Below are 243,099 nucleotides of genomic sequence, written 5' to 3'. Positions count from 1 at the left end.
AAGGTCATCTATGTCACAGCCAATCAGCGGGTTTAATCAAATTAAAACTGAGGTCTCTGATCTGGGTTGGCTGGCTAAATCGTCCTGATACGTCACTAACCGTTCCAATAGTGTTTATTTTGCAACGTTGTTGGCGGTCCGTGTTCTGTCGGCAGAAAAGATGGAACGTTGGCATACCCTTGTACTTATTTTGACTATGATTGAAAAGATAAACAAAAAAGTGTTAATATTTTGTCGAAGTAATACATCGAACGTATCATAAGAGCTTTTTAAAACCGTTTTACACTATGCATATCCTATATTTAAAAAATAAAAAACCATTACGCTGCCAATTTTTAGTTTAGAGAATCATCTATGTTTATCTTCCTAAATGTCACTTCAGCATTACCATCACCTGAACGCGTGCATCAGAATATGTGTGTGCGTTGTTTTTACATTTTCTACATTTCCAACAATTAGATGATTTTACTAGGCCTGCTAACCACTTGCAAATCACAATATCTTCAGTTTTTTACAAGGTACGTATTATCGTCGATAACAATTAACCTAAAATGTAAATCTAGGAGAAAAAAGTAAACAAAATGTAAATGTATTGTTATAATTTGTAAAATTGAATTGCTGTTTGTAAATCGTTTATGTGCTCTTTATTGACCTTAACTTTCTAATGAAAAAAAAAATTGAATACAAAAACCAAATGAGTAAATTTCAATCGTTATTCATTCATTCAATTCATTCATGTCTGACGGCTTATGACTTTCGACTTATGACTTTATGTATTATAGGTGTAGGTTGTAAAGTTTTTATTCTATCAAGATTGACTTTGGTCGGCCTAGTCTCCAAACACCTAAGTCAATTTGTTCTTGCAGAAGAAGTGTGTTTTCTAGTCCAAAGTATGATAGCATTATTAGTTGATGCTGTATTTACTATTTGTGTTTATTTCTTGTAGACACTAATTTGTTCTTGACCTATGGAGAATTTTGCACTCTGTATTATTTTTTCCGAAATAAACGATGAAATGAATGAATTATGCTGACATTAGTTCTTCCATTGTTGCTGCTGCTGTTGTTGCTGCTGCTGTTGTTGCTGCTGATGCTGCTGCTGCTACTACTGATGTTGCTGCTACTGTTGTTGCTACTACTGTTGTTGCTGCTACTGTTGTTGCTGCTACTGTTGTTGCTGCTGATGTTGCTGCTGCTACTACTGTTGTTGCTACTACTGTTGTTGCTGCTACTGTTGTTGCTGCTGATGTTGCTGCTGCTACTGCTGATGTTGCTGCTGCTACTGCTGCTGTTGTTGCTGCTACTGTTGTTGTTGCTGATGTTGCTGCTGCTACTTTTGCTGTTACTGCTGCTGTTTTTGCTGATGTCATTGCTGCTGCTGTTGTTGTTGCTGCTGCTGCTGTTGCTGCTGCTGCTGTTGTTGTTGCTGCTGCTGTTGTTGCTGTTACTGTTGGTAATGCTACTGTTGTTGATGTTACTATTGTTGCTGTTGCTGCTACTACTGTTGTTGTTGCTGATGTTGCTGATGCTATTGTTGCTGTTGCTGCTGCTGTTGCTGCTACGATTCTTACTACTGATGTGGTTTATGTTGCTCCTTTGCTGTTGTTGCTCCTTTGCTGATGTTGCTACTACTGTTGTTGTTGCTGCTACTGAAATCTGCACATCAGAGAAATAGTAATCCGCAAGCACGTGCTTTCTCTCGCAAGATGTGAACCGTGTCTCGGAATCATTTTTTATTCGGAAAACAAACAAGAAAACGACTCCGAGAACTTGCACTTCAGAGTGGAAGAGAGATTTTTGCCAAAAAAAAAACCTTGCACGCCAGCAAGAGGTGAATATTTTTTTTTACCACCTTCACGTACGACTCCATCGGAGTGGCGGAGCGAGCTATTCGGATGATCTCTACGCCGGCAGAGATATATGTGTATGTCCGCCTTCACGTTCGACTCCACCGGAGGGGCAGAGTGAGCTAGTCGGATAATCTCTGACTCCACTGGAGGGGCGGAGCGAGCTATTCGGATAATCTCTGCGCCGGCAGAGATACATGTGTGTACGCCGTCCCTTTTTAAAGCCAAAATACCCTTGCACGCCAGCAAGAGCTGAACACTTTCGACTACCTTCCCTGTTCGAATCCACCGGAGGGGCGGAGTGAGCTATTCGGATGATCTCTGCGCCGCCAGAGATATATGTATAATGTGTGCATACGCCGTCCCTTTTTTTCGCCAAAAAACCCTTGCACTCCAGCAAGAGGCACCACAAATTCGACCACCTTCACGTTCGACTCCACCGGAGGGGCGGAGTGAGCTATTCGGATGATCTCTGCGCCGCCAGAGATATATGTATGTGTGTGTATACGCCGTCCCTTTTTTAAGCCAAAAAAACCCTTGCACGCCAGCAAGAGCTGAACCCTTTCGACTACCTTCCCGTTCGGCTCCACCGGGTAGAGTGAATGAGATGATCTCTGCGCTGGCAGAGATATACAGTATGTATATATATGCCTTCCCCTTTTTCGGAATACCTTTGCACGCCAACAACAGGTAAACGTGTAGCATGCCTTCCACTGTACATTAATAAATGAAATATGGGACTGGTAATAAAAATTCGAGTTATGACTTGCAGATTTGTAAACGCCGCTCAAGTTCTCAACGCCGCTCAAGTTCTCAACGCCGCTCAAGTTCTCAACGCTAAAACATATATATACTAGTGCAAGTTATAGGACGCCGCCTATGCTATAGACCCGATATGGTCCCACCATACGATCACCTCTGTCGTTTGTTCATCGAAATTACGTACGTTTCGTCGGTGATTTTTTATTTTTTAGCGCGTTGTTGCCGCGTGATTTGTGATTTATACGATATCACTAAAGGATGTGTGTATTAGGACCAAAAAAATTAAATTAAATAAAAATTACACAGTCGATTTTTCGACTTTCGCGAATTCGACTGTAAATACAGTATTACATGTTTATAAAATTTATAAAACACATCAGGTATCGAACATAAATTCTAAACCGCTCGGTGTGATATACTGAAATTTAATTATTTAATTTGAAACGATTAAAAGCTGAGGAAATCTGTGAGAATGAGAAAAAGTCGCCCCAACCGAGACTCGAACCCGGAACCTTCTGCTTGATATGCAGATGTCCTAACCATTAGACCACTGGGGCTTTCATAGTAATTGTTTAAACTCGATTGTTATAATATTAATATATATATAGGCCTATATATATATACAGTATATATATATATATAGGCCTACCACCTCTGGATGTAAATATGTCGTAATTATATAAAGCTGAGAACAAATGCGCGAATACAAAACGAAGCAATATATATAAAGAAGTAGTAAATATATAAATCAAAACACAGGTCAGACTTACCGGTCATCATCTCCTCCTCCACCCGCCGGTGGTGGCGTTGGGATAGCGGTACGCCACACCTTCCACTCACTGTACAATAATTATGCACTTATCAATTGTATGACCCACTATACGACCCCCGGGAGAGGTGCGTCATTTGTCCGATGTGCGTCATACTTTTGAATACCATGACGCACCTGTGCGTCAAAAAGGTGACTTACCTTTAGGTGACCATGACGCACCCATTTTGACGCACTGTGACCATGTTGTTTATGATATGGTGGGTGGTAAAGTGACGGACATCGACACACCTTGTTCATTGATGTGACGTACCATCTAGGTTTTTTGACGCACCCCTGCGTCAGTAATTATTTGTAAATGACGCACCTCTCACGGGGGTCGTATAGTGGGTCATACAATTGACAAGTGCATTATATAGGCCTAAATAAATACAAATAAATAATTAATAAATACATATAATTACAAAAATACAAATGAGGCATCATCATGTCGGAGATAATAGTTTTTGGTTTGGCATCCGCTTTGGTTGGCAAACCGCTTCGACCATACTCCGGCAGGCATAGGCTAGTAGTAGGGTGTAGGCCTACTACAGTAGAAGTACTAGCTAGGCCTTCTAGCCCGCCGATCAACGCGACAAGACTCTCTATCATTACTCGCTATTTTCTCCCCGAATAACGGAAAATTAGTCGAACATACAATCATTGTGTGGTACATAATATTATATTTGTTGTTATTTTTTTTAATAAAATACTAAATACTCGCAAAATGTATTGAAACGACGTTTATAAAGTCTACTAGGCCTACGACGTTGGTTGTTGTTGACATTCACATCACGCTCTCTCCTCCCCCCTCTATTAACGATTTTGCGCCCTCTATAGATTCTTTTTTTTTTGGTCATGTTTTTTTTTTCGCGCCGCGGCTCTAGCCAGCTATGTCCCAGGAGGACACATTCATTAATAAGCTGTTTCATAGCGGTAGCTTTAGTATCTAAGGCTGACAGTTTTGTGAATTTGAAAACTCGACTATAATTTATAGGTAGCTGCCGGACCCAAAAAACGTCTGGGAGAAGAGAGTCTATATGAAAGCCTTTGCCTACAGTATTATTGAGATGTAGACGGAAATCTGTAAAATCTTGTTCAATAAATAATAACTTCGTTTTGCTGTCAACCAGGCCGGTATTATAATAAGTCACTGTCAAATAATCATTCGATAATGGTCAAAACTTTATTTTGGCTCTGTCAACATAAAGGGAGGTATTGATGACTTTCTTTTGACTGTTAATGTTATAATAATACGCCGTCAGATATTAAATCATTGAAACAGTCCTGGTAAATTTTTTGTTGGTTATCAGATGCCGTGGAGGGGGGGGGGGGTCCAATCAATTATCGTCAGAAGGTGAACAATCAGTCTAGGTAGCAGCAGCAGATTATTAGGAACGCCTGCTCCATTAATTAATCCAGAAAAAGGTTTGTACATTATCTATTTGTTTATTAGCCTTCTCCTAACACAATTATATTTTCTTTAAAAAAAGGTTTTATAAGTGGTTTCAACATTTATGATAGTAATGTCACAGTTCTGTGTCTGGGCGCAAGTTCATAGACCTACTAGTTATATTATTCATATTAACTGATACTTACTCTTCATTTACCGTAAAGTTCAGTTTTAATGAAATATATAATATAAATTGGCTTCGTAACAATTAATTAGTGTTGAAAAGGTTAGTTTTTTGGTGATAGGTGAAAATGACATACTTCGTAATCAATTTATTTTTTTTGTATAAAGGCCCAATTACACTATGACGATAACGACGGACGATAAATATATAGCATGCATTTTTTTACATAAACCAAAAGAAATTAGAAAGGTTTTCGTTCTAGACCTATAGGATAATCATTTATGCTGTCTTTGATAAAAATAATGTTTTTCAAATTCCAATCAAATGACGTCATGATAAATAAAAACAATAAAATCGCTGTATTGTCACGATATTATTGGTCTTACTAATCATGACGTCATTTGATTGGACGTGTGAAAATATAATTTTCATCATAGGAATTGTTTATATTTCTTTTGGTTTATGTATTAAAAATGCACATTTGTCTATTTATCGTCGATCGTTATCGTCCTAGTGTATGGGCCTTATGCTGTAAATGTTCAATTAATTGATCATTCCGATTTTATTAGTTGGATTCTTGTACCGTTGCTGTCTAATCGTTGTTGTGTAATATCATTTCGAACCATATTAAAATCATAAAGAGATTCATATTCCTTAACATGTGGCTGTGCATGGAAGTCCGGTCTACAAAAACTCGGGCCCGGGATCATTGTTATTGGGCCTGAAAGTGTTGGTGAATTCATAATTATACTTAATATTATATTTATATATATATAATTATATTATTATACAATTGAAAGCAAAACCCGTTGAATCTCAAATCATTGACTAGAAATTTGGCTTATCAATCAAATAAATACTTTCGTTCAAAATGAAACTCCAACCTCTCTAATCAAAAGATTGAACTCGAAAACGGACCGTGTTTTTGAATTGGGTATGTTGAAACATTTCAATATTCATTTAAAAAAGTACATTAATTATGGTATTGATCAGTGGCTATAGAGGCGTAAAAACCCTCGGTCAATATCATGTAAAATGCACTGTGGAAGGGTCATTATTAAGACTGCAAAATTGGGCTTATCAACAAATAAATACTTTCGTTCAAAATTTAAAATCAAGGCTGAAAAATTGGGCTTATCAACAACAAAATATTTTATTATTAGACGCGATAACATCAAGGATAATCAGTATAATTATTAATATAGCCACTGTTACTAGTTTTATTCTACATGCTAAAGTAAATAAAAATCCACTAGAAAACAAACAAGTCTTATTAGCCATGTTATGTTTGTTACTGTAGGCCTATGATTGTTTGCAATGTCCACATATTATTTCCGTGGGCATATCCATAGTGTATCACTCACAAAAAAGACGTGTGAGGTTCTTTCTTTAGATTTTGAAGAATGATTTGTGTTACATGTTGACACATGAGTCAAATGCTCAAGATATCGGCTAACGCCATGGGACCCTTGGCTTATCAATGAATACTAAATACAGTACTACTTTCGTTCAATTGAAATCGGAATCTTACCGTTTCATTAAATTGGGTGTGATTAGGCCTAAACATATAATAATGTATTAAAAAGGTACAATAAAAACAAATGCATCAGAGGCGTAAAGAACCCACGGTCAATATCATGTAAAATGTATATGGTATAAGCACTGTGGAAGGGGTCATTATTATTAAACTGGAAATTGGGCTTATCAACAAATAAATACTTTCGTTCAAAATGTAAAATAAGACTGCACAATTGGGCTTATCAACAAATAAAATACTTTTTTTCAAAATGTAAAATTAAGACTGGAAAATTGGGCTTATAAACAAATAAATACTTTTTTTCAAAATGTAAGAAAACATTTTTTAAATATAATCATTAAGCTCTGTCTATACTATCAAACTAAATATGATGTTTCCATATTATATAGACATGACGATGTCATATCACTACGATATTCGGGCATATCACTACCATATTTGGGCACATCACACTTTTTTTGTTAAACTAGTTGGGACAGTGTAGACACAGAACTATGTGATCGAAACATAAGTCGGTATTGGACTGACGCGATTGATTTAATTGGGTATTTTTATTAATGTAATGATTCATTAAAAACTATAATACCGATACGCGTTTGGTATTAATCAATGGTGCAAAAAATCCTGAGAAATAATGTTATAACGCGATTTGGTGATACAGTAGCTTAGCAATAATACAACCCATATACTATTATTATAAATACCTATTACAAATCCATTCATATAACTTTCATCGCGAACTGAAAATGTATAAATGTTATTCTACAGACAGTAATTATATATTCAAAAGCCATATTATTATTATTATCAATACCTAAATGCGATAGTAATAACCACATACATTATTCCCAATACAAGTTTGTGCGTTTAATTCTAGAAAGAAACGACTGTGCTGACAGGCCAATGACATAAATCACAAGTAAAGTCTCAATTATTCACTTGCGTTTTGATTGGCCGACCTATTATACAGTATTAGATTAATGAAGACTGTTCTTACAACTGTCCAGTCTAAAAGTTACGCGGCGTTTTTTGTAAGAAATATTTCTTGTTTATAATAGGGCCTATAAATAAATAATAAATACAGTAAAACACGATTGAATACTTAATTGTTGTCACTGTAACTATTATAGTCGATTTGTTAATTATAAGTAATTAATACATACACATCCTCGTATTTATTGCGTGCGGGTATTTTTTCAAGATGATAGACATCCATTATGAACTACTACTACATACCAACACGACGATCGGAAAACATCCCCCCTATTTGGAACAAAATCGTCGTTGAACCTAAATTCGTTTTAATTATTATCAATAACTAATTATATCTAACATCAATTTAATTAACAGGGTTACATATTATATCCGATGGTTAAAATCAGTACCGAAAGTACGAACTACCAACTTTTGGAAAAAAACAAAATATTTTATAGATGGTGTGTTTTTTGTTTGCCCTCAACAAAAATACGCTATTACGATTGGTTTGATGTTGTTAACACACCCACAAAAGTAGGATTTGGCCAATCAGGATAAGTCAAGTAAAATACAGTGCACAAACAAGAGAAAATGGGAGTTTCAGCAAGTCTTAAACAAACATCTTCAACAATAATATTTATCGAGGAGGATGATAAAGCGTGCACCAACCACAAAGGTTAATACGTGTCGCCGTCAGACTGTCAAAATGTGTACGTATTAAAACGGTATCAATGTCATTGCAAAAAAAATAAAAATAAATAAAGAATACGTCCGTCGCCATCTTTTGAAAATTATCGTCTATATAAATTATAGAAACTATATTATTAAATCACACAAATCATTTATTTTTTTTCTTTTGATTTTTTAATAGTAATTACTATAAGTACTCTTACTACTATTACTACTACTATTACTACTACTATTACTACTACTACTATTACTACTACTACTACTACTACTACTACTACTACTACTACTACTACTACTACTACTACTGCAATATGGTGTTTTTCTCTCGTCCAACGAGTCTTCGCCCGTCTTCGCCATAAATATCTGAAAATAAATATTCAATAAGTGATAGTACTAATTTGTTTAAACGAATTACTAATTCGTTCAAACGGATTACTAATCCGTTGAAACAAATTATTAATTTGTTTGAACAAATTATTAATTTGTTTAAACAAATTAGTAATATATGTTGCAATTCGTTTGAACGGATTAGTAATCCGTTTAAACGAATTACAACATATACTGTACTTTAAATGGCACTTGTTGTATATGTTGCAATTCGTTTGAACGGATTACTAATTCGTTTGAACAGATTATTAATCTGTTCAAACGAATTACTAATTTGTTAGAACGGATTACGTTCGAAAAACATATACTTAAAATGGCATTAATGGGCTTTCGTAGATAACAAATTGAATGAAATTTAAAACTTTTGATAATATGTTATTTAATTTTAAAATTATTTCAAATTACTTACAGTTATTCGATTAATACAACTTCATCGTCATTGCTCTTCTTCTTCCGTTACCACTTCTTCTTCTTCTTCTTCTTCTTCTTCTTCTTCTTCTTCTGCGATATTGATATTTTCTTCTTCTTCTGAGATATTGATATATTTTCTTCATCTGGTCTCACTTCTTCTTCTACTTCCTCTATTCTTCTGTTAAGATGATAATTCTGATTTTATAAATATGATATCACCCCTGCACGCCTTTGCAAGCGGCGATTTAATTGTCTTTGTTCGGCTGCCAATCTAATGTTTTTCTGCTTCAGTTGAAGCACCAATTGCTTTAAATTGTTTCTTTCTTTTTCTAATTTTTTTAGTTTTTCTTCTAATACGAACATCACAACTTGCGCTTGTGCCATTCTAAAATAAAACAACTACTAAATGTATACAGTAAACTATGCAATTTATTCCAAGTGAATCAAGTGAGGATTCTCAATAAATAGATAAAATATACAATATACAGTATTTGATAAGACAATGCAATAAACGGTGTAGCTAAGAGAAAAGAGTGTGTTAATAATGTGGTCAGTGCATGGTAATATTGGGCTTGACCCATCTCATCTGACCAATTAGGATTAAGAGAATTAATGTGGTTTTCTGTTAGAGTAATTAACATTCTTAAAATCCATTAGCTAGAAAAGTGAAGGTAACCTGTCAATGTGAGGTTAAATAAAGAGATATATAAAGGATGTATAAATAATCAAATTAAAAGTAAATGTTGAATGTGGTACAATAATTGATGTGCGACAATACAAACAACAAGATAATCATCGATGAAGTCGGCAATGCCATGACGACAACGGATCTCGTTTTTCCGAATTTGAAATTCCAGTGCGTGGGACAAGGCGAAGGATATGTTTTTAGACCCCCCGAAAAACCAGTCTTCTGATCAAACTGGTCGATGCCACCGTAGGACGACACAAGTGTTACGCATTGGTGCAAAAATCCTCGAAAAGTTAATATCCCCTCACACCCCCTAAAACTATAGTATGTTTTTTTTTGCATTAAAATCAGCATTTATAAAATGTTCCCATGTTGCAGACTCATCCAAATTTTCAAGGTCATTATTTAGCTTCACTAATAGACACGTTTCGCGCTCGCGACCAATCAGAAATAGTGGGTATAGATTTGTAAACAAACCGAACACCTCTCGCCTCTAGTGCGTGTTGAGGCATAGCGAAATGGCGACTGCCGAGTGCTTTTGTTGCAAGGTGCATCATAAATGTTGTATAATATGTTGGATAAATCGTGAATTTAACTACACAAAATCACTGAATAATATTCCTGTTTTTAATTTTAAAACACTTGCTGAGTGGTTTGCGTCGGCTCCGAAGGATAGTGGCGCAAAATCTTGGAAATTTTTCAAGGAAAGGTACGTCCACGATGTGCTCGTGTCTCTCCGCCCGCCCGGTGGCGTTGCCTGATGCGGTACTTCGTCTACTAGGCCTAGGAGGCATGGGTGTCTGTTTAAGCGCCGAAGAACATCACAATACATGGAAGATGCAATAGGAGCATGAATAAAAATGAAAGATAATAATTAATATACTTACGCAACATTTGTAAATGAAATCAACAGTTAACATGTATTAAATGCACCGTATATATATGTGTGTCAAACCAAAAATGACAATACATAAATAAAGTCGATGATTCCGAACCAAATGCCCAAATAATTCTACAGTGAATCAGGTGCCGTTTTCGGCCACCTCGACTTGTATGGACTATACCATTATAAAAAGATGGGAAAATAGGGGTGTCCCATTTATTAATTGAGTGTGTTAATGTGTTAAAATACTGCTGCTTTTGTTCTTTTGTTTAGTGCATTATGTTTCAGCAACAAAGGGAAAACAACTACGCCCTGCATGCTGTAAAATAAACTTCAGTTTTCAACTTAATGCAGTATATTATGGCTCTTTATTTCTATATAATTTTTACAGATTTATAAATACAAAAAGTATATAAAGAAAGTTTTTATTCCAGTTACAAATATAATTTACCTAACGCATTAGTACATTTAATAAAGATGACAGTAGTACATTTAATAAGATCTTAACATACTGATTATTAGGTAATCAGTAAAACAAATAAACAATAAAATTTTGTCAATGAATCTGTACCATTTTGTTCCCAGAAAACACAGCATTTGACATTGCGTGTTTTTAGGTTTGGTTTTTCTAAAACGTTTTAAACACGTTTTTAAACGTTTCTGTGTAGAAATACATGTTCTAATTGACCAACGTTTGCATCAAAACGTTATAATAGCGAATGCAAAACGGAGCTGCTAATGTCGCCATGAAGAGGATGATTGGTGTCTTCCAATATAACATGGAATACATCGGCAAGCCGTTCGCTGTAGAACGAGTCAAGCATTTGCATAGACAAACCAATTACTTTCCACGCTCTACCCAGCACCTTCTCAATTCGGTCTTTATCCCCTTTACATTCCCTTACTGATATTCCTAGCCCAATATACAATATTCCCAAATAGAACATCACTGATTAGTAAAACATAAACATTCTATAGTACAAATATCCTGCTTTACCCCAAAGAACCAAGTTTCCTCAAGCAGTACGTCAGCCTTGTATTTAACTTCTTAACTACGATCAACATGTCCACCCATTTAAGCTTTAGTCAAACACTACTGCCAGATACTTATAATTGTTAACAATCTCTACTTCCTTTACTTTAATTAATGTATACTGTCAGACCTGCAATTATGTTTTCGAAAATCAATCCTTATTTCTTTCGTTTTATTTATGTTTAGTTCAAGAAAATAAAAAATATGATTTATCTACCGCTATGATTGGGCCGATTAGAATGCATTTGCCAACATTCTTTTACATCTTTCACAACATTATAGAGTTTAGGTAATTTAACCGATTGTAATGTAGTATTTAGTAGGATATATTAATAGCGATTGTACTGTAGTATTTAGGATGTTTTAATTCCGATTGTATTGTAGTATTTAAGATTTTCTAATTTCGAATCCGATTGTACTAAATTTGAAGTGTTTAAATCCAGATAGGAATAACATAGGCCTAGTATTTAATATGCTTTACTTTTGATTATACTGTAGTGTTTAGTTTAGTTTTTATATATAATAAGTAAGTATACCTACTTATATAGTTTTTATTTATTTATTTATTTATTCATAGGAATCACCTTTATATCGGTGTCACACATTTATCAGTTAATGGTGCATCCAATTTACAGACAAAATTACAAATAACATAAGCCAGAAAGTTCTAAATACTAATACATAACATCAAAACAAAATGTAAACTAATTAATTAATTAGATCTGAATGAAAATACATAATATGTAAATTGTACAATATATATAACTACAAAAATAAAAACAGAACAACAAAAATACACTGATAGGCCTAATAAATAAATCAAACTTACAGATACATCCTCATAGAGATGTCTGTAGCTTGTTTACTGGATTTCTGTTTACTATAATCAATTAGTTGAGAGAGGTAATGCTGATAACATTGTAGATCTAGTAACCCATGCTTTCATTAAATATTTTTTACAATAAAAATCAAGGAATGTTTCATTTTCAGTGAATAAATTGTCTAGCATAAAGTGAACAGAGTTTAATGAAGGACATTTAAATAAAAACTGGTTTACTGTTTTCGTTAGTACTACACATCTTACATAATCCTTGACCCTCAAGAGTTTGATTTTGCTTTAAATTTTAAATTGATACTCCTAAAATTAGTTTTATCTAACACATATTGTTCAAGGTTTGGAGTTCCTTTATACATAGTATATTCCGTTAACGTTGTTTTGGATGGAATTTCGTTTTGCATTTGGGCCTTTAAAAACCACTCGTTATGATCAACTTGTTTTATTATTTTTCCTAAATGGGTTTTCCAGTTAGTAGATGGTTCTTTATTAAATTTGTCTATAAAATTTTTTTTATTTAAAATATCTTTAGTTAATATAGTAAATAATATTGTTACAAAATCTTGGTATTCCCTAACACAGTACCTAATAATAACATGCCTTATAAAAAGTACATGCATTGCTAGTTTTTGATGTTTTGTATTGTTCCTTGTAGTTTGTACTGTAGGTTACATAACAGAACAATCGTATTGTCTTCCCATTCAATAGACACCCTTCTATACATAAAACATAATACACCACACCCCTAGCATAATAATGGTATAGTCCATATAAGTCGATGTGGCCGAAAACGGCACCTGATCCAACATACCTCTCGCTGTGTTTGTTTACCATTGTATACTCACTAAAAGGTCAAACTGACGGTGACCTCGCGAGCGCGAAACGTGTCTATTGGATCTCCCTTATAGCATTAAAAGCTTAGCAATTCACTCTGAATTGTTGCTTTATAATTTTGTTTATTAATTTTCACTATATATTGTAGTTAATGTTGCAGAGAAAGATTGGTGTACATCTCTGTAAATTATTTAAAACTCAACACTTCTTTTCAGAACAAAAAGTAAGATACCTGTCGTTCGTACCGCAAACTTTTTATTTGGCTATTCAAACATTTCAGTCAGAGACGTACGTTCACGCCCAAATAAAATTTAAAAGTTTAAATAAATGTAGAATAGCCTAATGTATAGTGTCCAATACACTACAGTACCTTTGTTTCATGATGCAAACATTCAGTCAGAGACGTTGACCCATTCACCCCACTTATAGGCCTATCTTAGTGTCCAATACACTACACCTTTGTTTCATGATGCAAACATTCAGTCAGAGACGTTGACCCATTCACCCCACTTATAGGCCTATCTTAGTGTCCAATACACTACACCTTTGTTTCATGATGCAAACATTCAGTCAGAGTACCTATTCACCCCACTTATATCTAGTGTCCAATACACCAAACGTTTCTTTGGTTAATGGTCAAAAAACAAACACATGATCCATTTGTTGACTCCAAAATTCTTCTAAAAACAAATGTCCATTTAGAACCAGATTAGAAGAGATTAATTACTTTCTTGACCGTGGTGAAAATGGATGGATCTATCTATAAATAAATCAACACACCAACAACAATCTTCCCATTACCGCCTGGCAAAATCATTCTGGTACTTCGATTGGTTGAAGAGATTGTTTTAAGCCACACCCACTTCTTTGGCGTCTCTCAATCCTTCCCTAAAAAAAAAATTGCTGACCACTTCGCACACGACTCCTCATCAGATGAGTAATTATAATTCGAAGCCTACTACTAGACTTGTCCGGTTTCATATCGTCGTTTATATTTTCGTTATTCCAGCCGATGAAGTTTTTTTTTTTTAGCAGTTTATTTGCTGTGAGTTATGTTGTGGACACTCCCGAAACAAACAAAAAGAGTAATTAAGGCTTGAGGTTTCTCATCATCCGTACTCTGTGTAATAATATTTAATAATAGGTTGGATTGATGCCCACACCCTGAGATGTCGACATCATCCGATCATAAAACACTGTTTTTATTTCTTGGGAATTTCGGTAAGTTGAAAAATATTAGTATTCATTATTTTTTATTTAAATACTGTTATTATTTTATTCTTTAGATTAGTTATAATATAGGACACCTCCTATATAAAATAAGACACATCCACGTCAAATAGCGAAAAATGGGGAGGCTATAAATAGAAAGTTACCGAACATTTCGAGCGACGCGAGTTCTGACTTCCGTGTTTTATAGGCTGTCTAAATTTCCTTTTTAACTCGTTTATATTAAATTATATTGCTATTTAATTGATTTCTCTGTATTAGGAATATTTATATTAAACAAAAACTACAACAGTACCAATTTTAGTTGATTATGGATTAATTTATTTGAATTCTAAGATAAACGTCTAAGCCAAGCGTAAACAAAGCGAGTCATACGACGAAAACAAGACAGTGAAAACTAACTAGTTTGTTAAAATAGTTAACATTAATTTGGAATTTTTAAATGAACTTCTGAAAACGCTATAATATAGTATTATATGTATTTTCTAAGATTTCCAAAAATAAGCTTGGTGATATTTTTCAAACAAATTCTATAAGGAGTTGAATATATGTGTGTTTTAAGCGAAAGCACGGTGCGCGTAGTAGTAGGCCTAGGATGACGCGACAGGGCTGGAATGAAGAGAATGAGGGAAGATGCGCTTCATCATTGATTGGCCCCTCGATTGTTATTCTTGTGGCTGATTCATAATCTTAAAATATGAGGACAAAAAGGGCTTATACAATTTTGAAATAAAGTGCTGAACTTTCATTTTTCTTAAAATTATTAAGAAGTGGGTGGGTGGACTTATTAGAATCGACTTATTTTTCACAAAAATTTATCGCAATAGGTCCATATAGTATTATTTTTACATTAAAGACCCCTTCCCTGCAATTTTGGACGTTTTTTGGAAAATAGTACATATATATCACTTTAAAAACATTAAACCATGTCATTCCTTGTCTTAAATGTACGTTTTATGGTAAATTATGATAAAAAGTGAGAAACAATGCACTACCTAAGTAGCTCGCGGCGATCGACCTCTCGTGGACGGTCTTAGGCCTAGCCTAGCTAGGCTTAGTTTTGTAGGCCTAGCTGGTAAACATCGATAACGTACGAACATCGTACGCTAGCTATATACCTAGCCTGACGTTGTATAGTTGCTGCATTAATTGTCTTTCTATTTTTGCCAGACTCCGTTGATACAAATTGGAGAAAACCCGGTATTTTCGCTGAAAAGTTAGGAGTCTTCCATTTGTTTTGGCTTCACGATCGATCGAAAAGTGGGCGAATTACAGGTGAAAAACAAAAATATCAATCCGCGCGCAATGCATTTTGGGATTTATAGCGGGCCGGTCGCTATAATTATTAGAATCGATTTATTTTTCACATTTTTAACCGTTTAAAGACGAAAAAAGTTATCGCAATAGGACCATATAGTATTATTTTTACATTAAATATAGTTTGTGATCTTAAATTAGATCTAAAAAACGTAGGGAATGGGGCTTTAAATATAGTTTTTGATCTTAAATTAGATCTAAAAAACGTAGGGAAGATAGCTGGTTCTTGGTTTTATGGCCAAATAATTGAAAACAAAAACTCTCGTTTCGTTCTTTGTGTTCAGTTCTGTAGTAGTATAACTATAACTATATCTCTGTGGTGGTGTCACTTCAGTTAAAGCTAGGTCAAAATGGACCACTGGACAGCAACACTTGTTTATAGTAACTCCATTAGAAATCCCATTAGAGCGATTATGAATTCCACAATATACCAACCTAGTGAACAGTTGACAGAATATCATATTCTTTCTAGATGTTAGGAATTGGGGGTGTACAAACTACAAACTAAGAATTAATTTAAAGAAAACTTATCATTGAAGTGTTAACAAATAAAATGTAAAATTAATTAAAAGAAATATAAAACTAAGTTTAAAAATCCAAAAAAAAATGCACACTATTACATACAGACTAGAATGGCAACTGTAAATTAAGGTACTACTCGATATGGATACAGCATTATTGATATAAAAAAAAAACCAATTGAATATTTAAAAAAAAACGTTGGTAAACAAACTACATGTATTTTCTATATGTAGATTGTAAATTGCAATAAACTGACATTCGAGAGTACTGTATCGTTCTGGAGTATACTCTCGTACACATAAAGTTTGGTTTAAATTTTTATCATGCGATGATGATTTTTTCATCAGTCTTTTCTTGTTTTTGGCTTGTTTCTACAAATCTACTACACACGCGACACATTTCACTTGCATGTGCCACAAATATATTTCTTATTTATAAAAAATATATTTTAATAGTGCTGTTTTTGTAAATTTGTATTTTTGTAAGCTGTTTAATACTGTCACCTTTTTAGCCCTATCAATTATATCCCACTAACCCACAAATTACTACCACCAATATAAAGTGTAAATTATACACTAGATATAGTAAATAACTGAATTTAATTATGCTAGATTTTCTAAAAATTATTCCTAGCATAAACAAGAAATATTTCTTACAAAAAACGCTGCTCACTTATTGAAAAATATTTTTTATTTCAAATGTTTTTTAATGTGTCATTTTATTGTCACATAATAGTTATTTTACCTGAATAAAATGTAATTTAAAGCAACAAATACTTAAATTGTCTGTCAGACAATGGTTTTTGGGTTCTTTTCTTTTTTTATATGTGAATAAATATTATTTTTTTGTTACACTTTACAGAAGTGAATACTCAATTTCTGTCACTTTAGTTAATTTTATTGCTAAGGTCAAATCTGGGTGTCACTTCCATCACCCTAGATATTTCAATTGTGAAGTATCCTTTTACAAACACAAACTTTAATGGACTGTCTTAGGGATTTGTAATTTTAGCATGAAATGTCCTAATAGACTCTTTCCCAGACGTTTTTTGGCTCTACTGTAGCAGCTGGAATCGATAAATTTTTCACAAAACTGTCTGTCCTTAGAACTATAACTGCTGCTTGCTTTAGCTTCTGATTGAGTAGTCCTAATGGGACGTAGCGGGCTAGAGCATGCAGCAGCGTGAAAATGTTAGTGCAATATATAATGCAATTCAGTACAGTTTAAATATTAAATCAATTGCTGGTAGACATGTGTTTATAATAAATATAGAGAAATCTCTCCTTATTTTGTGCTGGTAGGGCTTAAATGCACTACTAACTGTGATTAATTACTTCTGCTAATGGGATTATAAATAAACAGTTACTAGGCAAGGTCAGCTGGACATTCATACTATTGTATCTTGGATCTATTCAAGTGAATGCATCACAGACAGTATAATTGTACACAAATTATTTCTGGTTGTATACTGATTTAAAAAAAAAAATAACTGTCAATAATGTGTAAATATTTAAACTATTTAAGGCAACCACTACTATATAATTTTAATAAAAATACAGCAGTACAGCAATACAGCATGGAGTAATATTCTTTACTCGATATGGATACAGCATTGCAATAAAATATTTTGTAAAAAAATGTGCAGGTGAACAAACTACAAATACAATATTTCTATTTTTTTATATAGATTAGTGGATTAAATTTTATCGTGTGATTAACTTAACCGGTTTTCAAAATTCAAACATGTAGTAGGTATGATTTTTTTTTTTAAAGATGCATTCAAATATGTGCCTAAAATTGCCCTTTTTATAGGCAACATGGTTCTCCACCGTCTCTGAACGTGTGATCGATATTCACGCTGATGGTGTACGGCTCAACTTTACCTAATTTTTCTTCTGTAAATGAAATGTAAGAAGTAGTAGGAATTGTAGAAGTAGTAGGAATTGTATATATATATGTATATTATAAATCTTTTGCAGGAAAGAGTAATGAAACACACCCGGAAATGATGACATTGGAGATTAAAAAAATGAAGAAAAAAGACAAAGTCTATTCACATTGGAGATTGGAAAAAAATGAGGTAAACAGACGATAAAGATGTGCGGCATATTATAGGCACGACACTCGCACAGCCTGCGCCCCCCCCCCCCCCCCACATCTCGCACGTCATCTACTCTTTTAAATTTTTGTTTTGTTTTTGTTTTTAACAAATCTTTTGCAGGTGAAAATGATGACAGAGGGTGTGACAGATACTGACAATAAAGACAAGTTGATTCAGGATAACAAGAATTGAATACTGCAACACTACTATCAACACTTCGAAGACTGCAATATTGTTTTAAAACAGATGTTTTAGCTTCCAGAGGAGTTTAAATTGTTTAAATTAAACAAAACAAATTCTAAAACTATTACAGTACTACAGTGCTTGTAATGTTGCATTATTGAAAATTGCAAATTGGTTAAATTTTTCTTATTATTACCTGATGTGGGAAAGAGGGTGTATATTATTATGGGACTTGCAGAAAACCCAATTGACAAAACAAAAAACAACAAAAAACTTCAAATTGTAATGCTTTAATTTTATTCCATCTTTTTTTTATAAATTAACAAATTCTTGTGAATTCATTTTCTACTTTTGCAGGCATCCTATAATCATCTTTCGGTGTTTTTTTTTCAATTTGCCGCAACAACTCTTATGCCAAAAGAATGACATTGTCCTCCTCCTGTTGTTTTATGCCAAAACAAAATTTAAAAAACATAATAATCGTGTTACAGAATCGTTTCTTTGCAGCCTGACCTTTTCGTGGCGTTTACGACGGCCATAAAACTGCCACTTCGATCGATCTGCTCCCCTGTCAGGTTGGTCCAAGACAGTTCGTGAAAAAGTTTAGCTGACGCGGCTATCCTTCGCTGCCCCTTTCTTATCACCGCAGTGACTGCTGTGTTTCCGTGACTGGCGTAGAACGGTTTTCGCAGATCCTCCACTACGCAAGTGAGAGTGAAGTCACTCGCCAGAAATGTCGTGTATCGCCCTTTTAGGCAACACGGTTCTCCGCTGTCTTTGAACGTGTGATCGATATACACGCTGATGGTGTACGGCTCAACGTCACCTAATTTTTCTTCTTCGTTTACCCAAACAAAGCCTGTGTAAGCGCAACCGTCCCATCCTCCGGTGTTTTCGTCATGGCAAGAGTCGGTCACGAACACCTTGTACGCTCCTCCGTCTGTTTGTCGCAGCGCTATCTTTTTCTTTTTCATTCTTTGTTGTCGATGTACACTTTTCATTTTTTGTTTTTCCATGGGTGGTAACTTTAATATGTGCCTAGATTTTTTCCAAATTGTTTCGACATTTTTTGTTTATTAGGTCATTTCATATACCAGATCTTTAGCGTCCTTCGATTCTAGTCAAGTACTGCTCACGTTAGATAATAATTGGGGATGTGCACAAAATGTTCAAGTTCAGGTGGTGCCTTGCGCGTAGTCCAGCAATCAAAAAGTATACAAAAAGTATTTCTTTTCTTTTTTTTAAATTTATAATTATAGTGTGAATCGCACTTCATTTCTTTCCCCTCTTTTTCTTCAAACGTTCTTTGCAAAATTTGCAGTAGACACTGAATGACACTGGTTATATTTGCAATTTCGTAGTCTGCGCAGCCCTTTCCTTGTCGCAGTGGCTGTAACTTTGTGGGTTTAACACTTCTCTTGATCTGAAATGAACAATAATAATATAAATAAATTTGTTCTATTGCGTAACCTCTTTCTAGCGTTTAAAAGAAAGCGCATCAGTGAGAGAGTATTCCCACTGTTATCAAGATTATCTAATTCCAACACTAGGTTCCTATTGACACATTCCCTTCACTATAAATTACGTCTAAATTTGTTTTTGCTTGCGAGCACTCTTGGCTGTGTGTGCTATTCTTCTTCCTTGTTGCAGTGGCTGTAACTTTGTGACTTTAACACTTCTCTTGATCTGAAATGAACAATAATACATAAATAAATTTGTTCTATTGTTCTCTTTCTAGCGTTTAAAAGAAAGCGCATCAGTGAGAGAGTATTCCCACTGATATCAAGATTATCTAATTCCAACACTAGGTTCCTATTGACACATTCCCTTCACTATAAATTACGTCAAAATTTGTTTTTGCTTGCGAGCACTCCTGGCTGTGTGTGCTATTCTTCTTCCTTGTTGCAGTGGCTGTAACTTTGTGACTTTAACACTTCTCTTGATCTGAAATGAACAAAAATAAATAAATTTGTTCTATTGCGTAATCTCTTTCTAGCGTTTAAAAGAAAGCGCATCAGTGAGAGAGTATTCCCACTGATATCAAGATTATCTAATTCCAACACTAGGTTCCTATTGACACATTCCCTTCACTATAAATTACGTCAAAATTTGTTTTTGCATGCGAGCACTCCTGGCTGTGTGTGCTATTCTTCTTCCTTGTTGCAGTGGCTGTAACTTTGTGACTTTAACACTTCTCTTGATCTGAAATGAACAATAATAAATAAATAAATTTGTTCTATTGCGTAACCTCATTCTAGCGTTTAAAAGAAAGCGCATCAGTGAGAGAGTATTCCCACTGATAATATTTCCTGACAGTTTTATGGTGGACACAATGAACACATTGATTCTCATGACCACTGAAGACTCCATTTTTGCCTTCTCTTCACTGTCAAAAATTGCAAATGCAAACCGTTCGCCAACATCACTGCACTTCGCAAGATGTTTCCCCTTGTGTCGCAATCTTCTTCCGTTACCACTTATTCTTCTTCTTCTTCTTCTGCGATATTGATATTTTCTTCTTCTTCTGAGATATTGATATATTTTCTTCATCTGGTCTCACTTCTTCTTCTACTTCCTCTATTCTTCTGTTAAGATGATAATTCTGATTTTCTAAATATGATATCACCCCTGCACGCCTTTGCAAGCGGCGATTTAATTGTCTTTGTTCGGCTGCCAATCTAATGTTTTTCTGCTTCAGTTGAAGCACCAATTGCTTTAAATTGTTTCTTTCTTTTTCTAATTTTTTTAGTTTTTCTTCTAATACGAACATCACAACTTGCGCTTGTGCCATTGTAAAATAAAACAACTACTAAATGTATATAGTAAACTATGCAATTTATTCCAAGTGAATCAAGTGAGGATTCTCAATAAATATATAAAATATACAATATACAATATTTGATAAGACAATGCAATAAACGGTGTAGCTAAGATGCTGGTTGAGAAAAGAGTGTTGTTTAATAACAGAAACAGAAGCTAAAACCCAACACAACACTGCAGCCGTCGCTAACAGTAAACAGGAACAAGACCTGTGTAACAAAATCATAAAACATATCTCAAAACTAAACAAAATATAAATCATCTCATTGTTCAATAAATGAAGACCACTAACTATACAGCATTTAAGTTTAAAAACATCAATTATAGTATTATTAATTGGAACAGAATAATATACTGTAAAATGGAATATATAATAAAGCTAGGCCATGCAATCTAGTATCTAAAATCGTCGCGATATGCATCGCACATCGTCTCATGGGCGCAGACATATTTGTTTACATTATGTGCTGCCCTCAACCAGATCGCTGATTGAAAGCCATAAACATCGCACATGTTCGAATAATCAACGACCCACTAAACACAAGGTCATAGAACTTTATCAGACTTAAATTAACATAACTATCAATTAACACGGTAAAACATAATATTCTATACTAGGCTAACATATGATAAACAAAGTAAATAATGTTTTAGCCTTAATTCAGATTCCTTAAGGGATATTTGGATCAATCTTCTAACATCGCTAAGCTAAGAATTACGATCGTATGTACCGCACACAACACTCAACAGGTTACACCCAGTGCAACCGTCGCCGTACCAGTGGAGTGCTAATGCATATAGAGACAAAAGTAAATTTAACAAACTTAAACCAGGTTAACCTGTATTTAACCTAAACATATTATAAATTAAACAATATTTAAAACTTACAGATTACATCAAGATCAAACAATGTGCTCTCAACAAAAAGAAATAATTAAATTGTTTAACAGGCTAGGCAAATACACGTCTAGTCGATGCAAGCGTCCGAAGGAGAGAGGATGTATCAGGTATCATCCCAAGCTTACCATTCTCCGACGAATACGCGTAATGGGTGCGGATTATTCCGCTTAACACATTATCTACCCATACATTAAAAATGCCATATTAGACCGTGATAATAAATATTTATGTAACACTATTTATTTATTTTTATTAACCAGTGTCATAAAACTGGACTAACATGTAAATTGTCCCGTCCTATTTATTCTATGCGGAGGAGTACAATTTACACCCTCACATCCACCACAGCTTAAATCGTTGTTAGTCCCTAACAACATTACATATGATATACCATAGTTACATAATTAGATAAAATTAAAAATATAAAATGAAAGATATAAAATTTTTAAAAAAAATTAAGCCGTGTAACCTATCTACAGTAAATACTTTTAAAAATGTCTGCATATACAGGTATGTACCTTCACACCACCCCAGGTTAAGAGTGATGTTGTCCCAACGACATAATCAGATAAAAATTATAAGCATATTCTTATTTACGAGAAAAAACAGCATTAGTTTCCCATTCTCCAAACCGTTTAGGTGGGAGTCTAACTCTTTTGGCAAAGTAATCACTGCCGTGCCCATCCTTATCCGTAATGTTAGTAGTGGGGGAGTGAGTACAAAATTCAGCGGGAGGAGGAATCAAGTCTGGATTATCCGTTCTGTAAACTTCTGGATCATCATCATCAGTTGAAGGAGACTCTTGTGCGCTGTTGCAACTACTACCACCACTATCAATATTTTCAAAGGTACATGGCGTCAATAGGTTACGGTGAACAGTTCGGTCTCTGCCATCATTATTTCGGCGCACAGTGAATGTGGGCTGGCCTTGGATGTGATGAATAATGGTATATGGTGTTTCCTCCCATCTATTTCTCAGTTTATTACGGCCACGCAATGATTTGTTAGCAACTAAAACAGAGTCTCCAACGTTCAAATCAACTCCACGGGACCTTTTGTTGTACGCATTTTTCTGCTTCTTTCTTGCAGCATTTGCATGCGTCGCTGCTAAGTCGTAAGCTTCTTGAAGTTGGTTTCTGAGTCGATGGACGAAATCAGCTTCATTTGTGTCAGTGAATTCCTCTCCATCTGTCTCTAGTTCAAATACTAAGTCTGAAGGCACTCTCGGTTTCCGCATAAACATTAAAAAGAATGGAGTGAACCCAGTTGATGAATGCGTGGTACAATTGTAGGCGTGCGTCATGGTCTCTACATAGTCACGCCACCGAGGTTTCTGGTGAGGCTGAAGCGTTTCCAACATATTGAGTAATGTAGAGTTGAATCGCTCCGTCATGCTATTCCCATGTGGGTGATAAGGTGTGGTTCGGCTCTTTTTTATTTTAAGCAGTTTGCACAGTTCCTGTATAACCTCAGCCTCAAAATACTTCCCTTGGTCGCTGTGTATCCTTTCCGGTGTCCCATAGTGTATGATAAATTTGCTCCACAAGGTCTGGGCCACCGTCACAGCTGTCTGGTTCCTTGTTGGGTAAGCTTGCGCGTATCGAGTAAAATGATCCGTGATTACAAGAACATTTTCTATTCCACCCGACGAAGCTTCCAGACTCAGAAAATCCAGACAAACTAACTCCAATGGTCGAGATGATTTAATTCCAGATAATGGTGCTATGGCTGGTGGGTCCTGAGTTTTACGTAAAGTACATCTTTTACATCTGTCAATATAGGTTCGTACTTCTTTTCGCAAGTTTGGCCAAAACATCGTTCTTCAAGAAGGGAGAGAGTGCGGTCATATCCGAGATGACCCATCTGGTCGTGGACGCTCTTCAATACTCTGTTGCGGTAAAGTTTTGGCAAAAGTACCCTTCGTTGGCCATCTACCTGTTGGAAAACTAAGACTCCCGCCTGAACTGCAAAATGATCCCATTTTCTTAACAATGTCTGCACCATTCTGCTTTCTTTGTTAGCCTGTCGTCTACTTGGTTTTCCACCACAGCTGAACAATTCCAATACCCTTCCTATGGATTCATCATTCCGTTGCGCACGGATAATTTCTTCGGTATCTAATTCTGGTAGGATTTGTGAGTAGTGAGATATAACAGGGTTGGCGTGATGGGCACCCATAATGCCAGTAGCGCTGTCTAGGGCCTTTTGAACTTCGAACCTTGTAATACGAGATAGACCATCTGCATTATCGTTCGACTTTCCCGGTCGGTACTCGATCTCAAGATCACACCTTGCCATATCGTTAACCCAGCGCTGACCATGTGCATCTAGCTTAGCTGATTTAAGGACATACGTGAGTGGGTTATTATCGGTGCGAGCCAATACCTTATGTCCGTAGACGTAATCTTTAAATTTCACAGTCGCAGCCCAATGTAGCGCTCTAAACTCCAGTTTGTGTGCCGGATAATGCTTTTCACCAGCGGTGAGGCTTCTACTTGCATAAGCGATTACCTTCTCTTGCCCATCCTGGATTTGAGCCAGGATGGCTCCAAAGCCATCTAGGGAGGCGTCCGTCTGCAAAACAAATGGTAGTGTGAAATCTGGATAAGATAGAATAGGAGTAGCTAACATCTTCTGCTTCAAGGTATTGTATGATACTAAACACTCGTCAGTCCATTTTAACTCTGGCAGCTTGGTTGTACCCTTAGGCTTGTGTTTACCTCCGATCATCTCAAACAAAGGTTTCGCTATCTTGGCATAGTTTTGAATGAATCTCCGGTAGTATCCTGTGAATCCCAAAAAACTTCTAACATCTTTCTTGGACTTAGGGACCGGCCATTCTCTTACTGCTTCAGTTTTCTCTGGGTCGGTCGAGATGCCGTGTTCGGAGACCCTGTGTCCCAGATATTTGACCTCTCGCTGAAGTAGGTGACACTTATTTGGTTGTAATTTAAGTCCATGTTCTCGCAATCGAGAAAATACTTTTTCTAAACGCATGAGGTGTTCTTCTATAGTTGAGCTAAATATGATAATATCGTCCAGGTAAATGAGTACCTCTGTTAAGTTCATATCTCCAAATACTACAGTCATTAGGCGTTGAAAGGTAGCAGGGGCATTAGTTAATCCGAAAGGCATCCTCGTATACTCGAATAAACCCAGTGGAGTTGTGAATGCCGTCTTAGGTTGGTCAGCTTCGGCCATCTGCACTTGCAGATAGCCAGACATTAAGTCCAAACTTGAAAAATAACGAGCTTTCTCCAATGCATCTAAAGATTCGTCGATCCTCGGAAGCGGATACGCATCACGAACCGTCCTTGAGTTGAGTTTTCGGTAGTCGACGCATAGTCTGATCTGGCCAGTCTTCTTTCTAACAATGACGATAGGAGAGGCAAATGGGCTCTTGCTTCCCTTTATAACACCAGCACTTTCTAGGCCTTGAATATTTTCTCTTACTTCCTTGAAGTCTGAGGGTGGTATGCGGCGATATGGCATTCTGAATGGGGTTGAATCGATGAGGGGTATATCATGCTGAAGAGTTTTGGTGTGGCCAAAATCATCTGAACCCATGGAAAAGACATCAGAGTTTTGACAGAGGATATTGTGGAGGGCCTTAATTTCTGTTTCTGACAAGTCTCCAGTTCGAACATGTACATCAGGTATTTGCTTTAATTCCTGTTTGTTTACCAACACCGAGTTTTCACTGGAAAGAACGAGTCGAGTTGTATGTGCTAAGTCTTCGGCTGGTGTTGCATACAACAAGTTAGCTATTAGATTACCTTTATTAAGCATCACTGTTGTTGATGAAAGGTTACACATCCGCACAGTTACTTTACCCTCCTTGACTTCTGTCAGTAAACTGCCTACCCTCAAATTTTCCTGCGGGTCACCATCCTCAACAAGTCCACAAAATGTGCGGCCGTCTGTGTGGGTTGGTGCACATCCAACGACATCTCGCTGGGCCCCAGGCTTAAAAGTGATTGGACGTCCCCTATAATGAATCGCTCCTATTTCACCAGTTGCATCAGCAAGGTCCATCCCATCACCATTTAGAGATTGGTATGCTGCAAACCATGTAGTAGATTTCTCCCGAACGATTTCCATAAATGACCGTCCATACTGACCATGTAGTTTGTCACGTGTTGGTCGTATCACATTCGTTCCAACGAGACAGGGCATCTTTACTCTAGATGTCGTTGATGGTACAACCAGTACCGGAACCGCCTCCAACTTTACTCCCATTACTTCCAAGTTGATGAGCAGAACACCATGGTGGGGTACTAACTGACCCCCAGCCCCTTCAATGTTACAGCAACTGGCTGTAGCTTTTGGATCTTTAAAGTTGGATGAGTATTGACGAAATCTGCAGTGATGGTTGTAACTTGCGAACCTGTATCTAAAAGAGCATTACAAACTTGACCAGATATGGATACAATAGCTTCATTCACTGGACCGATTAATCCCTTTATCGATTTCTTTGGGCACTTGTGAAAATTCATACCAACAGATAGCCCGTCGTCTGCAGGTCCTACCCGTTTAAAGAAGGCTTATGGCTGGCAGCAGCTGTTTCAGGTCGCCTTGTTTGTTGGTTTACTGGAAGCTGTTGACTAGTGGGATACCATGGTCTGCCAAATTGTTAAAGAGGGCCTTGTGGTGGGAATGGAATCTGATGTTCAAAGTACATTTGTTGTGGCGGCTGCTGTGGTATTTGTACAGGGTGATTTTGTGGCTGAAAAGGTGTCTGATTTTCAAAGTAAGCCTGTTGTTGCTGCTGTGACACTGATGCGGGGTGATTGTTAGTCTGAAAACAGTTTCTGGCAAAATGACCAATTTTGCCGCATTTGAAGCAGGCATTCCTTCGGGGTTGTGCCCGAGGTCTGCCATAATCTTCTGCCTTGTTCTCGATCCCATGGATACGTACCTCTAAAGCCTTCAATCTCTCTAATATCTCGAGGCTGATATCCGTGATTGGTGTCGTTGATTTTGCTTCGGCCTTTGTACCACGGTTTTGTGAATACAGCTTTGCTTGGTGGGACCCGCCAAACCGATCACGGTCTTGTGCCAACTCATAGGAGATGATGCGTAATTCTTCCCTTAAAGCTCCGAATTTCATCTGCCTTGGCCGCATCGGAGCCAGCCGATTCTTTACCTCTACATCTCGCAGGCCATACATGAACTGGGTGCATAAAACCCCATCTCGATCCATCAGTTCAGAATGTTGTGACTTGAGTTGGCCACATACTCGGCGTAACAGTGCTTCAAGCGCAATTGCATAGTCCCTTGGCGTTTCCGTGGACTGCTGAAAACGGGCATAAAAAGCTGCCATAGGTGACAGAGTAACGTTTAAGTCCCCGTACTCTCTGACCAATTCTTTCAGAGCAGCATCAGGTGTCATTAGGTCTGGACCCCTACTCTCCAAGTTCAATACCAGGTCACGGGCCCGACTCCCAGTGTGTCTTACAATCTCATGGAATTGGGGAAACGGTGCAGAATAACCTTTAGATCTTAACAAATACTTAATATCTCTAACCCAGTCTTCCACCTTTAATCCATCCTTGTCCCTCCCAGTAAATGTGGGAACAGTCTTTATCTGATGGGATGAGATCACTCTTGGTACAGTATCCATTGTAGGTGGTGGATCAAATCCAGCCAACAGCAGCGGCGATGACCCTGGTTGAACTACGCTGACGTCCGATGCCATCTCTGGGCTGTTTACTGTACCACTCATTGGTGTACTGGATCTGGGAAGTCTTGGTCGTGGTCGCCTCGGTTGTCCTTGGATACTAAGTTCCGGCATTATAGGTGTGTTTGTAGAAATCGGTATCTGGTATTGATGCATCCAGCGATGAACCCGCTGCAGCATTGTGTTGGTTACTAGCCATACTGTTACCTTTTTATTTTATTTTATTTATTTTTTTTTTTTTTAAACAAATTGGATTTATAAAACAGGTTTCGGCACCAAAATTATGTGACCTTCGGATCGTGTCCGTTGGTGTTTGAATAGCTTGTGAGAGAGCAATTAATGATCACTGACACAGACCTGATTCAGTTTCCAGTTTAATCGCAATTGTTTAATAACAGAAACAGAAGCTAAAACCCAACACAACACTGCAGCCGTCGCTAACAGTAAACAGGATTGAAAGCCATAAACATCGCACATGTTCGAATAATCAACGACCCACTAAACACAAGGTCATAGAACTTTATCAGACTTAAATTAACATAACTATCAATTAACACGGTAAAACATAATATTCCATACTAGGCTAACATATGATAAACAAAGTAAATAAGGTTTTAGCCTTAATTCAGATTCCTTAAGGGATATTTGGATCAATCTTCTAACATCGCTAAGCTAAGAATTACGATCGTATGTACCGCACACAACACTCAACAGGTTACACCCAGTGCAACCGTCGCCGTACCAGTGGAGTGCTAATGCATATAGAGACAAAAGTAAATTTAACAAACTTAAACCAGGTTAACCTGTATTTAACCTAAACATATTATAAATTAAACAATATTTAAAACTTACAGATTACATCAAGATCAAACGATGTGCTCTCAACAAAAAGAAATAATTAAATTGTTTAACAGGCTAGGCAAATACACGTCTAGTCGATGCAAGCGTCCGAAGGAGAGAGGATGTATCAGGTATCATCCCAAGCTTACCATTCTCCGACGAATACGCGTAATGGATTATTCCGCTTAACACATTATCTACCCATACATTAAAAATGCCATATTAGACCGTGATAATAAATATTTATGTAACACTATTTATTTATTTTTATTAACCAGTGTCATAAAACTGGACTAACATGTAAATTGTCCCGTCCTATTTATTCTATGCGGAGGAGTACAATTTACACCCTCACACATGGTAATATTGGGCTTGGCCCATCTCATCTGACCAATTAGGATTAAGAGAATTAATGTGGTTTTCTGTTAGAGTAATTAACATTCTTAAAATCCATTAGCTAGAAAAGTGAAGGTAACAGGAAGGTAACCTGTCAATGTGAGGTTATAAAGAGATATATAAAGGATGTATAAATAATCAAATTAAAAGTAAATGTTGAATTGTTTAAAAGCTATGTGGTAGGTCTGCTACAGGTCAATTATGTATTTATTTTTCTAAACAATAATTGATGTGCGACAATACAAACAACAAGATAATCATCGATGAAGTCGGCAATGCCATGACGACAACGGATCTCGTTTTTCCGAATTTGAAATTCCAGTGCGTGGGACAAGGCGAAGGATATGTTTTTAGACCCACCGAAAAACCAGTCTTCTGATCAAACTGGTCGATGCCACCGTAGGACGACACAAGTGTTACGCATTGGTGCAAAAATCCTCGACAAGTTAATATCCCCCCACACCCCCTAAAACTATAGTATGTTTTTTTTTGCATTAAAATCAGCATTTATAAAATGTTCCCATGTTGCAGACAAATTTTCAAGGTCATTATTTAGCTTCACTAATAGACACGTTTCGCGCTCGCGACCAATCAAAAATAGTGGGTATAGATTTGTAAACAAACCGAACACCTCTCGCCTCTAGTGCGTGTTGAAGCATAGCGAAATGGCGACTGCCGAGTGCTTTTGTTGCAAGGTGCATCATAAATGTTGTATATGTTGGATAAATCGTGAATTTAACTACACAAAATCACTGAATAATATTCCTGTTTTTAATTTTAAAACACTTGCTGAGTGGTTTGCGTCGGCTCCGAAGGATAGTGGCGCAAAATCTTGGAAATTTTTCAAGGAAAGGTACGTCCACGATGTGCTCGTGTCTCTCCGCCCGCCCGGTTGGCGATTTTTTTTTTCGTACATAAGTTGGGGACCCCATGTGAAAGATAGCCGAACTACTTCCTAAATATAACTAAACCTAACCCTCCAAATAATCTCTCTCTCACTATAAAGTAAAAGAAGTAGCTCATGGGAGTCGAACCCCATACATCGACATGTGAAGTCCATAGTCTTATCCACTCGACTACACAGACGGCTCGACAGAAATCGTTTGCATTAGCGAATTGTAGTGAGCTGAATTCTTACGTCACACCTTATGGATATGAATAATGAATATTCATGTTTATTTTGTGACGTTTCACGAGGGGTCCCCAACTTATGTACGAAAAGAAATATCGCGCCCGGTTGCGTTGCCTGATGTGGTACTTCGTCTACTAGGCCTAGGAGGCATGGGTGTCTGTTTAAGCGCCGAAGAACATCACAATACATGGAAGATGCAATAGGAGCATGAAGAAGAATGAAAGATAATAATTAATATATTTACGCAACAATTGTAAATAAAATCAACAGTTAACATGTATTAAATGCACCGTATATATATGTGTGTCAAACCAAAAATGACAATACATAAATAAAGTCGATGATTCCGAACCAAATGCCCAAATAATTCTACAGTGAATATAAAACATAAGTTTAGAAAATAAATAACATCCTTACCATGCCATTCCATCAAAGCATGTTTTGACGATTGCTTTTTAAGGGCCTGTTCAGACATACGGAGTTATGCTTTCGTATTGTACGCGGCGTACAAGTCCATAGGTCTGAACCAGGAAAAGATTAGTGGAAGCCACCTCGTACGACACTGATATTTCGTACGCTACGAAAGCTCAAGGTATGAGTTTAGTGGACGTCGCTTACAATACGAAAGTCACGCATCGATGAATATGACCTAGGTTAGATATCTAGCCAATCAAATTACAATATTCGCCACATCACATCGTGACATGTGCTCCTCATCGTATAGCCAAGCTGATCCATTTGTTGTGATCGGTGAACGTGCGAAAAAATCATACCTTTTGTTGTTACACTATACAGTATTATTATTATTATATTAATTAATTTAAAATGTCATCAAAGCGTGCGCATTGGCGAGAAACCGAAGTAAAATACCTTATTTCATTGTGGGGAAGCCCTGAGTTCAGAGATCGGTTGGAAGTAAAAAACTGTCGTAAAAGCACCGGCGGCAACAAGATGTCTATGTTCAACGACATGGCGGACACGTTAGCAGATGGGCCATCCTCATAAGAAGGATTTAATATCCAAACGAAATTGAAGGGGTCGTCGTATAAAGCGGCGAAAGACCGAGTAAATAAATCTGGAGCCGGTGCAAGTACGGGATTTGAACATTTTTCTGCCATAAATGATATTTTAGGTCATAGACCTACAGTATAAACCCAAACCCCAAAACGATCGGCTGGTTGGTATGCCTGACAACCAATCGATAATGCCGAGCCCAAGTGTTTGGTCTAGGCCTAAAACGATCGGCTGGTTGGTATGCCTGACAACCAATCGATAATGCCGAGCCCAAGTGTTCGGTCTAGGCCTGTAACGATCGGCTGGTTGATATGCCTGACAACCAATCGATAATGCCGAGCCCAAGTGTTCGGTCTAGGCCTGAAACGATCGGCTGGTTGGTATGCCTGACAACCAATCGATAATGCCGAGCCCAAGTGTTCGGTCTAGGCCTGAAACGATCGGCTGGTTGGTATGCCTGACAACCAATCGATAATGCCGAGCCCAAGTGTTCGGTCTAGGCCTGTAACGATCGGCTGGTTGGTATGCCTGACAACCAATCGATGATGCCGAGCCCAAGTGTTCGGCGGTCTAGGCCTGTAACTCCTAAACCAACCACAACTAGGCCTAATTTTAATAACAACGAAGGTAGGTCTATGCGTGCGTTAGAGTTTGGTTAATCGCCAGCGAGTGACATCATATCCGTTTGTAACGCAACTTCGTTGCAATGAATTCAAATTCAATTCACATTTATTTACTCATCGTTTATAAATACAGTTTCATAGCATAAATGATGGCAAGGATCCTGCATAGAGAAGTTTACACTTCTGCAGGACCCTTTTACACATAAAACATAAAACAATAAACACAACATAATAGATACAAAATAAAAAAAAAACATTTCCTATATACATTTTAGAGTTGTTCATCATCAAAAAGCGATACTGTTTTTCTAACATGATTATTTATACATTTTGTCTTAAAAAAGAAGATATTCAGTTTATTACTTCCAGTACATGTGGATTCTTTCTATATATATTATAGCAAAAGTATGAATACATATAAAATAAAACAGGCTATGTGTGTATACTCGCACACACCAACACAAATGCATAATATATGCATCTATATTTTATGAGTGAAGCATTTTAAGTTCTGTAATTCGATAAAATGTCTCTTTTTACATATTTTTTTAGTATTTTATAATTTTTGTTAAAATGGACCTGAAATGGATTTTCGATTTTTTTCATTTTAGAATGATGTTTTGGGGGCTATTAGGTGTTGCTAGAATGTATATTGTTACAAAATATAAATTGGCCCTTTTGGGGAAAGCCCCATTTGAAAATCAAAAAAATTCGCGGGTGACGTCACTTTGCGAATATATTCCTATCCCTCCAATGGACAATTTGCAGTTTTTTGGCTATAACTCTTGAAATCTATGGAGTATTTTCTAAAAAATGCTTGTGCATTTGCAGAAACGTATTTAGAATTTTTTTAGATAAAATTATTACCGTATAAACGGTTATTCATCGAGTAAATGACGATTTAAAATCTTAAAATCAACGTTTTTTTTCTGGCAATACCGAAGTTGGCCTGGCAACGTTGTCCGGGATACAGCTCCGTGCGCAATGATGCGTATCCATATTTTCCGTTTGTGACGTGTATTTTGTATATCGTTCGTAATTTATACTGCTAAAATGTAAATTAGTAATATGAGATGATAATTTATTTGTCACGAATCAGGCAGTTCGAAAACGAATTTTACTCATATTTTACTTTGGCTTGACAATGAGCGCAGCAAGTTGTTGATATCGCTTTGGTCCTTGGATGCACATGAAACGGAGCCTCGCCGCATGATGTGGATCGACTCCGCGCGCTGGATTGGGGGCCTAGGCCTTGTAAAGGTTTGGGAGGTAGGGCTTCTAAATTCGGGTTTTAGAACAAACGAAGTACATTTTAGGGACCTATATTTCAACAACATTAGATATTGAATAAATGAGTATTAGTGTCAACGCTTCGCGTATCTTTCCAGGCCGTCGATCATTCACTGACTATCGGGGCGGCATACACGCTCTCGATATCATCGTGTGTATAAGCCTATGTGACGTCATGAATATAGAGGCTTCCGACGGCCGTTGAAATAGAATATTGTAATGGCGTGAGTAATTTTCGCTAATTTACCATGGTATCTTAAAATGTCGTTTTTACTCAAAATACTATACATTTTGTTTTTATTTGTATGGGTTTGTGTTAATTTGATACATTTAAATAACATGTGTGAATTTCTTGAAAATCGAAATTCCATTTCAGGTCCATTTTAAGCACGCATCAAAAGATCTTGTAAGTGATTTTCTAGAAGTCATGATTTCGTATTACTTTTACCCATCCATTTCAAAACTCACATTTTTCCGACTTTTGTATTTGTTTACATAATTGGTTAAAACATATTATAGCCAAGGGTACAATATGTCCACATAATATATGAAATATTAACACATGGCAAAAAGCACTACCTAACGAGTATTATAAATCTACTGTGAAATGTTGATAGAATAGCAAACATTGCCAACACTCCCGTTTGGGTTCGTCTCCCGGGAGCCAAATGTTGTGCTCCCGTTTTTCTCCCGTATTACGAAGATAACTGAATTTTGATTTATATGTGTGGTTTTCTGTATTAAAATATAACAAAAAGGCTTGCACACGACAAGCACATTTACGATATTTAAGGCATGTACGACCATCATTCTGCCGTCATTTTTCCCCTTAACGGGCCTTTCACACCTGTATGTTCCGGCACGGTTCCGGTCCGGCAAATCGAACGCCAATGTTTCGTTTTCACGACGCTCCACGCGGCCAAGCACCAATCGATATGCGCGTAGCCGCGTAAAAACGAAACATTGACGTTCGATTGGATTTGCCGTCGCCGGACCGGAACCGTGCCGGAGCAGGTGTGAAAGACCCTTAAGCCTGGTTTCCATAAAATCGCTACACCGTTTCAACTTTGCCGATTTTGTCGGCGATGAGTCGTTCGTATACGCGTGTACCAAAGAATATTTAGCGCTCGCGTACTAGATCCCCGATAAATTCTAGCGTTTCCATAGAATCGCTACGCTCTGTCGGCGACAGCAGTCGGCGACACGGTGTAGCGATTTTATGGAAACCAGGCTTTACATAGCCACCACCCCGCGATACTGCCTGTGACGTAAGATACTGCACTCCTTACTTCTCGATAATAGATAGAGGGCGCTGTTGACCTTAACAAACCAGAGCCATAATGTAGAGAGAGTTACGGCATTGAATGGATTAGAAGCCGTGTTTGTGTCCAACCATCTTTTTTATACCTCCATGGTCCAACTATTCCTATATAGCGTATGGAGTTGAGTCTTTTGTTTTGAAAATGTATAACGTTCAAAAGGCTTTAATTATCGAATTTAATATCAAAACAATCAATTTGATTAAAGGTTTTTGTTAAAATAATAAAAAAATTATAAAGTTACTGCGAACATGATTTAAAACAACAAAAATAGCAATTTCGGAACGGCTCTGGTTGTGCGCTCCATGCACGCTCTACGCGTGCGCGTTTAGTTTGTACAGCGATTCTCTATAGTAATGCATTGTTTTTACATTTTGTTGTTTAAAATCATGTTCGCAGTAACTTTATGATTTCGTTAAATATCTTAACAAAAACCTTTAAACAAATTGATTGTTTTGATATTAAATTCGATACTAGGATATCGCTTTGTGCATGTCCCTAGGGTGGACAAAACTGGGGGTGGTGTTGGAATTCTGTCTAAGTCAAGCTTAGTTGTTAACTTGAAAACGGATGTACATACATATGCATCATTTGAGGCTATACATGTGCATATTACGTCTAACTCGAAATCTCTTCGTTTAGTTAACATATATCGACCACCAACCTTGTCTGTTACAGAGTTCCTAAATGATTTTGAAAAAACGTTGTTTGACTTTATTCTCTTTTCGTCTGAAATTGTTTTCTGCGGAGACTTTAATATCCATATGGATAATAAAAAAAATGTGGCAGCCCGATAGATTTAAAACACTGCTTAGATCGTTTGGTCTCCAGCAGCATATAAATGAACCCACACACTGTAGTGGGCACTGCCTCGACCTTATCATCACTAGAGATGATCTACTTCTCTCGGATGTAAAGATACACCCTGGCCTGTCAGATCATTTTGCCATATTTTGCAAGTTTGATCTTAAACGGCCCACAACACACAAAACTGTAAGAAAAAGTCGCAACCTAAAACAAATTGATATTGAGAAATTCACAAATGACATTAAAGCCTGTGTGTCTAATATAACCGATGTAAGTGTAATTCTTGAAGACAGTGTAGAAAGCTATTCTGATCTCAGAGCTGTACTTGATTTACATGCGCCAGTTCAGAACAAAACAAAACAATTAGGCAAAAGGAAGCTAAACCGTGGTATACCGATGAAATTCGATCTGAAAGGAAAGTACGTCGTCAACTTGAACGTAAATGGATGAAATCAAAGCTTCCTAAGGATAGACAGGAATACTGTGTTCAAAGATGCGTTGTAAATGGACTGATTGAAAAGGCCAAGACGCGGTATTACTCTAGTCTGGTTAGTGACTGCACAGGTGATCAAAAGAAACTTTTCAATATAGTAAATAAACTTTTACATCACTCCAAGTCATCGGTCCTTCCTTCGTCTGTCTCCGATGAAGCTCTTGCTGAAAGATTTTCTGTGTTTTTTGTAAATAAAATTAAATCAATTCGTGATTCACTAGAAAATGAAAATACTGGCGAAGTTATAACTGCTTCTGATAAATGTAATATATCTTATGGTTTTACTAGGTCTATACGGTTTTCTCAGTTCGAACCTGCAAGTGATGAGGAAATTTTAAAAATTGTCAAAAATTCTCCCTCTAAATCGTGTGCACTTGACCCGGTACCAACTTCACTGATTAAGAAATGTACTTCTGCATTTATTCCATTAATCACACATATTGTTAATAAGTCTCTTGAAAATGTCTGTGAAGTTGGTTACTAGTTCCTAGTTCCTAGTTCCTTATTCAAATTCAATTAAAGGGACAGTCACAAATATATTTTTAAAAACAGATTTTAATATGTAATAACTGTGTAATTGAGGTGTTATTGCATCAACATGTTAGCCTTGACCTCCTCTACTTCTTCCGGTCAAAGTTCAATAACATTTTATGCATTTACGCCCTCTACGGCGAATAAGTAACTAGCTTTTACGAACGTTATAACACTTGACCTACTTAATATTTTCAAAATATTTTGGTATAGATCGATGACTCTTGACCTACTCTACCATTTTCCACCCTAGTTCCGCGAACTTTGTTGCATCTACGCCCTCTACGGCGAATAAGTAACTGGCTTTACGAACGTTGGAACACTTGACCTGCTTAATTTTTTCATATCATTTTGGTATGAATCGATCACCCTTGACCTACTTTACCATTTGCCACCCCAGTTCCGCGAACTTTTTTGCGTCTACGCCCTCTACGGCGAATAAGTAACTGGCTTTTACCAACGTTATAACACTTGACCTACTTAATTTTTTCAAAATAGTTTGGTATGGATCGATCACCCTTGACCTACTCTACCATTTGCCACCCCAGTTCCGCGAACTTTTTTGCGTCTACGTCCTCAACGGCGAATAAGTAACTGGCTTTTACGAACGTTATAACACTTGACCTACTTAATATTTTCAAAATATTTTGGTATAGATCGATGACCCTTGACCTACTCTACCATTTTCCACCTTAGTTCCGCGAATTTTTTTGCATCTACGCCCTCTACGGCGAATAAGTAACTGGCTTTACGAACATTAAAACACTTGACCTGCTTAATTTTTTTCATAATATTTTGGTATAGATCGATGACCCTTGACCTACTCTACCGTTTGCCACCCCAGTTCCGCAAACTTTTTTGCGTCTACGTCCTCAACGGCGAATAAGTAACTGGCTTTTACGAACGTTATAACACTTGACATACTTAATTTTTAAAAATATTTTGGTATGGATCGATCACCCTTGACCTACTCTACCATTTGCCACCCCAGTTCCGCTAACTTTTTTGCGTCTACGCCCTCTACAGCGAATAAGTAACTGGCTTTTACGAACGTTATAACACTTGACATACTTAATTTTTAAAAATATTTTTGTATGAATCGATCACCCTTGACCTGTCGTAACTATTATCACTCAATGAATAGTGTGCGCTTTTTAATTGTTAATATTAACGGTAACAGTTTTAATGAATATGTTAATTTTGCTGTTATAAGGTAGTGTAAACTTTTTTTACAGTTGCTGTAATGACATTTGAAAAAAAAAACATTAGTTCAGCTTTGTTTGTTTTTTTTGGTAGTTAGTGCTACCACTAACGAACCTGCTATAATTGCAGAGGAATTGAATACTTATTTTACAAATGTTGCAAATAATATAACGTCAAACCTTCAGTTTACTGATGTTGATCCATGTTCATTTCTTAAACAATGTTCTTCTTTTCATAATGTTAGTACTGATTTTGTATTGAAGGAAATCTCCGAACTGAATTCTGCGAAATCTGCTGGACACGACGGTATTGATGGTAAGCTCGTTCGGACGGCAGCCCCCATCATCGCAAATTTCCTCACACAGATTATTAATACTTCCATCTCCAGTCAGAGCTTCCCTCTCTCGTGGAAAATTGGTAAGGTTACTCCCATCTTTAAATCCGGTAACAAACATCTACCGGATAACTACAGACCTATATCTGTGTTACCTATCATGTCTAAGGTGATTGAGAAGGCCGTCGGCATGCAAGTACTGGAATATCTTTCTTCAAATAATCTTCTCTGCCCTAACCAATCTGGATTTCGTCCCACATATTCTACAATTACTGCTATCACTAAAACTCATGACAGCTGGATCCACAGTATAAATGAAGGTAAAATCATTGGTTCAGTTTTTATTGATCTAAGGAAAGCGTTCGATCTAGTAAACTACGAAATTCTGTTACGTAAACTTCCCTTTATGGTTTTTCCGAATCGGCTGTGAAATGGTTTACAGCCTATCTTACTGGACGTCAGCAACATGCCTGTTACAAATCAACTATATCGTCATCTATTAATTTCAACGCTGGTATACCTCAAGGATCCAACCTTGGACCACTATTATTCTCCATATACATAAATGATCTCCCCAATTTTTTATCGTACTCTTCTATGGATATGTTTGCTGATGATACCATAATTTACAATTCTAGCGATAAGGTTGACGATATTGTAACCAATCTTAATTTTGACTTCGATAAAATCTCCACTTGGCTTCTAGCTAATCGTCTAGCGCTCAATACTAAAAAAACTGAAGTGATGGTAATTGGAACGCAACAAAGGCTTTCTTCACTCTGGCCTATAAATGTTTCTATTAGCAACTTACCTATCAAACAGGTCACCCAACATAAGAATCTTGGCATCATTCTAGACCATCATCTTACTTTTATTCCGGACGTTGATAAGTTGTGCAACAAATTAAGTTCCTCTATCTCCAACCTCGCCCGAACTCGAAAATTTGTCCACCAAGCTACATCTCTTATATTATACAATGCTCTTGTCTTACCTCATATTGACTATTGTTGTTCTATCTGGGGCTCACGAGCACCACTCGTTGCTAAAGTCCAGAAACTTCAAAATAGAGCTAAAAGAGTTATTTTGAAAGTTCACCCTCATACCTCATCCCACCTTATTGATAACACCCTTTCTATTTCATCCGTTTCTCAACGTTATCAGTTTCAACTTGGTTGTCTCGCCTATCTGGCTTCCATCAATACCGTTCCGGATTACATCAGTCGCATGTTAACCAGGACTCAGCCCGGAGGTCGACCAACTACCAGATCCATCTCTAATTGTAATTATATTATTCCTCGACCTTCATTAGAGATTTTTAAACAATGTTTCAGTTATAAAGCGCCTATGTATTTTAATATAATTCCTAAAATCATTCGACAATCTGAAAATATTATTTCCTTTAAACGTGAACTTAAAGAATTTATTTCCAGTTAATATTGTTTGTACCATGTATATATATTTTATCTGTCAACGATTTTAACTCCTATTGAATTTTATATTCTGTACTGTATTGTACTGTATGTATGTTTTATCGAGTGCCCTGAATGATCAGTTCTATTTGGAACTGGATAGGCTACCCTCAATAAAGATGGTAATGAAATCAAATTAAATTAAATTAAAAAAAAAAAAACATTTAATTGGCAAATTCAACAATTTGTGACGTTTTTAAAAATAAATGCATATATATATACCTTAAAAACATTAAGCCATGTCATTCCTTGTCTTAAATGTACGTTTTATGGTAAATATGATAAAAAGAGAGAAACATGCACTAGGCCTACCTAAGTGGCTCGTGGTGAATCCTCTCGTGGACGGTCTTTAGGCCTAGCCTTTTAGTAGGCCTAATTATTTGTCGGGTATTTCATTGGCCATGGTGTTGAGGAGATAATTTCATAGCAATAAACAATATCTACAAATGTCATTTTACTCTTATTTATTCAGTGCGAGTTTTGTGATCCTCTTGACAAAAAATACATGCGGTCTAATCTATGCCGCCTTACAGTATGTTCGTTTACATATTTTGTATAGTTGCATTCACTGAAGCTGTTGTTTTTGTGTGAGATTCTGATGGTCATCGATAAAATAACAATCCATAAATCAGTCTTGAAAGCGTCAGATACCGAAATTTTTCCCGGGCACTCGGCCCTTGGACCCCGGCTACTTACAGTTCAACATTACATTCGTTACATTACAATTATTGTATTGTTTTTAAAACAACTTTATTCACCCAGGGAAGAATGTGCGCTTTTTAATTGTTAATTAATAAAGGATTATTAATGACTATGTTTCACATTAAAGGTTAAAGGCCTATTTCACAATATGTTAATTTTGTTGTTATAAAGTCTATAAGCCTAAACCGTTTTTCAAACAATATTCCACCCAATTTATATTGTGAGGTATAGACGGGTACTGTGCAAATATAGCTTTAAAAATATTACTGTATATTGTGTTTAAACGACTATTATCACTCAATGAATATTGTGCGCTTTTTAATATTAATAACAGTATTAATGAATAATATGTTAATTTTGCTGTTAGGTAGTGTAAACTGTTTTTAAGTAACAGTTGCTGTTTAATGACATTAAAAAAAAACGTCAGTTCAGATTTGTTTTGTTTGTGCGCTTTTATAGAATGGATACTGTAAGCACGTTTAAAAAGATATTACATTTGATCGATTGCAACTGTTGTAATTAACAAGAAAAAATAGCCCGGCTTAACATTGTGGGGCGGTATTAAATAACTATGCAGTGTGTCGTCACATGTTGACGTAAGAAGTTATTTATTAGTTCTAGTTTATTTACTACGATAGAGCCTACTTTAAATGCTGTTTTAATTTCAGGTATTCATGTTGTACTTGTGTTGGAAAGTGTTAATGAATCATAACGGAATAATAACTTGTGGTTATCGTTTATAAGCAAACTGTTGTATTTGTGTTTGCTTCAGAAATTATCTTCTAAAATTGCATGTTGTAACAAGTCAAAACAAAACTAAAATGAATTCGCCATAAAAGGACATAGGTACAAGTTCGCGGAACTAGTTTGGCAAATGGTAAAGTAGTCAAGGGTCATCTACCCATAACAAATTACGTATTCACCGTAGAGGGCGTAGATGCAAAAAATATTTTGAAAAAATTAAGTAGGTCAAGTGTTATAACGTTGGTAAAAGCCAGTTACTTATTCGCCGTAGAGGGCGTAGACGCAAAAAAGTTCGCGGAACTGGGGTGGCAAATGGTAAAGTAGGTCAAGGGTCATCGATTCATACCAAAATATTTTGAAAAAATTAAGTAGGTTAAGTGTTATAACGTTCGTAAAACCAGTTACTTATTCGCCGTAGAGGGCGTAGATGCAAAAAAAATCGCGGAACTAGGGTTGCAATTGGTAAAGTAGGTCAAGGGTGATCGATTCATACCAAAATATTTTGAAAAAATTAAGTAGGTCAAGTGTTATAACGTTCGTAAAAGCCAGTTACTTATTCACCGTAGAGGGCGTAGACGCAAAAAAGTTCGCGGAACTGGGGTGGCAAATGGTAGAGTAGGTCAAGGGTGATCGATTCATGCCAAAATATTTTGGAAAAATTAAGTAGGTCAAGTGTTATAACGTTCGTAAAAGCCAGTTACTTATTCGCCGTAGAGGGCGTAGACGCAAACAAGTTCGCGGAACTGGGGTGGCAAATGGTAGAGTAGGTCAAGGGTGATCGATCTATAGCAAAATATTTTGAAAAAATTAAGTAGGTCAAGTGTTATAACGTTCGTAAACCCAGTTACTTATTCGCCGTAGAGGGAGTAGATGCATAACAGTTCGCGGAACTGGGGTGGCAAATGGTAAAGTAGGTCACGGGTGATCGATCCATACCAAAACATTTTGAAAAAATTAAGTAGGTCAAGTGTTATAACATTCGTAACGCCAGTTACTTATTCGCCGTAGAGGGCGTAGACGCAAAAAAGTTCGCGGAACTGGGGTGGCAAACGGTAGAGTAGGTCAAGGGTGATCGATTCATAACAAAAAATATTTTGAAAAAATTAAGCAGGTCAAGTGTTATAACGTTCGTAAAGCCAGTTACTTATTCGCCGTAGAGGGCGTAGATGAACAAAATTTCGCGGAACTAGGGTGGAAAATGGTAGAGTAGGTCAAGAGTCATCGATCTATACCAAAATATTTTGAAAATATTAAGTAGGTCAAGTGTTATAACGTTCGTAAAAGCTAGTTACTTATTCGCCGTAGAAGGCGTAAATGCATAAAATGTTATTGAACTTTGACCGGAAGAAGTAAAAGGAGGTCAAGGCTAACATGTTGATGCAATAACAACTCAATTAGACAGTTATTACATATTAAAATTTGTTTTTAAAAATATTTTTGACTGTCCCTTTAATTGAATTTGAATAAGGAACTAGGAACTAGTAACCAACTTCACAGACATCTCTTGAAAGTGGTTCTTTCCCAGAGTCTCTAAAAGTCACCCATGTTCGACCCACATTGAAAAAAACAGGTCTAGATCCCGAGATTCTGAAAAACTACAGACCTATCTCGAATCTTAGTTTTTTAGGAAAAATAATTGAGAAGGTTGTTTCTAAACAGCCAGTCGGAATTTGAACAATGAACACCGCCGTATTTTTGCTCTGTTGTGTCTGGTTTATTTCATTTACTTTCTCGTTTACCCCAACACAATATCCCTTTAATGATGATCACGAAGTGTTTTGGAGTGGATATGGATGCAATTGTGACAACAATTTTCACCAATCTTTGTATAAATACGTGAATTTTAGCACAATAAGCCTAGGCCGGCAGAGCGAATTTCAAAGAATAGCATTACCGGTGTGTGAAGGGGTCTGTGTAGTCAGCTGTCCAGGTCAGTATGCAAATGTTAAATGGAGCCTAGTTGAAATGGAATATACAAAGCGTTCTATGAACAACTTTGTGCAATATTTTTTCTACTATTTTACTGATGCAGTCTACATTCGATTTATTCTTGACGACGATTTTCATCCGATACCATTTTATTATTCAAAATGTGCAATAACCAGCTGTCCAGGTCAGTATGTTAAGTGGAACCAAGTCGAATTGGAACTTACACAACGTTCTATGAACAACTTTGTGCAATACTTTTTCTACTATTTTAATGATGCTGTTTACATTGACGACGATTTTCATCCGATACCTATTTATTATTCAAAATGTGCAATAACAATAACTGGCCTTACATCATTACAAGTACGAAAGAAATCGAAGTTTAAATTCCTTGGCAGGGCTGTGTCATACTATTCAAATTCGGTTAGTACTCTACGTATTTGGTCTGTTGTACTTGGAGGGGACATAGAAGTCAATCCTGGCCCGAATGCTACTAATTCGAACAACAAAAGTAGCTCTTTAAAGGTGTACTACCAAAACGTTCGTAGTGTAAAAAATAAAATGGAATCATATAAATCGGAATTGTTTAGTCACATGTGCACAAGATACATAGACGTTGTAGCATTAACTGAAACCTGGTTAAATAACACTTTAATTGATTGTGAAATGTCTTTAGATGGCTTTAATCTATATCGCAGGGACCGGCAAGAGGACAAGAGAGGCGGTGGAGTTTTACTCTTAATTAACAACAAATACAGGTCGTGTCGTCTCATTAAGTTTGAAGATGAAAGTCAAGAACTAATGTGGGTCAAAATTCAACTGTCTAGAAAAAAATGTTTAATTATTGGTATATATTATCGCCCACCATCGGCACCTAAATCTCAAATCGATCGTCTCTGTGAATCTATAAACAATGTGCAATATGAATTTCAGGGTTTCAATCATGACGTTATGTTATTAGGAGATTTTAATCTACCTGAGATAAAATGGCGTTTGAATAGTTATAATAAGTGCAATATTGTAGAATGTGAAGCTCCCGACAACTCCAATGGCAAATTTTTTATAGATAATATTTTACAGGGTAATAATTTTAATCAATTTGTATATTTTCCGACATGTGCCGATCACACTCTTGATCTTGCCTTGTGCAATACTATATGCCATGAAGTTTCATTCGGTGAAGATATTTTCACTTCTGATCACTGTGCAATAAATTTTAAATATCCTATAGAGTTTAACAAACACCTTATCAATAATGACGATCGATTGTTATATAATTTTAAAAAACTTAACAAATTAGATTTTATACAAACACTTTCTCATATTCCTTGGAATTTACTTGATCTTGCCGTTGACATTGATGAGGCAGTTAATTTATTTTATGATTTTATTTTTGCTACTATCAAAGATCTCGTCCCTGTTTTCAGACCTAAGAGAAAACTCCCACCATGGTTTGATAATGAGCTCTACACTGCTTTGAAATCTAAAGAATCATATTTTAGAGAAAAAAAACGTAATCCAAATAGGTTAAATATTGAAAATTTTCGATTTGCTAGGTCAAATTTTAAACGACTTTGTAGATTTAAGTATCGAACCTATGTTAATTCATTATGTTGTAATTTAAGTTGTAATCCGAAACGTTTTTGGTCTTGGATAAAATCCTCAAGAAAAAATAATAATAACATTCCTTCGGAACTACATTTTAATAATCAGTCAGCTTACACTGTAAAAGACAAAGCAAGCTTACTTAATCAATTTTTTTATTCTGTTTTTAGTCCTGTTAACAACGATTTGGATGTTCCTAATCTTCCTGAATATCCCATCGATTGCTTATCTAAACTTGAGTTTAATCAGGAGGTTATAGAAAAGCACATTAATGGAATTGATTCTCATAAGGCTTCAGGTAATGATGGTCTAAGTAATATTGTTTTGTCTTTAGCTGCCAAACCTCTTTCTTTCCCTTGTAAAATTTTATTTGAAAGATGCATTTCTGAGAAACGTTTTCCGATAAAATGGAAGCAAGCTAACGTGTGCCCTATCTTTAAAGCTGGTTCTAAATCTGATGTACGCAATTATAGACCGGTTTCATTGTTGCCAACTATTTCTAAAGTTTTTGAAAAAATTGTTCACGACCAAATTTTTAAACATATATCACCAGTTATTAGTGACCATCAACACGGATTTTACCCAGGAAGGTCTTGTGAAACAAATTTGTCTGTTCTGTTGTCACATGCGTATGACGCAATAAATGCAAAAGGGCAATGCGAAGTTGTATATACAGACATGGCTAAAGCCTTTGACAGGGTCTCCCATAAGTTGCTCTTGTTTAAACTTCAACAATTTGGTCTAAATCACGATTTAATTTTATTTTTTACAAGTTATTTATCGGACAGGTTTCAGAGAGTCACTTTTGATGGTAACGCGTCTGAATGGCTTCCAGTTTTATCTGGCGTGCCTCAGGGGTCTATTTTGGGGCCTCTTTTTTTCATTATGTTTATTAACGATTTTTCCTTTGTTCCTCGTCATTCTAATGTTCTTATGTTTGCTGACGATATCAAATTATTTAAGTCTATACAAACTTTAAATGATATGTTGTTGTTACAAGAAGACGTTGACAGACTCATTCACTGGTGCGACACTTGGAATATGTCAGTCAATGCCTCTAAATGCAAATCAATGTCTTTTACTCTTAAGAAAAAACCCATCTATTTTGACTTTTATATTAAGAATATTATACTTGAAAGAGTCTCTGTTCACAAAGACCTTGGTGTTTTTTTAGATAGTTCATTAACCTTCTGTAAACATATTGATTTTATAGTCTCTAAATGCAATAGACTTTTGGGTTTTCTTTGGAGACATTGCAGACATATCAACGATAAAAAGGCATTAGTTATTTTATACAAATCTTTAGTTAGGTCGAATCTTGAATTCTGCAGTGTTATTTTTAACTCTATTTCTCTTGCCCAGTCTTCTAGATTACAAAGTGTTCAGAACAAGTTTTGTCGATTTTATGTGCGTAAATTTGGTTCTATTAGCAAAGACGTTCTTATTAATTTAGCGGGTAGGCGTAAGTTATTTGATTTAATTTTTCTTTTTAAGGCTGTGAACTCAATTTTTCATGGTAATTTTGAAGTGTACTTTCCTATTTCTGTTCCACAATATCAATTGCGTTATCCTGCTTTATTTTCTATATCAAGAGGGAGGGTAAATATTACTAAAAATGGTTTTGTTAATCGTTTGCCTAAGTTATACCACTCACTATGTAAAATTGATGAATCTGTTGATATTTTTTTTGATTCCCTTGCTTGTTTCCGTCACAAGGTTTTGTCTAATGTCAGTAATATTTAAATGTTGTCTTGTTATCTGTTGATTTTTGCTTGTATATTATATGTTATATTTTACGACTTTCAGCCCTGTTAATGGTGACGTTTGGTCACTGTAGGGTGATGATGAAATAAAATAAATAAACGGATTTTATCGCATGTACAAAAACATGGCCTACTTGATCCGTATCAATCTGCCTACAAAGCGCATCACAGTACTGAAACGGCATTACTTCGTGTAAATAATGACATCCTACAGTACGTGGGATGGATGATGGAAAGCTAACTGCTCTAGTATTATTAGATTTAAGTGCAGCATTTGATACGGTTGATCATTCTGTGTTGCTAAATAGACTCAGTACTTATATTGGTATTGAAGGAAATGCACTTATGATTGGTGTCGGTCATATTTGGAAAAACGACCTCAACACGTATGTATTGGTGATGCTATTTCAAAAGCTTCTTTTCTAAACTTTTCGGTACCACCAGGATCTGTTCTTGGGCCGCAATGGTTTACTATTTATTTACACCCGATACGGGATATCATAAGTAAATATGATCTGTGCTATCATGTTTATGCTGATGATACTCAGATTTATATTTCTTTTAAACCTACTATGAAACACAGTGACATTTCTTTGGAATTGCTCCAACATTGTATCTATGAATTGCGTGTCTGGATGAAAAACAACTTTCTTAAATTAAATGATGAAAAAACAGAATTTGTTCTTTTTGGATCAAAACAGCAGTTGGAAAAACTGCCACCAAGCTTTATTCACATTGGTGAAACCCAAATTGACCCGGCTAGGCAGGTTAGAAATCTTGGGGTTGAAATGGATGTGGGTATGACTATGATTTCTCATATCTCAAAAACTATTTCTGCGTCGTCTTTTCACTTGCGAAACATTCGAAGGATTCGTAAGTTTATAAATGAGACAGCAGCTAAACAACTTGTTCATGCTTTTGTCACTTCACAACTTGATATGGTAAACTCTTTGCTATACGGGCTACCACAAAAACAACTCCACAGGCTCCAACTGATTCAAAATACAGCGGCACGAGTTGTTAAAAAATTACCAAGATATGGACACATATCAAATACTTTGGAAATATTGCATTGGCTCCCTGTTAGGTACCGCATTGTTTTTAAAATATTACTCTTTGTTTTTAAGTCTATAAATGGCATGGCTCCTGAATATATTTCTGACATGCTTAGGCTGTATGTTCCCGGACGTAATCTGCGCTCTAGTGACTCGCTGCTTCTACATCAGCCTAAGTCTCACCACTCATGGGGTGGCAGAGCATTCTCCGTTACTGCTCCTCGTCTGTGGAATGCTCTACCGAGCTCTATAAGATTTTGCAAAACTGTTGATACTTTTAAAAAATTATTAAAAACACATTTATTCATTAAGGCATATGGAAATCATGAGGTTCCTTAAAGTTGTTTAGACTTAGAATTGTTTTGTATACCTTTTCCTGGCCAGCATTATCTTTGGGGTGCCTCTGTCTTGGTTGTTGTCTCTGAGCACCCGGTCGTCTGTGGCAAGGCAAATGTGTATCCTGTTCCTTTGTTTGGTCACCTAGGTAGGGGTCCGGGACCGCGACAGAACGACAACGGATGGGGACCCTCCAAAGAAATTGCATTTTATTTGCCAGGAATTTGTATGATTTATTTCTTTTTTATTTTTAAATGCGCCTTGAGCACTCTGGAGTGGTATGTGTGCTATACAAATCTTATTATTATTATTATTATTTCTAAAATCCGTGAACGCAAAGTCGTAACTCTCTCTATATATGGCTCTGTAACAAACCAGAGCCATATATAGAGAGAGTTACGGCATTGAATGGATTAGAAGCCGTGTTTGTGTCCAACTATTCCTATGTAGCGTATGGAGTTGAGTCTTTTGTTTTGAAAATGTATAACGTTCAAAAGGCTTTAATTATCGAATTTAATATCAAAACAATCAATTTGATTAAAGGTTTTTGTTAAAATAATAAAAAAATTATAAAGTTACTGCGAACATGATTTAAAACAACAAAAATAGCAATTTCGGAACGGCTCTGGTTGTGCGCTCCATGCACGCTCTACGCGTGCGCGTTTAGTTTGTACAGGGATTCTCTATAGCTAGTAATGCATTGTTTTTACATGTTGTTGTTTAAAATCATGTTCGCAGTAACTTTATGATTTCGTTATTATCTTAACAAAAACCTTTAAACAAATTGATTGTTTTGATATTAAATTCGATATTTAAAGCCTTGTGAATGTTATACATTTTTTAAGCAAATGACTCGAATTCCATACGCTACATAAGCATAGTTGGACACAAACATGGCCGGCGTGCACACCACGTGACTTTCTAAAATCCGTGAACGCAAAGTCGTAACTCTCTCTATATATATGGCTCTGTAACAAACACAATCTCCTGTTTATATACAGTTCACTATGTGGGTTGGTCGGTCGATTGTTCGGTTGAAACACTAACTTGAGCAGGCGACTGCAGCCATGTATATGGCCTTGTTTAATGTTGGCAGCGCATGTATGGAATAGCCACGATATTACAGTAATATTGTCGCTATTCTATCAAAATTGTAAATTTTTTTCTTAAAGACTTTTTGTAGGCCTACCAAACATGTTGCCAAATGTTACCGTGCATGTACAAATAATAGGCACTCTTGAGCGTAGACGACGACCGCCAGTATATCTCTCTCCCTCCCCTGTCACGCGGCGCGGGGCCCTTCTGAATCGCTTGGCTCTGGTGATACAGCATAGGCCTTCCTAGCTAGAGGCATCGCATTCAAACGCCGCGCAAAAGGTATTGCTTTTAACACAGCCATTTTAATCCAATTAAAATGTTATTTCGTTAAACAATTAAATTAGAAGTTTAAATGTTATTTAGAGTTTCGAAAATGCCACTTTTAAGTTTAATTTGAACTGTCTTTTTAAGGTTATATGCCATTATTTCTAGTCGTTATCCGTAAACGGTAAAATTCGAACTTTATCGTCTTCAAAAAGTTACGACGGAATTTCACGCTAAGCTCCGCCCACTTTGTTGAAGCTCATTCATTATTAATGAGCACCGTCCTGTGGCTTCCCGTCCTGTTTTGTCAAGTCCCTATTAACATTTTTAGAACAGCAGCTAATCATAAAACAATCATAAATATGTACTTTTATGATATTAAGTATTGAAGAGACCGTTAACAAAATGTAAACAATCAAGAGACAACGTATTGATATAATAGTTATATAGTTTAATATTTATAACTTATTTATAATATGAAACTAAATGATGATTGAATCATGGACAAAATAAGTAGGAGGATATTATATCGACGGTGACATCAAACGAGTTTCCACCGAGCTATCCTATGCAAAAGCACGGTTGCCAAACATGCTCTTTGAACACCATGTATGTTGCCGCTAATCAAGATCAACAACATTTAGAAATCGTATGCGCAATATAATATTACTCTATTGATGCATCTGCATCGAGTGATTGAGAACAAGATATTGCCATACAGAAATTTGTGATCTTTTTGTGAACTTTTCTTTTCTGAATTATTCTGCCTAAATATGTTTTAATAAATAAAAATAAAAAATAAATAAATACAACTATTTTGATTAAAATCGGACTACGGAAAGTTCACTTTTTTAGGAAATGTTTTAAGTAGTTCATAATTATTATTAATAAAATGTAATTTTTATTTGAATTATCTTCTTCTTCAGAAAACCTCCGAAAATTTAAAATTACGTTACAATACTAAATTACGCATTTGACCATGTATTTATTAACCATGTGCCATAATTTAGTTTTAAATACAGTATATGACAAAGCACCGTTTTTTTGTGTGAATCTTTTTGATGTGATTTTATTTATATTGTGGTGCCTGGTGATTAAATTGAAATAGTGTATTATAATGCTTAGGTCATCTATGTCACAGCCAATCAGCGGGTTTAATCAAATTAAAACTGAGGTCTCTGATCTGGGTTGGCTGGCTAAATCGTCCTGATACGTCACTAACCGTTCCAATAGTGTTTATTTTGCAACATTGTTGGCGGTCCGTGTTCTGTCGGCAGAAAAGATGGAACGTTGGCATACCCTTGTACTTATTTTGACTATGATTGAAAAGATAAACAAAAAATTGTTATTATTTTATCGAAGTAATACATCGAACGTATCATAAGAGCTTTTTAAAACTATGCAAATCCTATATTTTTAAAAAAAAACCATTACGCTTCCAATTTTTAGTTTAGAGAATCATCTATGTTTATCTTCCTACATTCGACATGTCACTTCAGCATTACCATCACCTGAACGCGTGCCTCAGAATAATATGTGTGTGCGTTGTTTTTACATTTTCTACATTTCCAACAATTAGATGATTTTACTAGGCCTGCTAACCACTTCAAAATCACAATATCTTCTGAATTTTTTAAATGTACGTATTACCTATTATCGTCGATAACAATTGACCTAAAATGTAAATCTAGAAGAAAAAAGAATAAAATGTATATTTCTCTTGGATGCACCTTCCATTTGGTCGAGTGCCACTGTTGTAAAAGTGTAATCTCCAAATAAATTATTATTATTAAATGCATTGTGGGTTATGATTTGCATAATTGAACTGCTGTTTATATATCGCTTATACTCTTTAATGACCGTACACACTTTCTAGAATTAAACAAAAGATTATTGATTGCAACAAAAATACAAAAACCAAATGAGTAAGTTTTAATCGTTATTCATTCATTCATGTCTGACGGCTTGACTTTATGTATTATAGGTGTAGGTTGTAAATTTGTTATTATATCAAGATTGATAAACACCTAAGTAAATTTTTCTTTGCAGATGAAGTGTGTTTTCTAGTCCAAAGTATGATAGCATTATTAGTTGATGCTGTATTTACTATTTGTGTTTACTTCTTGTAGACACTAATTTGCTCTTGACCTATGGAGAATTTTGTACTCTGTATTATTTTTTCCGAAATAAAAGATGAAATGAATGAGTTATGCTGACATTAGTTCTTCCATTGTTGCTGCTGCTGATGCTGCTGCTGCTACTACTGTTGTTGCTGCTGTTGTTGCTACTGATGTTGCTGCTGCTGCTACTGCTGTTGTTGCTGCTACTGTTGTTGCTGCTACTGTTGTTGCTGCTGTTGATGTTGCTGCTGCTACTGCTGTTGTTGCTGCTACTGTTGTTGCTGCTGATGTTGCTGCTGCTGCTGTTGTTACTGCTGCTGTTTTTGCTGATGTCGTTGCTGCTGCTGTTGTTGTTGCTGCTGTTGCTGCTGTTGTTGCTGCTGTTGCTGCTACAGGGGATAATGCTACTGTTGTTGATGTTACTATTGTTGTTGCTGCTACTACTGTTGTTGTTGCTGATTTTACTGATGCTATTGTTGCTGCTGCTGTATTATTTTTTCCGAAATAAAAGATGAAATGAATGAGTTATGCTGACATTAGTTCTTCCATTGTTGCTGCTGCTGTTGTAGCTGCTGATGCTGCTGCTGCTACTACTGTTGTTGCTGCTGTTGTTGCTACTGATGTTGCTGCTGCTGCTACTGCTGTTGTTGCTGCTACTGTTGTTGCTGCTACTGTTGTTGCTGCTGTTGATGTTGCTGCTGCTACTGCTGTTGTTGCTGCTACTGTTGTTGCTGCTGATGTTGCTGCTGCTACTTTTGCTGTTGCTGCTGTTGTTACTGCTGCTGTTTTTGCTGATGTCGTTGCTGCTGCTGTTGTTGTTGCTGCTGTTGCTGCTGTTGTTGCTGCTGTTGCTGCTACAGGGGATAATGCTACTGTTGTTGATGTTACTATTGTTGTTGCTGCTACTACTGTTGTTGTTGCTGATTTTACTGATGCTATTGTTGCTGCTGCTGCCGTTGTTGCTGCTGCTGTTGCTGCTATGATTCTTGCTACTGATGTGGTTTATGTTGCTCTTTTGCTGCTGTTGCTCCTTTGCTGATGTTGCTGCTACTGTTGTTGCTGCTGCTGCTGCTGATATTGCTGCTTCTGTTGTTTTTGCTGCTACTGTTTTGCTGTTGCTGCTGCTGTTGTTGTTTCTGCTGCTGCTGTTGCTGCTACTACTGTTGTTGCTGCTACTGTTGTTGCTGCTGTTATTATTGATGCTGCTACTGTCGTTGCTGTTGCTTTCCTGCTGTTGCTGCTGCTGTTGTTGCTGCTGCTGATGTTATTTTTGCTTCTACTAATGCTGTTGGATCACATGTGGTGCCCGCATCATGGTTTTATGTTAATGATTTGTTTATGGTATGATAATTGGAGATAAATATGAAATACATGTGATGTTGTATATTTATTTACCAAATTTTCTTATAATACTGGAGAAATCTAAATACAGGTAGCCTACAAAGAACGGGTGCTTAAAACAGCCAATCAAAATGTAATGTCACTGTTATCAAGTTAACGTCGCCATAATTATCTTTGCTGAATCTTTTTAACTTATTATAAACTGCAGTTGTTTTGGTTTTTGGTTTTTCCTTTTCTTTTGCATAGTTGTGGCCGTATCCATAATTTAAAACTAAGAAGGCGATTTATTTATTCATTTTTTAATCGAGCGGGTGGGATAACTAAATAATTAACTAATTTTAACTTACCTAAAATTAAACTCTTGGATAGCTGGCCCTAGTGGTAATTCCACACGTGTTATTTGTACGGGATATCTTAAAGTAACCTCTCATTCCCCAAGAAGTACCCCAGCTAAAAGAAATTCTAAAATTATCCGTAAATATGTGGCAAACTGTTTCAGAAATCTGTAATTAAGGAATTCGCGCCCTCTATATCGTCACTGAAAAGATGTATGCGCAACATGCATAATTTGATCAATCACATGCGGTAGTTTTGATGACTGGCAAATTACTTTCGTAATAGCTTACTATGTGTATATGTCTGGTTTTCTATTTTCACAACACAGTGCTTTATGTTCATAATATCCCAGTATAGTATATACTGTAGTTAAAACTTGGTCCTTATATTATCAGGGTGTACAATGATCTTATACTCACCTGTTTTTAATCAACCAATAGGGTTTACCGGATTGAAGATCGTCACCGTAACCAACAATCAAGACTCCATGATTCAGATATGTGCGACTGCATCTTGGATCAGAGTAAACTCCTAATAAGGCCGTATTTTAGCAGCCATAACAAAATTATCGGTTAATTTTCTAACCAATCAGATAATTAGTACAACAATAAAGTGCGCATGTGCAGACATTCACGAGGCAATAATTTGTTTTAAAGACAGACTAAGATACAACAAGAAACCGGCTTTGGCATAATATAATCGTTTTCGTTAATACGTATAATTTACAAGTTGTGAATTTAATAGCATTAGGCTATACCAGTATTGCCATTTTAAAAATGTATGTATATTCAAATCGTACAGTTGTTCAACTCCTTATGCCAGCTTCAAGTTCTATGCTAGAACAAACAGTTTGTTTCTATCTCTCCTCTTTTCCTTTCTTTCCTCCACACTCGCTGATTACATAGTTAGGCCTACTATTATATTATTAAACTAATTCTTTTTTTATTTTATCTTTTATTACGTGGCGGAAATTGCATAATGATTGATGAAGGCATGAAGTACTCGCCATAGTGCATTACTGACGATAAAATACTTAAACTAATACCTTGACGATATGACCGGAATGAAGAGGAACGAGCATCCATCATAGCCGAGATTGGACCAACAGAACCCACAGCGCTCATTAGTGATCTTTCATTGTTAGAAACGTGTCCATAACTGGTAACTGTAGCAACAACTAGGCTAGCATTGTACTTGCATACCCCAGACTACAACATTTAAAATAAATTAAGAACACTATGTAATGTCGTCATAGATTTGATGAGGTAAAAGTGAAATACTGAATAAGTCATTCTTCCCTAGTATACACCAAAGAATATTATATCACAAGAATGAGTAATCTGCGATTTTCCCTGTAACAGTAATATTGTCCATGTGGTAGGGCGTCGCCATAAGTGTGGATGTATCTGGGATGTATACAACTTTTTGTGACGGTTTCAATAATCAAAGGCTAGACCACCGGTAGTATTTTCATGATAAAAAATGTTATCAACTACATGCCAACATCATGTTAAATACTATTTGGATATTTAATTGTTCGTTTTATGCAATTTATTTAGTAAAAACTACCGTATAAACAGTTTGCTTTATCAACCGGGCGCTACGATAGCGTGACCGGGCGTGTTGGTGTTTACGCGTTTTCACGAAGGATTGTTTAATAATATTCCTATATTTAACTTGTTTCTGGTAAAACAAATAAATGTTAATAACATTTAACATTTTGTCCTATTAATAACATGTATTTTATACTAATGTATATCATAAAAACAATACTTAATTTACCGGGCGTAGAGTAGTACACGGCAATGGTAAAGAATAGGCCGTGCTGAGTAACGATTCGTTGATTTTTGGTGTTGCTGTGTTAGGCCTTTTTTGTGAACTAACTAAGCATGTTAGTAAATAATTGTCTGTAATTAAACGTGAATGTACACTAGCTTGTTAATAAATATGTATTATAAAATAGTTTACAATTGCAAAAACTATTATCATAATTCTATTTAATGTGACATGTATAATATCTATTAAATCAAGTCTTATTTAGTATGTATACATCCGCCCCTATGACAGCAGGCATCACTCACTGGAGCTCTCTGTTACAAATTTCTCATGCAAAAATCGCGGAATACTCATTCCTGTGATATATATTCTTTGTATACACCCGACGATTGTATTCTTGCAATTTGATTGGTTAATTACGCATCAAGATTCACATGTCATTTGGAATTAGATATCTAATGGTGATTGATAATTAAAGCGCTTTATATAACGCCAAACTAGATTCCTGTCATTTGATTGGAAGATTAAGATTAAGTGTCAATCCCTCTACAAAGCGCAGTGAATTCCCAATTTTACCGGATGAAGCGCGACGCCTTAAACGACAGCATAACAACAAAGTTTTGCGCATACTCCAGTGGCTTTGCACACGCGTTCCAGTGAAAGCGCGGTGAATTGCTATCAACCGCGGTTGAAGACCGGAACTATGCTCAACCTCAACCATAACAACACTTAGCGATCTCTTGCAATTTTGTTCTGTCGAGAGTGAAGATGCAATTACCAAATTACATGATTATGCAGACTGATAAAAAATAAATACCAAAACAAATAATGTGCGGTCAGGTAGGCTATAGAGGTAAATACCTTCTGTTGGCCTAGATGTTATAAAAAAATAAATAGATATTTCCTAACCCATCCTAGGCATACGTTTCAATCTCAAATGTAGCCTAGGCCAGGTGGGCGCTAGTTCCGTTTCGCACCTGTTTTTATTTCGACTTCCTTTTGACTCCAAGCTTGTTAAGTAACTTATTGTGAATACCACATCTTAAAATTGGGCCTCATAAGTACTTTTATGAAGAAGAATCACATAAATACAACAAATAAATCTTTTAAATTGATGATTTTACGGACATGTTTCTCGCATACCGTTCGCGAATTTAGCATCCTCGAAATTCACTATTTTCGTTTCTATGGAGCGTCAAAAGAGCAAATATAATAGATGGTTAAAAACTAATGCGTCTTCTGTTAATGCATCTATTATTGAAATACACGTTTAACTTTAATATATTTTGTCAATAAAATGCTGTAACATTTTACTGCTAATAATGTGCTGTTTTCAAATATCAACCGTCGACCCTAGGCCTAAATCAGCATCACTACCTAACCTAGGCCTAAGACTAAGAGTGTAATTATGATGATGAATTTGTCGATTTTCATTCTTAAATATTAACGAAAACTGCGAAAACCATGTACAGTATCAACATTAACATTTTTGTTGCATTGACATTGACAAAATATGTTAAAATTGAACGTAATTTTCACCAATAAATGCATTAAATATACGCATTATACTGAGTTTTTAGTCCTCTATTATGATTGCTTTTTTGGCGCTCCATAGAAACTACAACATTGAACATGGAGTATGCAAAATTCACGAACCGATGTGGGAGAAACACGTCTGTAAATTCATCAATTTAAAGGATTTATTTGTTACTTTTTGTGTTATCTCTTTCATAAAAGTATTGTTGAGGCCTAATTCTAAGGTGTGGTACTCACGATAAAGTTACACATTTTGAGTCGAAATAAGTAACAGGTGCGAAACGGAACTAGCGCCGGCTAGGTGCAGTCAGGCCTAGTTTATGCATTTCATTCTATAAATCTGAATGAAATTACAAGAACCTACTTAGATGTTATATAAAAAGCTGACATACAGAACTGTTTTGAAATGGATACTTTACTTTCATGGATTAGTATTATGGATATTTGATGTGTACTCTCTAAAGCTGTCTACACTAAAAAAATAGTGTGATGTGCCCGAATATGATAATGATATGCCCAAATATGGTATTGATGTGACGTCCTCGTGTCCATATGGGCACATCACATTTTGTTTGATAGGTGTAGACAGAAATTAAAAGTATGTTATGTTACTCATTGTGACGTTCTATGTATACATGTTTTTAAAAATGTCATCTGGCCGTACCTGTCCTTTATATGGGTAGTCTTTTTCTGATTCAATACCTTGAGCTTTAATATATTTAAAAGCGTCGTCCGGATATCTCCTAGAACTGTAACAACTGGAGTAGTCTCGAGAACAGTCCATAAGTTGCTGTTCGCTGAGAGAGATTAATTTGTAGGATCTCCTGAAATGCTGACCTTCTACAGAACCAGCCTACAGTATTTAAAAAATGGTATGATTTGTATAATACAAACAGTAATTATTAAAGACAATTAAAGCGTAACTAGAAAGACAAAAGCTTCAATCAAGTATCATAACAGATCATAACGTAAAAACGAAAACAATTAGTATACAATAATCATAACGATCTCAAAATGTCTAACACTTTAGTAAATAGAGAACAATTTCAACTTACTGCAGAAAATGCCCAACCAGATTGGCAATATTTCTTGAAAAATAAAAGATTTGAAACAATGTAATATGCAAACATTATAAAAATAAAAAATGATTACAAATTGTGTTGTTAAAATTTGTGACAGCAGTTTTTACACCATCCCACCATCATGTCCATCATGCCTACACAAACGCAATATCGTTATGAGTTAATCGTTGTTGTCGCACATCTAAAACTCACTATTAACGTACACGCGACGCACGTAAACAGTAATTTAGCTAAGCATAAGCGCGAATAACACGAATAGTAGTTTATGATTGGTCAAAGTACTTGCCGTTGCGTGTAACCCACTAGAACGTAACACAAGCACCGACGCAAGCGAATCGACTAATGACAAGCGGCATCGCTTAATGATTATAAATTATGCGTTGCGCTTACGTCATCGTGATGCGTTTTGGGGAACCATGCACGCGTAAGTGTACAAAAACCAATACGCATGATACGACGGGGAAAATGGTATAGAAACTACAATAAAATTAAAAGCAGAAAACGACATTTAAAAACTAGTTTTAAAAGGTATAAAAATGGAATATAGGCCTGTATTGTGTTCAGAACAGCATGTTCATCAACATTGTTGAAGAAATAAAAGTGAGAAGAACCAACAAAAAACAAAACAAAAATCTTACTTGGTCTTTTACAGGTGTGACGTAACCCCGTTTTGTCCAGTCTACTGCATTTTGAGCTTTAAAATTACTTGGCTCCTGATACATTGTTCCTGTAGTTGTGTTCATTTTTAAATAACCAAGGAAAAATGAAACAAATTCATCGTCCGTCTACAAAATAAATACCGTATAGCTAGGTCTACTCCAAATTGAAACAACTTTGGGGAAATGTAATACGAGTTATACGACTTAAATAAGCCTACCGTTTCCTTGTTGAATTAGAATATATTTTTAGACGGCGTTGAATTAGCCAGGTTTAAATCATTAATGTAATGTTAAGTAGATCCAGTATACAACATACAATGTGAACTAAGCTGTGGTGGAAATCGAATTATGCCTACCATGGTGCCTACTTAATCGAATTAATATTTCTAAAAGGATAAATATTTTGGCACACATGGCGTTTCATACGTATAATACTTTGAAGTCGATAAAAATATAATTCATGGTATGTCCTTCGGGTGCTATGATTGTAACATAATTTCAGCGTAAATTAATTTTATAGCGCCCTAAATACTTACCAGATCAGCAAACTTGTTGATACCGACAGTATAAGTGTGAAGTCCTTTTTCAAATTCGGCGTTGTGTTTTTGAATGAACTTCTGGTTGTCTTCAAATACAGATCGGCGGTATATTTCCTCTTCTGCGGTGTATGCTTTGTCTGGAAATACATAACGCATTTATTTGATATTTGTTCAGTAATCATTAGGACAATATGATTCACAACCAATATTATTTATGGCGGGTTTCCCATTTAATATGCAAAATGGAATAAGCCAAGTAGACATTGTAGGAAACGGTTTTAACATATATCGGTTGGTTTGATGGTCGGTCGGTCTGTTTGTCGGTCGGTAAACACTAACTCAAAGTTGCGCACGCAACTGCATTCATGTATATGGCCTTGTTTAAAAGAACCACACTTCCTAATTGTACAAATTAAATCATTATTTGTATTGCAAACAACTAAAAGACACATGGTTATATTTTAAGTCGCGTACAATGCGACTCTATAGCTCACTATGTCGGTCGGTCGGTCAGTAATCACCTCAAATTTTAACACGCGACTGGGCCAGCCATGTATATGGCCTTGTTTTGTTATAACTAAAAGTGAACGACAACAAAACAAATAATATATCATAGCACGAACTATAGTTTAAAAGTAATAGTAGTTTCTTTTTCATTGCATACGATACAAGACAAAACTGATCAAACGATTACAGGCAAAATATGGCAAAAGTTATGTTAAAACAAATTTGATAATAATGAACATTTTTAATGTTTAAACTTCTAAGAAGAATACAAGAAGATACATTAATTTCCTCTAGGATGCAAACTTCGCGTTGGAAATTTTCAAAATGACATAAACATATACAATTTAATTATCATCTGGGCTTTCTTTTGTTATACCAAATATAAATTACAGTACTTTCAACTTACCAAACGTCTTTTTAAACATCTCCCATTTCGGATTAGATTTTGCTACCGAAACACCAACAAGTAAAACACAGAGAAATATCTTCATGTTTCGTACGAACAGATTCAAATGCAAAACCTGAATGACAACGTCTAATAGTCTCATATAATTATAAATAATTGGTTTCAGTAGTCATGTGATATAACGCGTGATGGGGAGGAGTTCATTTGAGGGAGGTGCTTACTCGAAGAATACGTTTATTTTTTTAGTTTAATAATATGGTAACATTTATAATCAAATAAAACCCTTTAATAGATATAAAAAGTGGTAACAAGTAATAAACTAGTAAAGAATCAACATCCGAAACCCACAAATCCGCCATCACAAACCATGTAGCTCAAGAAAACCGCATCATCGACTTGGAGGGGGCTAAAATCCTTGACAGAGACTCTAGCCCATTCAAGCGTAGAATCAGAGAGGCAATCCAAATCAGAAAGAAGGGGGGGGGGCTAATAGTATAATTGTGTTATAAATATAATACAATGTTGTGTGTATAAATGTAAATTAGGAAGTGTGGTTCTTGGCATACTAAATAAACTTAAATTCACTCTTCCGTCTAACATCCTTTTTTCTTTATATAATACTCTAATACTTCCACATCTCTTTTACTGCAACATTGCATGGGCAGCCACTAACTCAAAACATCGAACTCTCTGTCCATGGACCAGCACGGAAACAACCAAAATAGACAAACTTTTCAAACTCCAAAAAAAGGCCCTTCGCATTTGCACTCTCTCAAAATACCTCTCCCACTCTAAACCTCTTTTTCACACCCTAAATACCCTAAACATTTTTGAAATTAATAAATTGCAAACTGCCCTCTTCATGTTTAGGTACTCAAAGAACAAACTACCATCCACTTTCAACGGTTTCTTCACTAAAAATAACGAACTACACAAATATAACACTAGGAACGCAAACAACTACATTTCCAAAAACTATAGCAGTAAGCAAATACTTAACTCTATACTACATACCGGTCCCCTACTCTGGAACTCTCTTAATCCGTCAATAACTAATAGCAAAACAAATAATACTCTAAAAAGAAACTACAAATCTTATCTAATATCAAAATATAAAGTAAATTAATTATTTTGATCATATTAATAACTTATAATTAGATTTAATTAGGCAAATCATATAAATACAGTTTGTCCTTCCTGTCGTCCTTGTCGTGTTTGTATCGTCGTACATGTCCGTCCCTGTCTGTCAGTAGCTAACCTTCACCTTATGCTTATTATTATTATTTTTAACTTTTTTATTCTTTCTGGTGGATCCAGGCTTAAAGCCCCTTGGGGTTTAAATGGTATTCTCCAGGCATAATGCAACTATTATTTACTTAATTTCCAACCACTTGTATCTTTTATATTTTGTATATGTTTGCATTATGTGAATAAATTTGAACTTGAACTTGAACTTGAATGTGGATGGGGGCGGCATTTGTTAGATGGTTGAGGGAGGGGGTGGTGATTATTATTATAAGTGATGTTTTATATGGGTGTTGGGCGTTTATTTAAATAAATACCATCCTAATTGGTATAATTAATACATTATTTATTTTAAATATTTTTTTAAACTAACTTCCGCGACACGGTGGACCGTTTCGGCCTAGGAAGAAAGACGTTTTAGACGGCTTGCGACATAAGCAGAAGTATCCCAGGGTCCTAACGGGACACATAGATCACAGTTATTCCTGTCAGCTTACTAGGCTATCGGGGTTTCACTCGATTTCTTATCATCAGTTCTCCTGATGTAATTTTATACACTATTCCCCACAATATACTCCGATGCTTTATGAAATATATTTAATTTGATCTTTATAATTTGCAGTATAATTTTTATTTTTGTCAGAAAATAATAAAAAAATTAAAATGGCTATCGCCACCACGTTCGATTGAAAATCTGCCGATGAAATCAAACCTTTTGTTTTAAAACCCTTTATAATATCTTCCTAAGATAGAAATATGGGACGATATCGTAATAGCAAGTACTAATGTTATCAAATCTACGTTTCGTGGTACAGATGAGACGAATGAGGTAGGTATCTAGGGCTGAGATTTGTCCCGAAGTTTTTCCATTGTGCTCGCCTATGTCATAATTAAGTATAATTTATATATAGAAGAAACAAAACTTATACATCGCCTGCTTGCCTGCTTAATGTTAAATATAATTTCTCTCTTTCTTAGCCTCAGTCACTTGAGGTAGAAACCTCGCGTCTTTAAAGAGTTAATATTTACCTTAATTAGTGCTATTGTATTACACTTAGTAAGAACGTGAAATATGAAACTAAAACTAAACAGAATCATTTAAATAAGGAAGACAATTGTTTAAATATTATCTAAACAGATTATCAACACGTGGTTACTAGTGGAGCACGTTGCAGCATTATTAATAGCATAGGGTTTACAATCGTTGCCATGTGAAACAAGATTGTTACTAGCTTACGAAAACGAATACGTGTGCGTGACAAATCCGTTTTCGTTATCGTATTTGTAGCGTTGCGAAACCTCTCTAATGTTAGTATACTGTATTTATATGAAGGATGAACTATGAATCATAGTGTAATGTATAATATAACTTACTCTGTATTTTAGAGCTGTATATTCAATTGTTTATTTTATAAGATTTCTAATTGTTTACGGAATCGGATTTAGGTTAACAAGTGAAAAACAAAAATCAAAGAAGCTTCCTTTTCTGAATATGTATAGGCCTACATATAACCATTAAATCGACTGTGATAACTCCAGATGGCGCCATATTTACAAGATCAATCGGGACAAAAAGTTCCATCTAGCAGGCCCTAGCGTAGTGATGTAAATTTGCATCGTCGCGCTAGACTCGGGGCTAGATGGAACTTTTTGTCCTGATTGACCTTGGAGTTATCGAAGTCGCTTATTGAACGCAAACACTACAAAACGAGTAGAGGGTAGGATCAAAGCATGCAGTTGTAATATCATAAAATGTAATAAAATTCATCAATAATGTGATACACGATTGTTATTAAATTATCAGACTATATTATTTAATAAAATTACCAAGATCAGACGACATCATACAGATTCAATTGTCACACAAAGTATTGACTGAGTAATTATTAATTGATATTAATTATTTTAGCATCAAAAATAAAATAATGCAAAGGATAAACAATTTGGTAAATGGAATTTGCAACAATAACAGAAACAAATTACATAAACTTAAAATTCCAATTGTTTTAATTTTTTTTTGCTTGTCACTGCTTGAAGTATACATTATTTTAAAATAACCCGTTTATTTAATTGTTTTACATGTTAACAGTTTTTTCAAACTTTATGACAGTAGGCCTAGATACTCAATTTGTTTTCAGTTTTTGCTTTTGTTAATTATTTCTTGTTTGTTATACGGTATGACATTATGTCTAGTGTAGTATATCTTGTTGGCCACTGGTAGGTTTTCCTTTTTGGGAGAGTGGGGATGTTGAAGTAAGTATGCTTCTAACAAATGTCAAAGTTGAATATTTAGCTGTATAATGTGTCAAAGTGTAACATTGAATTTTATAGTGATAACAAGTATAGTGATACCGGTTATATAGACGATGATGATAGTCATGATCTCTATAACTATAATAAAATTACGGATACTTTATATTAGAGAAACGAGGATAACGGTTATTAAAATAGACGATAATGATTACGAAACAGTAAAGGACAATTAATGCTCATTTGAAACAACAATATAACATTTTACATAGTAACGCAAAAAAATATATTTGTACATTAAATTGAAAAGAGAATTATCAATTTAGTTAAATACACAAATACGGTGGTAATCTACATTTGTATATACGTAGCTCGTTAGATCATCCTGTGTTAAAAATGTCAAATCTTCTTTTTTGAATTTTACCAGACCAAGTATAAAGCGATTCTCTTCTTGTATAAGCTGCATAAGCAGCAGCGTCGAAATTAATCGTAGTAAAGCAAATCTATGCAAAAAAAAGATTAACGTAAAAATATGTGTAAATATAGTGGTTTTATAGGCTTTTTAAAATGAATTATACATTGTTTTCTAAAGACAATATCCATAAAATATTTGACCTTTTGTAAGAACACTTCGTATATATTACTTTAAAAATAATGATCTTAAAATGTACCATCTATGGTTGATTGTGATAAAAGGGAAAACAAGGTGCATTTTTTATTTCCGATCAACGATGCGAACTATACTTAATAGTTCTGATTGACGCACCTGGGTTTGGATTGTGTAATGGCCCTACTCCAGGTAACAACGACAACGTACAAACATGTCCATAGTTGCTTAATCTGGCGTTGTCTGGTTGCTAAATTAATTTAATTTTGTGGTAGTTGTTGAGGGGTTGGGTGGGGGGTGAAGAATCCGTTAATACAAACCGCGAAGACCCGGTATTTTCACTGAAAAGTTCACAGTACTCATCGCCTCAAAAATGGGTGCATCACATAACATTATTATACTTTACTTTTTTGTTATCATTTCTAACCGTATAAAGACAAAAACAATTATCACAATAACCCATATTATTTATTTTTTAATACAAAGAAGTTTGTATGAATAGTGTTTTTAACTGCATTGTAGGCTGAAAAACAGATACATTTTGGGAAAATCGAATAGTCATAATTTGAACAGTAATCCAAGCGCAATTGTTATTACTAGTATTCACAATATCATTATCGTCATAAAAAAAATAATCATTTAAAATTACCAATAATATTCCAGCAACGCTGCTTATTGGGTGCCTATTTCACGCACTGCCTTGCCATCATCACCATCATCATTATCATTATCATCATCAACATCATCTTAATTCTTATTTGTATCATTTATAATAATTGTTACAATTATAAAAATCGAATAGAGTCATAATTTGAACAGTAACCGCAGTGCCCGAGTTATCAGTGCCAGTGTTATCACCATCATCTTAATTCTTATTAAATCGTTTTATACATTGTTACAATTATCATTTTCATGACGGCAGAACATTTTTAACTCACCTGAAATTAAACGAGAGGGTAGCTGGCTGCAGTAGCTATTCCACACTGGTTATTTTTATCACGGCTCATCATAATGTAACCTTCCATACCCCATGTAGTGCCCCAGCTAAAAGAAATTTTAAAAAAAATGAACTATAGCTATTCACTTGTATTAAAATTATTTTAAGTGTTAGTCTAGTTTTACTGTGGCTGTAAAGATGTATTTCTAATCGCTTTTCCGTTCAATTATTGTATATATATATATATATATATATATGATAATATAATATATAAACAAAAAAGGCACAGAATATATATATTTATATATATTATATGGCTCTGGTTAGGAGTTAAAAAGCGCGCGCTCTATATATATTATATGTATTCTAAGAAAAATAACTTTAAATTGTTACGAGACAAAATGGTTGCTTATCTTTTATTTTATAATTCAGTTATGTATTTGATTTGAAGTAATGAATACTTGGTCGTAATCTTTTATTTATTTTAAATTTGAAAAGACGTCACTGCTGACGTCCCATCAAAGCGATTGAGTTCACTGTTGGTCTAGCATATGTGACGTATGTTGTACTGTTTGTATTGTAAAATCCGAAAAAATTTGAACTGAATTGAACTGAACAACATTTCATGAACTTAAAATGTGTCTTTGACTAAGAATGTGGGTGTCCTTATACATTATCGGTTTTGATGGTGGTAACAATTTATTTGTATGCAACTTGGAAAGCGGCCTTTGACTGCCCTCTATGGTTATGTGTATTTTGTTACTAACCTGTTCTTTACCAACCAATATAATTTATCTAATTCTTCACCGTAACCAACAACCAAGACTGCATGATCCAACAATGTACTGCTGCAACTGTGATCATCGTAGACTCCTAATAAAAGATACAAGTTCATACCAAGATCAAATTAATGTTTTTCTATTATTATTATTCATTACATTAAGAGTGAAATATCACACTTACAACTCCTAGGTGAAATTTTAAATTTATTTAATTTAGTAAGATCTTGAAACTGAATTGTTTTTATTAAAAAGTCCGTCCAGTAACGAATACAAAAACAAAGAAGATTGGTTAATTCAATTTGTTTGTTTGTTTGTTTGTATATGTGTGTGTGTGTGTGTGTTTTCGTAAGCAGGATAAGGTCAAATATAAAAGTCGGATATTTACCATATTTAAACTACAGATAGATATGGTAATGAAAGAATTGTTGACGCAATCAGGGCCAGAATCTAAATTATGGACCACAGTTTAGCATCTTTTTTTTAAGTTTTAGGCCGTAACACTACAAGACGGATGTTTACTTCATTTAAACCACCGATATAGATATGGTCACGGACTCCATTAAATTCTGATGGCAATTCGGACCAGAATCCCAATTTTAGACCCTGAAAGGTAAAGCTACAGACGACTCTAATACATTTTAAAGGCAATCCAAACCACGATCTAAATTCTGGACCACTTTAGGCCGTCTTGGGATGATGGAAATTATGGTCACTTACTGAAAACTACACAATCTTTATATAACAATAAACATAATGTATTACATTAGACAATTTCAGTTCGTTGTTGTAAAAATAGCAATTTACAAACGGACAATCGTTTTTAATTTTGGAGGAGGTATTCACTACGTTTGTTTTCAGATGTGAACATCTGTTAGCTGCTTTGGAGCGTTGGGTCTAAAAATGTAATTCTGTGTTGACAAATTTGATTTAATTTGTTTAATAGGCCTAGCCATGAAGAGATGACAGAAAGACAGAAAAATAAATATATTTGAATTGTTCGTGTTGACGATCTAGCCCTGAAGAGATAATTTTTTTTTAAATGATATTACATAAGTGACTAGAAAAAAAGAATACCAAAAAATATAGTATATAAACTTCTTTCTCGCTAAGATAAAAACGAAAAATAAATATTGATGAAACTGTTGATTGAATTGACGTTCGTGTTAAAGCTCTAGTCTTAGAACCCATACACACATCTCGTTTGTATACATCTCGTTACGTTTGTGTAACTAAAACAACGTAATTTTTTAATAAAATCGTATGTACATTTAACATGTTGGTGTCACAGAGAAAACGTTACTAAATCAATACCGTCTTTATATAACTGGAATTTGTAGCTGCTAGCATCAATTCCCGCTGAGATTGGTCCGATTTTTGTTACGGCTTCTTGTAGGGCGCTTTCGCTGCCTGTAGGAATATCTGTGTAACCAGTAAAAGTAGCACCAATAGTGTTGGGATTAAACCTGCATGTATCATCCTACAATGATATTTTAGCAATAGGTGTATGTTCAGTATAATCATATTGTATTTATAATAGGAATAATTACGTCATTAGGCCTTTCGTATAATGTACTTTATTCGAAATTATGTATCGCGATACTATTAATGATTGGTTGTCAATCAAGCCTTGTGTTCGAAAGCCTATCAAATTTGGCGAACTGATACTAAAAATTCAAACTATCTTATAATAAATGTGTAACCTCCGTACCACTGCTTCGTAGGGATAACTTGCTTCTGTGTCAATACCACCGTTAGCTTTGATATATTCAAAAGCTTGGTCCATTAAACCTCCTTCACAACCTTCATTGCCAGATTTTCCAGAACAGTCGACAAGATTCTGTTCACTTAAGGCGACCAGTTTGTCCGTTTTTAAGAAATGTTGACCTTCTAAAGAACCAGTCTACGTTACAATAATAATAATATAAATTACTTTTATTTTAACTTTTTTAAATATTATCATAATGATAAATTAATAATGATAATTTGATTTTAATGAATTATAATTGATCTTCGTGATTGAAGATAAAAACAGATAATCAGCAGGCCTACTAAAAAATCTTTGACCAACGCAACAAATACGTTAAAAGATAGCGCTGAAGTTGATGTATGTCCTATATATCTTGTACCCAATCCAAACAAGATAATCTAACAACAGGACTCCGAGCTCCGGAGATTAGGCTAATTTCACTACAAGCATGTGTATGCGAGTTTGGTGTAAAGGTTTAACCAGCCTTTCCACTAACAATTATTTCAGTTGACTAACAATAGAACAGGAACGCCAAAAACAAACGGTTGAATTTGAAAAGAAATGTGTTTTTTAAAACTACTCGTATCAAAAAATCTGTAGGCCTACATTTAATCAAATTATATTTTAAAATTACAAATCACAAATTACAACTCTTGCATCTTGTACAAAAATCAAGTTTTATGGACAAGCAATTCTCGAGAAAATGCAATTTCAGTTTACTTGTTACTTTAAGACTATTCGCCGGCTTTTGAAAATGTTTCCCTATTTTTTAACACTGGCGGGTCTGAAAATAATACTAATTACTAATAACAGTGGTCCAGAAAACTTTTTGAGTAATCCTGCTAACAAACAGACACACTCGAACGATTACATATACCTCTTTGGCGGAGGTAAATAATTTAATACAAAGACCCACTGAATTTACTTTACTTTCTGTAGGCCTACTTGCTAATATTAATAATAATCTTAATAGTTTTAACAATTTTAACCAAAAACCGATGATGATAATTTTTAAATGAATTTAACTTGACTGAAGGAAAAGTGAATTACGAAACCAAGCCTATATGTCATATTTCAAAAACAAATATACAGTAATAATTATAAACTTACAGTGGAAAATGCCCAGCAGGAACCGCATTGTCCCTAAACATAAAATAAAGAAGTAGAGTAAATTATAAAAATTATGTTTTTATGATCTAATTTAAGGTCACAAACTACATTCAATGTAAAAACTTTCGTCTTTAAAGGCCCGGTGCGGGCAAACAATTTCTATTGATCATACATTCCAATAATTATCGATCTATAGTTTCCCTTATGTTTCATAATTTTTGAGATTTTATTTGTGTTACATGAGCTTTTTTAAAATAAGCACTTTCTTATCAGTGGGGGATAGTTCAAATTACACAGTAAAATCTCTATTCTTTTGTACACAAATTTTGTAAATAGAGAGGAATTTTAAAAAGCTATGAAAAATAAACGGTGTGGTAAAAAATGTTATCAGATGACTAAATATAGGTAATATAACTTGAATATTACATTTCTGATATTTTTATTCAACTTCAGATTTTTATTTTCATGCTATAGCAAAAATTATCCACCGTATATATATCCACCATCTTTTTTCACCGTCTAGGGAGTCACAAGACATGTTATTACATTAGGTTAACTACCTAACTACGGAAAAAAAGTCTTTCTGGATTTTATGGAAGAATTTTGCCAAATTTTGTATTTGACCATATTAAGGGAAATTCATGTTTTTTCGTCTCGATTTCTGTTACAAATATTTGATTTATGTACATTTAACCAAATATTATATTTAAAATCCATGCCTGTACGTACCTGAGCTTTAAATGGTTAAAAATGTGAAAAAGAAGACGATTCTAATAATTTTAGCGGCCGCTATAAATCCAAACATGCATTGTGCGCTGATTGATATTTTTGTTTTTCTTCTGTAGACTCACTTTTCGATTGATCAAAACAAATAGAATACTTCTAACTTTTTAGCAAAAATACCGGGTTTCCCCAATTTGTATCAAAACAGAAAGACAATAAATGCAGCAACTATACAACGTCATGCTAGGCCTATAGCTAGTGTACGATGTTCGTACGTTACCGATGTTTACCAGCTATGCCTTACTAAAGACGGCCAACGAGCAGACATTCAACGCGAGCTACTTAAGTAGTGCACTGTTTCTCTCTATCAATTTACCTTAAAACGTACATTTAAGACAAGGCATGACCGTCACAAATTGTAGGGAATGGGTCTTTAACATCATAAACATTCATTAATATAAAAATAGTAAATACCCCCCAAAAATGTGCCAAAACACCATTATGAGTCAATATTTCGAATACTAAAAGGGAAATACATAACTTGAACTATAATGGCTTGCCGCTTTATTTTATTTTTTTTTTCGGAATTTGTTTTTCATTATCAAATATCAAACGTATAGTGTACCCTCTAGTTACGATACGAGGAAAGTTTATTGCAATTTCAAAATACATTAAATTGAAGTTATATAAATCGTATGCATAAAAATATATAAATCGTGTGCATAAAAATATATAAATCGTATGCATAAAAATAAATAAATCGTGTGCATAAAAATATATAAATCGTGTGCATAAAAATATATAAATCGTGTGCATAAAAATATATAAATCGTGTGCATAAAAATATATAAATCGTGTGCATAAAAATATATAAATCGTGTGCATAAAAATATAAGTAACTTTTAGAAAAATACATGTTATGTACATCTAAGCAATATACTATAATACAAGACCGGACATTACAATTAGAAACGGACAAAATTAAAAACGATAAAATACAAAATAAAAACTCTTAATACACTAACAGGAATTAAAGAGGCCAAAGTTAGTTATACATTTTTTTAAACCTTCGGTTTAAACTCTATAGGGAGAGGAAATGGATATTTACGTCTAAGGTTGTGCTGATTCTCCCTAGGTTTAGGCAAAAGATGATGAAGCCTATGAGACGATAATTTAAATTTTTGAAAATAATCCCTGCATAGCCGGGTGGGCCTTTCTGACAGGAGTGGAATATTCAGACATGTTATTAATGGATACTTTCTCAATCTTCATTATTACCATATGTAATTAGCCAATCATTGACTGCATTCCATATTTGCCTGTTATTATCTGTTAAGTTAATGGAAAGTGGTAGTTTTTAATCTTACCTGGTTCTTTACTGGTGTGACCGCTCCCTTTGCGCGCCAATCTACTTGCACTTGATTTTTGAAATTACCCGATTTTACATAGGTTGATCTCCTTGTTGTATTTACTCTTCGATAACCGTTATAAATCGAAACAAATTCAGCGTTTGTCTATATACAAAAAAAAAAAACATAATGAAAATTTAAAATTATACATCAGGAAACTACATTTTAATGAGCCTACTTAGGTTATAAGATGGAAATCGTATCATGATTTATTTCGACATATAAAAAGCAAGGACGAACAGACAGACAGAACAAATTAATGTAAATCAATGAAACAGGATCACCTAAATGTTGTAACAGTCGAGAGGCTCTTCACAAAGAAATACGTTACTTACTAGATCAGCAAACTTATTGGTTCCGACAGTATAAGTGTGAAGTCCTTTGGCGTATTCAGCGTTGTGTTTTTGAATGAACTTCTGGTTGTCTTCAAATACAGATCTGCGGTAGACTTCTTCTTCTGGAGTGTATGCTTTGTCTGATAATTATAAAAATGCGATTCTTTATTAATCTTAAGACAATTGGATATATGGTAATGAATGAGATCATCACTACTTATTTAATTACATTACGTGTATAATTATAGTCCAATAAAATATTGGACTACTAAAACATACAGTGATCTGGTTGATGATACAGATTAAAATCCAAAAGTTTACCAAATTCCAAATTGTCAAAACAACTTAGGTATTTACCAAATTTCTGTTTAAACTTCTCCCATTCCAGATTTGGCATTGCCACGGCGGCACCAATAAGTAACACGCACAGGAACAGCTTCATTATTTGGTATTGTTTGGTGGTACGAACAGATCAAAAAACACAAATGAATGATACGTATGATAGAAAACTATTATAATATAGGCCTTATTTCAGGCACTTGAGTTCTAGTATTTAAATAAAGAGGTACCTTTATACCATTTACTGGTCTTGTGATCCTATAAATCGGTGGTTTAGAGACATCTTTGTTTGCTCTAGGGCACATTATGCAAATAGTAAAAGTTTATGAGTTGAATGTGTTTGACAAATATATAATAAAACAGTTTTTCCCAAACTCATTCAATGCACTTCACCCTTTGTAGACACTTGAGGTTTCTACCTCAAGTGACTGAGGGTAAATAAACTATTTTAATAGTTTTAGGAAGAATGCACAATACATTTTTATGACAATCACTTTCTGCAATTGTTGGTTTTATTGTTATGTGAAATGTTTTGATCTACCGAAAATTTGCATTTTTTACTAAGATCAAAGGTCAAATGCTCAAAAATTGCAATTCAGTGACCCAACAAATTACTGGGACCTGGGACAGTAAATTATCCCGTATGAGATACGGGGTAATAAGGATATTCAAGGGGTTCAATTGTTCAATTCTGAAGTTGAATAAAAAATACTAGAAATATAAAATCCAAGTTATATTACTATACTATATTACTATATTTAGTCATCTGATAACATTTTATACCACACCGTTTATTTTTCATAGTTTTTTTAATGCCTTTCTTTTGTATACAAAAGAATAGAGACGTTACTATGTAATTTGAACTATCTCCCCATTGATAAGAAAGTGATTAAGTATTATCAACAAGCTTGTGTAACACAAATAAAATCCCAAAACTTATGAAACATAGGGGAAACTATAGATCGATAGTTATTGGAATGTATGATTAGTAGAAATGTGTTGCCCGTATCTGACCATATATAACCGTTATTCACTTTTTTAACCAAAAAATAAAAACAATATGTTGCATTTATTATGGGAATTTGAGTTGTTTGGATATATTGCTCTCATCTAATCCAAATAATATTTGTTATTTGGTATTAAATGTACACAATTTGTTAAACTATTACATAAGTTTATATTTTCTTTTTTTTGTCTTGTGTGAGTTCATCTCACGTTTATTTAAATTCTCATTGGTGAATATATTATATACATATAAGTACATTTGTGACAAATAAAAGTCAGTGTTTAAAGTAGTTAAAATACAGGTATGTTTACATAATAAGATGCTTGAATTCAGTATTAACCATATTTGTTTTCATTAAAATGTTAGATATTAATTAAAATGTAAAAATGAAAAATGGCTGTAAAATACATGATTAAAATTGTTGTTGTTAAACTATCTTATTTGTGATCTTATTTGTGTTCGAGTAGAGAGGCTATATATATTTTCTGCTGTAAAATTAGAAAGGTTAAACCAAGAAAATAAATTTGTTTTTATAGAAATCTAGGCCTATATTTATATATAAACAGGAATTGGAAAAAATGGAAATCTCTACGTTAATTGTTTTGTGTAATTGTATTTAAAATAAAGGTTTAATTACTATTTGAGGATTTCTACAGTTTGTAGCTTTTCATTTCAAGCTCTTTAAACTCTTTCTGTTCTTTATTATTATGTTTTTTGTTTGTTTTAGAAATTAAAAAAAAAGTGTTTATTATCAATTTTGTTGGATTATCAGTAGACTATAGCTTCCGCGGTTTAAGCAACATTCAGGTTGTCTGGATATTCTTCTTTAGTCAAGTGAAAGACTCCCCCAGAACAAAATTAGTTTATTTTATGAGTGTATGATTATACAAATCGGTTGGGCCAGTAGTTTTGGAGATTAAGTCAATACTATAATTAACTATAACTATAATTTAAACATACATATAATACATAGCTTCGCATAGATCATAGATGTTGATATTGTACGTGCCCATTACTGTGAAATCCAAATACTACTTTACTATTTATCCGTGGTCAAATACAGTAAAATATGTACATATGTTGAAATTATTTTTGTAAGTTTTACATAAAATTATAAAAATGTATTGGTAAAACACAGATAAAACACATCGTTTAAATACAGATAAAATACATCGTTAAAAATACAAAATACAAGCAAGATTGGTGTGTGTAAGGGTATAATGATCAACGTTTCCAGGTTTCATTGAATTGCCTTATTGCAGTAGGGAGGAATGAGTTTCTCATTCTGTTGGTTTTCCATCGTGGGTACACTAAACGTCATGACTTACTAAAGATAAAGTAATGGCGGAGAAGGTGATACTCATCCGACATAATTACTTTAAATTGTTTACTTTTGGCACTGTTAACAATATCTTTAGCGTTCTTACTATCTTTAGTTCCTATTATTCTGTAAGCTGTTTTACTGATGTTCTATAACTGTCTTCATACTTTGTTTAAGGAGGAAACATAGGCCTACTTTTTAAGTAGACCTATAAAAAAAAAGCACAGGACCAGATTCATAATTTGTTATTAGTCGTATAGGTGGTATGATTAGGTCGTAGGGTAATAAAACTATACAATATATAATTTATTTGAGCCACTTTAGTTCTAGTATCGAAATTAAAATGTACTTTATACCACTCACTGATCTTGTGATCCTATAAATCGGTGATTTAGAGGTGTATTATTGTGTTTGCTCTAAGACACATTACTATACAAATAATAAATGCTTATGAGTTGAATGTTGAGAATATTTGCAAATCATAAACATAATATAACAATAATAAGGAAAGGTCAGTGTGCCAGATACACCAATGGTACCAAAATAATAGTTTAATGTGTGTTATTATATTTTTAAAATTATTGTCATGATTGATAGAAGAATTGTTTTCTTGTAATAATAATAATAATAATAATAATAATAATGATTAAATAAAGATAATTATTATAATTATAAGAAAAGTTGATACTCTGTTTTGCTTTCCATCAAACAAATTGAACACTATGTATCTTTCAGCGGCTCTCCATGACCATGTAAACACCATATGGCAAGTCTGTTAATGGGGGTGTGGTAAGTTTGTCCATAAATTAAGAAATTGCTGTCTAATGGTGTGGGGAGATTTTTTTGTCTAGAGAAATTAAAATTATAATAATTGAATTTTAAAAACTTTATATTTTGGTAATTTTTCTAAAAAATCCCTGTACAGGGATTTTTTTCGAAAAATATCACATTTTCAACCCTTCTATTTTTCGCGACTTAACTGGTTTCTATGGCACTATAAGATGATGATAAAGCAATATAATGATCATATACAGCAATATTATCGCATAATAATTAAATTTTTAAAACTTGATATTTTGGCAATATTTCTAAAAAATTCCTGTAGAGGGATTTTTTTCAAAAAATTGCCAAATTTCGACCCTTTTATGTTTTGACATAACTAGTTACTATGACCCTATAAGTTGATATTAACACAATATATGAGCATATATGGCAATTTTATTGCTTAAAGATGTATTGTCCCTTGAAACACACAAACACGATGGTCAAAATATTCTAAATTTAAATTGGCCATATCAAAGTAATATTAAAGTTATTCACTTTAAGTCGATAATTCGAGGCAAAAACAACAAGTTTACGTAATTAACAGGTAAATTCAATTGATTACATTTCGTCTGGATAATCGTCCCGAGCGAAAGTAAACAAAGATTTCAAACCATGAGTATGCATTATGCATGATGCTAATCAGGATTGTTTACAACTCGTCGCGGATGAGAAGGTGTTTTCACACAGATCGCGAGGAAGTTTTATGATTATGCATACAGAGTAGCCAAATAAGCGCGTTGCATTATGAGATAAGTTTTAAACCAAAAAACGTCTGTATTTCAGTTAGATGATTTTTTTTTCTACTCATTTTCGGTGAAAATTAATAACTATTATGATACTTCAAAATGACACATTTTTTCTAATTTTTTTTTTTTTTTTGGAATTTGACAAAGGGACAATACATCTTTAAGAACTGAATTAAAAAATATTTTTGAAAAATGCCAACATTTCAATCATTTTTATTTTTTGGACATAACTAGTTACTATGACCCTATAAGGTGATGATAACACAATATATGCGCATATATGGCAATATTATCGCATAACAACTACATTTTAGAAATATTATAGTACAGAGAAATTTTCGAAAAATTGTCAAATTTCGACCCTTTTATTTTTAGACATAACTTATTTACTATGCGCAGAGTCGAATAATGGGTTCTGTGCATGTTAATTGTGCTATAGTAACCAGTTTTATCGAAAAATAAAAAGGTCGAAAATTGGGCAATATTTTGGAAAAAATCCCTGTAGGCCCTACAGGGTTTTTTTCGAAATATGGCCGATTTCGACCCTTTTATTTTTTTACATAAATGGTTACTCTATAGCATAAAAAAAACAGGCGCGGAGTCGAATAATGGGTTCTGCGCATGTCAATTGTGCTTTAGTAACCACTTTCCACATAAATGGTTACTATAGCATAATAAACATGCGCAGAGTCGAATAATGGGTTTTGTGCATGTTAATTGTGCTATAGTAACCAGTTTTATCGAAAAATAAAAAGGTCGAAAATTGGCCATATTTTGGAAAAAAAATCCCTGTACTATTGTACAGGAAATTTTCGAAATATGGCCGATTTTCGACCTTTTTATTCCTTTACATAAATGGTTACTATAGCATAAAAAACATGCGCAGAGTCGAATAATGGGTTCTGCGCATGTCAATTGTGCTATAGTAAACACTTTTGACATAAATGGTTACTACTATAGCATAATAAATATGCGCACAGTCGAATAATGGGTTCTGTGCATGTTAATTGTGCTATAGTAACCAGTTTTATCGAAAATAAAAAGTTCGAAAAATAGGCAATATTTTGGAAAAAATCCCTGTACAGGTTTTTTTTCGAAATATGGCCGATTTTCGACCCTTTTATTTTTTTACATAAATGGTTACTCTATAGCATAACAAAAACAGGCGCGAAGCCGAATAATGGGTTCTGCGCATGTCAATTGTGCTTTAGTAACCACTTTCCACATAAATGGTTACTATAGCATAATAAACATGCGCAGAGTCGAATAATGGGTTCTGTACATGTTAATTGTGCTATAGTAACCAGTTTTATTGAAAAATAAGAAGGTCGAAAATTGGCCATATTTTGGAAAAAAATCCCTGTACTATAGTACAGGAAATTTCGAAATATGGCCGATTTTCGACCCTTTTATTTTTTTACATAAATGGTTACTCTATAGCATAACAAAAAACATGCGCGGAGTCGAATAATTGGTTCTGCGCATGTCAATTGTGCTTTAGTAACCACTTTCCACATAAATGGTTACTATAGCATAATAAACATGCGCAGAGTCGAATAATGGGTTCTGTGCATGTTAATTGTGCTATAGTAACCAGTTTTATCGAAAAATAAAAAGGTCGAAATTTGGCCATATTTTGGAAAAAATCCCTGTAATATAGTACGGGAAATTTTCAAAATATGGCCGATTTTCGACCCTTTTATTCCTTTACATAAATGGTTACTATAGCATAAAAAACATGCGCAGTGTCGAATAATGGGTTTTGCGCATGTCAATTGTGCTAATATAGTAAACACTTTTGACATAAATGGTTAATATAGCATAATAAACCTGCGCAGAGTCAATTAATGGGTTCTGCGCATGTTAATTGTGCTATAGTAACAAGTTTTATCGAAAATAAAAAGGTCGAAAATTGGCCATATTTTGGAAAAAATCCCTGTACAGGAAATTTTCGAAATATGGCCGATTTTCGACCCGTTTATTTGTTTACATAAATGGTTAATATAGCATAAATAGAATAAAATCCCTGTACTATAGTACAGGAAATTTTCGAAAAATTGCCGATTTTCGACCCGTTTATTCCTTTAAATAAATGGTTACTATAGCATAAAAAATATGCGCAGAGTCAAATAATGGGTTCTGTGCACGTTAATTGTGCTATAGTAACCAGTTTTATCGTAAATAAAAAGTTCGAAAATTGGTCATTTTTTGGAAAAAATCCCTGTACTATAGTACAGGAAATTTTCGAAATATGGCCGATTTTCAACCCTTTTATTCCTTTACATAAATGGTTACTATAGCATAAAAACATACGCAGAGTCGAACAATGGGTTCTGCGCATGTCAATTGTGCTATAGTAACCACTTTTGACATAAATGGTTACTATAGCATAATAAACATGCGCAGAGTCAAACAATGGGTTCTGTGCATGTTAATTGTGCTATAGTAACCAGTTTTATCGAAAAATACAAAGGTCGAAATGGTCGATTTCCGACCCTTTTATTTTTTGACATAAATGTTTACTATTGCATAATAAAAATGTGCAGAGTCGAAAAATGGGTTCTGCGCATATCAATTGTTCTATAGTAACCACTTTTGACATAAATTTCGACCCTTATATTTTTGGACAAAACTAGTTACTATGACTCTATAAGGGGATGATAACACAATATATGTGCATAAAATATATGCACATATGCACATATATTGTGTTATCATCACCTTGCAATATTATCGCATAATAACTGAATTTTAAAAAGTGGATAATTTGGCCATTTTTCAAAAAATTCTCTGTACAGGGACATTTTCGAAAAATGCCAAAATTCCGACCATTTTATTTTTGGACATATCTGGTTACTATGACTCTATAAGGTGATGATAACACAATATATAAGCATATATGGCAACATTATCGCATAAGAACTGAATTTTAGAAAGTGGCTATTTTGACCATTTCCGAAAAATCCCTGTTCTATAATACAGGGAAATTTTCGAAAATGGTCAAATTTCGACCCTTTTATTTTTCGACATAACCAGTTAATATGACTCTATAAGGTGATGATAACACAATATATGGGCATATATTGCAATATTATAGCATAATGCCAAAATGTCGACTCTTTTATTTTTGGACATAACTAGTTACTATGGCTCTATAACAAGTGGATATTTTGGCGATAATATTGCCATATATGCGCATATACTGTGTTATCATTAAGTTATTGAGCCACAGTAACTAGTTATGTCAAAAAATAAAAAGGTCGAAATTTGTCAATTATAATGAGGTTTTTTTTTCCTCAAAAAACTGCAACGTTTTTACCCTTTTTTTCATAATTGCAATGAACTCCGATTAGCTGCTCAATTTAAAAATAAAAACAAGTAAACTTGTAAAAAGTAAAAAAGAAATGAATTTGGCACAGAAACGGATTTGAAAGATGGTTGATTACGCATGCGTAAAAACTGCGTCTTTCGATTACCGCGAATAAATTCAGCTAGTGTGTAAAGCATGGTTAAATTGCACTAGACGAATTTCTTCACGCGAATCGAAAGTGTTGACTATTACGCATGCGTATTAATATTTGTATCGACTGTTTGTGACGTGAAAAAATGCGCAACAAATCAGGAATCTTAGTAATGTTAATGTACCATCAATTAAACGTGCACGTGCGTCATGTTAAGTATAATTTGTATATCCAACACTTGATTTTACTAGAATAACAAGCTTGTATTTCAGACTATCTTCTGATTTTCTATAAATGTACGTTTAAGCTTCGACAATTACTTTATAAAGCAAATCTAGAAGAAAGAAGAAACCAAAATATTAATTTTTTAATGAGTTATGATTTTTTAGCATTATTTTTGTTGTTACCGGTATTATTTTAACCATATCGAACAGTTTCCGTAAACGCACATTCTTTTTACACCAACAAGTTGGTGTGTTAGGAAGCTTTTAATTTTACAAATACCTACAACATGTAGGCTATTGTGCCGTGGGCCTTCGCCAAAACTGTGTTCCTGAGATCAATTGTGTCAGAAACCGCGTCAAAATGTCCCTAGAAATTGAAAGCTTCCTAATAATATCTTCACAATCCTCATAACTAACAGCCATTGTTATCATAAATAATAGCTTAATTCATATAATAATGCTAGTATTGCTCTGCGTGTAAAACAGGAACTTTGACCTGATTGCACCAAGGATAGCCTTTATTGCACCAGCAGTGGATATGTTGATTTTCAACGCGTTTTCAGTTAATTAGTCATTATCTTCAGCATCATAACTACATTATTTTAACTCACCTAAATTTAGACCAATGGGTAGATGGCCTCACTGGCAATTCCACACATGTTGTGTTTTCGGGAAATCATAAAGTAGCCCTCCATTCCCCAAGAAGTACCCCAGCTGAAAGAATTTAAAGAAGCAATTAACTGGTCACTTTTTTTTAAATAATAAAAACATTGTAGGCTATTAAAGTCATAAGTACATTTTTTTCGTATATACTTAATTTTTACCTGATATTACAGCCGAGTAAAAATTACATCTTGATTGAAACATTTTATAGATATTGACACGTGATGATAAAATAGAGTCATACTATTCATAATATTGTGCATTAAATACGGGTTTGCGCATGCGTATACATGCAATGTAAATAATGAGACAAGGATCTGATTTGTCAAATGGAAAACAACATTTAACCAATGAAAATTATTTGTTGTGTGTATTGTCGGACTCACCTATTCTTGACCAACCAGTAGGGTCCGCCCCAAATGTCATAGCCGTAACCAACAACTAAAACTGCGTGATCAAGATATATGCTACTGCAACTTGGGTCAGAGTAGACTCCTAATAAGGTGGTAAATAAAAACATTGAACCATTACTGGTTATGTGTACAAGCCAGTCCTTTGGCTGAATTGATAGACCTCAGCTGTGAATCTGGAGCCCACGATTTGAAACCCATTGAACTAATTGAATTTTTGTAATAGTTGAGAGATTATATTGAGGGTGAAAAACAAATGCATTTACCGTACAATGAGATTAGCAAGCCTACAAAACTAATAGTACAGTACCTTGATCATAGAACATGAATGAGACTTGACTAGCATCCATTGCAACTGAGATTGGTCCGACAATGGCTACAGCACGCTTTAGGAATTTTTCACCATATATATATGTATAATAGGTGATATTAGCAGCAACCTGGCTAGTATCATTCTTACAAATTCCATCCTAAAGTAAAATCAAGAGCATTACGAATGAAGTGTGATCTGAAAAGATTGTTATTTAGACAAACATATCTCCTGTAACAATTTATTTCACCCGACAGAGCGAAAGACGTAAACTAAGCCTAAGTCTGACTACTTAGGCTCATGTTTTTTTGACAAACACGATATCCGACAAATTACGACCATTCGATTTTTTTTTTTTTTTTTTTTTTTAACCATATTTAATGAGGGTGATCCATCCAGCTATTGCTGATCATTAGGGACCCTCAGGGATTCACAAGACAAACATATACACAAGATGCTCTACATAAACAAAGTCTTATTCCAATCTTTGGGAGTGGAGTAATTTGGTCCTTAGAAAAAATCCTGACATGTGACGGGACTTGAACCCAGGACCCTTAGAGTGGTAGCCAAGCATCATAACCACCAAGCCACAACTCCACTCTATAACAATATCAACTCAAATAAAACCAAATCAAATCTTTATTTGTTCCATATATAAAATGTGTACATGGAAAAATACAAATAATGCTGCTATCAAATATAGGCATACATACCTTTCCAAGATATGGATAGCTTTCCTCTGATTCAATGCCATTGTCCATGATATATAGAAAAGCAAAATCCGTTAATCCTCCATCGCAACCCATGTTACCATAGTCCAAAGAACAGTCGACAAGTTGTTGTTCACTGAGAGAGACCAGTTTGTTGTATTTCTTGAAATGCTGACCTTCTACAGAACCAGTCTATACAAAGAATAAATAATTGGTTCTTGTTTCATTAATAAAATTAAAAATGTTAGTAATAGTAATTATTAAATCTCAAAAAGCTGCAAGCTCCACAAATGAAATTTAAAAAAAAGGATCACAGTGCGATTAAAATCATTAGATTTTGTTGCTATTGTTGATGATAACAAAAATAACATTGTTTTAAATTAAAATATTAAACTTACCGTAGAAAATGCCCAGCAGGAACCGCATTGACCCTGAAACAAAGCATTTAAAACAACTTAATATGCACAAAATAAGAAATTGCTGTTGTCAGCTCTTGCTTATGACCGTGGTTAAAACTTTAATCTAGTGAGTTTACAATATCGGAGTGCTCGATAACTTATACGTTTGATATTTATTTATTATTAATTATTTTTCAGTCGTCCTCATCTTTTGATGGATGAGATTGTGAGCCAGGTGTGATCGTTATTACACATTCTTCATCGTCACATCTCACTAGCAGTTATGGTGATGGCGCTAGTGACACTTCGTTATGCATCATTCATTAATAGAATGACGCAATGCCTAAACGGCCCAATTACTGAAAACTGTTCTGGTCAAACTGGGAGTGAGCTTAAGATAGCAAATGAAAGTTAGCTAATGTTGACTATGTTTTAAGCATATTATATTGATACTTCGTAAACACATCGTTAATTACATTATACTTCGAAAGCGTTTGTTATATTAGATAGTTTAACATCTACCTGGTCTTTTACAGGCGTGACGTAACCCTTGGTCCTCCAGTCTACTTCAGTTGGAACATCAACATTACTTGGTTCCAGATACTTTGATCCGCGGGTTTTATTCACTCTCAAATAACCATTGAACAACGAAACAAATTCGGCGTTGGTCTAGAAAACAAAATCACAGAAATCGAATTGTCGAAACTTGCGTAAACAGCGTTACATAAAATTGTAATATGAATAAAAATTACGCAAATGGCGTTTCATATCAATGCAACGTTTGAAAACGCAAATGATCATATATATCATAGCAATGCAACATTTGAAGAAATCTCATTTTAACTTACCAGATCAGCAAACTTGTTGGTTGCGACAGTGTAGGTGTGAAGTCCTTCTTCAAATTCGGCGTTGTGTTTTTTAATAAACTTTTGATGGTCTTCAAATACTGATCTGCGGTAGCCTTCCTCTTTTGGAGTGTACGCTTTGTCTGAAAACACAACAGATGGAAATTTCTAACATTCATCTACAATCGAAATGTGTATGTAATCATAACAAACCGTTTGGGGCGCTAATTTCCACATTGGTAAACACAATGTCTTTTTAATGTTGTTGCCACAAAGCTAACAAGTCATGGCCTATGGAACTGATTAAGTTTATTCATCGCTAAAATTAAGGCTTTAGTACTTATACTTAAAAATAAAAATCATAATATTCAACATTTAAATGTTGTTGCCACAAAGCTAATAATTCATGGCCTATGGAATTGATTAAGTTTATTCATCACTAAACATAAGGCTTTAGTACTTAAAAATAAAAATCATAATATTCAACATACCAAACTTTAGCTTAAACATCTCCCACTCTGGATTAGGCATTGCCGCGACAGAGGCAGCAACAAGCATCACGCACAGGAACAATTTCATGATTATTAATGGTTGGTACGAACAGATGAAAACTACAACTCACACTGAATATAAAATAGTTTGATTATATAATATATATATTCAGTGTGTTATATTATAAGAATCTGTTTCGGGCACGTGACTTTCTGTATTAAAATAAGAACATATTTTAAGATTTGCTACAATGAGCTCGGCCATGTGACATTATGTCACGTGATGAAGTTTCAATTTCGCCAGCCAAGTCTGTTCCTTCGCCAACCCAAACCGCCCATACCTCGAATTTGCTGTTTATTCAATGTTTAAATTAAAATATTTTATAACAAAAATAAATAAAAACGTATAAAAAACAAAACGATGTACATACAAATAATCTTCAAAATGATGATAATTTCTAAGATTATTTGTATGCACTGTAGAAATAAATTATTGATGCTTTCTCTACAGTAGAGTTCAAGTCGATCCTCAAACTGAAAATCCATAATATTAAACTGTAGGCCTAATGAATATAAGGTGTGTATAAAACTATTCCATGAGCAATCTCGGTGGTGGTGGTCGATAATCATCACATCAAATTCTAATAATTGATACTTATTCTGTTTGTCCCGGCCCTTTGTTTTGTTTTTTTTTTAAATTATATATGTTTGTATTGCATTATAAAAAGACTATATAAAAAACTACTCAATATATTATTATTCTCAACCAAGAACAATGACTAGTAATCACGGTGAATATAAAGTTTGGTTCCCACTAGAACGTAACGCAAGGACGTAAACGCAACGCAAGCGTTTTAACCAATGACAAGCGAAGTTATAGTCAGTTAGCAATCACAAGCGAATAAGCCATCGCTTGTGATTGGTCAATTCACTTGCGTTGCGTTACGTCCTTGCATTGCGTCGCTAGTGGGAACCACGCTTAACAGTTTCAGTTTCAGTTTATTTTCCATTTCAATTTATGAACATAAGATAAACAACTTATATGGATGGATAACCGTAAGAGCGAAGCTCGTTAGCCGGTCACCCGTTAGTGCAGTGACATTACAGACAACATAAAGACAAGACAAAGGTGCAATACATAACAAGACATGTGAACATGTGCAACCCCTTGGATAAAATAATATATTTATATAAAGGAGAAAATTAGATAGTATATTTCTTTTTGATCATAAAATGATAATTTTTAACTTACTTCTGAAGAAGGTTAACATGAAGATTACATATAGTTATTTTTATTTTTACTAGTACATGGTAATAAAATCTGAATATCATCTTTCAGATAAAAAAATGTAATAGATTTACATACACACAAATATATATGTATACATATATATATATATATATATATATATATATATTGTTTAAGTAAACTTAAATAATGTTACTCGACTAATTAAATAATATAACATAAAATTACTGATACGTTGATAATAAACTGTGAATAAATGTCTTCTTAAATAAACTTAAGGTACATTGGTTCTTAATAAAATTGCTTATATCATTCCACAATATAGGTTCTTGCCGTTTAATGGTATTCATTCCCAGGTCTGTTCTGAAATTATGAGAACGCAAATCATTTAATGTTCTTGTATTATGACAATGTGTTTCTTTTACCCTAGCCCAAAAAGTATTGAAATTACTTGGTAGATTATTATTAACAAAATTAAACATAAAAATTGCTTTTTGTATTGAATATCATAGATTGTTAAAGTTTTTAATTTTAAAAATAAGGGTGCAGTATGGGCCAGCCAGGATGAGTTTGTACAGAGTCTAATTATTTTCTTTTGTATTGTACAGTATGTGTTTGTAATCTTGTCTGAAAATATATTATATGCTATTTCAGGCGATTGTTCTTGAAGTACATTGTTCAGTTGTTTGTATCGTGTCTATGAAGCGATATATATTTTGTTGTTTAAATGACCGTGATCGTGTGTATCCAATATTACTTTTGTGTTTAACTTTCAGGGAATTTGTGATTTGAAAAACAGGGTAATGGTCTGTAACATCCCATATAAACACACCAGATTGGATAGGATGTGTGATTACATTAGTAAAGACATTGTCAAGAAGAGCGGCGGTTACCGAATTAATACGTTTTATATTGAGTTTGAGCACGGGAGAAATTAAACGGCTTACGAAAACGACATTTTTTTCGTCACAAGTTTATTGACTCACTCAGTAGCAACGTTCTGTCTATTGAATCTTATGTTTAAACGTAAGTACTTATGAAACCAAAATGAAACTTAATGACTGAAACACGGAAGAAAAATATTAAATTATTGTCTACATAGAATGCATTGTAAACAACGGATGCTTTTATGAAATATAATTATATTGTTAAAGATGTATTGTCCCCAAAAACATGAAAAATGAAGATAAATTAAATCAGACTTTGAATAGGATATTTTATACAAGTTAAGCACTATGTAGAAAATGAAATGACAATTTTTTCAGGTAAAAACATTTTTTTTCGATCCAATTTTTGGCCAAAGTGAATTACCATTATGTTACATTAAAATGGCATATTAAAAAAAAATTTAGTTACAATTATTTTTCAGGAGGACAATACATCTTCAATGGTCATGGATAACTTATATAATTGAGAAACCAATTCGATATGAACGTAAACAAACAGACAACTGAGATTACATCGATAATGGCAAATGCAGTAGAACCCGTGTCCCTTTTAACATCTCTATTTATGGGACATTCCTAAAGGGACACTTCCAGTGAGAGGAACGAACGAAAGGGGAATAATGTGATACGGTTATATAATAGGGTCAATCTTATCAAGGACATACTTCGACGGGTCAAAAATGTGTTCTCTTAAGAGAGGTCCTATTGCATTAACCGGTTTTCGTTGTAAACCACAATCAATTGGAAATAATCGTACCCAGTAAATGAAACTATAAATTCGCCCCGTTTACTACTGATATTTTGTTTAATAATAGCACATTTTTCTCATTCTCACAGATTTCCTCATCTTTATCGTTTCAAATTAATTAATTAAATTTTAGTATATCACCGGGCGGTTTAGAATTAATGTTCTTTGCCTCTTGTGTGTATATATATATATTGTTTAAGTAAACTTAAATAATGTTACTCGACTAATTAAATAATATAACATAAAATTACTGATACGTTGATAATAAACTGTGAATAAATGTCTTCTTAAATAAACTTAAGGTACATTGGTTCTTAATAAAATTGCTTATATCATTCCACAATATAGGTCCTTGCCGTTTAATGGTATTCATTCCCAGGTCTATTCTGAAATTATGAGGACGCAAATCATTTAATGTTCTTGTATTATGACAATGTGTTTTTTTTACCCTAGCCCAAAAAGTATTGAAATTACTTGGTAGATTATTATTAACAAAATTAAACATAAGAATTGCTTTTTGTAATTTATGAATATCATAGATTGTTAAAGTTTTTTTTTTTTAAATAAGGGTGCAGTATGGGCCAGCCAGGATGAGTTTGTACAGAGTCTAATTATTTTCTTTTGTATTGTACAGTATGTGTTTGTAATCTTGTCTGAAAATATATTATAGGCTATTTCAGGCGATTGTTCTTGAAGTACATTGTTCAGTTGTTTGTATCGTGTCTATGAAGAGATATATATTTTGTTGTTTAAATGACCGTGATCGTGTGTATCCAATATTACTTTTGTGTTTAACTTTCAGGGAATTTGTGATTTGAAAAACAGGGTAATGGTCTGTAACATCCCATATAAACACACCAGATTGGATAGGATGTGTGATTACATTAGTAAAGACATTGTCAAGAGACATTGTCAAGAAGAGCGGCGGTTACCGAATTAATACGTTTTATATTGAGTTTGAGCACGGGAGAAATTAAACGGCTTACGAAAACGACATTTTTTTCGTCACAAGTTTATTGACTCACTCAGTAGCAACGTTCTGTCTATTGAATCTTATGTTTAAACGTAAGTACTTATGAAACCAAAATGAAACTTAATGACTGAAACACGGAAGAAAAATATTAAATTATTGTCTACATAGAATGCATTGTAAACAACGGATGCTTTTATGAAATATAATTATATTGTTAAAGATGTATTGTCCCCAAAAACATGAAAAATGATGATAAATTAAATCACACTTTGAATAGGATATTTTATACAAGTTAAGCACTATGTAGAAAATGAAATGACAATTTTTTCAGGTAAAAACATTTTTTTTCGATCCAATTTTTGGTCAAAGTGAATTACCATTATGTTACATTAAAATGGCATATTCAACAAAAATTTAGTTACAATTATTTTTCAGGAGGACAATACATCTTCAATGGTCATGGATAACTTATATAATTGAGAAACCAATTCGATATGAACGTAAACACACATAGACAACTGAGATTACATCGATAATGGCAAATGCAGTAGAACCCGTGTCCCTTTTAACATCTCTATTTATGGGACACTCCTAAAGGGACACTTCCAGTGAGAGGAACGAACGAAAGGGGAATAATGTGATACGGTTATATAATAGGGTCAATCTTATCAAGGACATACTTCGACGGGTCAAAAATGTGTTCTCTTAAGAGAGGTCCTATTGCATTAACCGGTTTTCGTTGTAAACCACAATCAATTGGAAATAATCGTACCCAGTAAATGAAACTATAAATTCGCCCCGTTTACTACTGATATTTTGTTTAATAATAGCACATTTTTCTCATTCTCACAGATTTCCTCATCTTTATCGTTTCAAATTAATTAATTAAATTTTAGTATATCACCGGGCGGTTTAGAATTAATGTTCTTTGCCTCTTGTGTGTATATATATATATTGTTTAAGTAAACTTAAATAATGTTACTCGACTAATTAAATAATATAACATAAAATTACTGATACGTTGATAATAACTGTGAATAAATGTCTTCTTAAATAAACTTAAGGTACATTGGTTCTTAATAAAATTGCTTATATCATTCCACAATATAGGTCCTTGCCGTTTAATGGTATTCATTCCCAGGTCTGTTCTGAAATTATGAGAACGCAAATCATTTAATGTTCTTGTATTATGACAATGTGTTTCTTTTACCCTAGCCCAAAAAGTATTGAAATTACTTGGTAGATTATTATTAACAAAATTAAACATAAGAATTGCTTTTTGTAATTTATGAATATCATAGATTGTTAAAGTTTTTAATTTTAAAAATAAGGGTGCAGTATGGGCCAGCCAGGATGAGTTTGTACAGAGTCTAAATATTTTCTTTTGTATTGTACAGTATGTGTTTGTAATCTTGTCTGAAAATATATTATATGCTATTTCAGGCGATTGTTCTTGAAGTACATTGTTCAGTTGTTTGTATCGTGTCTATGAAGCGATATATATTTTGTTGTTTAAATGACCGTGATCGTGTGTATCCAATATTACTTTTGTGTTTAACTTTCAGGGAATTTGTGATTTGAAAAACAGGGTAATGGTCTGTAACATCCCATATAAACACACCAGATTGGATAGGATGTGTGATTACATTAGTAAAGACATTGTCAAGAAGAGCGGCGGTTACCGAATTAATACGTTTTATATTGAGTTTGAGCACGGGAGAAATTAAACGGCTTACGAAAACGACATTTTTTTTCGTCACAAGTTTATTGACTCACTCAGTAGCAACGTTCTGTCTATTGAATCTTATGTTTAAACGTAAGTACTTATGAAACCAAAATGAAACTTAATGACTGAAACACGGAAGAAAAATATTAAATTATTGTCTACATAGAATGCATTGTAAACAACGGATGCTTTTATGAAATATAATTATATTGTTAAAGATGTATTGTCCCCAAAAACATGAAAAATGATGATAAATTAAATCACACTTTGAATAGGATATTTTATACAAGTTAAGCACTATGTAGAAAATGAAATGACAATTTTTTCAGGTAAAAACATTTTTTTTCGATCCAATTTTTGGTCAAAGTGAATTACCATTATGTTACATTAAAATGGCATATTCAACAAAAATTTAGTTACAATTATTTTTCAGGAGGACAATACATCTTCAATGGTCATGGATAACTTATATAATTGAGAAACCAATTCGATATGAACGTAAACACACATAGACAACTGAGATTACATCGATAATGGCAAATGCAGTAGAACCCGTGTCCCTTTTAACATCTCTATTTATGGGACACTCCTAAAGGGACACTTCCAGTGAGAGGAACGAACGAAAGGGGAATAATGTGATACGGTTATATAATAGGGTCAATCTTATCAAGGACATACTTCGACGGGTCAAAAATGTGTTCTCTTAAGAGAGGTCCTATTGCATTAACCGGTTTTCGTTGTAAACCACAATCAATTGGAAATAATCGTACCCAGTAAATGAAACTATAAATTCGCCCCGTTTACTACTGATATTTTGTTTAATAATAGCACATTTTTCTCATTCTCACAGATTTCCTCATCTTTATCGTTTCAAATTAATTAATTAAATTTTAGTATATCACCGGGCGGTTTAGAATTAATGTTCTTTGCCTCTTGTGTGTATATATATATATTGTTTAAGTAAACTTAAATAATGTTACTCGACTAATTAAATAATATAACATAAAATTACTGATACGTTGATAATAACTGTGAATAAATGTCTTCTTAAATAAACTTAAGGTACATTGGTTCTTAATAAAATTGCTTATATCATTCCACAATATAGGTCCTTGCCGTTTAATGGTATTCATTCCCAGGTCTGTTCTGAAATTATGAGAACGCAAATCATTTAATGTTCTTGTATTATGACAATGTGTTTCTTTTACCCTAGCCCAAAAAGTATTGAAATTACTTGGTAGATTATTATTAACAAAATTAAACATAAGAATTGCTTTTTGTAATTTATGAATATCATAGATTGTTAAAGTTTTTAATTTTAAAAATAAGGGTGCAGTATGGGCCAGCCAGGATGAGTTTGTACAGAGTCTAAATATTTTCTTTTGTATTGTACAGTATGTGTTTGTAATCTTGTCTGAAAATATATTATATGCTATTTCAGGCGATTGTTCTTGAAGTACATTGTTCAGTTGTTTGTATCGTGTCTATGAAGCGATATATATTTTGTTGTTTAAATGACCGTGATCGTGTGTATCCAATATTACTTTTGTGTTTAACTTTCAGGGAATTTGTGATTTGAAAAACAGGGTAATGGTCTGTAACATCCCATATAAACACACCAGATTGGATAGGATGTGTGATTACATTAGTAAAGACATTGTCAAGAAGAGCGGCGGTTACCGAATTAATACGTTTTATATTGAGTTTGAGCACGGGAGAAATTAAACGGCTTACGAAAACGACATTTTTTTTCGTCACAAGTTTATTGACTCACTCAGTAGCAACGTTCTGTCTATTGAATCTTATGTTTAAACGTAAGTACTTATGAAACCAAAATGAAACTTAATGACTGAAACACGGAAGAAAAATATTAAATTATTGTCTACATAGAATGCATTGTAAACAACGGATGCTTTTATGAAATATAATTATATTGTTAAAGATGTATTGTCCCCAAAAACATGAAAAATGAAGATAAATTAAATCAGACTTTGAATAGGATATTTTATACAAGTTAAGCACTATGTAGAAAATGAAATGACAATTTTTTCAGGTAAAAACATTTTTTTTCGATCCAATTTTTGGTCAAAGTGAATTACCATTATGTTACATTAAAATGGCATATTCAACAAAAATTTAGTTATAATTATTTTTCAGGAGGACAATACATCTTCAATGGTCATGGATAACTTATATAATTGAGAAACCAAATCGATATGAACGTAAACAAACATAGACAACTGAGATTACATCGATAATGGCAAATACAGTATAGTAGAACACGTGACCCTTTTAACATCTCTATTTATGGGACATTCCTAAAGGGACACTTCCAGTGAGAGGAACGAACGAAAGGGGAATAATGTGATACGGTTATATAATAGGGTCAATCTTATCAAGGACATACTTCGATGGGTCAAAAATGTGTTCTCTTAAGAGAGGTCCTATTGCATTAACCGGTTTTCGTTGTAAACCACAATCAATTGGAAATAATAGTACCCAGTAAATGAAACTATAAATTCGCCCCGTTTACTAGTGATATTTTGTTTAATAATAGCACATTTTATCATTACCGTTTACCAAATATGAAATAAAAATATCCAATATAGTTTTTTTAAATACTATGTAGCCTATCACTCAGGAATATAAATGTAAGTATAAATAGGTAAGTAGACGATAATAGTTTAAACGTACCTACAGGGCCATTGTTTTCTATAGAAACTTGCTTATATACACGTAAGATTTCAAATGAATTATACGTCAACAGAAACAGATACAGATACGATGCGAATAATGGTAGTTGTGAGGATGATATTGATAAAGATGATGACGAAGATGAATATGGTAATAAAAAAAATTATAAATCAAAAACATTAATAGTACATTTTAAATATTTACATTATGATTAAAATAAATGTATACGTAAACTATACAACTTTATTTCTTATTATTCATCTTTATTACTGTCAGTTTAGTAGTTTCCCTAAATAATTACGGGAAGACAATATATGTAGTCCTATGTAATCCTATAAATAAATCTCGGAAATAAAACAGAGCGTCATATCGGAATGAATACAAGAAACAAACGAAAAATAGGGTTTACGCACGAGCACGTATTAAACGGATGACGTTAACATTCTGTTCATTTGAATAAACGACCAAAAACGGAACACACTATAGGCCTACTTGTTTTATTTTATTTCCAAACCCAACCAACAGCAAAAAGAAATTCGCCAATAAGAGGAGGGTAAGAAATTATTTGAAAGAATTACTTGAAAGAAATACACTCCAAGTTTTGAATGTAAGAATTTTATAATTGTAAAAAAAAATAAAAATAAACAAAACAAATCTTTGCAAAGTCAAAAACTGGAGATCGGAACCAAAACATATTTTGGAAGTATGGTATCATTAGGCCCTACAATGTAGGCCCTATGTTGTGCGAAAAACAAAGAGCATCAAATAACTTAGTGGCATTTAGTGATACATGGCTAATACCGTATGTCTGGAATACAATTTAATGTAATACAATACTTCGAGTTTATTTACAAATTAAAAACAAAATAATAATATTCAGAAAAAAGTAGAGAAATCAATTTGTTCATATTCAATATATTCTATTCTACTTTCATAAACACATTTTCAAATAAATATTTTCAAATTAATTAAACAATAATGGAGGTAAAACAATCAATTTGAAAGAAAGATTTTAATTGTTATTAAAGAGGGCCCCTGGATATCTGTTAACTCACTGGGCTAAACTGGAAGGGTTACCCTCTTAGATGACATAAAATGAACAAGGTTTTAATAGACTTGGAATGCCTTAATAATCAGAAACTACAGTAATGGTTGGTTTTTACTGAAAACGTTTGATGTAATATATTTTGATTGAATTTCCAATTAATTCATTTCAGAAACTCAACAATAATTCACATTAGGCCTATAGTGTTTGTTGCACTTGCAGATACTGCATAATTTACTGCAGTATTCTGTGCGTAGACCTACGTGTGAACGCAGATCGGCAAAACGAACATTAACCAATCTAGACCGGACGTCAAACTATTTTACAAACTGTACATTTTATAGAATGTAACGTACAGTATACAGTTGAATTGGCCCTGTGTCCCTATTTTATTGGTTTGTTGTATTCATTTATTTACGAGGGCCAACAGCGGGCGGCGTTGTGATTGCGCAAGTATAAGTATGACACGGCATTTGTGCAAAAATGTGTTTGCTTTTTACGAATATTAATCGGAATTACCGTTTGGAATCAGCTTCTGCATTGCTCTCATATAATTATAATAAACTATATACTATTGTCGAAATTAGGGCATTATACATAATAAGAAAAAATCACCCACACATAAATAAACCTCAATATACCTGAATAGGAATGTGTAAAACGTTTCTACCTTAATCAATAGATTTCTAATAGTAAAGAATCATGTCAAAATTATTCTACTGCATTTACTGCAGTAACTGCATTTTGTCATTAACCTGTTTATGTAATTATTTAGCAATTTTTTTTTTGGAAATCATGCACACGTTTGTACATTGAAGAAAATTAAAATCATACATTATTGCAAAGGAAAAAGGTAGTTACTGGAGTAACTGCAGCAGAATAATTTTGACATGGTTCCTAATGCTTTTATCAGTTCATAAATATACAGATCATATCATTATTATTTACATGCTTACAGAAACAATATATTAAATAATTGCAGATTTTTTTTTTGTTAAATGGAGATAAATAAACTATTAAAGTATTTAAAAAAAATCAACTTAAGTGATATAAATATTTACAAACAAAATATTGATAAAAATTAAACGAATTGATAAAAATTCTAGATATAAATGTACTAAAACGTTGTTGCTTCATCGACGAGGCAATGAAAGAAATTTTATCTGCCTATCACAAAACATAAAATCTAGAAATTATACATAAAAACAAAGTCATATTTGACTGTTAGCTTAAACGAGCTCCTCAAACTGTTCGCAAAATATCTACTAGCACTGCTTATATAGCGAGGAATCCGCGAAAATAGATCTCCTCAGATAAGCCAATGTATACAGTAGCCTCATATTAATAATAATAAACTTTTAATTTTTTTTAAGAATTATTAGATTTAAACATTTTTTTTAACAGAATTAATTAAACTTTTTTATGCAAATGCCAAAATTATTCATACATGACGATTTAAATTTGAGAATAATGAACAATGTTTGTAATATTGTTTATAGTTACCATGCTAATTGCTAAGGTGGGGTTTATTTCTTAAATATTATCAGCACAAAACATATAATATACCATATTATTACTTCAGTTATAAGCCCATGTGCTTAAGGAGTTATAGTAGTCTACACCCATTTGAAGCATGTTCAATATCTCTGAATATAACTACTTTAGGGAAGAACTTTCCTGGCATGTCAGAAGTGAACTAAATATTTGCTTTTAAAATTGTAAAATTTACAATCTGGTGGAATAGATAGATAGACAATACTATCATAGCAAATTCAAATGGATAATTAGTTTATACACAACAACATTTTTTTATTTTTTATTAATTGTTACTTATATTTCTATTGTTATCTTATATTTTCATCTTTGTGAATGCATCATTTTACCGTGTACCATGGTTTTCAAAAGTGAAATTTCCAATAAAAACAACTATTTTGTTTTATATTTCAAAATAATTCAGGAAATAACCCTTAGGATAGGCTATAAACCAGAGATATATTAATGATATATAAATATTTAGTTTTCATTTGCTTAATGGATAAATAGTGGTCTTTTCGATTTCATAACGCATTACTGGACAAATTATAAAGAAAATGTATCGAACCAAATAATTAATAAAGAAATAATGAAATAAATTTTTAAAAATCCAAATTATACAATCGTCTTCAAAGTATTTAGCTAAAATTGTTTCATAAAAAATTTATTTAAAAAAAAACAAATATCAACAAAATATTTAGCCTTTTTAATGCAATTTTTAACTTTTTTTTTTCAAATCTTAATATTATTGTTTTAAGCTCTGTCTACACTATCAAACTGAATCAAATATAGTAGTGATATGCCTAAATATGGTAGTGATATGCCCAAATATGGTAGTGATATGCCCAAATATGGTAGTGATATGACATCATCATGTCACATAAAGTTTGATAGTGTAGACAGAGTTTAATGAATAGAATTAATAGGAATTAAAATAGCAAAAAGGAATCATTGTAAAAAGAATGTTTCTTTTCTTTGTAATTGCACTGATGCAGCCATTTAGTCGTCTTTTAAGAATCATTTTCACTTGAATGTTTCATCGTCGGTGTCGTCATGGTATCGATGAGATCCCGTTAGAGATGTGTGAACGTTATCATCACTATCACTTCTAAAACAATAAATAGAAAAGTATAAACAAAAAATTAGAACTGAAATCTGTCAATCACAGCTAGAAATATTCCTTCATAAACATTTCATAACCTATAATTATTTATAGTTAACACTAGATAGTTGTGTTTGAGGGCATCATGCATGTCAGCTTTTGCTGTTTTTTTTAGTCATCCTCATTAAACAAAGTTTAATCAAATAAATAAAAATAAGAGCAACAGATGGTTTTTTCAAAAATGTTTTTGTTTTTAATTTCAAGGTTTGTATTTTCCATGGTTTTCACAAGCACCTTCAGCACTTATAAATCTTTTTATTTTTTGTATTAATTGGCACAGCGCCCTCTATATCTTTCATCAATGTTAGAGGAGAAAAGAAGTTTTAATTATCCAAGATACCTTTTAAGTTGTTGATCGGTTTAAAGTTCAAGTTCAAAACTTTTGTCTGAAAACCATTTTGCCCTCTATAAGACATTTTGTATATATAAGACGTTTTTGATCATTCAGATTTTGCATCTTAAATAAATTCCAATTTTGATGTGGTCTAAAGTTCGAGTGGTTAAACAAAACAGTGAGTGAGTGGCCGAGGGTCGAGGCTCACTCACTCCATGGGTCTAGTGGTAGAACAAGTCTTCTCGGATAAGGACTATAAACCATAGGTCCAGTGTACACATAGCTCATGTGCACTTTAAAAAACCTAGTACATCTTTCAAGACGAGTAGGGGGTTACCCCGGTGTACTAGTACATCACAGCCACTGATCACCAACTGGACCCTCTGGGAGACCAGTCTTTGACTGAAGAGGTTACCCAGTATAAGTATATATTTCAATCTATTTCAATCAAAAGATATTTTCATTATCAATGTCAGACTTTTGTTGGTAAAGCACCCTCTACTTGTAATCACAAAATGAGAGAAAAGAAGTGACGAGGGTTTGTTGGATTTGTATATCTTAAATAAATTGTGATATTTATGTGGTCTAAAGTTCAAGCTAGAAGAAGTCTCATCAAGACATTTTTTAACAACTACTGAAAATTTCACCGACTGAAAACAATAGTTTTGTTGGTATAGCGCCCTCTATATTTATCATGAACGTTAGATGAATAAATAAATGACAATGTTTTTGATCCATTCAAATTTTGTATATCTTAAATAAATTGTAATGTTTATACAGTCTAAAGTTCAAGCTAGTAGAAGAAGTCTGTCAATATAAGACATTTTTGATTAACTACTGAAAATGTCACTGACAACAATACTGTTGTTGGTATAGCACCCTCTATATTTATCATCAACGTTAGATGAATAAATGACAATGTTTTTGATTCATTCAAATTTTGTATATCTTAAATAAATTGTAATGTTTATACAGTCTAATTCAAGCTAGAAGACGTTGATTAACTATTGAAAATGTCACCGACTGAAAACAATACTGTTGTCAGTTGAAAAGCTTTCATGATTAGTAAAACGAAATACAGATCAGTTAAGATCTATTTATAGTTTTAAATTGTATCTAGCATTTACATGGTGACATCAACGTCAATTAGGTGAATGCAATAATCATTAACATTGCTATGGTGGCAGGTGATACAGATTTAATTAATTTTTCGTCTCAGCCTAAAGCCCGTTTTCTACTAGGTGAATCAATTTGAGTGAATTGAACATTCCTGAGGTCAGACTGGTTGCACTTTCAAATCACAAATGATAGAATCTGGCGATATACTCATTCTCTTCATTTCACAATAACACAAATTTCCATATTGCTAATGTATTAACCAAGGCAATCTAACAACAGAACACTTGTCAAGCTAGAAACTTGTAACCTTTGATCTTATGTCTGGCTGTGACAAATAACAACAGTACTGTACTATGTACATATTCTCTGCGGCGTGCAGTGTCTGTAAGGGGTGGGGAACTGATCGTGACACAGCCAAAGATAAACCTATTGATCTCCGGAGCTCAGCATCCTGTTGTAATTGCCTTTATGTAACGGTGTAGGTTAGTCGCTACTTACCCATAGATTATTTCATCTTCTGAATCATTCAACATCGCAAAATTGGGATTTTCTTTAAAATAAGAATCTGAAATATAAAGAATATTAAATGATAAAATACATCAAATATTAGTATGTAAGTAAATTGATTGTCATTTGTAAATATATAAAAAAAACATTTACATTGAAATGAATTGAACGGTATAGGCTAACAACAAATAAATAGAACTTAAACTACATGGTAAAACTATCCCCCGCCAAACACCATCCCGGTATTTCTAGAACTGGTTTTGGGGTTGGTCAAAAACTAAACCGAGCCGGAAACCATCCTGGTATTTCTAGAACTGGTTTCAGGGTTAGTAAAAAATTAAAACCCCGCCAGACAACATTCCGGTATTTAAAGGTTTTGGGAAAGTACAATTTAGAATTTTGTTATTTGGGTTCACCCTTGCTTAATTTTAACTGAATCTGAATTTTCTGGTATATTGTATGTATTGAATTTTCACAAACACCATTACAGCAATCTACAACATAATTGAATTCACATACGTATCATGTTATTTCTAAAACTGTGAATGCAAGGCTGTCTGGGTTTAAAAGATTTTAAATTATTGATTTATTATTTTGGATTCTATCTATATTTCTTTTCTGATTCTGATAGCTTTTAAAAGCTTTTCAAACGTTTCATCCTTAAAATCTTACTCTCAAATTAATCATTGTTCCTACGATCTAAAGGTTTCATGATTAAATTGATATTTTTTGTGTGTATTCCATCCATTCAAGAAAGCATTTACTACTTTCAATAAAAAAAGTCACTTGTTATGTTGAGGCTCTTTACCTATAAACATTCTATTAAAGACCCTAATAAGGGGACACCTTCGAGCCCCAACAAAGTTTCCCATATAGAACTTATCCTGAACTGGAGTTGGCACAGTGTTAAAATATATTCCAACCCATTTGTTTTCATCTGCTTTGAAAAACTTTTATTTCACTAAATTTTCAATGCATTCCATGCATTTCATTTGTATCTATTTTTTTTTTCAAATGATAGTAATTGTATTTTATTAAAAAAAAAAAAAATATCATTATTAAAAATAAAAATTTAAAATAAAAATCCATATTAGCAATTACAAATATTATTACTCTTAAAATGTATTGTACATTTTTTATGATATTTAATACTGCTATTCATTATTGTACTCTACACGAACCGGACACATTATTGGATTTCTTTAATCACAAAAGATTATTATTGTTAATAACAAAAGTACACTGGTAACCAGGGAAGCATATTCTATGCATTATCACAGTAGGATATTTATAATACATAATCACATCCCTGTAGGAAAAGATTATAATAACTTTATCCCAGATAGTGTAACAAATACCTAATACTCAGATCCCTTGGGAAGAACTTGATAATTCCGTGGATGGAGATAGAAATAGTGCATTTGCACAGGAAAACAATAACATTTCAAGTTCACCCTTTAGAGACACGATTAACTGTTCAAAATGCGAAGTAATTATTGTAGCATAGATGAACTTGAAGAGAAATGGAATAACATGGGACTGTGTACAGATTTCCCCAGCTTAAGTGGAATGTTCTGTCCTAAACTCCCATCCTCTCAAACCCCACAGAACCAGCATGTGGGCCTATTATTACATACAATATCTGGAATAATATTGTTTTACATTCAAAAACAATATTATATAGTACCAATCATAGTACGATTATAGTTCTAAACAAAATATATTTTCTTCATGCACAAACTAAATACAAATGGCTCTGAAACCATGCATTGGATTAAAATGATCCTTTATACAGCGATTCATTAAAGATTGAACCTTTTAAGTTTGTTTTGGATTCTAAAAGCAAATTTAAACATTTTGTTTTTGTCTTCTTCTTTTTGACTTCTGTTTGGTTTTGATTCAAATTCCTTAATTTTCTTTTGATTTTATTTATGGGATCAACATCTTAATGTCGTATCTGAAGGACAGTTCTTCTTACCTTTGTGTGCATTTGCTGAGGGTGAATACACATATGCCATTGTGTACAAGTAGAAGTTTAATAATCCATAGAAAGTGAGAAACTCTGCAGGTAAGACAATGTTAAGGAATACAAATATTTATGCTTAGTATACTATTTATTATATTATTTATTATAGTATATTATTTATTATAGTATATTATTTATTATAGTATATTATTTATTATAGTATATTATAAATACCAAATGACATAAAAGATTCACAAACAATTTCAATATTTAAGGCTGCTCTAACAAAACACTATATTTCATGTTATGTATAGTTTATTTGTATTTTTCTTGTATATGGTTTTATCTTAACTGTTTGTATTGTATGGAGTGAGTGCAGAATCTGTTTGGGCTTTAGCCTATTCTCATTCCTGGTTATTTTTACATTGATGACCGAATAAATATTATTATTATTTAGTATATTATTTATTATAGTATATTATATTGTTTGAAGGTTTGCATGGAGAAATCAAATGTTGATATAAAGTTTACGGTACACCACATGTATTAGTTCTGAAAAGAACTGTTGAGTTTCTCGACGTTTCGATCAATATGCTTTGATCGTCCTCAGGAGTGAGAACGATCAAAGCATATTGATCGAAACGTCGAGAAATCAACAGTTCTTTTCAAAACTAATACATGTGTTATAGTATATTATTTACTTAGTATGTTATTTATTTAGTATGTTAATTATTTAGTATTACAGTTAAAGGGTGGCTCCATGCGCAGGTTTAAAATTCCTATTGTTTATTATAAAATATAAACCTATACAACAACACTTATTATTTGTCAGCGGTAAAACAAACGTCGTGAAATGCTTCTTTTTCTAATATAATAAGATAAGAAAAATCACAAAATTTGGCTGTCATTTATATAATTTTGAGGAATTTCTCATATAATATAAAAGTACAATAAATTTTACATAGGAAAATATAATTTTCAATAGAATTTAGCATCACACCCATTTAGCATCTTTTTTTAAGCATCATTGAAAATCAGTAAAATTAGAGGTGGTTATGAAGTGTATTTAAAAAAAAATATAATGTTATAGCAATCACAAAGTTTTTACATCATAATTACTAAGTGTCAAACAAATATTGAATCAACAGTCAAGAATGATAAAATATGTAAACGACTTGTGATAATAATAGATATTTTATAATACCAGTACATCGTTTTTTTATGTCAACAAAACATACATATAAAATTTTGCCTAATGACGCAAATGTAAATAATACATTGCCAGGTTTTGTTCAAACTAACGTAATCAGATTAGAAATGACATACAAGAGCTCTCGCATTAACAAGCTTTGATAAACATGTTAAATCTAGTCTCTCTTGATTATATTTCAAACAACAGATAAGTTCCATATCTGTGTTCTTGCAGTATGTAGTACCAGGTTAAGTAGTATAAATAGCTTTGCAAGAAACATATGCTTCTGTAACCTGTAAACAATACACCTTTAATACATTTAAAATGTAACCTAATTCTACGTTAAAAAATGATAGATTAATGACATCCTGGAAATAGGAATGTGCAGATGCTTTTTCGAGTACAGCATCATAATGTTGAAGATTTTCTTAAAACATACTATTTTTATAGATTTAATACTGTACGTTAAACGTATTGTTTGGCGATGGATGGAACATTTCCAATCCCTCAGTCTCTCACTACAATTATTTGTTATAACACAAATAGGTAAATTTATAGGTCCTTGGGGGATAAACTTAAAACCTTTTGGACAATAAATACATAAACCGTTATACTTCTGTAACCTGTTAACAATAAACCTATAATCCATTTTAAATGAAACCTAATTTTACCTTAAAAAATGGTAGATTAATTAATATTTTTGCAATAGGAATTTGCAGATGCTTTTTCAATTGCGTCTTACTTTTTGCTGTTTAAAAAAAATATTTCGAACCCTATTGGAAATAAGTCACAAGAGGATGGGTTTTTTTAATCTGTTTTTTTTTTATGAATAATGTTTATATTTCATCCCTATCTGTATATGCTTTTTTTTAATCAATATCCAGGATACACAGTGCAAAGTAAAAGTTCTGAAACAAAATAATAATATTAATAATCACATATAAATCATAGAGATAATTTATAAAGTTGCTTGTAATTAAAATAATTAAAAAGGATATAATTTTTGTAATAAGTTGAAAGCTGGCTGATATAGTTGTCTTGAAGAACACGGATGCCAAACCTCAGCAAAACAATTGAAAAACTGAAAGAGAAAAAATAAGTGGTTTTCTTAAGCACTGTTTACACTATCAAACTAATTTGACAAAAAAAGTGTGATATGCCCAAATATGGTAGTGATATGCCCAAATATGGTAGTGATATGACATCATCATGTCAATATATGGGCACATCACATTTCTTTTGTCACATAAAGTTTGATAGTGTAGACAGAGCTTTAAGCACTTTTAGGGTGGAAATTAGCACTTTGGGTTGTTGTTCGTTGGTCTACTAAAAATTCCTAAAACTAAATAATTATGTAGCATGTAGGCATAAGTATGTATTATAGCCGAGCCATAGAAGAAACAAGAATTTGTTCAAGTAATGAAAAAAAACAGTATTTATGATGTAACATGACAAACTATAAGTTGGCTAGTAAATCAGCTTATAGACTAGTGATCTACACAATAAAGTGGGCAAAGTCACAATAAATAAATAAAATGCTAGCATTTCACAAAATTGATAACAAAAAATGACCTGTATAATCAATTAATTTAGAACAATTTCTATTTTATTATAACTTTTTAAAAACAAAAATCGCATTTTTATTTACCTGATTGCGACCACAAATAACATCAACATTGTCATGAACCTAAGCCGCAGATCTGTATAAAGAAAAAAGTAAAGCAAATTAGAAGAAATATGCCAACTACTTTGCAACATAGATTAACAAGCAATCTACATTTTATTTTCAAATCTAGGTCACATAACTATTATTATTCTTATTAATATTATTATATCATGTAATATCTGGGTCAGATAATTATTATATTTCAAATTTAATATGAATAACATTTCACATCTAGAATAGATGATTGTCTCACGTACTAAGTTTACATAAAAATTCAATCCAGTTATTAGATAACTATAATTAGAATAACAAATTCAAACTACGGAACAGTGAATTGTAATTACTGCAGTGAACAATAAAATGATGACATTGTGTGTAACATTAGGCTCCCAAATTAATAGAGTTCTGTCAAATTATCTGTCGGATAAAAAGACTAAAAGTAAAGTTTGCAGAATTTTTCTATGAAAAAAAATGTTGACTTACTCATGTAGGGCAAAGTTCGAAGTTCAGTGAAAGCACGGATAACCAAAAAAAGTAAGTACAGAAGGTATACTCCACCAAAAAAAAAGAAAAATATTTTCATTGCCTGAAATACAAAAAAAAATGGTTTTACTTACAATCAATTTATTAAAAAATAAATATTTAATGAGAAACAAATGTACATTCATTTTAAAATGAAGATAAAATTTGGATATCAACTTTAAACGAACCATTTCATGAGATCTTAACATTGACAGTCTACCTAATCTTACTCTTTCAAAAACCAAGTTGTAAAAACAAATGAGGCAGCTTTAACGACAACTAAAGCCGTTGTTATGTCCTCGTTGACGAGTAGGATTTAGCATTCGGATAATAAAAGTTATTTTTGTGGTAATTAATTGTAAAATGCCAAGATGTGTGTTGAAGAATAGGGACTGACTTTGTTTTGATTTAGGCTAATTTATTTACTGTTAAATTCAAATTCTATACACAAAATTAGTATTGTATTATACAGCACAGTAAAACACTGCAGTTTAGTGGTTATGTCATTTAATTATTCTACTGCTGTTTTTGCAGTAACTAAATTTGTTGCTTCAGTAACATGTTTATATGATTTTAAAGTTTATCTGGCAGTCAATGCAATAACCAGTGTATGATTAACAAAACCATGCTCAATAATTGAATAAACATGTTAAAGAGTGTAATAAACAAAATGTAGTTTCTGCAGTGGAACAATTTTGACATGGTCCTTTGCTCAAGTGAACATTGTTAAATAGAACCAGAAAAACACACAAAATTCCAGTATTTAAAGTTAGGTTTGCAATACATCCATGTGTTTCCAAAAAGAATATACAGTAGTTATGCTACAACCAGCTTCTAGAGAATGTTGGGAAAATAGAGATGGGTCATTTAGTAGCACAGTCAAAAGCTCAGTCTACACTATCAAACTTTATGTGACAAAACAATGTGATGTGCCCATTTGGATACGATGATGTCATATCGCTACCATATTTGGGCATATCACTACCATATTTGGGCACATCACACTTTATTCTCAAACTAGTTTAATAGTGTATACAGAGCTTTAGGTGAGAATATCATGAAAATCATTAACATAGAATCAAAAGTGATGATTAAATTCTTAATTCCATCTTAACGGGAAAAACAATTAAAAATATTCATAGTATAGTTACAACATTTGTAATAGTGTATACGTCATCTAAAAGGGGTTATTGACTTTGTTATATGCTGCTTTGGAGGTTCGACTTATGCTAATCATGTTTATTAAACATTTGCACTTTTAACTATAAATTTACTAATGACAAGCTTAAGTGCTGCTGTTGTTTCGGTTGCTTTTGTGTACTCATAAAACCGCCGTGCTCTTTACGTAACAAGAAAACAATGCGCTTTTAACTTACCAAATAATTACCGGAATCGACTCTGTAGTCATATGTTGGATCGTGTTTTTCTTGATATTGCTGCCAACAGGCTAGAGATATTGCGGATGCCCATAATAAACCAACTAAAATTATCTTTGGGAGGTAAAACGTTGACCACTTTCGTTTGCTCTGGAGTAATTAAGAGAAAAAAAAGTCAACTGGTAAATGTCACAAACAATAGTCATTTATCATTTAATTTTTATGAATATTGAAATTATATTTTAAAAAAGGAAAAAAAAATGTTTTTGAGTAAAGTTTTGTAGGAATAATACCTTAATAAAGATTATGGAGTGGCTTTTCCAGGCATACAATGCTGAAAATTTCAAGCTACAGGTATATTGTCAAATAGGTCAAGTACCTTGCCTGTCATGTTTAAATATTCAATATTGTGATTTCTTGCTTAACGAGTGGCGTAATGTTATACTTTAAATTTAAATTTAAACGTGAATGATTTTTTATTCTTTTTTGTGTAGTAAATTCAAACACCAATTGTATTAGTTTGACCTAAATAAATAATGAATAGTCATCATCACCCTTATTAAGAGAGTTGCAAATTTGTCATAATCTGATACGATGTATAGTATATATCGCTCATGAACTATAATGAGTTTAGAAATCCATACAGAGAAACATAAAACAAAATCAGAAGCAATTTTGCATATTTCTACCATTAAATAGAAATGTTAATTTGAGATTACGTACAGATTGAATTTAAAAGCACACCTCGAGCGTAAGAGTCAGCATATATCAAATATATGTCAAGGTCATGCAGGGAATGAATACGATCTGCGTAAATATCTACTCATAAGATGAGGAGATATCTAATTAATGTTCATCTCAATAAAGTAGATGGTATAATCTCTGTACATAAATCCAACATACATAATTACTAGTTGAACCATCAATATTGGTTATAACCTGTTTGCATACGGGTGTAATAACAACAAAGCAATAAAACCTGGGGCAAAATTGTGTAATATATTACACCATTTAGGATCAATGGTGACATGGAATTTGTAAGTCGTAATATAATTTTTTTATGAATAATTATTATACTATATTTTCAGACTTTCTAACTCTCCAAAATATTTTGAATTATCTCCCAAACTTCTGCTAAAATGCCAATTCTTTTTTGGACAAACAAAAAGAAACATCCCAAAAAAGTATTTTGTGTATAGCTTTGGTATTTTTTTTTTCTTGTATTTTACTAGGTTTTTTAGTATTTAAAAGAATTTTTTGTTTAATATGCCATTTTAATGTCACCTATGTAATAGTTATCCACTTTGACCAAAAATTGGATGGAAAAAAAATTTATTTACCTAAAAAAACCCTCATTTAAAGCAAAAAAATAGTCAAATTGGCTGCCAGCCAATGAGTTTTTGGTTGAATTTAACCATTTATTTTGTCATTTTTCTACGGAAGTGATTAACTTTATTAAAACTACAAAATAATCTATTCAAACAAAGTCTGATTTTATTAATCTTCATTTTTCAAGTTTTTGGGGGACAATACATCTTTAAAGTCCTTTTAAAGTTTAACTGTAGCCATTTAAAAAATACATTGATCCTACACATTTTTCACCTTTGCCATGCCTGGAACGTTACCGGCATACCCAAAATTTACTGTAAATGCTGATGCCTTATATTTTTGTGTGCCCTCTATAGTTTGGTGTATATTTTATATCTTTATAGCGCCCTCTCTTGTTTGGCTAGCTTTCATAAATCCTTGTGGTAATTCACTTCCAAGTTGGAACCCATGTTGTATATTAGAAACATACCAACAGTGACAAGTAACAAAGAGAAAATTTATATTTAATAAATTTGTATGGTGAATATAAATAAAATAAAGAATTATTTTCTTACCTGTCGAATACCATGATACACGCACAGCCAAAACAAAAGCAGAGTACATAAAAAAGATGCCTGGAATACAGAGTCTAGCATCAACGGTACCACACTGTCAACTAGGAATGTAAGTGCAAATATTGGATCTGTAAGAAAAGAGATTAAACGTTTTAATAGACGCACTCGACTGGTCACTTTATATGAGCTTCTAAAAGATCTGCTCGGATTGAAACAATGTGTAGTGATAGGAGTTGTATAAATAAGCCTATTGGAATCAATACACAGGTTTTCAGATGATACATAATATACAAATGATAACTAAAAACTCGAGAATAACTGAAAATAGGTAAAGAGATGAACAATTTATTGCGGAGCTAGGATAGGGTAATGTAGTTTGATTGAACAAAAGACTGTAATAGTCTAGGATGGGTTAACAGTATTACCATGTTCTTGCATAATCCCACCAACTAGTTTAGGCAAATTTGCCTACTTTTTTTGTAGTTTTTTAAGTCTGAATAATGTAATCGGATATAATCCAAACCCCTAATTTCCTTAAAATGTCATACCTATACCCAATAAAAAATTGGGATGAAGATTATAGAAATATCAAATAAAAGACTGAAATTATAAGCAGGTGGCCGTATTCACGATTCACATTGAGGAAGGGAAAAACTTTACCCTTAAGAATTAAAAAAAAAAAAATCTCCAACTACAGTATGAATACAATTTATTTTATACTGAGTTAATTGAATAATATTTAAGAGAACTATCTCACTTAAAGTGTGATTGGTGAATATGGCCACAAGACAGCAATTTAAAGTTTATTTAAAAACTCACCATTATATAAAAGAATTAAAGGCAATAATACTGACATCCACTTCTGTTCGATTGACCAATCACGCATCGTGAACTTACGAAGAGAATGTGCGAACATACACTAAAAAATGTACAGAAAAAAAAATCATAAATTAATAGTTAACCAACAAATGTTTTTAATTAAGACATTTCAACATAAAAATTTCTTATCATTATTAAAACACCATAGTTATGCTTGCACACTCTGTTTTTTAAGTTAAGTTGTGGTTTACCTTCTATTATGTTCAAACATAAAAATTACATCGTTATTTAATAGACATGTCTATGTCACATTCTCAAAGCTAGTAATTTAAATTGTAAAAGTTAAAGTTACATCGGATGTAGATGAAACTTATTGTATCAGTGTCATATTAACGACAGAGATTTTATTTCTTTATCACATTGCCAACTAATTTTTTTGGAACCTTATTTTACAGGATGACTGAAATACATGGCTGACCATTCAATACAGTTATACTAATAACTGGTATGTATAGACAAAAGCGTATCCCATAGCTCCTGTTTGGGGTTTTTTGGCATGGCTAGATTTTCTTTTCTTTGTATGTTATAGCACTTGTTGAATGGCGCTATATAAATCCAAGATATTATTATATAATTATTCACCTAATCACCCAAGCAGCAATGCAATAATGATTATGATTAAGTGATAAGCAAAATGGAATATAAATAAAGAATAAATTAAATCTACAGTAGGCCTATCGTGTTTCTTTAAATTGAAAAAAAAATATTTCACTTAGCATTTGCTAAAAATCATCAAACAGCCTTCAAAGACAGTAAAATATACACATAATTTTAATAACCAAATACCTGTCTGTCAATCAGTTATCTCTCATTTTTCATTTTTACAGTTAAACTCTAAATATAGAAAGCTAATGTCACAGGTAATAAAAAAAATATACATGCGGTGTAGATGACGTTATTATAAATCTAAAATATCTCTCCAACCTTGATGATTACATTTTGTCGTAGTAATTTAAAATTCTTTAATAATGTTGACAATTACTTAACTTATTAACTTGAACTTTTTTTTATAATGAATAATTTGTTAAAATTTCAAAAACATCCATGTAGTGGCACTATATTTAAAAATGTATTGTCCCTCAAAAAAATAAAAAATAAAGATTAATTAAATCAGAATTTGAATACGTTATTTTGTAGTTTTAATAAAGTTAATAATTTCCGTAGAAAGAAAACGAAAAAAAATAATGTTTCACTTATCAAAATGAAAAAATAAATGGTTAAATTTAACCAAAAACCCATTGGCTGGCAGCCAATTTGACAATTTTTTGCTTTAAATTACGTTTTTTTTTAAATAATTTTTTTTTCGATCCAATTTTTGGTCAAAGTGGATAACTATTATGTTACATTAAAATGGCATTTTCAACACAAATTTAAGAATTATTTTTTCAGGGGGACAATACATCTTTAAATAAATTATACTAGTTTTATTTAGAATTAATTTAGTTTCATTCATCCTACAGTAATTAAAATCGTCAGAACAAAAATAAAAATTATAATAATTCACTATAAATAATGAAATAGGTTTACTGTACATTTAGTAAGTTATCATCAGTAACATAACAATGAGGTATTGTGTTAATTTTTATACTGCTATTTCAAGTTTTTTTTTTTTATTTTAAGTCTATTTTTTTTAAAGTTTTTTTAAGTCAGTTCATTAAAATGTATTATTCAACAATACAGTATGTAACTGCCTAAATAAATGATTATATAAATGTGTATTATAATGTATAAAAATATATAATATATTAAACATACAGTATCTCTTTAAAAAAACACTACACTAGGCAAAATTGATTTTTGAAATAGTCATTATAATAAATCATTCCATTCTATCTTATTTTTTTTAGTACCTGGACTAAAAATATATCTAAAGAGGAAATGAGGCGCGGTAAATGATGTTGAAAGGTTTTCATGATACGGCATGTTTATTAATGAACGAGACAAGGTGGAATTGAATTCAAAACTGTTTTTCGAAAAGGAAATGTAATGATTAGTTATAAAAGTCTTCAACGAGTCTGTCTGAGTGGAAGAGAATATTAGACATAGTTGGTAAAACACCTGTCTTAATTTAAATAATTAATGAGCTATGTTGTCTCATATACTGTTAGTATCCTTTAATATTGTCTACTATACTACTTTGAAATTTTGAAATTCTTTCTTTATGAATGAGTTAATTAATTAAACAATGGTTCTACTAAATGCAACACTCCCAACACCACTATGCATAATATTACAGTACCACTACCACATCTGCTAATTTATAAACATATAAAATATTGAATAATTTTTTTTGTATACTGCCCTATTTATTTATTTATTTATTTACTTAATATATTTATTCAATGCTTTTATGTTTATTGTAATTATTATTATTGTCTAAGGTTGCTTATAAGCTTAAAGATCTATGTTCTGCACAGATCTTAAAATATGCATCCTCCATGTACTTAGTTGTAGTAGTTTGTTGAGTGGTATGGTGGAAATAAATTGAATTCAATTCAATTTAGCACGCTAATTGTGCTAAAATTTGGGAAAGTTAGGTTCTGTTTATTTACGAGTGAGGTTGATTATTTAGGGGTTATGTTGTAACCCCTAAATGCGTTAGCATCTAAGGCATGTGTGTGTGCGCATGATCCTATTTATTATGTATAGCGTGTGGTGTATGTGGTGTTGAGCATGTGGTGTATGTGGTGTTGAGCATGTGGTGTATGTGGTGTTGAGCATGTGGTGTATGTGGTGTATAGCATGTGGTGTATGTGGTGTATGTGGTGTTGAGCATGTGGTGTATGTGGTGTTGAGCATGTGGTGTATGTGGTGTATGTGGTGTTGAGCATGTGGTGTATGTGGTGTTGAGCATGTGGTGTACTGTATGTGGTGTATAGCATGTGGTGTATGTGGTGTTGAGCATGTGGTGTATGTGGTGTTGAGCATGTGGTGTATGTGGTGTTGAGCATGTGGTGTATGTGGTGTATGTGGTGTTGAGCATGGGGTGTATGTGATGGGGTGTATGTGGTGTTGAGCATGTGGTGTACGTGGTGTTGAGCAGGCCCTTACTACTGTACAACAATGCTGATTCTGGCTGGAGTTGATTTTGTCATGCATTTCATATTAAACTCAGTATATGAATGCATTGCTCTGGGCTTAGTAAGTGCAACCTAAAATTTAAAAAGTCTTTAATATTGTCCTGAAGGATTTGCACTGGTAATGACAAAATACTAGTTCTAATTTTACAGGATCTCTCTGAAGGGACATAAAGCTGTTGATTTCCCACACACATCAATCCTATGCAAACATTTCATTCAACAAAAATATTCCTTATTAATGTAGCATGGTTTGGACTGTATGTAGTAATAACACATTATAGTTCCTTTAAAAATATCAACGTGTTGTATTTTATTCAAGATCCAACAGTGTATCAAGACAAACACAACAGGATCGTCGCCATAAAATATACATTTGATTTACATAAAAAAAACAAGGAAAACAAACAGATTTATATATTAAAAATGACAATTAAAGACAGAAGTATTACAACTAAAAAATGTATGTAAGGAAACATTTGAACTAAATTATTATATGAATGAGCAACCCAACAAAAAAAATACCATTTTTACATACAACACACGAAAACTGTTCTGTACTGTACATTATTATTATTACTAATACAAAGTTTACGCACAGGGACACGAATATGAAATTGAGAGACAAATTTACAATCCAACTTTGAAATTAGGAATTTAAAAAGAAAAATCATCATGTACTTACTGTTACAATAAAAGTCATTACTAAGAAGACAAATCGGAACCAAATCTCAACCTGCGTAAATGACGGATTGAAGCTTCGCCACTGAAAAAAAAAACATTTCAAATCATTAATATTATCCTTTTTATTCAGTAGAAATCAACATCAATAATCAATAATTAAAATGAAATTAGAATTTCACCTTAAATGCCTAAAGTAGTTGTAATTATTATATTTTTACTCTAATTGATAATCTAAAATTCCCTTATTGTCTATCATAGAGAAACGTAACACTTAACCGACTATGAGATAATTTTTTTAGAAACTAATGATAGGCGATCAGAGAGAGAAAGAGCCTAAAATAGCCAATGTGGCAATACCATAAATCACTTTTATTTCATCTAATTGAAAGTTAAAAAAGGGAAAAGAAAATGTTAAACAATTTCAATTCAACCTTAATATTTGGTAATGCTGCTATTGAGGTTGAATGCACAATAAATGGAATGAAAAAGAAAATTTACATATTGAGTATAAAGTTTATTTTGATTGGGAAAATGGGTTAATATTTGAATTCTAAACGAGAAACTGAGAGTAAAGAAGTGTAGATTTCTTGGCATGGAATCAGAAATGAGTTACTGCCGGTCACAGCGAAGAAGCAATGACATACTTTTAAAATGATGGAAGAAAGGTTGAACAAAACAAAAACTAAATTTAGACTGAAAATAATGTTCTCTTAAGATTCATGGAGACTGTATTTAATGGAGAATAGCTCCTGTGCAATACCATCTATTCTGTAGGCAAAGTAAACATTGGATCGATTTTAGATTATTTGCATATATATCCCATTGCCCTAAAGCCTTTATTCATCAATGCATTCTGTACTATGTCAATTTTTATGTGTATTTATTTATTCTGTACGTGGCTTCTGTCCATTGTACATGCACATGATTTTGAGTATGGTTTCTGTTCAACATGCATGATGACATGTGTGGCATGTGTCCACTGTACATAATAGATCTGTATACTGTATCTGGCAATCATCAAGAAAAAAATAAATAAAAAAATAAAGACATACAGTAGGGATCATCATCAAAACTGTTCTACTGAAGTTACGCTACATTTTTTTTACAACAGAAGCAATTTTTTTTAGTTGGTTTCAACGTTTAAGTATTCGTTCACTGTAATTAACCGGCCTACTGTATAAAATACAAGAAAAAAACTTATATAGATCTAATAGTTTTAATATACTAAACAATAATTTCTGTATTATATACAGTCACTACAGTACAGTAGCTTTCGACATTCTGTAGATTCCAGATGTAGTTAGAAACAGCAGTTTAATTGAATACAGTTTCCTAAAGCTCTACATTATTTACAGTTTATGTGACAAAAACATGATGTCATACCACTACCATATTTGGGCATCAGTACCATATTTGGGCACATTTTTGGTCAAACTAAATTGATAGTGTAGAAGGATCAGGTCATACCACTACCATATTTGGGCACATTTTTGGTCAAACTAAATTGATAGTGTAGAAGGATCAGGTCATACCACTACCATATTTGGGCACATTTTTGGTCAAACTAAATTAATAGTGTAGAAGGATCAGCTTTAAAACAGTGTGTGTTTTAACAAATATTGAATGTTTAAATGTTCATTGAATGGGGATGTTGTATCACTGTGTCTCATTGAATAGCACAAACTATCTTTCAAAATATTCTTCCATTCAACTCATAGACATTTAATATTTGTATGCCTAATCATAATCCTATGGCTTTTCTGTACATTCTGTGTACAACTAAGGCTACTGTTTTGTACAAAATAGATTCTTAAGTATTATCCTTAATGTACAGCATGTTTTATTTAGACTATTGAACTGTCTTCAGCCCATAAGGATTATTTTAATGACTACAAACTCAGCAATCGAAGACACAAACGCCCACATTAAAGTCATCTGCTATCATCTCGTAAACTGCATAATATCCTGTAACGAACAAACGAACGCTGTTGATAGCAAGATTCAAGTCTGATCAATTTAAAAACAAGCGAATAATACCCAACATAACATACTCAATTTAAAAATGTTTACTTAAGCTTGGTTTCACACTAGGATGTAACACAATGATGTAAGTGCAGTGGATTAATGAGTCGACCAGTAACAAGCGACAATTTGGATGATCCATCGCATCATGATTGGTCAACTCACTTGATGTGCGCTTGCATTCTTTAATGCATCCTAGTGGGAACCAAACTTTAAAAAGCCTACATAAGCTATGTTCATACGCACTTTTATTAACAGTAATAGGGTTTAAAAGTTCATGTCAAAATTATTCTACTGCAGATACTGCAGTAACTACAGTAGATTGTTTATTTAGTTTGTGTTGAGACAAGCAAATGCACATGACAAAGCCCCATCCCTATCATTCTGTAGCCAAGTGAAGTACTGTAGGCCTACAGTTACCTTCTCACATAACACATTCATTTCAACCAAGCAATTTTAAACCGTTTGGAACACTGTATTATTACTAGAGGAAGAACATAAATTAAATATCTGTATGGACTGGAAATATATTGATTACATTTTTATTTGTTTAAAAAGGATCATGTCAAATTGATTCTACTGCAGATACTTCAGTATAACTACAGTAGATTGTTTATTTAGTTTGTTTTGAGACAAGCAAATGCATGACAATAAAAGCCCAATTCCTATCATGCTGTACTGTAGCCTAGTGAAGTAGGTCTATAGCCTTCTACAATCATAAGACATTTGTTTTAACAAAGCAAGTTTAAACCGTTTGGAACACTGTATTTAACTCTGATACTACAGTAGAAGAAAGAAATATCTTTTCTGTATGGACTGAAAATTTATTGATTACATTTTTATTTGTTCTATTTTAAGACTCTGTGTTCCATGGTTATCATCTAAATGCAAATGGTTCAACATAGAAAATCAATATCATTGATTTTTAAATTGTAACTAATATATTTTTTTTTCAAAAATAAATTTCTTGCAAGCTGTAGTAATGCATTTGTAATGCACTTTGTTCTCATACAAGGCTTTTATACAGTGTATAAAGGCTTTTGCTAATGGAATGACAATCATATTAAACTACTGTATTCAATAAAGTGCAACATGTTCAGTAAATTATGAATAATTTCAAAAGCTTAGCTTTAGAATGGAAATTTATAAATACTTTCATTTTTCTTAGAGTGGACTTGTTTTTTGTTTAAATCTTCAACACAATTATTCAAATTAGTCAATAGAATGTTTCATTACCCAAAACATAAATAATAATAAAATATATTTGTTGTGGTTTTAAGTTTAAGCTTCACTTTTGCAACAACAACAAAATAATAATAATATACTTTAATAATAATGATAATAATATTTATACAGCGCACATATCCACTATAAAGTGTTCAAGGCGCTTGTGAAAAACCATGAAACATATTAACCTTAAAACTAATACTATTGATAAATTTGACAAAAACCGAAATAAATAAAGACTTTCATTAAAAGGGTTATATTCCATTAACCTACAGTACACAATGAGTTTTGTCATACTGTGCTTAGTGCTTGGACACTATTTTGTTTTCACTTTAAAACCTTGTTATTTATATTTTTTGGGGGTAAAATGAGGTATTTGAACTGTTAATTAAATGCACTTTGTTGCCATGGGTAAAAAGCTATTCATTTAAAAACCCAAGTTATATTTAGCAAGTCTGTAAACCTGAAGTACTGCAATAACATCTTTGTTGAACATGTTTTTATGCCTATCACTAAAATTGAATTGAACTATTTGCAGTTCAGGCTTCGTACACTGTGTCTAATAACCCTTCTACTATCAGTACATCTATGTTTTTAATCAAATGCCATCTATGCCATAGGTAGAAGTGTATTAACATTAACAAAGCTATATTTGCAGCCTAAATACTTAACAGAATGGATGCCTCTAGGATTTATTTTATAAGTTTAAAAAAAATCATTGATTGATTCAATGGTTGATTGATATTATTATACATTTTTAAATTATTCTGGAGGGTCTTATTAGACTTGCCCCAAGTCTGTATTAATCTTTTCTTTAAATTTATTTGTTTTTATTTCGACTGCGATTTTTGTCTGATGAAAATACAGACTTGTGAAACACGTATAGAAATCGATTTGCAGACCGCAAACATCCGATAAGAATGACGTAGGTTATCATACCGTATTTGGCTATATGGGGCGGGCGGTATGTAAATATGGATTTCGAATCAACCAATGATCATTTTGTTTCAAAATGAAAAAGATCGAGTACGGACAGTGCTGAATGTACGATTGAGACTGTTGAAATATACTAAATCGTAATGCCAAGTTGTTTTGTTTATTAATTGTTTAGTCCTTGGCCTAGGCCTCTTTCGTAGGTCCTACTCAACTCGCACGTATGACCTGCCAAATAAAACGCCAATAAAGTAGGCCTACATACCACCGGCACACAACAGGGCTACACACCACACAGAACAGGACAGGGTCTGGGTGGGAAATCAAAATTATCTCCGCATAATAAATGATCCATTCAATGTTTGATTTGCGGAGAAGCTAGCCTATCATATCAAGACGAGTTTTCATGTTCTTGGGAAAAATCCCATCAAATGTTTACCAGACTACAAGGCCTAGGCATATAAAATAATTTCTAGCCTTCAGAAACTACCCAAGTACAGTACACATTGTCTAAACGTAACATAGCGCATGCGCATCATCTTAGTTGTTGAGTCTTTGAAATTCTGAAATATGAATATTAAAACGGTGCACGAGTGAGTAGCCAATCGCATGCAGCTGAAACTAGTAAACCGGATAATCGTATGCACCAAGAATTCTTGGTGTCAAACCACGTGACTTGTGCGTGTTTCCCCAGACGGAGTATCCAAAATCAAGTAGTATACGTATGAAACGCCATATGTGCCAAAATATTTATCTTTTTACTAATATTAAGACAAAACTCCGTCTGGAACCCAGACTACTGTAGGTCTATATTAGCATGTAAAATTTGAAGGCTTAAAAATACATTCAGGGTTTCCGTTAAGCAGAGATGTGGCTATTTTTTATCAGCTTTTTTCTTAGTTCAAGGCTTACTGTATATGATTTTAAAATTCTACGTACCAAACGAGGTCTCCGTTAAATATCTTTTCCATTAAAAAAAATCTTGACAATATCACATCATGGAAAGTTTGTCAAGCAACTGATAATTAAAACAATTTGTATTTGTGTACTGTTTGTCTAAAGATGTACAGTACAGTATTGTCCGGGTTTTTTTTTTCTACAAAAGTGATTTTAATCACTTTTGTAGAAAAACAAAGTTAAAACTTTGTTAAAACTACAAAATGACCTATTCATTTTTCATGTTTTTGGGGGACAGTGAAATAATACAATTTCAATTTGTTTAAATAATTACTTTTATTAGATGAGTGTGGAATGCATTTAAATCTGATATTAGTTTGTTATGTTAGCTTGTACTCTTTTGTATGTTAAATTCCCATCCAGTGAACACACTTATGATTATGTTTGTATTGGATTTTCCAGAATAATATATTATGTGGAGGAAGAAGCCATGATCTGTCAAATGCTGTCATATAGACAAACGACAAACTAAAGAACAAATTTACATTTTTCTCATTATTATTTAAATTAAAATAATATAATATATTCAGAAATGAATTTAAATTATATTCAAGGTGTCAAATTAACCATACTTCATGGTTATAAATTTGCAATAATTCAGTTAATTATGCATGTCATATCTTTAGAAAAAAAAAACATTAAATTCATACATTCATGAATTTCGATCACAGATTGATACTCTACAGCTCTGTCTACACTATTAAACTGTGACAAAAAAAAGTGTGATGCACGCCAAAATATGATAGTGATATTCCCAAATATGGTAGTGGTATTACATCATCATGGCCATGGGCACGTCACTTTTTTTTTTGTCACATAAAGTTTGATAGTTTAGACAGACTTGAACCTGTACATACAATAGGACGCATACCCTAACCACTAGACCAGATGAATTAGAAAATTATTTTGTTTTAACATAATATTTTTAACATTTCAGAACTTGATTTATAGCCAGTTTGCAATGATAGAAACTTGTGTGGGGATTTTATAGCTGAAAATAATTATTAAAGATTATTTTTTTATTAAAGTCTCCGATAAAAAAAAGTTAATAGTTTAAATACATGCGAAAACAATCTGATTTGATAGCCGTGGCATTTTTAAATTTATTTTAAGAAGCATGTTTGATGATGCCTAAAGAATTGTTTCAATAAAAATAGCATTAGAACAGCGGTATGTTTTAAATCAATTAATGGTCTTTGAAATATTTAATAATAAATCATAGTTTTTTTTGTATGCATTTGGAAAGTAAAAACAAGAAGTATTATTATTAATGTTTTGTTTACTACTGGGACTTAAATTTGATAGTGAAACTTAATCTAATTTCATATAGATGCCTTGACATTTTATGAATTTACACTTGCAGATTTAGTATTAAAACTATAAAAAGAAATTTTGTATTAAAACAATAGATGCAGGAAATTCCTTTGTTTACTATTTAACACTGCCCATCTTCAATTAAATGTGATTATATGAAAAATTCAAAATCTTCAATGTATAGCCAGTTTGTGTAATGATTTGTAATCATGTGAAAATTATAATCATAAAAAAGTTACAATTTGAATCATAAAAATATGTAACAAACTAAAATAAATATTAATGCAGTAAAAAAAAGTACTGCAGTAATGCAGTTTTACATTTTTTTATTGACAGGTTCGGTTGATTTTTTTTTATTTTTGTGACAATTTTTTTGGTCTACGATTGTTTTGGTATTCAGTATAATTCAGTTGGTACAGTGGGCAATATTTTGGTTCCTTCACCCCTGGGAATTTGAATCTAACACATTAGCAAGAGACATTCAACCAACCTAGATTTGTTGTCTCTTTTACTAAGATGAAAATGTGTAAAAAAAAAAAACATTATCTCAAAATCAATGATATGTAGGTATATTCTCCTTTCCATTAATTGGAAAGGAAATCAACTGTTCAGATCTTCTAAGATACAAAGTATAAAAGTACTCTTTTAATTTCTTGAAACCTGTAATAATGTTATAATATTAATAAATACAGAGTAAAAAATACAAATAATAAATTAAAAAAAAAAAAATATATATTTGAAGACAGAAGAACACCACTAGAAGACTGTAAAATAGTTTAACATTTGACATCTTTTAACTACTTACATTGAATGTGATTTCTTGTACATTAAATTCCTTTAGTCCAAACAGTCTAATATTGACAATATAACTTGTATACTCAATTGTACCAAGGTGAAAAATAATAAGCTCTTCGCAACCCTGAAAAAAAAAACAATATAAACTATTGAAATTTCAGATTATCAGACTGCTTTTTGAGGCTGTCACTGCAATAAACAATGTGTTTGATTAACCAAAAAAAAAGGGTTTAACTATTAAATGCTAGAGAATACTGTCATAACATTGGTTTCTCTTTGGAATGTGTTGCCTATTGAAATCCGTCAGGCAACTTCCACCAGTGTCTTCAAATCTCTATTCAAAATCCACCTTTTGAATATTAAATTTTCTACATTTTTCTGTCTATGTAAAGCGCATTGAGGCTTTCAGCATAATGCACTATATCAAGTACCAGTTATTAAAACAAAATGTAATCAGTTTTACATGGTCCCTAAAGCAATATTGAACAATAAATACGAAAATAAATAATTGAACAAAGGTATTACATTAAAATTAGAAACTTAATGTTTTACAATTTACAATTTAAGATACAAATTTTAACATTTACACAATTAATTACCGATAATAATACCCGCAGAGGATTACTGTACATAGAGAGATGAATATTAAAATGAATAATATTGTTTAATGGTTTATATTATAGACATAATACAATTATGATAGTGTTTGGTTTACACAACGCCCACATTTAAGATATGTTCATTTGTGTTGTGTGGGCGATAGTTAAAGAGATTACAACAACAACAGTTATCTACAGTATCTTGAAGGGTCTTGTTACTTTTCGAGTTACAGGTATGTACTCGCCTCGGAGGGGAGTAAGGCCTAAGTTTATCTGGTTTATCTGGTACAGTTACCTAGGTACGAAATAGACATCAATTTTATATTGGTAAACTACTGTAATTTCTGATTAATATAATGTTATTACTGTACTAATGTTGGGGTTTTTATTTATCTTGTCTCTACATTAACAAACAAAATATCCGTATTTTTATTGTGAACCTAGCTTACACTTCTGTTTAAAACCTCAAACGATTTCACAAATATTTTTTTATCCACCTTTCTTTTTTTTCTGAAAACCTATAAAATAATTTTCCTCTTACAGATTTTTTTTTTATCAATCAAAAACCTTCTAGCTACAGTAGCTTGAAAAGGTTTACAAATCCACATAATTTGTATTCCTTTTAAAGATGTCTTTACATACAGTAGCCTAACTTTTAATTTCAACCTTTAAAACAACATTTAGTGAAATATAGGTTGCTTTTTACATGATTGATTGGCAAACAGAGGCTTCACCTTTCTGTTAATATTGATTTTTGCCACAAGATGTAGAAGATCACTCACTATCCTTTAGTGAACATCCAAATGTAGGTAATAAGAATTTTATCCTTAAATCATACTGAACAACCTTTCTATTAATGGTGCTTTTAATATTAGTTTTAAAAGAAAGTCTAAATTTGAGTGTAAATTCTTAAGATTTCATTGTTACTAATGCTTGGTTCCTACTAAAGAAGCAACACAAGTGAGTGATTTAATATTAGTTTTAAAAGAAAGTCTAAATTTGAGTGTAAATTCTTAAGATTTCATTGTTACTAATGCTTGGTTCCCACTAAAGAAGCAACGCAAGTGAGTGATTTAATATTAGTTTTAAAAGAAAGTCTAAATTTGAGTGTAAATTCTTAAGATTTCATTGTTACTAATGCTTGGTTCCAACTAAAGAAGCAACACAAGTGAGTGATTTAATATTAGTTTTAAAAGAAAGTCTAAATTTGAGTGTAAATTCTTAAGATTTCATTGTTACTAATGCTTGGTTCCTACTAAAGAAGCAACACAAGTGAGTGATTTAATATTAGTTTTAAAAGAAAGTCTAAATTTGAGTGTAAATTCTTAAGATTTCATTGTTACTAATGCTTGGTTCCCACTAAAGAAGCAACGCAAGTGAGTGATTTAATATTAGTTTTAAAAGAAAGTCTAAATTTGAGTGTAAATTCTTAAGATTTCATTGTTACTAATGCTTGGTTCCCACTAAAGAAGCAACGCAAGTGAGTGATTTAATATTAGTTTTAAAAGAAAGTCTAAATTTGAGTGTAAATTCTTAAGATTTCATTGTTACTAATGCTTGGTTCCTACTAAAGAAGCAACACGAGTGATTTAATATTAGTTTTAAAGAAAGTCTAAATTTGAGTGTACAGTAAATTCTTAATATTTCATTGTTACTAATGCTCGGTTCCCACTAAAGAAGCAACACAAGTGAGTGATTTAATATTAGTTTTAAAAGAAAGTCTAAATTTGAGTGTAAATTCTTAAGATTTCATTGTTAATAATGCTTGGTTCCCACTAAAGAAGCAACGCAAGTGAGTGATTTTACCAATCACAAGCAATGGATTATTCAAACTATCGCCTGCCATTGGTCAACTCGCTTGCACTCCATCTACGTCAATGCATTGCGTCTCTAGTGGGAACCAAGCTTAAAAACAAATTCATAAAGAAAGGAGCCTTATGTTAATAAGTTATTATAATAAAAAAAAATAATTTTTGCTATTTATTTAAAATGATTTATAGAAACAAAATCCTATTAAAATGGACCATGTCAAAAATAATTCTACTAAATATATTTTGTTTATTATTGAAAACCTGTTGGTAATGTGTGCTGTTATTTAGCAAGCTTGTTTTGCATAAATAATACAATTCAATTGTATTATTGCAGTGACTACCTCATAAACAAAATCATAGTTCATACATTATTGAAGTGTAAAAGTTTCAGAATTCATCTGTTGTACGATTATATATAATTCATCTGGAGATTATTCTACTGCAGTATCTCGATTTCATGCAGTAATTGAAGAACCCATCTTACCTCATGCCTGCAACGTAATGTTCTAGTATGATTGAATGTATCTGTGCTCAAAGGTTCAACAATACTATCTTCATTCTGCCCTTGTAGTTCTACACTTAAGATAAAATTTTTTTCTATGTTTTCCCCTGCAAAAAAAAAAATCATCAATTATATTTTGAAATAGAAAACGGAAACAAATTTATAGCTACTGTACAGTACATGCTCTTAGAATTTAATGAGGATATTTTTCTGACCAATCATGCTCTAGATTTGACCGTGGGACTAATTAATATTCTTTAACGATTGCACTGTCCTTGGACCTCATTTGTGTCATCAGTCTCCACCTACACAAAAACGTACACGTTTGACCAATTGACTACAGGTATAAATATTATTCAGAGCTTTGGCTCAGATAAGAAAATAAAATACATTGGCCTTTCCTTAAATGTATTTAAAGTGCACAGAGTGACTAAAGCTCTGTCTACACTATCAAACTTTATGCGACAACAAATATGATGTGCCCATATATGGACATGATGATGTCATACCACCACCATATTTAGCAATACTGTATCACTAACTATATTTGGGCAGATCACATTTTTTGTCACATAAAGTTTGATAGACTTGTAGACAGAGCAGCTTAAGAAAAAGTGCATTATCAATTGTAAACCTTACATTGTCCTGCCGCCAGATTCCAAAAAGAGTGTATTATTATTATTATTATTTTATTTATATAGCGCTTTTCCAAATTAGTATAAAATGATCAAAGGGCTTTACATCAGCACACCCAACAATGAGTCACTTCTTAGGAAATAGTGTTTTGAGGGCTTTTTTAAATTTTAAAACCGTGGTTTGTTCCCGGATCACAGACGGGAGTTCGTTCCACATCACCGGTCCAAATTTTGAGAAAGTATTATTTCCAGAGGTCCACTTTTCGAGACAGTGATCCAATCTAGTGTGATCTATCTCGGACCTCAGGCCTCTCTTAGCACATCTATACACCCGTAAGAGATTGCTCAGATAACAGGGCGCATTATTATTTATACAATTGTAGACATGAAGTAACACTTTAAAAGTGATTCTACTTTCAACAGGTAGCCAATGCAATTCATAAAGCAGAGGTCTAGAACTAACAAACATAGGTACTTGGTAAATTAACCTGGCAGCCCGGTTCTGAAGCTTTTGTAATCTCGAAACGTTATGTTTGGACATTCCAACAAATAGTGAGTGTATGTAGTGTATGATTATTCAAATCAGAATTAATTATTTAAATGAGAAATGCCGACTAGAATATTCGTTTCTTTTCAATTAGCATCTTTATCTATTTTTTTGAAATAGACACTCATCAAATTTAACCCATCTTCAGAACATTCAATACACGAACGCAAAGTTTTCATCATGAAACATGAAACTAAATGTGTAATTTAATCTATATGACAGATCATAGGTTTTTCTCAGTATTTCAATTTCTAACATCTTCTCACGTCTAATAGCAAACAACATCGCAATGTAAAGTTTGATAGTAGAATCGAGAGATGTAACCTTACCCAATAGCAAGGACACAAATCAATCGTTGATATAACAAAATATGTTTTTATAGGAAGAAATATTTTTAAGATAAAGCTGATGAAATTTTTCTTTTGATGTTTTGAAGATGGTTATCATAAAATATTCAACAGATGAATTTCAGATTTATTTTTGCACGAGAAAATTCCTGATGTGATACATTATTGATTTTAAAGAATACCTATTTTTTACAAGAGTGAAAATAAAAAAATGTAATTTTTAAGTGTCAGAACCTGTCGGAAATATTATTACAGTATAAAACATTTGATTTGAATTCTTACTTTCAAGATGTATTGTCTTCCAAAAATATGAAAAATGAAGATAAATTAAATCAGACTTATAGGTTAAATAGGTTATTTTGTAGTTTTAATATTTAAGTAAATCCCTTCAATTGAAAAAAAAAAATGTTTTATCATATAAAATGACAAAATAAATGGTCAAATTCAACCAAAAACTAATTGGCAATTTGTCTATTGTTTTGCTTTAAATTAAAGTTTTTTTTTCAGGTAAATAAATAATTAGTTTTCACTTCAATTTTTGTTCAAAATGGATAATAAAATGACATATTCAACAACAAAAAAATAAATATTTCCAATCCTTCGTTATGAATTTTAAAAACTGCAAAAATTATACTACTAATATTTCTAATTGCAATTTAAAATCATGTTATATTATAGAAACCACTATAGTGGGCCTACAGTGTACATAATTCAAACCTTCAAACAATAAAATATTATTGTTAGTACTTAATATTATTTTTCTCAATCTGACACACAAATTCCAAGCATAGTAAAATCTCAATATTTGTTTGTCTTCTTTTTTGCAATTAAATGAGTACACATCACAATTCCTCCGAGATCCATAGTTACTATAGCGACGATAATTGAACTATGGTGGAGATTAATCAGTGCATTACAAGTCAACTCAGATACACTGATTGTCGAAATGGATCGAAATGTCAAAATGTCACTGTGTATTTAGTAATAGGGTACATGACAATGTAGGTATTCGATGGATGACAAGATTCTATAGTACACAAAGCTTGGTTTTCACTAGGACGAAACACAAGGACGTACAGTATAGCGCACCATAATTTGACCAATCAGAAGTGATGGATTATGCTAATGGACCTTGTGGAAAGCAAGCTTTAGTTAGAGTGTGAGAACCAAACTTCAGAATTTGGAAATACAGGGTACATACAGTACAGTACAGTGATCAATATCAGAAACATTAAGTACATTGAGACTAGAATGCCTGTTTCTGCTACGAGAAAATAACTATTTATGAATATGAAAATAGGAAAAAAAAATGTCAAATCATTAATAATGGCATAAACAACCCAATACAGAACTTAACTCACTGCCTCTTTAACATCACTAAAGGTATTGAGCAACAACATCGTCAGTGGCTACACTGTATACAACATACTGATCTTACTAAACTGAATATGTTTGGCAATTTGATACATATTTTATAAATGTTACTGCCATTGACACTTTAGTTAATTTGATGTAGTATTCTATGATCATGAAAGGGATTTTGAAATGAAAATCTTTGGATAATTGATCGGAGAGATTTCCTTTTAAAGCTGCCCATTTCTATTCTTGTCTACTATGATTAACAATTTAAGACCGGTTTGAGATTTTATTAAACTTTAGAAATATACATTTAATAAATTTTATGCTGTTTATTTCGAAGGAATTTTGTTATTGTCATACACACCATATTACAAAATGCCAAAATAAATCTCTAACTAAATTGAAACAAATTAATTCTGCAGTAACTGCAGTAGAATAATTTGATGATGATTTATATATATATATATATATGTTTGTATGATGTAGTACAGTATGTTTAAGCGGATATTAGCCCTTGATGGCATTCGCAGCAATAAAGAAATTGAATTGAATAGTGTGGACCGAGCTTAAGCCTCATCCAGTATTATCTAATTAAAAACATATTTTGTTACTATATTTTTTATAAATATTACCTAAAAAATACTGACAATATTAATAAAAGAATTTTTTTTAAAGTTTCTTAGTAAAGCACAAGACATATTTTTTAAAATAATACTGCATAAAGTCGGCAAATATCACTTTAAAAGTCTCATCAGAGTCTCCTAACTTCACCTCTGATCAATAATTGTCCAACTGTACCATCAAATAACAATTTTACAATTTTAAACTTCCCGAGAGTGTAGCTTTAAACGATTGCCGACAACTGACCTTATTTCTAAAGCGTACTCATTTCTTCTTGACATATTTCATTTGCGTTTACGTTATGAATATTTAATAGTAATATCAATAATGGATGTAAAGTTGTACTCTAAGTTTGTCAAGCACGTAGTTACGAATCATAGAAGTGCCATTTTCTTCCGAATCTATTTTCAATAATGGCTTTAGAATTTTTAGAAACTTCTTAATGTGCTGATCAGATTTGTTGTAATAATAGACAACAAACTCTATCTATTGACGCTCTCCATGTGTTCCAACTTGCTGGTTAGAATATATGTATACTGTAGCGTATACCGTCTTTTCGGATGAGATGTTAAGCTGTTGGTTGTGTGCAACATGGCTCATGTGCATGTTAAATAACGCAATACACTCTTCGAAAATAAGTAGGCAATTGTCTGGAGGTGTACTGCTTAATTAACTAACAGAAGGACCCACAGGTTTACGAATTTAGTGGGCTATTCTTAGTGTGTAACACCGAACAATAACAAAAACATGGTATGAGTGGCATACAGTATAGTAACCTCTTAGAATAGAAAGACAATTAAATTCAAATAATAAATAATATAATTAAGATGTATAGCTTACCAGTTCCCTTTTTAATATAAAACAATGCAGTTAACCAAAGTTGTTGATTAAATCTAGAAAAAGCAGGCGATCTGAGTGAGAATGGACCAGTCTGCGAAAAAAATAAATAAATTTATAAATCATTTTAACATCTTTTATTAATGCCTCGTAAACTTAACACAGAAGTTACCTATAAAATCACACATGTTGCAGTAGAATAGTTTGAAACTGGATGGAACTGGATTTAACTTACCGCTATATTTACGTTTTGTTCACCCAGTTTGGTTGCATTTGTACTTTCCATAAACTGCACACTAGGGCCTGAAATAAAAAAAAGTAAAGATATTAAAAATTAGAAGCTAGAAGATGCTACATTTTCTTCCAGCCAAATGTAATTTTAATCCCCAAAATTATAGAGGGCATTACTATGCAAAACAATATTTTCTATTTCCAAGACACAGTTTTAAATTGTTTTAAACACTACAGTATTCTAGTAGCTCAAAGAAAAAGTATACTTAGCAATCAATAGTTTTTATAAAGTAACACCTAAATAAATTCCTGTCATTTGATTGGACGATTGTTGGTCACATGGCTTGCAATAGTATACTATTTAACGATCATGAAATAGTACTTTTTTTTGTATGAAAAAAAAATAAATCTCAAGAAAAATTACTGTGAACAACCTCCTGTGAAGCCCAAAAGAGCCGCCTATTTTTAAACAACACAATTCGAAAACCCACTCAAAATCTTCCACCTCATGAAATTATTTGTACTATTCCACTCATAAACATTCATTATTTATATTATTAATTTTATATAGAAACAAACCTGCAATTCCTACAAGTACTGAAATTCCAAAAGCTGCGAAGAATGCAACAAAAACAAGAACAAATTCCCGCTTAGTGAGTGTGTACAACCTCATCTGAACAGACCTGAAAAATATACAAAATTATTTTTTACTATTAGTGCTTTTTGTTTTTTTATTCAATCGAAACCAATAGCGATAATTACCGCCACTGAACAGGTTTTGATACAAACAAAACCAGGACTGTTTAAAGCACCTTGATTCGTTCTAACATTGATCAAGGGCTTCTCTTGTCCAGTGCCCATAAGCCAATATGTCTGAGGCAGATATTAGATGCAGGGGCTGCCATAAGAGTCAGCAGTGCTGATTTCAAATGCAGAATGGCATTATCATCTGTTGTTTGTAGACATTATTTTGTAGGAATCAGAAGCAAAAGGTCAAATGCTAATTTGTTTTTTATTGCTACTGTACCAGGAAACAATTCTCCATTAATAATCATAAAAAAAAACCTTCATTGTGAAACAATGATTAATAAACTAAAAACAGTTATAACACAGGATTTGAATTGCAAATTAAAAAATATTTTTGTATTCACACATCACAACACAAACAATATGTATAAAGCTCTGTCTACTCCCATCAAATAAAAAAAAATGTAATGTGGCCATATATGGACATGATCACTACCATATTTGGGCATCACTACCATATTTGGGTACATCACACTTTTTTGTCAAATTAGTTTAATAGTGTAGACAGAGCTTAACACAAGAATGTATTTTTAAAAGCAAAGATATGCACTTTCAAAATCTTCCATCAAGCATACAGTAATCTTCCAAACCCAATATTTCAACACACATCCCACCCAAAAAATCTCTAAATACCCTCTAATACATGTACTTAACTTTGCCAGATAAAACATTGATAACGTTCTTACTAATTTTCTTTTTAAGCATAAATATCTATCTATCGATATCATTGGACATACAGTATTCTCCTTTTTTAATTTGTCAGTAAATCATGGTTTTGAGATATTCATTTTTATTTCTTCTACATATTATGTGTTTGTAGGCAAAATTGAAATGGTTTTGATTAATAATAATTTATAAATGTAACCTTTTATCATGTAATTACTCATTCACTAAATGTCAGGAAAGTTCAGAATAACCTGAATGATAAACACTGTTGATGTTACTGTTTAGTTTAATTAAGAATCGGCCTAGCATGAGAAGGGATGAGTTAAAGATCTGTTTAAGCTGCTGTCATTGTTTTTGTCCTTAGCACAGGGCTTCATTTGGATGGGACATTTTATCAAGCTGTGGTCACATTTCATTATGACCATGTATCATGCACAATAAAAACATTGACTTACACTGCATAAACAGTATGACTGATTATAGATGTAGGGGGGGGGGGGGCTTATGAATCCTTGTTTAAAGAACAATATTATTTTAAATTTACAAAACCTGTTTGTTACTATAGACATAAAATGGTTCTTTAATAAACTGGACTACTGTATTATTAAATCAGAATTATTCCAATAAACTGTACACAATTTGATTTAAATAAACCAACACTTGGATATGCATCCAACCATATCATTGTGTCTAAAATTACAGTACATAATATATTACTCCATCTGTTGTCCTACAAATCTATTATTTATTGAGTGTGGTTTTTAATACAAACAACTTTGTAGCACAAACAAATTATTTAATAATTGCCGATATTTAGGCCCCGAGCCTACAGTAGATAGGCCTATTATTAATATTATTATTATTATTATTTTATTTATATAGCGCTTTTCCAAATTAGTATAAAATGATCAAAGCGCTTTACATCAGCAGACCCAACAATGAGTCACTTCTTTAGGAAATAGATGTGTTTTAAGGGCTTTTTTAAATTTTAAAACCGTAGTTTGTTCCCGGATCACAGACCAGGGCTTGCAGAATCGCTTGCCCGACGTCCCGCGGCAACCAAATAAATACGTCGGGCAACTAAAATTTAACATGTCATGTCCCGACGGGCAACCTCTTAAAATCACCGAAAATGTCCACGATGTTTTACAGGGGTTGTGAAAAACTGTAACAATGAAAATAATAGTCGCGCACGAACGAATTCTCTTGACGTCGAGACCAGTGTAGTGTTTGTTAAGTAAATGTATGGATCGGAATTCGGTGGTATGGAACGTTATCTCCAGGAGCCAAAACACGTGTTTCTATGCAGTCGGGCATATCAAGTCGTTGCGTATAGAGTTTCCAGGTCTGTCATATAGCACGCGGTCTCTTGCGGCATCCATTGATCGCGAAATAGGAAGCGTTGAACTCTCGGCTCTTATTTGAAGTTATTATACCAGGGAGTTTCTAATTAACAACTCCCTAGTTATACTATAAACCAAATAAAATAGGGGCTAGTATGTTTTTGGTTTTTGTTTTTCTCAATTATCGACATCATTTTACGGTGGTAATAAAATCTGAATCTACTACTTAGTATTAATTATGTGGCCTACAGCCTGATAGTAGATTAGGCCTATGTTTAATTACATTCATGTTATGTATTTTGTGTGTAATAAATAATTTGCTGAATTACTGTAATTATTGTTCAAATGTACAAACTACAATACAGTATATTATTAAATTATAATAGATACGTAATTTTAATTGTCTGTGCCAAATAGGCGGCGGCCGATGTTTTTAACACAGGCAAGTAGGCCTACCATTTTTTTCATAAATATTACAGAATATAAATTTAATAGGCCTAATAATTTATTTAATAAATACATTGAATACTTAAATAGTTACAGTATATTTTTATTATCAACATTGAAAATAATACACTTCTTCGGGTATCGCCGAGAGTTGAACTTTCAAAAACTCCAACTTGGCGGAGCACGTGGTTTTCACCACAATTCGGCACAGTTCCCTTGTGTTGTTTTCAATCACCAACTTGTGCGAGCAGATGGTTGTTTTTATCCAACCTGTGCGAGCTTCAACTGAAACAACAAGCAAACCTCCACAAGCCCGCACTCTCCACACACCGTACCCATGTGCTCCTACTACGTTACGGCAGCTGCTGTGAGGTTTTTTGCTATACGCATGCGTATTGTTTCACGTCACGTAGACGGACGTCAGTTGATGTTTGTTTTTTTTTTCTTCTCTATGATTTCAACGCGTTACAAGCTCATCACCTTCATAAGTACTTTGTTTAAACTTTTTAGGCCTAGGAGGCCTACATTTCTATAGGCAATATTTTAGATATATCTATTAAATAATTGTAAGATAATTAGTGCCATGTCTAGGCCACTACATTTTAAATATCGCAAAATAGCTTGATTTCGGAATTTCATTGCACAATAGAAGAAAAACGTTTTTGCTCCCAAAGTAAACCCACGTGAATACGCCTTTTTCATTCACGAAACGGAACACATCTTCGATCGATGACAAACAATGCCGTGCAACGAAGCGTAACCAACAGAAATAACATAGCGTTTTCAAGGGATTTCAGGACACCATGTTAATTAAACAATCGCAACTCTTGTACGGAGGATCGTATGAGAAAATAAATTACTGTAAAATGTTCTTAAAAGATTGGCCTACATCACTGTGTAATTGAAAAAATTTGAAATTTTCACTACTTTAAAATCCATCGAAAAAAACACCACAGTGTATTAAGCATAGGCGTTTTTCACCGACGTTTTTCCGCGGTGCAGTCGCGGTATAAAACGTTAAAATTAAGTTAAAATAGTGGGCAAGTAAAAAAATGATGAGGGCAACCAAAATCTAAAACCTACTTGCCCGATGGGCAACCAAATATTTTAGGATTCTGCGAGCCCTGCAGACTGTAGTTCGTTCCACATCACCGGTCCAAATTTTGAGAAAGTATTATTTCCAGAGGTTCGCTTTTCGAGACAGTGATCCAATCTAGTGTGATCTATCTCGGACCTCAGGCCTCTCTTTTAGCACATCTATACACCCGTAAGAGATTGCTCAGATAACAGGGCGCATTATTATTTATACAATTGTAGACATGAAGTAACACTTTAAAAGTGATTCTACTTTCAACAGGTAGCCTAGGCCATAATATTTTTAATAATATATTAGGCCTAGGCTAAGCCTATTAATATTATTATAATTAAAAAAACATAAATAATAAAAAATAATTGTTTTGTATAATAAGGTATTGTCACACAGTCTGCACTGCAGCATTATTATTATAAATTCTCAATTGTGTATTTAAATGACAAATATTTGTCATAAACAACATTTTTCCTCTAGGCCTACTACTCTAGGCTGTCACGTCAACGTCTCCCTCATCAGCCCTTAATTGACCCAAAAAGATAATCGATTCACAACACAGCACACGTCACTCAGCCTAGCCTAGACACATAAAATAAGTTAAACATGCCTCTTTCTGGAGGTTTCATTAACACAAAATGCTTTAAAACTTACGCCTCCATAGAAAACATTTTAGCCATCTACATTAGCATGTAAACAAGCTGTTTTAAATTAAAATTATCTGCTGATTTTCCCAGATGAAAAGATTTACAAAATGGAAATGGCGAATGTTGATTTTGATGACGTCAAGATTTTAAAGCGCCCTCTGTTATTTCATGATACAGTTGTACATTCATCATTATGAGAGAGACAAAAATAAGTAAAACAGAGTTTACTTTTACTTCTCTCATCATATCAACTGTTTTCTTATTATTACGCTATAATGATAATTATAATTGTATATTCTTGTGTAGCAAAATCAGATGGCTTTTACGTTGTGTTGTGTTCTGACATGATTAATGTCGGAACTAAGTGACCAAAGTTTTGTAAGCATGAGCGATAGAAATAACTTCGATGAGGAATCCCCACAGCTGCCTATAATTAATCATTGCTTACACAATTAGTATGACTGCATATCCATTATTTCTTCAGTAGTCGAGTTAGGGCATAATTATGATGCATTTTTATGCAGCTTGGCATATTAAACCCCATAATGAACAGCAGATAGACACAATCGGGCGAATATGATGGTTGCCGAGCGCGCATCGTCATCTTTTTTGGAATTGAAAATCGACTTAAAGAACTAGGCCTACTGCAGTAAAAACAAAGAGAGCGTTTTAATCAAAATAGCTGTCTATAAACCAGACCGACATACAATAAAGTCTCAGCCACCGTACTTCGGTACAACCGCCTTCGACATGCTTCGATTACAAATTTAGTACGGATGGGGTTCGAACCCATGCGGACATACGTCCATTGGAATTTAAGTCTAACGCCTTAACCACTCGGCCACCGTACTTGTTGTAACAAACGCCTTGGCATCCAGCGATTTTATTTCTTTAATACCATAAGCTTTAAATAATTTCTTAAAATTTTAGTACGGATGGGGTTCGAACCCATGCGGACATACGTCCATTGGAACTTAAGTCCAACGCCTTAACCACTCGGCCACCGTACTTGTTGTAACAAACGCCTTGGCATTCAGCGATTTTATTTCTTTAATACCATAAGCTTTATATAATTTCTTAAAACTTTAGTACGGATGGGGTTCGAACCCATGCGGACATACGTCCATTGGAACTTAAGTCCAACGCCTTAACCACTCGGCCACCGTACTTGTTGGTACAAACGCCTGGACATTCAGTGAATTTTTTTATTGTTAATAACGAAGTAAGGACAAATAGTGTAATTCTAATAGATAAAGACAAATGCATAAATGCTTGACATTATATTTGACGTCATCATTTGAACGCATTTTAGTTATCTGACGTCACGAATGACTGATATAGGCTTTTTAGCACTTTTAGCGTCTTTTATTCTCAGCTCGCACCCGAGATGAATGTTATTTATAGCAACATCTGTTAAAGTATAACAAACACAACAAAGACCAGTTTCAACAATGCATATTTTCGATTTCTTAACATTAAATTTGTCACTGTTTAAGGAGTGATAGAAATCTCATCTATCAGATATATAAGATATATTATTATTATTTACTATGGTAGTTTCTTAATTTTTGAAATTTCAATGCGGTACTCTTAGTATCCGTGTTCTCGTAGAAGGAAGACAATGATAAACATTAGGCATTTAATGATAAACATTAGGCATTTAATTGTAAACATTAGGCATTTAATTGTAAACATTAGGCATTTAATGATAAACATTAGGCATTTAATTGTAAACATTAGGCATTTAATTGTAAACATTAGGCATTTAATTGTAAACATTAGGCATTTAATTGTAAACATTAGGCATTTAATTGTAAACATTAGGCATTTAATTGTAATCATTAGGCATTTAATTGTAAACATTAGGCATTTAATAATAAACATTAGGCATTTAATGATAAACATTAGGCATTTAATGATAAACATTAGGCATTTAATTGTAAACATTAGGCATTTAATTGTAAACATTAGGCATTTAATGATAAACATTAGGCATTTAATGATAAACCTTAGGCATTTAATTGTAAACATTAGGCATTTAATTGTAAACATTAGGCAATTAATTGTAAACATTAGGCATTTAATCGAGAATATGTATTACTACTGTATTATAACAAAACCCAAAATATGTTCCCAACTGTGTAATTATAGGCAGAATATACTCTCTGCAAATTTATTGCATATATTATGAAACTGCGAGTTATTTCTAGGGGTTTACGTGACGTTACGTTGTTACTGAGGGGTAATAAAGTTTTTAAAAACAATATCGAAATACATGCAACAATAGAATTAGTTTAGATTAGTCACTAACAATAATATTAATAATACTATAATATTTATACAGTATATTCAGGCAATCTATATCCACGCGTGCTGCGTCGTAGGTTGTGTTATCTTGGGTGTAGGGGTAGGGCGGGGCTTGATATGTTTCACTCCTTCATGATTGTTATCAACGTTTTCTTTGTGTCAAGGGAAATCGACCAGTCTCCACCCCTTTTTCACTATTATGTCGACGAAAGGTTGATTCCAATATGACGCAACGCAAGCACGTAAGCGCAAAAGATTTGACCAATCACGACACAATAGGTGATTAGTAAATTATCTTGCGTTGCGCTTAGTCCATGTGTTCCTTTCTAACTGAAAACTAAACTTTATAATTCAGAAATCATTCTTAACCACACAACGGACACGCTATAGGCATTTACTGTATCTGTAACATTGGTATAAACTCCACATGTGAAGCAATCTAGTAACATAGTTATAATATTAATACTAATCAATATTATTCAATACTAATATTAATACTAATCAATATTATTCAATACTAATATTAATACTAATCAATATTATTCAATACTAATATTAATACTAATCAATATTATTCAATACTAATATTAATACTAATCAATATTATTCAATACTAATATTAATACTAATCAATATTATTCAATACTAATATTAATACTAATCAATATTATTCAATACTAATATTAATACTAATCAATATTATTCAATACTAATATTAATATACTAATCATTAAACAAACAATATTCAATACTAATAATAATATTAATATTATCATCCCACGGGGTTGTGTTAACAACGTAGACATAATGCCTATACGGAGTATCAGAGTCACGTGGGTGTTAATTATTATTCGATATTTAGCGCTCGTATCGATTGATGTAACTTGACGCTGGATTATTCCGCGGATCGCGTCGTCGCTGTTGCTAAGTTCCATTTTGTTTTCAACATAAGTGAGAGTATGTTTGTATATAAAGCACTGTCTACACTATCAAACTTTATGTGACAAAAAATGTGATGTGCCCATATAATGGACATGATGATATCACTACCATATTTGAGCATATCACTTTCATATTTGGGCACATAGGCCTAACACTTTTTTTGTCAATCTAGTTTCATAGTGTAGACAGAGCTGTAAGGTTTAGAAATTTTGACTACTAAACCTTAATCCATCGTAATCAAGAAGATAGTTATTATAATACATTATATAATATATAGGGGATACTATATATAGTATATGTGTATTAAATTCGTATTTCATTATTATAATTATTAATTCATAATAATTGTGTCAGATCTTTGTTTTAACTTAACTTAAATTCTCAATTACCAATTATTAGATTACCATTTCTAAACAATCTGGAACATTGTCAAATGTTATTATATTAAGGTAACTTTAGGCCTAGTTTTTTGCTATGGGTGATTTTAACTTTTTATGAAATATTCTATTGTTTATTTTATGGAATAGGTGCAGTATAAATTTATAAATTGAAATTCATAAAATGATTTTTATATATTTTTTAAATAGTAAATAAAAACAAGTACAAATTAAACAAAAAAGATCTTATTTCTATCAGTTATAGGACCCTTCCTTTGGTGCACTTTCTGTAAAGGGACAATATTAGTATAAAACTAAATGTCCAACGCCTACAAGAGATAACCCTATTAAAGAGACACTTTCTGTGAATAGACAATAATATAACACTAAACGTCCAACGTCAATTAAGTGGACACCACTATTAATGTGACACATCATTCGGTCACAAAGGTGTCCCCTTAATAGAGGTTATTACTATTTGGGTATCCGTATATAACATTGAGGATATCAACCTCGATACATTGAAATATTTTAAGTCTCTGATTAATTGTTCTCTTTCCATCAATATTCTGTCCTTCACTTTTCCATACTATCGTCGTCGTATTCAAATATACACAAATTTGTCGTGTACTAATTGAACTGTTTGCCATGCTTAAGATACAAAACGATCTGTTTGTTATCTTTAAGATGAAAGCTAATAATAATATGATAAAATCTACTATTTGTCCTTCGGGTTTCATAAAATCTACAATCAATCTTCAATTAGCGTTAATAATTTTATTCAATTATCACATTGAAAAAAAGAAATGGTCACTCACCTATAAGAACGATCAAGGTAATATACCGGCGCAATATAATCCTCGAAAGACGTAAAAATATTTGTTATTTTCTTGCCTGCTTCTCGTAATTTTGTTTTCCATGGCGGTGAGTAGTAAGCGTATCCTAAAGCATCCATTCCGGTATTAAGAAGTACGTTTCGCTTCTTTAATGAGAGAGCATTTTATGGCTGCCTACACACGGTGCTTTTTCAACCTCCATTCACTGTCAACTGACACAGAGACAGCGAGAGAAAATCGATGCAAGGAGTACAATATTCACTCCAAGATTAATTGGAAAATTGACAGCCTCCGTGTTTTTAATGCGCATGTGCAATTCGGTGCAAACAAATCGGATATCATTGGTTTATACACTAAAAGTCCACTCACGGTTAGAGAAATTGATTTTCGTGTTCTAATCCACATTTGTTACAAACAAAATCATTATTCATTAGCATTAATCCGTACAAAATATGTTGTAAACTCGGTTATTTGTTTCTAAAACGATCAAAGACATTTATATTAGTGCCTTTCAAACCTGCAGTGCATCAAACGGAGAAATAAAAGATAGAAAAGTACATTGCCGCCGCTTACCCAATAAGCCATACCAACCGTTATGCATTTAAGCATCGTCTTAATACGAACATTGGAAAAGACGTTATAATGCGACGTAAGGGTACTTTCACACGATCTTTCTTATAGTTATACGTCAAGCGCAGTTTATGCATTCTAAAGCTCTGCCTATACACATATCAAACATTTTTTTTTTAAAGTGTGATGTGCCCAAATATGGTAGTTATATGACGTCATCGTGTCCATTGGGTAGATCATATTTATTTTTTGATACAGTAATATAGACAGAGCTTAATCTCAAGCGCTTGATTATTTAGAGCAATTGCTATTTGCTCTAATAATTGGAGTATAACACTGAATACAATACACTTCAGAAGCTGTATTTTCCTGATTTTCTTTCTATTGAAGTAATCCGCTGATTTGGATGTTTCATCAAAGCACATTATCACTATAAAGATGACGTCAGAAGAGGCTACACGCGCTACGCTCGTAATCTACACTGCATTATGACGTCGCATCAAGTATTTTTAGTGCGTGCTAATCGCGCGGCGTACTATTACAACAACACGGTGTTATTTACGTTGACGTCATCCGAGAATCTACAAAGCGTGATATTAATGTTTACGGCACCATGGCAACCGGTCGCTGCAATTACGCAATTATGTTGGTTAGTGAATACGACCTACAGAACAATGAAAACAATTATTTACCTGGCGAGCAATTTGCACAGATTTAATCATTCATTTGTTAGAAATTTCAAATATAATATCGCCGGAATTAAATTCTATACATTATCAAAGCGGGTCGACTAATGTCAACTATATATTATATAAATATTATACTTTAAGGTTACAACATCTGAATATTAAAGATGTTATTGTCCCCCAAAAAAACAAAGATTAATAAGATCAGACTTTGAATAGATTATTTTGTAGTTAATAAAGTTAATCACTTCCGAAAAAACCAAAAACCCATTGGCTGTCAGCCGATTTTACTATTTGTTGCTTTAAATTACAGTTTTTTAGGTAAATACATTTTCTTTTCGATCTAATTTTTGGTCAAAGTGGATAACTATTAGGTGACATTAAAATGGCATAGGCCTATTCAAACAAAAAATGTTTAAGAATTATTTTTTCAGGGGGACAATACATCTTTAATAATTATGTTGTAATAAATAATATTGTTCTTGTTAATTTGTACAGTAATATGGTCTGAAGCATAGTATTAAAGTCATAATTATTAAAAGTATTGCACATTTATAAATAAAATATAAAATAACTTCATAATGCATTCCCATAGGCCTATATAGCTTAAATAAAGTCAGGTTTTAAAATAATGCAATCAATATTATCTTGATGAAACTACTGTAAACTAATATTAAGCCAACATTACTCTATATTACAAAACTCTATATGAGCTAAATTGAAGGGACGAAAAGAAAGACATAACCAAGAACGAAGAATCTCACACGGTAATAAGTGAATAACTGGTAAAAAGAATCCTTGCTTGACCACAAAATTGAATTGCCCTACGCCCTCTATAAATAATATAGCTCTCGACAAAATATTATTATGATATAAAAATATTGTAATTTACTCTATACAAATATTAGTAGATGTATATTAAATGTGCATATACTAATTCGATGGTATATTGTTTGCATAATTAATTAGATACGTTTCGGTATAGCGACTAAATTGTACATGCTCATTAAATTGGTTTTAAATTGGAGTAGGCTATGCATCACTCTGGAAGTATCAATTAGAAATCATACGTTCAGACACACGGTGTCAAGGTTGCTAATCTAACACACAAGGTGTACGTTAATCCATCTCTCGTTGGAAGTTCCTAATCAATAGTAATCTGATAACGGTTTGTGTTTTTGGCCGGCGTAAAAATCACTAACGCATCCACGAAGTAGAGTTCATTAATGTCGTAGCCTACTGCTCTGTGCGTTATGAGAAAGGCAGCGTAAAACAAACGCTAATTCGCAGCAAAATATGTACGTCGCTTACATAACGCTACTGGTAAGTCTAAACAACTGTTTAGCGAAAATCTGTATCTTTATGTTTTAAACTAGGTAACCCAGTTGTATCTTCTCGTCTAGGCCTACTCCCGATGTATTTAGTCGCACTTTGCATGTTGGTAGTGCGGCTTAAACCGTGTTCTTGAGTACGTTTCTGCTTCATCAACTTTCGACTAGAAGATCGAAGTCTTGTCGGGAATCCAAACAGAGCACCGGAAATCGTCCTCGAAGACGGCTGTGGATTTTGGCTACAAATGTCGAGTTTCTGAACTGACAATTCTTCTGTAAGACAGTGAAAAATATCATTTAAAATGTAATTAATAACTTACTTTGAGTAAGGATAAAAAAAGCTATTTGAAAACAAAATATTATATCTATAGATAATCTCTTGAGCTTCAGAAAAAAATGATTATTTTTTTATATTCTTGAACCAAACCATTTCCCGTTTTCTTCTGTAATTTCTGGACCATTTTCTGCGTATGATGAAGGCCTATAGGAGATATTTTGTATTTTGCTGGGTGCATATTATGAACAATGAGAATTTTATGTATTTTAACTAATAATGGACTTACTTCTATGAACGTAGGACGGCTCTGCTAGATATTCTTGATGACGTGGTCTTTGTGGAAAACTGTAGATGGAAGGATCAGTGTTTGAGCGACGCAGCCGCTCTTTTGGAATTGCTCTGTTAAATGAATCTTTTGAAGGAACTGTTTCTGCTCTCTTTTTGCATTGCGTAGGCCTACATTTACGATGATTGGTAACACTCTCTAGGCCTACTACTATCCTACCGTTGTTAACACAACAGTTATCGTTTTGATGGGGTTGCACGGCAATGTTACAGCCTAAAGTATGAGAGATTGACCGCCGAAGAGGAGGTCGTACGGCCTTGTATGTTTTCTGAAGAAATGAATCTGATGGTGTTCTAGTCTGATGTTTCTTTGATTCTGTAAACGTTTCTGATATTTCTGCAGTCCCAGACTGAACTTTATATTCTTTTATAGCCGACAATTGTCTTTGTTGAGTTTGTGCACAAGTTAATGAGGAATGATCATACTTTTTTCTTAATGTCTGTGTTTTTATGACTGATCTTAATTTGTCAGTTTTGTTTTCTTGATTTCTACTAATCATATTATTAAAACAATTAATTTCGTTATTCTTCAGATCAATTTCTTTCAGACTATCGGAAATATGATCAACGTCATCTTGCGATGGTTTTAGTTTTGATGTTCTTCCATTGTGATGCTGTGTTTGACTTGCTCCACTTTCGGTTGGAGTGTCAATAATATAACTCCTTCCGCATGTTATAGGCCTACTGTTATTTTTATTTCCGATTGTTGATTCTAAACTTGTATCTTTTATCATCGCGTTATCTGGATGTTTAGTAGATCTATAGCTCATGTCAGTGATGGCACCTTCTCTATCAACATCACTTTGAACATGCGCCATGACTTCATCGGGGAAACCACATCCTTTTTCAAGTCTTCTAACCAAAAGATGGTAAACAGCATTTGCTGGAACTGGTCTATTTTGTAACACATTTTCAATAACTTCTTTGGCGGAGTAACCGAGTTCTGACATATAACTTATAGCATCCATATTCAGATTGTCTGCAATGAGGTTATCATAAGAGCACGCCATCAATCGTTTGGAGTGCCCGCGATTCATCCAGGAGTGTTTTAAAACTTCACTCAGTTTAATACGAGATGTTTCATCAACTGTTAATAAACGGCTTAATAAATCCTTGCAATCTGGAATTAGAAAGAAATGATTTAACTTGATTATGACGAGTTGCCAAATCTTACGAATAAGCGTTATTGCGTTTTTTCATGTTAAAATTACTCCCTATGTTGTTACTCTTAACCACTGTAATTATTTTGTAAGCTATTGGTAACCGTGCACGCTGTTATTAATTAAAAGCTTTTATAAACTTCTACATTGATATAAACAGAAATCATGCGATAGTGTATGCGTAATAAGAAGATGAATTAAGAAAGGAAAAGATGATCTTTCTTGAGACTTGAATCAAGTTACTTAGGCATACAAGAGCAACTTTAACCACCAGCTTTACTATTCAATGTTTCATGAAATGGCCATACTTAAGTGATTAGAGTCTTACCTTTGGTAAGGAAGTCTGGGAAGACACAACCTTCTATTATTTTAGCATGCAGTTTGCACATGTTGTTAGGCGGGTCGACATTAAACGGAAGTTCACCCGTTAACATTGCAAACATATTAACCCCTCTGAAAAAAGGTAAACATCTTGCATTTAAAACAACGAGCACAAATATGTATTCCAACTCATTCATCCATTCATTTATTCAGCAATATTATAATATTTACATTACAGAGAAATATTTTCTGTATTCGTAAGACCCTTTGAAAAAATTGAATTGGGGGGGGGGGGGGAGAAAAAAAATGATGAACTCGAAGTATAATGTGCTAAAATGTGAAAATTTGAAAATTGATGAAGCTTTTTTTTTTAATTGATCAATTTGGTTTGTATGTTCTTGCTTTATTTCTGACATGGTAAGCCTAACCGGCGGAAAATTTTTGGCACAAAACGTCTATTATTGTTGTTTGATTGTTTGTCGAAGTTTAATTATTGATTACTGATTACTATTATTCGTAAGATTTGGCAACTCGTCATAATCAAGTTAAATCATTTCTTTCTACTTACATGCTCCATGCATCTACCGCTGTTCCATAACCTGTACTAGAAAATATTTCTGGAGCAGCGTACGCTGGGGAACCGCACTGTGTTCTAAGAAATCCGTCTGGTCCCAGCACATTGCTTAGCCCGAAGTCTGACGAATGAAAGAAAAGATAAATCAACGGTTATCCGATTGGTGTGTCTTGTGTTTAATAGGACATACTTTATTGCTATGAAACTGACAAAATGTTCAAACAAAGTATTTCTTTTTTTTCTTTCTTTTATATGTCTTCATTATGTTTCAAAACTTCCCTACGTTCGCTTGCAAATTTAGGAAGTTCAGAAGATTAAACAATTATAAACTTTCTTCGTTTTGTACTCACCGATTACTTTTAAATCATTGTTTGAATCCAACAGAAAATTTTCAATTTTAATATCCCTGTTGTAAAGAAAAAGAAAGAAAGAATGTTTGTATTGTTTGTATATGGCAAAGTATTTAGGAATTAACATCGACGTAACACTTAGGCCTAAGTAAGGTACAGTATGGAGGATATCCGGGTAACATGGATAATTATCTTGGAAAATGGTTGTAGTCGTAAAATATAGACATCTTCAACTTTACATATCTCCGTTAAGCTTGGTTCCCTACTAGGACCCAACTCAAGGACGTAGACGCAACGCAAGAGAGTTGACCAATTGTGACAGATTGATCAAATCACGTGTGTTTCGCGCTTAATGATGCATTGTGGCCTCTAGCTTGATGACTTTTTTACTACTATAGCAAACTTCCGTAGGCCCTACCTGTGAACCAATTCTTCCTGATGCATATATTCAACTGCCGAAACCAACTGCCGCATAAACCTTCGTGTTTCTCGCTCAGAAAGTCTCCGTCTGTCGCATAGATACCGCATAAACTCTCCTCCTTCGGCAAGTTCCATTACGAGGTAGTAGTTATTCTGCGTTTCAAGCACTTCATACAGTTTGCTGATGTTTGCGTGATTAAGTTTACGCATCATATCAGCTTCACGACGTAAATTCTTTTTGACGTAATCACGATTGGCAATTAAACGTTTATCGATGATTTTGATCGCAACCCATAGAAAATGAATATGCAAAACAAAAACTGATGAATAATCAAAAGCGATAGATTATTCGAACTGTCGCTTGTCATTGGTCAACTCGCAATGCGTATGTCTACATCTATGTGTTGTGTCTCTATTGTGAACCAAACTTTAAGGGTCACCGACTTGCATCCTTTTCTTCATCAAATGTCAAGATCAAGAAATGGTGTTATCATAAACAACAACGCGATATTTGTTTACTATTACTAAGTCGATATATTGGCACGCAATTGAATATGTATAATAATTACTGGTATTCATTGTCTATTGATTATCCTTGTGAGATTGAATCATTATTTAGATTTAAAATGATGATCAAATCGACATCTTTGAAAGGGACAGTTTTTGATACGTACATAATTCACTCCACTGGTTTACGTGCTATACGAATTTATTTTAATTCACACTAACTATACTAATCATAATAGTAAATTAATCTACAATTTAATTATAATATTTTAACCGAATTAACCATTAATTTATTAGGCCGTGTAGGGTAACCCAAAGCGTAGAAACCAGGGTACTTCGAACTCGTGCAATAATCGTCGCAATTCTAACATCGTATCCAGGGTTTCAAATAGACGGGGATTTGAGGCAGTGCCGTAACGGCTATGAGCGCTCACTGGCTAAACCCAGAGGCCCTTGAATTTATGGGGTTCCAGGCATTACCATTATTATGTCGAAACAGGCCTCAAGGCTTGGAGGGCCACGTAGGGTTCCTAAATCATACAAAGTCTCTATGTTACTCCACTGATTCGAGGTTTAAAAAATATTCAGAAGGTTCAGATATTTAAACATTAGTGAATAATGTAATACCTGAAACAGCATAATGTAAATGTGTCAAAGTCCGCTGAAGGACAAAATCTTTATTATTAATCAATAAAGATAATCTTGACATGCAATAACAAGGTAATGTTGCATTTTCAAATTCAATTTGCAATGGACTTAGGCTGCTGCTTGGTTAATAAACAGAGACCGTATTAATATAATATTATGAATTTTGGATGCGAATGAGCACCTGTCGTGTAACACTTCTAAGAATGACATAATAATTATTATCGATCAGACATGATGACTGTTAGGCCTAGGCCTATAAGAGTTACATGATTAAGAACAAGATGGTTATAAAAACATTGGGAAACGAATCGTGTCGTGTGCTTTTGTTGTTGATAAACGAAAGAAAGGGTGCGACATTCTTCCATTCTTACAGACTGAAAAGGGTAGAAAGAGTAGGTCTGCCAAGTAGCTTTTACAGCTGAATGAAAGTACAAATAAAATGTATGCTGCGCCTGCAAGAACTACTCAACTGTGGGTGCAGCAAATAATAATAATACTGATAGTAAATGTACCGTAATACATATTGACATTTCGAATAGGCCTAAAACAGTACTCACTATAATACGACTGGAATTACATTATTTCGTTACATTTTTACTGATACTAATACGAAATTCGAGTATGGTATGAACTAATCTATTCTTTTCGATGAGGAGAATAGGGCATTCCACGCCTCTAAGTCTAACACGCTGGTACTATTTTAGTACATGTCGACGTTTAAAATTGTATTTACTAAAATATCAATACCACTGCATAAATAAAAATAAGTCAGTAGAAACTTCATAACATACCCTTTCCTGCGCCACAATATGGGTACCAACTCTAACCTTTGCAAACGACCCTTCGCCAATTGTATCTCCAAGTATGTAGCACCCTACTCTCTTCCTCCCCGGGGAAGTTCTCTCGGCTGTGCCTTTCTGCTCCATGTTTACATCGTCTCAGTCTCAGCCGTGTAGTCTGTGAAGAGACGTTTAGCCGTGTGGTTTGACACAGAGAAAGTCCTTGTCTAGAGATGCTTCAAAATCGATCAGTATACGATCGATATTTTATCAGTTCGGTATTGTAGCTCCATTCTATCGTGTCACTGAGCTCTTCTGCTTGAATTAGCAAATTCAATTTCACTGGCTGTCAGTAGGTAGGGTCAAAAGTCGCGCATATCAAAACCAGACCGTGGCGAGAAATAAATATAACGATCAAAATTGTACAAATTTCTGATTTTTTGTAAAAAAAAAATATATCTTTTACACTTACTTATTCGTCAGCATTGTTGTATAATTTACTAGGCCCTACGTATCAATGAGTCATGCAAGTTAGTCTCTTTGATTTATCTAGGCTATTTATGAGTCTAATTTTAAATGTAACGTGAAGTTTCCACAAAAAAGATTAGACTTTTAGTTGATGAATATTTTAACGTATGAATTAGTCCAAGCTTTCAGCCGGTAAATAATGAAACATATGCATATAAAAATATAAATAAATTTGCATACAGTTTTATTTTTCTTACCTTAATCATTCTCTGTTAAAAACATACATGCCTATATCTCCTTCAATTTGGTAATTAATAATTGAAGATTTTTTTTTCTGTTCAAAGCGTTTACATTCTTAAAATATTGTTAACTGTAGACAAAAGAAAGGCAAAAGGAACACTAAGTTTTTAAGCTTGCCTGTGAGCATTTGTAGCAAACTGGTCATATCGTCTGAACGAAAGTTGCCTATTATACAGTGTACAGGCTATGACACTATAACGTGTCAAAGTATTGTTACCCGCGTGCCATACAAGTGTGATTTGGCGGCAAATATGCAATGCATTGTTACACAAAATCAATTTAGAATTGTCGACAAAATCCGAATGGCATGTGTTTTGAAAATTCAAATATGAGAAATTAAACCATTTTTCTATTTGTATGATGAGTGAAGGCAATACAAATTGCTGGTAATGTAAATATGCAGAACGTGATCATACAATACGGTACCGTGTATTACCATGTATTAACGTAAACAGCAATTACAGTAAATGAATTAGTGCATAATTTGAACAATGTAAATAAACATTACCATACTATAATGCTCTGTTGTAAAAGAATAGTAAAACGGAATTTAAAAATGGAGACTACTTTTTCCAAACAACAAATTGTAGCTTTATCCATTCTTGAGCTGTATACACTACTATCAAACTTTACGTACCATCACTACCATATTTGGGCATATCGCTACCATATTTGGGCACACAACACTTGTTTTTGTCAAACTAGTTCGATAATCTAGACAAGGCTTAACAATAATGTTCTCGTGTTCAGAGCACCAATGTGCAAATATTGTTGATATTTCATCGTTTTATATAATTAATGTCCCGTCGGTTAATTGGTTACATTTCTTGCTCGCAGGTCTCTGCCTTTAAAAGCTCACGCAGTGTTTCTGTCGTCACGCGTTTTGTGTTATTTACTTGTTATGGAAAGTGTATTATGTTGTTATTCTTTGCGTGTGCTAATTGTATACTTGAGCATGGAGCATGTTAATAACGTACATACATATAGATACAAATACAATAATATAATAGGTAAAATACATTATATATTTCTACTGGAATCTAGCATTGGAAATGCTTAACAAATAATTTACAATATTTAATGGAAGAGACACTTAGCAAATTAGCTGAATATTAAATGAATACTTAATTAGGTCCTACTGTCTAATATTCACCTTGACTTAATCGAACAAATAGCATTGACTTTATTTCAATTACGAACGTTGGTCACAACCAGCAGTTCAAATATTAATAATTTAGTAAAAACAGAAGCCACTGAACTTGGAAAAAAAAGGCAAATCCGCCAACGTAAAAAATATTTCCAGCTGAGGGTAGTGTATGCAGATTGTTTTCATTGTTTCAAATGGCTTGGCCTCTAATATACAGAAGGAATATAAATCGTTTTTAACTATCATAATATCTAACCTACTAATATAAACATGGTTATAATTATGATACCAAGTAAAACATTACTTTTACTTAATTCAGGCCGATCAAGGTTCACACAAATAATGTGTAACAGTACGCTTCTTTCTAAAAATACATTATAAAGTTGTAATTTCCATTGGAAAGAAAAAACATTTCATTATACCCTCCCAAGAAGATTACAATATTTGAATAGAGTCGTTTTCATCAAGGCAATTTCATCAAATTTAACATTTGCCAAATCCATAATTAGCCTCTCTTGAGGTTCTCATAGTGACCCAAACCCAGATTGTTTATTGGTCGTGGAAAATCTGTCTAGGCTTCCCAAAGTTTTGGCCCGCTTGAGTCGCTCCCTTGTTTGAGCCGTATTGCAGACTATGTATGTATTTTCCCGCCTGCAATTGCTCGTCTGTGAATTCACGATGGTTCTTGGTAGACTGTTTGGGTCCTAGGATCGGCCCATCATAACCAGGAAGAGTTTGAGCCTGGGGGAAAAAACAAACATGTATATTTTACTATTGTGTTTGAATGCATAGAAGATTATTACTCAGCCTAAATGTCAAGTAGGCCTATCAACGTCCACAATTTCGAAGTTATCTTCCTGATTTGTTTATTTATATACCAACAGACCATGTATATTGATTTTCAAGAAAAGCAATATATTGGTGACGCCACAAAAGCTTATTTAAATCTCGAGTTATTTCATTCTCAATATTAGCCGAAATATTAAATAGCCCGCCCTCTGTCGGTCGCTACAATTTGCAATTTAATTGTACAGTATTTTTTTTTGCAATAGTACAGTATCTTTTTCTGTTTTAAAAATAGAGACCTTTTTTTTTTATTTGCATATACACTACTCATGATAGTAAAAACACTACAAATTGTCTATTAAATAAATTAATCACACAATAAACCACACACATTAAATTAGAAAAACACATATTTTAAGAATAAACACTTAAAAAAAACACAGGGTTTCCATGTAGCAAATCGTGACGTAATACATTCATTGCATATATTGACAACAAACGATAAAAAAAATAATGCGATATATAAAATGGCATATTAAAAATAAACATAACATAAAAAACAAACAAATTTGGAATTAATGACTTCAAGTATTAATCCAGTATTGTTTAGAACGTCACAACAAAAATTATAAGTAAAATATTATGATATATTGTATAAAAATCATTATTCTTATAGAATTAGAACATTTGAATTAATTCACAACAAACTTTCAACAACTTACATCATTTCTAAAAATAAATTCTGAAATAAAAACTTGTTTATAAACAGTATAGCTGCAGCTGAAAATGTGTTTTTTTGTAAAATGCTAACACTATGTGATCTTTTAGTTGTAAATAATTTGGTGTTAACAGAAATATCGGTCAAACTATATTTCTTTTTTTTGTCATGCAAGGTAGTATTTTCCATATTATTTATACGGTAGATATTCAGCATATCAACGAATTTAGATACTGTATATTCTTTTTAGGTAAGTTTCGGCAACACGTGAAGTTATAAGGGAGTAGTCAAGAGAAAAGTTGCTCATTTGTTCGTTATCTAGAATTATGCAATTTGAAACTAATAGAAGTAACAAACAAATAAGCATATGATGTAAACACACAAAAAACACACGACTCATACATGACTGTATTCTACGTAAAACATGTTTATTATCTTTTTTCGAGACCTAACAAAATATTATATGTCTAAGTGCCTAATAGTTTAGCATTGTGAATTTACATTAATGACACTAGGCGATTAATTGTTACAGGGACAAATATTAAAACTATAAAATTGCAAAGAAATGTTTATTATAATACATAATAAACCTTCCGATTTATATTTCATAAATCCAGATTAGACGAAAGATTGATAAAAATTAAATTATGAAAATGTCATGGGAGTAAGATTAACTTGATAAACGTTTAACTGATTTCTGCTAAGTATTTATTTTAAGTTAAGTTGTGTTTTTTTTGCTGTACATATAATTGCAGTATCTTCAACAATTAAGACATTTGACATAAAAATAATACCAAATGCAACACTGACAACGTAACGCGTTTGGTCTCGTGCAATCTAATAGTTAAATAAATATCAATAAAATGAAAAAACAAATTAATAGTATTATTACAGTATATAATACAAAATATAAAGGTGCAGGTAAAATAAAGCTATTAATTATTGCAAATTAGCATATAAATAGTTATTTACTACTTCAGTACGTCATAAATTATTACACGACTTCCCTTCTCCACTTGAATTTGATTTGTCGTTACATGACATGACAATGACAACATTTGCTGTAGTTTACCACAAATGTTTTATCCTCGACAGTAAGACATTTCTATGCTATATTTACACAGGGAAGAATTGGACTATTACAATTCCTAATCCATGCAATGTGTCTAAAATCACGATATAGATAGTTCAAAGTGTTATGTACCGGTAACATAGTTTATTTCTTGTTTAAATAATCAACACGCAATTAAACGTGGACTTTTTAAATAAGTATGCCTACATGTTGTTAATTATGTAATGGGTTTTATCTTTAGATAATCATATTGAGTCATCGTTTAACAAATCGCGTCAACTACTACACTCCGCGTCATATTAAAACGCAATATCAACTCCAATTTTGTTTAAGTATTATTTTATTTTTAAAAATCTTTTCCGTGTTCTTGCTTATCTGTGACTTGTCGACCAAGACCAAAGTTCTGTCCAGCCTGGGAAGCGCATTTGTTGGTACCCATCTGGAGGCCAATAGTATATTGTCCAGCCTTTAGCTGCTCGTCTGAGAACTCACGAACGTTACCTTCAGACTGCTTTGGAGCCAAAATAGGTCCATCATAACCAGGTTGCTTTTGTGCCTACAAAATAAATGCAAACAGAAAACTAACACTTAATATCATGTGCATTTACAGGAAGATGGTGAATTATAATAATACAAATAACATACATATTGGAAACAGAACAAGACATTCAATTTTGACAGATGCAAATATTAAAAAGGTATTAGTATAATGAAGTTTAAAAGAAAGAATAAAAACTACAGTAACATTTAGAATGTGTGTTTAGTATTATTTGTATTTGTGTAGTGGCACAAACGCATGCTTTTTTAATTTGTTAAAAAAGAGTGGTATAATTTTATTTTAAAAAATATTCTGATTTTCATTTAACATTTAAGATTATTTTTATTTTTTAACAAATATGGACGACGAAGAATGAAGGCATGGTTGGTATAAAAGAGTAAATATAATATTTTTGAAAAAGAAGCCTTAATTTCATTTTGTTTTTCATAAATATGTTGTCGAAAGGCGTTCTCAACAACTTCTAAATTCCAAAATTGTATTTATTTTGTATTTATGGAGCATGTTTTGAATCTCGTTGCATTTTCAAAATCTCAACACATGTGCTTCTCCTGGAGTACGGTAATATAAAGCAAGATTGAGCAACGTATTTTGCAATAGAAGAAACAAGCAAGTTTATTCATTATACTAAAGTTAGCCAATTAGGAGAGAAAAGAAGAGAGTGAGAAAGAAAGGTTGAAGAAGAAATATGAAATGATCGAATGAATGAATAAAGACTGAAGAAGCAATCTCACCTTTGACCTTTCTTCTCATTTTAACAGATTTTTATGTAATTTCTTGAAAAGGGCGACCAATCAGTGAACTCTCTGTCATTGTTTTGCAATTTTAAACAAAACTTAAAGGAGACTTTACATACTTTGCTAATTTTAAATCATACAAGGTATCTTAAAATATTTTAGTAATAATGAACAAAAACACAAAAAAAAAATTGCATTCTATATGTGCAAACAAATCATTCAAACAACTATACTTTTATTTATTTTTTATTTAATTGAACAAAATGACATTCAAAAGAAAACAAAAACATAACCAAAAATATTATAAAGCTAAAAAATGTTTCAACATAAAAATGACAAAACATAAATATTAAGTCATTTCTATAAAAAAAACTTGGTGTCAGTTTTCTGTAAAGTTGGGGTTCGAACCCTATTCACTGGTGGCGCTGCGGGAAAGGAAATTACTTCTCTTCAGCCAGATGTATAAATCAGTTCACTTCAGTATCATGGGCTAAAATGTAATCGATCGTTTCATATCCTACTAAACATCCTTTTTGGAGGATGAGCATATAAGATAAACCACATTGTTCCAAAAATTATTACTTTTTTATATCTTTTAACAAAGTGTTAGATTCTACATCAAAGTAGAACATCTTCATAATGACATCCTTTAAAAACAGGACATTGTTTTTACTCCTCTTAAAAAGGTTTTACTCATAACAAGTGCAAAGTAATGTACTTACATGTCGAGCAAAGGCGACGATGCAGGCAGTGACCTGGGCAAGATTTTTTCCTTCAAAGAGGTCGTTGACCTGGAACAACTCCATCTCTTGTAGGCCAAAGGTTTTTAATCCCTCGCAGAAGTTTTCAACATTGCACCTCTGGTTAAATGGCATTTTACCTTTGTCAATCTTCGCGGTAAATCCAGGGTGGAATTTTTTTAAGAGCCTAAAAGATTAATTATATTGAAGAAGAGCATTAAATTCTTGTATGTAAAGGAAAAAGCCTTGATCGCACTGGACTTAATTTGGAATCAGCCTTCCTGTAAATGACATTAAAGATGTATTGTCCCTTGAAACACAAAAAATCAGAATGTCAAAATATTCTAAATTTAAATTGGCCATATCAAAGTAATATTAAAGTTATTCACTTTAAGTCAAAAAACAAACAATCGCGTTGCATTATGAGATGTTCTGATCGAAAAAACAAACAACAAAAAAAACGTCTGCATTTCAGTTAAATTATTTTTTTTTCCAACTAATTTTTGGTGAAAGTTAATAACTATTATGATACTTCAAAATGACCCACTTTTTTTCGAAATATTTGTTTACACATTTTTTTGGAATTATTCGAAGGGACAACACATCTTTAACATATACAGTACATCTCTTTAAATGTTAAGTTCTTAACATATTCATTTCTTGATATAATCAGGTCTTGATATTTTCTGTCACCAATATGAAACAAAGAACTATTTTGTTGATTTTATTTAATTGTTTAATTTTATAATAAAAACATTTTGGATGAACCCCTTAATCCCCAAGACAGCACCCACCTGCACAGTAAGATTCCATTCTTGAGTGATTCTTGATAGTTGTCTGAAGGGAATGGCTCACCAAGATGGAACTCAATAAATTCTCTCACTTTCTGCTCCTGTTCAGGATTTCTTTTACCATCTAGCTGTAAATTAAAAGACATAATAAATTTAATTGTTTTTAAAATTAAAAAAAATGATCATGTACACAATATTTAGTCTTATTGTATATAACTTTTAGATTAATCACTTTTAGATAACTCTATAACAAATGTATGCTGGAAAAATGTAATTGATTCAACAAGAAAAGTTGCATCCATTACACAATATGAATGTAACAGTTGTAGGTAAAATGAGATTTTTTTCCAATACCAATACAAAATGGAAGGTTTAGAAGGTAAACTGTATTTCGGATTTCAAATTTTAACACTTTAACCACAATTGTTAAAAAACATTTTCTCTAGAAAAAAAACTTCTAACCAATAATACATTTATAAAAAGTCCTGCTTTATTCGCTTAGTTTATTATGTATTTCTTAATGGTTACATATCTAAAGCTTGGTTCCCACTAGAACGTAACGCAAGTACGTAAACGCAACGCAAGCATTTTAACCAATGGCAAGCGAAGTTATAGACAGTTAGCAATCACAAGCGAATAAGCCATCGCTTGTGATTGGTCAATTCACTTGCGTTGCGTTACGTCCTTGCGTTGCGTTACGTCCTTGCATTGCGTTGCTAGTGGGAACCACGCTTTAGGAAGAACAAATTGGCACAGCCTTCTCCTATTTGTTACACACCAAATAAATAAAGTCATAGTTCAACCCACAAAACATGCCTTAATGACCAAATGAGACACTTGAAAGACCAGTAAACTGTTTAAATTGATACCATGATTATCAAATTCCCTGGTATCCAATCAACACTAAAGTAATTGAGTTCAACTGCTGGAAGATTAGAGTGCACTTTGCTAAATATGGTTAAAATATTTCAAACAGCTCATTTTACTGCAATTTTGTACAGTGCATGTCAGCTACCTGTAGTTTAACAGAATAGTAGTATTGTTCTGGTAAAGTATGTTCAGTACAATAAAACAAACAAATATCTTCTTTTGAGTTTTAACATAAAGAGTTTTACTGTATTAATATAACACTTTAAGAGTTGATCTTTTTTAGAGTTTTAGAGTCTGTAGTCTAATAAATTAATTCAGTATCTGAAAGTAAATTTTAAATACGCTTATCCATTTGACAGATTAAAATACTGTCAAAAACTGCGAAGAACATAGGTGAATCCATTTTGCAAAATTGAAATAAGATACCTGGGCACCACCCCAACAATTTAAACAATTCTGGATCCCTCACTGTAAACAATACAGTATTTGACAGTTTAATTATACTGTCAAATACTGTCGAATAAATAAATAATATAGTTTTGACAGTTTAAATACTGTCAAATACTGGAATAAATAAATAATATAGTAGTTGACAAGTTAAATGCTGATAAATACTGGAATATAAATAAATAATACAGTATTTGACAGGGCAAATACTGTAGAACATTGGAATAAATAAATAATACAGTAGTTGACAATTTATATACCTTGCTTACAAAAATAACCTAATTTGACAGTTTAAATACTGTCAAATTATTCTACTAAATAATAAAGGATTTGACAGTTTAAATATATTTTTTGCTGTTATAACAAGTTCTTTATGTACCATAAAACAGCATTACACTGTAAACAGGATAAAGACCTGAAACACTAAGTTAGCATATAAAGCCAGGACGTTCGTGATGCTTTAAAGTGATCCATGGACCAAGTCTGCTAATTCTAAACATGTGACCTTTTCACGATCAAAGATTAATTAGAGAAATATTAATAATATAGTGTATTCACAACATCTGTGACGTCTGGCATCCATCCAAGCAGTGGAATGTATAGTGACAAATACTGATGAGATTGTGAGAAATTTGTTACAGAGAGTGGTGCCTATAAAATCTTTAAAAATGACCAACGCCATAAAATGATAATCAAACATTTATATTGCACCAATTCCCCACACCCCAAAAGTTATCCAGTTTGTGCTAGAATCTAATGGTGGGAGTTACATAGGGATGAGAAAATAAAAACAGTATTTTCTGGATGATAAAAAAAACTGTTTGACCTAATACTGAATTATATTGATGATGATTTGTACTCCTAAATGTACATTTTTAATAATAACTCCATCCGCCTCAGGGAAAAATAAATAGGACTAGAGATAACATGCAAATACAAGTTATATTAAGATCAAAGAAAACATGGTTCCTAAACAGTAGCTGAGCAATTGTTGTTATATTGGTCTATTCTTTTAGTGCTTCGTGTTTACATTGACCCGTTTATCAGGTGTTTTAGACCCCTCATTGAGAACATCTTCCTATAATAATCATCACAACAGTGAACTTCTATGCAGATACACTAAGCCTAGTAATATCAAGAGATAATCCATTTTGTAACGACAACCGTTTACTGTATTTTTCAATAATCTTTCTTCTTTTCACAACCAATCTGATTAGTGTTCAGAGTAACAAGAGACTTAATAAAGCCTAGGTGATAACAAACAGGACACCACAATCACCTGTCCACAGCAGTCATCCATATTACCAATAAAGTTTAATAAGGGAAAATTAAGAAATAACCAAGACCATGCCAGTAGGAGGCTGAGATGATGTCGTATGACCTCAATTTCAGCTTTGAGTTTACACTTTGAAATTAAGGCAGAAATGGTCTTATAAAGTAAGAAACAACTTTCAGCCAATCAAATCACTCAAAAACCATGGCATCTAATAGTTACTCTATTTCTATAAAACTTTATTTATATTTTGGATATTGGAAAGATAAAAATAAACTTGATTTGACATGACATTAATTGCATAGATTGATTGCAAAATTTATTATTTTTATTGTTGAGAAATTTAAAAAGTAAGCCTAATTATTACAGCCAGTTTACTTTTTGTATTTACATATTATGTTTACAACCAACGCAATATTATCTTAAGTTTGATTGTTAAATTTAACAACATAATATGTTTACCAGTTTGATGAACCAAATTAAATGTCAAATAAAGAACAATTTGCAGGGCTAGACAATGCATGGTTGACCGATTTTTCCATTTTTCTCATAATTAGATACAGACAATTTTTTTTATCTAAAAATTAAAAACATATATTCTTTTATATACATTAACGCATGATCCGCAAACAAGTTATGTCATGTGACCTTAAAAAAACAAAGGAGCACACAAATAAATTCTTCCCCTTCCCTTCCGAAACCCCCTTCTGCAACCCCAACTCTCTCCAACTACTGCTACGATACCACCAAACGATATTCATAAATTATGTGTGTCCATCCTACCTACAGTCAATAAGCCTTCATAAATCTGACATACAACTGAAATGTGAACCTCAAGTGAAAGGTCATAGGTCAACACACAGCTTTATCATCTGTCTCCTTCTGGAATTCCAGCTATGAATTAGCATGAACCATTTCATATCCATTTATAGAATGATCACGATAGCTTTTGCGATAACACCATCAACTCCGTGACTGGCCTAGCCCCAAGGCTTCAGATTATGTACGCATAGGGAAATTTCAAAATTATAATAAAAAAAACATTAAAAATAACTAATTATTGTTTATTAATTACATGTTCTCTAGTCAACAATTTAATTAAATTGAATGAGTAATTAACTATGCATAATAATTAAAATAATTTTTCCTTTTTATATATAATTGAAAATTATTTGAATAAAAAAATATTTTAATATTTTGGTTTAAATTTTTTTTCTATCCAACATTCACATGACATTATAGGGTAACATAAAAAGGGTAATATAAAAGGGTTATATAAAAAGGGTATGTTAAAAAATGTTAAATGCTTATGGCACCTGGATGACCAATAAAATAACTTAAATTAAAACATGTTTACTACGCTGAGTACTCTACTATATACTATACATCTGTACATAAATAAAATTATAATTAAAACAATAATAAAAATGAAACATTACATTCATCACTAACTATGTTTCTCTAAAACAGAAAGGAGAACTGAAACACACATAAATTAAATCATAAATCTATCTATTTTTTATATTATCATAACTATTGTGTTGATGGGTTTACTTCTCTGGATATAAAAGAGAAATTTTCGTTCTTGTTGATCCAATAAGATCAAAGGTACTAAATAATGGTGACCAGACTGTAACCAATATCAACAGTCTACTGATTGTTTGTGAAAATTTTGTTTTAAATTTGTTTGCGAAGCATTTTTATTAGTACCATTTTCAGTACTTTCAATCTATATAAAATAGCGTCTTGTATGGCGTTCGCTTAAAGGTTCCGCTCCAAGTTACTTGAGAGATATTCTTACTGTGCGGAATGTTTCTCGCAGTACTCGTTCAAGCACCAGCAATTATAACCTGACAATCCCACGAACTAAACGAAAGACATTTGCTGACCGTTCGTTCGCCGTAGCAGGACCCAAAATTTGGAACAGATTACCAAGTCACATTAAGCACTTAGACGACTATAATCAGTTTAAAAAACATTTAAAAGCACTATATTTCAAAAAATGTTACGATACTAATTGATGTGAAGCGCCGCTGATTATAATTAAATGTTGTATAAATGTGCGCTATACAAGTAATAATAATAATAATAATAATAATATATTGGATCAACAAAAAAGAAAAAACTTTTCTATAATATTAGGATCCAAATGAAATTATTTCAAGATCCTCTTATATGCCTGCATGTTTACTCTGATACAAATAAAAGATATTTTTGAAGGCAATAGAGGCCTGCGTCAAGTCAACATAATTATGATGGGTAAAATGTCTGTTGCTATTTTGTGAAAAGCCACAAAATAGCAACAGATGTTTTATGGGGGAAAAGGGAGATAAAAGGTAGTACATTACAAGATTAATGTCATGAAACTCCTACTAAATAAACTTTTGTTTTAATGCCAGTGAACCCCAGTTAACAATACCTAAAAGAAATGTTATCAGTTTGAATTGAAGGAAAGAGGGGTGTAGGGTTTAGGTGGGGTGCATCCTAGTACTGTACCTCTTAGTTCATCCATTATAAACTTGAAAATGTGCTTTCCTCACCAATACAGATGTGGAATGCTAAGAATGTTTCAAACACAGCTTAGCACAGTATGTCAAACCGAGTTTCAATTTAAAAATAATTCTGTGATCCACGCAATAACGAGATTCAAACCTTTTTAAATTTGAGGGAATGTAATAGTGATAAGAGACGTGTCAATCAGTTGATATTGTGTACTTTTTCTGATATTGTGCAAACTGCAATAGAAGAACACCTATCAAGGGGACACCACAGAGGGTCCTTTTACTAGAGATGTTGGCCGTATACACATATTTCCCAGGAAAATGTCCTTTTAATGAGGTATCCCCTTCATAGGGGTAACCACTGAATATGGGTGTCAAAAGAGGGGTTGGGGTGGGTGACCTTCTACTGTATAAACACATTGAAATACTACAATGTTTCATGCTCAATCAGAGTTTATCTATTACTGTATACAGGGGTGGGTGAAGTAAGGTTGGCATGCAGTGGCTGTCATGAAAGCCTTAAACAAGCTGTAGAAGACTGCGCAGAAGACTTTGATGGCGGTTGCCTTGTCAAATCTTGGGAATTTGTAAAAAGGTTCTTTTCAATGAGACCATAATTGCAATGGAAATTAATGCCGCCCATAATTTTTCACCCTCTCAGATCACTCTCTATTAGAAAGATTTATGTAAATTTCACAAGTAAATGTGCATCAAAATATCAAACTTTAGCTATCAACTAATTAAAATAATTATATTAACATGACACATAACATAACAACAAATGCAAACACTTTTTAAATTAAAATCTTAAAAAAAAGTTACCTTTCTTTTAACTTCAGCAGACATTCCGAATGATGGACCTTGGGAAGCCATTTTGATTTTTTGACTGCACTAGTACGATTCCTAAAAATAAGAAACAAGCAACGAAACAATTAACAGTTCGTGACAAGAAATGTAGAAGTGAAGTGAAGGAAAAATCTAAAGATGTCTTCTCTATAAACAAGACATTCCACTCACCTTATCATATTGCACTGCCTACCAGCTATGACATAATTACCTGTTACAAGCATCCGATTGGTTGAAGTTTCATTAAGTAGGTGGAGTTTTGCCTATATATGGGGCTTACAGCAATGGGAGGGTGGAGTTATGACCTTATATAGGGCTTACTTAAAGGTTAATCAAATTCTATTATTAGATGGTTGATGTCATAGCAGACTGGTATTCAATGTTGGAGTTGGGAGAGTGGCTAGCATCCCCATTTGGACATCAAATGTTGGCAGGCTAAGTAAACTGTGATTAATTCACAAGATATCTTTTGAATGGAAGTTTGGAAAACTCTAGAAACTTGAAGGATAACCAGAAATTAATGCCTTGTGATAAATAAAACATTGTTTCCAAATAAGTTGGTAGACATGTTTTATTGAGTTAAATAAGAACTGTTTATTAGTTTACAAATACACAGGAACAAAAATACCAAAAGAAATCAAAATTGCTGAATTTGTTTTTAAGTGGTTACATAAATAAACTGCTATCAATTGTAGCCTCTCAATTAGATTTAATGAGTAAAATATAAAAATAAAATTAACATCTATTTATTATAAATAAATTAATGTCTATGAATAAAATACACCTTAGGACGAAATAGATAAATATTTAAAAAGGACTTTGTTTAAACGTAAAATTTGTTTTGTTACAGTAAGGCATCAACAAGTGTAATTCCCTAGGTTTGTGGACCTTTTTAGAGCAGAGAAGAAAGCCTTTTTCTTACACCCTTGCCAAATAATATTTATGCACTTATCAACATCAAATTTAAACAGCAATAATAAATATAATTATTTTTACAACTTTTACCACCAGGCAGGAAATGACATTTATCTCTCTAAAAAATAAACAAAAATATATATATTTTTTTTAAATTGAATACAGTAGCTCATAAAAATTATGTATTTGTATTATAAAACATGTAAAAATGTCTATAAAGCCACTGTTCCTTTGATGTCAAATTAGTACGTGGGTGTTCTGCTACTATGTGTTTAAAGAAACAAGATATAAGTAAGATCTGCAATTAATAACAGTCAATGTAAATATTATTTCATTTGACAGAACACCTGATGTGTCCAGTGATGGAAAACAAACAGTTAAGTGTCAGCTACAGTAAAGCAACACAAGGATTTTTACTTATTTGCATTTCATTACTAAACTAGGAATATATAATTTTGGGACACCTCTCTTCAGGGGACACCACTACAGTATTATTGGGATGCTTTCTTTGAAATAAATGCATTCAATTAGATGTTTCTAAATTCCGTTTATAAGCTTTTAACACAACATTTTTCCTTATTCCAATCTTAAAAATATGGGAGCCAGGTAGGTCGATCCACCTATGAATATGTCCCTTAAATGAACTCTCCCACCAAACCACTGGTAATTATAAAAAACACTTTGGTACTTGAAAGGTAATTGGCAAATTATCTTTTATCATTTGTCAAAATAGTTACTGTAATGAAATAATGAATGGGTCACTAAGAAAGAATCTATATTAATGTGCACAGTACTCCTGTCATGAAAACATGATTAGACTTTAACATATGAAAGTATGACAGATGAAATGATAATGTACCTGATGGAAACTAATGTGTCACTTGTGGATATTATAATGAAATAATTCAATGATTATTAACTGAGGAATTAAAATTTGGCACAAACAAAATTGTTTTTTAGGTAACTAAATATTTCCTAATAAAGATATATAAATTACAATATATTTTAATTAGGGACCAACATCATGATGACATAGATTTGGTAAAATGATGATTATTCTAATTATAGAAATACAAACAACTAAAAAGCCATTATGGTACCAAATTTGTCCTCTTTAATTTCGAATATCTGTACAGGTATTTGAAAAATACTGTAAAAACTACAAAACAGCGAAGATCTAGAGATAAATAGTACCCAAAATGGACACAGTTTCTATACCAAAAAATTTATAAATTAATTAAATTTTAAATTATTAATTTAATAAAATACTTTTTTTTCCAAAGATACACTTTTTTTAAATTAAAAATGATGATACTTTACATAAAAAACATATTAAGATGTATTATTAGATTAAATGTATTATTAGAAAACATTTGTTAATTATGTTGATATGACGGACACGAGTGTAGTGAAGCATGACTGAGGAGACGAGGCTTCGAACTGGCGTTACTCTCTCAGAATGGTGTTTTGCGAGCGTTCTAGATGTTTCTGTAGTTACTCAAATAACTGTATTTAAAATATGCAAAATAATATTCATCTGAATGTTCTGTCAAACAATATGACATTACGAAGGACACTCCAACAGCTGAGCTGTGTGGTAATTAAATCTGTTGACCTTTGACCAATTCATTTCCTATCTTAAACTGAGGTGATGAAACATTTTATTTGATTCAAGATGCTAAATGAGTTGTGAACAAGTTTCTAATTAGGTTGAGGTGTTTAGATGATTAAAAACAGAACAGCAAGGTCATGTTTTGCTTCAATGATCTGGAAAACAATTGGTTGCAGGAAAACACAAGAAACACAAACAAGCCAAAGATCTTTTATTGCATAAAGCTCTGTCTATACACTATCTAACTTTATGACAAAAAATGTCAATCATATCACTACCATATTTGGGCACACTTTTTTTGTCAAACTAGTTTGATAGTGTAGACAGAGCTTTAGTTTTTGAAGAGTTTTTTCAGACGTAAAACTATTAACTGTAGTATTTTGTAGATTATTAAGCGTCAGATTTTCTATACAGGCCTGTTTCGATAGCAGTATGGTATATTAGGATTAAGTGATAGGTGTTGCAAATTGCCACAGGCTAAAAATTCCTAATAAACTTCAATTACTATCTTTATGGGCGACATATTAAAAATAATATAGCTATGTGGTTAGAGATCTATTAATAGAAAATCTCAAATTAGCAGATAAACAAACATACTTCTTCTAAATTTAAACAGAAGTTCAATTTATATATTGGAAACTAGTGCAGGTGCAGTGTATTCGGTTTATTTTGAGAACAAACAAAACATTTTTTTTACCTAAAAACAGCTTACTAAGAGGAAAGAGGAGTGTCCCTTTAAAGGGAGCAGACTGTAGTGTTCAAACATAGCTCCAGGTTTATTTCATGAAAAAAAGTGTCCCTTTAATAGGGGTGTCAAAAGTAAGCGGTTCTACTGCAGGAAGAGTGATTACAGTTGATTGAAGTCAATATCATTTAAAGAAAAAGTTATAATACAAATTTAAGTTAAAAAAGGTAACACACATAATAATAATCCTTAAATAATATTTGGCTAAAAATAAAGTCAGTATTAAAATAAAAGTTTACTTTAAAAAATTATTTTAATAAAAAAATGAAACAAATGATATTCAAATAATTTATTTTCCAACAAATACATTTTTATATATGATATGATAAAAATTATTTTCTTTTACTACTTGTATCCCATTGTCAGTGGATGGACAAAGATTAGGAATTTATCAAAAAAAATATAAATAAAAAATATATACTGTAGGTAACATTACTTTCCCATTTCCAATATTAACATATAAAAGTATACCAAACTGTCCCAATGTCGGTGGATGGATAAAGATAGGAAGATCTGGACGGAATTTATCAACCCATAGCAAAAAAAATTAGTAGATTTAAGTAGTCGTAAGTAGAAATAGCTCTATTTTTAGTAGCCCTAATAGTTTTTAAGTAGACCTTTTTATCTCGCCTACTAAGGATTTTAACGAGTCAACGATGGAATGACAAGTTCCCAGCTATAAAAAATAGATAGTTACTGGCTATTAATTATTTGTTAAGTCTATTGATAGGTTATTGGTAGCCCTAGTATAGCTATTATAAGTAGACAGTTGATAGATATGATACTCATAGATTTCTAATAGCTATCTGGTAGTCCATATCTATCTATTGTAAGTAAAATAGATAGTTTATTAACAGTTACTGGCTATTATCAGTTTGTTTACAGTATGTCTATAGGTTGCTGGTAGCCCTTGGTATAGCTATTATAAAGTAGACAATAGATAGATGTATACAACTGTGTATACTCAGAGATTAAAAACAGTGAAAAATCTATCTAATACTATTAGCGGGGGTTTTGAATTATGCTAATGAGGTAAAACCTATTAGGACCTATCTAAAATCTGCCTAAAATCTACTTATTAGTAGGTGCTTAGATAGTTATAGAGCTATATCTATAAAGGCGATAACTTATAAGGCTAATAGATATAGAGCTATATCTACTAAGACTTTTTGTTATAGGAATAGATAATAATACACTGTAGTAATAATTCTATTCTTCTAAAAAATGTTATATTAACCAAATAGAAAGCACTTTAAATCAGAGTCACTACCCATTCCAAATAATAAAAATATAAATACTATAAAATTCTTCACAACAATTAAGGAAATAATTTTATTGGAAAAGTATTGAAATCATAAGAAACATAAGATTGTCCCTATGAAAAATTGTGTTCATATTTTGTTGTTGAATATTTCATTTTGATGTTCCATAATAGTTCTTCATTTTGACCAAAAATTAGATTAGGTTCGGCAAAAGTTATTAAAAAAAATCTGATTTTATTAATCTTTATTTTTCATGTTTTTGGAAGACACAACACCTTTAAAGATATATTGTCTCTCTGAAAAATTGTTGACTATGCCATTTTAATTTCACATAATAGTTATTCACTTCGACCTAAAATTGGATTAAAAAAATGATTTACCTGAAAAAATCTAATTTAAAAAAAAAAAAGTCAAAATGGCTGTCGTCCAATGGGTTTTGGTTAATTTTAACCCTTCAAAAGTGAAAACATTATCTTTTCAGGTTTTTATTCGCGACAGAAGTGATTAGTATATTTTTAAAAACAAAATCAAACAAATGTGATTTAGTATTTCAACTTGGTGGTCTATCCAATAAAAGATTCCGATGAATTATAGTTGTGAATTAAAGACTTAAGACCACTTAAAATTACTGTATCAAGTAATAACTAGAACACAAAATTACATGGCCATATTTGGTATTATGATCTCATCAATGACATCACAATCACATGCTATATTTGTAATCACAAAATCACTTTGCAATGTTATTAGGACGACAACTTTACACAAATGAATTACAGCCTTGAAAATGTAATGTATACAATTATAGAGTTATGACGTGTTTGCCGTGTCATATTCACACTGTCAAAAAGTAATGTTATATATTTCTGGTGACAGATAGTCTGAACAGAGAAATTGACAGACAGTACTGTTTTATGTAACACAATGTGTATGCTTGCCATTTTATTGGTTATTTTGTATCACATGTCATGCATTATTTACTCCTATTTTAAACAATGTGTATCCTTGCCATTTTATTGGTTATTTTGTATCACATGTCATGCATTATTTACTCCTATTTTAATAATCTCTATTGTATGCTCACCTTTTTTTTTTAATGTAAGGAATTTGTGAATTTTCCAACTGCAAAAAATATTTTTCTATCTTATTAATTAATTGTTTAATACATTGATTTGTGGGATGTGTTGTAGGATGAGGGGGTATGCAGCACCGATGTAATAGCAATGAATCTCTAAAATTTAGAATAAGGTAGTGGTAAGAAAATGATATTTCACCTCCCCAATACTTGAGATCTGATTAATTTATTGTCTCAGGCCTAGTTTATTTCAGCTGTTTATTTTATATTCTTTCAATGTTCAATGAAGTATTTCACATTTTCATAAGAAGTAACAACTGACTTTCACATGGAATCAGTGCTCAATAATGGTGTAGTTTAGAGGTACGAGTACCAGGATACTGCTCTGAAGGTTTTGGGATCGATCCAAAATGCTTCCATTCTCCGTAAAATACTTATGTTACACCATTTTAATATTGTGCAATGCTGTGTATTCTTTTGTTTAATACCATGAGCATGTCAAAGACTTGACAAATACACCAAGATTATCTCATGTGTCAAATGAAAGGAAGGCAGGCCAGGTGTTGAATGAACTGATTTAAACACTGCTAATGTTGTAGTACTGTACATTCCATTGGCATTAAGCATGGCTAAATAATGTCTAATATCAGTGGTTGCCAAAAATATCTTTCTCAATGTTGTAATATAAGAAATCTTAGAATTTGCATTTTTTTTTTTTAAATTAAAAAAAAACTAAATCAACTGCAAGTGTTGAATTTCAATTGTGTTTTTTTTTGTCTTTTCAAATTTGTATACATGTCAAAACTTTATATTTAGCTCAGAAATTACTTTGGTTATTCAATGAACAAATCTTAAATAAAAGAAAAAATATCGTTTTATTACATTGTATGTAGCTTTTCAATTTCATTAGAGTTCAACGTTTTTTCTCTACTTCCAGTTTATAAAAATGTAAAACTCTTTATATAGCTCAGAAGTTGCTTCAGACATCCATCATGCAAAGTGGAAGAAAACATCACCTACCAGTTCATCTTCTACACTGAGCTCACCAGTAAGGCCATCCAATAGCAGGAAATGATGGCAAGAAGTATCTCAAGTTCAAGTTTGACGACAGTTTCATTAAAACATGGGGAGTAGACAACTTGTACCGGGAAGTAGAAGGTGAAGATTGATAGTCTTGCTGGAAAACTAAGCAGATGATAGCAGAAGAAGCTGGAAGCTACTTCCTGGAAGTCAAAGACCCTCACAAGCAAGAGCAAAATTCTTGCTGTTAAACTTTAATATCAGATGACATCAGAAGGTGGATGAACCATTCTAACAGACTGTCAATGATTTCATGGCAGTCAAAGACTCTGATAACCTGATAAAAAATCTTGGGGCAACTCATCAGATAACATCAGAAGAAGGATGAGCCATTCATACAGAGTTCCTGGAAGTCAAAGACTCTGATGAACCAGGATCATGTTTTATGTCAGTTTGTAGAAGAGGTTATTGGTGGATTAGGAACAATGATGCGATTGTTGTTGGCAGGATGTCCTTGAGGAGAGTTCATAGTGAGTTTGGTGTCTGCAGAGAATGTGATCTCGTAAGGATCTTGTGCTGATGTGCCAAAGTTAATTCGACCATCTGATAAAAAGATAAATGATCACTTTTACTATTACTTATGTATATATTTATGGGGATACTACATTCCTAAAGCTTTTTCTACATCAGATTGTATGTGACAACAAAAAGTGTGATGTGCCCATATGGACATGATGATGTCATATCACTACCATATTTGGGCATATCACTACCATATCTGGGCATATCACTACTAAAGTTGGGCACATCACACATTTTTTGTCAAACTAGTTTGAAAGTGAAGACTGGTGTTATTTTCCATAGACATGATTCTTTCAAATCCTTCAAACATATCCATAACAGAATTATAAAAAGGTTATAAAAATATAATTTTATAAAATTGGATTTATATTCAAAGTCGGTACCTGCAGCTTGTTCTGAGCCACTGCTAGTAGCAATTTCTTTCCAACCTGTCCAATAACTGGTATAAAAAATAAATAAAAATTATAAGATAATACAGATACAGAAAATAAATCAATTACACAATGAATACTGTAAAAAAAAGACTGTTTTAGCATGATGCATGAAACATTAAAAAAAATTTAGATAATTACATTTCATTAGCAGCAAGTTATATTCATTTATTTTTAAAATCAAACGCTTACTCTTCAAAATTTAATCCAGTTGTCCATTCTAAAAGTTCATCGACCTCACACTCGTCAACGGCGTGGACACCATCTTTTTCAAAGGCAGACACCATTCCCTGAGCAGTGCCCTCTATGATGGACACAGTGTCAGCATCACCACTTTTGGCTTTTAACATACCTTCTTTATACCTGCAAAAATTAAAGAGGAATCACTGTACACCCATATTCACAATATAAAGGCCATTTTAGACAGTGTTAAGGATCTTTACAATTGATCTGGATTTGGCTCTGGAGCACCAATTAAATTCGCACTGCTTTCAATGCTGTCAGTGTTCTTATTTACTTGTGTTGTGTTCCAGTTTCTAGCGACATAACCACCTTCCAGCAACCAGATGATATAGTAGTTTGAAAAGCGATTTCTTTTTTTGCTGGACCGGAGTAGTATAAATACGCAGCTGGGTCCTGAACCACCTTGATGTGAGCTGGAGTCAACACTGCCACCATGAACCGGAACAGGTGTGAAAGGAGACATTATGTTATAATTAATAGTCCATTTTATTTATTATTACTTACATTTTCTTCATCCATTCTACTTTTCTCTTTCTTTTTTTCTTGTCTACATCTTCTTGTCTTTTTAATTTTGAATGGTGAAAATCTTTGGTTACTTTTGATGACTCCCATGCTACAGGGTCTTGGTCCGCTCTTACAAGCAACTGAAATTTACAACAAATAGTTTTTCTTTTGACTTTCTCTGGTGAAAATTGTATAACTTTTCCAATGCTCACAAAATTCAATTACTATTACTTAATTCTAGTAAATACAAATTGCTTTAAAGATTAAATTTCCAGTTATTGAAAGCTATGCACCTTCTTGACAAACTTATTTTGCTGAACATTGTCAGCTTAAGCCAATAAATTAATAGTACTGTATTTGTACATGTGAATCCAAAGACTAAATGACAGCCCTGTAACTACTATAGACAGACACCACAATTTATCCAAAAGTTTAATAAAGTTAGCTAGTGTGGAATTAGGCTTAATTCTACTTGAAAACAATGGAATAAAAAACTAACCCTATCAGAGACAAGTCTCCATCCGTTATTTTCAAACCGCTTATACCAGCCCTGCTTGCCATTACTCCGTATGCGTGTGTTCGTTTTGTTGTGTACATCTCTGGCTGCTGCTCGCTTAGTACATGCCTTGGTGTAATCCTTAGGACTGTTGGCACACATATCAACAATGTTACGATGGGTGTATATCTTGTAGTAGATGTTTGGTGGAAATCTATCCTAAATACCAAATTAAAATTATGCAAAATATAAATTAATTGAGATTAGGGAAGACTTTGGGACTAAAGTTACCGGTGTCTCCGGAATAGGTTGTAGTGTTAAGACATATTGCCCTTCGTTCATTTCACAGGAAAGTGTCATCTTAATAAAGGTGTGTCCCCTGAATAGATGTTCCTCTGAAGAAGAAGGAAGGGTTTCAACTGTACACTATGTTCATAACTTCCCACAAAGAAGTTCGCATGTAAAATATGGAACCACTTTTAAGAAGTTCAATCTGAAGGACGACACATTGACAGTACAACTTATCTTCAAAGTGTCAAAACCTACCCCAGCCAATCTGAACTTGATGTGGATGCCAGCTGCAGCATCTAGCAAGGCAGCTTCCTTGGGGTTAATGCATTTAAGCATCATTGATGGGTCTCCACGACACTTGAAGTTAATAAGATCACGATAGTAACGATAGACTTGAACATCCTATGAAATTAATAATAAACTAACACATAACAGACTCTCTACCTTGCAAAAAAAGTTTTCAGCAATTGTATATTATTGCAATATAAATTATACTTGGATATTTTTGTTTTTGATTTTTCAATTTTTTTTTCGGCTGCAATACAAGTCTAGCTCTTTATCGTTAGCTCTGTATTTGATTTTAAATTCAAATAAATAAAAAAATAAATTTTAAAACAATGAAAATCTCAATAGGGTTGGTGAAATTCAGTCCAAAATACGCAGAATTTTTTCCAAAATACGTCAAGTTGAGGGCGCTATACTAATCCAAAATACGCGAGTCTTTCCAAAATACGTCGACTTGGGGGCGCTATTCATTTTCCAAAATACGCGAATTGTCCAAAATACTTCAAGTTGAGGGCGCTAGTCATTTTCCAAAATACGCAATTTGTCCAAAATACGTCAATTTGGAACCGCTTGTAATTTTCCAAAATACGTCAACTTGAGAGCGCTATTCATTTTCCAAAATACGCAATTTAAATAACTCCTTTACTTCTTCTAACCAATTAATTATTGATATTATTTTAATCACAATACCATATGCTTTTTATTATTATATATTATATGAAATAATTATTATGTTAGATTTCCGATTAGGTAACTTATTAGACCATAAGTACTGTACATTAAATTGAAAGCGATGTTTGTCTGTCGAGCTCGGGAAAAATATTGATTTTGTAGATCACCAAATATATAACACATACCTATGACTATACTTAAATACTATATACGTACATGCTGGTTTTGTAGCCGGTTTATGCCGCATTTAAACTAGCTACGTCTGGCAATGCAATCGTACATCGTTCAGACATTATTAACGTATATTATAGGCACTGTCTATTGACTGATGTTGGCACATATTTGTTGTTTTTCAGTAATAAATGATTACATTAAAAAATTGGCTACTCTATGACATTTTATTTACAAAAAATTCTGCATTCTAATACTTTCATTTATAACTAAAATGTACTTGTTTGTTTTATTCCAAGAAACTTTTTTTGAATACATTAAACTGTAATTTTACCTTACACTCTCAATATGATACATTTGGAAAGGCTCTCGTATTTTGGAAAAAAAGTTTGCCGCCCTCAAGTTGACGTATTTTGGAAAATTACTAGCGGTCCCAAATTGCAAATTGACGTATTTTGGACAAATCGCGTATTTTGGAAATAAATAGCGCCCTCAATTTGACGTATTTTGGACAATTCATGTATTTGGGATAATTTATAGCGCCCTCAACTTGACGTATTTTGGACAATTCACGTATTTTGGAAAATGAATAGCGCCCTCAAGTCGACGTATTTTGGAAAGACTCGCGTATTTTGGATTAGTATAGCGCCCTCAACTTGACGTATTTTGGAAAAAATTCTGCGTATTTTGGACTGATGTTCACCAACCCGACTCGAAAATCTACTCCAGTTTCTGAATAATAACTGTTAATAATATTCATAGACTTTTATATTTTATAATTAAAATGGAAACAAACATTCATTCATATGATTATTGTAGAAAAAAAGTATTGTTGTCAATTCCATACTGGGTCATCCCCCACCCCATAGTAACTATTCATATTATTGAATTATTTGTGGCCAGAGTGTTTGTTTGGTGGGATTGGGTGTTTCGAGGCTTGTGTGGTTTTTGTGGAAATATCTTTATCTGAATACTCACTATGTGTCTACGCCACGCACACTGTATAATCTTAGCAGCCTCGTTGCGATCCAGAGGTCCGGATCTTTTCTTTTTCTTGTAATAGATAACAGGCTTGACGGGAATAACATCTACGTGGCTATCCTTTGGCGAGAATGTTTGCGGTGAAGGTGGCGATATTCTTACCGACTTTTTACTCGTTTTTGTTCGTTTTCTATAAACTTTATTCCACCAGTTCTGGATAAAATTTGCACAGAAATGTTCAAAACTGAAAAATTTAAACATAAATTAGATGCACTTATTATTAGATGATATATATTTTCAATTTGTTTAACGGACAATTTTTAGTTGAATGTATGCAAAATAAGTAATATTTCCTCAGTATGTCTGCAATCATGTACAATACTCACGATAAAATGTCTTTATGCCCCTTTTGAATGGCTGAATTTCTGTAGTACTTTTGTAACCGTTCTTTGGCAGTTGGTTTATGTAAACCTTTGATACTTGGCTTCTGAAAATAACATTTTTTAATAGAACTCGGCTGGTACCCATTTATACACACATGGGTATTAGAGATCAACATGGTAGGTAGAATGTGTTGCTACATGACAAGTGCGAACCCACATTAAAGAGACACCATCGAAATTTACCATAAGCTTTCGGTACGGTCAACTATGCTAATGGTATTGTCAACTATGCTAATACTATGGTGAACTATGCTCATGGTACAGTCACCATACCAATGGTACTGTATGGTGAACTATGCTAATGGTACAGTCACCATACCAATGGTAAGGTCATCATGCCAATGGTATTTTCACCATACCAACAGGACGGTCACCATACCAATGGTACAGTCACCATACCAATAGTATACACACCAATTTTACGGTCACTATACCAATGGTATGGTCAACCATGCCAATGGTACTGTATGGTGAACTATGCTAATGGTACAGTCACTATACCAATGGTATGGTCATCATGCCAATGGTATTTTCACCATACCAACAGGACGGTCACCATACCAATGGTACAGTCACCATACCAATAGTATACACACCAATTTTACGGTCACTATACCAATGGTATGGTCAACCATGCCAATGGTACTGTATGGTGAACTATGCTAATGGTACAGTCACTATACCAATGGTATGGTCATCATGCCAATGGTATTTTCACCATACCAACAGGACGGTCACCATACCAATGGTACAGTCACCATACCAATAGTATACACACCAATTTCACGGTCACTATACCAATGGTATGGTCAACTATGCTAATGGTACGGTCAACCATGCCAATGGTACGGTCATCCATGCCAATGGTACGGTCATCCATGCCAATGGTATGGTCATCCATACTTGTAAATTATTATTATTTTCTATTGTTACAGTAAGTAGATGTAATGTCCATTTTACTATTGCCACTGCCTAGTTCTCTGTATCTATAGACAACAGTTGACCATGCATATACAGTAGGAAACAATAAGTTACCCTCCATTACACGATAAGTTGACCATCCATCCTCACACAGTGGACCATGTCGATATCAATCAGATACAGACAGAAACTTTCAAAACATACAAACTTAAAAATAAGGTAAGAAATACAAATTTTACCTTTGAAACTGGAGACTTATTGCCGGAACTGGAATCAGATTTAACAAGATTTTTAGAGGAAGACTTCTTGACGGGGGATGTTGATTTTGATCTTGGTGGTGTTTCTACATCTTGTAGTCTATGCTTGCTTGATTTTAACTGTTGGTAGATAACCTCTGTGCTGAGGTGGGGATGCAGCGCCGCTAAAATTGCACACCTGAAAAAAAAAAGTTTAGGTTGTGTAAATATTAAATTTTTATTGCGGATTTGGAAGAGGCGACATATATACCATGTAAATGAACGGAAATTCACACCGTACATGAAGGGTATAAAAGGATTCATTTAGACAAGTGAAGAGACCTTGCTTGTTTTTGGTATTCTATGGTAGAAGCAGGATTCCAGTCAATTAGTCATTTCCGCCAATCATGGACCTTTATTACAGAGACTCGAAAAAGTCCTGTATGGGTTTGTGCCAGCCACAGCGTCTGTGATCAAACATTTCGACTCATTTAAAATTAGCTTAAAAACCCATTTATTTAGAACATTTCAGGATACAAATTTTAAAATGCGGCTGTAATCATCTTTTTGGAATTGTCAATATATAAATGTTTGGTGATTATTATTATTATCACACAAGGAGAGAATTCATTACTCTTTTGGCTATTAGATAATAACAAGGTGCTTTGGGGAAAAAATATGGCACAAGCAGGTCACAAATGGGTGCATTCTCACTTCTTATTCTTATCATTTCATTATCATTCTAGCTTTAGCTATTTAATTATTGTGGTTTAATTATTATCTTCTCACCTAACTTGGCATCCCCTCCACAACCTTTGAAGCTCAATAGTAGCCGCCAGCCTCCTGTCATCATGACTGCTACTCTCTTTAATAATTTTTAGTCTTTCAGATTTTGGTGACTTTGAAAAGGCAAGCACTTTATCATTTGCTTCATCTCCTAGAAAATGTATTGAAAGTATAACATTTATAAACAGAGTGACAAATAGAGTTACTGTCAAGCCAGGCTGTGTAGACCATCAAACTAGTTTGACAAAAAGTGTGTGATGTGCCCAAAAAAGTAAACTGCATTACTTTTTAAGGGCATTAAAGCAGGTTTGACCCCTTTTAAACTTACAATTAGGGTCGGCCTAGAACTGGGCCTGGGTCGGCAAGTGTAAATACTCCACAAAGTCGGAGCTGCTGTTTGGTGGTATGGGAGTCAACATAGATCGGACACAAACAATTATATTTCGACTTGATCCTAAACCCAGGCGCCTAACATATGTAAATGTGGTCTTAGCGAGTCATTTTCTGTTTCAGTCAAGACGATGGCATCGTATATATTCAGAATTCTTAAATTATCTTTTATATCATAAATGATTATACTGCAATCTGAATATTTCTAAACAAACCTGGAAATGTCACAGCTTCCAGTATATCTAACACTTGTTTTTTACTTAACATCTTGAGTTATTCTGAAAAAAAATATTTTCAATCATGATTTAAAATTATTTGATAATTCGTTATTGACGGAAAAAAAAGGTGTCAAGTATTATTCGTATTATCCTACACAATGTTGTCTGTAATTACTAGGTTAGGCCTAATTAGCCTATCTATTATTACTGATGGCAATTTGGCTAAAATCATTCATTTCATTTCCATACCTACATAGGCCCTAGGCCTACCTACTATGTAAACAACAAGCTCTAGAAGGTAGACAGTAAGTTGGAAATCTAGTAGTAGCTGGCCCTAGCTAGCTTTATAGTCTAGTAGGCCAATAATAATAATGTATAGGCCTCTAGGCTAAGCCTTAGACCTACGGATTACGGACGGACCACCAGTAGGCCTACCTTTATTTATAAATAATTTAAAGAAAGTGAAAGAAAGAAAAATCAATTAGCAAGGCCTAGGCCTAGGCCTAGTAGGCCTAAAAAAGCCTATTATAGGCTAATTAGTCTATCCAGTCACGGCAATACCAAAAAAAGGATATGCTCTAGAACAACGTCTAGCCTAGCCTATATCATACTGTCATTGTTTCGATTACCTAGGCCTAGCCCAGACCTATATAGCCTACCGTAGGCCTGAACAGCCGCTTCCGCTCTGCTGTTGAGAGCTGCTGAGTGAGTGTGCTGGAAGGATGGCTAGGCCTAGGCTTGTTTAGGTCTGCTTAGTTAGTCAATAAAGCAAAATGAATTCACAACTTACAGTATCCTATTAACACATGTATGACCTAATTAAATGTCACATTTTAATTACATTATGTAATAGAAATAGCATTTAACAGACTTGATTTTCATTCACACCTCTCCTTATCTCTCAGATCATCAGCGCATAATGTTACCGTGGAGATTTTTAAAAAAGGAGGGCGCTATATAGATTTTTTCCCTCTGCATTATTTTTAATCGATCAAAAAAGGTTGTACTTGTTATAGTAATATGCCTAGGCCTACTTATAAATTAGTTATTTATACTTTAGGAATGTATTCTTTCAATATTTGATTTAGATAAAGAAATTAGTGTTACATAACAATGCCTTAACAATCTTTATGTTTTCAGTAGCTTGTATTATACATCATCACTATAAATGGTTCTCTCTTTTTCAATTCAACCATAACACCCTACTTTAAAAGTTCAAGGTATTAAATATTTATTCTCTTCCTGTGGGACAATGAATCCTTTAAAAATAAATAGAAATAATATTATAGTAATAAATCCAACAAAATCGAACCATAGAACATAATTTATTCCATTTCGACAGTTGTTAGTTTATTCCAGTGGTACCCCACAATCGGAAATAACTTATGAAATTTCCTTCTGCTGTACTAACGAGAACTAACACGATATCCTGGTTGTGATTGGTCAGCTGTTCGCCTCTTATAACGTAACTGATTGGTGGAAATAATCCAGGGTTAGTTACTTCCGCCAATCAATCAAGTTTATTCTACTTTGTCCCGCCCATTAATGAATTGGAGCAATCAGAAAGAACCAGTTTCAGCATCTTTATTCTGTTTGATTATTTCCCGATTTTAATCTTGTCGGTTCGGGGTGTGTGTGTGTGCCCGTGGATATAAAGTCGTCGGGATTTTTTTTTTTATTGGAAGGTGATACTTAACCAAGCCCTGGATACCGCCAAGTTTAATAGGAAATTGAGCAGATAAAGAAGGCTTAAAAAATGTATTCTATACTAGGCCTACGTATTCTTATATGCTTAATCATTCCAAATTCACTAGCTTTCGAGAATAAACGGCTGGAAACATTTAATTTGCCAAAGGATACCACGGTACATCTGGTTGTGAAGGAAGAGCAGGCGACATTTGGCGGTGGATTCGGATCCGGTGGATTTAATTTAACCATTGACTATGAAGAAGAATCTACATTGGATGTTATCACGAAAGAACGAGCTGAGCAGGATTTATCTTACGAAACGGTTGACGAATATGGAAATAAGAAAGACATACGAGTAAAATTAAAGCACGCTTTTGTGGATTATTTAAATGAATATTCTGAAAAGTTGAAGAAAGCTGAGCTGGATTGGGATCTTCTTGAAGAGCACAGGCGTAACAGACGCGACGTCTTCCAAGACGATACGCGCTTTCCAATCACCGAAGCGGAAGCGTTCGAAGGCCTACCGTTCTCAGCAGTCGTCACTTTCAATATTGGATGCTCAGGAATTTTAGTCGGTGAAAAACACGTTTTAACAGCCGCACATTGTTTCCACGACGGTAAAAAATACATTCACAAAACCAAGGATATTAGAGTAGGATTTAGAAAGAACAAAACGCTCTCCACGTATGACGTCAACACTGATCCATCAAAGGCTTTCTATTGGATAAGAGTTGCTAAGCTAAATCTACCAGCCGCTTGGTCAATAACCAGATACAGCCGCAAAGGCGCTTTGCTCCCCGTACCTCTTCATGATGACTACGCTATCGTTGAGCTTAAACGCTCACCTGATAACCGGGAACCAATGGATTTTAGCATAAGTTCACACGGAAACGTTGGTGCTGGAACACGCGTGCACATGGGCGCATTTGACGAGCAATCCGATCAGTCTGTCATGATGTATCGCTATTGTCCGGTGGCATATGAAGAGCAAAGTATGACGTATCAATTCTGTGACGCGTCTTCTAGCGCATCAGGCGCTGGTGTTTACATCCGTGAGTGGAATGGTTTATTTGGAGAGTTTGATCGCAAAGTTGTTGGCGTATTTGTTGGTAAGCACACATTGAGGGAAGGGAGTGGTCGTGAAGAAAAGGTGAACGCGGCATTGCGGTTAACGCCTTTGAAGTTTGCTCAGGTGTGTTTCTGGATCACTGGATCGTACAGTAGCTGTCACGTCTGATTTGTATTGACAATGGCGTTTTGTTATTGTCACTTGAACTCGGCAATGTTGAACAGAAAAATTATTTAGGACAATGCATTCTAGAATGAGGGTAAACACACGGTTTTTAATTTGTTAAAGAAACCACAACCTACACTTTTTATAATTTAAATTACCTACCTACATCTATGTCAACATGTATATTTTTTATTCAAAATTGTGAATTACGTTAAATAAGTGAAAAATGAAATTACATCTTTCCTCGGGCAGTTAACATAATGTTAAAAATGTTTAAATACATTACATTACTGTTACGTTGAATAATGCATACGTTGCGTAAAATATTGTAAACATGCTGACACATTACGTAACCATTACGTTACGTAAATAACGAGTACCCAAGCGTTACGTAAAAAGAACGTTAAGTCATGTAAAGTAGGCCTACATTGCTATCTTGTAAACATATAAATTTGTTACATAGGCGAGTAAGTTACGTAAATAACGAGTACCCGTACGTTACGTTTAGTAAAAGTACTTTAGATTACATTACGTTAACTAATTTAATTACGTTAAGTAATTGTAGGCCTACATTGCGATATATTTTGTAAACATTTAACTACGTAACATAATGCGAATACGTTACATAAATAAATATACATTACGTTTAATAATGCAAGTATTAAGTTTTATAATGTAGGTGAAGTATATTACGTTGGAAGGCCTTCTTAATTGAATCTCATTCTCATACAGTAGTTGAAAATAAATTTGTGGGAGATACTGTTACGTATGAATTGTTATTCATTATTTAGTTATCCGTATTAATTACACATGCACTTCTAATTTAATGTAGTAACATATTTTTTTCTGTAGGTCAAGGTATCATACTTATGTTGTTTTACCAGCGTGCGTTCTTCGACTATTTACGTCACGTCAGTTGTACGGTTAACATGCCATTGTTCACCAGATGTTAACAATCATTTTTGTAATTGTTATCAATTGCGGATAAATTAATATTATTTTTTGCGTTTTTTTTGGAAAACTAGCATATCAAATTCTGTAAAAGGTATTTTTATTAATTTTTTTATATTTTTTTTTTCTGTAAACAGAATTTCTGTTTGCCAACTAAAGTTTGCTAGTGTAGACTTCTACAAACTGCAATTTTTCCAAAGTCTGTCATCTGGCAAAACTTTTGGTAACTTTTCTTTACAAGTCGGAGTTTTCTCGAGTTTACAAACAAACATTTTATTTCCCAGTATATTCTAAAATCATACTTTGGAAACATTCATAGTGGTTATAAATAGTCAAAGAAATTTAATGTAAAACTCACTAGGTCACAAATATTCTATAAAACTAAACAGCAACTTGCCTTCAGTACACTAAAAAACTAACTTAAAGTTAGTCTGGTAATATTGGGGGTAAAACTATTACTGCCATTATTTCATCATATTTATGAGTAATGACTTAAGTTACCATTCGACTGTTATCTGTGACCAGTAGCAAGAACACATGATTTCTTTTAATTTTTAATTTCCTGTAAAACGTTAGTTTTTATATCTATCAGTAGACCTACAACCTCTTAGTTCATTCGTTGGAAACGTTGAAGATGTTCGCAAAACATGAAAGAAATGAAACCGGTTGGGATTAGTTAGTTGCATATAAATTGTCGCAAAGGAAACAATACAGCTTAAGTTGATTAAGAAAAGTAAGCATAGAATGACCTTTTACACCACAGAACATAGTATCCTGGTGGTAGTGATTTTGTATGGAACGCCAAAAGTGTCAAATTAAACCGTTGGGGATTATTTGCATATTAATTGTCGCATTAAGAAATAATAAAACTTAATGTAAACAAGAATGATACAGTATATTTCATACTAAAGCTTGGTTTCCACTAGGACGTAACGTAAGGACGTAGAGGTAAGCAATTACACGCGAATGTTGCGTTACGTCTTTGTGTTGCGTCTCTATATTATTGGGATCCAAGCATAGCATACACGTACCAAAGTTCCTATTAGTAGTAATATGGAACGCCAATGGGGTCAACTTCAACAAAGAACACGTAACACAGACTGGTTGCTGATTAAAATATCAAAACGCTGGGAATCGTCTATCTTATAATAATTATTTGAAATCTAATTTGTCCAGTAGACCTAAAGGAAACATTTAAATTACGACTTTAAAAGTATAAAGTCTCAATGTTACTACTGCATGTGCAGACATCTGTTGTGGAATCATTACAGCAGAAATAACATACTTAATATAACGTGACTGTTGTATTTCGTTAATTTCATCAATCACTTTCTGGAAAACTAAAATGTATAGCGCTCCATGCAAGCGCATAATAGTATTGAATGAGTGATTTTAGTTTCTCAAAAGTATTTTAGATATGGATTACGGTTTTGGATTTCTTGAAGATTATATCTAAAGTTTATTTAATATTGGATTGTATAAATCGAATCATACTGTAACGAAAGCTATATTATTAGTTTATTTAATGTTGTTTAGGTCACTGACTTTCGGTCTCTGTGTATACACTTACAGATTAATCAATATCACGTTAACACACACATTTATATAGCCCCATGCAGTGATCTAAATATTATAACAGTGTATTGTACGTTCGAATACCGTATTATTTGAATAAACGCCCGGGGGCTTTTATTGTTCGTGAGGGTTTTTTTTAGGTTGGTGGGGGGAATTTATTCGAGGCGTTTATTCGGGGGAGGCGTTTATTTTTTTTGGGGTGTAATGGCTTTAATGCTTGGTAAATTGTAGATTACAATCAATGTACTACACTACGAATAGAAATGTCTTGTAATACAAGATACGTGTATTTATTCGAGGGGGTGGGGGACGTTTATTGAAAATGTTTTTCTATGGAGGCGTTTATTCGAGGGAGGCGAATAAAATACGGTATGTTTCGACAGACGATGAATTGAATGTTCTTAAATTAAGAAATGGTTCAGTGAACTTAACTCCATGACTTGACCCGAAACGCACTCCCTAAAATCTAATTTATCACTCTCGTTTTTCATTCCAACAGTTCTTGCAAATCAAAATGTTAAATCGATTCGACACAAAGTTTTAAAAAACGAACCAATTTTCCCAATAAAGGTAGACGATCCATTTTCATTTTTTCTCGAGAAAGAAATCTATCGAGACCAATTAAATAGTTATTGAGGTGTATACGGTTTCCTTAGTGAGTGTCAAATGGGTATCTTCCTGTCTAAGCGAGGACAGATTATTTTAAAGGCATATTTAAGGCATAATTCCCGAGGAAGTTTGCACGAACTGCTGTTTAGACGACACAACACCTGTTGTTGGGCCTAAAGGAGGGAATAAGAACAGATAACGTTTGATAACAGATTCATGTTACTTTAAAAATAGATGTACTCTTGTGATAGCAGTAACAACATAGTTTGGTATATTCTATATTATTTTGAAGTTCAAATAGGCATAAAGCCTTGTCTACACTATCAAACTTTATGTGACAAAAAAAAAAGTGTTGTGGCCATATATGGACATGGTGATGTCATATCACAACCATATTTGGGCACATCACACATTTTTGTCACTAGTTTAATAGTTTAGACCGAGTTTTAGGCACTTTAAAACAGATCCTATGCTTTGTTGAAATTATATGGTGAGCGCATAAAAACATGGCGGCGCGCAATAGCTTTAGTTAAGCAGAATTCAAATTAACACTTTTTAGAAGTTCTCGTTGTCTCTACATATGCTATTTCTGAAGGTATTTCGTTGATGTCAGGAAAATTTCATAACATATATAATGTTTATTCATGTTTGACAACACATTATCACGTTTATTTTCCTTTATGGTGGTGGAGTCCCAGTCTGCGTACTATTAAAACATCCCATATATGCTATACTAAACATAATGGTTGATTTATGTGATACATTATATCAACCGTTTGAACTTTTTCCTGGCAACTTCAAAATAATTAAAAGGTCGAACATTCTCAAGAGAGGAGAAGGTGAACATAGTTAATAGATTTTGTTCAAACAAACCCAAAAGTCTGGCAATCTGACCTTGATTCAAATTGTGTAATAAATAATAACCTATGTATACCATTATAAAAGTAAAGGGAATTTTATCTCGAACATGAAGAACCAAAACAATTACCAATCAAAAGGCAGATAAACCGGTAAAATCAAATATTTACATTTATTTATTTTCAATTAAATTTCTATTCGTATCGACAGGCCTAGACATGTGTATGTTTCGGGCGACATGGGTTGGAGGGAAGGGAAACATCAAGGAGTCCGAGTGTTTCGGCCTTCGCTTTAGGAATCAATTTTCCTTTTGTTACGATTTGTATTTATTTTGACTTTTGCTATAGGCCTAAAACTTGACGGTTTCATCGCTGTTGGTTGACAACTGAATTAAAAAAAAAATAACAATATATCTATATTTTTACCAACTTTTTCACAGAGTACAGTTCCGTCACCGTGACTCATGGGGATGCTTTGAAGGGGGGATTTAATTTCCTAGGAAATGACCGTCTGTATCTGCATGATGGGTGATGCGGCGTCAATCTGTGTCTTGTATATAATAATTACATAATATTGCTTGCGTTTAATATACTTACTGTAGGCCTATGATAGATATCAAATAGTAGTTCTTCAAAATGTTAATATGTTCTTTTTATTTATTTTATTTTATTTATTTTATTTTATTTTATGTCTTTAGGCACTGTGGCCAAGGATTACCAATAGTGAATTAATCACTGTCCTATCAGATAGGTGGTAATCCCCCTGATACAGAGGCTATTGTGTGAACCAGTTCACCGGGGTAACCCCCTACTCTTTTTCGAATAATGAACTGGGTTCTTTAAAGTACACACAGGTTATAACTGTGTACACTGGACCTACGGTTTATAGTCCTTATCCGAGAAGACTTGTTCCACCACCAGAACTAGGAGCGAGTCGGCCTCGAACCCTTGCCGATGTTGTTGTTGGCTCTTTAGGTACGATAAACGGCGCCCCTGCCTTAACCGCTCGGCCATATGACTTGCTCATCTTTCAGAAATGATACATTCATATCTTTTTTAGTTGACGTTAGCATGTGAAAATTATGTGACTAAGGGTGTGTCCGGTAATGTCACAATGCTAAATTGTATGACATCCACAACATAGACATTAGCGCGCATTTTACGTGCACGTTGGGTTTACGCGGATGTTTTGAATCGTCTGGGTGATGATTAAAATATAGTATTGTTTGTATTATAAATATATATATCAATAGTTGGACATCCAAAACTAAGTGTGACCTCTTCTTATTATTAAATTAAAGACAGTTTATAAATCATTTTCAAAACAAGTCCTCAGTTACAATTTGTTTACATTTTAGTATGATTAATTAATTTATGTAAAATAAAAAAGCCTTGGATCAATCCTTCTTTTCCTCCCTTCCCATGTCTTTGATCCGCCCTTTGACAAGGGTCCCATCTCCCTGGCTATTCCGTGACGATATGTCTAATTTAAGACACGTTCTCTGATGTTAGCTACAATAATTCATTCGGAGACAGCCATAATTTAATTACGATATTATGCATGGTTGTGATAATTATTCTGATCCCGTGTCTATAGGGACTTGAAAGATAACTTGTCTATAGGGACTTATAATATAACTTGTCCTTTAATTAAAGCTTGATGGGTGAGAAAAGAAGAGAAGGCGGGTAAGAGTTAGGAAACTTCAATCAGTCGAAATCCGAACTTGGACTTGGTTTTGCCTATTGTAGACTATGCTTACATAGCTAATAATAACACCAATGTTATAATTAATTTTCAAGTCGCAAGATGGGTGAGACTTCCAAAAAGCCTTGGTTCCCACTACGACACATTTTACGTCACACTTTGTAATAATCGTTGCACTTTGTAAAATGCTTTTGATTTGAGACGACTAAAAAAACAGGAGTGAGTGGGATTTTGGCGATTTGGCGAGTTCACATTAAACTGGGTGGAAGTAGCATCCTGGTTAATCAATACCTGAAGGCTAATTCCGTATTACAGCATCATGTGTTTCATGTACTGAATGATTCACGGGAGGTTTGGTTAAGGTTAAAGGCGCATAATACAGGCGTAACATGTTTTACATGTGCTCTATAGTGGGAAACAAGCATTATATACAACACGTTACCAAGAATTCACTGAATCTTTTGACAACATTAGGCCTATTGAATTGTATTAATCATTATTGTTGTATTTTTATGGAGCAAATACCCTAACTACCAGCTTTTTAACATCGTGCCAGGGTAACATTATATTTCCAGGGTTGTTGCGAGTTCAATTCTGGATCAGACCATAACATTCCAACATGTTCAAATTATCAGTATATCTCCATACATAAATACAGCACAAAATGAAAAACGTGTCGTATTAATTTATGTTATAGCATATCCACATCCCTTTACAAAATAAATGAAATTCTTCACGGAAAACTGTTTTTGATGTTAATATCATTTAACAGTATATGCAGAATGATTTAGTGTACTAGGCATGATACCTTAAAATACTGTGGTAAGGGGTGTACACGTTTTCTCGTTATTGCATCCGCACATTCCGTACACACAAAATAAAAAGCGTATACCAACAAATATAATAATATCCTCGATTTATATAGCGTCTAATGTGAAACCTCTAAGCGCTGAACATTATTACCCCGATCATTTTTGCATCAAACACGTAGTATATTCGAAACATACTCCCATAATGCAGCTAGTAATCAGCGCAAAGCTTTGTCTTGATCTAACCGGGTAGCCATTTATACACCTGGGTGGAGAGAGGAAAACGTACAAGTAACGTATATTTCCTAAGAATACAAGCAATGCAGCAGAGTTGGATTCAAACCGCGATCTCACGATTAGTAGTCCAACGTCCAACCCACTGCGCAACACACCCTTACACAATATTCTAATTTTGGAGCATGGAGAAAATATGTTTTAATTGTTTCCTCGATGCTTGGAGATAGTTAAGCCATATACAGAAACATATATGATCAAATCGTCACTGAGAAAACTTGCGCGCCCTGGATCTAATAATCGTACCCGATCTACGCCAACCAAATATTAGCGCTCCACCGTACCAACAATCTGGCATGCACCGCCAGTAAATAATAACATTGGGTTGTATGCTCTAATATAGGCCTAACAACACATTTTTTTGGTCAACCTTGAGTGTTTCCTTAAATTGTGTTGAAAAACATCCTAATTAGAACAACATTGCGGTACTTAAATGAAGCTGAGCGTGAAAAGAAACATCCACATGTTGTTAATAAAAACCAGCTTGGCAAAATTAGTCAACAATAATTAGCTCGACATTGATAAAATTATCGTAATTAAGAAAACAACAACAAAAACATTACGAAAAATAAATCACCATGCTTATAATCACTTTACTTATAATAATATTTAAAGTTGTTTTGTTCTCATTTGTGGGGAAAGTCCATTTTTAATTCACATGATACACACACTGGATGTTAGTGAAAAAGTAGATCCACTATTACGGGGACACCTTCGATGCCCAACAAAGTATCCAATTTATTCCGGGTGTTACCAGAATATGGATCGGCGGTAGTGTTCATAATTATATCGTTAGTTTCACAGGAAAGTGTCCCTTTGATAGGGGAGGGAGAAGGGTCTTCTGAGGGGTGGGGGGGGGGGGTGGTCTAGAAGACGGGTTCTACTACTGTATATATAATATTAAACGTTTGTTTTTAGGACAAATTTAAAAACAGAATTCTAATTCTCAATTTTTATATTGACTGTCCTACGGTAGTTGTTTAATAATAATAATATCCTGGATTTATATAGCGCTAAACCTCTAAGCGCTGAACATATTATTACTCAGTATAATAATCAGCGCAAAGTTGTGTCTTGATCTATCTGGGTGAAGAGAGGATTCGAGAGTTGGATTCGAAACTCGATCTCACGATCAGTAGTCGAACGTCCAACATGCGCCACACGCCCTTACATAATTTCTCATTAGGTACGGCAATCAATAATAGTTTTGAACAGAGATCCTCTGGATGCCGATGTTGGTCGTAGGCCTAATATTTACCAACTGGATATATATACCTCCATGCTTACAGCAAATCACATTGACACTGGCGTTTTGTATAGTGTTCGCCCAGTGTGTGCAAACTCCAGATTTCTGCTAATAGGCAATGTGAATGGGATATAATTGTGTGAAAATCTTCCAAAGTACATTATGAAATTCAGGGTGCCATTGTTCATTGTTCTCACTCCTGAAATACCGAAACGGATCATTACAACGCGACATTACCGACAATGTATGTTTTCTTAGAGAACACAATCACAGCGAATCAACCACAAACATTTTCGATAAATATTATTTTTACCACACAAGCGCATGAGGTAGCCTACTTTAAGAACTTACTGAACTAAAAATTTCGTTGGCTAAATTTAAAACAAAGAGAGGGCGGGGGGGGGGGGTCGTTCATCGCTAAAAATAATAACCGACCGACTAACTGAAGGACATATAGACCAACCGACCGATCATGCACCGATTGATCTGTGTCTGCTGAATGGAGTTGTGCACAGTTAGGGATCATGTCAAATTATTCCGCTGCAGTTAATCTTTAACCGGAGTTCTTTTTATGGTGGGAGGGGTGTTTGTAATAATACACACTGTTTGTTACAACGAGTTTGCCTACTATAGTAAATGATCTCTTACCGGCCTAAATTACGCCGGACTGTATAAAACTTTCTGCAGATTTTGTGTGGACAAGTTATGTTAATCGAGTAATCAATTCCATAACTATGACCTGGATAAATTCAATAAATTCATCAACAAGTCTTTTACTTTTAGTTACCGTATTGAATTAAACAAACTTTGTATGTTTTGGTAAGCTTACAACGATAGTGTCAAAATAGTTGCATCTGTAAAAATAAGTGGTGAAAAAAATTAGGTCAGTGGACACCAATAAACATAAACCAACCTAAAACAGATTTACAAATAAAGTAATTCCGAGCTCTTTGCCTATGTGCCCCATATGTGTGATTTGACCATTCGTCTTTGTGTTTCTTAAGGCGTGGTTCCCACTAGCGACGCAACACAAGGACGTAACGCAACACAAGTGAATTGACCAATCACAAGCGATGGCTTATTATTCGCTTGTGATTGCTAACTGTCTATAACTTCGCTTGTCATTGGTTAAAACGCTTGCGTTGCGTTTACGTCCTTGCGTTACGTTCCAGTGGGAACCAAGCTTAAAGGGAGAGTGAGACCCTAGCGGTTCTCCTATAATTCTTTGAATCGAAGTTTTCCCGAACATTGTGAATCTGACATTTTTTGGATGGACGCACAACTGAACGTCGTCGTACACCAAGGAAAACATCACTGCAACAAATTATGGTAAATACGAAAGTGGACTGGTTAACGTACTACATTTCTGTTTTGAATCACGTGATACATAGAGAAAAAACAGCTCTTCCTGTAGAAGTTATAATTCATTATATCCGGCAATGCTATATCCAATGACATTATATTATATAAATTTGACTTCGCATGTAAACTTTGAGGGAAAGCGGTTCTACGGTTGACTATTTCGTCATGAATCGTGGACATTATGTCCACAAAATTACATTTGAAATGAACAGCCTGTTTTTTTTTTTAATAAATCCGTTTTGTGTGTGTGTGTGTACAATAGACAGCAGCCGTCTAGAGTGTCATGCTTTATCAGACACGGAGTAATTTGTTTAAATATGTGTCAAAAACAAAGTTATACATATTCTCTACGAATAGTGGAACAATATTTTCCATTTAAATGCCTGTTCAACAACTTAGCGGTTACAGATTTTGGCAACCATATAGGCCTAATATTAAATTGTGGTATAGGTTTTTTCCTTCAAAATCCAATGGGATGGCTCTCCGCGCTGACCTACCCAAGCCCTTCTCAAAGGTTGCAAGCTAATATACATTAAAAGACAAGTCGTACCAAAAACCCGCTCGACTAATCTAGTTAGTATTCATAAATGATTTCTCCTGATAAGTAACAATGATTCCTAGGCCGAATAGCCCAAGTCAAAACGCATTCCATTACCTGAGTTGACGTCTATTACTACCCGTCAGGGGGTTGATTGAGTGGCAGACAAAGTAGCAAACAGGTGAACGCCAATGTTAATTATTTAGGCCAGTGTCGTCGTATTTACACCTGCGTTGATAGTACGCACGAGTTATACTAAATAGTTGTGACACCTCTGGCGATTTCTAAAGTGTAAAAGGTGTTTGTTTTGTCCTATGGTGTACAGAAATACTCTTCCAAATATATAGTAATTGTCACATCGGTTGATTATACTGTAGAGTGTACGTGGATTAAATAATACGTGCGCACTATACGTACTGAATATGCGTGCCTACACAAAAATTACCCGGACCAATAGCTAATGATTTAACGATATTGATCCGACACTATAACCAATGGCTAAACACAATGCAAAGTATACACACAGTTCATCTGAAATTAAGAAAAATTAGATTGAATAATAGGATTACAATTACGTGCCTTTTTTAAACAAATATCATCAGAATTTGACGCATGCGTGATGCTTCATACAGAGAAAGATCGAATTGGTTCGTGTAGGTTTGTCTTAGATTTGAAACAGTTTCAGATACGATTGGTTTATTGGTAAGTATATCACGAAATACGGAGATAAGTATTTTGAATCATGTTATCGGTTTAATTGGCCATCCCTCTCGCAAACCCCCATCACTATTTTCTTCCTTTTCATTTCTCATGATTATAACTTATGACGTTAAGCCTAAACATGTTATTAGTAACATTTAGGTCGGCAGAAATTGTTACTAAGGGTCAAATTGGTTTTTTTTCAATCCAACAGTAAGAAGTCACTAATTTCCAGGCGGATACAATTAGACTATATACGTAGGCCTACCGTGCTTATAACTATAAGTTCCATTAGGCTTATCAAGGAGTGGAGTAGAAAAGAGTTGTGAGTTACAACCTGGCATTATGTCAGGATTGAACCCTGGACCTTGGTCAGGATTGAACCCTGGACCATGGTCAGGATTGAACCCTGGCACTAGGTCAGGATTAAACCCTGGCACTAGGTCAGTATTGAACCATGGCACTAGGTCAGGATTGAACCATGGCACTAGGTCGATTGAACCCGGGTACTAGGTCAGGATTGAACCCGGGTACTAGGTCAGGATTGAACCCTGGACCTTGGGATTGGAAGACAAGCATGTTAACCACCATGCTCGTTAACCATCAAGCTGTATCCGCACTAAACCAAAGTTAATATCGACCGGTTAATTTAAATGTCACAATTTAGAGAAAATAATTTTTATTAAATTTGACGTTTAGGTCAAACATATTTGATTGACAGAACGTACGTTATATTAATAGACACCAATCAAGGAAATGTCTAAAAAGCTCTGTCTACACTATCAAACTAGTGGATACAAAAGGTGTGATATTCCCAAATATGGCAGTGATATGACATCATCATGTCCATATATGGACACATCACATTTTTGTTGTCATATAAACTTTGATAGTGTAGACAGAGCTTAAGTTTGCTTGCATCAAAAAGCATTGTTAGTGTTAATGCCACGAGGCAAAACAATAACTATAATACAATGCTTTAAACTATTGTCTCTAAGTTACTAAAAAAACATTTATTTTGTATAGGCCTAATTCGCAGCTGATTTGAGCCAAATGCACTGTACCAAAAGACGTTCAACCCAACAAGATTACAACGTTCTTAGATCTACTCAAAACAATTATACATTCACAGCAAAGTGACGTGTACTGTGTGGCCTAACCCTCTTCACATTATTGTTGATCAACTTTTAAATGTGGAATCAATTGTAAAAATAAACTACATGTTGAGTCTTTGAAAGATGCCTTGCCGAGATGTTGACATTCTACATTTCAATTACATATGTTATTATTATTTTTTAATTATTCTACCACTCACGAGGACTTGTAATTAAAAGGCAATAAAATATTTGACAAATTACTCTATTCAATGTGGACGAGGAACAAATACAAACCACATTTCGTTATGAATACACCGTGTAGCAGATGAATGGCTACCGTGCCACATGGGTGAAGTCATAATTGAAATGGCAATATTGGCATACACACATGAAATAATATTTATTGGCCTTGATTTGAGGTTGAATCAAAAAAAAAATATATAAAATATGGATATTATTAATATTAAAACATTAATATAATGTAAATCCCTTTCGATCTTTGTTTTTATTGGTACTGTAGTGTTGCTGATACTTTTTCTTTACATTTCTCTTTTAATCATAGTTGACAAGACTGAAGTTATTTTGTTTTAAAATGTTGGTTAAATTGTTGAAGATTTAACTTCGAGACAGCTCACCCGTCTACTCATGGCACACGCTCACCAGTACCACTGTAATCTTTATACCCATAACAAGAAAATGTTTTAACTGTAGCCAGGCATTCATCGCAGATATTTTGATTACCAGAACGAGATATATCTCAAAGTGATATAAGTCAAATGTTCAATAATTAATAATTGACAGACATATTTGGTATTTACAATTATACACACTCAACGTGCCTCCAACGGAAGTCCTTGTTTTCAGAGTTAAATTTTAACTAAAACACTATTTTGGTTATAGCTTTTGGTTTGGTTATTTATGCAAAACCTGGTAAAACCCCTCTATTCAGGGTACAATCCTTCAAGGGGAATCCTATATAATAATGGGACACTTTTCAGTTTATTAAACGAACAATGGGAACATGATCATCTCTTATTTATGAATCACTCCACACACTTGAAACAAAAGTTGGTCAGTCTCTAGAGGAAGTGGATGAACGTTTCCCTTCATGCTGCGTGTAAAGTATGGAGACATTTCCATGCGTGGTTCTCTTCCGTCTTTTAAGCTTGGTTCCCACTAGCGACGCAACGCAAGGTTGTAACGCAATGCAAGTGATTTGATCAATCACAAGTGATGGATTATTATTATTATACGTTGCGTATCTAGTGGGAACCACGACGCTTTACAAACGCTGTACTTTTGGAAAGCATGAACTGAACCGAGTTAGTGCCTAAATGTTAATTGTAATTAACACCATAATTAGTTGCAATAATATGCCGTTGCAGTTTTAATAATAACTTTATTATCACGTTTGAAAATTAAATTCCTTTCTTATGACTTGCAACATTAAAATGCAGTAGATAAATAAACCTAAATACAGCCCAGTATGAGATTTGCTCGAGAAAACAAGCGGTCACCTGAACAGACTCCGATCCCGGGGCGAATGAATTGACGCAGTCCAGGGGACTGGTTACTATCCTGTCAACACTGTCACTTAGTATTCGTAATGCTAATTAACTGTTATATATAATCCTAATATTAGAAAATATATAACATGTGTTGGCTACAAAATGTTCAGTTAAAATGTATAAATGTCAGTTATAGTATATTAGTAGGCCATATAACGTTTGAAGGGAATAAGATGGTTCACGGAGTTGGAAAATGTAAAACACTTTCTGAAAAAAAGTGAGACAAGTAATTATGATTCTATATTTCGAACTTTATTGTTAATCTTGATATAGGATGAATCACCCTCAAGCAGTTGAACCAGGGATGTACTCTTCCCTGTTTGAACAGTCAAAACATTTTTCTAAAAATTGGAATTACCTTACTGAATACTGTTGAATCATATTTTTGTAGAAATATTTAACGTTAAGTCAAAATAAAAATAATTATTCCTTGATTTTAATTTATTCCATGGTTGTATATACCCATTATCTACCATGACCAATGGTCTAAGCATTATTCAGTTTCTTTTCACCTAACTTTGAAATACTTTAGATGGAAAATTGAACACGAATATGACAATTTTTATTCAATAATTTGAGCTCTTCAGGAATTCTATACCATTATCTGGCCTGTCTACAAAATTACTATAGAATTGAATGGCAAATTAAATCGTTAACAAATAGAAGGCCTATTTATAATATTATAAGCAACGCGGGAAGCGGAAAAACTTGGAATTTCTCGCTTTGTAAAATCCTAAATGTTCAGAATTCTTGAACTTGGTAAAAATTGGCCTAAATATCACGATATTTGTTCACATGCGTTTGCACCAACTGACTATTAATTTCCATTTTGTTCGTGCCAAACGCTAGGCTACCGATTTGGTTTGAGGCTACATCACCACACTCGGATGGAATTTCCTTTTTCGAAGGTAAATATTACAGAGAGGAAACGTAGGAAAATTGCCAAGTTATTTCAAGGCGTAGTAATAGTAATATATTCATGTGGAAAATCAACTAGAATGGCAATGAATTTTATGTGAAAAAAAAATGTGACGTGCTCAAATGGATATGATGATGTCATATCACTACCATATTTGGGCATATCACTACCATATTTGGGCACATCACTACCATATTTGGGCATATCACTACCATATTTGGGCATATCACTACCATATTTGGGCATATCACTACCATATTTGGGCACATCACATGAAAAACAGAAATTGGCAATGCATAATAGGCCATAAGAGGCCAAATGGGTCGTTTCTATATTTAAAAAAGATTATTTAAAATCAAAACAAAAGATCAGAATCATAATTATATGATACTGATTATAACATTATTATAGTTCGCAACGGAATGATGACAATTTTCAAAAAATATTGGAAAGACTGGAGTAAGAATGTAAGGAAAAAGGCTGACATGGTATGGTCTCAGAGAAAGACCAAAAGGACAACCAAAAACAATATGGATGGCAAACATAAAAGGGAAAACAGAACTTTTCACATGAAGACCTATTATATACACAAGTTTGCTAAAAAACTTACTGAGTGGAGAACAGAAGTGAGACGCGCAATGTCTAACGACGATTAGCATTTTAAAATGATAATAATTTAAAATTATCATCAGCAGCGCATGAATTTTTTACAAAAACCAATTATTCGGGTTTGGGGAAATAGTGTATATACCTCAAAATCATCATTTTGTGCCTCAAATGAATACGGCATATTTTCATTTGATTAATCAGAAAGATCACTTCCGGATAATGGGTAAAAAGCAATGTTTGTCAGCAAACATTATAGCTCGTTTTGAAATGTTTAACTAACAATGACAAACCACTAGCAAAATATTAGTTTCCTAGGTTGAATATCAACCCCTAGGTGGTTTATGCAGATTTACTGACCAAGGTGTCTTTACATACATTTCTTAAGAAATGATGTTTTATTTAAACTTTTCAACAATTCCAATAAAATTCTTTTCGTTGTTCTACCTTGTAGGATAAAAAACAAAGTAATTGATTTCTCATATGTTACCATCTGTTAGATTGTTAAAAGAATTATAAATTCAACAAGGGAATGCCAGTCTAGTGGTTCTTGACTGAAATATTCACAACGATTCGTTTGTTGTTTGTTACAATTTAATATTAACCTTCGGCGTAAAATATTTTCCATTAGCAAACAAGGTCGACTTATTTTTGGTTTATTTTATTAGCGAGGTAGTAGGGTTAATAATTATGTTTGATATCATTTTCGCTAAGGTATACATTAAAGCATAAAGATGTATTGTCCCTTGAAACACAAAAAAAAATGAAGGTCAAAATATTCTAAAATTAAATTTTCCATATCAAAGTAATATTAAAGTTATCACCTTAAGTCGAAAATTCGAGCCAAAAACAACAAATTTACGTAATTAACAGCTAAATTAATTTGATTACATTTCGTCTGGATAATCGTCCCGAACGCAAGTAAACAAAGATTTCAAACCATGAGTATACATTATGCATGATGCTAATTAGGATTGTTTACAACTCGTCACGGTTGAGAAGGTGTTTTCACACAGATCGCGAGGAAGCCAAATAAGCGCGTTTCATTATGAGATATGTTTTGATAGATTCAAAACTTCAAAATGACCCACTTTTTTTCGAAATCTTTTTTTTTTTTTTGGAATTTGACAAAGGGACAATACATCTTTAAATAAAGAGGAATGTTCTGGAAAATATATTTGTTTCAACAAAAAGTGGCAACGTTTATAACGCAAACATTACGTAAAAATCAATACAATCCACCTACAAGAGAAATGTTAACAAATTGAAAGTTTGCAGCAGGTAAATAATACTGACTGTGATGTATACAATAAGGGCCTATTTCTGCTGAGCTAGAGAATACGGATTTAAGTACCAATCCATATTGAAAGAAATGCCAACAAAAATGAATTTTAAAATGTGAACAACGAAATGTTGAGAAAAAAACCGCATAAAACCTAACTTTAACAGTTGCAATCAGAAACTGTTAAAGTTTGCGATATTTTTAAATGCAGTTGATAACAACCCACCTATAAACGACATGTTTAAGAAGAGAAAGTGTGCATGTAAATACACTGTAAGGAGGCCTATACACAATAATAAGGGCATGTCTACGCTGAGCAAGAGTATACGGATCTTTATATATCCTATTTGAAAAAATAGGAACAATTCGCAAGACCCCAAGCTTTAAAAATAACAACTGCACTGATCTGAATTCATGTGCTTTGAATGGTTATACGATATTTGTGTTATACTTTATAGGTGCAGTTGACATTCTAATGTCGCATCATCAATGACAGACGAAATTAACATGAACGTCTGTATTTGTAATTATTTGTATCATCATGAATAAATACTGCACATATTTTGGCGGCATCCTCTTACATGCATTGCAATTGTATCAATTTAGTTAGCATGTTTTAATCAAAATATAGATACTGGTATTCGGGGTGGGTTTGTTAGGCATGGAGTATGCTATTCCATTGACAGTTGGTGGTGATATCCCCGTGGTGATCCCGGAGAAGAATCAATACATTAACATGATGATGTTCGAAGAGTCTGTTTTTAGGCCTAAGCAATAGTGGGGTACGACACGTGTTTTTTATATAACGTTAGGAGGGGAGTGGGTGGTAGGGGCGGGGGGTCAGCTGTGGGATAGATCACTAGAGAAAATACAGTACCAGTGACATGGCGAAGGATACAGAAGAACGATCGATTTCTTTTCTATAAAATGGGTAACAGATAACAGAATTGCATTATGTTTAAATAGTTCTTTCCAATGAGATTCTATAATGTATACATCCTCAAGTATCATGTATTTATAGTATAGGAGTACGGATATGCTTCTACTTCATTAAACAAACATGTATGATTTCCGAGAATGTTTTAATACATTTGTCATATACAGGCCTACAGTCTCGTTTAAATGGTACGATTCTTGTCAATGATTAAATAGTACTTGTATATAGGCCGAATTATTTACGTTAGTTAAACCATTCATGAATACGTACGTGTGCGACGTTTCAAATCTACATTCATTCATTCATTCATACAGGTTTATTCAGTTATTTGACAATAACTGGGGCCCACACTAGAAGCAATAGCTTGTCTCATGAGGGCCCCTACAACAATACAAATATGCAAAATACATAAAAAGAAATACTGTATAAAACAATAACAATAAAATAAGTCAAAAAAGGAAAGAGATAATATACTGAGAATAACAAAAGTAAGTTTTCTAAATGGCTAATAGGTAACGTTTTACAGATTTTTTTAAAGTAATTAAAGATACAGAAAGTTTTATTTTAACAACAGGGAGATCGTTCCATAGTTCAGGTCCAGCTATTGAAATAAAACATTTATTAGGTGATCATTTAGAATAAAATGATCACCTATTGTTATTGTATGAAATCTTTATTATTATTATTTTTTTTTTTTTTTTTATTCTTTCTGTACACTTTTTGTGTAACAATTATCTCAAAAAGTTGAATGGCAATGATCACAAAAAATTCACAGTGTCTTTCAAATACTTTAACTTAGCCATAATAAGCTTTTCAGCGTTATCACTCAACCGTGACGTCACGTATACGCGATTTTGTGAAATCACACTATAAATCATATCTCCATAACTCTTTATCACATATCAATAAAATTCACTATACGTAAACTTCAGGTGAAGGGTAAAAATATTAAAAAATAAAAACTTACGTGTTTCAAGGTCATGCACGTGAAATCGCGCGTTAAAATTTTAAAAAGCTCAAAATTAAGTTTTGATCAATTTAGAGCATAAAATAGGCCATTTGCGTGTTTTAAAAAATTACTGCGCAAAAACACGTTTTTGCACGTGCGTATTTAGAAAGCGTAAATTGTGAGTCCATTTCGATTTAAAATAGTGCTATACGAGCACGTTAAAAATGACAAAATGCGCACATTAATTGTACAAAAGTGCTAAAAATGGTAAAAATTAAGGCCTTTTTAAAATGAATATAACTCTTCAGAATGGAAGATGACCCCTAATTTTTTTAACTTAATATGGAAGCCAATAAGTTGTAGATATAAATGTATATACACATTAGACGTACAAAATGGTATGACGTCATCAAATGGCCACTTGAATTTAAAAATTAGTAATTTTTATGTTTTTGTGTGGGTTATCACATTCAACAGAGCCCATCTCCGTTATTTGAGCCTGATTTGCGCACAAATTTTAGGATGGGCTTGCTCAATTAATTATCTTTCTCAGGAGTTGTCAATATTTTTATTTTGATGACATCATCACGCGTAAAAACTTGAATAACGTAGGTCGTGTAATTTCAGCTACACCTTACATTTGAATATATTATAGCTCTTCAGAATTAAAGGTGACCTTGAAAATTATAACTTATTATGAAAGCTGATGTAATGTAGATATGAATTAATATAAAAATTAAGCCTATCGGATGTTGTGATGTTATCATATGGCCAGTTGAAGTTAAAACGTTGTTTTTAAATTTCTTTAGTCAAAGTTATACAAATTTCAAAGAGCGCGCATTGCGCTTCTACGTGTCAAATTATCTTCCAATCCTTATTTTTATTTGCTCAATTCATTATCTTTCGAAATTGTCATCTTTGAGTTTATTTTGATAATTCCATCATACCAAAAAATTTGAACATGATGTGGGTCCCGTAATTTCACCTATGCTACACTGTATATAGATATACAGTATATACTGTACATATTGTATATGACACATAATAGGCACAACTCAGCACTATAAGCGTATATCAGGATGGTATACATCAACATTTTCCTATTGTATGTTAACGTACGTGCATGTTTAAAAAATATTAATGTCAGTAAAGCGATAAAAATGATCACCTATAATTCGTCAAAGTGACGAATTAAATTCTAGTTAGTTATCCGCACTTGGCGGATAACTCCTTGTTATTGTATGGGATCAATATTTTTGGTTATCCGCAACGAAGTTGCAGGATAACCTCTTGTGATTGTACGAGATCAACATCATCTTTTTTAGTTATCCGCTTTCACGGATAACTCCTTGTAACTGTCCTGTTTCATCCGCTTTCACGGATAACTCCTTGTAACTGTCCTGTTTCATCATCTTTTTTTTTTTTCTGTATTCTTCTTTCTTTCTGTCATTTTTGTGCAGAGCATATCTCAAAAACGTGTACAGTTAACATTTCATAACTTTGTCAACATATGGGCATTCACGTGAAGTTGTGCTTTTTTATTTTTGAATGACGTCAGAATTGCGCAACATGACTTACGCGCATTTTAACGAATTTAGCGTATTTAACATTAATCAAAAACCATATAACAATTTAAATTGAAACTTAGCAAAAGTTTAATTTATATTCTGCGCTAACCGACTGTGGAAAAAAAATGGCATGTTTCACACGAAGTTACGCGCGCACGCGCGTTTAAAATTTTAAAATACAAAAAATCAATTTCTAATCAACTTTCTACGCGTTTCATGTCATTTTGAGCATGCAAAAAATTCCCACGCGCGCGAATATTTTTACGCGCGTGGTGCGCACGTAGCGTTGAAAACAATTTTTTTCGAGTAATTTAGGTTTTTCCAGCCTTTTCTAGTAATTTTACCAACTTTTAAATAATTTTGACTTAAAATTACGTCATACGAGCACGTCGAATTGGATCATTTACGTGTGTTTTTGATGGAAAAGTTCAAAAATTCGTCAAAATTTGTCAAAAGTATACCTTTTTTTAAACAGTCGTAATTTCAAAACTACACGGTCAACTTTTTGTGGATGATATATTCTGGAAGTTGATGAGTTGTAGATATCGGATCAGGTATTAATATGGCTAACCGAACATTGTGACGTCATCGTATAGCCACGCAAATATAAAATATAGGATTTTTGTATCTTTCGTCATAGCTCATCACATTTAATAGAGCGCATCTCCACTTATCCGTTTTCCATTTTCACCCCGATTGTGATATTGTCTAGGTCAATCAACTATCTTTCGCATGAATTAAAAATAATTTAATTTTTATGACGTCATCATAACTAAAAATTTATATTACGTGTGGCATTAATTTCATCTTTACATTAAATTTAAATATATTATAGCTCGTAAGAATAAAATGTGATAATCACAATTAAAACGTTTTCTGGAAGCTATTGGATTGTAGATACGAAATCATGTAAACATTTTGCCAATCAGATGTTTTGACGTCATCATATGGCCAGTTGAATACAAAAAGTCGTATTTTCATATTTTACGCCAAAGTTCATCACATTTAAAAGGGCGCGCATCTATATTTTACGTATTCAAATTTCTTCTACACGTTAATATGTTGTTGCTGATATAATTTCCTTCCGAAATTGCTAACTTAGTGTTTCATTTTGTTACCGTCGCCATGTTAAAAATTGGAATAAATGGCGGGTCCCGTAATTTTACCTATTCTACACTGTATATAATAATTTATGTATACATATTTAACTGTTTATACTGACCGTGACGTAATGGTATAGCGCAAATAATTTATTTCCTACCTATTTCTATAATGTAGCAGGCCAAATAAGACTAGGTTCTGATTGGCTATTTTACTGTGCGTGTAATTCAACTACTCGCTTAATTGTGGTAAACAACTTATCCAGGGACCTAGTAGGCCTCTGGCACTCTTCGTTTTGATTCCAAGCTAGTGGGACGTGAATATATATATATATATATTTCTACTTAATTGTGTTGTATCTTGTAATTATAAGTTCTACCTTATATGAACAAAAGGCTCATGAGAATTTAACCTACTTGTACCTTCATCATTTATCTATTTACATTATACTTGAAGTCGACGGAATTTTACATTCGCCGAACCTGACACTACCTGTCATCATAAACATAAACCCTATCAAGGAATATATATCACAAGAATGAGTAATCCGCGATTTTCCCTGTAACAGTAATATTGTCCATGTGGTAGGGCGCCGCCATAAGTGTGGATGTATCTGGGATGTATACAACTTTTTGTGACGGTTTCAATAATCAAAGGCTAGACCACCGGTAGCATTTTCAGGATAAACTACTACAACTACATGCCAACATGGATTAAAGAATAGATCCATGATGCCAACATCATGTTAAATACTATTTGGATATTTAATTGTTATTTTTATGCAATTTATTTAGTAAAAACTGCCGTATAAACAGTTTGCTTTATCAACCGGGCGCTACGATAGCGTGACCGGGCGTGTTGGTGTTTACGCGTTTTCACGAAGGATAGTTTAATAATATTCCTATATTTAACTTGTTTCTGGTAAAACAAATAAATGTTAAAGACATTTATCATTTTGTCCTATTAATAACATGTATTTTATACTAATTTATATCATAAAAACAATACTTAATTTACCGGGCGTAGAGTAGTACACGGCAATGGTAATGAATAGGCCGTGCTGAGTAACGATTCGTTGATTTTTGGTGTTGCTGTGTTAGGCCTTTTTTGTGAACTAACTTAGCATGTTAGTAAATAATTGTCTGTAAAAGTGAATGTACACTAGTTTGTTAATAAATATGTATTATAAAATAGTTTACAATTGCAAAAACTATTATCATAATTCTATTTAATGTGACATGTATAATATCTATTAAATCAAGTTTTATTTAGTATGTATACATCCACCCTTATGAGGGCGGGCCTCATTCACTGGAGCTCTGTGTTACAAATTTCTCATGCAAAAATCGCGGAATACTCATTCTTGTGATATATATTCTTTGACCCTATTTACCTAGCAATAATTACTTAATTTAGTGTACGTGCGTGTTGTGACGTCATCATATGGTCAGTTGAATAAAAAAAGTCGTATTTTCATCTTTTGCGTCATACTTCATCTCATTTAAAAGAGCATCTATATTTTACGTATTCAAATTCTTTAACATGTTAATATGTTTGTGATCAGTTGATTGTCTTCCGAAGTTGCTATCTTCCTGTTTCATTTTGATGGGTCATCATATTAAAAATTGAAGAATTGAAGTCGAGACTAATATTTTAATTATGCTAGACTGTATAATAATGTATAGAGTATATGGTATACTGATACTATAAGACACAAAATAGACAGAATTTATATTCTTCAGGTCATAATGACATAGCCTAATTTTTTTATGTGCATAATTTTTAACGTACATGCACGTGGATATGGCACAAATATAGACAGAGTTCAGCTCAACTACGGTATATATTATGATCAATTTTCTGTCTTCTGATTTAAAAATATTTTATTTTTTATAAAGTCATCATGTCTAAAAATTGGAACAACTTGGATCACTTATTTTATCTTTATAATATACATCCATCTCTCATAACTCTCTCCAAATTTAAAGTGATAGCCATAAAACTTAATATGGAAGCTGTTAAATTGTAGATATGAATTCATGAAAACATTTTCCTATTGGATTTGTGACGTCATCTGGCCAGGTCAAGTAAAATCGGATTTTCATTCCATTTAAGAACGCGCATCTAGAAATATTATATGTTATATCAGAGTGACTTCATTTTAATATGTTTTAAATCAGAATATTCCATTTGATTCTCCGATTGGTTTGTAATTTTGGTTATCTAATATCCTGTTTCTATTTCAAGTTTGAACATTATAATGTCAATTCAACAATGTGTGTTAATAATTATTCAAACTGTGTAGATTAAACTCATTTCATTTAATAGTTTACATAATAAAAATTGTATATTTTTTTCATATCATACACATATTTTGCAAATTAATTCGTCTATGGATAAACAATTATATTAGGCCTACAATTATATTGATTTTTTCACATGGATAATTTTTTGGTTTATGCAAAATTCGCCATCAAGACGTGGCATTGAATACTCTACGTGAACACTTCTATCTGTCATAAAACTAGCCATTGGACTACCAAAAAATAGCTAAAACATAAATAAATACAAAAACAGGATACACAAGCAGCCAAAAAAGGAAATAAAGAGGAAATAAAAGAAGAAACTATTAAATAGTGAATTATATGTACAAAAGAAAGATTTGTTTTTGCTAAAATATAATAATTATAAGACTATTTATTTATAAACACATTTATTAAAAATAATGATAGGACGTATAATCAAAGTATTTTTACGCGGTATTGTTTAAGTTGCCGCACTACATGTGACCTTACTTATACAATTTGTATTAAAATAATACACCAATAATTATAATGTGTTGTCTATTGCAATATACTTCTACGGGTAGTAGCATCATCAATAACAACATAATTATGCACAAAGGGTTCTTTTCTGAAGTCCGTAATTATTTCTTTTATAAATATATCTATGACTGTCTTCAATTCTTGTAATGGACCTCATTTTGCTTGACCACAAACATTGATTACAATTTGAAACCATTTAATTTCATTACACTCCGTAACACTTGCATAAGAAGCCTACTTGTGTTGAATTATTATAAATGCTATCTGAATAGAAAGAAAAACAAGTACCATAAAAAAGGTATACATTAAAATATGTCTAATCAAATTGTTAATCGTATCAAATGAAATGTTTTTTTAACAGTTTTATTAACTTATTTATTTAATAGATAATGAGGTTGTTATATACACACTATCTGTGTATCATAGCATTTTTGAAATTCATATTTAATTCATTATTTTATATATATGTGAATGAGATAATACTATTCCGAACGAGATCTTTTCCAGAGATGACCGCACAAAATATGAAAAGATCTCATATCAAAGGTGGCGGAGCAGTCAGAAAACTACTCTGCATAGAGGCGTTAATTCCAATAATCCCTAACATGAGGGTTTACTCACCTGATAATAATGTATTCCTCCATACAGATTTTGGCAGTTATGCTTGTCTCCTATGAAGAAAGATTTATTAAGTTCTGTTTGTAAAATTCTTTTTTTTTTTCTTAATTTTTCATAATAATAGGACATAGGAATAAATGTAAAGATTATAATCCCAATATAATTTGAAATGGCCTTACAACAACACAACAACACCTTATATAATAACTATAATAAATATCGTCTGTTTGGATTCGATCCAGACTTTTCCTAACTATAGACATAATTAATAACTATAATACTGTACTATTAAAATGGGATTCCAAAAAAATTAAATGTAACCTATATAACATTCTTGTATGTCACGTACAGTATGTTAGTTTTAGTGGGTATTTCTTTCTGCAGAGAATTGCTATTGTTTTTTAGTTCTTTTTAAAATTTGTTTGTTTTTATCCAGTTCTATTTTATGTTCGTTTTATGATTTTCTTTATTAAAGTTCTGTTTATAAGTTTGTTTAACCTTCCTTAAAACAATTCCGATTAAGATTAAACATCTGAGTTAATATAAAGATTATAATCCAAATTTAATTTGAATGGCCTCATGGTAACTATAATAAATTGGAATTACATGTGCCTGCATTGAATCTAGACCTTTGCTATATACATGATCAATCAATGTATTACTTTCAGTAGTAGAACTTGTAACATGTTGTTGATAACCACTCTCTGTCATTAAAATATTCACTTTGGAAGGTTGTTTGAAAAGATTTTCATTAAAGTCGCCCATTATGATACATTTTGTACTTACTTTATGCACCTTTTTTAATAACTTCCTCAAATTTTGACAAAATTGTTTAATATCATAGCTCGGAGGTCTATAAATTACTGATACAGCAACTGAAATTGGACATGTTATTAAAAATGAAATTACCTCTATGTCGTTAATACCTATGTCTAACCTGCTTGAAAATTTGTTCTTAGTATAGACTGCAACTCCACCATGAGCCTGATTTTTTAAGTAATCATTTTTATTAGAATATGAGTCATATCTTGCTTGGTGATAGAATTTATACGGCTCTATACTTAAGTCAACAAAATCATCATCCTTATTTAGCCATGTTTCAGTTAGACATATGGTAGTAGAATTCATAATCAAATCATTGCACTGAAGATCAGCAAAATGTTGTTTAAGCCCTTGAATATTATGTAACATTATTGAAAATTCAGAACCAGAATCATTAACTTCTTTATCACATTGTATGTATGAATTCATCTTGTTTAAATATTCCTTTATAGTAGGATCACAATAAATCAACTTAGAATTAACATGTTCAATGGTAAGTCCAGATATTGAGGTAACACGACTGAGTGCTACATATGCTTGTCCAGGCGCAAAGGTATTTTTAAGGCAAACCAGTGCTTTATTCATTGTCATTCCTTGCACTTTATGAACTGTGCATGCATATGCTAATTTGAGTGGGAATTGCTTTCGACTGTATTTTTTTCCAATAGATTCTTGAAACATTTCAATTGCCTGAATACCAATGTCCTTGTTATCAAATTTCACTTTAATTGATATTGGTTTAGCGTTTGGACTGGGCTTAATTATTTCTTCCACATGTCCCATACATCCATTTGTTAAGCCTTTTTTAACATCTACATTTTTAATCAACATCACTCTGGCATTAAGTGCAATCCACAGATAATTTAATAAATTAGTTTGACATGATTTCCGAGGTTTATCACAATGTTTGTCTTGTTTCTTGCTGTTTACTACAGTATCCTCTGCTTCAATGCATATAATATCTAAACATGTTTTATGCAACATTGTTTTATTCCATTCATTAACCTGCTTATTACATGGGTATATATGAACAGCATCGTCACATTGTTCACCTGTTTCACATGATTTTAAAACTGATAAATCTTTGTCAGACAAGCAATCATTTCTTTCTTTTGTGCGCAATTTGTTTAAAAGTACAGCAAACTCTTTATCTTCTTTTTGCCTCATGATTTCATCTAACTGCACTCTTTTAAAGTTATCTACCCATAATGAGTTTTCCAATGTGTTTTTATACAAAGAAGTGCCCCTCACAGGCGGTAACTGATAAAAATCACCAACTGCAATTATTGAAATATTACCAAATGCACTATCATTACGTACTTGCTTTATTTGCCGCAATCGTCCGTGGATGTACCAGAGTAACTTTTGATTTACCATTGATATTTCATCTATAATAACAATTTGCAATTGACCTAACTGATTACGAAGTGCACTTATTTTTTCTTCTCCAAGTGGTTGATATGGAAGTGAAATATGAATAGGAATAGACAAAGCACTATGAATGGTATGACCTTTAATATTATATGCTGCAATCCCTGTAGGAGCTAGTTTCAATATTGACATATCATCCGGATTTTCCAACATTTTTCCGAGAATACGTGTTGCTTCATTATAAATACAATTAACCAAATGGCTTTTTCCAGTGCCAGCGCCTCCAGTTATAAAAGTGTAAAACGATTCAGGTTGTTTGCCATTAACTTTATCCAAGCACCATTGCCTTGTCTTATAAAATATTTGTTTTTGTTGTTTATTTAAAGATCGAATCATTTTGTTCAGTTCCGGTCTTGAAATACTAGATGAGTTACACTCTATTGTAGATGTTTCATTTTTTTTTAGGCCAAAATCTGGAACAAAAAATTCATTTTCTTCATCATCAACGTCTACATTTGGCTTTGGATTCTCTAATCTTTCCTTTTCACTTTCCGGACATAATAGACCCCATGCATCTTCTTGTGGTCCAAATTTTGCTAAAACCCCTTCTGCATGTTTAATAGCATCTGCAGTTTTGTCATACCTTTCCATGTTTTCATCAACTATAACATTTACTTTTTGTAATTTACTGCCATATAATTTTACAGATCCTAGCTCATAAAATTCTTGATATGTTTGAAATTTCAATGGTTTTAACTGTTTATCTGTTCGAAATGGCAAAAATAACTGCAATATACTCATAAAATATTTTTCAGATGCTGTATTCATTGGAAACCGAGGGTACCTTATTATAGCATTGTCAGTTCGTGTTCTTTTTTGGATGAATCCTAGTTTTTTTTGTAACTGGAATACGTTCTTTCTTTGCACGTTTCCTTTCATTTCTGATGTACTTAACATTCTGTAATAAGAACAAAATGTTGCAAGACACATTGTATTAAATTCAGAATTATTTGGTCGAGCTTTATATTTGTCGAGCTTATTTGGCAACCATGCACTTTGATTATCATCCACTTTGTTTTTAATTACACTTAGTGGTAAACTCATTCTAACAGGATTAGGTCCTACTGGGATAAATTCAACTTTCCTTGAACATTCTTTCAATCTCAAGCCACAAACACGATAAACACTTTCTTGCGCAGATACTTCTCGATTGTTCATGTACACATGACCAAGTTTACTTAGGCTTTGTCTGGCATTTTCATTTCCTTCTTTCACTTCGGATGCTGCATGAGATAAAAGTAAGCCCATTTCCCGTTCAGATTTTGACATATATCCTATAACATATGTAACACATGCATATACACTGGTAATGTACTGAATATCCATATTAGCATTCCATGCTCTAAGTAAGGAAGGATTGTATTGATTTACCCACACATCTTCGGGGTTTCTCTTTAAAACAATCTTTTCTTCATTAGTTATACAATTATTTGCATCCTCATATGCACCCTGAGTAATATTTAAACTTTGAAAAAGTTCCTTGGCGCTTTGATACGTTTCTTCATTTGTCAAAGCATTTTTTACCGAGGTTAATAATTCTTGCGCTTGTTTATTTGCATTATCATTATCATTATTATCATCATCATTGTTTTTATCCACAATTGTAGGTCTCATAACAAATGTTTTTTCAGAAGGCTGTCTCGGGAAGTTAAACCTGCAATTTGTTCCCTTCTTTTTACACGATTTCGAATGTCTTTTACTGTGAATCTGCACACTGGTAACAATTTCATTCATTTCAGAATCTACAAATTGACGTGGCACAGAACAAGAAATATATTTGTCAATAAATTCAATAACTTTTTTATCTTCATCTTCATTAAAAACAGGGGCATTTTCGACCCATACCAACATATGAACATGTGGACTTCCCCTCATTTGAAATTCAATTCTATAAAAATAATCTGTGACTTTACCAATAGGCTGGGTTTCAGACAAAATAACTTTTTTTAAAAAAGTATGAAAGCGTTTGTCAAACATTCTGGCAACAGTCACTGGATTTGATTTTAGCAAATTACATTTGTCTGCCCATTCCAAATCATCAATGTTTCTTTGGTCTCCTGTTTGACTCAACAATGTCGTCATTATTTCTTTCCAACGTAAGTCAGCACTTGAGAATGAAAGAAAGAATGTTGGTTTACCAATCTGTCTAACCATTGCTAATACATCTTTCTGTGTTGCTTGCCAGTAAGGTGGAGTTCCACGTATTTGTTTTAGAAATTTATAACCTTTATCAGATTTTAAAATCTCCTCAATTTTGTTTATGTTTTTTAAATCAGATACAGTTACTTTACTAAAATTATCTTTTTTACTTGAACCTTTTCGCAATGCTATGGAAATACTTGATAAAATTTGTTGAAGTTCATATATAGATTGGGCATAAAATATAAATTCTGTGTTTTTTGCAAACCTGTTATCTACATGCATTAATCTATTGTGTAAGTATCGTCCAAGTGTTATCTTAACATCTCTTGTATCATGGAATGTTGGTTGACCTGTTGGAAATAGTACTGGAAAAGATTTTGCTTCATTGTTTTCATTACTTAATAATGCAATAGGGCTATTATTTTCACATGGTGCACAACAGATTATATCACGAAAATATTCATCAACTAAATTTTGTCGCCTGTCAACAGGTTGTAGACTTGTATCAAACGCAACACCACACAATCGATCTTCTTCTTCTTCTTCATTGTTTTCTACACATGTTTGTTGATTAGTAGTTTTACTTTCAATGTTTTCTTTAGACAAATAATTGTGCCAATTTTCATCAATTGCTACGTCAAAATACCATTTGTTATGATCTTGTAAATATTCAAGAGCTTGAATAACATTGGATGTGTTAACAAATTTATATTTATAATAACCTTTGTACGACAATTTTCGCTTCAATTTTACGGATATTAACTGATCATCAGCCTCTGGTCTAGGCAGAATTTTTACAGTTTCAATAGTATTTGATGGTACGCATACAACTGGTCCATGTATTCCATGCTGTCCACCTTTAGGTAAATTCATTAATTTCATAAAAGGAATATTTAATCCAATCAGATGTTGCTCTAAATTATTTAAACATTTTAGCTCAGGAGGAATTTCTTGTAGTTCTAAATTGTTTGAATTGGCTTCTGCAGGGACTTTACCTTTCAGCAATTTCTTGTGACATGTGAAACAAATCCATAATGTGCATCTTGGTGATTTGGCAAATTGACAAGGATTATTACATTCATTGTTGCAAATATGTAAATATTTTTCATTTATACATGTCCTATACTCGTACTTAGCTTTCGTGCATTTGACAACTTGATTTTTGAATAACATTTTAAAGCATACGCAACAAACATATTCAGGACCATGAGATGTTGATTCTCTGAAGTTTTGCAAAACAAATTCAAAATTACGCTTTTCTGCTCTCCGTATTTTACGATGCCTCATGTTTTTTAGTACAACATTTTTTCGGAAAAGTGAATCACCATGATATTTTTTGGTAAATCTTTGATTACAATTTGTTTTAAATTTTGAATCACTGTGGTATTTGTCGTTAAACTTTTTCTTACAGCTTTGACGAAATGTTGTGTTGCTATGATACTTTTCTGTAAACCTTTGCTTACAACTTTGACGAAATTTTAAATCAATACGATATTTCTCTCCTAAGTCTTGCTTCAAAATACTTCGATACTTCCGCTTTAAGTTTTGTCTGAATGTTGAATTATTGCGATACTTTGCTGCTAGTTTTTGACTAAGGTTTTGTCTGAATGTTGAATTATTGCGATACTTTGATGCTAGTTTTTGAATCAGGTTTTGTCTAAATTGTAAATTATTCATATACTTTTGTGCCATATTTTGTTTATTGTTTTGTTTAAAGTTTTGTCTAAATATTAAATCAGTTTGATATCTATTTTTTCTTTTCTCTTTTAAATTTTGCCTAAACCTTTCATTCAATCTATAATATTGCACACTTTTAGCTTTCTTGGTTGTCCGATAATCCAACTTAATGTTGTCATTTTGTTTCATCTTACTTCGTACTTTAAGATTATAATTGGGGTCACACCTGTACGCCTTCTGTTGTCTTTCTCGATTTTCCTTTCTTTTAGACAATTTATAATTGTCATCAGCATATTTTATTCTCTGTGCCTCTTTAACTTTACGTTTCTTTTCTTCTCTGTATACAGAATCATTTTTATATTTCTTTCGTTGTACCTCCGCTTTATTATGTTTCTCTACATTCGTTGTACTGTCATTTGAACGTGTTGTCCTCATTCGCTTTTTGTTTTCAAGTCGTTTATTTCTTTCAATCGTTGTTTTATTATCTCTTATTGTCTTTATTTTGTTTGAACAACTTCCTTCGAAATTTTTACTCCGTTTCTGTTTGGGTCCTATAGCATCTTCAAGTATTTCATGACTAATTTCTTTTCTTTTCCGTGTATTGTTATATTTTGTCAAATTATTTTTCATAACACTAGGGTCTACACTTATTTCTGAGGAGCTATCCACATCATCACTATCCACAATTGTTATTGTTTCCGGAACATAATTTAAATTGAAATCAACAGACTCCACTACATTAAAATGCACATTTCTGGTGTATAGAATATACATACCGTTGTCAGTTGTAACCTCATTAATTTTTCCAGGGTTTTTTGCAGAAAACATTTGCCAAGTCAAAAGCTGATCATTGAATGAATAAATATCTGTATTAAGCAAGTTTGCCATTGCACTTATTTCAGTATTAGAAGCCCATGTTCCATTATCCATTACTCTTTTTTTAATCACATATTCCATAACTGTTCTATATTCCACACTTAATGTACTACTAAACAAGTCGTCAGTTTCCAATAAATGATTACCAATTGCTTTTCTTAAAATTAAATGATTATTTTCAGTCCCAGAAATAATATATGAAATTGCACGATAAAAACAATTACCATCACCCGTAATATTCTTAATTTGACAAGGATGTCCAATATGACTTGTTCGATTAATACCACAATTTCTACCGGTATGTTCACAATTAATGCCAACTTTATGACACATACTTTTCCTTTGTGCTTCTAAAATTGGGACAAATTTAAAATTCTTGTCAGGTCTCTCTCCATACTGAACATTAACTATTTCAATTTCGTCATCAGTTTGACATCCATTACTTGTTGAAACATCATCCTTTTTATTACTATGTTTGTTGTCTTTAATTGTAGAATCAATATTGTTGTTAGGTAATGTTTTGCTACATTTAAACTGGGAAGATGTACCCGGTGCATTAACATCGCAATTTTCAGAGTTGTTTAGTTCACAATTATCATCTAACGTGACAGAAGAAGAGGAACATAAAAACATAGATTCATTTTGAACATTTACACCCGTCAGTTCAAACTCTGTTTCATGTAAATTACAATTCATTGATCTTGCTAACTTTAAACAATAACTGTATACACCTTGCCAAGATGTACTATAAATTAAAATGCTCTTTCCATGTTCACTAACACAACCAACACAATCTCTTGCATGTGGATCAAATATAAGGAAACCATTTACACGTTTAATAATAGCAAATGTACTTCTGTTAAAATTCATGAAACAGGCATCATGTTGATGTAATTCTTGTTCAAGAGCTTGCTTTAATGACAAGGCTCCATATTCAGCCATCGATTCAAGACTCCCATCTATTATCCCAAACACTGATTCTTTGGGAGATATTAAAAATTTGCTATCTAACATATCCAATTTTTTCGGCAGTTCAGAAATCATCAGAAGATCCTCATCCATAGTGGAATCTTTTTGGATATAATAGTACAACTCATTTCCAAGTGTCAATATTGTGTCAAGATCATTTTTATAAAATTCATTTCCATTCCTCTTTGTTGAATAAACAATAGCTACAAGACTATTTGCAACACACTGTTTACCACGTGCATAGCCAAATCTAGAATGCCCTTGATTAAAACTACCCTGTGCTATAGTTCTATTATTAGTAATACTATTACATGGGTTTACAACACTTTTGTATTGCTTAAATGACGCAACGTTTTTCGTATTATCATCAGATATTTTGCATTCATTGGTTGAAACTTTAATATCGACACTGTTATCATCATTCATATTATATTGTTTAAAATTATTTGTAGGTCGTGTATTCTCCCTAATTGTTTCCTTGGATGTTTTTGTTTGTTCCTCGTCAATTATTAATACTTCATGATCTGTAACATCACAACTACTATCTAATCTTAGTTGATTTATTTTGCTATTACTCTTTGGTTCATCACTAGCTACTTTGTAGACGTTGTCTTCATTGCATATTACTTTTGAATTGTCATCATTACCCAAGTGATCTGAAATAAAACTTTTACTTATGTCTTCATCCATTTTATGGTTATCATTATCCTCTTGTGATTTCTTTTTATTTGACCTTTTGACAAAACGACCTTTTTTCCGTGGCTGTTTCGTGTTAAATCCACCACCAGAAAGTTGTTGTATTGTGTTCGTTATTGTTGTCACTTCTGAAGCATCACTCGTAGGGCTATGTACATCAACATCTACCTTTTCATTAAGTATTGTTTGTGAATTGTCTGGAATTTTTTCTCTATCCACATTTTCATGCAGTTTCTTGTTTCGTTTTTCATAGAAATCGTTGACAGCTTTACCAATATATGTTACACCTAGTTCAATAATTATACCATTTATAACACGCTTTTTTCTGTTCTTATTTCCTCTTTTTTTTCCCCCTTGTTTTCTGTTACTGGTATTTTTCCTGGATCTTACCTTAATCCATTCTCTACCAAGTGAATTTTCACTTTCTGTTTGTTGGCATTGTGAGTTGGTGTTAGTCTTTGTTACATTCCGTTGGTTGGACTTCCAATTCTGTTCATTTTCCGTAAATTCTTCAAACTTAGCGTTAGATTCATCATGTTCTAGAATCATATACCTATTAAAATGACACGCAATACCTATCTCACCCAACATATTATTTGCAAAATTACTATTTCCACACATCGAACAGATCCAAATTACTCTTGAATCACAGAGTTTGCCTTCAAACATTTGTCTTACACATGTCACATGGTAAAACTTACTGCAACAATCACATGACACATAATTTTCATCTGCAATATATTCAATATTACATAAGCCACATTTCTTAAACTCAGAGGCGACCGCTGTACCAGAAGAAACATTTACGATGTCATCAACTATTTTTTTAATGAATTCACAAATGTCAGTATGTGTATCTTTTTCGTCCATGTTGAGAGTGCTTACGTTTTTGACATTTGTAGGTAAACAGCATTGATCGGGTACATCTGTAACCTCGGTTTTATATATAATGCTATTATTAACTTTACCAGGTGTGTTGTCGTTGTTGTACTCTTTACTTGTAACGTCTTTATGGTTTGTACATAAACACCACATCATTAACAACAACATTAAAAACAACATAGTAACAACAACAGTTATCAATTGTGTATCCATTACTGTATGTATAATAATCAAGACCACAAATTTGTGTCAAATTCTATAACAATTACTAATTTATTTATTCTGTAAAATGCTATAAAAAATCGTTACGTATGGCTACAAAAGATAGTTCACTTGTTCTAAAAATTAGTTCGCTGTTCTAAAAATTATTTCACTGTTCTAAAAATTAGTTCACTTGTTCGGAAAATTAGTTCACTGTTCTAAAAATAAGTTCTCTTGTTCTGAAAATTAGTTCACTTGTTCGGAAAATTAGTTCACTTGTTCGGAAAATTAGTTCAGTTGTTCGGAAAATTAGTTCACTTGTTCGGAAAATTAGTTCACTTGTTCGGAAAATTTGCTCACTCTTTCTGTAGTTTGTTCACTTTTCTATGTTCACTTTTCTATGTTCACTTTTCTATGTTCACTTTTCTATGTTCACTTTTCTATGTTCACTTTTCTATGTTCACTTTTCTATGTTCACTTTTCTATGTTCACTTTTCTATGGTCACTTTTCTATGTTCACTTTTCTATGTTCACTTTTCTATGTTCACTTTTTCTATGTTCACTTTTTCTATGTTCACTTTTTCTATGTTCACTTTTTCTATGTTCACTTTTTCTGTGTTCACTTTTTCTGTGTTCAGTTTTCTTTGTTCAGTTTTTCTTTGTTCACTTTGTCTTCACTTGTACTGTATTTACTTGTATTAACTTGTAATTAATTTGTATGTATGGTTTTGTTTATTTTCTATATTTAGTTGGCTTTAATTGTGGTTATGTGTGCTGTGTCTTCCAAAGTTTGGCAGATCGGGTTTTCAAAACTGGAAAATAAAATGAAAACAATAATCAATTTGGTTTATTTAACATTGTGAAAGTGACAATCCAAGCCGTAGTTTGTGGTTGGATCAATTGAAGGGTGTCGAGTGGGCAAGTGGCCAACCATATGTGTTATGTTAATGTGGGTGTAGGTAGCTTAGGCTCACGTAAACATAAAAGGGCTACTTTGAAGCCTAAAGTTGGCTGACCACCAATAGAAATGGTAGTTGTACTATGGGTTACTTAGAAGGTTATTAGTACAGTAGTAATCACAGTAATTGAGCTATAGCTATAGCTTCACTTGTTACGCAGACATCTCTTTGGTAAGCACTTGAGACTTGTTTTATTTATTTCATATAGGTTTATTATTATTACACAACACACAATTATTTATATTGTATTGTTTTATCATGACAATTTGAAATGTAAGGTATACAGTGTATAATAGATACCGTAGATATTTTTCTATATTTATTGCTTATTTGTTATAGTAAATCAAATTGATGTCCCCGTTCGCAAGATACAAACGTTATACATAGGTTTAGAATATTGAATTCAGTTTAGTTAATAACTACTTTAAGCATGGTCCTCCTACAGGCGATAATTATATACTGTGAAAGGTAAACTGCAGTAAGGAATTGGTAATTAGAAAGAAATGTGGCCTTTGCAAATATGGGACTTAAGCAAAGTTAGGTAAAGGTGAAATTGCCTGTATTTCGTACACTTACCGTATCAAACTTCCGTTGCACGAGTCACACACCTGTAAGGGAAAAAGAACGGAATAATTAGATGTTTCCGTGCAAACTAATTTTTCATAGCCAAATACAATGCAGCAGTCCCTAATGATGTACCTCACCTACAGTATCTAAACCACCTTTATAAAACAATGTTGAAATATGATAATGAAATTTGAAGTACCATTTTCATTATGACCAAAGAAACTGAAGGGTCTTATAAACGCCACACCTTCCCTCCTCCATTTTTGATGTTATTGGCGTATAACAGTCCATGCATACCTAATAAATATAGGATTCTCCTGTTTACAAATAATAGGCAGGACAGGAAGTCCCGGTGTTGTGCAGCTGTGATAAGGTAATAACGGTGAGCGCTTATTTTGATGTAGTCTTTGTCATGTGGTCTTGAAAAACAAGTCGATACACCATAGGATGTAGTAATTCAATAGAAATGCTCATCTAGTAGGCCTGGTTGGGTTAATTAGGTGCAGTAAGTAGTTTGGTATGGAAATGATGACGTTTGATTGTGACTTTCTGCGACGCACCTTGGTATTTAGGCTTTGAAAGCCCTATGTATGACTGTACAGTTCACCGCTAATAAACGCTCCTTTTTATAAGTTTAAAATGCTGCAGGCCGTTTATTTAAACACAATACACGATCTGTACCTAATATTCTAACAATGTGAACCATACTAATATTACCGTACCTTTCTACTGTAATCACAATAACGTACAGTCGTGCCAAGTACACTAATCAAACATTAACAACTGCAAATGAAAAACAACAGAATTGTAAGGTTTAACGGAACCAAAGTTAATAGCCAAATATAATGTCAACAATCCCCAATGATTAAATGCAACTGAAAAAAAACTCAATAATAATATTAGTTGAAAACAAAGCCACCAGTCTCGCGATGGGAATGGAGTAGCACAATAATATCAATAAATTGTATGTGCCACATTTATGTACCATGCCATAGGCCTCATCATTTACAATGTGGAGGTGTTCTATAAATAACATGTTTAGCTATTTATCGTAAATTGTTATCGTGGTATAAGAAGTATCAAAATTACAGTAATGCCAGAGTGTATTATCTTATTCATTATTTAGGTCATTAGAGCAACATTATAATACTACAATAGTCCTATACATACAAGTACTTTTAGTACATTTATCATATTTGCCTTTTACTAAATCATGATCTGTTAAGTGCCACTAAAAACCTGAAGGAAACTTTAAAATAACTGATATATTTTATAGGCTCAGAAGGAAGATTAAAAAGGCCTGTCAAGTAGAGGCTGTTTGACGAGAATTACTGTACGAAACATTGGTCTGTTGCTATCTTAAACATGCCATATGACCTGATGTTATATTTTAACAGTAACATGTATTCCTTGTACAAATTTTCAGAAATTGTAGATAAAGGGAAGTTTGAAGAACGACTAATTTGTTGGATTCTTACACTTACGGGATTTGAACTGGTGTAAACTTCTCGTTTAGATGTCAGAAATACAACAAACTGAAAGACAATACATTTGACGTCTTGTAAACAATGCATAAAAACCAATCATACTAATGCAACATGGTAAACTATAGGAAGGAATTGCTACCTTGAAGATATTTGACTTTTGCGACTTATTCAAAGTCAGCTTAGGCAAAGTTGACTGTATATCTGTGAAACTCACCGTACTATCAACATACAGTAATTCCACTGCACCAATCAAACAACTGCAAGGGGAAAACAACATAATAATAAGGTGTATCGGTTCGAACACATTTAAAATAACCAAATACGATGCACTAGCAGCGTTACAAATTGCCAATACCACACGCTTTTCAAACAAGATTTGAATAAGTAAGGAATGTTCTCAAAATGACAAAACATAATTAGGTAAAGTGCCAATTCAATACAATCTATTTTTTCTCACACAGTGGAATTGAATGCCTAATTGAGTCTATAGAAATAATTAAACACTCAATTCCTGTGTAATTGTAAATTGGTGAAACAACATTTACTTACACTATTTAGATAGTTCCAAATAAATCAAACTGTACATCTGATTTAGCAGTAATGCTAGCAGGCAGCAAGCAGTCAATCAATTACTATTTCATACAATCTGAAAGAAAAATAACGAGTCTATTGCAAGTATCAGTTCACTGAATACTTTATGGACTTTCAACCACAAGTGGTAAGAACATGTAAAATGTTTATATCTCACTTACCAATAAGAAGATAAACTAGAATTTAATTCGTCAGTTTGACGAATTGTAGGTGATCATTTTTCTAATTTTATTGACATTAATATGTTTAGATATACACGTACGTCAACATACAATCGGAAAATGTAGATGTATGCCATCCCATTATACGCTTGTAGTGCTCAGTTGTGCCTACTGATATGCCATATACGTTATGTACAGTATATACTGTATATCTATATACAGTGTAGCATTGGTGAAATTAGGGACACACGTCATGTTCTAATTGTTTTGTATGATAGAATTATCAAAATAAACTCGAAGATGACAATTTCGAAAGACAATGAATTGAGCAAATAAATATAAGAATTGGAAGAGAATTTGGCACCAAGAAGCGCTGTGAGCGCTCTTTGAAATGTGTATAACTTTGACGACAAAGATGAATAAACTACTCATAGGCAAAATAATTACATAAATTCGTATCTGCAATCCAATAGCTTTCAAACAACGTTTTAATGATGATTACCACTTTTGATTCTGACGAGCTAACATATTGAAAGTTATTTCAAATTTGAAAACAAGTGACCCAAGTTATTTTCATTTTTAGACATGATGATGTCATAAGAAAAGAAATATTTTTAACTCATGCGAGAGATAGTTGAATGACGTAGACAATATTAAAATCTCGCGCAAATGGAATACGTATGAGCAAGATGAGCTCTGTTAAATGTGATGAACAATAACGAAAGAGAGAATAATCGATGTACGTTGGAATATTGCACAAAGAAATATGTTATGACATTATGACCACCAGTCTTTATTGTTATTTAAATTGAATTACGACATGTTTTAAATGTGCACTGTACCTAGGTAGGCCTTTATATGTTAAGTATCAGGCGTTTACTGTATACCGTACTATCTGGTTAGGTAGCCGCGGCATGTCCCTAGCACGGTTTTTTATGTTATTTGTTAGAGCTTGGTCTGTTACTGTAATGAAATACTACAATAATAATAATGTTGATGATGATACTGTGGGTTTTGTCATTTTGTCCACTTATATAAAGTCATGTTGTGCGGTGTTGATTGTGTATGTTAAGAACTGTCCATACTATCAAAGTAAAGTACTTACACTGCACAAATCAAACACACACAAGGAAAAAATTGATTGAGTAAGGTGCATCAGTGCATAACAATTTGAAATAGGCAATACAATGCACCAGTCTTTATTGTTATCATTTGAATTAGGTTCGAATTATATACTGTTCCTAGATATGCCTATATTAGATAGCAGCCCTGTAATGTATACTTTACTATATAGCTAGGTAGGCAGAGGCACGACCTTACCACGGATTGCATTGTATTTTGTTAGGGCTTCGTCGTCCGTTACTGTAATAATATAGTGTTGTCATTGTTAATAACAATATGTCTTTATTTTGTATAACAGGTGCCTTGACCATCTGTCTTAAGCGGAACATACATATGTAACATCGGTAATAACTACACCATGTACATATTTCTGTTTGGAAAAGTCCATGACTTATTCTCGGTCTGTGAATAATAATATTAATATTGAACTTCGGAAATCCAAGTTGCCATAGTAAGCCAATTCAATTTAGGAGAAGTCAGCAGGTGTTTATGGGAAATGTACCTCACATGTCACTATACAAAGACAACCCAATTTATGAGATTGACAACAACAGTTATGGGAAGGCGAAGCCATGATTCCCGTGTATATACATAGGAAATTGGCTAGCGTGAATGGTTTGTAATGAATTTACACCCGCTACGGTTTCATACGCCGGCGAGTCACTTTTTCTCTCTATTTCCCCGATAACTGATGATGTCAAATGAATACATACCTTATCACAAACTTGAAAAGCTCAACCTTATTTTCCGTTTGGGGGCCCAATTATACCTCAAATTGATTTAGGTACACGCGTTCAGTCTTTATTGTTGTCACAAATGACTCGACCTTACAAATATTATAGCCCGAACGTCTAGCTAGCGTTACCAGTTTGTGCCTGACTCAATATGTAGGTCAGTCCGGCCTGCATCTTGTCGGCCATTTCCTGATTTCTCCTAAGCGTGTGTGGATTATCTGGAAGCTGTAGTAGGTTCAATTCAAATTCAATAGGATCTGTACTATAAATATTACTTACCCCCACTATGCACCTGGCTATTACTTACCAATATTAGTAGGAGACTGCGATATAATCCTTAGATTTATATTAAAACTTTATTTAACAGGAACAGCCAAAGTAGTATGAATATAATTGTCTCGCTTACAATAAGCAAATACCACACCCCGGATGACCAAGGTTACGGGCGGCCGTTAGAGCCAAAATAATCCAGACATGGGAATTCTGCAATTGAAAATTGATAAATGGTTAATAATTAGTGTATTTTCATAAATATTAATGTGATGTATTTACATGTTTGTTTTGTAGATATTACATATTTTTTGTGCAGGTCAGGATATGTCCTTCCTAGTGATGAGGGTACTAAGAACATTTGTAAGAAAAACATCTTGAAAGACTGAGTGGCATGCAACATTTTGGACCTATTCCCATTGACGTGTCTGGTTACAAAAGTGGACACACAAATAATGTCATTGGACATAACTAACCAGGAGGAATAATGCGTTGATAAAAGAGGTGATTTTTGGAAAGCAAGGTTGTGTGGATACAGTTGTTCGCTCATTTGGTCTAAAAGAAGTTAGTTTTATTTTCAAACCTTCTCCCCCTATAGTTAGGAACAGTAGAAGGCATACTATTTAGTTATCCGCACTTGGCGGATAACTCCTTGTTATTGTATGGGATCAATATTTGGTTATCCGCAACGAAGTTGCAGGATAACCTCTTGTGATTGTACGAAATCATCAACATCAACTTTTTAGTTATCCGCACTTGGCGGATAACTCCTTGTTATTGTATGGGATCAATATTTTTTTCTGTATTATTGGTTATCCGCACTTGGCGGATAACCCCTTGTTATTGTCAGGATCTTTTTTTTTTTTTTTTTTTTTTTCTTTTTCTTTTTCTTTGTTCTTCTTTCTTTCCACGAATTTTGTTGGTCGCATATCTCTAATTCTGGCAAATATAACATTGTATAACTTTGTCATAAGATTGACCTGTAGCTGTAGATGTGCAGCCAAGCTTTTGGACAATTTCGGAGTTGCGCAGCGTAAGTTACGCGTGATTTTATGAATTTCAATGATTGATCATAGATTAAAAACTAAAATTCATTTTGTATTGAAACTTGGTGAACATTTAAGTCATATAATGCGCAAACTTTCTATGGATTAAAAATGGCATGTTTTATAAAAAGTTACGCGCGCACGCGCGTTTAAAATTTCAAAATGCGAAAAATCAATATCTAATCAACTTTCTACGCGTTTCATGTCATTTTGAGCATTTCAAAAATTCCCAAGCGTGCGCAATTTTTTTACGCGCACGTGCGCACGTAGCGCAAAAACATCATTTTTTTGCTTGATTTTTGTTTTTCCTGTCTTTTTTAGAAAATTTACCAACTTTCAAACAATTTCGACTTAAAATCACGTCATACGAACACGTAGAATTAAACAATTTACGCGCATTTTTGATGAAAAAGTTCAAAAATTAGTCAAAATTATGCCTTTTTTTAAACAGTCATAAATTCTAAACTACGTGGTGAACTTTTTTATAATTACATATTCTGGTAGTAGATGAGTTGCAGATATCAAATCATGCATCAATATGGCTAACCGGACATTGTGACGTCATCATATGGCCACTCGAATATAAAATATAGGATTTTTGTCTCTTTCCTCGTAGCTTGTCACATTTAATATAGCGCATCTTCACTTATTTGTATTCCATTTCCCCCCATTTTTTTTATATTGTCTAGGTCTATCAATTATCTTTCGCACGATTCACCATTTTAAAAATTGTGATGACGTCATCATGTCCAAAAGCGTCAATAACTTTGGTCACTTATTTTCACCTATTCTGAACAGTATGTAGTACGTATACGGTATATAGTGTATACCGTATACACTTTGACGTGACACAAAATAGAGAGCGCACTCACATTTTTTCAATGGCATAATCGTTTTTCTGCGCGCAATATTCCAACGTATGACGTGCACGTGGCTTTAGGACTGCGGATAACCTAACTCGTCCGTAGTGACGAGTTCAAATCTAGTATTTATTTCTTTCTTTCCACACTTCTCTCCCATTTTTTGTGGGCAGCGTATCTCTAATTCTAGCCAACATAAGATTGTATAACTTTGTCATAAGATTGCCCTGTAGCTGTAGATGTGCAAGAAACTTTTTTTTCAAATTTCGAGTCGCGCAGCGTAAGTTACGCGCGATTTTACGAATTTCAATGATTGATCATAGATTAAAAACTAAAATTCATTTTGTATTGAAACTTGGTGAACATTTAAGTCATATAATGCGCAAACTTTCTATGGACTAAAAATGGCATGTTTTACAAAAAGTTACGCGCGCACGCACGTTTAAAATTTCAAAATGCGAAAAATCAATATCTGATCAACTTTCTACGCGTTTCATGTCATTTTGAGCATTTGAAAAATTCCCACGCTTGCGCAATTTTTTTACGCGCACGTGCGCACGTAGCGCAAAAACATCATTTTTTTGCTTGATTTTTGTTTTTCCTGTCTTTTTAAGAAAATTTACCAACTTTCAAACAATTTCGACTTAAAATCACGTCATACGAGCACGTAGAATTAAACAATTTACGCACATTTTTGATGAAAAATTCAAAAATTAGTCAAAATTATGCCTTTTTTTAAACAGTCATAAATTCTAAACTACGTGGTGAACTTTTTTGTAATTACATATTCTGGTAGTAGATGAGTTGCAGATATCAAATCATGCATCAATATGGCTAACCGGACATCTTGACGTCATCATATGGCCACTCGAATATAAAATATAGGATTTTTGTCTCTTTCCTCGTAGCTCGTCACATTTAATATAGCGCATCTCCACTTATTTGTATTCCATTTCCCCCCATTTTTTTTATGTTGTCTAGGTCTATCAATTATCTTTCGCACGATTCACCATTTTAAAAATTGTGATGACGTCATCATGTTCAAAAGCGTCAATAACTTTGGTCACTTATTTTCACCTATTCTGCACTGTATGTAGTACGTATACGGTATATAGTGTATACCGTATATACTCAGACGTGACGAAAAATAAAGAGCACGCTGAAATTGTTTCAATTACTTAATCGTTTTTCTGCGCGCAATATTTTAACGTACGACGTGCACGTGGCCTTTGCGCTGCGGATAACCTAACTCGTCCGTAGTGACGAGTTCAAATCTAGTTCTTCTTTCTTTCTCGCTATTTTTGTGTAGAGCGTTTCTCTAAAATGTGTAAACATAACATTTTATAACTTTGACAACATGTGGGCATTTACGTGAAGTTGTGCACCTCCTATTTTTGAATTACGTCAGAGCTGCGCAACGTGACTTACGCGCGATTTTATGATTTTTTATGATTGATCATAGATTAAAAACTAAAAGTGATTTTTAATTGACACTTTGTGAAAGTTTAATTTATATCATGCGCTAACTTTCTGTTTGAAAAAAATTGCGTGTTTTACACAAAGTTACGCGCGCACGCGCATTTAAAATTTCAAAATGCGCAAAAATAATTTCTAATCAACTTTCTACGCGTTTCATGTCATTTTAAGCATGTACAAAATTACCGCGCGCGCGAAAAATATTACGCGCACGGTGCGCATAGAGCATGAAAATCATGTTTTTTTCTCTTGAATTGTGATTTTCCAGCCTTTCCTAGTCATTTTCAAAAAGATTGACATCATTTCAAATTAAAATTACGTCATACGAACACGTTGATTTAGCCCATTTGCGCGCTTTTTAGTTGAAAAAGTTACAAAATGTTGTCAAAATTATGCCTATTTTGAATGTTTTATAGCTTCTCAGGATCAACGATTACCCTAATTTTTTTAACTTAATATGTAAGCAGATATGTTGTAGATATGAATTCATGCAGAATTTTTACCTCACGGATGTTGTGACGTCATCATATGGCCACACGAATGTAAAATATAGGATTTTTTTGTCTTTCGTTATTGCTCATCACATTCAATGGAGCGCATCACGCTTATACGTATTTCTTTTTCTCCGAGATTTTAATATTGTCTAGGTCAATCAACTATCTTTCGCATGAGATAAAAATATTTTAATTTTTATGACGTCATCATGCCTAAAAATTTTAATTACGTGGGTCATTAATTTCATCTTTACAGTAAATTTTAATCTGTAATAGCCCGTCAAAATAAAATGTGATAATCACGATTAAAACATTTTCTGGAAGCTCTTGGATTGTAGATATGAAATCATGTGAACATTTTGCCAATCAGATGCTGTGACGTCATCATATTGCAAGTTAAATAAAAAAAGTCGTATTTTCATCTTTTGCATCATAGTTCATTATATTTAAAAGAGCGCGCATCAATATAAAACGTATTCAAATTTCTTCTACACGTTAATATGTTGTTGCTGAGATAATTTGCTTCCAAAATTGCTATCTTAGTGTTTCATCTTGATACCGTCGCCATGTTACAAATTTGAATAAATGGCGGGTCCCGTAATTTCACCTATTCTACACTGTATGTAACATGTATACAGATTATACTGTTTGCATGTATATACTATATGACACAAAATTGACAGAATTCAGCACTAACAACATATCATATTCTTCAGATCAGGTCATAATGCCATAATTTTTTCTGTGTGCAATATTCTAACGTATGACGTGCACGTGGCGTTTGTCGTGCGGATAACTAACTCGTCAAAGTGACGAGTTACATGTCTAGTATTATTCTTCTTTCTTTCTCCTCCATTTTTGTGTCTCGCGTATCTCAAAAACTTGTAAACATAACATTTCATAACTTTGTCAACATATGGGCATTTACGTGAAGTTGTGCACCTCCTATTTTTGAATGACGTCAGAGTTGCGCAACGTGACTTACGTGCGATTTTATGATTTTTTATGATTGATCATAGGCTAAAAACCAAGCATAATTTTATTTTGACACTTTCTGAAAATTTAAGTCATATCAAAGGCAAACTTTTTGTGGATTAAAAATCCCATGTTTTACAAGACGTTACGCGCGCACGCGCATTTCTCCTCTATTTTTGTGTCTCGCTTATATAAAAAATGTGTAAACATAACATTTCATAACTTTGTCAACATATGGGCATTCACGTGAAGTTGTGCACCTACTATTGTGAATGACGTCAGAAATGCGTAACGTGACTTACGCGTGATTTTATGAAATTCCCGTATTCAACATAGATTGAAAACCATATAACTATGTAAGTTGAAACTTAGCAAAAGTTTAATTTATATCTTGCGCTAACTTTTTGTGCACTAACAATGGCATTTTTTAAACGAAGTTACGCGCGCACGCGCATTTAAAATTTAAAATGCGCAAAATTAATTTCTAATCAACTTTCTACGCTGATCATGACATTTTGAGCATGTCAAAAATTCCCACGCGCGCGAACAATTTTACGCGCGTGGTCCGCACGTAGCGCTAAAAACATCTTTTTTTGCGTGAATTATGTCTTTCCAGCCTTTTATAGTAATTTTATAAAATTTTAAAACAATTTAGACTTAAAATTACGTCATACGAGCACGTCGAATTATACAATTTGTGCGTGTTTTTAAAGAAATAATTCAAAAATTCGTCAAAATTATGCCTTTTTTTAAACAATCATAGATTCTAAACTACGAGGTAAACTTTTTTTTACTTACATATTCTGGAAGGTGATGAGTTGTAGATATAGGATCATTAATCAATATGGCTAACCGGACATTGTGACATCATCGTATGGCCACACGAATGTAAAATATATGATTTTTGTCTCTTTCGTTTATTGCTCATCACATTAAATGGAGCGCATCACGCTTATCTGTATTCCCTTTTCTCCGAGATTTTAATATTGTCTAGGTCAATCAACTATCTTATGCATGTGTTAAAAATATTTAATTTTTATGACATAATCATGCCTAAAAATTTAAATTAGGCCTACGTGTATACAGATTATACTGTGTACTTTAAAATGTATATACTATATGACACAAAATAGACAGAATTTAGCACTAACAACATATCATATTCTTCAGTTCAGGTCATAATGCCATAATCTTTTTCTGTGTGCAACATTCCAACGTATGACGTGCACGTGGCGTTTGTCGAGCGGATAACTAACTCGTCAAAGTGACGAGTTTCATGTCTAGTTATTTCTCTTCTTTCTTTCTGTATGATTTTTGTGGAACGCTTTTCTCGAAAACTTGCAAACATAACATTTTGTAACTTTCTCAACATATCGTCATGCACATGAAGATGTGCAGCGAAGCTTTTCATGATGTTTACAATTGCGCAACGTGACTTACGCGCGATTTAACGATTTTGTCGTATTTAACATAGCTCGACAACCAAATAACATTTCAACTTGAAACTTTGAAAAAGTTTAATTTATATCATGCGCTAACTTTCTGTTGAAAAAAAATTGCGTGTTTTACACAAAGTTACGCGCGCACGCGCATATAAAATTTCAAAATGCGCAAAATTAATTTATAATCAACTTTCTACGCGTTTCATGTCGTTTTAAGCATGTAAAAAATTCCCACGCGTGCGCACATTTTTACGTGTGCGGTGCGCACGTAGCATTGAAAACGTATTTTTTCGCGTGATTTATGTTTTTCCAGCTTTTTCTAGTAATTTTACCAAATTTTAAACAATTTCGACTTAAAGATACGTCATACGAGCACGTCCAATTGGACAATTTGCGCGCGTTTTTTATGAAAAGGTTAAAAAATTCGTTTAAAATATGCCTTTTTTTAAACAGTCGTAATTTCTAAACTAGACGGTCAAATTTTTGTGGATGACATATTCTGGAAGTAGATGAGTTTTAGATATCGGATCAAGTATTAATATGGCTAACCGGACATTGTGACGTCATCGTATGGCCACGCGAACATAAAATTTAGGATTTTTGTATCTTTCGTCATAGCTCATCACATTGAATAGAGCGCATCTCCACTTATCCGTTTTCCATTTTAACCCCGATTTTGATATTGTCTAGGTCAATCAAGTTTCTTTCGCATGAGTTAAAAATATTTTAATTTTTTTGACGTCATCATGCCTAAAAATTTAAATGACGTGTGGCATTAATTTCATCTTTACAGTAAATTTTAATCTGTTATAGCTCGTAAGAAAAAAATGTGATAATCACGATTAAAACTTTTTCTGGAAGCTATTGGATTGTAGATACGAAATTATGTAAAAATGTTGCCAATCGGATGTTGTGACGTCATCATATGGCCAGTTAAATGAAAAAGATCGTATTTTCATCTTTTGCGTCATAATTCATTACATTTAAAAGAGCGCGCATCAATATTTCACGTATACAAATTTCTTCTACACGTTAATACGTTGTTGCTGAGATAATTTCCTTTCGGAATTGCTACCTTCGCGTTTCATTTTAAAACCGCCAACATGTTAAAAATTGCAATAAATAGCGGGTCCCGTAATTTCACCTATTCTACACTGTATGTGATATGGATACAGATTATACTGTGTATACTATGTATGAATTTAAATAATAAAATTCAGCAATAACAACATATCATATTCTTCAGTTCAGGTCATAATGCCAACGTGAACACTTCCTTTTGTCCTCAACCTATCCCCTTAATGTTAATGTTGCACCACTTGCGCGGCGGATAACCAAACTCGTCAAAGTGACGAGTTACATGTCTAGTTTTTTCTGTATTATTCTTCTTTCTTTCTCGCTATTTTTGTGTAGAGCGTTTCTCTAAAATGTGTAAACATAACATTTTATAACTTTGACAACATGTGGGCATTTACGTGAAGTTGTGCACCTCCTATTTTTGAATTACGTCAGAGTTGCGCAACGTGACTTATGCGCGATTTTATGATTTTTTATGATTGATCATAGATTAAAAACTAAAAGTGATTTTTAATTGACACTTTGTGAAAGTTTAATTTATATCATGCGCTAACTTTCTGTTTGAAAAAAATTGCGTGTTTTACACAAAGTTACGCGCGCACGCGCATTTAAAATTTCAAAATGCGCAAAAATAATTTCTAATCAACTTTCTACGCGTTTCATGTCATTTTAAGCATGTACAAAATTACCGCGCGCGCGAAAAATATTACGCGCACGGTGTGCATAGAGCATGAAAATCATGTTTTTTTCTCTTGAATTGTGATTTTCCAGCCTTTCCTAGTCATTTTCAAAAAGATTGACATCATTTCAAATTAAAATTACGTCATACGAACACGTTGATTTAGCCCATTTGCGCGCGTTTTAGTTGAAAAAGTTACAAAATGTTGTCAAAATTATGCCTATTTTGAATGTTTTATAGCTTCTCAGGATCAACGATTACCCCTAATTTTTTTAACTTAATATGTAAGCAGATATGTTGTAGATATGAATTCATGCAGAATTTTTACCTCACGGATGTTGTGACGTCATCATATGGCCACACGAATGTAAAATATAGGATTTTTTTGTCTTTCGTTATTGCTCATCACATTCAATGGAGCGCATCACGCTTATACGTATTTCTTTTTCTCCGAGATTTTAATATTGTCTAGGTCAATCAACTATCTTTCGCATGAGATAAAAAAATTTAAATTTTTATGACGTCATCATGCATAAAAATTTAATTACGTGGGTCATTAATTTCATCTTTACAGTAAATTTTAATCTGTAATAGCCCGTCAAAATAAAATGTGATAATCACGATTCAAACATTTTCTGGAAGCTCTTGGATTGTAGATATGAAATCATGTGAACATTTTGCCAATCAGATGCTGTGACGTCATCATATTGCCAGTTAAATAAAAAAAGTCGTATTTTCATCTTTTGCATCATAGTTCATTATATTTAAAAGAGCGCGCATCAATATTAAACGTATTCAAATTTCTTCTACACGTTAATATGTTGTTGCTGAGATAATTTGCTTCCGAAATTGCTATCTTAGTGTTTCATCTTGATACCGTCGCCATGTTACAAATTTGAATAAATGGCGGGTCCCGTAATTTCACCTATTCTACACTGTATGTAACATGTATACAGATTATACTGTTTGCATGTATATACTATATGACACAAAATTGACAGAATTCAGCACTAACAACATATCATATTCTTCAGATCAGGTCATAATGCCATAATTTTTTCTGTGTGCAATATTCTAACGTATGACGTGCACGTGGCGTTTGTCGTGCGGATAACTAACTCGTCAAAGTGACGAGTTACATGTCTAGTCTTGATCTTCTTTCTTTCTGTATGATTTTTGTGGAACGCTTTTCTCTAAAACTTGTAAACATAACATTTTGTAACTTTCTCAACATATCGTCATGCACATGAAGATGTGCTGCGAAGCTTTTCATGACGTTTACAATTGCGCAACGTGACTTACGCGTGATTTAACGATTTCCTCGTATTTAACATAGGTCGAAAACCAAATAACATTTCAAATTGAAACTTTCCAAAAGTTTAATTTATATCATGCGCTAACTTTATGTTGAAAAAAAATTGCGTGTTTTACACAAAGTTACGCGCGCACGCGCATTTAAAATTTCAAAATGCGCAAAATTAATTTCTAATCAACTTTCTACGCGTTTCATGTCGTTTTAAGCATGTAAAAAATTCCCACGCGTGCGCAAATTTTTACGTGTGCGGTGCGCACGTAGCATTGAAAACATATTTTTTTCGCGTGATTTATGTTTTTCCAGCCTTTTCTAGTAATTTTATCAAATTTTAAACAATTTCGACTTAAAGTTACGTCATACGAGCACGTCGAATTGGACAATTTGCGCGTGTTTTTGATGAAAAAGTTCAAAATTCCGTTAAAAATATGCCTTTTTTTAAACAGTCGTAATTTCTAAACTACACGGTCAACTTTTTGTGGATGACATATTCTGGAAGTTGATGAGTTGTAGATATCGGATCAGGTATTAATATGGCTAACCGGACATTGTGACGTCATCGTATGGCCACACGAATATAAAATTTAGGATTTTTGTATCTTTCGTCATAGGTCATCACATTGAATAGAGCGCCTCTCCACTTATTCGTTTTCCATTTTCACCCCGATTTTGATATTGTCTAGGTCAATCAACTATCTTTCGCATGAGTTAAAAATATTTTAATTTTTTTGACGTCATCATGCCTAAAAATTTAAATCACGTGTGGCATTAATTTCATCTTTACAGTAAATTTAAATCTGTTATAGCTCGTAAGAATAAAATGTGATAATCACGATTAAAACTTTTTCTGGAAGCTATTGAATTTTAGATACGAAATTATGTAAAAATGTTGCCAATCGGATGTTGTGACGTCATCATATGGCCAGTTATATAAAAAAGGTCGTATTTTCATCTTTTGCGTCATAATTCATTACATTTAAACGAGCGCGCATCAATATTTCACGTATTCAAATTTCTTCTACATGCTAATACGTTGTTGCTGAGATAATTTTCTTTCGGAATTGCTAACTTCGCGTTTCATTTTAAAACCGTCAACACGTTAAAAATTGCAATAAATAGCGGGTCCCGTAATTTCACCTATTCTATGTATGTCACTGTATGTGATATGGATACAGATTATACTGTGTATACTATATATGAATTTAAATAATAAAATTCAGCAACATATCATATTCTTCAGTTCAGGTCATAATGCCAACGTGAACACTTCCTTTTGTCCTCAACCTATCCCCTTAATGTTAATGTTGCACCACTTGCGCGGCGGATAACCAAACTCGTCAAAGTGACGAGTTACATGTCTAGTTGGTTATCCGCAACGAAGTTGCAGGATAACCTCTTGTGATTGTACGAAATCATCAACATCAACTTTTTATTTGTCTTCTTTCTTTCTGTATGATTTTTGTGGATCGCTTTTCTCTAAAACTTGCAAACATAACATTTTGTAACTTTCTCAACATATCGTCATGCACATGAAGATGTGCAGCGAAGCTTTTCATGATGTTTACAATTGCGCAACGTGACTTACGCGCGATTTAACGATTTTGTCGTATTTAACATAGCTCGACAACCAAATAACATTTCAACTTGAAACTTTGCAAAAGTTTAATTTATATTATGCGCTAACTTTCTGTTGAAAAAAAATTGCGTGTTTTACACAAAGTTACGCGCGCACGCGCATTTAAAATTTCAAAATGCGCAAAATTAATTTATAATCAACTTTCTACGCGATTCATGTCGTTTTAAGCATGTCAAAAATTCCAACGCGTGCGCACATTTTTACGTGTGCGGTGCGCACGTAGCATTGAAAACGTATTTTTTTCGCGTGATTTATATTTTTCCAGCCTTTTCTAGTAATTTTACCAAATTTTAAACAATTTCGACTTAAAGATACGTCATACGAGCACGTCGAATTGGACAATTTGCGCGCGTTTTTTAAGAAAAGGTTAAAAAATTTGTTTAAAATATGCCTTTTTTTAAACAGTCGTAATTTCTAAACTAGACGGTCAACTTTTTGTGGATGGCATATTCTGGAAGTAGATGAGTTATAGATATCGGATCAGGTATTAATATGGCTAACCGGACATTGTGACGTCATCGTATGGCCACGCGAATATAAAATTTAGGATTTTTGTACCTTTCGTCATAGCTCATCACATTGAATAGAGCGCTTCTCCACTTATCCGTTTTCCATTTTCACCCAGATTTTGATATTGTCTAGGTCAATCAAGTATCTTTCGCAGGAGTTAAAAATATTTTAATTTTTTTGACGTCATCATGCCTAAAAATTTAAATCACGTGTGGCATTAATTTCATCTTTACAGTAAATTTTAATCTGTTATAGCTCATAAGAATAAAATGTGATAATCACGATTAAAACTTTTTCTGGAAGCTATTGGATTGTAGATACGAAATTATGTAAAAATGTTGCCAATCGGATGTTGTGACGTCATCATATGGCCAGTTATATAAAAAAGGTCGTATTTTCATCTTTTGCGTCATAATTCATTACATTTAAAAGAGCGCGCATCAATATTTCACGTATTCAAATTTCTTCTACACGCTAATACGTTGTTGCTGAGATAATTTCCTTTCGGAATTGCTACCTTCGCGTTTCATTTTAAAACCGTCAACATGTTAAAAATTGCAATAAATAGCGGGTCCCGTAATTTCACCTATTCTACACTGTATGTGATATGGATACAGATTATACTGTGTATACTATATATGAATTTAAATAATAAAATTCAGCAATAACAACACATCATATTCTTCAGTTCAGGTCATAATGCCAACGTGAACACTTCCTTTTGTCCTCAACCTATCCCCTTAATGTTAATGTTGCACCACTTGCGCGGCGGATAACCAAACTCGTCAAAGTGACGAGTTACATGTCTAGTTAGTTATCCGCACTTGGCGGATAACTCCTTGTTATTGTATGGGATCAATATTTTTTTCTGTATTATTCTTCTTTCTTTCTCGCTATTTTTGTGTAGAGCGTTTCTCTAAAATGTGTAAACATAACATTTTATAACTTTGACAACATGTGGGCATTTACGTGAAGTTGTGCACCTCCTATTTTTGAATTACGTCAGAGTTGCGCAACGTGACTTACGCGCGATTTTATGATTTTTTATGATTGATCATAGATTAAAAACTAAAAGTGATTTTTAATTGACACTTTGTGAAAGTTTAATTTATATCATGCGCTAACTTTCTGTTTGAAAAAAATTGCGTGTTTTACACAAAGTTACGCGCGCACGCGCATTTAAAATTTCAAAATGCGCAAAAATAATTTCTAATCAACTTTCTACGCGTTTCATGTCATTTTAAGCATGTACAAAATTACCGCGCGCGCGAAAAATATTACGCGCACGGTGCGTATAGAGCATGAAAATCATGTTTTTTTCTCTTGAATTGTGATTTTCCAGCCTTTCCTAGTCATTTTCAAAAAGATTGACATCATTTCAAATTAAAATTACGTCATACGAACACGTTGATTTAGCCCATTTGCGCGCGTTTTAGTTGAAAAAGTTACAAAATGTTGTCAAAATTATGCCTATTTTGAATGTTTTATAGCTTCTCAGGATCAACGATTACCCCTAATTTTTTTAACTTAATATGTAAGCAGATATGTTGTAGATATGAATTCATGCAGAATTTTTACCTCACGGATGTTGTGACGTCATCATATGGCCACACGAATGTAAAATATAGAATTTTTTTGTCTTTCGTTATTGCTCATCACATTCAATGGAGCGCATCACGCTTATACGTATTTCTTTTTCTCCGAGATTTTAATATTGTCTAGGTCAATCAACTATCTTTCGCATGAGATAAAAATATTTTAATTTTTATGACGTCATCATGCCTAAAAATTTTAATTACGTGGGTCATTAATTTCATCTTTACAGTAAATTTTAATCTGTAATAGCCCGTCAAAATAAAATGTGATAATCACGATTAAAACATTTTCTGGAAGCTCTTGGATTGTAGATATGAAATCATGTGAACATTTTGCCAATCAGATGCTGTGACGTCATCATATTGCAAGTTAAATAAAAAAAGTCGTATTTTCATCTTTTGCATCATAGTTCATTATATTTAAAAGAGCGCGCATCAATATTAAACGTATTCAAATTTCTTCTACACGTTAATATGTTGTTGCTGAGATAATTTGCTTCCGAAATTGCTATCTTAGTGTTTCATCTTGATACCGTCGCCATGTTACAAATTTGAATAAATGGCGGGTCCCGTGATTTCACCTATTCTACACTGTATGTAACATGTATACAGATTATACTGTTTGCATGTATATACTATATGACACAAAATTGACAGAATTCAGCACTAACAACATATCATATTCTTCAGATCAAGTCATAATGCCATAATTTTTTCTCTGTGCAATATTCTAACGTATGACGTGCACGTGGCGTTTGTCGTGCGGATAACTAACTCGTCAAAGTGACGAGTTACATGTCTAGTTTTCTGTATTATTCTTCTTTCTTTCTCGCTATTTTTGTGTAGAGCGTTTCTCTAAAATGTGTAAACATAACATTTTATAACTTTGACAACATGTGGGCATTTACGTGAAGTTGTGCACCTCCTATTTTTGAATTACGTCAGAGTTGCGCAACGTGACTTACGCGCGATTTTATGATTTTTTATGATTGATCATAGATTAAAAACTAAAAGTGATTTTTAATTGACACTTTGTGAAAGTTTAATTTATATCATGCGCTAACTTTCTGTTTGAAAAAAATTGCGTGTTTTACACAAAGTTACGCGCGCACGCGCATTTAAAATTTCAAAATGCGCAAAAATAATTTCTAATCAACTTTCTACGCGTTTCATGTCATTTTAAGCATGTACAAAATTACCGCGCGCGCGAAAAATATTACGCGCACGGTGCGTATAGAGCATGAAAATCATGTTTTTTTCTCTTGAATTGTGATTTTCCAGCCTTTCCTAGTCATTTTCAAAAAGATTGACATCATTTCAAATTAAAATTACGTCATACGAACACGTTGATTTAGCCCATTTGCGCGCGTTTTAGTTGAAAAAGTTACAAAATGTTGTCAAAATTATGCCTATTTTGAATGTTTTATAGCTTCTCAGGATCAACGATTACCCCTAATTTTTTTAACTTAATATGTAAGCAGATATGTTGTAGATATGAATTCATGCAGAATTTTTACCTCACGGATGTTGTGACGTCATCATATGGCCACACGAATGTAAAATATAGAATTTTTTTGTCTTTCGTTATTGCTCATCACATTCAATGGAGCGCATCACGCTTATACGTATTTCTTTTTCTCCGAGATTTTAATATTGTCTAGGTCAATCAACTATCTTTCGCATGAGATAAAAATATTTTAATTTTTATGACGTCATCATGCCTAAAAATTTTAATTACGTGGGTCATTAATTTCATCTTTACAGTAAATTTTAATCTGTAATAGCCCGTCAAAATAAAATGTGATAATCACGATTAAAACATTTTCTGGAAGCTCTTGGATTGTAGATATGAAATCATGTGAACATTTTGCCAATCAGATGCTGTGACGTCATCATATTGCAAGTTAAATAAAAAAAGTCGTATTTTCATCTTTTGCATCATAGTTCATTATATTTAAAAGAGCGCGCATCAATATTAAACGTATTCAAATTTCTTCTACACGTTAATATGTTGTTGCTGAGATAATTTGCTTCCGAAATTGCTATCTTAGTGTTTCATCTTGATACCGTCGCCATGTTACAAATTTGAATAAATGGCGGGTCCCGTGATTTCACCTATTCTACACTGTATGTAACATGTATACAGATTATACTGTTTGCATGTATATACTATATGACACAAAATTGACAGAATTCAGCACTAACAACATATCATATTCTTCAGATCAAGTCATAATGCCATAATTTTTTCTCTGTGCAATATTCTAACGTATGACGTGCACGTGGCGTTTGTCGTGCGGATAACTAACTCGTCAAAGTGACGAGTTACATGTCTAGTTAGGTGATCATTTAGAATAAAATGATCACCTATTGTTATTGTATAAAATCTTTATTATTCTTCTTTCTGTACACTTTTTGTTCGTCAAATATCTCAAAAAGTTGAATAGCAATGCTCACAAAAATTTTACAATGTCTTTCAAATACTTTAACTTAGCCATAATAAGCTTTTCAGCGTGATCACTCATCCGTGACGTCACGTATACGCCATTTTGTGAAATCACATTATCAATCATATATCCATAATTTATTATCACATATTTATGAAATTCACTACACGTAAACTTCAGGTCAAGGGTAAAAATATTAGCAAATAAAAACACACGCGCACGTAGGCTCATGCGCGTGAAATCGCGCGTTGAAATTTTAAAAAGGTCAAAATTACGTTTTGATCAATTTAGAGCATGAATTAGGCCATTTGCGTGTTTCAAAAAATTACTGCGCAAAAACACATTTTTGCGCACGCGATTCTTAAAATGCGTAAAAAATTAAATTTAATGTATACATCACATTTTACTCACAATCCTTTGTACATTCTCCGATTTTGAGTCCAATCCGACTTAAAATAGCGCTGTACGAGCACGTTAAACATGACAAAATGCGCTCTTTAATTGTACAAAAGTGCTAAAAATGGTAAAAAATAAGGATTTTTTAAAATGAATATAACTCTTCAGAATGGCAGGTGACCCCCAATTTTTTTAACTTATTATGGAAGCCAATAAGTTGTAGATACAAATGTATATACACATTAGACGTACAAAATGGTATGACGTCATCAAATGGCCACTTGAATTTAAAAATTAGGAATTTTTATCTTTTTGTGTGGGTTATCACATTCAATAGAGCGCATCTCCGTTATTTGAGCCCGATTTTCGCACAACTTTTAGTATGTGCTTGCTCAATTAATTATTCTTCTAATGAGTTGTCAACATTTTTATTTTGATGACGTCATCACGCGTAAAAACTTGAATAACCTAGGTCGTGTAATTTCAGCTACACCATACATTTGAATATCTTATAGCTCTTCTGAATTAAAGGTGACCTTGAAGATTATAACTTATTATGAAAGCTGATGAAATTTAGATATGAATTCATAGTAAAATTAAGCCTATCGGATGTTGTGATGTTTTCATATGGCCAGTTGAAGTTAAAAAGTAGTTTTTAAATTTCTTTAGTCAAAGTTATACAAATTTCAAAGACCGCGCATTGCGCTTTTACGTGTCAAATTTTCTTCCAATCCTTATATTTATTTGCTCAATTCATTATCTTTCGAAATTGTCATCTTCGAGTTTATTTTGAAAATTCCATCATACCAAAAAATTAGAACACGATATGAGTCCCGTAATTTCACCTATGCTACACTGTATATAGATATACAGTATATACTGTACTTATTGTATGACACATAATAGGCACAACTCAGCGATATAAGTACAGTGTATATGCAATCATGTCATAGGATGGCGTACATCAACTTTTTACGATCGTATTTTAACGTACATGCATGTTTAAAAAATGTTAATTTTATTAAAATGATAAAAATGATCACCTATAATTCGTCAAAGTGACGAATTAAGTTCTAGTTAGGTGATCATTTAGAATAAAATGATCACCTATTGTTATTGTATGAAATCTTTATTATTAGGTGATCATTTAGAATAAAATGATCACCTATTGTTATTGTATGAAATCTTTATTATTATTTTTTTTTTGGTTATCCGCCTCAAGCGGATAAGCTCTTGGAATTGTAGTGTTACTTTTTTTTTATTATTCTTCTCTATTTCCGCCGATTTTTGTGTTCAGCTTTTCTCTGCAACCTGTTAACATAACATGTTGTAACTTGGTAAACATTTAGACATTTAGCTGAAGATGTGCAGCCAAGCTTTTGGACGCTGGCAGAACCGCGTAGCGTAAGTCACGCGCGATTTTCAAAAAATCCTAAGTTGATCATAACTTCGAAAAAGATGAATATTTTTTAACGTAATTTTCAGCCATGTTTGCTTCACATCAATTGCTAACTTTTTTATCGCTACCGAAATGTGTAACATTGGAAAGTGCGCGAGTAAACGGCGTTTGAAATTTTAAAATGCTCTAAATCAATTTCTGATTAAATTAGAGCACGATTCAGGTCATTTTAAGGGTTTGAAAAATTGCCACCAGGTGCGCACATTTTTACGTGCGCACGGCGCAGGGAACACGTATGAGCAATTCTTTTGCACGAGTTGTGTTTTTCAATCTTCGGTTAACAATTTTACGTTATTTTAATCACTATTCAACTTGAAATGACGTTCTACGAGCACGTTAAACATGACTGGTTGCGCACGTGAAATGTTAAAACATTGTGAAAATGTTGCAAAATATGTATACTTTTAAAAATGATACAGTTCATCAGAATGCAAGGTTACCCCTATTTTTTATTTTATTTTCTTGCAGTGTATGAATCATAGGTCTGATTTATTATAGTGTTGAATGTTAAAACGTGTTTGATGGCTACATTATTTGCATATTAAATATAATTTTTGAAATTTTTATCATCAAACAAACAAAAACTTTTTCAAAGAGCAAAACAATAAACATAACGTTTATCTTTTTTCTTCACATGTTAATATATAAAACTAAAAAGTATGCACTTTCATAATATGTCACTGGTTAAAATTTGTGAAGATTTCATCATAGTGAAAATTATGATATAGTTTGGTAAGTAATAATCTATTTGCATCGAGTGGTTCACGACATACCGAATGGACGAGTTAACTTTCTTCGGATTCTCTTCAGCAGGTGCTCATATGGCTCGATGTGTAGTGCCACCGACTTTGGTATCAGAGGTACCGAGTTCGAATCCCATCACGGGAAAGTAATTAAAAAACAGGATTTAAATTGTTATTACACTGAAAGGGCAGTTTTACTTTTGAATAGGCTACTTTTTTTGGAAAAGTCATAACTGAGAAATACTTTAATACGCAAGATAAGTTTTGTTGCGGGCGGATAACCAAACTCGTCCTCAAGTGACGAGTTTAAGATCTAGTTTTTTTTTATTCTTTCTGTACACTTTTTGTGTAACAATTATCTCAAAAAGTTGAATGGCAATGATCACAAAAAATTCACAGTGTTTTTCAAATACTTTAACTTAGCCATAATAAGCTTTTCAGCGTGATCACTCAACCGTGACGTCACGTATACGCGATTTTGTGAAATCACACTATCAATCATATCTCCATAACTCTTTATCACATATCAATAAAATTCACTATACGTAAACTTCAGGTGAAGGGTAAAAATATTAACAAATAAAAACTTACGTGTTTCAAGGTCATGCACGTGAAATCGCGCGTTAAAATTTTAAAAAGCTCAAAATTAAGTTTTGATCAATTTAGAGCATAAAATAGGCCATTTGCGTGTTTTAAAAAATTACTGCGCAAAAACACATTTTTGCACGTGCGTACTTAGAAAGCGTAAAAAATACAATTTTTTTTGTACAAATTGCATTCTACTCATCTTCCTTGGTAGATTCACCAAATGTGAGTCCATTTCGATTTAAAATAGTGCTATACGAGCACGTTAAAAATGACAAAATGCGCACATTAATTGTACAAAAGTGCTAAAAATGGTAAAAATTAAGGCCTTTTTAAAAAGAATATAACTCTTCAGAATGGCAGGTGACCCCCAATTTTTTTAACTTATTATGGAAGCCAATAAGTTGTAGATATAAATATATATACATATTAGACGTACAAAATGGTATGACGTCATCAAATGGCCACTTGAATTTAAAAATTAGTAATTTTTATGTTTTTGTGTGGGTTATCACATTCAACAGAGCCCATCTCCGTTATTTGAGCCCGATTTGCGCACAAATTTTAGGATGTGCTTGCTCAATTAATTATCTTTTTCAGGAGTTGTCAACATTTTCGTTTTGATGACGGCATCATGCGTAAAAACTTGAATAACCTAGGTCGTGTATTTTCAGCTACACCATACATTTGAATATCTTACAGCTCTTCAGAATTAAAGGTGACCTTGAAGATTATAATTTATTATAAAAGCTGATGAAACTTAGATATGAATTCATATAAAAATTAGGCCTATCGGATGTTGTGACATTATGAAATGGTCACTTTAAGTTAAAAGGTAGTTTTTTTCTCTCTTTCGTCAAATTTATACAAATTTCAAAGAGCGCGCATTGCGCTTCTACGTGTCAAATTCTCTTCCAATCCTTATATTTATTTGCTCAATTCATTATCTTTCGAAATTGCCATCTTCGAGTTTATTATGATAATTCCATCATACCAAAAAATTAGAACATGATGTGGGTCCCGTAATTTCACCTATGCTACACTGTATATAGATATACAGTAAATACTGTACATATTGTATATGGCATATAATAGGCACAACTCAGCACTATAAGCGTATGCATCATGTCATAGGATGGCGTACATCAACTTTTTTACGATCGTATGTTAACGTACGTGCATGTTTAAAAAAATTTAATTTCATTAAAATGATAAAAATGATCACCTATAATTCGTCAAAGTGACGAATTAAATTCTAGTGAGAAATTGTTTTTGTAAAAAAAAAATGTTTCTTCACAATTTCTTTCTGTACAGATTTTGTGTAACAAATATCTCAAAAAGTTTAATGTCAATGATTACCAAAATTTCAGAATGTCTTTCAAATACTTTAACTTAGTCCTAATAAGCTTTTCAGCGTGATCACTCGTCCGTGACGTTATTTATACGCCATTTTGTGAAATAACATTATCGATCATATCTTCATAATTAATTATCTCATATTAATGAAATTCACTACACGTAAACTTCAGGTCAAGGGTAAAAATATTAGCAAATAAAAACGCACGCGCACGTAGGGTCATACGCAAGAAATCGCGCGTTAAAAATTTAAAAAGCTCAAAATAATGTTTTGATCAATTTAGAGCATGAATTAGGCCATTTGCGTGTTCAAAAAAATTACTGCGCAAAAACACGTTTTTGTGCGGGCGTACATAGAAAGCGTAAAAAATAACAATTTTTTGTACAAATTGCATTCTATTCATCTTTCATAGTTCAATCACCAAATTTGAGTCCATTTCGACTTAAAATAGTGCTATACAAGCACGTTAAAAATGACAAAATGCGCACATTAATTGTACAAAAGTGTTAAAAATGGTTAAAAATAAGGCCTTTTTAAAATGAATATAACTCTTCAGAATAGAAGGTGACCCCCGTTTCTTTAAACTTACTATGGTAGCCAATGAGTTGTAGAAATAATTGTATATACACATTAGACGTACAAAATGGTATGACGTCATCATTTGGCCACATACATTTTTAAAATAGGGTTTTTTCCTCATTTGTCATAGACCACCATATTCAACAGAGCGCAACTCGCTTATCTGTGATTGATTTTCTTTTAATTTGTAATATATTCTACCTTAACCAAGTATGTTACTCATGAGTTGCCAATATTTTCATTTTGATGACGTCATCACGTCTTAAAATTTGAATAACGGTGGTTACGTAATTTCACCTACAATGTATATTTGAATACCTTACAGCTCTCCTGAATTAAAGTTGACCTTGATGTTTATAATTTATTATAAAAGTTGGTGAAATGTAAATATGAATTCATATACAAATTAATCCCATCTGATGTTGTAACGTTATCATATGGCCAGTTGAAGCAAAAAAGTAGTTTTTAAAATTCTTTAGTCAAATTTATACAAATTTCAAAGAGCGCTCACCGCGCTTCTTCGTGCCAAATTTTCTTCCAATTGTTATATTTTATTGCTCAATTCATTATCTTTCGATATTATTATCCACAAGTTTATTTTGATAATGTCATAATACCAAAAAGTTAGATCATGATTTGTGTCCGTAATTTCACCAATGCTACACTGTATATAGATATACAGTATATACTGTAAGTACATAATGTATATGGCATATAATAGGCACAAATCAGCACTATATACGTATAATAGGATGGCATAAATTAACATTTTTCGATCGTATGTTAACGTACGTGCATGTTTAAAAAATATTAATGTCAATAAAAAGATAAAAATGATCACCTATAATTCGTCAAAGTGACGAATTAAATTCTAGTTTTTATTTTTATTTTTTTTATTCTTTCTGTACACTTTTTGTGTAACAATTATCTCAAAAAGTTGAATGGCAATGATCACAAAAAATTCACAGTGTCTTTCAAATACTTTAACTTAGCCATAATAAGCTTTTCAGCGTGATCACTCAACCGTGACGTCACGTATACGCGATTTTGTGAAATCACACTATCAATCATATCTCCATAACTCTTTATCACATATCAATAAAATTCACTATAGGTAAACTTCAGGTGAAGGGTAAAAATATTAACAAATAAAAACTTACGTCTTTCAAGGTCATGCACGTGAAATCGCGCGTTAAAATTTTAAAAAGCTCAAAATTAAGTTTTGATCAATTTAGAGCATAAAATAGGCCATTTGCGTGTTTTAAAAAATTACTGCGCAAAAATATATTTTTGCGCACGGAATTTTTAAAAAGCGTAAAAAATAAAATTTGATGTGTACATCACATTCTACTCATAATCCTTAGTACAATCTCCGACTTTGAGTCCATTCAGACTTAAAATAACGCTATACGAGCACGTTTAAAATGACAAAATGCGCACATTAATTGTACAAAAGTGCTAAAAATGGTAAAAAGTAGGGCCTTTTTAAAATGAATATAACTCTTCAGAATGGCAGGTGACCCCCAATTTTTTTAACTTAGTTTGGAAGCCAATAAGTAGTAGATACAAATGTATATACACATTATACGTACAAAATGGTATTACGTCATCAAATGGCCACTTCAATTTAAAAATTAGGATTTTTTTCCGTTTTGTGTAGTTTATCACATTCAATAGAGCGCATCTCCGCTATTTGAGCCCGATTTTCGCACAAATTTTAGCATATGCTTGCTCAGTTACTTATCTTTCTCATGAGTTGTCAACATTTTCATTTTGATGATGTCATCACACGTAAAAACTTGAATAACGTAGGTCGTGTAATTTCACCTTCGCCGTAAATTTGAATATCTTACAGCTCTTCAGAATTGAAGGTTACTTTGATGATTATAATTTATTATGGAAGCTGATGAAATGTAGATATGAATTCATATAAAAACCAAGCCTATCGGATGTTGTGACGTTAACATATGGCCAGATGAAGTTAAAAAGTAGTTTTTTCATCTTTTTCGTCAAAGTTATACAAATTTCAAAGAGCGCGCATGGCACTTCTACGTGCCAGATTCTCTTCCAATTCTTATATTTATTTGCTCAATTCATTATCTTTCGAAATTGTCGTCTTTGAGTTTATTTTGATAATTCCATTATACCAAAAAATTAGAACATGATGTGTGTCCCGTAATTTCACCTATGCTACACTGTATATAGATATACAGTATATACTGTACATATTGTATATGGCATATAATAGGCACAACTCAGCGATATAAGCGTATGCATCATGTCATAGGATGGCGTACATCAACTTTTTACGATCGTATGTTAACGTACATGCATGTTTAAAAAATGTTAATTTCATTAAAATGATAACAATGATCACCTATAATTCGTCAAAGTGACGAATTAAATTCTAGTTAGGTGATCATTTAGAATAAAATGATCACCTATTGTTATTGTACAAAATCTTTATTGTTATTATTATTCTTCTTTCTGTACACTTTTTGTTCGTCAAATATCTCAAAAAGTTGAATAGCAATGATCACAAAAATTTCACAATGTCTTTCAAATATTTTAACTTAGCCATAATAAGCTTTTCAGCGTGATCACTCATCCGTGGCGTCACGTATACGCCATTTTGTGAAATCACATTATCAATCATATATCCATAATTTATTATCACATATTTATGAAATTCACTACACGTAAACTTCAGGTCAAGGGTAAAAATATTAGCAAGTAAAAATGCGCGCGCACGTAGGGTCATGCGTGTGGAATCGCGCAGTAAAAATTTAAAAAGCTCAAAATTACGTTTTAATCAATTTAGAGCATGAATTAGGCCATTTGCGTGTTTCAAAAAATTACTGCGCAAAAAAAATATTTTGCGCGCGCGATACTTACAAAGCGTAAAAATTGCAGTTTTTTTATACAAATCGCGTTCTACTCACCATCCTTAGTACATTCACCTAATTTGAGTAAGTTCTGACTGAAAATAACGCTATACGAGCAGGTTAAAAATAACAAAATGCGCAAATTAATTGCATCAAAGTGCTGAAAATGGTGAAAAATAAGGCCTTTTTAAAATGAATATAACTCTTCAGAATGGCAGGTGACCCCCAATTTTTTTAACTTATTCGGGAAGCCATTGGGTTGTAGATACATATTCATGTACACATTAGACGTACAAAATGGTATGACGTCATCAAATGGCCACTTCAATTAAAAAATTAGTAATTTTTATCTTTTTGTGTGGGTTATCACATTCAATAGAGCGCATCTCCGTTATTTGAGCCCGATTTTTGCCGAAATTTTAGTATGTGCTTGCTCAATTAATTATCTTTCTCAAGAGTTGTCAACATTTTTATTTTGATGACGTCATCATGTGTAAAAACTTTAATAACCAAGGTCGTGTAATTTCAGCTACACCATACATTTGAATATGTTATAGCTTTTCAGAATTAAAGGTGACCTTGAAGATTATAATTTATTATGAAAGCTGATTAAATGTAGATATGAATTCATATAAAAATTAAGCCTATCGGATGTTGTGATGTTATCATATGGCCAGTTGAAGTTAAAACGTTGTTTTTAAATTTCTTTAGTCAAAGTTATACAAATTTCAAAGAGCGCGCATTGCGCTTCTACGTGTCAAATTATCTTCCAATCCTTATATTTATTTGCTCAATTCATTATCTTTCGAAATTGTCATCTTCGAGTTTATTTTGATAATTCCATCATACCAAAAAATTTTAAAATGATGTGGGTCCCGTAATTTCACCTATGCTACACTGTATATAGATATATAGTATATACTGTACATATTGTATATGACACATAATAGGCACAACTCCGCACTATAAGCGTATAACAGGATGGTATACATCAACATTTTCCTATTGTATGTTAACGTACGTGCATGTTTAAAAAATATTAATGTAAGTAAAGCGATAAAAATGATCACCTATAATTCGTCAAAGTGACGAATTAAATTCTAGTTAGGTGATCATTTAGAATAAAATGATCACCTATTGTTATTGTATAAAATCTTTATTATTCTTCTTTCTGTACACTTTTTGTTCGTCAAATATCTCAAAAAGTTGAATAGCAATGATCACAAAAATTTTACAATGTCTTTCAAATACTTTAACTTAGCCATAATAAGCTTTTCAGCGTGATCACTCATCCGTGACGTCACGTATACGCCATTTTGTGAAATCACATTATCAATCATATATCCATAATTTATTATCACATATTTATGAAATTCACTACACGTAAACTTCAGGTCAAGGGTAAAAATATTAGCAAATAAAAACACACGCACACGTAGGCTCATGCGCGTGAAATCGCGCGTTGAAATTTTAAAAAGGTCAAAATTACGTTTTGATCAATTTAGAGCATGAATTAGGCCATTTGCGTGTTTCAAAAAATTACTGCGCAAAAACACATTTTTGCGCACGCGATTCTTAAAATGCGTAAAAAATTAAATTTAATGTATACATCACATTTTACTCACAATCCTTTGTACATTCTCCGATTTTGAGTCCAATCCGACTTAAAATAGCGCTGTACGAGCACGTTAAACATGACAAAATGCGCTCATTAATTGTACAAAAGTGCTAAAAATGGTAAAAAATAAGGATTTTTTAAAATGAATATAACTCTTCAGAATGGCAGGTGACCCCCAATTTTTTTAACTTATTATGGAAGCCAATAAGTTGTAGATACAAATGTATATACACATTAGACGTACAAAATGGTATGACGTCATCAAATGGCCACTTGAATTTAAAAATTAGGAATTTTTATCTTTTTGTGTGGGTTATCACATTCAATAGAACGCATCTCCGTTATTTGAGCCCGATTTTCGCACAACTTTTAGTATGTGCTTGCTCAATTAATTATTCTTCTAATGAGTTGTCAACATTTTTATTTTGATAACGTCATCACGCGTAAAAACTTGAATAACCTAGGTCGTGTAATTTCAGCTACACCATACATTTGAATATCTTATAGCTCTTCTAAATTAAAGGTGACCTTGAAGATTATAACTTATTATGAAAGCTGATGAAATGTAGATATGAATTCATAGTAAAATTAAGCCTATCGGATGTTGTGATGTTATCATATGGCCAGTTGAAGTTAAAAAGTAGTTTTTAAATTTCTTTAGTCAAAGTTATACGAATTTCAAAGACCGCGCATTGCGCTTCTACGTGTCAAATTTTCTTTCAAATCCATATATTTATTTGCTCAATTCATTATCTTTCGAAATTGTCATCTTCGAGTTTATTTTGAAATTTCCATCATACCAAAAAATTAGAACACGATATGAGTCCCGTAATTTCACCTATGCTACACTGTATATAGATATACAGTATATACTGTACATATTGTATGACACATAATAGGCACAACTCAGCGATATAAGTACAGTGTATATGCAATCATGTCATAGGATGGCGTACATCAACTTTTTACGATCGTATTTTAACGTACATGCATGTTTAAAAAATGTTAATTTTATTAAAATGATAACAATGATCACCTATAATTCGTCAAAGTGACGAATTAAATTCTAGTGAGAAATTGTTTTTGTCAAAATAAAATGTTTCTTCGCAATTTCTTTCTGTACAGATTTTGTGTAACAAATATCTCAAAAAGTTTAATGTCAATGATTACCAAAATTTCACAATGTCTTTCAAATACTTTAACTTAGTCCTAATAAGCTTTTCAGCGTGATAACTCATCCTTGACGTCATTTATACGCCATTTTGCAAAATCACATTATCAATCATATCTCCATAATTCATTATCACATATTAATGAAATTCACTACACGTAAACTTCTGGTCAAGGGTAAATATATTAGCAAATAAAAACGCACGTGCACGTAGGGTCATGTGCGTGAAATCGCGCGTTAAAAATTTAAAATGCTCAAAATTAAGTTTTGATCAATTTAGAGCATGAATTAGGCCATTTGCGTGTTTCAAAAAATTACTGCGCAAAAAAAAATTTTGCGCGCGCGATACTTAAAAAGCGTAAAAAATATGATTTTTTTTTACAAATCTCATTCTACTCACCATCCTTAGTACATTCACCAAATTTGAGTCAGTTCCGACTTAAAATAACGCTATACGAGCAGGTTAAAAATGACAAAATGCGCAAATTAATTGCATCAAAGTGATGAAAATGGTGAAAAATAAGGCCTTTTTAAAATGAATATAACTCTTCAGAATGGCAGGTGACCCCCAATTTTTTTAACTTATTATGGAAGCCAATAAGTTGTAGATATAAATATATATACATATTAGACGTACAAAAAGGTATGACGTCATCAAATGGCCACTTGAATTTAAAAATTAGTAATTTTTTTCTTTTTGTGTGGGTTATCACATTCAATAGAGCGCATCTCCGTTATTTGAGCCCGATTTTCGCACACATTTTAGTATGTGCTTGCTCAATTAATTATCTTTCCCATGAGTTGTCAACATTTTATTTTGATTACGTCATCACGCGTAAAAACTTGAATAACCTAGGTCGTGTAATTTCAGCTACACCATACATTTGAATATCTTATAGCTCTTCAGAATTAAAGGTGACCTTGAAGATTATAACTTATTGTGAAAGCTGATGAAATGTAGATATGAATTGATATAAAAATTAAGCCTATCGGATGTAGTGATGTTATCATATGGCCAGTTGAAGTTAAAAAGTAGTTTTTAAATTTCTTTAGTCGAAGTTATACAAATTTCAAAGAGCGCGCATTGCGCTTCTACGTGTCAAATTCTCTTCCATTCCTTATATTTATTTGCTCAATTCATTATCTTTCGAAATTGTCATCTTCGAGTTTATTTTGATAATTCCATCATACCAAAAAATTAGAACATGATGTGGGTCCCGTAATTTCACCTATGCTACACTGTATATAGATATACAGTATATACTGTACATATTGTATATGACACATAATAGGTACAACTCAGCACTATAAGTATATATGCATCATGTCATAGGATAGCGTACATCAGCTTTTTACGATCGTATGTTAACGTACACGCATGTTTAAAAAATGTTAATTTCTTTAAAATGATAAAAATGATCACCTATAATTCGTCAAAGTGACGAATTAAATTCTAGTTAGGTGATCATTTAGAATAAAATGATCACCTATTGTTATTGTATGAAATCTTTATTTTTTTTCTTTCTGTACACTTTTTGTGTAACAAATATCTCAAAAAGTTGAATAACAATGATCACAAAAATTTCACAATGTCTTTCAAATACTTTAGCTTAGCCATAATAAGCTTTTCAGCGTGATCACTGACCCGTGACGTCACGTATACGCCATTTTGTGAAATCACATTATCAATCATATATCCATAATTCATTATCACATATTTATGAAATTCACTACACGTAAACTTCAGGTCAAGGGTAAAAATATTAGCAAATAAAAACGCGCGCGCACGTATGGTCATGCGCGTGAAATCGCGCATTAAAAATTTAAAAAGCTCAAAATTACGTTTTAATCAATTTAGAGCATGAATTAGGCCATTTGCGTGTTTCAAAAAATTACTGCGCAAAAAAATTATTTTGCACGCGCGATACTTACAAAGTGTAAAAATTGCAATTTTTTTATACAAATCGCATTCTACTCACCATCCTTAGTACATTCACCAAATTTGAGTCAGTTTCGACTTAAAATAACGGTATACGAGCAGGTTAAACATATCAAAATGCGCAAATTAATTGCATCAAAGTGCTGAAAATGGTGAAAAATAAGGCCTTTTTAAAATGAATATAACTCTTCAGAATGGCAGGTGACCCCCAATTTTTTTAAGTTATTCGGGAAGCCATTGGGTTTTAGATACATATTCATGTACACATTAGACGTACAAAATGGTATGACGTCATCAAATGGCCACTTCAATTTAAAAATTAGTAATTTTTATCTTTTTGTGTGGGTTATCACATTCAATAGAGCGCATTTCCGTTATTTGAGCCCGATTTTCGCCGAAATGTTAGTATGTGCTTGCTCAATTAATTATCTTTCTCAAGAGTTGTCAACATTTTTATTTTGATGACGTCATCATGTGTAAAAACTTTAATAACGTAGGTCGTGTAATTTCAGCTACACCTTACATTTGAATATATTATAGCTCTTCAGAATTAAAGGTGACCTTGAAGATTATAACTTATTATGAAAGCTGATGAAATGTAAATATGAATTCATATTAAAATTAAGCCTATCGGATGTTGTGATGTTATCATATGGCCAGTTGAAGTTAAAACGTTGTTTTTAAATTTCTTTAGTCGAAGTTATACAAATTTCAAAGAGCGCGCATTGCGCTTCTACGTGTCAAATTCTCTTCCAATCCTTATATTTATTTGCTCAATTCATTATCTTTCGAAATTGTCATCTTCGAGTTTATTTTGATAATTCCATCATACCAAAAAATTTGAACTTGATGTGTGTCCAATAATTTCACCTATGCTACACTGTATATAGATATACAGTATATACTGTACATTGTATATGGCATATAATAGGCATAACTCAGCACTATAAGCGTATAATAGGATGGCATACATCAACATTTTCCTATCGTATGTTAACGTACGTACATGTTTAAAAAAAATTAATTTCATTAAAATGATAAAAATGATCACCTATAATTCGTCAAAGTGACGAATTAAATTCTAGTGAGAAATTGTTTTTGTAAAAAAAAATATTTCTTCGCAATTTCTTTCTGTACAGATTTTGTGTAACAAATATCTCAAAAAGTTTAATGTCAATGATTACCAAAATTTCTGAATGTCTTTCAAATACTTTAACTTAGTCCTAATAAGCTTTTCAGCGTGATCACTCATCCGTTACGTCATTTATACGCCATTTTTTGAAATCACATTATCAATCATATCTCCATAATTAATTATCACATATTAATGAAATTCACTACACGTAAACTTCAGATCAAGGGTAAAAATATTAGCAAATAAAAACGCACGCGCACGTTGGGTCATGCGCGTGAAATCGAGCGTTAAAAATTTAAAATGCTCAAAATTACGTTTTGATCAATTTAGAGCATGAATTAGGCCATTTGCGTGTTTTAAAAAATTAGTGCGCAAAAACACGTTTTTGCGCGTGCGTACATAGAAAGCGTAAAAAATAACAATTTTTTGTACAAATTGCATTCTACTCATCTTTCATAGTACATTCACCAAATTCGAGTCCATTTCGACTTGGAATAGTGCTATGCGAGCACATTGAAAATGACAAAAATGCGCACATTAATTGTACAAAAGTGTTAAAAATGGTAAAAAATAAGGCCATTTTAAAATGAAGATAACTCTTCAGAATGGAAGGTGACCCCCAATTTTTTTAACTTATTATGGAAGTCAATGAGTTGTAGATATAAATATATATACACATTAGACGTACAAAATGGTACGACTCCATCATTTGGCCACATGAATTTTTAAAATAGGGTTTTTTCGTCCTTTGTCATAGACCACCATATTCAACAGAGTGAAACTCGCTTATCTGTGATCAATTTTCTTTTAATTTGTAATATATTCTACCTCAACCAAGTATGTTACTCATGAGTTGCCAATATTTTCATTTTGATGACGTCATCACGTCTTAAAATGTGAATAACTGTGGTTACGTAATTTCACCTACAATGTATATTTGAATACCTTACAGCTATTCTGAATTAAAGTTGACCTTGATAATTATAACTTATTATGAGAGCTGGTTCAATGTAGATATTAATTCATATAAAAATTAAGCCTTTCGAATCTTGTGACGTTATCATATGACCAGTTGAAGTTAAAAGGCAATTTTTTCATCTCTTTCGTAAAAGTTATAAAAATTTCAAAGAGCGCGCACCGCGCTTCTACGTGCTAAATTTTCTTCCAATTGTTATATTTTATTGCTCAATTCATTATCTTTCGGTATTGTTATCCACAAGTTTATTTTGATAATGTCATCATACCAAAAAGTTAGATTTTGATGTGTGTCCGTAATTTCACCAATACTACACTGTATATAGATATACAGTATATACTGTACATAATGTATATGGCATATAATAGGCACAATTCAGCACTAGTGTATAAGCGTATAATAGGATGGTATAAATCAACATTTTCTGATCATTATGTTAACGTACGTGCATGTTTAAAAAATGTTAATTTTATTAAAATGATAAAAATGATCACCTATAATTCGTCAAAGTGACGAATTAAATTCTAGTGAGGAATTGTTTTTGTCAAAAAAAAATGTTTCTTCGCAATTTCTTTCTGTACAGATTTTGTGTAACAAATATCTCAAAAAGTTTAATGTCAATGATTACCAAAATTTCACAATGTCTTTCAAATACTTTAACTTAGTCCTAATAAGCTTTTCAGCGTGATAACTCATCCTTGACGTCATTTATACGCCATTTTGCAAAATCACATTATCAATCATATCTCCATAATTCATTATCACATATTAATGAAATTCACTACACGTAAACTTCTGGTCAAGGGTAAATATATTAGCAAATAAAAACGCACGTGCACGTAGGGTCATGCGCACGAAATCGCGCGTTAAAAATTTAAAATGCTCAAAATTAAGTTTTGATCAATTTAGAGCATGAATTAGGCCATTTGCGTGTTTCAAAAAA

General features: G+C 33.0%; 10 protein-coding genes, 1 long non-coding RNA gene and 4 other non-coding genes across 20 annotated transcripts; 2 read left to right on the top strand and 13 right to left on the bottom strand.

The window, feature by feature from the left end:
* Nucleotides 1-3,092: 3,092 nt before the first annotated feature.
* On the bottom strand, nt 3,093-3,165 carry Trnad-auc (transfer RNA aspartic acid (anticodon AUC)). The gene has a single exon. It is a non-coding gene; the product is annotated as a tRNA-Asp (tRNA).
* A 32,248-nt stretch (nt 3,166-35,413) lies between these two features.
* On the top strand, nt 35,414-46,639 carry LOC140054992 (uncharacterized). The gene is made up of 6 exons (XM_072100137.1): nt 35,414-35,859; nt 36,222-36,409; nt 37,761-38,321; nt 43,522-43,648; nt 44,621-44,748; nt 46,428-46,639. Exons 1-6 carry the CDS (start codon nt 35,414-35,416, stop codon nt 46,637-46,639), a joined length of 1,662 nt encoding a protein of 553 aa, XP_071956238.1.
* A 2,791-nt stretch (nt 46,640-49,430) lies between these two features.
* LOC140055056 (digestive cysteine proteinase 2-like) lies at nt 49,431-59,369 on the bottom strand. Of its 3 annotated transcripts, none has more exons than XM_072100232.1 (9): nt 59,269-59,369; nt 58,353-58,492; nt 57,796-57,942; nt 57,131-57,163; nt 56,740-56,928; nt 53,809-53,971; nt 53,183-53,294; nt 52,775-52,877; nt 50,186-50,282 (listed from the first exon to the last, which is right to left on the bottom strand). In XM_072100232.1, the coding sequence occupies exons 1-8, from the start codon at nt 59,351-59,353 to the stop codon at nt 52,781-52,783; spliced, it is 966 nt and encodes a 321-aa protein (XP_071956333.1). In that variant the 5' UTR covers nt 59,354-59,369; the 3' UTR covers nt 50,186-50,282; nt 52,775-52,780. The 3 variants fall into 3 exon arrangements, with proteins under 3 accessions (XP_071956331.1, XP_071956333.1, XP_071956332.1); XM_072100231.1 differs by lacking the exon at nt 50,186-50,282 and adding an exon at nt 50,372-50,653; XM_072100230.1 differs by lacking the exon at nt 52,775-52,877 and having other exon boundaries at nt 49,431-50,282.
* A 4,945-nt stretch (nt 59,370-64,314) lies between these two features.
* LOC140054991 (procathepsin L-like) lies at nt 64,315-70,855 on the bottom strand. The gene is made up of 8 exons (XM_072100136.1): nt 70,693-70,855; nt 70,414-70,553; nt 70,037-70,183; nt 67,947-67,979; nt 66,798-66,989; nt 66,401-66,566; nt 65,075-65,180; nt 64,315-64,414 (listed from the first exon to the last, which is right to left on the bottom strand). Exons 1-8 carry the CDS (start codon nt 70,853-70,855, stop codon nt 64,315-64,317), a joined length of 1,047 nt encoding a protein of 348 aa, XP_071956237.1.
* Nucleotides 70,856-78,076: 7,221 nt separating this feature from the next.
* Nucleotides 78,077-82,314, bottom strand: LOC140053919 (procathepsin L-like). Its single transcript, XM_072098672.1, has 9 exons — nt 82,163-82,314; nt 81,675-81,814; nt 81,349-81,495; nt 80,827-80,859; nt 80,432-80,620; nt 79,719-79,878; nt 79,385-79,493; nt 78,947-79,049; nt 78,077-78,445 (listed from the first exon to the last, which is right to left on the bottom strand). Exons 1-8 carry the CDS (start codon nt 82,248-82,250, stop codon nt 78,953-78,955), a joined length of 963 nt encoding a protein of 320 aa, XP_071954773.1. The 5' UTR covers nt 82,251-82,314; the 3' UTR covers nt 78,077-78,445; nt 78,947-78,952.
* An 11,393-nt stretch (nt 82,315-93,707) lies between these two features.
* LOC140055054 (transmembrane protein 181-like) lies at nt 93,708-129,294 on the bottom strand. The gene is made up of 16 exons (XM_072100228.1): nt 129,186-129,294; nt 124,761-124,864; nt 124,186-124,253; nt 123,954-124,044; nt 119,587-119,711; nt 116,703-116,816; nt 109,446-109,526; nt 105,624-105,723; nt 104,805-104,932; nt 102,922-103,071; nt 101,507-101,609; nt 101,006-101,057; nt 100,356-100,438; nt 98,178-98,267; nt 96,191-96,257; nt 93,708-94,185 (listed from the first exon to the last, which is right to left on the bottom strand). The coding sequence occupies exons 1-16, from the start codon at nt 129,209-129,211 to the stop codon at nt 94,101-94,103; spliced, it is 1,467 nt and encodes a 488-aa protein (XP_071956329.1). The 5' UTR covers nt 129,212-129,294; the 3' UTR covers nt 93,708-94,100.
* A 652-nt stretch (nt 129,295-129,946) lies between these two features.
* Nucleotides 129,947-130,029, bottom strand: Trnal-uaa (transfer RNA leucine (anticodon UAA)). The gene has a single exon. It is a non-coding gene; the product is annotated as a tRNA-Leu (tRNA).
* A 76-nt stretch (nt 130,030-130,105) lies between these two features.
* Trnal-uaa (transfer RNA leucine (anticodon UAA)) lies at nt 130,106-130,188 on the bottom strand. The gene has a single exon. It is a non-coding gene; the product is annotated as a tRNA-Leu (tRNA).
* A 76-nt stretch (nt 130,189-130,264) lies between these two features.
* Trnal-uaa (transfer RNA leucine (anticodon UAA)) lies at nt 130,265-130,347 on the bottom strand. Its single transcript has one exon. It is a non-coding gene; the product is annotated as a tRNA-Leu (tRNA).
* Nucleotides 130,348-134,923: 4,576 nt separating this feature from the next.
* LOC140055324 (uncharacterized) lies at nt 134,924-142,009 on the bottom strand. The gene is made up of 7 exons (XM_072100640.1): nt 141,623-142,009; nt 139,673-139,967; nt 139,255-139,310; nt 138,899-139,025; nt 138,338-138,462; nt 136,791-137,969; nt 134,924-136,500 (listed from the first exon to the last, which is right to left on the bottom strand). The coding sequence occupies exons 1-7, from the start codon at nt 141,753-141,755 to the stop codon at nt 136,238-136,240; spliced, it is 2,178 nt and encodes a 725-aa protein (XP_071956741.1). The 5' UTR covers nt 141,756-142,009; the 3' UTR covers nt 134,924-136,237.
* A 1,371-nt stretch (nt 142,010-143,380) lies between these two features.
* Nucleotides 143,381-154,995, bottom strand: LOC140055323 (myophilin-like). 2 transcript variants are annotated; one of them, XM_072100638.1, is made up of 4 exons: nt 154,837-154,995; nt 148,927-149,051; nt 148,115-148,319; nt 143,381-144,264 (listed from the first exon to the last, which is right to left on the bottom strand). In XM_072100638.1, the coding sequence occupies exons 1-4, from the start codon at nt 154,885-154,887 to the stop codon at nt 144,073-144,075; spliced, it is 573 nt and encodes a 190-aa protein (XP_071956739.1). In that variant the 5' UTR covers nt 154,888-154,995; the 3' UTR covers nt 143,381-144,072. The 2 variants fall into 2 exon arrangements, with proteins under 2 accessions (XP_071956739.1, XP_071956738.1); XM_072100637.1 differs by lacking the exon at nt 143,381-144,264 and adding an exon at nt 145,435-146,655.
* A 5,524-nt stretch (nt 154,996-160,519) lies between these two features.
* On the bottom strand, nt 160,520-170,162 carry LOC140054377 (uncharacterized). The gene is made up of 12 exons (XM_072099355.1): nt 169,930-170,162; nt 169,137-169,199; nt 168,535-168,682; nt 167,749-167,944; nt 166,532-166,632; nt 166,143-166,389; nt 164,292-164,438; nt 163,749-163,964; nt 163,250-163,389; nt 162,695-162,865; nt 162,455-162,510; nt 160,520-162,092 (listed from the first exon to the last, which is right to left on the bottom strand). Exons 2-12 carry the CDS (start codon nt 169,186-169,188, stop codon nt 161,938-161,940), a joined length of 1,629 nt encoding a protein of 542 aa, XP_071955456.1. The 5' UTR covers nt 169,189-169,199; nt 169,930-170,162; the 3' UTR covers nt 160,520-161,937.
* A 569-nt stretch (nt 170,163-170,731) lies between these two features.
* On the top strand, nt 170,732-172,204 carry LOC140054378 (serine protease 23-like). Its single transcript, XM_072099356.1, has one exon. It carries the CDS (start codon nt 170,896-170,898, stop codon nt 172,063-172,065), a length of 1,170 nt encoding a protein of 389 aa, XP_071955457.1. The 5' UTR covers nt 170,732-170,895; the 3' UTR covers nt 172,066-172,204.
* Nucleotides 172,205-196,726: 24,522 nt separating this feature from the next.
* Nucleotides 196,727-205,339, bottom strand: LOC140054989 (uncharacterized). The gene has a single exon (XM_072100133.1). It carries the CDS (start codon nt 205,337-205,339, stop codon nt 196,727-196,729), a length of 8,613 nt encoding a protein of 2,870 aa, XP_071956234.1.
* A 225-nt stretch (nt 205,340-205,564) lies between these two features.
* LOC140055015 (uncharacterized) lies at nt 205,565-212,493 on the bottom strand. 3 transcript variants are annotated; one of them, XR_011846605.1, is made up of 7 exons: nt 211,802-212,493; nt 209,436-209,532; nt 209,026-209,143; nt 208,884-208,934; nt 208,122-208,182; nt 207,409-207,440; nt 205,565-206,685 (listed from the first exon to the last, which is right to left on the bottom strand). It is a non-coding gene; the product is annotated as an uncharacterized lncRNA (long non-coding RNA). The 3 variants fall into 3 exon arrangements; XR_011846603.1 differs by having other exon boundaries at nt 205,566-206,685; nt 209,101-209,143; nt 211,802-212,491; XR_011846606.1 differs by lacking the exon at nt 209,026-209,143 and having other exon boundaries at nt 205,567-206,685; nt 211,802-212,492.
* Nucleotides 212,494-243,099: the final 30,606 nt, after the last annotated feature.

The sequence above is a fragment of the Antedon mediterranea genome, chromosome 7, assembly GCF_964355755.1.
Source record: "Antedon mediterranea chromosome 7, ecAntMedi1.1, whole genome shotgun sequence".
NCBI lineage: Eukaryota > Metazoa > Echinodermata > Crinoidea > Comatulida > Antedonidae > Antedon > Antedon mediterranea.
Note: the sequence above shows the minus strand (reverse complement) of the source record. Positions and strands in the feature narration are given on the sequence as shown.

Bases quoted from the DNA above. Each gene is read 5' to 3' on its own strand.
- LOC140054992 (XM_072100137.1), top strand. From the start codon at position 35,414: ATGTGGCAGCCCGATAGATTTAAAACACTGCTTAGATCGTTTGGTCTC. The intron at 35,860-36,221 runs GTACGTCGTCAA...TGGTTTTACTAG, and splicing joins AAATTCGATCTGAAAGGAAA to GTCTATACGGTTTTCTCAGT. The intron at 36,410-37,760 runs GTTACTAGTTCC...TTTTTTTGGTAG, and splicing joins TGAAAATGTCTGTGAAGTTG to TTAGTGCTACCACTAACGAA.
- LOC140054377 (XM_072099355.1), bottom strand. From the start codon at position 169,188: ATGTTAAGTAAAAAACAAGTGTTAGATATACTGGAAGCTGTGACATTT. The intron at 164,439-166,142 runs GTGAGTATTCAG...TTAATTTCATAG, and splicing joins GTGCGTGGCGTAGACACATA to GATGTTCAAGTCTATCGTTA. The intron at 162,093-162,454 runs GTACCGACTTTG...TCTTTTTATCAG, and splicing joins TGGCTCAGAACAAGCTGCAG to ATGGTCGAATTAACTTTGGC.
- LOC140055054 (XM_072100228.1), bottom strand. From the start codon at position 129,211: ATGGCTAAAATGTTTTCTATGGAGGC. The intron at 124,254-124,760 runs GTTTGTTTCTAT...TTTTTATTTCAG, and splicing joins AGTACTTGTAGGAATTGCAG to GCCCTAGTGTGCAGTTTATG. The intron at 103,072-104,804 runs GTAAGAAAATAA...TAATTACTCCAG, and splicing joins TGTATCATGGTATTCGACAG to AGCAAACGAAAGTGGTCAAC.
- LOC140053919 (XM_072098672.1), bottom strand. From the start codon at position 82,250: ATGAAATTGTTCCTGTGCGTGATGCTTGTTGCTGCCTCTGTCGCGGCA. The intron at 81,815-82,162 runs GTATGTTGAATA...TTGTGTTTTCAG, and splicing joins GATGTTTAAGCTAAAGTTTG to ACAAAGCGTACACTCCAAAA. The intron at 79,879-80,431 runs GTATGTATGCCT...ATTTTACTTTAG, and splicing joins GCTATCCATATCTTGGAAAG to GATGGAATTTGTAAGAATGA.
- LOC140055324 (XM_072100640.1), bottom strand. From the start codon at position 141,755: ATGGAGCAGAAAGGCACAGCCGAGAGAACTTCCCCGGGGAGGAAGAGA. The intron at 139,311-139,672 runs GTAGGGCCTACG...TCTTTACAACAG, and splicing joins CAGGAAGAATTGGTTCACAG to GGATATTAAAATTGAAAATT. The intron at 137,970-138,337 runs GTAAGACTCTAA...TTCTAATTCCAG, and splicing joins CCCAGACTTCCTTACCAAAG to ATTGCAAGGATTTATTAAGC.
- LOC140054989 (XM_072100133.1), bottom strand. From the start codon at position 205,339: ATGATTCTAGAACATGATGAATCTAACGCTAAGTTTGAAGAATTTACG.
- LOC140054378 (XM_072099356.1), top strand. From the start codon at position 170,896: ATGTATTCTATACTAGGCCTACGTATTCTTATATGCTTAATCATTCCA.
- LOC140055056 (XM_072100230.1), bottom strand. From the start codon at position 59,353: ATGAAGATATTTCTCTGTGTTTTACTTGTTGGTGTTTCGGTAGCAAAA. The intron at 53,972-56,739 runs GTACGGCCAGAT...TAAATGTTGTAG, and splicing joins ACTACCCATATAAAGGACAG to TCTGGGGTATGCAAGTACAA. The intron at 50,283-53,182 runs GTGAGTATAAGA...TTTCAATCATAG, and splicing joins TATTGGTTGATTAAAAACAG to TCAAAATAAGTACAAGGGTA.
- LOC140054991 (XM_072100136.1), bottom strand. From the start codon at position 70,855: ATGAAGCTGTTCCTGTGCGTGTTACTTATTGGTGCCGCCGTGGCAATG. The intron at 66,990-67,946 runs GTAAGTTTATAA...ATTGTAACGTAG, and splicing joins CCTGCTGGGCATTTTCCACT to ACTGGTTCTTTAGAAGGTCA. The intron at 64,415-65,074 runs GTTAGTAACAAA...AATTTCTTTTAG, and splicing joins TATTGGTTGGTAAAGAACAG to CTGGGGCACTACATGGGGTA.
- LOC140055323 (XM_072100637.1), bottom strand. From the start codon at position 154,887: ATGGCTTCCCAAGGTCCATCATTCGGAATGTCTGCTGAAGTTAAAAGA. The intron at 149,052-154,836 runs GTAACTTTTTTT...TTTAATTTACAG, and splicing joins CTGCTGAAGTTAAAAGAAAG to CTAGATGGTAAAAGAAATCC. The intron at 146,656-148,114 runs GTAAGTACATTA...TTTATTTTGTAG, and splicing joins TCGTCGCCTTTGCTCGACAT to GCACAAAAGCAACCTGGTTA.